The following is a 263,638-nucleotide window of genomic DNA, read 5'->3' as shown; positions in this document are numbered from 1 at the left end:
AACAACCCAGCATTTTTTAGTGTATGGCTCAATCCAGGTCTGGAGTTTCCAGATGTACAGATTTGTGAGGTCAGTCTAGTAACAAGGAAGCTTTTTAACTTTTTAAAGTTCAGGAAACTTGAAACTGTTCCCGTTTCTAATTTTCCATCTTCGTGTTCGAAAAACAAGAAAGTAAGGCAGGTAGTACTGCCAGTTACCATTCAGCCTACTTATTTTTAAAATGAATAGCGTGATGCTACTTTTTTGAACCTATTGGCTCATTGGAAAAATGTAGCTCAACCTGTATTTTTGCAAATCTCCAAAACAATACCAATTCATACACTGAACTGAACACTAGAGGCAGTAAAACATTAACTTTAATTCCTTTCGACACAAATTATGATTATTGATTAATAAAGACTTGTTCTCCTGCGGTTCCTTGAACAATACTAAGTTATGACCTATGACCTCAAAGCAATGTAACCGTAGTGAATCATTCGTAAACTACACTCTAAAAAATGCTGGGTTGTTTCAACCCAATTTTGGGTAAAATATGGAAAAACCCAAATGTTGGGTTAAAAATGTAATTAAAAAAATTAACCCAATGGCTGGGTATGTCCATATTTTACCCAAAATTGGGTTGAAACAACCCAGCATTTTTTATGCATCACATAACCAGATCCGTATGGCTTTTCTTTATGGCTTTTCCTAAACTTGCCCTGTACCCCCTGTGATACACAAGTCATGATAAAAAAGCTTTAAAGCTTTTCTGAGCAGGCTTTTTTTTTTGAGTGAAAGCATCCCACATTGATTCACTAAAACACCCTATACACATTTGCAGCAGAATGCTTCGCTCCTGCAATACACAGTACTGCATCGAGCACCTGCATTATGACACCTCTGCATTCCACAATACACTCACTGACATATGCACGCACACAACGAATACCCACACAAACTTTTATTTAAGTGTGTTTCCTCCTTCTTAATCCCCCCCCCCCACACACACACACACCAACAGATACAATTCCATATCATGTTCACGTCTAATGGCTTAAATTTGCCAACAGTTATTAAAATATCTCCAATGTCACACCCACATCAACAAACACATATTTACTCTGAAACTATGCCACAAGCATGATTTTGATGAGATGCACGCATTAAATTGTAAAGACGCTGCAGTATCTGATGGCACAAACGTGTCTGTCAGCACAGTCTGAGAAAGTCCTGACGAGGTTAAGCTTCAAATATGTGTCGGCTGAGAAAGGGAAAAACTGAGAAAATGATTTTCTTCAGAATCCTGTTGATGACGCATAAATGTCATCGCATGTAGAGACAGAAGCAAGAAGCATCAAATGGAAATGTAAAAACTGTAGAACCAATGAGTATTTTTTTTGTATTTAAATTAGTTATGTTAATCTATTAAAAAATAACGAAATAATTGCAAATTATTTTGTAATTTTATCGTGATTAATCGAATACCAGTTGTATCTGACTGCAGTTGTGCTCTCTGTGTGAAGAGTTGTGAATTATTGAAAACTGGTCAGGTTTGACTGGTTAGGTCAGTCAAACAAAACAAAAAGAGCAAGATAGAAAATGCCTTTTTTAAAAGTTGAACTTTGGCATAGAATTCCATTTCATGCGTGAGACGCTCATGCGCACAACAGCCAAACGCGTCTGTCTAGTTTACATGACAAAAACAATGGAAAAGTAGCTCGTTCTTTGTGAACTGCCCCTTAATAGCATGTGAATGAACACACATCCTTTGCAGTGCACCACATCATTATTTCATGAAGATGTTGGTGGCATCTCATGTTCCACAGCAGGCAAGTGCGACAGGCTTGTAATCTATAGGTCTTTTTTTGTTGTTGTTGAGCAAAATGACAAAACTCTTGAGGTCTGGGGAAATAATGAATGGGAGTGCCTAAAGATATTAAAGAAAGTGAATGAAAAAAACACACTTTTAACAAGCCTGTCTAGTCATATATGAATCATGCTGTCCTCATTAGCATAGCAGTCTCTACATAGCAGCCCATAGGCTATTGTAATGTTTTAAACTGTTTAATCATGACCAACCCTTTGGACATCTTGTGTAGAGAGCGACAGAAGTATGTCTTAAAAATGTAATTAGAGGGAGAAAGACAGATAAAGGTGTCAAGAAAGAGAATGAGATTAAGATAGATGAAAACTGGGGGAGGGAGCTGCTCCCCCCCAAAGTTTGTCAGGTGAAATACAGTTTAGCAAAGACCTCCTCCTCACCTTCCTGTTAGTGGAGCTGGATTTTATCAAGATCACCAGCTGCCTGGAACAACAGAGATAGTGATGGAAAAAAGAAAGCAAGCTGAAAAAGATCAACATTAGAGCCATAGAATGGTGAGTGATGTTGTTGAAGCTTGAATGTCTGCCATCAAAACCAAAGCAGTGCTTTCCTATGGACCTATTGACAGTGGAAATGAAATTTGTGCAATATTTCTTTTGGTTATTTTGTCCTCAATTCACTGAAAAACTAGCTGAGAAAAATCATACTGAGAAAGGATTTTCATCATCAGTTTCATTTGACATCAAAACAATACATTCCTATAGACTTAATGTCAAGCTGGACTCAAATACTTTTTTAGGTTGGAAAAAACTACAACTATTCGATTTACGCTTTTGGTTATGGTGAGGCAGAAGGGTTAAAATCAGTGATCTGAACACAGTGGCTGGCCCTCTTTCTAATCACACAGAATAAATTTAGCTGCAGGTTTTCACTGATCTCCAAAGAACTGCTAATTAAAGGTAAATCAATCTGCACTTTGTAAACCCTGGTGCTTAGAGCATAGATTTAATCTACATCATTTAGCTCATTTGATGTTGTGTTTGGTTTACAGTCTTTAAAATTTGCCAGTATTCATTTTAGCATATACACTCTCAGAAAAAAAGGTACAAAAGCTGTCACTGGGGCTGTACCTTTTCAAAAGGTAATCGTTTGTCTATTTCATGAGCTAATAAGTACATTTTAAGTCTTAATATGTACATTTCAGGTGCTGATATGTACATTTTTGGTGCTAATATGTACATTTCAGGTGCTAATATGTACATTCTAATTGTTAATATGTACATTTTAGGTGCTGAGATGTACAGTACATTTTAGGAGCTAATATGTCAATTTCATGAGCTAATGTCCATTTTAGGTGGTAATATGTCCATTTCATGAGCTAATATGTCTATTTTAGGTGCTAATATGCACATTCTAATTGTTAATATGTACATTTTAGGTGCTGAGATGTACAGTACATTTTAGGTGCTAATATGTCAATTTCATGAGCTAATGTCCATTTTAGGTGGTAATATGTCCATTTCATGAGCTAATATGTCTATTTTAGGTGGTAATATGTACATTTTAGGTACTAATATGTACATTTCAGGTACTAATATGTACATTTTAGGTGCTAATATGTACCACTAAGGTACCAATATGCAGCATTTGGGTACAAAAGTGTACCTTTTAAAAAGGACAGCTTTTTTAAAGTGACAGCTTTTGTACCTTTTTTTTCTGAGACTGTGTGTGTGCTTCTTAGAAGAACAACAATGGAAGAACAATCACTTTTATAATAACTGTTCTTAATCACGATTATTGTGAAAAATCTGTCAGAACTGGCTTTTATTGAGCAGTTTTGAGGCAGCATTAAAATTGGCCACATCAGGTGAAGTGGAAGCTAATATTATTCTTCCATTAGGTTTTCAAGGCAGTGTGTTAACTGTCCTATAACAAGGACAGAGTGATGTAAAAATGAATGTGAGCCATGAGCAAAAAAACACAACTAATGAGTAACAAAGGCTAAACGCTTTGGGCAAGGTGAAGGAGACTTGGGAGAGAATGGCTGACTTTACATCTGAGACACTCTTAAATAGCCAGTTCATCAGTAATGCTATATTTTAGGTTTTGTTTTACAGTTTTACATCGCAGTGGTTAAAAAGAAGTAGATTCCTGTCAGTGCAATGTGTTTAAAATCTAAGTTTAATTACACACGTTTAGTTAGACGTGTACCTGGGTCAACAACATATTTTGTTGATCCCGGAACAACATTCCTGTCTGAAAAAAATGTATCCTAACCGTCTATATCATACCCTCAAACCCAACCCTTCCCAGATGGAAATGATTGGTGAATAACATTGATTGGGAACCCTGGTTGTAAGCCTAAACTTGACATGAACTGTAAACTTGTCCCTCAAATCTGATTGGCTAAATGGAAAATTGTTCCAAGATACAACAAATTTGTTAGGAACAGGTTATACAGGCAGAGCTCAGGGGATTGTTGACGCACAAGTTTAGGACTATTTGACTATGTTTAGAGATGACAAGGACTGTCATCACCACTGCTCTGTTACCATGGCAAGACAAACACAGCTGTTTACAAGCCTTCATTTGAAAGACTAAATGAGTGTTAGTGTTAATCCACAGTTTGTTATACAGAGGCAGAAACAGAATCTTCACGTTGGGCACCGGCAAATGATCTACTATTGCATAATTAAGTATTTATTATTTACATGTTACTTTATTTAGTCAGAATAGACAGCTCGTTGATCTAGCCAACATAAATGTAATTGGCATAGATTTATCCAGATGTTCACTTCCTTATTGATGAGTTTCGTTCAACACCTGACAAACGCACTTGATTGTGATGTGAAGTTAAATCTACAGTAAGTAGGAGGAGAAAAGGAGATAAGTAAATGAATGGACCAGTGTGAGGGGCGTGTGGGTGGAGGACAAGATCTATTTTTGTTCCTTTTTTAACAAGAGTTGGAACACATGCCTCTTAAGCAATACAGCTGGACTCTGAGGAGAACACGTCTGAAGATGCAAAATACAATGCTTTTGCAGGCTCAAACACAGTACAACATCATGTGCCTGTCACTAGTAACTATGGAAACACTTTGAATTTTCAATTTCCTTCTAAATAGCAGAACTAACCATCCTTGTCAGACCAAAAATGCTTAAATCCAGTCTAAAGTGCCGTTTTGTTCTTATTTGGTTTGGTTTAAATACAAAGTTCTGTTATGAAACTCTAGATGGCGTAGGCTCAGTCAGCTTGCAATCACATCTTTCCCTGTAAGGCACAGCTGATTGGTTCCTGCTGTATCAACAGCCAATGAGCTCGCTTCTAAACCTTTAAATATTGGTCAGCATTTTCTAGTTGCAGCACGCTTTCAGAAACCCTTCACCTTCCCTAGGTCCACCTGTTTAGATCTGCTACGGGTAATACATGTATGCTATATTGTACAGCAGCCGCATGTCACATCAGTTTTGTGTATGTTGCAAGTCTCGCAGCAATAACAGAAGCATATCAGTATTGTCATATCCATTACCAAGCCAAACACTCAGAGAGTTGTCATGAAAGAAAGTGGTTTAGCTAGTCAGCCAGCTAGTTTTGAGACTAACCATAGGTTGTTTTACGCTGATTTACAACAGGGATTTCAGTTAATAACCCATGCATTCATGAACCATTTATGCTAAAAAATCAACCTCAAAATAATCTGCAACCACTGCTGCCTTTCCTATAGGTGTTCTTGTCTCATGTTTGCTGTATAGTGCCTTCACAAGGTCATCTAGGCATAGATCCATAGAAAACACATGCTAACATGTCGTCCGAGGACGGTCGGTAAAAATAGGTACGTCACCCCAGGCTCCAGATCCTGATATCCAGATCTGCACGGCAACTGAAGGTGACAGTCACCTCTCTAACACAAGACCAGAGATTGTGACATTGCTGATGGTTTTGCTGTGATTGCATGGCTAATGATTTATTATTTGTTGTACCTGCAGAAAGCTGGCTGATAGAAATGTGCAGGTTGTGAGATATTACCAAACATTGCATGTGGAATGAAATATGATTATGGAAATGGATGCAAAAAGGGGCAAGAGCTTTTTTGGCCAAATGGAATCTAAAAAGAAGTTTCTAATAAATGGAAATCCCAAATTCCTGGAATGATTAAAAGACTATCTTCGTTTTTGATGCGATTAAGCCTGTTAATCCAACCCAAGAGTGCTGGAAGAGGACAGAGTTTCAAGGCACACACAAACACAAAGCAGCTGTTTTGGCCCCATTCTGCCGTTCTTGAAAGCTCTTATGCATTTTATTTATTTATTAAAAAGAATGCACATTTCTTTTATAGATGCAGGCTGAGTCGTTGAGCTGTTTGGGGGGCTTAATGCTACGCTCCTGCTTTTTGTAGAAAAGTTCATGGTGCAATGGAAGTATTTATGAGATTAACTGCAGAAAACAATCAGACTCACATCTACTTTATCTTGAAAGTTTAAATATGGCACCAATTTTTGGGCATGTTTGTGGCATTTCCTGATTTTCAATATTGCTTCAGTGAATCAGATTGCGCAAATGAACAATGCAATCGTTGGATGCAATACATTTTTTTGCGAGCACTGATTGGGTGGATAATACAGTGAATGATGATTTTCACGGTCAGCTTGTCTTCTCAAATGTCTGTTTCCTAACCCGTTGACAGGATGTTGCTGTTACCATGGCAATGCATCTGCTCTTGTAAAGTTGACCGGTTCGAGAGGAATTTCATAAAATTATTTGTTTACTTACTTTTCATTGCAGTTCTATTAGATTATAGAAATACATACTCAAATTGGCTTGGCTAGTGAACTGTTATCAGAACAACTACAAAAACTGCATGACAAGAACATACTATATCTTTATTATATCTTTTCCTTCAGAGGAATTGCACATAGGCAGCTGATGTGAGACTTTCCTGTCTGGGAAAAGCAATTTTTTTTAGGAACACAACACAGCAAAAAAAAAAAAAAAAAAAAACAGTTTAGGTCTTGGTCCTGCATAAATAAAAATGCTCTGTTATAACCACTTTGCTGTTGTCATGACAATGCATGCATCTTCAATTAATGCACATCAAGAATAAAAAAAAAATAATTTAAAAAATGAAAAATATTGTCAAATGAAATTATATATTATGTTAATTAAAATTATATATATAATATAATTATAATTTATTATATAAACACACACACACACACACACACACACACACACACACACACACACACACACACACACATATATATATATATATATATATATATATATATATATATATATATATATATATATATCATAAGTCACTGGAATACTTAGTCAATAAATATATATATATATATATATATATATATATATATGGTATAGTCAATTAATATAATTAATACTTAAGACTACATTATATCAAATATTAAAATAAAATATATGTATTATAATTTTATATTTTATTTTTAATAAAAATAAATGTACTATAAATACATATATTAAATACAAAAATAAAGAAAAAAATACAACTTTAATTAAAAAAAATGTATCATGATTTTTGAGGAATATCAAAACAATGCTTCCATGCAGTCTCTGTAGATGATTCATATCTGATTCTTTCATTTCACGTCCTTAATGTGTTAAACATATATCTCTAAAACTAAATCATTCGTTTATTTTTTCTTTCAGCTACTTCCCTCCCACCCTTCCAATTCTCATCTCTCCTAATCTGGAGACACAGGGCGACAGGTGATGCTTTTAGATACTTCACACGGCCTCATTTGCACTGACGGCAGATTGCAATCAACAGGTCAGGGGAATAATTAAAGTGTAAAGAGGATGGAGGGGATGGGAGGATGAAGAGGGGATGAAATGATTATGAGCATTGTACCACATGCAGGTTGAACTTGGAAGAAAAATTCTCATCAACACCACAATCTTCATCTCCTTCGTCCATCTTAATGATTGGTGTTTGTATGAATGATGCTTCCTCTCAGCTAATCAGGAGTATGTATGAGTACCCTCGCTTTCCAGAGCATTTAATCAGGCCTAATCAGTGTTAAAAATCCACTAGACTAGTATTCACATATGAAAAAAACACACTGTTCTCACCAAGCAGCTCAGAGAAATGCATTTGATATTTGGAGACTGAATAAAGTCAAATATGACATTTCTCAAGCTATTTTTCTCTCAAAAAGAAACTTGACTTCCTCTGAAAACTGGCCAGACATTTCCATCCCTTTTAGCCCGCTGAGTGATTTGCTGCCATTCGAGCGAGAGCGGCAGGGGTGTCATTTATGCCAATGGCTGGTTGTATCATCGACCCGTGAATTGTATTTGTTGATAGGTCACCATCTGTCACCCTGGACCAGATGAGCAGGCTATGGGATGGGAAATGTTATCACTGAAATGGCAAAATGTGGATTGAGGGAAGTTGTGGGAGCTACAGGACAATTGGCTCCCTAGAGACAAAAAAGGGTCCCCATTACATGGATCATTTTTTCCTTTGCAGAAGTCTGACAAAAACTATTCTCGCAGAGCTCTGACTGGCATCGCCGTTAATGAGAAAATGAAATCCACAAAGTCGATAATCTTAATCAGGTGGAGTTATTTTGAGAACGGTGAGGCTGAGAAGCAGGTGAATGTTAACCAATGATTAATAAAGTTTAAGAGCATTCGCAGAGCCACAGAGGCTGGGTATGTGTCAAGCGTAGCCTGTTTATGAAGTTAAATAGATGTCGTTGATGTAGGAAAATGCAATCAGGGGCTTTGTACCTTTGAGCAATCAATCAAAATATGGAAGGAATCCAAGTAAGGCTCATTGGAAAGAAAGTATTGCATTTTCTACAAAATTATATATGCACGTTTCACAAAGAGATATGTCTAGTTAGTGGTGCTAAAAGCTATTAATTCCCCAATCCCCGCCCCCAAGTTGTGGACCATCGAAATAAAGTGTAAGAAAATTAAATATCCAGTGAATGGCGCTAAAAGGTTAATGCTCTATAGCATTTGCAAATAATATACCACCTACATGAAACACTAAGCTGTTGCCAAAAAACAGTTGCTGAAAAACCCTGACATATTACTTGCTTCCTGAAGTCTTTGAGCTTGTGTTTTAAATTATGGGACTAGTACCCAACATCGCAAGTGCAATGCTGTTCCAGGTGAATTACTGATCAATTTCAGCATGTTAGAAAAGCCAAACATATGGAGCTGGTTTCAGATCATGGACTGAGGTGTTTTGCAGTCATAACAGTATTGTTCACGGAGCCGTGTAAAAACAAGTCTTTTTTTTTAGTCGATAATCGTAATTTGTGTGTAAAAGTTGTTGGTGTTTTACTGCCTCTAGTGTTCATCTCATCTAGACACGGAAGTGAATTGTATGTACATGTTGGAGTTTTGTAAAAATGTAGGTAGCGGCATGTTTTTTTCAAGTGAGCTTATGTTTAAGAAAACATGAAACAGATGGTTGTGATTACCTTTTCTTAAAATTTGGTTTTGTTTAATTCACACAGACGAGTCGCTGATTTGGTCATTCATTTTGAGAACAAATTAGAGGTTCTTCTTTGCCAAAGGCTTTACATTCTGCAAGAAATTAAGTGATGATGCCTGTTGACACAATTTAGATGATTTGTGCACAGACACTATTTTACCTCTCGTTCTCTCCATGTGACAACCGGCTAATGTTGCCTCTGTTGAAAAGCTTTAGTTGTTCTTGAATATTCAGTTATTATATTAACCCGTAAATGCATACCTCGGGTCTTTAGTGACCCGGGGCATCATTCGTTGCCCTTCTCCTCATTCACTTTTTAAAGTTAGACATCAACCTTTTTAGTGTTCCTCAATCGATTCATTATAAACAAAATAACATTAATTGAATTATAAAACAATTTATGGGACTGTTTTCCCATACATTTGTTTGTAAAAAATTGTATAGGGTCACTAGCGACCCGAGGTGTGTGACAGTGTATGCAAATTTATTTCTGATCAACAATAATTCAATCATTGATGCAATTCACCTTTACACAATGATGAAGTGATGTTTCACTCATAGTTACCGCAGGTGGAAAACAAAAGAATAGGAAGTATCATCAGCAAAACTTGAAATGGCTCAGTGATTTAATGCAGAGCAAGTACTGAACTCTATCAAATATTAGTGTCACTGTCATGATTGTGGATCTGGTGAAGAAGCGGTCAGCGATCAAAATATTGATTTAAAAGATTGATAAAATTGTTAGTTTTGAGAATTGGCCAAAGTTTGAGATTGCAAATGGGCTCATATTCACAATCTCAAACATAATCTCAAAACTGGACAGTGATGATAGCATAAAAAGCCTGCTCAAACCGAACCCTTCCAAGCTTTTATATTATTGCGACAGGTAGAGATCCATCCGTGTTAGATATAATTCCTAGTCGCTAAAGACCCAAATATGTAAGAATGATTAGCAGAACATTCATGCATTTAAAGGGGTCATGAACTGGCTTTTTAAATTGTATTATATTATTGTCTGAGGTGAACTTATGATGTTCGCTTGGTTTTTGCATTCAAAAACATCAAAATGAATAAGTAATAGGCTATTTTCTACCCTAGTTTTGAGCCCAGCTTTTATGGGCGTCTCGCACTGAAGACGTGGAAGTAAACGCCCACTGCTGTGAGTGGATAACAGTTTTGCATATTATAATGAGTTTCAACTCACCCGTCGATGCACTTGGGGGAAATTGTTTTGAAAACGTCCAATGTTGTAAAATGGCAACCGGAATGATTCGCCCATACATGTTCGACCCAGAGTCCGTGTGTTGCACCATTCCTGTCAGATCCAATATAGACGCACAGCACCGTTCTTCAATCTTAATCGGTCTGCAAATCCAGTCTTGTTTAAAAAACAATCCTCAGTGAAATGAAGTGAATAGATGGACAATGTTTACCCTCATCAGCTGGAACATCATTAAAAATAAAGTTTATCCATGCAGTCCTATTGGAATCCAGAGGAAGCTTATGCAGCGACTGTCTTCTTCCACAACCAGGCGCTGCACAATATTTTGTATTGCTCGGTAGCTCGATCCGGTTTGTTATCACGAGGTAAAGCCTATTGTTTAGCTATGCGCGTAATGCGCGAGTCGGTGGGCAGGGCTAAACCAGCCATGTTGAACTAGGCGTCGATCTTCTTCTGCGGGCGTGGTGTTTTATCCTCTTTGACGTCATAGTTTCCCACTTTGAAAAACGAGTCGTTTGCTGAGGCTGGTGTCAATAAAAGCTTTTATTGGACTAAGGACGTTTTCAGTTCTGAAACTTACAGGATATTCTTATAATATGATGACCTCTTAGATGTCAAAAGCTCAAGGAAAATTTGATTTCTCAGTTCACCACCCATTTAAAGGTTAATAATCAAGACCAGAGGCCTGACCTTCTGTCAGTGAGGAAGTGGCCATCCTTACTGAAATATTCATGCTTTCGACAAGGCTTTTCATAACGCTCTGTTGTTCCAAATCCTTTTCGATGATGTCCTCAGAGATGGCAGATGGCATTTGGATTTCTAACATCTTCTGAGAGACTCGCTTGTGCCAGAGATTTCATGGCGACCGTACCGCGAACACAGAGACTGCGAGAGAGGTCAAGTGCTTCTGAGAGAAGTGAACAGATTCTCAGAACGAGCCCGGCTATTAAAGATCGGAGTAAACATGACAGGGTGGCACATCAGTCAAACTCGGCGGCGTAAATCTCTTTGCTCTGAATGAAAGAGATTTTAGACTCGATGAAGAGAGCAATAGAACATTTCAAAGCAATAAAACTATCTCAGTAATCATTAATACGGTCTTTATCGTCTTAATCTTTTCTGTTTCTGCAACAATATAAACCTCTACGACCATTTCACCTCACGCCAAAGTGGAAAGCGATTAGACGGCTGTTATTTTACGGAGTGAAGGAGAACAGGATGTTTCGAAGCCAATTGCTCAAGCTCTCAAAGGCATTTGTTATTATATAGAAACATTAGTTTTGGTTCGGTTTGCTTTTTTCTGAATCCTCCAAACTTCTAGAAAAGAGTGATAACCTTTGGCTGGAGTTTCAGGTGTCCCACAACAGTAGAATAAACAGAAACTCTAACTTGGGCTCACAGAAGGAATTTATGTATCTGGCTGCAATACAAAGAGACTGCAACGATCAGGAAGATTTGTGGAGTGAGAGAGAAAGAAAGAGAGACGTTCTGATTGTGTTTGCCCGTCTAAAGCATCCCATGATAAAGCACCGGTGTCTGGCATCTGTGTAAAATATTTACTTAGTAGATCTAAAATCAATATCAGTGTTCTTCTTGCCATAAATTCATCCTATGTACATGAATTCACTATTTATTTTTTGGCTGCTTGCTTGGCTCACCAACTAACAGCATGTGATTACAAACAGCTTGCTATAAATACAGTATAGACAGAAACCAGAAACTGAAGCCAATCCACAAAAATAAGAAAGAAATTATTCAGTGCGGGTTGGCAAACTGCGCCCACTGATTTTTATGTTCTATCTGCAATGTTTTGGAAATTATACTCTTCAGGTAATGGTGCAAATGCACCCACAACATAATGTAGCCCTCTGTAGCTCAAACTCGGATTTCTATTTCAATATATTTAAATGCAATTTAATCCTTTGACGTCAAACCTGAATTTTCAGCATCATTACTCCAGTCGTATGTGCTGTCATGCTGCTCAAGAAACATTTATTATTATTATCAATATTAAAAACTTTTTTTTTTCAAGATTCTTTCATGAAGTTTTTAATAGAACAGCATTTATTAAATATCTACTGTCACTTTTGATTAATTTAATGCATCCATGCTGAATAAACATTAATTGCTCATCTGAAATGTGGCTGAGTCATGCCTTGTGGGAAGCTCTCTGACATATACCGCATTAGATTGCATTGGACAACGAGAGTTTAAATCCATTGCAACTTGTCTTTCTTTGAACTGACCTACCAAATTAAGACACAAAATTAATTCACTTTTGTGAATAACGCGCAGCATGCCAGATTTACTTGGAGACGGAGAAGTGTTTGCACTGAGAATGCAAATGACTTCATATAAATACAAAGACTGTATTTATTTGAGAGCACTTTGGCATCTGGTTTATTGAGGTGGTTATTAAATAAGATTTTTTTTTTATGAAAAATCGCTCAATAAAAAGTGGTGCATCTGTTTAGTGAAATCACTGATTTTACAGGCTGCAGGCACAAGTAGTTGCTTGGGCTCTAAATTTCAGACAATCTTTGTTCCAAACATCGGTGATAAATCTTTGAACAGGGATGCTTCATTTAACCTGCACTTTCAGAGATTGTTACGCCGATGGCGCTCGTGCTGTTTGTGAGTAGTTGGCATTTTCTGCCTGGTCCTTCACTATGAATTTGATGCATCACTTTGGGGTCCAGATAATGGAAACTTTAAAAAGGCATCCATTATGTTGACTCAAGTGGCGAGATGAAGGAGAGGTGGATAAAGGATGAAGTGTCAGTCAGAGGAATGAGGGATGCTTTCATTTCATCCACAGCTATTCAAATGAAATGCCAATTCATTACATTCAGATTACTGTCCTGGATAACCGATGATTGGCCGAGGTTTTAAAGCAGTCAGAGCAGAATACGAAGACCAGTCTAGACAATGAATCCGCATGGATGATGGTATTAAAATGACGGAAAGTGTCATGAATGGCTTGATCAAGGTTAAAATTCTCCTGCATTATTATTGAACCCCATTATGAGATGTCGATTACAGTCTGCTGGATGGCTATAAAAAGACCATTCAGGCTTTTGGACAGCTTACTGGCCACAGTGGCTGATATGGGGCCTCAATTTCGGAGGCATAACCTCTCGGTCGAGTCCTATTTACACTGGCATTAATGGAGCTGTCGTGTTCTCTCATCTCTTTGACATACACACAATGCCTGTTGTCATACTGCTCTGAAATTGTGGCCCACCTGGCTTTGAGAATAAGCTTGTCATAGAGTGGTCTGCTCACAGTGATAACACCACGGAAACTGTCACCGGGCAGCCTGTCGCCACGGAGGGCCGTAGTCATCAACGGCTACTGCACCCACACAACAAAAGTCATGGGGAACACAATGACCTGCCAGTCTGTGGTCCGTGAAAGAGAGGTGAAGCATAATTAAAGCAGCCCGCTGGATGTTTTCCTCTGAATGCTGGATTGAAGTTCACTTAAACACAGAATATTAAGCTACTGCAATGTGGTTATCCGGTTGCCCTTATATGCTTTTTGGAGAGCGGCATTTCTCGTCATTTTTATTTGCATTTTTATTTGCAACAGTGTTTTTGAAGTTATTCTCCCCCTTCCCCTATAAAGAAAAGGTTCTATATAGAACCTTAAAAGGTTCTATCAGTGCTATGTATTTGGAACCCCAAATGGTTCTATACAGAACCCCTTTTAAGTGTTCAATAATGAGAACCCTTTAGGGTTCTTTGTAACCAGGAAAAAAGGACCTTTGGGTTCATTCATTATCATTTGTTTTATCCTTTCTGGATTAAATATTTCATATTGTTGACAAACATCAAGACCCTACAATGTATTTATTAATATATGTGAATGATCACAAAATTCAAGATATGGGGGTTAGAAAATGTATATATTTATATTATTTTATGTAGTTCACACGAAGAGTGCCATTTCAGTTTTTCTCCCCAAAAATCAGCATGATTAAAATGTGATATTAAGTTACAGTTACAGTTTAATAAACAATAATTTAATTACAACTATAAAATGTTACAGAATAATGTAATATATGAATGAATAATAAAGAACCTTTGTGCCAAAGGGATTCTTTCATTGTCTTTATAGAACCTTTTTTAGCATAAAAGGTTCTTTGGAGTTGAGTAAAGAACCATATGCTATATATAACCCCAATGAACCCTTTTTACTGAGAGTGTAGTGTTAATCATTATTTAAAGAATGTGAAGATCAGCTTTGTTTAACATTAAGCTACTGTGTACAGGCGTGATTTTCTGAATTTTCTTGAAGTTCACTGACATATATCCGAGGCATGACTCAGTAGTCTGAGGAGCACTTGGCAAATACAGAAAATTTAAATCTCCTACGCACTCCAAAAAACATACAAACAGACCCAGCACTTTAATAACGCAAAACATGACTTGCATCCAGCCATTGGGCCAAAAAAGTATTTATTTATAGAGTTAAATTAAACTCTTTAATTTAAAGAGTTAAAAATGAAAAGGGTTTGATTATAAGCATCTTTAATTGGTATTACAAGTTTTATTCTGTAAAACAGGCTCGCAGCCAGAGCTCAAAGTGATTCTGTTAAAAACAGGAGGCAGGCAATCCTTTGTTTATCAAACATTTAGCTGTGGCTGGAGCCTCCGTGAACGTCTTTGACAACATCCGTTCCACCCCTCCATTAGTTTGTTTACAGAAAGTTAATTTAGTTGGAACCAAATGAAGCACACTTTGCAGGGTGTTTTAATTTAGAGTTTCACAAGGAAGCGCTTAAGAACATTTTTGAATCTGTTTTACAAACAAAACAACTTTTTAATTTCAGTTTCGATGTGCTCCTGTTGTTCTTGAACTAATCTCTGGAGAACAAGCGAGTGCCTGGACAGCAAGCATTACATGTTTTAATTATATCTACAGTAAACCTGCCGTATGGCTTTCAAACTAACCAAAGTATAAGAAAAAAGTTCAAAAATGATTTATTAATCGGCATCAGTAATGGACAATAGAACATTGCAAGAGATAATATTTCGATTTAAACGCTATGCCCTTGGGCACTCTGAACATTGAACATGCATCAGTTTAGTAAATTTGTGCATTTTCACTAGCAGCAATAACTTTCAGACTGCCATCAGCTGTCAGAAACGTTGTTCAAAAAACCGCAGGAGCAAGCAATGCGAAGTTTATTAAATTGTCTGATCGTGAAGAAAAAGTAATGAGGGTGACATACAAAACTCGCCCACAATAATTTAAAGGAACATGCTGAATTCGAGGCACCCTGAACTGGCTGAATAGAGTATATAAAAGAAGAAGAGTAGACAGTAAATCACAGAGAACAAGTGTAAGTGGAGCAAAGGGTCCATGGGGAAAAGATGGGTAAGTAATTGCTGTGTTCATGAAAACATGATCACAGAGCACCCATCCAAAATTGCTGTCAGAGTCAGTCCTTGACATCCTTACAACAAAAGAGTATTGCTCTCAAGTGAGAATAATACACACTTTCACTTTTTTCCAATCACTCTCTCTTGCAGAGCACAATAGCGCAACGGAAATAGGATTTTAGGATGTCATAGGAGCACTCTAGACTGAAAGGCTAAGATAAAATGCCACATTTTGGCCGGAAACTGAGGCCGCGTTGCATCCTTAATGGACATGGCAATCCCAGAATGCATTGTGATAAGCTCAGTGATCATATCTATTTGATGATTTCATTGACCAAAATATGTTCAGTCTAATTAAAAATAGAACCTTTTAACCAACATTTGTGTCCTATATATATAACATATCAAATTGTTAGCCCTGTTGGAATAATTACTGATGTTTGCTTGCTACTAGTCTAAAGGTAGTAAAGTCTTGTGAGGACGACTTTTTAGTATGGTGTGCATGCTGTACAATGTTGCTGCCTATGTAGCAATTGAAGCCTTCAAGCATGTTGACTGACAGTGATTTGCACTGACAAAGCGACCTCAAATCATTAATTTTCAATGGGAGTTGCCCATTTCTGAAGCTGAATAAAATCATTCTGTCTGAATCGCCCCCATACCCTGGCGTCCACAGCTGAATCATACAGATGTAAGTTCCTTTTTGCTCAATAAAAAAAGGAACTTGCAAGCACAATGCAAATGCACTCGTTTTCATTCACTCCTTCAAGTGAACTTCTAGTTGACTTTATTGAGGAATAGTGATAGAGATTTTAGTGTGCAAATTTGCTGCTGCAGAATCCTAATTTCTCCTCAATGCATTGGCTGAGACAAGGGGTGTTTCTCAATTGGAAGGCTGCATCCTACTGAGACTGCGTCCGTCTTAAACCAGTCCTTCTGAGGCTTTTATAGGGAGTCATTCTCAGGATTGAACAATAGAACGAGATGGTCAAGTCCACACAGGCTATTATATATTTCAAACCAAGCTGCTTTCTATTGGTCAATGCGGCAAAGACGCGTGACACGCCTATTTTGAAACCTGCATGGGAAATGTTTAGACCTCATGAGAAGTTTCAATTAAAACATAGCCTAATGCCTTGACCTCCAAAATCTTTTTTCCCCTGCATTACATGAGAAAATTGGACAAGCTCAGTGCTGATTTATTTTCAAATAATTAATTTTCATGAATTGTAGTGTTTGCTAAAGATTGTTGGCGATTGGGAGGACACGAAGGGCACACTTGAGGAATCCTTTAAAACACGTTGAATGAAGAACGCAAAATGAAGGCTGCCTTCCAAGGATCCTTCAAATTTAGATGACATTCAGTGGCACTGGATTACATTGCAGCCCACATGCAGCTTTTCAATTGAGAAGCACCCACATTTTTTATGGGTTGTCTATTCGATGCCTGATTAAGAATAATTGAAACAATCGAACTGTATTTGGATTCAATCTTGAGGTACTTTTGAGTAAGTATTGCAGGAAACTGTAAAACATTGCTTTATTCTGTATATCTTATCCTAATTTGAAAATAATTAAGTAAATAAAAATACTTAAGTTGGACAAATGAATAATTGTGCCTTTTAAATTACATATCACAATGTAATAGAAGCTAAAAATGTTCAAATTAAAAAACTTTTCCTTTATGTTGTTTACAGAAAGCCAGCAGTTAGCAAGCAAACATCTTTGGCTACTATCTAGCATAAAGCTAACAAGAACAGCTCTTGATTAGCTAGAACAAAACATCACAATTACATGCTTTGCTTTTGATCTGACATTGAAAAAGGAGGATAAGATTCTGCAAGAGGATAATCTCAGCTTTAGTTAGCAAGCAAACATCTTGCTAACAAGCAAAGTTAGCAAAGCAAGCAAGTTAAGCAAGTAGCAAGCAAGTAAATCAAGCAAGTTAGCAAGCAAACATCTTTGGCTACTATCTTAGCATAAAGCTAACAAGAACAGCTCTTGATTAGCTAGAACAAAACATCCCAATTACATGCTTTGCTTTTGATCAGACATTGAAAAAGGAGGATAAGATTCTGTGAGAGGATAATCTCAACTTTAGTTAGCAAGCAAACATCTTGCTAACTAAAACAAGCAAAGTTAGCAAAGCAAGCAAGTTGGCAAGTTAAGCAAGTAGCAAGCAAGTTAGCAAGTTAGCAAGCAAACATCTTTGGCTACTATCTTAGCATAAAGCTAACATGAACAGCTCTTGATTAGCTAGAACAAAACATCCCAATTACATGCTGATCAGACATTGAAAAGGGAGGATAAGATTCTGTGAGAGGATAATCTTAACTTTAGTTAGCAAGCAAACATCTTGCTAACTAAAACGAGCAAAGTTAGCAAAGCAAGCAAGTTGGCAAGTTAAGCAAGTAGCAAGCAAGCAAGCAAGTTAGCAAGTTAGCAAGCAAACATCTTTGGCTACTATATTAGCATAAAGCTAACATGAAAAGCTCTTGATTAGCTAGAACAAAACATCCCAATTACATGCTTTGCTTTTGATCTGACATTGAAAAAGGAGGATAAGATTCTGTGAGAGGATAATCTCAACTTTAGTTAGCAAGCAAACATCTTGCTAACTAAAACAAGCAAAGTTAGCAAAGCAAGCAAGTTGGCAAGTTAAGCAAGTAGCAAGCAAGCAAGCAAGCAAGTTAGCAAGTTAGCAAGCAAACATCTTTGGCTACTGTCTTAGCATAAAGCTAACATGAACAGCTCTTGATTAGCTAGAACAAAACATCCCAATTACATGCTTTGCTTTTGATCAGACATTGAAAAACCAGGATAAGATTCTGCAAGAGGATAATCTCAACTTTATGGTAGCTTAATGAACAGTGATCCGCTACCTGATTCGGGCTACTAGCAAAGACTCGCCGACATCCAGTTATTTAATTGGTGTCGGTGTGAACACCAACATTGAGAAGGGTTCCCATGAAGACCATAGACAGCTCATTAGATTTTAGGAGCGAGCTTCAATCTAGAGGTTCCAGAGTTCCTCAAATAGTAAATGGAAAAGAGACAGGATTTCACCCACACACATTGTCTTTTCCCTCTTTTCGAACAAAAGTCCCGTTCTACTGACAGTAAGTCTGCAACCGTACCACCACACATTTCAAGTACATTAGTGCTAAGTGTAAAACAGAGTGAGAAAAAAATAGCCCGTGCCTGGGATCGTTTTCATGGCACATACGGCTATTGCCAGGTTTGTTTTAGTTACGGTGCTAAACAGAGAAATGGGCATGATGTTCCAGTCGGGCCCGTTTATACAAGCCGAGAGATAAGAGCCAAACTCAGGTCTGGACTCTCTCACCTCTTCCTCCTCCGCACGCAGTCTGTGGACGCTTTGGGATCCTTCGCTGAAGCAATTTGCAATTCTGACCACATTTGTCACCGTGTTTACGCAGATCGCATACATCTCCAAGTATTTTGCGAGTGCTAATGGGGAAAAGACTAAACTGAGGCTTCAACAGGCTTATATTTACAGCGTAGGTGATTACAGTAGACAAAAAAAAAGCAAAAAATCGCAAGTTTTTCACTATATTTCAGCCTCGATGACTTCAATAGTTGAAAAAATGTAAACAGAAGCTTTAGTATACAGTGTATATATACATGGACTGTATCTACATATACAGGATTGTGTCTATGCTGGTGTATATTTGAAGAGTTCAGATGCAAAAGCCTCTAAATGCCATTTGAAATTTTCTTCTTTAATGATGATTTTTATCAAACTTGTATATTTAAGTGAAATTACTGAACTTAAATATACAAGTTTGATAAAAATCATCATTAAAGAAGAAAATTTCAAATGGCATTTAGAGGCTTTTGCATCTGAATTTTTTTTTAGTTGTAGTATCTATGACAGCAGTATTTGTCCCAGAAATACACTGTCCTGCTTTTAAGACCGAGAGCCATGCAGGACAGGATAGAACAAGACAGGAGTCTTGCCGGGTTGGTTAGATGTGCGCAAAGGTCTTAAAACTTTAACATCCTCACAATCTCTGGGGAATGTATGACTGTCCTTCGCACTGTCTACAGCTGTGAACACAAATAGCACTCAGAAGTCAACACTGAGGTCACTGGAGGTTCTGGCTGGCTGGAAAGCTATTGGGAGAGGATTGCATACTTCAGAGGTTGTGAAGGTGCTATGTTTCTCCAAGAGAACCGAAAAGAGTTGCAGTATGCCAAACAACGCATGTATTTAAAGTGTAAAGGTGTGATTACATTAACAAAATTTTGCAGGCAAAACTCTCCACTCTCTTATAGTAATGTATGAAGCTAACTTTGAAGTAACTTTCAAACCAAGCAGATTTCTGTTGGTCAGTGCGGTAAATCCACGTGACTTTGCATGGGGAAATCTTTCATGGGAAATTATGTGTGGGTTCATATTGAAATGATTGGATTTCGTCCACTAAAATTCACATCTTAATGTATGTTTGCGGCAGTTGGCTGGCTGTGTGCGGTTGCAAATGGTCTCCTATACCATTTTCTTCATTGGAGGCTTCTTTGTTCGCTAAATATTTTATAATAACTATCATTTATCAACATATTGCATGGCTAAAAGCTGTTCAGGTTTGCTTAATGAGGAACAAAAAGCCTTCAAGTCTTCTGGGAAGAATCCTCTTGCAGTCTGGTTCATGATTTTTTTAAAAAGTGGAATATCTTTCCCTCTTTTTCACTTACAGAAGACATTTTTCAGCACGGAAAATTACTAATTGTAAAGTAAACCTTCAAAAATGAAAGCTAAAAAAATGTTCAGTTTTGATACGCCCAAAATTAAAATCAGAGCTAAAAAAAAGTCCAGAATAGATGACTTAATACACTGTGGTGCATTTACTGTAATGTATTTTCATCTCATAAATACAATAATGATGATTTGACTACAGTTTAAATTGCCGCAAAATTGTGTGCATCAACAAAATTCAGAACTCTTGTTGGCCTGATTTGCAGTTGCAAATGTACTTGTGTGGTGCATAATTATGGTACTTGTAGTTGATTTGGATACTGTAGATTCTGTTTAATATATTATTTTAACATCTAATACAACACAGACCGATGAAGAATGGAACAGAAGGCCTCATGCTAATTATTTATTGCTCTGACAAAGACCATCTATCAGTGTCAAAGACAACTCAAGAGACTGGTTTAAATTTGGATGTGGCTGACTAACTTCCTTATTCTAGAAACATAAACATAATATATGAATTCTTCATGGAGACGATGTCCCCGTTGAAAAATACCCTGTATTCATATTGACTGAGAAACAGTCAATATTTAAGAAAAAAAGTTGCTGTTGTTCCCTGCATTACATTACAGCAATAAAACAGTCTGATTATACCTCCTACGCATAGTTGAAAAGATATTCTCTCTTATTGAAGTTTCCAGTGTGATAATGAGCCTGATCCTTCATGCCAAATCATTTCATTTAATGAGCTAAATAATATATTTTAGTTAAAAAATAAAGCTATTTTTTTGTAATGGGTCAGAGGTCAAAATGTCAAAAGATATTTTTCAAATCTCTTAGCAGACATAAGAGTGGTTTTGTGTGTTTTGAATGATTGTATGTCAGTTATCTTCTGGTGTCCAATGCTAAGAATATGTGTGGATCATGTCCTGTGGCTGTTGAAGGATATGACCAATCAACACACACCCCTCTTAAAACACCAATGAGAGCGTCTGTGAAATAATTTATTTAATGATCATATAAATTAGGTTAGAAGTAGACTCAAGTTTTTAAAAAATATCCTGAGGATTTTCTTTCCCTATCCCTTTTATTTTGTTTTCTTTATGCAATTCGTAAAATTGATGTGGAATCATGATTCATTTTATAATGTGACTCTTAGGAGTGAAATTAGATATTTAACAAGAAAAATAAATAAATAATAGGACTTGATTTTTTTTCCATCATGAATCAATTGTTTAGACTAGGGTTGAGTGATGTCAGTCACACACACAGTTTTACATTTATATTAATTTGTGTTTTCAGAAGTAAAGCAAATTATTAAAAGTATTTTTCAAGATAATGAAATCATGTATAACCATTTTTATTGCATGTTCCCCAAATTCATTAATTTCTCTTATTTTTGCCACTTGTTCATTTTGTGACCAGCTAAAACGGTTCAAGACATGTTTAAAAAGGCTATGTCTAAAATCATAAACATTTTAAAGAATCCGATCAATTACAAAGATGATATATATTTTTGTAAAGCGTTGAAAAGCAATATATGAAATCAAATCAAACTCATATCAAACTCATCACAGACTAGCTCTTTTTATTTATTTATCTCTGTCTCTCTTGATGCCTCTGCAACTTTTATCTTGAAGTTTATCTTTTGAGAATGCAGGAATCAATACATCAACAAGTCAAGTGAATGAATGGATGACCTCTTTCAGATTTCATTGCTCACAAAAGAAAATCATATCAGTAGAAGGTTTTGTGTTATCACAGTTTTGCTGTAAAGATATAATTGAAAAGGATGTAAAGAGTGCTATTAAAAAAATCAATATACTCCTTCCAAACTGGAGTGTGTTTCCCATACAATGTGACTCGCTTAACTACCATGATGTATCATTGATTTGTTGTTCAACCATATTGGTTAATAACATCAATGCAGGTGACGGAGAAATAACTTCTTTAACTAATCCGTTTAAGATCTAATTAATGCCAGATTTTTTTTTCTAAAATTACAGAAATGGCACCTGAGATTTTTATCAGTTATTTTGCTTCATTTCCAGATTCAAACGACTCTTTAAATCTCTTGACAAACTAAAAGATGTAAATCATTTACATCTTTCAATATTTTAAATGAAAGATATCAAGTCTACAGAATGTCAGCTTGCTTATTTTGCTCAAGATAATGATTTATTAAGTCCACATGTCATGCAAACAAGAAATAAGCTTCTACACTGATTTATTGAGGAACATTTAACTATTTTATGAGTTTTTGTAAATTAGTTTCAATTAGTCCAATTATTTTTCAGTTTCAAAAAGCCCATTTTGAACGAATTCATACAATCTGATTTGTATTGAAGATCATTCAAATTCACCACCAATTCACCAGGATGTAAAATTAATTTGCCAAATTATGAATCTGAAGTGTGCGTGGACACTGTACAATCCCATTAGGCCACAAAGGACGTCCATATTATTCATACTAAACACATTCATAGAATGTCATTTTTTAATGGTTTTTCAAAATAAAACCTACTCAAGAGAGTATGCGATTTCAGATGCAGTCAGTGTGTTGAATCTTCCTGTGAAGATTCAAGGATTTGCTTCCCACTGCTCTTGCTCTCCCTGAGGTGATTCATAATTCAGGGATCATAACTTGACGTTCAGTGTTTCTGATGAATGTGACAGCTATGTGTCTTAGCTGCGTAATTCACCTCACCTGATAAGCATTTAAAACACAGGACACAGTATACAATGCATTGTGTCTCCTAAACTTTGCTTGACCATGTATGTTTAAGTCAGGTCACATGCTATAGAAATGCATTCATGATAAGCTGTTGTAAGGTCTCATTCTACATGGATGTTTTTTTGCAGATACGGAGGTTTTGAGATTTGTGCCAGTATGGTGAATGAGACTCAGTTATGCAGACAACAGAAACTGTGTTGTACCATTGTAGGAGGCCAGTATTTGCTTTAGGTCAGGGGTTCGCACATTGCTGGGAGTGACAGAGAACGTGGAGTGAATTTAAATGAGTTTGTGGGCTGGAAGAGTTGAAATGATGTGGGAATCTGTGAAAACTTATTATCGTTATGTCAAAGTTAGCAATTCTCATCCGTGTGAGCAGGATATGGAGAAATTTAATGGTTAATCTGACTGGATTCATGTCAAATATTGTTCAAGTGCTGATTTTAGACTATTTTTGTTAGAAGGAAGAAACACTCAGGCCTGGGTGTTTTTCCATGGCAATGACAACCTTTTTGAATGTGCAAATGCTAGTTAACACCAAAGTTATCTGTTAGGATTCTCATTCATCTTAATGGCAGTTTCTCTGCATGCTAGCACACACTTTTACACAATTTTAAGTTTGTGATATGAATGCTGCACAGCAGGCAAGAAAAAAAATCAATTTTAGAGCCCTCCAGAAATACATGTTTGTAACTTGTTGCTAACTAGCATGCTAACCCTTTTGGACAGCACATGTTTGCTGGCAGTTTCTCTGCATGCTAGCATACACTTTTACACAATTTTAAGTTTGTGATATGAATGCTGCGCAGCAGGCAAGAAAAAAAAAATCAATTTTAGGGCCCTCCAGAAAGACGTGTTTGTAACTTGTTGCTAACTTGCATGCTAACCCTTTTGGACAGCACATGTTTGCTGGAAATTACTGGATGCTGACAGAACATCTGTTCATGGTTTTACTGACTAAAATGAATGTTTGAGTTGTCTTAATTGAGACCAACTTGCTCTGACATATATTAAAATACAATTAATATATTGTTTCTCTGACCCAAGGCCCAAAAACAGACAGTCACGATGTGTCTGTTCTAAACATGCACAATCTGGCTCAGACAACTTTGCCAGCAATTTCCCTCAGGAAAATACACAAGAAAAACTTTGATAGTTGTTCATTTCAAATCAAGCTGTAGTTGTATTAAATTGTGCAAAAAGTGTGCAAATATGATTTTATTGTATGTATTTAGGATGTATATGCTTGCTAGAAATTAGCCTAAGCTAGACAAAAGTGATAGAGCTGTTTTATTGCAAACATTTTTAAAATATCATGCTATTAAACACAATACATTTGAAAAGCAGTGGAAATCATGGTAAAATTCTGTTGGAAAAACGTATTATTCAGCATTAAAACACCTGTGATCTCTGATCATTTCACTCGAAAGCCAGTGTTTGACTGGTTGTTGTGCAGGTCTGTGGCAAGCAGGTGTGTCATTCTCTCCCTCTGATCTTCATATTCACATTAGCAGCTCTTCAGATCTTCAGAAGAGCAGGCGTCCTGCCCAGCAGGGGAAAGGATTTGCTAAAAAGTGGTTTATTGTTTTAATTCTAATTTACTTCTTTGTTCTTTTTGTTTTTAATGCCTAAATATACAAAGACGCATTCAGTTATATAATGAGAGTGGGTGAGATATTCAAAGGTAATTCTAAACAATTTTTCACATGTCAGTTTGTCAATGTGAAGTGAAACTTAAATGAAGTGTTTCGCAAGTGACAAAGATTAAACATACACACACACACACACACACACACACACACACACACACACAGCTTCAGCTATCTGAGTAACAACTTTTATGAGCGCTATCTCTCTTTTCCTTATTTCCACTGTTTTCCGTTGTTTTTATTATTTCATTAGCGGTAATTTGCTATATGAGCTGACCGTTTGCATGCTAATTGTTAAAACCAGTAATCTATTTACTTATTTTCTTTAGTTAGTTAGTTAGATACTTCCTTATTTATTTATTTATTTATTTATTTATATTTTTAAATCAACCAATTAAGATTTTTAGTAAATCAACCTACAAAATGTGTGCTTACAGTTACATTGTAAAAAAAAGTTGCTGACTTAATTTGGTACTCTGAAAAAACGGTAAACTACTGGCAGCTGTGGTTGCAAAGCATCATACTGTAAAAATACGGTGTGTTTTTGAAACTAACAGCTAAATACTGTATTGTCAGCAACAGTATAAAACTTTAATTTAACAGCTATATGCTCTAACACAAAAACAGTAACACACCGTATAGTTACGGTAGGATGCTAGGAACCACAGCTGCCAGTAGTTTATCGTTTTTTTTTTTTTTTACAGGATTATTTTTTACAGTGTATAGTAAAACTTGGATGTTTAAGTCATTTAAAGTTAAATTACATTAAACTGACTTAAAAATGTGTTGAATCATGTAAAACATAAAAAAGTTGAAAATTGCTTGAATTATTTTGATGAGTTAAAGCAATGTAGAAAACATATGTTGTCATAACTTATTGATCATATCATTTTGTACAGTGTACAGTATCTGAGCTGGGACAGAAGAAAGTGTTTTAAGATTGAGAAAAGTGGCATCTTTAAGAAGCATTTAATATTTTATTGTCTTAAAATCCTTTTTATTAAACAAAAGCCAAATTTTTTCCCCCAAATACTTCCGCACATTTGACACACAGTCCAAATGTGGTTTATTGGATTCTTAATCCTGCTGAATGTTCAGGAGAACATTAATGCTTTTTTTATTTTTCTCGAAAAATATATAATTAAAGAAGTTTGTATTCTGCTTATATTGAAGGCCTGAGAGCCATGGTGAATTTCTAAACAGTCCGAGTCCAGTACTGAGCTGTCAGACTCCACAAGCGAATCCACATTTATCTTCCTGCACCAGGTCCGACTCACTCACTTGCTTCGATAAGCAGTTGCTTTCCTTGAACTGCTTCAATTAATGGACTCTCGTTGGTGGGGGAGCTAAAGTGTCTTTTTTTCCTTCTTAAACTTTCTCACTCCTGGCGCTGTTTGTTTCACCTTGCTCCTTGGGTCAGTGTGAGGTAGCAGCGCGACCGTTGTCCCTGACAACAGTCACTAAGGGACCAGAGAGTTGCTTACGCAAATGAGAGCAACCAAACAAGCGATAAACGGTACCCCAGGAGACAGGCAATGAGCTGGCCTTTCCCCCTCAGTGCCCTACTGTTTTAATGAGCTAAATTTTCATCTTTAGCTTCAGCTGTGAACAAACAAAAGCCCAGTCCCAGCAAGCAACAACAAAATAAGCACACTGTAAAGTTTGAATGACAGCTGAAAGGGCAAAATCATTCCAAAAAAAAAAAAAATCACATTTCCATGAAAATACCTGCTTTTATGTGGCCCCTCTGTGTGATTTCCTTTTTATGAGCTGTGGCACATGGAGCTCCACCTTTGAGAATTCAGAATTTAAGCCCATGAATGTTATCAATATGTGTGTTTCCTGGGAAATGGACCCTTGACATTAGCATTGTTAGCATCATGCTACATAATGCTATCTCTATGGAACAACCATAAAAGCACCGTCTGAAGAGATGAGTGGAAACCAAATAGTTTAACAAGACTCCAAGGACAACAGTTTGTCTCATCTGTTTTGTGATGTGGTTGTTTTTGTCATTGCTAATCTGAATAAATCAGCGGTTTGGTCATGACAAGACATGCTTGGTTAGTTTTCACACGACAGTCAATAAGCATCTCACATCTTACAAACAATAACCCGCTTATTTTCTGACCGCTGTCAATTCTCACTCAATGTGAAGTCCTGCAAGTCTGAAACTGCATCCGTGAGTGATTAACACCTTACGATATTATCTGTCTTTGCCTACTGTATATCACGCTCATAACATGAACTACTGGACTTGTTTAACATGGTAAATAGGGTAAAGAAATGCACTCTTTCTGTATGCCGAAAGCATTGTCGAATGATTAGTCCAAATGTTTCATAAATTAGCATGCAAGGGCCATTGGATGCGACAAGCTTCGTGAACGATGACCTTTCCAATTCTGCTGAGTGCTGTGAGCATGACATTCACTTAATCAATCATTAATAGACTGTCTTTCTTTCTTATTAAACTGATCCTGCCAAGAAACTGCCTGGATTTATCCTGAATACTTTTGCTTCTGTTACGGGTTTAAAACTACCTTTCCTGCCCATATATTGCCATTAATATTAAGCATTTTTTTTTTGTATATATTATTCTTTAATTTCAACTGAGATTTGGTGCTCATTTTCTGAGACCAAAGATATCAAGTCTATAATGCTCACTCATGTGTGGTATCAATATAAATTATTCTGTGTTTGTGTGTGAGATAATGATGGAGAATTCAATGGGTTTGAATGTATCTCTTCCATCTATCTCGCCCCCGAAAAAGCTGATTTGCATTGGTTGTCCTACTGTATATCTCTCTGTGCTTTGTGAAAGGTCTTCCCAGGCGAATATTGATCCTTCTCTCCTTCATACTTGTTAATGACTGCCATTGTTTAGTCAGCCAGCAGACTTTCTGACTGCGGTATAGTGCCATTGATCCAAACAGTGTTCACTAGGCTTATTCTCCTCTCTGCTGAAACCTGTCAGCAGCTAAAGTGAAAGACACAAAGACTAATCACTTTTATAGGATATCTGACTGTTAGTTTGTCGTTAAATAGCCTACAAATGATTTCAAGATGCAAAAAAAAACAAACATTTGCATTACATCTAAATCACTGAAGAAACCTCTTAAACCATGACTGATTTCACACAGTAAAAAGCATCTATTCATTCATCCACCCACCCATTCATCCATCCATCCATCCATTCACCCACCAACCCATCCACCCACCCATCCATCAACCCACCCACCCATCCATCCATCCACCCACCCATTCATCCATCCATCTACCCATCCATCCATCCATCCATCCACCCACCCATTCATCCATCCATCTACCCATCCATCCATCCATCCATCCACCCACCCATTCATCCATCCATCTACCCATCCATCCATCCATCCATCCATTCACCCACCAATTTCGTTTTTATCCTATTGTTCACTTTTTTTTTGCTTGGTCAGCGTGTTTGTGGGTTTGGGTTATTTTGCTGTGTTAGACTGTAAGGACCTTTGAAAAGGTGATATGGAACTGTAATGCACAAAATTTAAGCACAAAATAATTACACACCAGGACATTCATAAACCAAACAGATTCAAGCATTCAACAGCCCAGTATGAGCAGTCATTAAGAAAAGGGGGAAAAAAACTCTGGCTAGCAGATGTGTATTGAAAGTTCGGTCCCTGATTGCCAGACCATCTGCCATCAGCAAAAGCTGTTCCACCTAATTGCAAGTGACAAAACACAAAGCATAAGCTTTGAATCGGCGAAGAGCTGGATTGATGCTTTGTTTTTAATTAAGGGGTATTGTAGTAGAGTGTCTAAGGAAATCTCCTGCAGCATAGCTAGTTTGTGTTTGATCTAGATAACATATGCGTATTGTTAATGCTCTTTTGTTTTCGATGAAAAGGTGTCAGAACGGTGAAGTTTCGTATCCACAACATGTGTAATACTCAAGTTACTTGATAGCACAAGAGAGAAGAGGCTTTTTCACATCAAGTGCATACAAGATTACGAGTCGACCATGCATTTATATGGACAGTTTGTCATAGAATTCTTTTTTTCTTTCTTTCTTTCTTTCTTTCTTTCTTTCTTTCTTTCTTTCTTTCTTTCTTTCTTTCTTTCTTTCTTTCTTTCTTTCTTTCTTTCTTTCTTTCTTTCTTTCATTAAGTGTCTTTCGCTCAATAATGACATTTTAAATGCAAATATGACATTCATCACAACCAATACATCATAACCTGTCAGTGTCTTTGTCATGACAACTTGACATAAAAATAAGTTAAACTGTCATGTGGTTGGGTTTGACATTGGCTGTCATGAGGCCATTATAACTGTCATGAATATTTTTTGTGACCTCAAATACAGTGGTACTAATCGAATTTGACATTAAAAAGTTATAATGACAGCTTAATGACAGCCAATGTCCAAACCAACCAGTTTAATGTAATGTTAACCAATAAAGCTAGGTGATTTCTTAAGTGTGATAATTAATCTGCTATGTCATGTTTATGACAGGTTGTGTTGTCTTAGTAATGTCAAGTTGTCATGACAAAGACTGACAGGTTGTGATGTATTGGTTTATGTCAAGGTGCCATGACAAAGACATCTCAAACAATGTCATATTTGCATTAAAAATGTTGTAACTGAGCAAACATGCCTAAAACTTCCTTAATGTTCATAACATATGTCATGTCATGATTATGAAGGTGACATGTTAGTCTTCTGCAGACCCCTTCAAGTAAAGTGTTACTGACAAGGTTCCCAAAAAGCATCAACTGGTATTAAGGCGTTAAAACTTTCAGCATCTGCACCAATGTGACGAATTCCTTTTGTCTGTTAAAACATGCAAAAGAAAATGTCATGAACATTCGTCAGCATGTGTGTGAGTGGCTGGTCTGTGTCTTTGGGTTGGGTCTCTGATTCTCTGAGGTCCCTGAGGGAGAGACTCTTCATTCTCTTCCCAGACTGAGGCTGGTGCTGGTGCACACGGCTGGAGGCAGGTATCCGATTCCAGCCTTTCTCGCTTTGATCTCGCTCTCTGAGAAAGCAGATCGAAACCCAAAAAAACCCCCTCCAATACCCACAACACCAGCTTCTGCATAATTCAGTGCTGGAGGCCTATTTAAATACCATGACCACCCTGCCTGCCCGTTCTCTTATAAAGGCTGTCAGAGCAGATTCAAAGAAGATCTGAGTTTTAAGAGATTATTGCTAAAACAGAGGACAACGAGAAGGGCATTTGGGGGTTTGAGGGTTTGTTGCACCTCCTTTTCTTTTCTTTTTTTCTTGTTTTAGACTATTTCACCCACATGAGCACCATAGCTCAATGTGTACATGCGTGTAAGCTAACTGCCACAACCTAAAGCACCAAAGACACGTCCAAAATACAGCAAATAAGTAAGGTTTTTGAAAGTGACATATATGAATTATTTACTCTGAAATATTCATCAACATAATATGTTAAAATAATTTTCTGTAAATAAAAAATACAAGTCACCCTATTTGTGGTGAAAAAATAGTAAACAAGTAATTTATTTATTTGCATAATTGTTTATTATTGTATTTATTTATATATTTACCTTTAAAATCATTTAATAGTTTATTTATATTTGTATATCATTTATTAATTTATATATATATTTATAATTTAATACAAATATATTTTACGTATATTTCTTTTTTATAATAGTTTATTTATTATTGTATATTATTATATTTGCATATTTATTCATTACAGGAAATTGATTTATTTTAAAGGAAATAGTTGATTATTTGAGTTAGCAGTGCAAACTTTTTCTGGCAGAAATTGGGATTTTTCTTCCTATGTGGAATATCCTGATTTATGCCAATGAAGTTGTGATGGGACTCACTTCAAATGAAGCATGAAGCCTAATAATGCCAGATAACTTGACTTGCCGTGTAAAAATGTGAAGCAGCAGCAGCGAGACATGATGAATTAAATATTTCCCTGGCCAATGAGGCGTCTCAGATGCCTGTCTGCCTGTCAGAAACTCATATGCAGGTGTTAAGTGGTATATGAAGATATGAATGTTAACATATTCCCATCAGATGACATCTTATTGTTTTCTAAGCCGACACAAACTGCATGACATTATATAATATTATGCCTTCAGATTTGTTTTTGACAGAAAACAAATCAAGCTTTGACTTGCCACATAAAATCCCTTCTGAGCCAAGGTTGTGTGGTTTATGTCCCGTTTCAATCAAGTATTACTGGAAGCCCTTCCATCTTACATTGCACTCCAAAGCTCGGTTTCAATGAGAGGCCCTAGCCTTGGATTTCCGAGGGGAAAATCATATTTCAGGGAGCGTGGATTCATGCGTCAGCCTATCCGATCATTCAGCATCCAGTCACCTCCAAGATGCTATTTAGAGAGCTGTTGTCGGGAGTGTCACATATTCATTAGGCCACCCTTATCAGGGCCACAGCCAGACTTTACCTCCACAGACACACATTGCTTACAGAGTGTCGCTCAGCTGGGCAATAAATTGCTTTCTTCTATCTGATGTGGACAATTTGTGTTGTGATAATTTTTTTATTTTCATTTTTTTTAGCAAAGCCACATTTTCCTATTCCTCTCCTTCCTCTCTCACCCTCAAGTCTTATTAGTTGAGGAATAGGGACTTTCAGAAGACCAGTCTGCTTTACAGAAACAAAGGCCATTGAATGCTACTTTATTCCACTATTCATAATAGGGATGCACCGAATATTCGGCCACCGAAAATTTTCGGCTGAAAATGGCCCAAAAGTGCATTTTCGGTTTTCGGCCGAAAGACTTTTATCAACGAAACAATACGGCTGAAATGTTGTGATGAAGAAAACAGAAACCGCGACCTGCATGTGCTTGTCTGAAGCAACATGTCTGCGGTGTGGACGTATTTCAGTATATCTAAACCCGCGAGGAGACGGAAGCCTTACTTTACCATATAGCAGTGAAATCTGTATGAGATGTAATCTGTAACATAACACCTCATGTAATTTCACTTATACATGTTTTGTATATATGTTTAAATGACAATGATGCCATGTATTATGTTTTTCTCGTTTTCCTCATACAGACGACAACATTGTCAAAATGATCCCCATTCACGTCACTTGGCGGCCACTTTTTAAAGAAACAAAATGTGCCTATAGACTGAACATGTAATACATATGCGCATGACGTCTCAGTTTTTAAAAATGTGCGTTTTTGTAGTTTACACGGAGACGATAATGGTATCGTTTTCAAAAACTTGCACTTTGAAAGCCATTTTCAAATGAAAATCATCCATTTTGATGAAACCGATGTAGTAATCAGCACTCAATGTTTGATGTTTTTTACATTACATTTCTTTAAGTAGTTTTTTCTAATTTATATGCTAAATTCTGACATTTGATGGCATGTGACCTTTCATGTGACCTATTTATAATGAGCAATCAAAAGCATTTTTCCACAAACTAATTACAAATAAATATTTAATGATTTTTTTATTGGAAAGAGTCAATGGGATCACATCTAAAAGCTCACAGCACTGCTGATTTTCTGATCAAAATGATTCAGTTTTATTAATGATTACACATTCAGACAATCCGATTTGTCCTACTCTCAGACTCAAGCAGAGAAAATCGTCTCTGACTAGAGTTCATCTAACTTGATGAGACACCGCTAAGCTCCTGACCTTCCGACTAAATTTTAATTTCCATCTAGATTTGGCCTGAGATTAGCTTTAAATGATGAGTCTCAGTTCATTACTGCCACTAAGAGCTGAAAGATGGGCAGCTATTAGGATTCGGCTGAGTCATCGTTTCAGGTTAGACATCAATACCGACTGATGAACACACTAAATCAGCACTGACAACTCAATTGTAAAACAACACATTTTGTATTATAACAGTCTGTATGCTCAGCAAACATTTTTTTCTAGAAAAAGAGAAAGAGGTAAATCAAAAGTAGCTAAGGAGTGTGTGAGGCTGAGGCAGGAAGAAGCTTCCAGAGTCTGGACACATTTCATCAGGTAATTTCATCAAGATAATCTGCTTCCTTGGTTTCATGAGATTCGAAATACAAAACAGGGCATTAGAGACATGTGCACACGCTCAAAACACGGCCATGCACTTTGTTTATTGTCCTGAACCTCACTTGCACACAACCATAAGACACTCGTATTATAAAAACGCTACAGACGCATGCAAATAAAAGAACCACAGCCTTATTGTTATTCCTAATGCCTTCACCATTAGATTTATGGTGCTGAAAGACTGCAATAAAAGCATTGTAGGTCCTTACACAGAGGAAGTGATGCATCTTTTATAAGATCTGCGGGAGAGAGATTAGGACATAATGGAAGACGAGAAGGATGAACGAGAGGATAGAAGCAAAACAGGACAAGATGCTCTATAACCTTTTAAATTCAAGTGCTACTCCGTATAAGACTTCAGTCGCTGAAAGTGTGTTTACCTGCCGGGATCACTGGACTGTTACACCCATGGGAAAAGAGAGCATATATAGAGGGAATGGCCATGCATTGTGAAAAGGCCAAACTGTGACTGTAGATAAGGATTCACTTTATAGGGTATATGGGAGCAACACAATTTTGTAATTTAGTTATCGTTATGGATCATTCTTGGTGTAATCAGCAGAAGTGCAACATGTTCCTGCATCAACACCTTTGTTGATCCTGGAACAACATTCCAATCATCCAATCAGATTTGAGGGACAATTTTATAATTGATGTCAAGTTTAGGCTTACACCCAGTGTTATGCACTTATCATTTCCCTCTGATTTTAGGGATCACTTATGGGTAGGGATGGGTTTAAAGGGATACTGCACTTTTTTTGGAAAAAGGCTCATTTTACAACTCCCCCAGAGTTAAACAGTTGAGTTTTACCGTTTTTGAATCCATTCAGCTGATTTTCTGATATTTAGAAGAATATCAATAATCAGAGTTTCTGGTGTCATTGACTTCCATAGTATATATTTTTTCCTAGTATGGAAGTCAATGAGACCAGAAACTGTCTGGTTACTGATATTTTTGTAAATATCAGAAAATGCATCCAAAAACGGTAAAACTCAACTGTTTAACTCTGGGGGAGTTGTAAAATGAGCCTATTTCCAAAATAAGTGGAGTGTCCCTTTAAGGGTAAGGATATAGTTAGGACAAAATGTTCGGACAGGAAAACTTAGGATCAACGAAATATGTTGACCCAGGAATGCGTCTAACTCGCCAAAATCAGGACTTGCGTCTAATCGGGTACAAATCACTTGTATTGCACAAATCACAAATGATTTCTCTGTAGCTTCTCTTTTTTCTGCCAATTTGAGAAGCTTTTATTCCACTCAGTTGCAGTTGTCAGTCAGGTAGGTTTACTGAGGCCGGTCCCTGCTGATATCTGTACCTGTCGGTGTAAGGATGTGCGTGGGTTTCTTCGGTGAGCCATTAACCAATGGAGCGGAAAAGCAAGATGAGGGCGACAGTGACCGCTTACGCTGAGCGAGCATGATGGACTGCTCTGCCTCCCTACTTACTCTCTCATGGTTCGATGGAAAAAGTAATCGGATCATGAAGTTTGATGGCTGCGCCTGTAGTTCTGATATTGAGCCTCACCCGTTCTGTCTCCTCTCAGCCTCTTGTGGGTCTCAACTTTCCCCTCTGAAAGCTTCACTCGGTGAAGTCATGCATTCTCCATCCCCACCTCTTTACCGCAGGGCCTTAATGCCCCCATGCATAATTCAATGGAGTTTTCTCAGGTCACGGGTAAGTTCACCTTGGTACAGTGAGGTGTTGGCTGGATGAGGCTCTTCGGGGAAAGAACGTCTAATCTGAGATCAAACGTTATTAAGCCTGTCACTCTGCAGACAAAAACAGGAGCGGTTTCACATCAGAACAAGCAAAAAGCACTGCAGATTCCCGAGGGGGTTGCTTAAAAGGTAAAGCAAAAAGCAATGAAAGTGGATGACAACATGGACGTCACATATGAGTCAATAGGGCACTTTGCTAATGGGAAACATTCTATTTTCGCACCGAAACGCTCAGGAAGTAGAAAGACAAAATCTTGTGATGCCTGTGACATCAAGAAATAGACACCCACTGTTTTGGCTCTTTCACTTTCTTTAATTTGCAGCAAATCGTTTCATTTGTTGGGGAATTACCGATGGCATGTGGGAAACTTGAGTGGACAGACTCATTAAATGCTGACTGTGAATGAAGCGATTGATTTGCATTAATCTGTTGGGAGTTAAATTTAATGGAGCTCTGTTCTTTCATTTGGGAAATGAAAAACACGACAGTTTAACTAATGGGAAATATAATCTGTTGTTTGATGATCTCAGCCTTTTTCCGTTGTTCTTCGTCCTGCATCATGCACTTAATAGCCAAACTATACTTTTCAGTTTTTGGATACAAATAATGAAATCTATTTCCATGTTGCTGTAAACACATAAGCTGTTTGGGATGAGATACATGCATTATATCTCCTATTCCACCGTATACTGTATATATATGTATATATAGCCGCAGTGATGGAAGTTCAACTTTAAGATTCACTTGTCACACAAAATTGTTACGGACACTGCAACTGTTGTAATATGACTTCTCTTTCCAAAACATAATTCAACATATATCCAACATGTAAAAATATGCAATCTTTACTGCAGTGCTGCAATATTGCAGATTTAACATCATAATTTTTGTGACTAGGCGTCTAAAAAAGCCTCACTCATGGAAAACGTTCAAATATGTACGTCTAGCATATTTGTAGAAACCCAATTCACAAGCAGAGCAATGGAACGCAATAAAGAATATGTTCTGTGTGGACCGCCCTCTTGATGACTAATTAAATATACGCACCATATATCTAGCATTTATGAATAAAACTACTACCAGTTTGTGTTTTCTATGGTGATTCTGGGACAAAATAAAATTGACATTTGGGCTAAAATGGAAGTCGTCATGCAATCCAAATGTATGACTTGCTTTCATATCAACAAACCGTCAACGCAGGAACAGCACGTCAGAGTTCAGTCACTGAAGCACAAGTGTTTAATTAACAAAGGCTTTATGGGCCATGTGCCTCTTCAGCATGTCCGTAAATTAGTGGAGAAGAGTTTTCAGAGTTCATTTGCAAATGTTCCTTTTTAGTTGCCTCATACAGAAAACTTCATATCCAACCTGATCTACTGAGAAAACACATTTTATGAGGTGGCAATTTTGTGAATTCCTACAATGTGATTTAAAAAAAAAAGAAAAGAAAAATCAATCATTAAGATCCACCCCTAAACTCGCCATGGGGCGTGAGTAGTTCTCACTTACATATAACCAGAAGTTGTATTTGGCGTGCTGTCTGAGGAGAAGGCTCTGACCTAAGAATTTGTCCCGAAACAAATATTACCCCCCACCCCAAGCTAGGATAGAAATAGCTGAGTGAGGGGATGGGGTGGTGGTGGGATGCGGGGACAGATGTAGTTTGCTGTATATATTCCCTCCTATCTGCTAATTGAGTTGATTACCTGAACTTGCTCCTCCGGTGCTATAATTTGCTTGATTATTTGAACACGCTCCCCCCGAACTTTGTTGATAAAACATCATTTTGTATAAAGACGTATGAATGAGATCGCACCAATTCACAAAAATCCCACTAATTGCTATTGTATTAATAGTGTCACATCAGCTATAATTGTAATGTTAAATCACTGCTTTTTTAAAACAATTCCAATGTATAAATCTGTGTAAACTGGTCAAAAGTTTGTCTCAGTGCAAACCGAAAGAATTAAATAATGCAGGTCCATTTTTAGCATGATTTATTACCTTAAAGAGGATGTCTCAACATGTTATTTTATTTGGCAACATTGCCAAAGCTATAGGAAAAGACAATAATCAAGGGAGTAGAAGCTTTTTACAAGGATACAGGTCCACGGGTCACAGAACACCATGTGCTAAAACCAAGATGCTGCTTGGACATCACAGACTTGTCAACAGCAATCCGGCTGCTGTCACCGTCCAATAAAACCTGCATGAGGCTGACGAACGAGCGTGTCAGACTCAGCGCAGCAAATTAAAGTGCTCTGACCTCATAGGAAGAATCCTTACCTAAAAATACCAGTGGACTGTAATTCAGAGGGATGGGTGAGGTATGTGTGTTATTGCTTAAGTAGACTGCGTACGGGGCATTCATCATCGTCACATTTGATGAGCTGCAGTGCTTGGGCTGCATTTGATGGATGGGAGCATGTAATGCCAGCAGGGCGGGAACAGGAAGTACGCTTAGGTGTGTCACTTTGAGCTGAGATTATTGTACTGTCAGCTTTAAAATGACTAATGAATCACAGCCTCTGTTTTTCAAAAAAGAAAAGCTCCAAATCATGCTGTAGCCTAAATAAACAGTGTTGGGGAAAGTAGCTTTTTTAGTATTGCGTTACTCCCTTAAAGGTTACAAATTTTGTTTCTTAGTTACTTTATTTTTCTTTATTTTTGTTTCTTAGTTACTTTATTTTTCTTTATTTTTGTTTCTTAGTTATTTTAAGTTACCTGTCGCAGTTGCCCTGCCCAGTTGTTTGTTGCCTTATGAATGCTGAGGATGTTTTACGAATCAGTGGTAGGTAGCTAGTGCTATCATAAATGCGGTGATACAATTGCTATGCATTTTGTCCAAGCTTAATTTGATTGTGTTCAATCTACTTAAATATGTAAAATTTAAGATTACTTAATCTGTTTGTGTTGGATTACATGAATGATTTGTGTTGCATTAACTACAACTGGGCTGTGCTTGTTAGTTCCCAGCATGCTTTGTATATGGCTGAATTAAGAGAGAATAAATGTCTAAATTAAGTGTTATTTTATGTGTTTTTGAGAAAATGAGAAAAGGGGAAGACTTTATAGTGCGTAATTGTGTTTAATGTTCAATTTGCAATTATTAGTACCATTTTAAATTACAGCGGGTTACCATTGTGGAGAAGAGTGGAGCATTTGGTTAGGCTGAAAACTGATTCTTCAATAATTCTTTTTTTTAAAGAGGTTTTTTTTTGAGTGTACTTGTCTTGTACCCCAACACTACAGTGTATATGAAAAGTAAATTTCAAAAAAGTCTGGATGTCAAATAACCCATTTTCTAAATGGAGATTTAAAAATGCGAAGCACAAAGTCACTGTGCACTAATATACCTGACCATAATATACCATAACCAAGTTTGACATCTGATTGATGCATGACTAGGAGGCTTTGTGAAAGCTCACTGCAAGCCCTTCATCACTGTCCGGTCACGTTCTCTCTCCAGTCCCAGATATTTTTGTGCAAGGAAAATTATAACTCTCGATATATGTACAATTCATAATATGATGAGAAATGTACTGCATGTGGCCATATAGGCAAGTGCAGGGCCTTAATTAAAAACTTCTTTCCAAAATAATAGGGAGTTTAAGTAACAACCGACATGGATACTATAAATAAACAAATAAATTGTAAGTATCATTTAATTTAATTTACAATAATTTTTTTTTTATCCACTTATTTATTCTTCAGAATTTTTTTTTCTTTTTAAATAATTTTAAATATTTACAAAAGTAATAATTTGTTCAGTTTCTTCATTTAGAAATGTATAGATGCATGTGATTGACACCGACCTCCTTTAGGTGTGTAGTTTGTTTCTGTACGTTAACATACTACCTCATACGACGTAAATCCCGCAGTGCATGAATATGGTAATTATTCGTTCCCATGGTAGGCCTATTCCATAACACCTCAATATTGCCATCTGATAAGTCACTGTGCATGACACCAGCACAGTAGCTACCTTTTTTATAAGGCAAGTTTTCCTTAATACATTTTCCCCAAAACTTTTTGATAGAACGCTGAAGGAGTATTTGTATTAAGGTAAGAAGATTAAATTATAATGGTGAGATACACGGATCTTTTCCATGCAGAAATATCATCTCCCATTCTAAATTTAAAACATCCCCAGGGCTTAAAACCACAATCAAAGTCAATCCAATTCCTCACAAACCCACCTGAGGCTCCATTGTGGGACCGGTGACTGCACTCAGAGACGGAGAGGTTGAAAGGTTTGGGTTTTTTTAATGAGATGATAGGTACTAGTAAGAACTGGCAGGACCGACTGCTGCAGACACACACCTGTGCCCCGCACGGATGGTCTCATCAGTTTCTATTGACCCAGTTTAATTGGCTCCAGTGGACAAGCTGGAGTAGGTGAGCGAAAGGGACTTCTGCATGTATTGATCCTGCAACTTCCAAATTCTCACACTAGCTTACAGCCCAATGGGTTTTAAGAAGGTCATGTGTAATGTCAGTGTCATGGGTTAATTTGTTCGGACAACAACAGCAACAGTGGCGAAGGATATAGAGGGTATTAACTCCAGTAACAGCTGGTTTCATTACAAGTTCAAGGAGTCTTTTTCCAGTGCAAGTACACATGTTCATAACAATTCTCACAACTCTGCTACTCCAATATATTGAAGATTTTGATTCATTCCATCTACTCGAATCCTCAAGTCCAAAAAGTATGAACATGGTTAAAAATATGGCTGTGGGAATATTCAGAAGTTTATTTGTTAAAACGGCGTAATCCAAACAAATGGATTTTTTTTTTTATTGTTCCCAAATATTTTTTTAGAGGTCAGTGTCATTTGACTATTACTTATTTATTGTTACATTAGTTATTCATATTTTGAATTAGCTGGCAAAAAGAGAACGGGACAGAGCTTATAAAGGAGAATCAACACTGGCATGGCTTTTCAGAGATACTGAGATGTTGTAAAATCGACGCGGAAATGGCATTTTTATTGCTTAACAGGTGATTAAGGTGTCTTATAACTGAGCATATAAATTGCCATATGGTGCTCTTCATTGTAAAGCATTTATCTAGGGTCAAATTCATCCGCACAGTCACTCAGAGCCAAAGCACAACCAAAACAATGTTCTTCCACAAAATGCATGCAGTTTTTCTTTAACCGCTAAACGGTCAAAAGTTACATGCACCTTCAACAATAACAACAGTAGTGTTTTTTTTTAGCCATGCAGGCTCTTTTGAACATAGATTGAGAATGTTTGGGGACGTCTGGTCGTTCCATCAGTTGAACAACATGTTCATAATGACACATCCCAAGATTGATTAATTCTGTAACTAATTAAGCAAAGCTACACCAGTACATACATTTCCTATAATCGGTTTCCCATTTTAGCATTTGAATCCAGCAGAACTGTCTGTAAGATTAACTTAAACCAGATCTAAGTGATAGTCCTTTACTTTATCATAGAGCCTGTTATGAATGAACATTTAATTTCCAGGAAAATATCTTATCTTCCCACTCTTTTTGGTTATATAAGTTGAGATAAGTTGACTTTGGGTGGCTAAACAGTATTCTGCTGGCATTGCACTGTGGACAGAACGACAAGCGCACAATGATAATGTGCCAGAGAATGACGAGAGAGAGTTAATTGGGTTTGCCCTCTCTTAGGGTGCATACATTAAGAGGAATCATAAATTAACAGACCCATTGAGTCTTAATTGTGGCTGGTGAGTGGAAAACCTCACCCTCATTATGGCCTCTGTGTCTTTACCCTGGTGATCATCATTCAGGCTCCACACAGAGATGGCTAAAGGTCATGTATTTCTGCCAAACAATAAATTCATGAGGGTGAAGAAACTGCCTATGCTTTCGTATGCAAAACTTGATCACAAATTGCTGTATTATTTATATCTGATCATTCTACTTTCCATTAATCAGTTAATGAAGGTGACTTGTGACTTTGGAACAGCATTTTCCTATGCAAAGATAATATTTAACTATCATCTGTTTAGTAGACATAAGAGGTCACATATTAATGAACATATTCTTTTAAATTTATTAGCTCATCATAATGTTTAGTTGAATTTAACTGAGGTGTGTAACTGAGTAATTTGTTTGTACAAGGCTGCCCTCTGGTGTATATTTTCAAGCATGAAGTAGCTCCCAATCATACGATTTCAGTCTATGCTTATTTTACATTAAGCATGCACATAAAGCTAATGACAATCAAAGACAGAATGTTACTGTTTATTTTTTATAATGTAACATAAAATGGAATCACAGCTCTGATTAAAACAATTAAGTTTTAAGATTCAGAATTTGAGTGTGTGTGATTTAGTTTTAGATTTTGGTGTTTTGGGTCGACATGACAAAATGATCTGACGGCACGGGCGCTTCGGTCTGCGCATGCGCTGGAAGTGATCGCTTGCGCACCTACGTCACTCTTTGTTTATACAGAGATTTCAGAAGTTTTACCCTTCACTAAACATATTTAGATATACGGGAAACCACAATGGAAGACGATTTCGGTATATCTAAATATGTTTAGTAAAAGGTAAACTTCCGAAATCTCTGTGTAAATATTGAGTGACGTTACACGCAAGCGATCACTTCCGGCGTAACATTGAACTGATTCAGTTCGGTTCAGTTGGACATTGCACAACTGATTCATTTCGTGTCTTAGGCCATCAATGTGTACTTACATTTACGAGTCATTAAATCATGTTTAATTTTGTCTTCTCTGTGCATGCTTTTTGGTGGACCCCCTTACACTCCAGTGTATGACTGATAGAAAATACAGTGGAAACAAAGACACCTACATCTTGGATGCCCTTGAGGTAAGCTAAAACATATCAAAAATTAATTTCAAAGTGAACTATCCCTTTAAGCTGAGGGTAGGTTTGGGCGATAAAACCTGGCTGTTATTCTCACTAAGTTTGGGCACTGCAGACGGCGTCTGTGCTGTTCACCCTTCACCCTACATGAGTAATTTTGCTGGGGAGTATCCATTACTTTCTGAACAGCAGAATTGAAATGATTCAGCTCTGGCAAGTAATGATCCCAATGATTATGCTCACCAAACACATAAGACGATATCATCTCCTTAACAGTCTGATTCACACGTTCTGTGAAGTTGGTTTGGGGATGGTATGCAGTTACCACTCCCCACCTACTACACAGCTCTTGCAAAATATCAGAGGTAAATTGAGGACCTCTGTCCGATAACAAGACATTCAGAACACCCCACCGTGTCAGTGTCTCCTTCCTTAGTGTCTGTGCGATGACCACAGCAGTAGCTTTCCGAAGAGGAAACGCATATCCAAGTGTGCGTGCGGAGTGTGGAGGTGCACTGCATGGCAGGGAGGCGCGGGCGCAGACATTTCCATTTTCCTATCAACAGTGATTAGCGGGTATTTCCTCCTGGGGCTCAATAGATTAGCAGCATTCACTCCACGACAGCGAAGACGGGGAGAAAGGCAGCGCGGAGACGTGGAGAGAATGCTTGGAACCACGGGTCAAAGCCAACGATGTGATGCATCCAGCGGGCACCAAAGAGCACACCGTTTGCGGGGCGTATAGACGGGAGACAGGCTTTCAGCACACGGCGACCTTGCACCCATACCCAGCGGGCGGCGGTGAATGTGCCGTTCACGGATCCCCCTAGGCCGGTTTGACATAGTAGAAGGCAACCACGCTTTCCGCGTTTTCAATGACACCTCCTTTTCCAGGGCAAGTCAGCAGGATGCCAACATTGGTACACTGGAGAATAAGTGTAGGTAGGCAAAGGAGAGGGACGAGGCAGGCAAATATCACACCTGGTAGTTTCTGCAGCCGCTCGGATGTTCATAAGTGTTTGCCGATCGTATGTCAACACCATTTTACAGCGAGTGTTTAAAAAAGACATACACAAAAGCACTAAGGTTGACTAAGGTGGTTTTTACACCATATATTTTAATAAAACAATTTATATGTTAAAAAATTTACTCGAATCAATGATCAGCATTTAAAAAGATCACCCATTCTTACAGATCACATTAACTAAAAAAAAGTTGTTTTTTAGTGTTTATTTACCCTTTAAAACAACTGTCTGACAGCCGAACATGCTCATCTACTCTGATTAATGCTGATTCATTCTCACCAAGTTTCTGAATAAGTTAATCACTCCCAATCAGTTGATTTCCCCACCTAACATACAATTAATTAATTAGTTTTTCAGAATACTGTTGTCTGAACTACGTGAAATTCTGTCCTGCTCCATCTGAGACTTGGCCTTTTTCTTCAGCAGTAGGATGTGTTCGGCGAACTCTCGCACGGCCCCGCGACCCGCTGCGCAGTGACAGGAATATTTGGCAGCATTGAGCGCCACAACAGGGGCATCCAGGGGTACTGCACTCAGCCCTGCCAGGCTCAGGCACTTTACATCTGGCTCATCGTTCCCTGATACAAAGATGTAGGGACACAGATTTTGAGAAATATATTCATTTTCAGAGATATGTTTAAAGGGGCTATATAAAGGGGCGATATTTCCATATTCATCTAAACGCCACTCTCAGCAGAGTCAGATGTTTGTTAATATATCACTGCAACGGTGTTTCCAACTTTTCACTTTTTTTTGAGGAATGAAGAAGAACTTTGTCGTGAGTATATAGGGGTCTTGAATCATGTTACTTACATGTGCGAGCATGTGCAATAAATTGCTGGCAATAAGTTCTCTTAACGGCCACTGGTGTCATTAATAACAAGACGTTTTTGAATTCTACATATAGCCCCTTTGTGACATTATTAAAAGATAAAAGGCTGAGAAAAGTTTTAAAAAAAAGAGAAATAGCTTTCAGTAATCTTATTAAAATAAAGGTACAATCTTTTGATTCAGTATTATGCACACCAATTTTTTCCGAGACACCGTGTCATTACTGATTGTGGCATTCAGCTGATATAACGGAGAGCTCTTGACTCACCCATGTACGCAACTTCTTTCCACTCCAGCCCGTCCTTCTTCATGAGTTTCTCCACCTTTTTCAGTATGTCATCCACGTCCCGAAGGACTTCGCAGCCCATCCACTTGTAGATTTTGTCAGCTAAGGTTTTTTTAATTGGGTTTTGTTCTATCAAAATAACCTAAAGGAGACGAGGGTCACACACATATACATTATTTATAAAACATAAATAATTGACAAATTATTTGGCTAATAATTTAATAACTGAAATATACATGCATTAATTTCCTTTATTTAATATAACACTTTTATCTTTGTCACTGTTTTTTTGTACATACAGTATCGTGTACTGCTGCTAAAATGGAATCAATGTATTTAATTATGCATATATTTTTTTATTTTTCAATTCACAAATTATCATTTTTAATAAGCATAAGCATTCATTCCTTTCTTGGTTTTCATTTTTGTGTACATGTACTGTTCCCTAAACTGAAACATTAACAGTACAGAAACTTTAGAAAAAAGAAATTTAACTGTACTTTTCATAATATATCAATATTTTTTTTTATCATATTCAGTGCAATCGACACTATAATCCGACAGAATAACATAAATAAAGTGGTTTTAGAAAAAAAACGAGCTTCTAACTCCACCTGGAGCGTATTAATTGTTTTGCAAAAATTATTGTCAATCACAAGTCGTGCACGCGCCAGCCCTCGCGCAAGTTACAATCGGACCGCCATTTTGAAAGGTGGAGATTTACGTGATTTAATTGGGTTCAAGCTAGATGCAGAGCTTGCAACATTTCTTCTCGACAGGTAATTGTGCTTTATCAACCAGTTACTATGTCTTAGTGTTACGTTAGTAATCTAAGGAGCCTATGTTTGCCCAAATGTTTGCTAATGCGTTAGCACTTGATGGGCAGGCAGGTTCGTTAACTTTGTTTGCACTGATATTCGTGTGAACGTAACGTTAGGTGTATAAACGTCCAGATAAAGGAATAAAGTTCGCCATTTTGGAAGAATGTTGATGGTTACTGATGAGACGGGCGCGTTCACAGAATAGCTGGTGCACACGGACTGACGTACAAACTGAGGGAGGGTAGCATTCGTTGATATTGGTTAAGGGCATGAGTGTTGTAAACGTTAAATATTGTGCCAAAGTCCACTCAATCTGCTATAGGCCTATTTACCGACAGAAACTTTCTTTCAATAGATATTTTTAAAACCGTTTTTTGTTTTAAAAGTCATTGTTTGAATATTACTGATCAATACATTTCCGCAGAGAATTTATACGATGTAATTCTGTCTTTCACTGTTTAATCAGTTTCCGGAGAAACTGCCAAAAATTGCCAGAGCCGACTATATTTCAAGTCGTCACGGCGGGGTATTGGGTAAAGTTTTCAATTAGCAATAATCGCGCCTCGGATAAACCTCATAGGCTACGATACTGCCGCTGCGCAAGGATAGCTCAATCATTGAGACGTCTGAGTACTTGTGTATCTGAGCCCCTGTGATCATGAATGGTAAGACAAGCAAAACTCACTAAACATTATCAAACTTCACAACACTACACACAAAATATTAGGAAATAGTGCTAATACAAGTGAAATCAATTTGTGCGTTTTATAACAAAGTTTTGATATATTAAAAGGCAAAAACAAGAGGTGTCCCAGGTGCATGATGGGATACGATGGGGCAAAGACAAAGGAAGGGCTGTATAGAGCAGGTAAGTCCCGCCCCTTCCGCTAACCCCGCTGGACCTCTAGGTTGAAAAACCGTCAATGCAAGTGAATGAGAGAAAATAATTATTTTCTAATCCCGTTTGAATTGTGCAGTGAATGTAACATATGTTGTCTGTGCATTTTGTATATAATGTTTCGTGTAAAGAATGCTGCAATTTAGCGGGTAGAATTTTCATACGGTTAGGAGCACTTTGTGGACTACAACTCTTTCGACGTGTTTGATATACATCACACCCACTAGCACACGGATCCCGCTAAACATGCCTGTGTCGTTGGTGCACTTCACCACCTTCTTTCAGGGAGAGGACAAACTAGTTGAGCGTGGTGTAAACCGTGATTTGTAGAGGGAAAATGTGTCATGCGGCAACGTCACATATGCGACGTGTAGTCTTTCTCGTTATGTCTATTCCACAACTGCTAGCCAAAGAATCATACAATATACTGTCAAACTCGTTACATGAGAAATATATAAAAAATGTCACATTCATGGCACAATTTAAACGGGATCATAAAATAATTATTTTCTCTCATTCACTTGCATTGACGCTTTTTCAACCTAGAGGTCCACTTGAAGTTTTACCGATGGGCGGGACTTACCAGCTCTATTGTTGTGTGGGGGTTGGTTGAGGTCGGGGGTGGGTAACAAATTGTTGCCAAACAAGAAATCACCTTTACTCCTTCTTTCTTCAGCATGTTGATGCCAGCCTGGTCTCTAGTGTTGATGGACACCATGTCATCTCCATTTGCTGATATGTGGATCTGCCCATCTGTCAAACATCCTGACACGTTACACAGCAGCAGCTTCACAACTTCAGGTTTGTCCTTCCCAAAGTAACCGAACCTTTAGCACATACACACACCCACACACAGTTTGCTTAAGTTCAAACTCTCCACTTGTTTGCTAACAAGTTGTTTGGGAACTTGAAACACAAGCCTCTTATTCGCAAGGCTTTACATTAGAAAGACAGCTACACATTACAGGTTTATTTAAATACTTAAAGTAATTATATGTTATTTATAGGAAGCTGCAGGCAATAAAAGTATTGTTTTTGTTTTGTGTCTTCACCTCAGCACTCTCTGTTCAGCTACGGGCCAGTCTATGTCAACATCAATATCCACACTGAACTCTGGGAGCATCTCAAAGTAAGTAATTTTTCCACCCTTTGAAATGTAACAGAACAAAAATCATAATCTAATTGATTAAGGATACGGATAATATGCTTTCTTGCCTATGGATTTTTTGGGTCAAGCTTTTTTGGCCATATATGATGCTATTGATTTTAAAACCCAAATTTTACCTGAAGAAGCCCTTCTGTTACGAGTTTTTTGGTTGTGAAGTAAAAGGAGCCATTTTCGCACAGCTCTCCGTCCCAGTCCTGACGGCGAGGCCTTTTAGATGGGTCCAGGTTCAGCGGTTCAGTAATGGGACACTCTGAAATGAAAGAATTGGCGGTTTGCAATTAAAATAAATGGTTAAAGTCCCCAACACACAATAAATTCAACTTTAACTACACAAACACTACCGTTCAAAAGATTTAGGGTTTTAGATAATGTTTTTAAAAGTCTTTTGTACCGTTTATTAAATTAAAATACATTAATATTATGAAATGTAAACGCAATTTAAAATAACTGTTCTATTTATATATTTTAAAATGTAATTATTCCCGTGATGGCAAAGCTGAATTTTCAGCATCATTACTCCAGTCCTTATTGTCACATGATCCTTCAGAAATCATTCTAATATGTTGATTTGCTGCTCAAGAAACATTTTATTATAATCAATGTTGAACATTTGAAATCTTTTGAAACATTATACATGTCTTCTCTTTTGATCAGGGTCTTGAATCCTGGCTGAATAATAGTAGGCAACATTATATCTGTGAACATTGAGAGATTACACTTTAACAAACCTCCTTTCTTGACCTCTTGCCATCGAAAATGGTGTCGGCGGACCACAGAGAAGACAGATTCAAAGCCCTGATGGGTCATGAGCTCAAGAGCCTCTTTGAGATGGTAAGGGTGCAGACATGGAGATGTGGCCTGGATGTTACAGATGATATCCACCTCTGTGCAAAAACATTCAATTTTACTTAACCACTCTCCCATTTATAGCCATTTAATGGATTTCTGAGATCCACCATTAACTTTTTACACACTTCAGATAATCAGAGGTTAAAGGAGAATATTGGTCAAAGCTTATCTCTATATTTTGGGAATCTAGGAAGGTTTTGAAGCTTGCAACCTTGAGAAATTAGCTATGCGTGTCTCTTGATAAAGGCCTGGCTGGGAATAAATATATTGAATCAGGCTCGTAACATAATAATTATTACAAACAGGTGATTTTATTATAAACATTCTTCTTCATCATTGCACAGAACTGTTCCAGCCACAGAATCTGTTTTTCTGGTTTTATTCACAATGCAAATAAAAGACATAGTGGGTGAACCTGTCCTGGTATGCAACAAGAAGTATGATGATCAACATTTAAGCTGGTATACGTGGCCACTTTCCTGTTTCTATCTTTGCTGCTTGACTGGACACACTTGTTCTACAAGCTCTAGTTACACCCCATATACAGAACTAAGCCATTAGCCATGCAATGGAATTTGACTGCAATAGTGCCGGATTTCTAACCTGGGTATTTACTGCTGAACTCCTGAATGGCCTCCAGTGAACTTGAACAGTCTTTGGACACACTTGGACACCTCTTGTGCACTTTAGCACCCCAGGCCTTGGCCACTTTCGCAATATCTTCATGATCAGTGGACACCCAAACACTACAAAACATGCATAGGAAACATAAGTAGCACTGTCATACAGTACAGCAAATCATGGAGTGACGTCTCGTCCTCTCAGTCTCACCTATGAAAGACACCAGAGTCCAGCGCGGCTCTGATCACCCATCCGATCAGGGGAACGCCTGCCAACATCTTGATGTTCTTCAGAGGGATGCCTTTGCTTCCTCCACGGGCGAGAATAAGAGCAGCGATGTGTTTTGAATCGTCCAAATGGACTTTTCTTCGTTTTGTGCTGGAATTGTTATCATGGCTGTCTCCTTGCAGCGGTCGCTTACCGTCTTCCCCTTGGCTGGCCATTTCAGTTGTGTTGAAAAATCAATTGATATTTCCCAGATGGACAGACACACAAGCAGATAAAGCATCAATTTAGTCCAAACGGGAGCTGCAGGGCGATAATTTCATTCCGACGCACTTCACGTTATCTTATCTACCTACTCGAACGAGCCATAAAGCTAAAAGGCAACTACTGCGAAAGCTAAATGCGCAAGTGATTGGTCAGAAAGTGAGGCTTCGTTTTGCGTCGATCACGTGACTCTGGGAAACCAATACACATCCCGAAACGGGGCTTCAATGACGGCTCTCCGCCCATAGCCGGTGCCGGAAGTAAAAATTCAATACAATTTCTCCGGGCGGGCGGCGACTGTGATGGTCTATTGCGTTGCATTTGCGAACGCAGTCATCGAAGCTTCAGTGTCATACGTAACAACATCACTATTAAAGACACCAGCGTCCAGCGCGGCTCCGACTCTGAGCACCCATCCGCCTGCCAAGATCTCGTTCTTCAGAGGGATGTCTTTGCTTCCTCTACGGGCGAGAATAAGAGAAGTGATGTGTTTTGAATCGTCCAAATGGACTTTTCTCCGCTTTGTGATGGAATTGTTGTCTCCTTGCCGCGGTCGCTTAGCGTTTTTCCTTGGTCTGGCCATTTCAAGTGTTGAAAATCTATTGATATTTTCCAGCTGTACAGACAAACAAGCAGATAAAGCATCAATTAAGTCCAAACGGGAGCTGTAGGGCGATACATTCATTCCGACGCACTAAACGTTATCTTATCTACTCAAATGAGCCATAAAGTTAAAAGGCTACTACTGATGTTTTGGCAGATCTCCACGTCACCATTCACTTACACACCGTAATGCCAGGTGAAAAACGACGCTCATATTTTAACTGTTTATTGAAATATGTAATTGTATGGACTCATTACATTATACAGTTCTGATCCAAATAACATGGGAAAAGGGGATAAACAACACTAACACTAACCCTTCACTGAAAACGTATTGATTCAGATAATAATAAATGAATTGCGCAAAATTCCGATCATTTACGGTACTTTGGTTTACAACGAGATAATCGTGCAAACATAATAAAAGTAATCATTTTTTTCAAGGTATTCCATTCAGAGAGTTGCTCATTTGTTTTTGTTTCCCCCCCCCCCCCCATTATTTTATTAGTAATTTGATGGTTTTCATTAAACATTTAAAATTCAATTTATTTGTCAAAGTACTGGTCAAGTATTTTTTTGGAAGGAAAAAATAGTTTTGTCACGTGACGCTTGGCATAAAGCCTATTCAGACTTACTAACTTGAACTGTATGGTAACCAGCTATTTACTATTATACTTTCTTTTCTGGGAGGGATAGAAATGCATCTCTTCAATGGGCTGTACTGTTATTTAATGTGTTTTCGGATTGTTCTGCTCATGAAACACTGGAAAAATATCTTTCCAAGTAATTTAATTTCAGTTGACAAAAAACTCCCGACAATGTAAATAGTTGAAAATTGTAAGTAATCTAGGAGCTTTATTCAGCTTTTTACAGCGGATGCCATTGGTTACACGGTGAATCTATCCCTCGCAGCCTCACATTCTTAACCTGTAAAGGCGCTGCTCTTATTAAGGTCTATAGGTCAACTTTTAAAAAAATAAAGCGTAGGTAATTAACTCTATTCCAAATACAGTCATTCTCATCATTAACATTGAAGTTTAGCGGTCATATGTAATAATAGCTGTTTCAGCTTTGAATTGACTCTTATATTTACATTCTTAATCAGTCTCCGTAGAGACCGTCAAAAATTGCCAGTGCCGACTATATTTCAAGTCGTCACGGCGGGGTATTGGGTAAAGTTTTCAATTAGCAATAATCGCGCCTCGGATAAACCTCATAGGCTACGATACTGCCACTGCGCAAAGCTGACTTTAAATCAGCCAAAGAGGGGAAGTGATCGAACAACACAGGAGGTTCATCAACGGTAAGTGTGTTTACTGTTCCCTAACGCGCCAACAAGGTCGCAGTGGGCTGGAATATGTAATCGAAATGCTGCAACAAAAGTAAGTCATCGAAAATATGTGGGTTTTTTTACATTTTGAACAAAAATATAGACTCGTGGTTACTCTCGCGCAGTGCATGCTGGGATATCAAGCAGTTTCTAAGAATACGCGGAAAGAAGTGCCTCAAATTCTTTACGAACATATTTTTCGCATACATGCACAAGCGTACATAAAAGTAATTTTTCTCTGCAGTCAGTGGCAGTGCAATGCAGTGATCCCTCGTTTCTTTATCACATTTATAATGTACAACCTGCTTTCATTATCAAAACTGAAAGTGACCACCAGAGGGCGGTATTTACTCTCTTAAAATAATCATTCCCCATTGACTCTATCATCTTAAGTTGGGAAATCTATTTAAAATAGAGTAAATGTTATAAACAATAGTTAAAAGCGACTTTAACATCATATTCGCCGGTGGAGTGGGACAAATTATCCTTCGAGTTGCAGTGATGATCCATTTGCTTGCAGTAAGTTAACGTTAGGCAAGAAATTAGGTCTAAAAATGTTGGGTACCTACCATATAAACCCTGATTGTATGTATTTTCATATCGTGTGATTATTCTAACAATATTATACTGAACGTACGTAATAACTCGTTTAAGCAGTTCAGAGCGTTAACATTTGGTCCATTTATTCATAAACATTCGACCTAGCCAGTTGTTCTTAATTATACACAACACAAACATCAAGCAAATTAACAACAGTCGTATGCTGTTTACCTGCCTTACTCTTAGATAATGGACGTTTGAGATGCTCTTGCTAAACGCAGGAGAAGGGTCTGACTGCAGACAGATATTATTGAAACGCAGTGAAGAAGTTTGAGGAAAGTCTACCGTTTCACAGCACACGCACACCACCAGAGGCCGCCACACATGCAGTTTTATAGTTCACCACCAGAGGCCGCCACACATGCAGTTTTACAAGTTCAACACCAGAGGTCACCAAAAACACTTTAAAGTTTCAGCCTCACAATCATTCTTACATGCAAGTTTCACCTAATAGTCAGTTGGTCACAGTTTCAGCTACTCTACTGTTTTGCTCTTGATTATTTTCTTGTATCATTTCAGCTTTATTGATAAACTAAATTCATGCATTAGGTTACATTCAAACTAACTGAAATAAAAATCCCAGAAGAAACCAGATGATTTATTGAGCACATGTCATTTATTACAGAACAAATGGAAAACTGTCAAGTTTAATTAAGTGCGAACCATATCGTCATCGTCCATAGTACAAGGTGTGATCATTAGCCCATTAATATACTTTGTTGAGCTCTTTGAAATTACACATTACTTCAAGATCAACAATTATAGAAAACTATCCGTGTCATACATGCCTCACGTTATATCATATATGATCAAGGAACATAAGAGAACATAGAAAAGAGCATGACAAGGACTTAAAGAAATACAGATGAAAAGTGCTAGCAAGGCCATTTGTCATGTGACAGCTAGATTTGGTCCACCCTCGGGGGTGAGGAACTGCACTTTGGGCACGGCGAGTGCCGAATTGTTGCGGCGCATGGAGTTGCCCTTGCGCATGGAGTTGTTCCGCCGCATAGAGTTCCTCTTGCGCAAGGAGTTCTGGTGCGACAGCTCGCTCTTCTGGAGCGTCTGGATCAGGATGGAGGGCTTCTCGTCCAGCTCGCGGGCGCTGCACTGCGGCGTGGCCACTTTGACTGTGTTCCCGAACTTCGAGTAGTCCACCGAGTACACGCCCTCTTCCTCGGTCACTATAGGCAAGAAGCGGTGGCCCCACTGGATCTCCTCGGTCACGTACGAGGTGCGAGCCTGAGTGGTGATGCCAGTGGTTTCCACGACACCTTCCAGGATTACGATGACCTCCAGGTCGCTACACTGAAGCTCCATCGCCGAGAGGTCGTACAGGGGACTGTCCTTATCGATGACGTGACAGATGATGAGAGGCGCTAACAGGAAGATGCTGTTGCTGGCCACCACGCTCTCAGTCTGGACGTCGATCTGGTGGATGGGTATGATCTCGCCCTCCGGCGTGGTGGTCTTTCGGACCACTTGGAGGCGCACGGCCGCGTTGATGATCATGCTTTTGCGCAGGTCTCCCACCCGGATCATGAAGCACAGGCGGTTGTTGCGCACGGCGATGACGGCGTACCGGCTGAAGATGAGGGTCTCCGCGCGCCGGTGGGACTGGGCCGTCTTCATGAAGATGCAGCCCAGCATGACGGCGTTTATTATCAGGCCGATGATGTTCTGTAATATGAGCATGGTGATGGCTGCCGTACACTGCTCCGTTATCATACGCCCTCCGAAACCTATCGTCACCTGCACCTCGATGGAGAAGAGGAAGGCAGAGGTGAAAGAGCTGGAAAAGATGAAGATGAGTCACAGTTTTAGGCTCCTAAAATGATTCAAATACGTTTCTTTCTACGATGGTATTTTTTAACAATACCATCCAATATCAGCACTTCTTTAATGAATTTTATACAATATAACACACATCAATTGTCACCTAAATGTCATTCTAAATTTAAATTATTATTTTTGAATGTCTTTCTTTTTTATAACTATATAAATTATATTAAATAATTAACCAACACTGTAAAAACAATTGTTGGTTTAACTTAAAAAAATAAGTAACCTGGTTGCCTTAAAATTTTAAGTTGATTGAACTGGAAAAAGTGAGTTAATACAATGAAGGAGATTGATTTAATCATCATAAACTCAAAATAATAAGTTATCTGAACTAAATAAATTATTTAAGTTGATTTGACAAGAAAAAAAATGTTGTGATAACAAATTTTGAAAATATATTTTTTTTACAGTGAATCAGTAATACCATCAGCTCTACCAAACGTGGATGTTTTTTCCATTGAGAAACAAACATTGTTATTATGTTTTGATTGATATTGTGAAGCTGCTATGATGCAATCTTGTGAAAAGCATATATATACTTGACTATAATTACTTTTACTAATTATAATTTATAATTATAATTACATAGAATGACTAAGTTTGTCTAAACGTTGTACTAGTATAATAGTAACTATATGTGTGGCTATATAGGCTATATATATTATATATATATATATATATATATATATATATATTTGATTTTTCAACTTTCAAAAATGCATAAAATTTATGCTGAACGGGAACGATTTCTTATATATTTTTTTATTCAAAAAGATCTGCTTTAAACTTGGTGCATTTACTAGAATGAACTTACAATGCATCTGATTCCAGTCATTAGTTTTGCCATGATAAATCTGAGTTTTGATACATGTTTGGGGAGTCTGAACATCATTATAGTGATAGTCTCCATCTCACGCGTCAAGTCAGACTCTTCTGATGTCTGTCACTTAACATCATTTTACCATTGACCAAAATGACTTGAGCACACTTACTTGACATTGGTGACGCATTGGTCTACGACAGGTTTACTGTTTGTGTTCAGATCCCCGTGCGCAAACGCCACCAGCCACCAACCCATAGCGAACAGCAGCCAGCTGCACAGGAACGTCATGGTGAAAATAACCAGCGTGAAACGCCATTTGAGATCCACCAGAGTAGTGAAGACGTCCTGCAGGAATCTGCCCTGCTCGCGGATGTTCTTGTGGGCCAGGTTACACGCGCCGCTCTTGGCGATGAAGCGCGCTTTGTTCACCCGGTCCCTAAACACGGGTTTGCGGGGAACCCGCGACACGAGCGCCGGTAGCGCGAACTCCTCAGGAATGATGCTTTTACGCGGCAACATTATTTGGGCATGTCACTGCAGACGCTCAGGAATGAAGCCTTTCCAACGACTGTCAGACGCGCAGTTCCAGATTAACCATTCTGTCCTATAAATCTACTGAAGAAGCACAAACTAAAGCAAAAGTCTATCGGTGTTATTTTGTGAGTTCATTCAATAAACATTAGGCTACATAAAGAGCAGAACACACATCATGTACCGCTAAAAGTCGTCAAAAAAGTATCTTCATGATGATTGTGCAGCGCTCTTGACGCACATGGGCGGTACATGATGACTGTCCTGCTGCCTCCGAGAAACATTCGCCCTGCAGAGGAGAGTTTTTAAAAACTTATTTAAAAGATTGCATTATTTCTATCCGCCCTTATTGGAAAAAAGGTTACAAGTAAAAACGGAGTTCATACAGTAGGCCTATTTACATATTAATAACTTATATGCCAGTCACAAAATAATTCCTTTTCAGGACATTTATAAAATGTGTAAAATTTGTTCAAATTGAATATGTGTATATAGTCTGCAATTTGATGTAATTTTATTGTAAGAATGCAATGGGTTTCAAACTGGGGCCCGGAGCCTCCTAAAGAGGCGCAAGAGAGGAAATATATTTGACTTTGTAAAAAAAAAAAAAAAAAAAAAAAAAAAAAATAATAATAATAATAATATATATATATATATATATATATATATATATATATATATATATATATATATGAAGAGTTCAGATGCAAAAGCCTCTAAATGCCATTTGAAATTTTCTTCTTTAATGATGATTTTTTATCAAACTTGTATATTTAAGTTCAGTAATTTCACTTAAATGGCAATGATAATTACCTATTAATTGTTATTTAAGTGAAATTACTGAACTTAAATATACAATTTTGATAAAAATCATCATTAAAGAAGAAAATTTCAAATGGCATTTAGAGGCTTTTGCATCTGAACTCTTCATATATATATATATATATATATATATATATAGCCTACATACAGTATATACCTTATTAGACTTTACTGAAATTATTTTATTATTACATTATTTTATTCTGCTTTTCTGAGGACTGGTCGAAAACCATCAGATTAATCTTGATTGTGTTATACTGAATGCCAGAAAGTCCCAACAGTAAAATGATAATAATATAATAATTTCTTCTATGAGATCTGTAGTTTTTCCACTGTTTTTTAGGCTCCTCACTGTAATATTCTCTGACAAATATCTGGAGTGATATTTATTGTGAAAAGCGCTACATAAATCTGAATAAAAATATTTATCTTCAGGTTTATACCTCTAACATTATCCTAAGAAAAGGATAAAATATAAAACTTAATACGAATCCAGTTTTCTTTGGCGTCAGTGCGTTTTCACAATTTAAAAGGCAGTTATTTAAATGTTATATTTGCCTTAATATGTTTCTCACACATTATACATGGGTTTCTGTATATAAAAAAATATGCCTATATAATAGGAATGGGGGAAGACACCATATTTAGGAGCCTGTAGCGAAAATGTGAACAGAAGGTGGCACTGTGTAGCAAACGATTTTCCTCTTAACAAGGGACTGAAAGATCTTTGTATGTGTGAGGGATCTCATTAGTTTAATAATAAATCAATTTCATTATTTCAATGTAGGCTTTTCAATATGACCATCTATTGCTTGTTTGTAGATTTGAGCACCATGAACGTTAACTATTTTTGTAGGCCTATATGTTCCTTTTTTACATTTTTGCTATTTGATTGGCACTCAATAGAGATAAGTAAACACACAAAGCAAATTTTATTTTCATTTCATGTGTAAAAAAAAAAAGTTAGGCACACATTATAATGCAGTTAAATGCTTATACAAAAGCCATTTTAATTACATATGTACATTTAAAGCATCCCATCATCATGACTAGCATGCAAGTACCTGAAATTGCAATAAACTTAGAGTATATTTGATACAACAGACTGAAATGTGTTCCTGTTAGCTCGCAGTGAAGTTTGACGTAGTGTTTACACATCACCGGATTGTGTAAAGCGTGTCAGCTGCTGTTTTACGCACATGGTTGGATTCACAAGTTACTGAAATATCACTGCTGAAGTGTGACATCACAGCTCATTGCAAATATTCATCAAATCACTGGCCCTGACAGTTAGTGTCCAATGAACGGAAAGATTTCCCACAGTGGTTACAGCAATGCATCATTTCACTGCTGGGACAAAGAGTCACTTGCAGGCTGTTGTTTAGATCATCTTTGACTGTGATTTCCAGGAAGCAGAGCATTCAAATAAAGAAAGCTGAAGGTTAAAAGGTAAAAGTGATGTGAGGGTATAGAGACTGGCACTCCATTAAAGGGAGATGAGGGAAACACAGACGGTGTGTGTGTACAATATATCGCTTGGCTGTCGAGACTGCAGGCTCATTTTGACATCCTCATTATAAAACGTTAGGAGAGAAAAATCACATGGTTTGAAATTATATTTGAACTTGTAATGTACTTGGAAAAAGTGTTAGCCTATCTTAAAACGACAATGTACCTTTTGTGTGTGTTTTTAAATTGGGTTAGGGTGAGCCTCTTGAGAAAAATGGCCAAATCATAATTTCACCTCAATATATATGAAGAGTTCAGATGCAAAAGCCTCTAAGTGCCATTTGAAATTTTCTTCTAGAATGATCATTTTTATCAAGCTTGTATTTTTAAGTTCAGTAATTTCACTTAAATGATAATTCATAGGTAATCTTCATCCCCATTTAAGTGAAATTAATGAACTTAAATATACTAGCTTGATAAAAATGATCATTCTAGAAGAAAATTTCAAATGGCACTTAGAGGCTTTTGCATCTGAACTCTTCATATATAGCATAAAGTCTTAAAAATTACCTTTTAATTTTAAAATCATAAAAAAATCATATTTCAAATAAAAGTTGAATGGTCCATATTTTTTAATTTAATTTAATTTGAAAAATGACCTGCGCATTTCTTGATAGTTTTCGTGAAATTCACCCTATTTGTCTTTTTGTTTAGGAGCAAATGTTTAAAATGTTAAAACCCCTGAAAATAAGCTTTTGGTTAAGTAATTTGCATAAGAGGAAGACACTAAATATCAAATATGATCAGTTTTGTATATAGAGTGTGAATATCACATTAGGGTTGATCTGGAGGACATTGCAGGACACCCCAGAAAGTGAGGGCTCACGATTCTCTCAAGAGTACTTTGGGGAGCCAGCTATATTTGTCCTCCCTCCCTTAAATTTGTATCAGCAATGCACTTCAGACAGACAGACAAGAGCGTCAGGCCTCAACAGGACAGACATGCTCTGTACAGTGTTTGCACTAGTCAAAAGACAGATAAATACTTATTGCTTAAACATATCAGAGTACACAACATTACTTAGAAAAAGGCCGGTAAGGTAACAAAAATGCTAAAAAAGAGTCCAATATACTGTGATAGGGATTCATATAAAAAGTTCAGAGTCCGTGTGAAGTTAAGTCTCTTCCGATGCCTGTGCGGCTGCACCAATGCATTGGCAAAAAAAATGGCTGCTATATTTGTTTATAAGGCCAAAGTGGTATAAACTGATGTGGTGATGGAGATGAGTGGATCTACATGTCGGCTTTGACAAAGGAGGCAAACAAGCTGTCCTCTTGTTCCATGAGAATCTCTGGTTTTCCGTATTCCATGATGCTTCCCCTTTTCATCACAATGACTAGATCAGCCGTCAGGATAGTGTGGACACGATGCTGTGGAAAACAAGCAAACTCAAGCAGATGTGTGCAAATGCATTTTGTTTAAAACAACACCTTGGCTGTTGAAATTACGTTTAACTTATCCATTTCTGTTGCTCAAATCACTGCAGGTTTCTGAAATCAGAGTAAAACATCAAGCTAAAAAAGCATCCCGACTAATTTAAAAAAGGGGGAGACCTCCTAATAGGAGACCTATAGATATCTCTCAGGACATTTTATGTAATATTCCCAAAAAAACAGGCTTACATCTTATCTTTATTGTGGCAATTTATACTTTTAAGAATGTATTTTTCATACCACAAAACTGTGTTGTACAGTAAGTGAACAGCAAAATAGCTAAAGGTTATATTGGGAAAAATAAATGATGACAAAATTATAATATAAACACTTTCATATACATTTTAAATTAAATTTAACCTACATGTTAAATGCTAGTCAAATACTAGTCTGTCACATCTGCTTTAGGTTTTTTTTTCATGTCTTTTATTTTGAAATTCATCATAGTTATGTTTCTTGTCATGTGATTCCCTGCTCCCTCATGTGCTTCATTTACCTCGTGTGTCTCGTTCTAATTGGTTTATGGTCTTGTCATGTGGTAGTCATTGGTTCATTGTCTTGATTGCTTTACAGTATGTCTTGTTCGTCATTAGTCCATATACATAGACCTTATGCCATCTTTAAAATTGTGTCTTTGAAATTCTGTTTTTGGGTATATAATTCTATGGCATCGCCGTCGAAGAGTAATTGGCTGGTGAAGAGGATTTACTAGTAGAGTTAACTAAACTCATGAGCATTGTAATGAGCGCAGTAGATGTCATAACAAATGTCAGTAGACTGGGAAGATTTTAAAACTAGCGCTTCATTCATAAATCCTTAAGATTTGACCTTCATGCTGTGGAAAATTGCTGTAACATTAAGTACTCAGAACGTCTACTTTAGGCGTTCCTGAAAGCTAGACAACAGTCTATTGAAACACGACATATGAGGTAAAGGGAACCAATCAGAACATGCCACATGAAGCAAAGGAAACACATAAATTTCAAATAAAAGTCATGAAAGTTTGGACATTGTTGTGATGTGCCATAGTCAACCTGCTATAGAATAGGGTTAGTGGCTGTGAGCTAAAATGTTCTCATAGGGCGCACACATAGGAAGTTATTGGTTACCAACCAATGAACCAGTGCGTAGGTGGCAAGGGGGCGGAGCTTTATCGCGGTTACTTGTGCGTCCGGACTAAAATGCTGAAGAGGCTGTCCTCCTGCGCCAAGAGGTTAGGAGCACTGTCGCACTCTACCAGAATCCCAGAGGAAAACACCAGCACCTGCTCCGCCTCCAAGATGGAGGAAACCAGGTGCTGTGTCAGAGGAAGAGAGATGGGTGGACAAAGGAGAAGAAAGAGAGGGAAAAGGGGATGAGGGTGAGGAGAAGAAAATGTAAGGAAAGTGTAGCAAAAACAGCAGCAGAAAAGATCATGCATTTATTCAAAGCTCTATGTCGTTCTGTGGCACTTTAAAAAACAGTAATATGTTAATAGCAAGAGATTGATAGTAAGTAGAAGTCAAGAACTGAGAAAGAAGTTAAGATGTCAAAGCCTGGTAAGCATTTACATTCCTCATCCCTCTGTATTGTTTAGAATATTTCAGTTTTCATAGACCAGAAAAAAAAAAAAAAAGATTTAGGTTGATAAACGGTAACTTACAGCTATGGTGACAACTGTCCGATCAGCAAATGCAGTCATCACCACTTTCTGAAGAATATTTTCCTGTTGAATTTACCACAAAATATTTTTTAGTACCATTAATGTGTTTTTTTTTTCATTCATGGATTCAAAATGTCTTAGAGTCAGTTGAACAGGACTAAATTGAGGCTTAAATTAAACCCATAGATGTAGATGTACCGTGGCCATGTCTATAGAAGCTGTCGCCTCGTCCATAATTAGGATGCTGCTTTTGCGAACAAAGGCCCGGGCAAGACAGAAAAGCTGTCTCTGTCCCACGCTGAAGTTCTCCCCTCCTTCTGTTACTACAGCATCTGGGAGAAGATAATACACACAGCATGATGCTTTACAGCTGTTTAGACTGACAAAATACTACTTTTCACTGAATAAAACTAAATGATAAGGTCAGAATACTCCAGCTTTTCAATTTAATGAATTTCCAGTCAGTGTCAAAATTACGAGGTGACTGACATTATGATGTCAGCCAATCCTGACAAGCATTGAACAGTTGGAAAGTTTCATTCTTACCTAATCCTCCTGGGAGTGCTTTCACCATGTTCTTTAACTGGGCGATTTCAAGCGCTTCCCAAAGCCTGTCATCAGTGCAAGTGCACTCGGGGTCAAGATTTAACCTAAAATGCACATATGCACACATTAGTTCACTCAAAATGAAAATTTTCATCATATATTCATCCTCAGCTGCGGCCTTCGCTATATGGTTCACCCATTTCACTAGAAAAGGCCCTGGAGCTCGCAATACTTGCGCTTGTTTTTCTGAATATCAGCATTTTTTGCAAATGTGACATAGATTTTTTTTCATTCCAATTCAAAAAACAATATTTTAAAAGGCTATTACGAGACTTATTGTACATTTTAGTCTGTTTTTCCTTTATTTTGCCAACCAACTGAAATAGTTCCAAATAGTAGAGCAATTGTGTGTCTCTGAGTATTAGTTTTAGTTTCTTTACTGAATGAACCCACGTTTTTGAATCGTTCTAATGAATGATGACTCACTCACTTCGGCTTTGTCCCTGAATGAATCAACCGTTTTGAACTAATCGTCTGACTGAATGATTCAATGACTAACTCGTTAAGATAACGGTTTGCCACCACCCACTGGTGGGTTTAGTATCATTTCGTTTTAGTTGTGGGACTGAGGGACGAAGATTGAATGTTGTTTTTGTTTGTACTATTGTTTGAAATATGAGATAACATTCGAGGGCTTGGAGCCAGAAGGGACGTGAGTGGCTTTTAACAAACTTTACAGGAGAAACGAAACAAAATTTTGACCATGCTTCAATCACCTGTATTACCTGTAACCTTAAACCACAAACATTGCAACCACAGGCATACTTACATGGATGAGTATTTAAGTAAAAAATGTATGGCATATTAACACAATGAATATGTTCTAAAACATAAAAAAAAAAAAAAAAAAAACCCCGAAAAGTCAAATATGTCAGATACGCCTTTTTGTTGCTTTATTCAATACAGTTTGATCTCAGATCAGTTTTTTTGACACCATTGGATAGAGCTCATCGATACCTTTATTTTGATATAAAGAACTCGTATTCGCCCAAAATGCCACTTAAATTTAAAACAGAGATAAGGTAATTGTAGTCGCATTGCACACAGTCGCAATTGCAATGGTTTAGTTGAACTAAATGCAGCATAGACTGAGCCCAAGTTTTGAACAGTAGTGTACATGAACATGAATGAAATTGGAGAGCTTTTTAGGCACTCAACAACCCAGTCACCATTCACTTTCATTGTATGGGAAAAAAAGCAGCTTGGACATTCTTCAAAATATCTCTTTCCTTGTTCCATGTAAGAAAGATGTGGGATTGGAGCATTATCAGGTTGACTAAAATGTGACAGAATACAACTATTTGGATGAACTATCTCTTAAATCAACAACAAACCCAGGGGACATTGTGTCAATGCTCCCAAATGACCATAAGAGGCAATGCTGATGAACCCCTGTTCACATCCGTTTTATCACACTGGGAAATGGCTTCCAACCACATTTTCTTCCTTTATGGACAGCCTGTGTTTTCCAAAATTAAAATAAAGAAAAGATTTGCTGTACCAATAACTCATACGTTCTGTCTCCTGGGCCCAATGATCCATTAGGCCCGCTTCATATAAACATTGTCATGACAACAGCTTGCCCAGAACCATTCCCAGATGACTTGTGATGGTGGTTCAGTTTTATTTTCTTTCTTATCCCATGGCGGCCTTTTTAAACAAACCCCATATGCTCACTGTCTTCAGAAACAAACATGACACTTAGTATCCGTGAGAAGTTCAAACAAGCTCGGAGCTGAGGACTCACTGGTTGACTCACCAGAGAAAGAAATACTTAACAGTGTTTGAAAAGAAACAAAATACTAAATGTATAGCTTATTCTGAAAAGAGCATAATTATGCAATGCCAATAAAGTGGAATGCCCCCTATGTCACATCCCTGTGTTTTGTAAATGATCTGTGTTTATACAGGACTTTTGATTAAAAATGTCAGGCAGGAAGTGAGTGTTTATTGTCCCTGGTCTTGTCTGTTTGGGTCAGTTTAGCCTCAGCGAGTGTGTGAGGTGCATGCGTTACGCAGATACAAATGTATCTGTGTGTCTGTTTGTATGTTTGACCGAGCATGTTTGCGTGTGTTTACCGGATGGAGCCGCTAAACAGCACTGGATCCTGTAGGATGATTGACATACGGGATCTCAGGGTTTGTAGCGGAAGCTTGCAGATGTCAATGCCATCAATAACAATCTTTCCTAAGGCAAAAAAAGGGGGAAAAAGATGATATACACAGTTTTGAATAAGCTTATTTATTAATTATAATTTTAGTTTAGGTTTTAGTAATTTTTGATACATACTTGTAAAACTATTTTTTAACTAACTTTCATTTATTTTTATTTTATTTTATATTGTTTTATTTTATTGCAGCCTTATTTTAATTAAAATAAATTATTTTTAATAGTTTTAGTTAACCATACCGGTTTATATTTTATATTTAGCTCATGAATTAAGATATAGTGAACATTTGTAAAATAAATTTGTTAAATATTTAAAATGAACTAAAAAATGGGGGTGAAAGTTGTTTAAAATTGTAAAAAGACATGGCGATCAGTTATAGCACATTAAACACTTAAATATCAATATTAAGTGTTAGTCTATCTATATTATGCTTTAACAACTTAGATATTTAACACATCTAGCTTTAAAAGATATAGCTATATTTAGCTTCTCACAAAATCTCAAACTAATCTCTAAATTTTTTTTCCTCTTTGCCTAATAAAGGATTGTTTTTTATTAGTTTTGAGGTGTTCGGTTTAGTTTACAGTAACTTGACTTTAATACAGAGTGGTCTGTGAATATCCGAAGACCAAACAAGCTATTAAGATTTTCATTTTAGCTTTATATGGACACAGTGAAGAGAGGGTCTGTGTTCATGTGCACGAAGCTAGAACTGTTTGATTTGGCTAAAGATTTATTTTGGAAGAATTAGAGAAATATAAAGTTAATGCTGCACACTGGATAACATGATAAAACTCTTGGAAAAAATAACTGTGACTTTTAAATCTTGTGTTTTTGTTTTACTTCACAATAAAAACAATACCCTAAAACTGATTCAATTAAAAATAATGTTTAAATTTTAATTTAATTTAAGTTTTAAGTCCTTTGTCATTTTTAATGTAGATATAAAAAACAATATTTTGCATTAAGAAATGCATCAGTGAACATTACATATATCATGCTATGTATATTTAGTACAAAGTATTTTTAAAACACATTCTGTTTCATATTTTACTAAAGCAATCAACCAGGTTAGAAAATATATATCTGTCAATAATGACCGTAAGACTCAACAGATCTCTATGGTTAATGTCTAAATATGACATCATGGCTGCTTGTCAAAGTGACAGTAACCATATGGTAACAGACCAAACAACACGGGCAAAGAAAGAAATGTTTCTGGGCTTAGCAGCTGAGGACATTAAAATAGCTTGATCATAAAAGTCGGCTTTTCTTTCATATTTTCCTAACTCCTTTGTTATTCTCTCTTTTATTCTCATTTAGTCTCCCCAGGGGCGAGCTTGACATACATCTGAGCGCTGTAATTCTCAGGGAACCATAATAGTGGATTAAATGGAGACTTACCTTCGAAAACATCCACCATGTTGAAGAAGGCCAGAGACAGCGAAGACTTTCCACTGCCCGTTCTACCACAGATGCCCACCTGTGACAGTAAGAACAACATGTGCGAGCTTTACACAGCTTGACATTTTCAGATTGCTTTTGTCTAAACACATTCAGGGTTGCTTCTCTTCTAAATTACACAAACTAGTGAGGACAATTTACAATTCCCAACTAGAAGCCATCTGTGCTGTCGTACTCGTATAATGTGAGCCAGGGCACCTCTAAAAAACAAGCTAATGAAGATAAAACCTGAGGAGGGAATTATTAAAGATTCTGAATTCTGATGAGCTGAAAGATTTTGCTGCACATGTATAGTCGTTATTCAGGCAGAAAATAACTGTGCTTTGACAGTGCAATGAGAAAATTAACGCCACTGTGACACAACCACAACTGAGTGGTACAGTATGTGCTACAGCAGGACGATCAGTATAAAGACCGCCGAATGCTCTTTGACAGCTTTGGAATAATTTGACTGTGACTTATTGGACCAATTAGCTTTTAGTTTTCATTTTAGTTTAAGATGTAGTCAGTTTGTTCTGTGCTTTTGTCTTTTATATTTATTAGTTTGGATATTTCTATTTAGCTTTAATTTATTCATTTTACGTTTTAGTAATTTTAGTAGTATTTTTTAATAGCTTTTTAATAGCTTTAGTTAACAATAACAACACTGAGTTATTGCTTGTTTCACCATCCTTGCCTATTGTTTAAAGATAAATGACAAGATTAATGAAAATGAAAGAAACAATAGAGTGCCGGAGTTATGACGTCACTTTGTAGGACAACTCGGAAGTTAGCGGCGCATGGGTTCCCTCGATCCAAAAGCTATGCATTTTTCCCACCCAGTGTTTAACAAAGAGTTGTGACCCTTACATGTTTTGTCCAAGTTAATCCAAAATTTATACATTTTGAAGCCTATATAAAGATTTTAAAAAACACAAGCAGACACAATAAAGTTTAAAAAAACACAAGCAGGTTATAACTGGTGTGTTTTATGTCATAGATCAAAACGTAAAAATATTTAGAGGCTTTGTTCACAGACCTTATTTCAGGCGATTTAGCAAAAACCCATTCAAAAAACCCATAGACTTTAGGGCGAGGGAACCGGTAGTGCTAAAATGCTAACTCACTTCTGCGTCCTGGCCTACAAAGTGACGTTGTAACTTCGGCACTCTATTGCACAAAGTAATAAGGGGGAGGTTTGGTGAAATCACTTTTTAGAGAGAGTTGTTGTAAGTTGGTGTGTACCTTCTGCCCAGGGTTGATATGGGCATTGACGTGTTTGAGGACTGGTTTTAACAAGCAGTCGTAACGCACACACAGATCGTGGATCTTTATTTCGCCATGTTGTGGCCAGTCTTCCGGTACCTGTGAGACATCTAAAATCACATAAAAACCAGAAGGAAAATGATTGTGAGGTGGTCAACAAATTAAAGTGAATGAAAGGATTGGATCTGGATTTAGGTTACCATTCCATATATTCAATATTGATGCCAGTATCCTCATGCTATAACCATTAGCATTAGAAGATCAAATATAGAAAAACTGACATATCTGACTGGTCATGTGATCTTGTCATGGTGGCCATCATAAAGGATCCCCCTTTATTGACCCCAACTAAAATTGCTTATCTGGGCCACCGAATGTGTCTGGAGGCTTCATGTTCAAAAGTACTGGGCTATTTATGTCTTTTGGAGTAAAATCTTTTTAAGTGAGAAAAATAAAACTTGTTTTTGGATAGAATTTGGTTTACAGAAAGGTTAGCCACAGAATGTTCTTTCCTGCCCAGTCGGTGGATTAAGCGCCGCCACACATGACTTTATCTGAGGAGAGTGAAAGTAGACATAACACTGATACAGCAATGGCAACAAAAACCCAGAACACTGCAAGCGAGCACTTTAACAAGCTGCAATTAACACAGCTATATATGGTGTCCAAATGTCAAAGTTTTGTCACGTGACGAGTCGACTACTGTCCAACTCAGTTTTCCATTCTGTCACTGACAAAGAGATGGAGAATGAGCTATTGTTTGCGGCTAACAGGGGCGCTAACAGACTATTGCTAAAACTCATTTTTCTCAGGTCTCCTGCTTCTCCTGCTAAACATAATGCTCTCAGTGGTTTGTGTCAGGTCGCTCTGTCCTAATGCACTAAAATGTGAGGGAATGCACATGTAGCAGCGATCTGGCTGCCAGGAAGCTGGAAATATGTGCTTTGATCCAGTAGGTCTTCATTTAGAGACTTTAATAAAACTCCCCAGATAGCAAACTGACAGTGAATCAACGTGGAAATAAACAACGTTGATCTGACATTGTTTTGCTCATCGAATTAACGTTAAACCAACGTCAGACGCGTCATTCTTTCAAAACTAACGGAAAATCAACTTGAAATCAACGCGTTGTTTCAACGTTATGAAAGCAAACCAATTTTCGATTTTCATTTAGCTTTGAAGAATGCCGCGTCTGACGTTGGTTCAACGTTAATTCGATGAGCAAAATCAACGTTGTTTCAATGTCATGAGCGACGTCGCTTCCACGTTGATTCAATGTCAGTTTGCTGTCTGGGTCTGGATTATCATAAAAGTATTTCTGGTTCAAAACTACTAAATGAGTCAGAAAATGATTAATTACCCATGGATCCCTCATAGTTCTCTGATTCTGTGCTCAGGAAGCTGTTGACCTTCTTTACTGCAGCCATCTGGACCTCCAGGTCTGCCAGATTCCTCACCACCCAGTTCAGGTAGTTTGTCACCTTAACAAAAAGCACGTTGAGGACATTAACTTGTTTTTTTATCACTGAGATAAACTTGATGACCACTGTTGCATGCTAGAAAAGCTGTGTAAACTCACAGTGAGGGCATAGGTTAGACCCAGTCCAACCAGACCAGATTGAGATGAGGTCCAGATAGCTGCCACTGCTGCAGTCAGGACAATCACAGCACCCAGATAATCCTGAGACGAAAATATAAATGGTATTATTTAGGTTTTTAAGATACCACAGACTTACTTGTTGACAGCAATATACTGTTAGGGCTGTCAAGCGATTTACATTTTTTTAATCTAATTAATTGGCACTTAATTCATCTAATTAATGGAAATTACCTCCAAAAGATAATTCAAAGTCTTTATTGTGTAAAATGAGAAAATCATCAAATAGACATTACAATTAGTAGCTTAAAAAAAACGAATAATGGGATCATATATTCATTCGAATTATCTCGCCAAAATGTAAAATAGTTACGAATTTTCTTGATATTGTTAATATATCACGTAAACACTGCTTAAAGTTTTTTCAAGATAATTAAAGTAGTCTTTTTGTGTTGTTGTTTTTGTGTTCCGTTTTGTAATTTCCTTTCAGTTGTCAATGTGATTTAATTAATATAATTAACATTAATAAATCATGGGGTTTTACTATGAACTTGCTACTTTTGACATTCCTTCATATCTTCATATCCACCACCTCTGAAGTCTAAAAACTCAAGGCGATCATCAGCATGTGGCACTTTACTTACAGTTCTGACCTCCAGCCACCGGTTGGCAGCAGAGAGAAATAGGTAGGCTGTGTTGTTAGTGTCAGTTAGCTCTAACATCCGCTGCTTGAAGCGAGCCTCATGCCTGGAAACAGAGACCTTTTACTATGTGAGTAAAAAACATTTAGTGCATGATAAAGAACCATGACCGAATATAGCTAAACAGCAACACAGCTGTGAAGGATGAGAGTGTTCAATTAATTCATGTAAACATTCTCTAGACTTAACATAGGAGATAAAAGCTTAATTTTAATGTTTCTTTTCGGATTACTTTAAGTCAAGGATGGTTGAATGTTCACCATTAGAAATGTTCTGGAGCCTCTGAGACTGCATCAATTCTGCACAGCTGATATTGTACAAAAATGGTTTTGTATCATAAAGCCTCATTTAATTGTCTCTCATATATATGCAACTGCTTAGTTCTGCATCCAGTCAGGAGAACAGAGAAAAAGAGGAAAATGTGGGTTATTCAAACAGTGTGTGCTTTCAGAAAAGTCTAGATTCACTGACCTGAATGCTCGGATGGTGGTGAGGCCTTCTGCAGTCTCAGAGAAATGACAGAGAAGAGGCAGTTGAGTGGAGTCATCGAGATCTTGCAGATCTCTGAAGGAGGAAAAGAAAAAAAAAACAAGAAATTACTTGACATGCAGTGTTCTCTTCATGCAGTGCAAAAATTTGGAGATTGTTGATTGGATTTTGAAATGTGGGAGTTGCACTCAAAAAATGAATATGAGCTTGCTGTCGATTGTAAGAAAATGGCAGGGTTTAAATTAACTAAAGGATTGGTCCATCATTCATCACCAGAGAGAAGTCTGTCATTTTTGCCAGACCAAGTTATGAAATTTTGATTAATGAACTTTATTCAATCAAGTTATTTTGACAAGTGTAAGTTGAGTTGGGTTTAGTCAATTCAAGTTTATTCGAGAGTAGAGATAACATGTTTCCAACCTTTGGAACCACTGTCCATGACTGAATCAAAAGTATTCTTTTGACTTAATTCATTGTTCAGTGAACTACTTACTTGGAAGCAACCCGAAAGTACTTCTGGATAAAGTAGAAGGCTACAGCGAGGGGCACCAATGCGATGAGGAAAGCAGGGGTGACGAAAGCAATGACCCCAATCGCAGAGAGACAGAGAAGAGTGGAGCGAGTGAGAGACTCTAGTGTCGGGGGAATGTGCTGTGGAGATAGAACGAAAAAGTCACACATTATCACATATTCGCCATATTCCTCATCTCATTAATACAATATTGTTGACTACAGTAGCACGGAGGTCACAAGTTTGTGTGGAAACCCAAGGCTCGTCCCAATAGGCTTGAAAATAAAGAGACGTACTTGACACTTCAAACAGATCAGTCTTTCTCTCACCTGATCGATGATGTTGGTGTCCGCTGAGAAACGGTTCAGGATTTGTCCAAGCGGGGTGACATCAAAGAATCTAACAATGGTGTAAAAGAATGTTATAATGACATTCCTGGTTGAGTCGATATCAGATATTGTGTTCCCCTCAAATTACAGTAGGGTTCATAATATTGAGTACCTGATGGGAGCATGAATGATCTTGTTGAGGAGGTCATGATGGAGGTTTGTAGCTGCAGCTACTCCAAGAAACTCTACAGTTAAGGAAGTGATAAGGCAGAGTGCTATCGCCGCCCCGCACAGGATAATAAACACTGGCACGTAGGAACGATGCTGCAAAAATGCAAAGAACTCCACTTTAGTATAACTACAAAGTAGTATATGATAATGAAAGACAACATTTCAAAGAGGAAACGGCAGTCGTGCGTCACCTCTGCGATCTGTGTGGCATCATAGTTCTTTGTGTAATTGGTTCCGTTGAGAAAAGAATCTGCAGGAATTTGGTTAAGCGGGTTTGAGGACGTCCAAGCTGCTAGCCAGTAGTCAATGGCCACCATAACTGAGTGCTTAGCCAACTTGGATGACACCATCAGGAAGACCATGAGGAAGCCACCTGAGGAAAGGTAACGGCAGCACAACTTCCATGGGATCTTAGAACGGCGGCTGGTGGTGGTGGACATGTTGTCGTCTTCATCCTCTTCCACCTCCTCCTCTATGGAATGGACAAAGAAGGTGTCCAAGACAGGTTTTTCCAAATGGAAAAAGGTTGTGCTGAAATGTAAACATTTACCTTCATCCTCATCGTCAATCTGGTTCTTGGCCTCTCTGGAATAGAACGCTCTCCTCAGGGTCTTCCTCTCCAGAGTTGTCTGACTCTCCAGTTCGGTGTCCTAAAACAATGCAACAGAAATGCAACTTTTTCAAAACTGGTGTCTGTTCAGTGTTCATTTTTTACTGAATCTTTTGCCCAGATGAATGGTAGTCAAAGGTGAAACTCTTTCCAAAGATTTTGGGATTTTGGGCTGCAGATTTAACCCAGCCTCTGTTGCTATTAAACACTGGTAGCAGAGCTGGGATTTAACAGTGAAGGACCTTTTCAAGCTCTTGGTCATGTCTGTTCATCAGGGTCTTCCAGTGCTCGTAGAGTTCCACATCATGAGTCTGGATATCTTTTAATGTCCCCTCTCTCAGCACTGAACCATCCTTCATGGCTATTATCTACCAAACAGAGAAAGTATAGAGTCTAAAGCCATTTGTTTTTGGTTATTGTCTTTACTCTAAAAGTAGGATGAAGTAATTCGTGTTTAATTCATTAAGACATTCCCCTTTTTCAGAGTATCGTGAAGAACCAGCCTGAAAATATTCAAGACCATCAATCAGCAAAGCAGTTACCCAGTCAGCATGGATGAGGTACTGCAGCTTATGAGTGACCAAGACCAATGTCCGTTTGTCGTCCTGAAGGAACTTGAGTATCCCCTCCTGCATCAGATGATCACTGAGGTGGATGTCCAGGGCAGAGAACGGGTCATCCTATAAGTAAGCAAACCCAAAACCCAGTTAACTCAAATTCAATTCAATATGAGTCTGCAGAAACAGATCTAGACATTTAGGAACCTATATTTAATATAAGTTTCAAGTTTCAACTTGAGACAACATTACACTACAAAAGGGAATATTCACAGCAATGCTATAGAAGACCTATTTTGAGTTCCCAAAAGAACGTAAATAGCTTAAAGAATCTTTCCGTGGTTTCAAGGATGTTAAAGGTTATTTATGGAACCAAAGAGGCTAATAAAGAACTTTTTTAAGAAGGTAAATACAACAGTACCATCTCTGAAAATGATCAGTTCAGAAAGCCGTTCAAAAGCAGAGAGCAACCATTTCAATAGTAATTAAATGCGCTTTATATTTGCTTAAATCACTTCCCGATTGACCCAAATTGACCCTAAATCAACCCTACTGACTTTTTAGGACGTGAGACATAACGTCATTCCAAGGAATGGTTATTGGAATTCATGATCCTGTCCAGAAGGGTGTGTACAGTAATCCAATAACAGCCCTTACACTTAACTGTGTTTTCTGCTATTGCTGCCACAACATACCCTTTGCTATCATGTGTCAATTAAGAAATCTCTTCTGGGAGTACCTCTGAAATTGAATTAAAAGCTGCGGTCATTCATAACATCTCGAACGTGTGGCAAATCACTTGTGGAGGGTGGAGGTAAGTTATCTGTATTGGAAAAGTTGGTTCCTACCAGGAAAACTATGTTGGTGTTCTGGTACAGAGCTCTGGCCACACAGATCCGTTGTCTCTGACCACCACTGAGATTAATACCCTGTAGGATTACAACACACAAACACAAATTAAACACTTTTGATTCTGATGACATAGTGTAACATCATGGTAGTCTCAATAACAAGTTTTTATTTGATTAGTATCACAGCAGCTGAGGTCAGAGAGCTGGTCTCAAGCCCAGACACAGTGAGCTGTCCTTTCTTACCCGTTCTCCGATTTCAGTCTGGTCTCCAAAAGGAAGGAGGTCGATATCTGGTTGAAGCGAGCAGGCATCAATCACCGCTTTGTATCTGTTCGAGAGATTTAGAGTTAAAACATATAAGAATGTTTCCTCAAAAACCAAAGGGTAGGAATCTTGAACATTAGATCCCGAGGGAGTGAAAATGAACAATGTCATGACCCGGAGTTTCCACAGAGAGTTTTATTATAGTTGAGGTCTAGCCCTGAAGGCTGTAAAAAGAAAAAAAAAAATCAACCCACTAAACTTGAAACCGTTAGTGTAAGTCCTGACTGATTTAAAATCAAAGTGCTGTTAAGGCTATAAGGCACAATGGCAAGTTCACAACATTTTTCCCGATCATTTTGACTTTGCGAGCTTTGGAGTACTAGGCTTCCCTTGCATGTTTCTGATTAAAAAGGTATATTTGATGAGAAAAATGAAAAATACGACTTGATTTGATCCATTGGAGGTTAATTGGATGGTGAAAAGGAGACATGCTGTATCAGAATGCTAAAACAGTTATGTAAGCAATAAGGTACGAGAGGCTGTGCTGTATTGTGAATTTCAGCACTTGACTCGAGTACCTTATTGCTTTTATAAAACGGTTACCACACAATAAAAATATTAAAGTAAAAAAATATGTATTAGTGCAACTTTCATGAAGTAAAATCACTAAAAGCCAACAAGAAATAGTCCCTGACCGTGACCAGCAACAATGTCCCAATGTGTAATATGCATGAAAGCTCAAGTGATCAATAGAACCGTTGGGGGAAGCAGTCATAGCCGTGTTTTATCATGAATAAAGCACAGCTATTGACCAATCAGAATCAAGTATTGGAACTAACCATTTTATAAGTGATATTAGAGTATGGTTGCAGAAGGGGTTGCATGGAACATAAGAGGAATGTTGCGTCGTGCACAACTTAAAACAAATGTTCTAGTGATTCAAAACAATGAAACTAATATCCCACATGGCCACATTGAAGTGATGTCATTTCAAGGGAAAAGCAAGATATTATTTTGTTTAAAGAATTTATGACAGTTTGGGGAGAGATTTTGAGCCAAAATATGCACCAATGAATCATTCACAATAAGACCATGCATTAAGGAAGTAAACAGTGTCAATTTTGATTTTATGCTGACTTTAATTAATTCTGATTAAATAGGGATTGCAGAAATTATTGTAACAAGTTAAATAGATAACAAAGAAGTTGTTCTAACATATTGGCATTTTCTACAGTGACATTTAGAGATCTTTTGAGCTCACCGCTGTTTATTGAAAGGACTTCCAAACGTGATGTTTTCCTCTACGGTGGCGTTCAGCAGCCATGACTTCTGCGTTGCGTAGGCCACGGAGTACCTGTTTTTACTGAGCCAAGACAGGTTGAGAAAGAGAGGAAGAAGGAAAGAATTGATAAGCTGGAAATGTGGAAAAACACCCATCACAGCAAACACTAATGTTTCTGCTATGAAATGAAGGAAGAACCTGGTTAATGATGAGATTAAAGCTTAAATGCAGGGAGACCTTCACTGTGAAAGCTGATGTGTGTTTTACAACATTTTCTCCTGTCCTTTCTTATTAAGAGACTGCCATCATAATCGCTACAAAACCAAAAAGTAAACACATTATCTCGAGCACAGCCTCTTGTTTGACAAATTCTTTCCATTTGTTCTTTCCATTGGAGGGCTTTAACTTATCCAAATATTGAATACAAAATCAATATAAGTACAAGAAACACCCAGTGTGTCCAAGAGAGGTGAAGACTCCCGGCATTTTTAAACATTTTGCACTGCACATCTCACAAAAACAAACAACACCACCCATTTTATCAAAGCCAGAGAAATGTAAAGGAAGGGATTTTTTTTTAAATGAATGCATGAGGGGGGGATGAGGGCACATCTGCTGAAAGAGTTCGCAAACGGGTGTACCTCCGATCTTCATGAGACAGCTCTGTATCGTTCCCGCTGCAAGTCGGCATTATAGAACATCAACACTGCTAGTTAGCAGTTGGCAAACAAAAATCTTTAGACTAGGCCATTTGAATTTGACTTTGGATTTTAGAGGTCACTGTGTGGCATGTAAGCATGTGAAGACCTCTGCTGAAATACCTTATGTTCTCATCGAAGAGTATCTCACAATCAGGCATCCTGATTTAGCGTGCCATTGGGGAAGAGGACACAGAGAAACAAACACACACACGTGATCAGATCTTTAACATGCCGTTCTGTAAGAACACTGACAGACTCTCCTCATGAGGTGGATAGAGTGATATTTACTGAACTATAACCGGTCTCCACAAACTTTTAGTTTTAGTAATATAAAATTATTATATTTTAAATGGAGAGCAATGTCATTGTCATTAGAGAACCTGAAACTGGAAAACTCATTGCACTGTTAGCAAAGACAGCAGTGCCTGACATATTGAGACTGAATTCACAACTTGTATCGAAACACAGTTGAATTCAATATGGCAAATTGTCTTAAAGTGCTCTTATTATACTTTTTCAGTTATTACCTTTTATGTAGTTTGCTATATAACTGTTTGTGAATGTAAAAGATCTGCAAAGTTAAAAGAAAGAACTGATTCTGAATTTCCTAAAACGAGTTGTCAGTAACCCGCACCTACGCAGGTTTGTAACAAATTTGGATAATGCTCGCAAATAGTATTCATTGGCTGCCCTCGAACAACGTCTACTTTGACCAAGAGTTTGTTTTGTGCTGTCGGCATGTCGAGAAAACGCTGTTTACTGCACTGCGAAATCAAAACTGCTTTCCATGCACTTCCAAATAAAGGGCTCGAATTGATATAGTAAAATCAACTCCATCATTACTGTTCGTATAACCGTGTATACAAATCTCTGGAAGCCTCAGAGCTGAAACTCAGATATGGTAATGGGCGTTCTATTTCTGACATGCATGCTAAGCGACAGACTGGTTAATCTGACCAATCACAGCAGAGTATCTCTCTGAAAGGAGTGGTTTAGGGAGACTGGATCCTTTGAAACATACGAAAAGAGGTGATACTGCAATGTAAATTATGAGAAAATCACAGAGTTTTTGTTTTTTTATTTGTAACCTTGGATACATATAAACCTATTGCAGAAGACCTCCAAAAACTAAATTAGGAACCTTTAGGGACACTTTAACAAATTAGTTTTCCTCCATATTAGTGTGAACTGAATTCAATATAAACTGTACAAGTGGCCCCGAAAAATAATTTTGTAGATGTCCAAACAATAAAAGTCACTGGGGTTCAAAACAACTCTGGACCCCATTAACTTTCATTGTACGGATATTTTTTTTAAATATCTTCTTTTATGTTCCGCAGAAGAAATTTAAAAATGTTTGGATTGGAATGACATGAGGGTGAGTAAATGCTGACCGAATTCTCATTATAGAATTGTCATAATTATTTTACTTTAAGCCACACTTCAAATGTAAAAGACAAGGACTACAAACTTAGGAATTTAAACAACTAAGATTTCCTCTGGTATTCCTGCTGTAATTATGACAACGCCTATTGTTTTCAAACGTTTTATTAACAGAAACCAATAGTGCTGATATATTAAATTAAATTAAATTAAATTTATTAACCACAATTCATATTGTAACTGCCAAGATTCGGATTCTGTATTTTCTTCAATAAAAACAATAGATCGACAGGGGGGAAAATAACCTGATTTCAGTGTGCATCCTGGTTTTTATCATTTAAATTAAGTTGAGAACCACTGCACTAGTACCAACTATTTTATCCACTAAAAATAATATTTGGACCAGCTGGTAAAAGTAATCGCAAAACAAAATGGCTCTGAAAACTTTAGTTAGTTATGAGAAACTGTATCTCACATGAGAACTCAGATGCAAAAGCATTTAGATCTAATGCAATTCACATTTTAAAATGTGACTTGCGTTAATAAAATTTCGGAGCCAGTGTAAATGTATAGAAATATTTAAAATGTGGATTTGCCTGGCTTTGCTAACAAATGCTAATCAGAGACCATCCCCAGCATGGAGATGATGGAGATATTCACAGAAAGAAAAGCATTTCCCTTGTGTGCTGATAACGCAGAGGACAGAATGACATGTGGGAGAAAAAGACAGAAGAAAGATAGAAAAAATACACAGAGCCAGTGTAATGAGTAAGACACACATACACTAACACACAAGAGTAAGACGGTCCTCACACACATCTGTGTATGTACACCATGGTACATACATCATAATGATAGCGGATGCGATTCACAGTGGGATATTTTTGTGCATGTGTGTTTGTATAGATGAAGACTTTGATTAGCATCTGATGAGTCTGGTATGCAGATGTCCTCCCCTGTTTTCTGCTACATAAACACACACTTTCAACTGCTTTAGGGGGTCACAACAGGCAGGAATTTGGCCCTGTGAGTTTTAATGCCCGTCCATGTTCATAAACACTTCTGCAAAATGATACATGATAGTGTTTTTAACAATAATTAAGCAAATATTTTAATTCTCACTTGCTCCAGAAGACTTTTCCACTGATCGTCTGCATCTCCCCCAGCATAGCCAATAGCAGGGAGGATTTCCCACAACCCACCTGGCCCACAATCATGGTCAGCTGACCTGAAGAGGGAAACGAGATGAAGGTTAATCACAATTTTATATGTATAATGTCAGTGCTCAGCTCAATATAACAAGGCTATCAAACCACTTTATGTAGCCAAGACATTATGTATTATTAATATTAATATTAATTATATATATATTATAACAATATTAATATATTCAAAATTTTGATTTATTTTTAGTTGGTGTAGGGCTACCATTTAAACAAAACCTGTATAATAATATACCAATAATAATGAGACATTTTGGATCATTTTGGCTTATATAACATTTCTATCACATTGTGATCTAGTTCCTGGTAGATAAATCAGCAAATTAATCAACTGTTAAACTTTAAGTGAGAAATAAATAAATAAGCATTTTGAAGCTTTTGATATCTACAGTATGTATTTATGACATTTATATATTATTTCTTAAATAAATAACACACCTTAGATATTCGAGAGTATTTGTTTAAATATTTATTATATTTACATGTTATTTATTTCTAAATAAATAAATGACAAGAACCGGATATCTAAGAGTATTTATTTATATATTTATTATATTTACAGGTTATTTATTATAAATAAATAAATGACAAGAACCGTATATCTAAGAGTATTTATTTATTTATTTATTTATGTATTTACTTATTATATTCACATATTATTTGTTATGAATACATAAATAAGCGCTCTTGATATCTATGATATTTATTTTTGACATTTATACATTATTTATTTAATAAATACATGCATAAATAAATGACAAGCTCTTTAGATATTTAAGATTATTTATTTATGTATTTATTATATGTACAGGTGATTTATTATAAATAAATAACAAGCTATAATTTTATAATTTATTTATTAATAATTTATTTATTATATTTTATATGATTCATTATAATAACATAACATAAAAGACAAAGCATTGTTTGCAAATTATTAGTAAATTAGTAGTAAACAGTGTGTACCTGTAGGGATTCGGATGTTGATATCCGACAACGTCGCCAAGTTGCTTCCCCATGTGAAGAAACCATCATTCACCTGAACGAGACATGTGACAATAACAAATATAAATAGAGGATATCATGATGCGAAAGAAACCAGCACAAAGCAGAACTCATGTGATATGATCTTTTCATCTCTGCGTGTACAAGCTGCTTCTGTCTGAAGACATTTACATCTTCTGGATGTTTTCTGAATTCTATTTTCCAAATGTTTATTTATAATAATGATAACACTCCCATCCATCAAAGCAGCACAGAAGACCAGAACAGCATACTGGGAAATGGGAGAACGCTGAACAATCAAAAACATCTGTGAGAACAAGAGAGCGAGAGAGAGAAGGGGTAAAATGGGAGTAATGGTTAGGAATGACTGAAGTGAAGGAGTGTAAATGTCAGAGTAGATTAGGCCATATTCCTAACAAAGTCAGTGGCTGTGACAGTAGGTCACTGTGGGAGAATTCATGAGGATATGTGTTTATGTGTGTTTACTAGATAAGAACCAGCGACATTAAAAAGAAAATACTGAACCAAGTAAGTCCATTACTTATTCATCCCCAAATCAGAACCGTTTAACACTTATATAAAAGCCCTTATCAATACCTCATAAATATATGCATCAGAACTACTTTAGAAGTCGTAATGGCATTCGCCGTCTGCCATGTATAAGAATCATGTTATTTTAATTTTAAGTGTTACTAAGTGGCTATAAGAACTATTTCCAGTTTACCAGTCATTGTCCATTAATTGTTCTTCAAAATGACAAAAAGAATCCTTAATGCAATTGTTAAGTAATCCGAATCATTAAATGCAATCAGATTTACAACCAGAATCATTACATTTACGATTCCCACCGCTAGTCCAGAGGGATAGTGAAGGAAGTGGACCCTCCGGGGACCGAGAGACAGAGGCGAAACCAAAAAAAATAAACACTTAAATTAATGTTCTTCTGATTTTTAGTCCTGGTTTTTCTTCTCGTGAGAATCCCAAACTGCACTCAGAGGGAAGCTGAACCCAAACCACCATGTCTGAGAAACTGTCGCAAACCCCATATGGGGGGTTTTAAACCAGCTGAGAAAGGAAAGAGAAAAACCCTGTGTGTGTGTGTATTAAAAAATGAGATTTGAACACTTCCTCTAGCAGAGTAGGAGTAAAACAACCTATTGGCCGTGACTTAAAGGTTACTGGCATCTGGATGAGAACATGCAGACCCTGAGCTCTCTTAATGAACTTTCGCACGTGCTCTACGAGCGAGAAGTGCCTGAGAATCAGTGCTGATGGGGTCTATGGCGAGGAGGGTGACATCTGACCTGTACAGCGACATCTTCGGTCTCCGTGGGCCGCAGCTGCCTGCGCATGGGCTGCTCGTAGTTATCCATGCGATAACGCCCCTTCCTGTTGATCGCCTTTGTCTATACCATGATAAAGAGAAAAAGAGAGATTAAGGGAAATCTTAAGGAAAAGATTCACATTTTTTTTTCATCTATAAGGGAGTTTGACAGCTCCTGGTCACTAGGAAGAGATTCTTCATTTGTGTGACGTGCATGCTGTATCATTTTGGATCAGAAAAAAAAACTATTTTATTATAAAATTCATAGAGTAAATGTCTTTTCAGAGCTCTTTAATGTGACACATCGCCAGAAATGTATAGTGCTATAATAAAACACATCACTAAAATTATAAATATAACAGTAAGTATATGCACTATATATAATGAATTATATAAATGATTAATAATTGGGTTTATATTGTCTTTTTTTGGTAATATTCAATATATTCTCAACCTATTATTTGTCTTAATTATTTATTTAAATAAATGTCCTAATTCTGTCAAAAAATCAATCTTTTCTATTTTTTCCAAAGATTTTATGACAGCCACGATTCAAATTATTATATCTTGAGAACGGTTTGGTATAGAAGCATACTAATTAAATAATTAGAAAGCATAAAACTCAAATGTATTTACTGGGTCAAAACGACCCATTTCTACTTCTGTGTTCCAGTGAAAAACTAACAGCACTCGGGTGGGTAAATAAAAACAGAATTGTCATTTTGGGTCAGCAAACATCATATGACTATCAAAAGCTGCTGTCATGACCTAAAACTATGACCATGAGTTCACGCTTGCATCTAGCCAAGTCATTTTCCCAGCTTAACACCATTTCCTCGCCTGGACCCCCTTCCTTCTTCTTCCTGTCACAGTATATATTTCCATCCATAGACTTAATCTCTCGTTCCCTCCCTTTCCTTCACCCCTTGCTCCAGCTCTTCTCCTCTCAGGGGACGGGTAGTTATAGTTCTGTCTTTTATTAGTCCTTCTCTCAGAGAACAGCTGAGGGCCACTGCACTGACTAAAAAGAGAAGCTTCTCTTCAACGCTTTTATGAGATCTTAGCCATGCTGGCTGAGGAATGACCAGCTCCCGTTTCAGCCCCCTAAACGTGGGAAGTTGTCTCTTGAGACATGGCCATGTGGAGTCTCATGTTTGATGTTACTGGAGGTCATAAAGAGTGTCATCCTCTCAGTATAAATCACTGTTTTTATCTATATTTTGCAGATACCAATACAAGAAAATATTTGATTCCACAGTTGCTCTATTTAGAAAACCATCCCTGGTTAGTGAGAATCTCAACTGTTGAAATTATGTAATGAAATATCAAAAATGGTGTTAAATTGTGTAGCTTGTTGAGGAGAATTATTTTTCTGAGCAATCAAATTGAGGATTTTCAGCTGGCAAAACGTGTAAAAAAAAAAATCCCCAACAGACTTAAACCATTATTCAACCACACAGAAATGTCCTGGCAACTGCATTTTCAAGTATTCTACATTAAATTACATTGTAACATAATTGTAATTATTTTATTTTATTTGACAAACCCAAATTGAGAACTTTGGCCACTTATCTTGTATGTTCTCAGTGTTTGGTGATAAAAAAATCCAGTGAGATTAGTTATAAACATTAATATTCATTTGTTTCTCTTGTTCAGTTACAGGGCAGGGAAAGTCCCCGTTAATCAACATACTGTATATATTTTCTCCTCTAAAACTGATCCAAGAACATTCTGTCCATTTTTAAAGTTGAGAAAAAGATATTCTGATGCCAAATATGTTCCAAAACGCAACTAAATATATTTAAAAAAATAGTTTCGGTGCTCTTTCTTCTTGAAATGACTGGATTTTGCCCATAAATGTTGCCAAACAATGGTAAATGTGACCACACTTTTAAGGTGCAAATCTGTGTGTGAACACTCACATCCCCTTGGTATTTGTATTTCTTTCCGACCTCAAGAGGCATGGACATATCTCCGTTTCTCCAGCTGTCATCTCCAATCTCGTCACTTTGCAGGAACTCGCTGAGCTTCTGTACACTGCAGATACAAATCAGATGATCATATCCTTACAGATAAGCCAAAATGAAGTAATGTTGGAGTTAGAAACATACCTAACAAGGGCCTTGACGGCAAACCTGACCACCGTGGACAACAGGAAGAGTGGCGTGACCAGAATGTGGAATAGAGCCAAAGAGGCAAACGCCTTAGCTGGACTGAGCCTGACCTCCTCAATATAGGCGTGTGTGACAAAGGTCTACAAAAACGAGATACAAGATAATATGGTCTACTTGTTGGATAAAATACAACGGATTGAAGCCTGAAATGATGAATATCTTACCGCCAAAACTGCAGCAATGGGGATGGCGGCATTCAAAAATACTGTGGAGATAAAGAGGGACAGAACTCTTTTTTTTAAGTCGCGAACAACAAACCAAAGAACCAAATTAGAACCAAGTAGCCCTGATTCAGAATCAGAAAGTTAAACAAATGAGAATATGGGTTGGGCTAATAACAAGGGGAGGGGTTTATGCATGTGGGCGGGGCATATGATGGAAGGAGGAGCTTGTCATACTGGACATTGATGTGTAAAGGGCGAAAGTCTTGAGACTGGTCAGCTCTTTTCCTCGGGTCTCTTCCACACGGTCACAGAAGATGTTCTCCCATGCGTAGAGCTTCAGGAGCTTTATTCCTTTCAAGATCTCCGTCGTCTTTTTAAGACGGTCTGTCGAGTAGTCCTGAGGAAATATTTAGAAGTCACAGACATGAGCTTGTTGGTGTGTTGACAACACGCACGTGCACAAAGGTGTAGGTGAAGCTCACCAGCGTGCTCTTCTGTGTGTCTGCCAACTTGGTAGCGATGAGGTACTGAACCGGGGCAAGCAGCAAAATGACACCGGCCCCTATCAACGCGCTGTCACCCAACAGGTAATATAGCAGGATCACTCCCATAATGATCTAAGAACAGAAATAAGATGTTTTTTTTCAACTGGGGACAGAGATGGTCTTGATTTATTTGCTTCAGAAGGGTTGAAATACCTGAACTGGCATGGCCCACAGGTTAGGGCATAAGAAGAGAAACCACATGAGCTGATTGGTTTCTATGGCAACAAGATTGTTGATCTGGCCGAGCGTCATCTCTCCCATGGACATGTTTGATGTAGAGAGACGCAGTATTTTATTGTAGATCATCGCCTAGAGGATGAGATCCATCACGTGAATCACAAAAAAAACTTTAATGTAATTTTTTTGTTATTTTATTTTTATGTAATCATTTTTGATAGCTTTTGGTTTTTAAAAATATTTCTATTTAGCTTATTTTTTATAGCTTTAGTTTATGTAATTTGAGTACAAATAGTTAATTTTTTTAATCATTTTTACCAATTTCAATTTATTTTATTTCAACTTCATTCCAATTAACAAAAACTTTTATTAGTTTTAGTTAACAATAACAACACTGCCAGTTAATAGAATAAAATAGAATAGGACAAAGTAGAATAGAATAGAATAGAATAGGACAATGCCTTATATAATAGAACAGAATAAAATAGTTTGAAATATATTTAAAATTAAAAACAGAATGATGTAGAATAGAATATAAAAACTGAATACAATTCAATAGAAGTGAGTAGAAAAAATAAAACAGATTTCATTTGACGTAGAGAGACGCAGTATTTTATTGTAGATCATCGCCTAGAGGATGAGATCCATCACGTGAATCACAAAAAAACTTTAATGTATTTTTTTATCTTTATGTGATCATTTTTGATAGCTTTTTAAAATATTAATATTTGCTTTTTTATTTTAGTTTAAGTAATTTCAGCACTTCAACTTCAAATAGTTAATTATTTTTATCAATTTCAGTTTATCATTATACCAATTTTTTAATTTATTTTATTTCAACTTCATTCCAATTAACAAAAACTTTTAGTAGTATCAGTTTTAGTTAACACTAACAACACTGCCAGTAATAGAATAAAATAGAATAGGACAAAGTAGAATAGAATAGAACAGAATAGAATAATTGGAAATATAATTGAAATGAACAGAATGATGTAGAATAGAATTGAATGAACTGAATAAAATTCAATAGAAGTGAGTAGAAAGAATAAAACAGACAAAATATTAGAATATTGAGTAGAAAAGAATAATGGGACAAAGTCGAGTAGAATAGATTTGACCAGGAAAATGCAAAATAAAATAGAATATAATTCACTTTCCTAGTAGGGTAATAATTTGTTTTATACAATATTTTTGTATTACACAGTACAAATTGACATGAGCAGTACAGGCTGATGAAAATTAAATAAATATAAATCTCTCTGACGAATCTCTCCATGTTTGACTTCCAGTAAACTCTACAAAACTTACAAGCAGTGCCCCGCGCAGGTTAATGCCGGTTTCTATTGTGACGTAGTAGGAGGCCTGCAGGAATGTTCTCTGCAGCACGAGTGCCAGGAACAGCAGAACAGCTAGAACTGACGTATTCTGCAGCAGCTCAGTGGAAGACATGAAGTAAACCCCGAAAGTCATGTTCCCTGTCTGACAGGACATAAACAGAATATGAACACAAACACACACACATAATATATAACAACACTTTGGCATGTCAGCCCTCATGATGTCATGCACAAGCACACACTAAAATAAAGAGAAGGAGTCACTTACAGTAAAAAGTGTTTCTGGCAGCAACATGTGTGTGAGACAGGGTGTGAAGTGAGTGGGGAATTTTCCATGTCACACAGATATGCACGTCTGTTTTGGCTTCATTTTGTCACTCACAAACATATACAGTGACTCCAAAAAGTATTTGGACACTTAAGACACACTGCATAAATGTCATTGCATTGAACAGAAAATTTCAAAGCATCAGCATTTTTTTTTCAAGAATGATTGGCACTTTTTTTTTTTCTTTTAGGGTTAGGGTTCAAATTATAAAGTATTTTAATTACAAATTATAATTATACATTACAAAATGACATACACGGCTGTTCAAAAGTTTGCGGCTAGTAAGATTATTAAATGTCTTTGAAGGAAATCTCTTATGCTTACCAAATCTGCATTTATTTGTGTACAGTAAAACAGCAATATTGTGAAATATAACAGTTTTCTGTATTAATATATTAAAAATGTTAAATATTCCAATGATGGCAAAGCTGAATTTTCAGAGGGCTTCAGTTACATGATCCTACAGAAATTATTCATATGCTGATTTGGTGCTCAAGAAACATTTCTTGTTATTATCAATGTTGGAAATGGTTGTACTGCTTAATATTTTTATAAATAGAAAATTCAATAGAGCATAATTTTTTCAAATATACTTCTTTGTAACTTTTGTCTTTTTAACGGTTCAACGCGCCCTTGATTAACTTTTTTTTGAACAGTAGTGTGTGTATTGTTCAAAATTAAAACAAAATGTATCTAGACAGACACCATGACAAGACAAATGCAGTGATATCATCCTTATGTAAACCTCACGAGAGTGTATTTTCAGGCGGACATGACATCATGGTCATCTGAGCAGGGAGAACACACAATGTGAAATCTAATAATTGCAGTCATCTCAAGGCGATAACATACGGTTCTCTCATTAATAGCACTGACGCCTCTGTGACATCACACAGGAAGTGATAAATGGCAAGGCAAAACAGAAGATATCAGACTATAGATCATTCTCTACAATACTGTCACGTTGCACTCAGAAAAAAATACAGTCTAATTAGTAGCATAACCACTAGCCCAACATCTTCCACAAATCATTAATTGACAGTTGAACAACATCCTAAATGATTTAACAAGGCACGTTACGAATGGGCTCCAAAGTAAATGAGATAATATCATTGTGCTGTGAGACATATGATATATTTCCATTACATTAGTTGCGTAATTGTCTTTTTCACTCCATTTCCCAGTTTTATCATCAGTCTGGTATGTATTTGGGATTGACCTTCATTTTTACTCTCAAATTGCCCTGTTCGTATGCAACAGCTTAAATGGCTTGTATACTTTCTGTGTGAAAAAATAACCAAAGAAAAAAATATTTTTGTCTTTTTTTTTTTCCAGTGCAAATGAAGATTGAGAGGCAAAATGACTTAAGATATTAAGCCGTGTTTTCTTAATTTTTTTGGTAACACTTTTCTATGAAACCCCATTAGTTTATAGGTCAACTAACATTAACTGAGAAATACATTTGTTACAGTATATTCGTCTTTGTTAACGACCGTTACTTAAAATACCGCATTGCTAGTTTATGCTTAACTCGTCCATTAAATAAGATATATCTCTCTTTAAATTTTGAAATAACTAAGATATGAATAAAACTAAAACTTCTTTGGCAAATTTATTGTTGTTGTTGTTGTTTCGTTTCAATCTATTTTTGCTTCTCAGGTAAATGTACAGTATTTTGAAAATGTACCTTAGAATGTTAGAAATTTGTACTGGAAAACAAGACAAAAGTTTTTTGACAAGAGTTTTCTATTCTCACTATATGGGACGAAACACACCTTATTGGTCTTGTCGATCTCTGTTGAGTTATTCAAGTGTTCCACAATCCCAGAGATGCAGAGTGGCCCGGCAAAGCCCAGCAGGTCTGCCATGTACCGGAAGGTGCTGCTGAGGAGGATTGAGCCCCCAAAGGCTCGGTACATGGATTTCCAGATGGATGGGGATTTTTCTGGGTCCTCTGTGTTCTGCTGTCAAAATTTGATAAGCAACGAGGTACTGGTTAACCAAGAATTCATTACTTCTATATGTCACCAGATTATAAATGATAATATTTGCTGTTGAACCTGTGATTGTCTGAACATACCCTCTGTTCCTCATAGGAATCTTTCAGACGCAGATAGTTGGTCAAGGCCCTCATTGCGATAGGAAGTTTGCCAATCTTCTTCAGCTCAATGGGTCTCTTATGGGCTCCAATGATGAGCGGGTTCATCCACCAATATGTTGCTTTGGAGAGGAGGTTGACGAATGGCTGGAGGAATCGGACGCCCAAGTCCTGCAAGTCTTCTGGGGGCTTCACCCTCTGGGGGTTTGCAAAGAACACGTACTTCTGCAGGTAAGACAAAAATGAAAATACGGGTGGCTTGTCAGTACAATTACTTGATTTCTGATTTCATGCTCACTTTTACTTAAACAGCTAGACTAACTTGGTCTACCAGAGAGGATGTCAAGCAGGGTTGATGGTGAACAGCATGGCTATATTATATCAGCTAGACCACAACAAACCAACTTGGACCAGTATTAAAATTTGTGCCAGTCCAAGCTGTTTTTCCAGCAGGTAGGCAACTCTTTTTACAATTATAAAACGGTCTACAAAACACTTTTTTGAACTATAATCCGCCTTAAATAAGTGGATCAAATTAGAGGCATATATAAAAAAATTAAATAATCGACCTTAAATTAGTGGATAAAAAAGAAAATAAAATAATCTGCCTTAGATTAGTGGATCAAATAAAAGTAATATAGATGAAATTGTGGAATAAAATAAAGCATATAAAGGCATATAGATATGTAAATGAAATAAAATAAATGAAAATTCTGCCTTAAGTTAGTGGATGAAAAATTAAATTAAATTAAATTAAATTAAATTAAATTAAATTAAATTAAATTAAATTAAATTAAATTAAATTAAATTAAATTAAATTAAATTAAATTAAATTAAATTAAATTAAATTCTGCACACATTAGTGGATCAAATAAAAAAATGAAATGACATAAAATTAAATAATGGACATGGAAATTAATAATAATGGAATAATGAAAATTAATGGATAAAATAAAGTATATAGAGGAATATAGAAAAAAACAACAATAGAAATAAAATTAAGTGGGTCAAATTAGAAGCATTTATATATATATATATATATATATATATATATATATTAAAAAAAAACAATTAAGAAATAAGAAATAAATCAATTTGGCATGTGACCCTAGATGAACTCACTCTGACTCTGATAACGTTGATCTCGACAGCCATGAGCAGGCCGTACAGGACCACGAGCAAAGCTGTGATACAGAAACGGAGATGTTGCACCCCCAAGCTCGCCTCTGCAAACTTCCATAACTTTATCATCTTGGTGATGAAAGCCAGAATCCAGTAAATAAATAAAGCTGTGAACGTATTTCTGAGGTTAGGTCTCATTCTCATACAGAATGCCAAGGACAAAAACTAAATTTGATAATAGCTAAAAATATGGATCGACCATTACATGTTGCCAAGCAACAGACAGAATGAAAGTGTTTTATGTAAATTAGAGAACCTGGACCAACTGGTGTAAGTTATGTAAGTAATGAAACAACCACACTAAAAGAACTGTTTAGTATTAACTGCCAGCATCACATTTGAATAGTGAAAGGGCCATTGACTTACCAAGCAGCAGTTTGGGAAAATTGGCTGTTTCTATATTGTGATAATAAACGACTGATGTCGTGGCCGCTATGAAGCCCATCAGCGCTGGCATGAAGAGGTGCAAGTGATTGGACTCCATCTGCCTGAAATACACATTCATACACAAAGACATAAACATAAACGCATAGCGGTCGGTCATAAACACACAAATAAACTGAAACCCACGTATTGGAGACGATTCCCTCTGCGATCTCGCACACGTGCACAAACAGCAGTGTGAAGGTGAGGATCCAGCGCAGGTTGTGGCCTGGGAAGTGCAGCCAGGTGTTATGGTGGATCTGCACCTTTGAACTCTGGCTACCCCAGCCTGGACACAAAAACATGCCTTCCATCACTTCAACATATCTTTACTTTCAAATGTATTATCTGAACCACATGTTGAGAGGCTGGCAGACATCAGAGACTTGTGAACATGTCTGGCAGCATTAAACTTGTTTTATAATTGTATCATTTTATTATTCCCTTATGTATCTAAAATGACATACAGTTAACTAGTTTCCTAGACGTTTGTTAATCAGCACTTTGTATCCGTCTCCGCCTGTCTCGTTCATTCGTTGTTTGTCTTTCTTTGGCTAATTCTTCTATAGGAAACATTTTTTCATTATGAGCTTACAGACCGAATGAGGAATGGCAGTGAGAACATTACGGCGTCAGCGTTAAGGATTTTGCCAAGGTTTTAAGTAAAGGCTCTTAGGGGAACCGATACAGATAATGAATTGGCCCAAGTAGGTCTGAAACCGTGTCTAGGTCCCACAGCTTCTGATGACATGACGGCTGTCATAAACAACCAGGGCGTCACAATTTAAGAATCGACTTCCTTGCAATTTGTGAGTTGGAATTGGAACTGAATTGGCTACACTCCACAGGAAGTTGAATTGGAATGACAAGAACAGGATTTCTTATTACTGAACAGTTATACAAATAAATTCACACATGACACAACAGGTGTTCAGTTTAAGCTTAATATTGAGTGGCTCTATGTATACACACACACACACACACACACAATATTTCCCTCCTTTTTAACCACAGCTAAATCCTTCTTAACTTCTTTATGGATAATTTATTTGAAAAGACAGTCTGTAATTCTGAAAGGAACCAAAAAATGGGAAAAGACAATGGCATTCATACCAATGAAGAGGATAGGGAAGGTAATGAAGAGAAGAAATACATGTGGGACGAGGTTGAGGGCGTCGACGAAGCAGCCGTTGTCCAGGACTCCATTGTCCACACTGTAGGCATTACTACCCCTGTCATTCCCACAGAAAGACAAGGCCATGTCACCCGTGTCTAAAAAAAAAAAAAAATAGATTTCAAAGATTTTCAGTCATGTAAATAAAAACAAATGAAGTGTGCATTTACCTTACTTAGCTTTGAGCCCAAACTGACAGCAGTATTCCTGTAGTTATTATTGACTTTGAGGTCAAACATAGTATTTGATTAAATTGATCCACTGCTACCAATCAGTTTAAGAGCAAGATTAACAAACCCTGCAGTGCCTGTACCCACCAGCCATCTCATTTACCAAAAAAAGTTTCATTTCTCATTCAGGAGAGTTGGATTATACAACATCACAACCAGTAATGTTTGCTTGTGAGGAATATACTCTGGTAGATTGAAGCTTGTATGCTGTATGTCCTCCGGTGACCCATCACAGTGTTTTTTTAGGCAAAGGGTTATTTTTGTCAAATCTATTTGAATTATTTTAACATTTTTAAATTATATTAAAATATATATACATTTATATCACCACATTGGAAGACATATACATTTTTTATTTATGCATATGTGGGTGAAATGATAGTTGTCTTTCATTTTAAATGGACACTTATCGGCGTGTATGTGATCATTTTTTATGAATATATTCATCAATATTATAATAATGCTATATGCTGTGAAAACATTCAAGAAAGAGACCAAGAAAGAGAGTAGCATTCAGCAGGTCACGTGATCACAACACCAAGAGGCTAACCTCCATGTAAAATAAAAATGATTTTAAGCTATATGTCAGGGCTCTTCACACCATAGTTTTATAACAATTACTTAGAGCATATTTAATATACTCTAGGATTTAAAACTCATGTATGGTCTTCTATTATTATTATCTATTAATATTGACAAACAGTGTGTGCTACAGTGAGCAAATATGCATTGCTAGGTCTTGTTTGAGATGAAATGACATGAATTACAAAGTAAATATCCATGGCAAGTGCATTAAATAGAGTAGTCTCCTATAACAAACTCATTCATACTCATCGCTTTACGTTGCTTTCAAATCCTTCCACATGCTCATTGACAGCCTAATGTTGTCTTTTCTCAACTTTTAATTGGCATGAATATACATAAAATAGTAAAACCCACAGTGGCAGTCATATATGATTATTAAACAATCACTTACCGGAGTTATTGCTCTGCTTTAGCAGCTTTTCATGCCCGTTGCCTGGTGTTAGAGAGAGTAATTCACAGGGAATATTATTTTTAGCTGCGGAGTATCAGCTGCTCATGGTCTCGCTCTCCCTCTTGCTCTTGGATCGTATTTCCAAACTTGAACAGGAATGTTGGCAGGAATATGGACCGTCCTGAGAAAATAGAGATCAACTGTGACACTGTGGCTGCGTCTCAAAACCTTGCGAGATGCGTGCCTACACAGGGGTGATGCCCAAATGTTAGCAGAGGGAGAAGGGAAAACACAACATAGTAATGTTTCAATTAGGTTCAATCACAAAGTTTTTTTTTTTTGTATATTATATAAATGATAACAAATAAATTGATTTAATAAATAGGCCTACTTATTTTACATGTTCATATTTACTTACAATTTAAATTATTCTGTGAATCTATATATTTTTTACATATAGGCTAATTTAAAAATGTAACAAAAAAAACATTAACATAAAAAAACGTTTAATTTCTGATTAATTCCTAATGAATATTTTATTAAGTGAGTCCAACATAAATATTTTACAACCACATCCTGGCCAAGTACACCTTTTGCTCACTCTGTTTCCGGATGCTTCAGTCTCAGTTGTTTTCCCAGCATGCACAGGGGCATTAATTGTTATGGTAGCTTCTTTGAATGTTTGCCATCATGTTTAGTATTTTATTTTCTTGTGGGTGCCATTGCTCTATTAATATATTTTTTGACCCCATGAGTGTTTATGTGCACATGCATTTTCCTATCCGTGTACATTATACAAAAGAGATAATTATTAATAAACTGTCAAAACATAAACAAAAGCACAAATCTTTAAGATGATGAGTTACTTTATTACAATTACAAATTGTTATAGTATCATTTTTGCTCATTTTACATGATTCAATTTTAATGAACTCATTTGATGTTACTTACTCAATTAGACATGGTGTGTGCAATATCGTTCATAATTACCACGTTTTTGAGTATAAATACAGTGTCGTCTAGTGTAATAACTATACCGAAGTCACATGGCTGTTGCCTTGGTAAAACCTGACAAAGTCCTGACAGTTTACCTGACAAAGAAACGAAAGGAAATTTAATTTCGATTTAACCTTGTTCGGATGTTTTACAAAACGGCATCTCACATGAGCCCAGATCCAAATCCATGTTATTCAGTTAATGAAAATACGACCGAGTCACCGAGCGTCAAAATACAATTAAAATGCAATGTAACAATAACATATCCATAGAAGGCCATTGCAAACAGGACCACGCACTGAGCGTCATTCATCAACCTTAGCCATTTGAATGAATGAATTTATAATGCACCAAGGCTGCGGACACACTCACCTAGATGCCTCCGATTGTAGTTTTTGTCATCGATACTTGCCGTAAACCCGTTCCGACATCAGATAGACACTGAACACAATGGTTGTATCTCCGTGTCCTTTCGGTATGAAGAAAGCGCGCATCAGGGCTTCGGCATAGCGTTGCTATGGCGTCAGATATAAAGGAGGGATGCCCGTGCACGAGCGTGTCTCCTCCTGATGTGGGTCACTGTCACATTAAGAATAACGGACCATGCCGAAGATTCAGTGGCAGGTGCATGATACGCAATAAACTAAAGAGGGTTTACTGGTGGTTTGGTAGCTAAAAGAAAGAGAAAAAGTGGTACATTACGCCACATAATAATACGATGCATAATAATGATTTTATTCACTAGGGCCTGGGGTGTGTGTAGATTTCGTGCATGACCAAGGACCCAGTGGCAATCAAATCTAAAAACAGTCGTTCTGCTCTGTATTCTCAAGGCAGCTTCCTCTTAGTTTGCTGCTTGCTTTTCTTTTAATGACCCTCCAAAATAGTAACCATATCAGCTCTGCCGTTTCTATTCCTCAGGGAAGAACAGTCTCATGGGAGTTGTAGTTTTTAATTCATGTTTGTAGTTTTGCAACAAAATCTATCTATCTATCTATCTATCTATCTATCTATCTATCTATCTATCTATCTATCTATCTATCTATCTATCTATCTATCTATCTATCTATCTATCTATCTATCTATCTATCTATCTATCTATCTATCTATCTATCTATCTATCTATCTATCTATCAAACAATAAATGGTTTGTGTCAATTTCAGACAAACACATTTGTTAGTATACTTTCCTTATAAATGAACTGAAAATATCATTACTTTTTTAGCAAAGCAAAATGAAAATGTTGACCACTGGGGTATGTTGCCTGTGCAAAATGTTTAGGATCTTCAAAGCCAATAATTGACTGATGTTGGGACTTCATGGGAAGCAGGACCTCTATTCCAGAGGGGCCGAACTCAAAGGTCACAGATGGTTTGGAGACTGAAGTGTGATGAGAACTGCTACAGGGTGAATGAGCATGTATATGATTGAGGGAAGTGAGGGTGTGTGAGAGGTTGAAGAAGCGCTGGGTTTGTATGGGGATTATGGAAAGTGTTTGTGTGTGTGTGCAAACATCACTTCCCCTGTGTTTCCCTCGAGACCAGAAGGGATCAGTCCTAACCCAGCCTCTCCCCCACAGGAAGTAGTACAGGATGCAGCCCATGTGTGAGCCATCAAAGACCCTGTGGTGACACCCAGAGCCTGGGACGAGGTGCTGTGACTGGGGACAGAGTAGTGCATTTGAGGCTGAAGGATTCTGGAGGCCAGGAGGTCAAACACAACTTCTTTGAGAAAGTTTCAGTTTCCCATAACTAAGCTGAGAATCGGCGGTTTCCACACGTATGTGGTGTGCGTCATCAAATGACACATTAAGCATTGAGACAATGAAGTTATTCCTTTCCCCTTTAATCTGTGATAATTTCACTATAAATTTCACTATCTAAAAAAGTATGTAACCTATCACAATGTTCAATTTGTGATATTTGTGTTGTAAGAGTAGGCCTATGTCATCTATTACAAATGTATTTTAGTTGACCATCTTGGACCATGCATCAATAGACCAGCTTGGACCCACTAGCTAATTACCAGTTTGAAAAAAAAACTGAGAAGCAGCATGGATCAGCTAATGACCAGATTAAACCAGCTTTAACCAGCTAATGACCAGATTTAACCAACTAATGACCAGCTTGGACAAGCTGAGGACCAGCTTGGAGCAGCTAATAACCAGCGTGGACCAGCTAATAAAGCTTTAACCAAGTAATAATAACTAACTTGAACTTGATAATGACGAGTTTCAATGGCTTCAGTGTTCCAAAACAGCCAGCATAAGATGGATTTTCCAATTGACATTTAAAAAAATTGTTTCTGGGGAGAACCCAACAGCACATGGAGAATCATAACCTTGCTGCTGACGTTAATTCTGGACTGGGACATTGGGAGACCTTTATGAGAGGGACATCCACAGGAAATTAAGCTAATCTTTTATGTCTTAACTAAATAAATGGAAAATGATGATGTCTTTCCTTGAGTTGCTTGTGAAAGTGAGGGATTACTTCAGCTCTGTAACGCTTGAGCTGACTCAGTGTTGTCACTTGGCTCAGTGTGCTGGGTTCCTTGAAGTGTCTAGAAAAGGACAGGAAGTCTTTTGCACGTCCCAAGCATCATGCAAATTTATTAACTCAATAATCAACATAAATGCAGAGAGACAGATGAACAGGGAAGCTGAGAAAATGACAAGTGAAAGAGTAGGAACATGAAACTGCACCTCCATTAAATAAACTCTCTCCCTCGCTCTGTCACGGTACATAGCTCTATACAATAAACAGACCCAGACTGCAATGTTAGTTTAAACCATCATTAAACACTTGCACTTGCTAACATAGACCCTACTTTCCTTTACTGAGTGTGTTAGCATGGGTGCTAAATGCTAGTATTTTCCTCAAACTGCACCTTTTGGTCTTCTGAGATAGAATTGTGGAAAAGAGAATGGATAGTCAATAGAAATATAGAAGGGAAGACCAATTTGTTTGTATCTGTTTGTATCTATATGCTAGCCTAAGTTATCCTTATTGTTGGCAGCTCAAGTGCTTCATGTAATTCATTCGATTTTGGAAGTTTTGTTTTGTTTTCAAGATTTTTTGTTCAAAGACTTACAGAATGACATTAATAGACTAGATCTCTGTTTCTTTGGCATCCATGACAAATTTAAAACTATAATATACTGTCATCTAGTGGTTTGACACTCAAAGTACACTTTGTTGCAAACAACATATTTAAGGCAATAATCAAGTAAAAATATATAAATATAATATAATACATACGTATACATAAGTATAAGTAGTTATACGTAATTATTAAAATCTATGTAATCTGTTAGCATAAAAAGAATTTTCCAAAAAAATTTTAAAAACTAATAATTATATTTTATTTCATTTACAGTAAGCTTAATTTAAAATTTAGTGATTTAAAGTTATTGAATGACTTTAATTCTAATGCAAAACCCTTCTCTGCTTACTCGGCTGTGTTCATGGACTCAAGTGCTTCTAGAGTGATGGATACACCAAGGATACTTTTTAATTAGCAGCAAGACAAAAAAAAATTGCAGAGTTTCAAAAAGTGAACAACAATTAAAACAATTTTCTTGTTAGCTGGTTATTCAGTGTTCCACAGCCAAAGCAATGTGTTATCCTGACCTGGGGACAGAAGCACAACCGCATTATGATTTAATATATATATATATATATATATATATATATATATATATATATATATATTTATTTTCAACTTCTGAAGGTTATCTCGAAGGGCATTGCCCCAATTACAATTTCAGAACTCCCCATTGAATTGTTCTGCTCTATGAAGCCTATTATTTGATACCAACCAGCCATAAACCATAGAAATGGATGAATGATGCAATCACAAACTGATGCAATAGATTATAGAATCGAGTTTTAATCAGAACAAACAAAGAGATTCCTGTTATGTGTTGTGTGTGTGAGAAACACTGCAGGCAATTAATCAATCAAAGCATAATTTTGGAAAGCCAAGAATGGATCTGGCTCCAAAAGAGCTTATTTTAATAATTGTCTTTTGAAGATTTGCATTGTTGCAGTGTCTCTCTTCAAAGAGCTGCTCTCAGTCTTCATTAGTGGCTTCATTAGCGTTTTCACATCTCTGAGCACTTGTAATCAGGTTGATGATGTGAACTGGGTATTTCACGGATCAAGTTGCCAACAGAAAGAATGATCAATTAAGCTGTCTTTATTTTTGTAAGAAAAAAAAAGGAGAAGAAAAAAAAATTGATTATGTTGTCTTTATTTTTTTAAGATATAAAATAATTGTCTGTAAAAGCAAAATTTGTCAAAAATTTAACAATTTGTTTTACTTATTTTAATTAACCAATTGCCATTTTTTTCAATTTCCTTTTCGTCTTTTAGGCATTTCACAGGCCAATGATATTTATTTGATTATACACACATACACACACACACACACACACACACACACACACACACACACACGCACGCACGCACGCACGCACGCACGCACGCACGCACGCACGCACGCACACACACACACACACACACACACACACACACACACACACACACACACACACACACACACACACACACACACACAAATACATGCATATATAATATTTATGTACGCATAAGTGTGTGTGTTAAGCCATGTGTGCTCATATTTTAAATGAACACTTGTATTATTTTATATCAAATCTATAAATATATGTAAACTAAAATATGATACGCTACAATAATTTTAAAAAGGGCTTATTTTTTTGTACTTCTGAAGTGAACAAACTTTAAACACTTGAGAAGTGTATATTAGCTATTGTATATCGGCAATACTGTATGTTCTTTTTATTCATAAATAGGCTAAATATATTAAATATATAAATATAACAAACAATATATTTTTTCTTAATAAATCTGTAGTATTTTATATTATATATAAAATCTATTAATATGATTGAATCATATAGATTTGAAATGTGTAATTTTATGCACATCTTTTATATGCAAATTTGTACAAAACTTTTTCCATTGATCTGGTTCCCTACAGAGGCCTCGTCATTTGGCTGAACACAAGGGGTGATGGATGGACTTGTGGGACTGATGGTGAGAGCACCAGATGGCTCATTAGTGGCACTACACCAAACTGGCACTGTAGGGAATACCGGATTCACCAAGCTAAACCAACATCTCCAGACGCTATAAAAGGAGTTTAAACAATTTAGGCCTAAACACAGACACACAAACATGCATATCATAGCCTACATGCATGGACCACTCAGTCACTCATTTACACACACTCATTTAAAGGCGCACACATATTTGATTAGAGCGAGGTACAGTTATACAATAACTCATATTGACAGCCGCCTAAGCAACTTGGCTCGGTGCAACCGGAAAGCAAATCTAATCATTGCACGGTCTAAAAATAACTCCTTTCTCGCTCTCTTTTGTTCATGTTTATCTCAACCCTCCCTCTACACGGCTCCTTCTGTTTGCTGTCTCACAGCATATTGTCTTTCTCTGCCAACTGACAGCGTAACTGTTTCTGCTCATCTGTCTTTGCCGCTGTTCTGGATGTGCCAAATTGCGCACGGACGAATGCAAGTAACGTCTGTTTCTTGTTTCATGAACACGGCGAGAGAGTTACATTTGTTAAATGGCACTTTAAGGGTGTGGCAGTCTCGTGGAGGGGTTATAGCAGCCTACAGGCTCCAAAGCCCCCTTGAGATTATTATTGACTAGTTGAGCCAATGGACTACAATACATTTAAACACTAGAGGGCGCCACGAGAATATAATCAGGTTTAAAAAATATTAAAAACGGTACACGAAACCATTTAATTCTTTCCCATGATATTTATTTCTCTCTCTCAATGTCTAGATGTCAAACTCAACTTATTAAGAGTCAATACAAGAGTCAAAATATCTTAAAATGACGTATTCACTGGAATCTGATAAAACTACATGTGAGCCAATCAATATCTGTCATGGAGCCACTCAAAACATGACCAGTGAAGTATAAAATGACCTGCTACTGTCTTGTTTTTGATTTGTCAGATGGTTTAGTCATATATTTCTTATCATTTACTGAAAGCGGTGTGACATTCTGAGCAACAGGGCTATTTGAGAGAAAATAGAACAATGGTTGTAGATGACAGCCAGCATTGTGTGTGCCACGCTCGGGCACAATGCCATCTCAGTCTACCTGACAGCTATCATTATTCTCATTTTTTCTCTGATTTTCTGTCTCTTTCCATCGCTGCTCCTGTTATAGTTCTTGTGTTTTGATCATCTTCAAATTTTCGCTGCATTTTACACACTAACATTTTTGAGAAAAAGGAATTTATTAGGGTAGAGAGAGAGAGAGAATATATGGGAGAAAAGCAAAGCATCTCTGTCCCTACAGGCCTTGGGGCAAAGACCGCACTCTTTTCCTTCAGACAGACTAATTTCCATAGTCATGAATTATTCAAATCATTCAGCCTTGACACTCGGGTCCAACTACAACATACACACACTTTTGCTGAAATTACACACGGGGGTCCAAAACAATATTTTTTAAAGAGACACTGCATTAATGATGTTTCTCATGTTACCTGAAGGCAAAGCTCTTCTTACTTCAAAGACCTCGGCTACCTGTGGATGACAGAAGAATTTGGTGGGTTTATGAAGGTCAATTGGTTAAATAAACTAATAAATTTAACTGCCAAATTAAAGCATCAGGAAGGTTCAATAGTCAAGTATAGTTTTTATTAATATTACTATTTTTATAACTAATATGTACAACACTGGCAACATTTTGTTTAGTATTATTATTTTTTTTCTTTTTTGTCACTGTAAAAAAATATTGTTGATTTGGTTGCCTTAAAATTTTAAGTTTATTGAAATGGAAATGTTGAGTTGATACAATGAAGGAGATTGATTTAATCATCAGAAACTCAAAATATTATGTTATCTGAACCACATCAATTATTTAAGTTGATTTGATAAAGTGTAGCTACTTTGACATCACATGCAAAATAAAATACCTTGAATTTGAACATTTCTTAATTATACTTTTATTTAAAATGTTACATTTATTCATTTTAAATTTGATTGTAGCCTACTTCATTTTATCTATTAAAACTATTTCATTACAATTATCAACCCCTATTTGTTTTGTTTATTTATTTATTGTTATGTTTTTATGTATTTTTTTTAAACATTGCTTGTCAAATTGCTAAACTATTCTCAATTCTCCTTCTCCTATCAGCTGAATATTAATCTTTAGAACAGCACCAAATACATTGGACTAATGAAAGAGTGAAGAGGTGAGCTTCAATGTTATCGCAACACCATTTTCTGCGTCTATCCTTAATATCTGTCCTTTGATTATGATTTACAATTGGTTTGGCCTTAATCTCAGTCTCAGCATGAGCCAGATTACTGCAAATCTCAGATTTAGTGTAGGTGGGAGAGGAAATGATCATTCTTTGATTCCAGCTCAGGCTTCACAGGGGGCCCGTGGGGGACCTCAAGGATGTTTGAAGCAAGGTTGGAGCAAAGAACTTTTTCCTTTTTACTTTTTGGATTCCAACTTCCACTTTGGAAAATAGCCTACCTTTTTAAAGCACTTTTGTAGACTGATACAGGTAGAATGGATGGGATCTGATAAGGAAAGAGAGATTTTAAACAGCCCGGGACCTAAACATCTTGAAAGGATGTCTCATCACCAGAATTAAAAAGTAAATAAATCCTTACCAAATGAGTCAGTGATCACACTATGCCAGTTATTAAAGTAGCCTATTAAAAGAGACAATCACTTGTAAAGGAACAACCATTGAAGTTGGCTGCTGTATATTGTATTGTATTAACTTTACTGAAACTAATATTTCTGGTACCATGCATATTTTGTTTTATTTTGTGATAGTTTTTTTTTGTGTGTAAATTAATCCTTCAGCAACATTGCATGCCATAGGGTAACATTGAAATTAATCTAGGCAATCTGAATATTTTATTATTGTATAGGCCTAACATTTATTTGAATTCATCTTATATTATTGTATAGGCCTAACATTTATTTGAATTCATCTTATTTTATAAGGTCATTGTACTGAAACGTTGGCAATATTACATTCAAAATGATGCCATTGACAACTTGAAATTGAAAAAGAGGCAGATAGAGACCAATAGAGAGAGAGAGAGAGAGAGAGAGAGAGAGAGAGAGAGAGAGAGAGAGAGAGAGAGAGAGAGAGAGAGAGAGAGAGAGAGAGAGAGAGAGAGAGAGAGAGAGAGGGGTGGGGGGTGGGGTGCGCGTGCGTGCTGGTGGGTGACAGAGCCCGCGAGTGCTCCCTGCCTCCCTCTGGTCAGTCGGGCAGGTCCAGATGAGTCCTGTGTGTGTCCTCAACCATCAGCTGTGGTGGGACTTTTGCTTCACAGATTTTTTCTTCAAAACTCACACAGGTATCAGTGAACATTCAGACTTTACTCGCACCTGGCGGTTGATCTGAAGCACAGCCTACAGGGCGTGGAAAAGCCGGGAATTGTTTTCGACGCTGGTTTTCCAACATCGCCCATAGTTCTTCGGATTTCCCTAACAAAGTGTACTGCCTCCCCGGCTTTTTTCCCAAGGAATACTGTTTTTTCCTACTAGCTTCAGTGACCTATTTGGGAGACGAATAATGTAAATCTTTCCTCGCGATCGGTCTCTGGCAGTTTACGGACAGAAATCTTGATCTGCCGTCGCGAGTTGTTTCTCCAGAAAGGTGAGTGTTGAACTTTCTGTTTGTTTCAACTGTATGGTTTACATTTTTCAGTCGCGCGTGTTTGTAAACGTTTCAAACAAACAACATCTGTTGGCTTGAGTCTCGCGCGTTGTTATTCACGGCTTTATCTGTTATCGTTAAGTTTGGGCAATCCTTGTTAATTAAATCAGAATATTTATGGGATTTTAAGTGAATTCACAGTCACCGCTTTTGAAGCTTTGTAACACTTACAATCACGTCGAGTCTCATTGATACGCAACTTTGTAGCGTATTGTTTTAGTTTCACGTTGATTGTTTAAATATGTAAATAAGCGAAAAAGCACGCTCTGGCGTCGCGAGAATGTGGAAAGATATGCGACGTCGATAAACCCGTGTTCCTAACAAAAAGTACCATAGTAGGCTACTACTGATAGATAGCTATTATTTACCATTGTGTTTACGTGTATTCTAGGGTACTTCCAAGAATACCATGGTACTATGGGTCTAAAACATATAGCCATGGTATCCAGAAAAAAACAGGAAAGGCTAAGTTATGTTTATGCTTACATGCCAAGAATTACAGTAGTACCATGCTACTTTTGTTAAGTGTGCCACAATTTGGCTTCTAGTTTGCCTTCAAATCTTTGAGGTCTTAAAAAACATGATTTTCGGGATTTACACATATTTACATGTTGTTAATCGTCTAACACAATCTGCTCTCCTTTACTCATCCTGTTGGCATTTTGTAACCGGATGTTTGTTTTTGTAACACTCTGATGATGCTTGACATGTTTTCTTAAGTAGTGCATCTGGCACATTCCCATCTAATATGCTCTTTAGTAATGTGAAACAAGGTTTAATGATGGGATATTTAGTTCTACATGTTGTGTTTGATTGGCCGTGAACCATTTGTCACAGCCCGAAGAAAGCACAGCTATCTCTGTTCCTGTCGTCATCATCTGAAGAGTTTCACTTACCTTCATTTCATTTTCTCCTGACTTGTTTATTCTCCCAATTACACCCAGCTCTCATATTATACAAGCTGTTGTGATAAAATCAACTCTAATGAGGTAATCAAATTTCCCTTTGCTCTGTAATTGGATGGCTGCGTTGCTGTTTATTGCTGTGAAGTTCATTGCTGACAATGTTACACAACTGATCACATGTTTATTTATGAGTTAAAGGGATATTATGGTAAAGCGTTGCGTATCTGCTGAACCTTTTACCTGAAAGTCCAAGTGTAGTGGTGGTGTACAGGTGTACAACTTGAAAAGCTCTGCACCTGGATGGTTATTCCAGATTGACATTCAATTTCAATCTTTGACATTGACAGTAGACGGCATCTAATACTAATACGCAATGTTTCTGGGAAATATTTGCATTTTGTGTGCTTAATCCTTATTTATTAAAACCCATCCCAACCATAATCCCAATACCTCTTATAATATAAAGAGCATTTTTGATTTCATTAATTCTAGTGGGCTTGAATGAATATGATGACTGTTATTAGTTGAATATTAGCTCTATTATGGTGTTAACAATTAACATTGCATACGACTTTTGTTCTTCAAATCATAAAATATATTTTTTTTATCAAATCTGAGAGAATTCTGTCCGTCCATTGAAAGTCTATTCAACCAAAACTCTGACGGTTCAAAACGTTCATTAGACGACTTGGATTAAACCGCTTGATTTCTTTTGCGATCGTTTTGAAGTGTCCGAATTTTGGGTGAATAAACTTTCAATCGGCTTGTTATGTCTGACATCACGCGTCACTGTTCCAGAAGCCAAAAGCAAACTACTGAAAAATCATAATCCTAACCTTTATGTCCATACTGAAATCCCAGATGGCCAGACAGTGATTTGTCTTTTATAATTCGTTGAAATATTGGTGTTCGTGAGACCAGAGACTCTAGCGTACGCTGAATTTATATAAGCTTAGCTTAAATGTGCACTATGAATATTGCTCATGGCTGTTGAGATGGTATTCTCACTTGAGTGGCCTTGGACCAAACGGTTTCTGTTTCCTGGAATACAGTATTCACAACTTATGGATGGAGGGACAGAAATCTTGTTTGTCTTCTTGGGGGAATTGAACAAAATGAAGGTGAATAAATGATTAGAGATTTAAATGTGGAAATATTAAGAAACTTGAAACCCAATTTGCCCAAATTATTATATAAATAAGTCATTTGAATGTACATAAACGGGTGCAAAACTTTATTTGGATTGTTCCATACGAGAAGGATCCTGTAGCTTGAGTGATTCAGAGCAGGAAGTCATTCGGCCCCCTCAAGGTCAAAGATCAATGGTCAAAAACAGAGAGCGTGGAGACAGAGAGCGCTCTTTTTACCCCTCTTTCTTCCTCCATTCTTTTTCTCTTATGAGCAATGACTTGTTTATTTGTGTTTCTTGTCGAGGAACAAGTACGCAGTACACAGTGGCCTCATTCATGCACTTCCTGAGGACTTTGTGTGTTTGTATTTGTTCATGTTGGCCATAAAACATGGAGCTGGCTTCTGTGAGTCTTGATTAAAGAATCATGATAATCACGTGAACCCTCATCTTCCTGTTTTGAGTCACTAACTTGTCTCTAAAGGTCCTTTGGACTGTGATATCAGTGTTGATTGTTATGAGAGTGATAGTGCTGAATAATTGTCATTAAAGATAGGCGAAGCTGCTGTGCTGACAGTGCGTACAGTATGTTGCTGTGTTTGTGGTTTCATTGTCCTTGTTCGTACATCTTCGCGGGGCCTCCTGGATAAGCCCATCTGTGGTCTGGATGTTCTCACTTCATGAGTAACCCACTCATTTATGAGCTAATCATAAAGACTTTTTTTCTCTGGTGTTCTGTATTATGATTGTCAAGAACACATTTGGTGCTGGAATAGTAAGAGTAGAACTGTTTTTGCATGGTATAGGCACGTTTAATGTTGCTTCTTATTATGTACTCCAATTTATTTTCTCTTTGTGCTGTGGACATGAGTTTTGCATAATATAAAATAGTTTTAGATAGATATTATGCTGAAATGGATCTCAGAACGGGGATTGTTCACCTAAAAATAAATATTTGTCATTTTATTCACTCTCATGTTGTTTTCAAACCTGTATGACTTACTTCCATGGAACTTTAGAAACATTTGAAACATTTGAAGGATGTAGTTGTTGCTCAAAAGCACCATTAATGTATCATAAAAGAGGTCCATATGACTTGTTGTTTTATTTTAAATCTTCTAAAGCCATAGATACTTAGATAGGATTCTAAAGCCATAGATACTTTGGATTTTGAGTCGGTGTTGGTCTTGCGAATCAGTTCAGTCTGATTCAACAAGTCATTCAGGCTGGTTTATGAACTGGATCAACCAATACATTAAAAAGATTTGGCTCAAAAGAATGATTCATTTATAAACTCTGATGTCAATGGATTGTATATGGAATATATTATGGAATATTTTGCTCATCATACGAACTGGTTTAATGTTCTTTTTTGGTGTTTAACAACCCTAGCCCTCATTTGCTGTTTTATATTAAACATACTGTATTGGTCAGGTTGTTGACAAAAAATAAAAAATAAAAATTCATTTTGAGGCGAAACCATGCCTTTAAGACCCCCCCCCCCCCCTTTTTTTTTCTTTTTATCACAGATAATCTTAATCCCCAGTGGGCTGTGATGGGATCATTAGCTCAGTTTAACTTGTGAAATGATCAGTTTGATTCATGAACACATCATTTAGGCTGGTTTTGAGAAATTTCTGGATCAACCAATTCGTTAAAAAGATTTGACTCAGGAGAGCGATTCATTCATGAACTCTCATAAAGGCTGATGTCAAGGCTTAACATCATATGCTGTATTCTAACAATATTTTAAATACTTTTATTGTGACTCCAGGGTGTTTCGGTCAGAATATTCTATACAATTTAGCTTTTGTGTTGGACAGAATGTGGAATTGATTCTTATCGATTTTTATGAACATTTGTCTTTGGCCCATGTACATATATTATTTTATGTACATAATATGCATGTAACACTAATACTACTAATAAAAGTTTGGTGTTGAACTATGCCTTTAAGGTTAGCTAACCTTTGTAGGCCTGTATGCCCCTGAAAATCCTTCCTCAGTGTGCCCTTCTCTGTCAGCTTTTGCAATTGAAAGAAAGAAAGCATCTTGTCAATCTGAGGAAATCACAGAGTCTTCATTTTCTGTGACGCTAATGGATTTCTATAGCCACTAATTTAGGCCTATGTCACACTAATGGATCTGCACTTGGTAGATTGTGCTGAGAATAATGAAAAAGCTGCACAAAGGCCGATGCCTATGGAGAAGCCGCCACTTTGCCATAATGCCCGATACAACCTCCCCCACCCCCCGATCAACTTTATTTAATACAGAATGTGGCTTTCAGCATCATATTTAATTATTGGGAATGATGTGGAGAGGAAGTGTTAGATAAAGACATGCCAGGGCATGTCCTAGAGAGCACAGGTCTTTTGGAGCTGGAGCAAGCAGTTTCGTATGCTCACACCACCCTTCTTGTGTATTATAAGGGGATAAAGGTTATGTTTATTTCAGACTCCCGCCTGGAATGCCTGATGCATTAATGTTTGTGATGAGAGATATCTTATTGTTGGATCATTGTTTTTTTTTTTGTGTGTATGCTTCTTTTAAACTTTGTTTATATTCAGTCGCATGCTTCAACAGTCATTGATTTGTGTATGGATAACATCACAGGTGCTGTTCCGTACTGAGAATCATAGACCTGCTTTTTTGAGAGTTGTATGATATGAGCTTCTTCGCTCCGAGTTAGTGCTCAATCAATGTTTTTTTCAACAGCTGATACCTTGAGAGAAGGTAGCTGGTAATGCTAATGCTAATATACAGTAGCAATTGTAACTAGAAATGTAAGTGCAAAATCGATTATTTGCAGACATTTTTGATTGTATTTAATTCTTGGTCTATTGGATATATATCAGCTGATATTGGGATCATAGTTAATGCTTAAAAAACGATTTAATAATAATTTGTGTTAAATGTAATTGATTTATGATGCCTAAATTAACATATACCATTTAAAACGATTGAGTTTGGTTTTTAGTGTTTTATTTATATTTATTTAGATCACCGTATAGTAAAATTTGTATTTTTGTCATTTATTGATTAACAAAAAATGTCTGTAAATGTTAAATTATTGTGCATTCCTAGCTGAAATTTTTTACACTAGTATTTACTTAGATTATTTATTTGTAATTTTAATTGACAAGGGTTTTTGGTAGGTTGACTGACTAATTTTTAGTGTTTTATTTATTTTTTGTTTTATTTTTGAGTATAGCATTGTAATAATTTAATTGCAAGGCATTGTAGGGTAAAAATGTTCCGAAATATATTATTGTCTTGTTGAAATTTTACACTATTTACTCAATTTTTTTTTATTATCAATTGACAGCTTTGGGTAAAGATTGACTGACTAGCTAGTTCTTAGTGTTTTTGAATTTTATCGTTAATTTATTGGTTATCGAAAAATGTTTGAAAATATTATCAGCTGTTTGATATCGATTACATTTTTAATTGTGGTCCTATCCTTGCTTAAAAACAATTTACTCTGGTTGTATTAAAAAAATAGCAGATTTTTTTTTTTTTTTTTAATCTGATAAACTGGCCTAAATCAGCTTACCGTGCTGGTGAAAGAATTAAATAAAAGGTTATTCAAGGTCACTATAGCTGATGTCTTAAAGGACGTTGTCTCATTCACCTTCATCCTAAAGTGAATTTTTAGTCTAGAAATAGTCCTGAATAGAAAAACTCATGATGTTTGGACTTTGTGTAAAGGTCAGTGTCATCAACACTTCTTAGTTTTTGTTTGTGCAAGTTTCTGACAAACTGGATCTGTAAAGGCCTCCGTCCTCTGTACCATGACTCAATGAATAGGCATGTCAGCTCTGCGTTTTTTGACCGTACTTGTCATGTCCGTGGGTGTGACTTTAGTGCGTGTGTGAGGGTGAGCATTTTCTCTATAGTTGTAGTCGGTGTTAATTGTTATGGGAAGGAGGGGGTGGGAACCGGCGAACATTCAAGACTTTAATAATAAAATAAACAAATAAACGAAAGTAAAGCCAGTAGCCCCTCATGGGTGACTGCTGCCACAACATAAAATAAGGCCTGTTCCTCTTGATCGGCACTGTCGTCGCTCCTTCTTTGTGCTTTCACAGGTGTCATTCATTACCTCTCACGCCACCGGCCTGCTCGTCCTGCTCGCCACAATCGTATTAATTAGTAACTCTGTATCATTCAGCATCATGCCGAGAGCGATCGAGTAATTTGTCACAGTAATATCTCTAGTGTATTCCGGGGGTTCACGTGAGACAGACCTCTCAGCTTTTAAACGGTTTGTTTAGAAATCTGTCACCAACCACAGATCCATTAGCTGCCCTTGTGGGGTGTTTTGGCAGGTGTGTACATTATCTGTCAGGCTGGGAAAAGTGTGTTTGTGTGTGGTCAAACACGTGGGTGGTGTCAAAGAGTGTGTGAGGTGAGATCACACTTCTTCTCCTGCATGTAAGTGACAGCTATAAGTCTCCTGGGGACACACACATGATGCCACATCCCCCAATCTCCTACTGTGTCTCATAACACATATGGAGCCTCCCACAAACCCGCAACCTGTCACCCTGTCTGCCTGTCTCCTTTTCCATAGCTAGCGTCTGACAAAAGCTCATAATGAACTCAAGTGGTCATTAGGATGATTGATTGCATCATTCATTCATCTATTCACCACCTTTATTATGTTAGAAATGGCATTTAGCATCATGACATGATGATCTGTACCTCAAAAGGCCGTTTTTAATGTAATCACGATCGCCATTTGGGTTTATTGTTTGTTTGGGAATAAAATGGCCTGTATCTTTTACTCTGAATTCAGTTTGCAAGCTCTCCAGGGTCAGGTTACGCTTCCATGAACGCTAAATCTCTTTCAACCAGAAACATGAGGACTTTGACCCGGGTTTTACAACATTGCACAATCCTAACAAAAGTCCATTGACTGAGCAGTTATTGAACAAGGTGCTGGTCCTTACAGACTCGCTCTGTGTTCTCACTGTTTGAGGAGGCTTCCAAGATTGAAACTATTGCTTTTTTGAAGACCCTCCAACTGAGTTCTCTCTTACAGCTTGCTTTTTATTCAGGGTCCTGAAAAAACAAAAACAAGAACATGGTCTACTCACTGCTTGCCAGGAGACAGAGAGAGGGAGAGAGGTGGCAACATCTATTCATCTCTGCCCTAATGTCAGTCAAGTGCTTCTCATTTGCAGAACTTCAAAGCAGACGCTGCTTTTCTGCATTTAGCTCCATCTAATTTGGATGATGAATGCACTTGCGTAACGGTGCGACTTGATGAACTGCGCAGTAACTCAACAGGAGCCGCAGACATGCAAAAACGGCATGCACCACGGTTTATATTAACCCATCCCACTGAGGTCTAAATCTTGAATACACAAAAACAATTGGAACCGTCCCATGGTCTTCAGCCCTTGCCAAAAATGAGGCCCATGTCAAATGACATATGGCTGATTCATGCGGTCTTTGTAGAAAAGGCTGGCTTTTCCAGTTTTATCAAATAATTTTTAACATTGTCAGATGAATTTGTGCCCTTTCATTTGTTATGGCTTCAGAAACCGAGTTGATATTGTACAGATTAATTTGAAAATTGCAAGCCTTGTAGGTAGTGAACCTACAAGTGGTATATCATAAATACAAGATAAATATCCCCTTTATCAGATGCTAATTATACAAATCTGCCTATCCATCTATAGTGGTGTGAATAAGTTTGGACACCCATGCTAAAGTTGCCTAAAAAGAGGAATAAAAAATCATCTTTTGGATATTGATCTTAATGCCTTAATTAGAAAAATTAGGAAAACTCCAACCTTTAAGGACACAAATTTTCTTTGTGAATGAATAATGTATCATAAATAAATAAATGTTTTTCTTTAAAATACAGGGTGCATAAGTCAGGGCACCCCTATGTTAAATTCCCATAGAGTCAGGCAGATTTTTATTTTTAAAAGCCAGTTATTTCATGGATCCAGGATAACATACATCCTGATAAAGTTCCCTTGGCCTTTGGAATTAAAATAGACCCACATCATCACACACCTTCCACCACACCTAGAGATTGGCATGGGGTACTTTCCATAAGATCATCTTTCAATGCAAATCAAACAAGCTATTAGGCTAACTGAAGTAAAACCATGCCAATCTCTAGGCATGGTGAATGGTGTGTGATGATGTGGGGATATTTTAATTCCAAAGGCCAAGGGAACTTTATCGGGATGCATATTATCCTGGATCCATGAAATAACTGGCTTTTAAAAATAAAAATCTGCCTGACTCTATGTGAATTCAACATGGGTGTCCTGACTTATGCACCCTGTATTTTAAGGAAAACCATTTATTTATTTATGATACATTATTCATTCACAAAGAAAATTTGTGTCCTTAAAGGTTGGAGTTTTCCTCATTTTTCTAATTAAGGCATTAAGATCAATATCCAAAAGATGATTTTTTATTCCTCTTTTTAGGCAACTTTAGCATGGGTGTCCAAACTTATTCACACCACTGTATTTTCATAATTTTTCTTCTGTTACTGTTTCTCACACGAGCGACCCCATGACCTCTTTTGAATACATTTATTTGTCCACCTACTGCTGTATTTGAACTTTTTAAGTGTCTTTTTGCTTTTTTCAGGTTAATTGTTTATGGAAAAGCTGATTAAAAGGCCTGTTAGTTGGTCCTTTGTGTCTGATCTGTCTGATCTGAATTACTCCTCGATAACAGTGACACAGCGGGAATTAATTCCTCCACGGGCATCAGCGATGGTGCCGTTAATCCTCAAACAGTCCAATTTCCTCACACTGAGCTTTAATTTTAATTATCATCTTAAAAATACTCCTAATATTTTCTCCTGCTGTGCCAGTGGCCCTGAGCTGTAGGATATTTCCTCTTCCCTTTTTCCCCCGGATCAGTTGTATTAATTACGGAGACAGCTTGCTTCTTGGGGCTTAAGGCATGATGATTTGTGTGTGTATTGAAAAGATTTTCTAAGTTTGCGTTCTTTGTCCTGTTGACTATGAGAGACGCTAAGCATGTTGTGGGCATGGAATATTGGGATTAGTGTTTGTTTAAATGTGTGTTCTTACATGTTTATTTTTGGGAATGTGGAGGAAGGAGGAGGGATCTTGAATAACAGCTTGAGTCGAAGGGCATTTAAACATCAACTGTCAGATCGTGATGTATTGAGGAGGTGGAGTCACAGCAGGCTTGATTGTCATGGTCACAGATTATTCACTGTATGCTGACAGAAGGGAAACTCCCATCTAGATTCCTGACTGGAATGCCTCACTTAGGAAATTCTGGAAATTTTGGAAAGGAACGGATGCAGTAATACCTGTCCCAGCAGTCACTGTTTAGCAGTGAGTCATAGGACTGTCATCTGCCTGATTGGGATCTCCTAAACCTTAAATATGCAGTCTTTAAGACTGACAGCTAGCGTTTGAAATGGAAATGACTCTCACGCAACAGGAACGAGCGCAATTCACTATGTAACCCGAGGAGACTTAAATAATTATGTAAGTTGATAAGTTGATTTATCCGCTTTTTAATATGCTCTTGTTCATAGAGATTTTTAGTTGGATATCGAGGCTTTTTAGGTTGGAATCTGCAATCTCTGACCCAGTATGCTGTGTCCTGCCAACTGGCATCCCGGTATGTCAAAATACTATTGGAGGTACTGGCTGTGGGCGAGATCACATAGACCAAAACAAAAACAGACATTCCAACACAGATCACACATTTCAAAGTAAAATAACTGGCTGTAGAAGTGTTTTTCAGTGAAAAGAGTGTGTGAACTCAGCATGTTTCATAAATATCTGCAAACATGTTTTATGCTGTGAAAAAGTTACATACAGCATCTTTAATGATAAGTATGGCTTCTTTAAGACCAACTAGTCTTTGAAGAAGTCATCAACTTGCCAATTTGGAAAATCGAAAACATGACCCTTACTTTGAAGCTTCATTGATTGTCTAGAATAAACTGTCAATTTCGAGAGAGAGAGAGAGAGAGAGAGAGGAGTGCTGCTAACTTAGGAAGTGAACGACCTGTTAACTGATTGACCTTCACTTGCCACCAGTTGCGTTTAATGGGCAGTAAATCACCTCGTTCTTTCTGCTGAGTGACCTAGCACCGGTTATGGACTTCCCAGAGTGTGTGTTAAGTATGTGGTACAGTGTTCATTTTGACAAATCAATGAAGTACGCGCACATAGAGTGGTTATGCACAGGTCAGATTTGATAATGCATGAGACAAAGTTATATATATTTATATATAAAATATAGCTATGGTAGTGTTGAGTGGTTTCTCACTGGCCAAGTCTTGATGGCTTTGTTCTCTGTGCACACAAATCCGGTTTGCTTTTTATACCCGATCTTTCGATTGACTTAATGCCCAGTAATTTTGGCAAGTGATGAAATCATTTCATTGTTCGTGTAATTAATACTGTATCTGATGGCATTTTCATTAGTTGCTATACAGCAACTCAGGGCTTTTTGTTCGATGTTACATACTACTGGGAAAAAACGTTTTTGATTTTTCCGGAGTCCTGGAATTACTAATTCAAAAAAACAAACAAACAAACAAAAAAAACTATTAAAAAGATATTAATTGGATGAGTTACATTCCTAAATTTAATATTTGGGTTTGAGGTTCGTCAAATCCCTAACCCTAATTTTTGAGTAATATTAGTAGTGATGCATTTATGTTTGAGCTTTGAATCTACTCTGGCATTTCCAAGTTGAGCTGGGTGGGGAAATTCATTTTTAACACACACACATACACACACTGTGTTTTTTTCTCCAATGGCTTCAGAGATATGTGAGAATGTTGAGTGTACAAATGCCTGTGTGAGAAAGAGAAACATGAGTATACGTGTAAAATGGAGATTTAACCGATTTCACGTATAGTTTCTCATACATAAACAGCCTAATTTTGTTCTGTGAATGTGTTCTGTGTATGTTTTGTGTGTGGGAGTCTCTGTTTCAGCTCATGAGTTAATTTCCTGTGTGCTGGCTTGCTGCCTGCCTGATGTTGGCTGCATGCCTTTCTATTTCTTTCTCTTCCTCTCCCTCTCTTCTGCTCTCTGTTATTCCCTTTCTCTTTCCCTTTCTCTTTCTCTTTGCTTGGTTCCAGCTCTGACCACAGCAGCTTTCCCAGAATTCCCTCACAGTGTCCCAGCGTTCATCAAAGTGGCCCACTGCATCAATCTCTAGCTGTTAAACAGAAACAAATGTCACTGTGCTGCTCTCGGAGCCTGACCTCATCTCTTCTTTCATGCACACACACCAAAAGATGAGATTTTGTTTGACTGACGTATTCAGCAAAAGCACAGCAACGTTGTGCCCTGTAAAGTTCTGTTTTTACATACAAAGCTTGATGCTACTGACCCTCCTACTTGCTTCATTACATTAAAAAGCTTAAGATAACAATTCTCTATAGTTTCCTTCCTTATCAGTGTTTTCTCCATAGTACAGTATGTACCTCATGTCACTTGTGGGGTAAAACACTTTGCTAGTTTTGGCTGCCCCCCCCCCCCCCCTCTCTCTCTCTCTCTCTCTCTCTCTCTCTCTCTCTCTCTCTCTCTCTCTCTCTCTCGCTTTCAGGGCAGCATTTTACCAAAGCCAACTGTGGTTGCAAGTACCGTCATTATGAACACAATTTAACTAAACTTGCTACCATATTTGGCTAATGGTGCTTTTGAGGAACGCACCTAAGTGTTGCTCTCATAACGCTTCACGTATGGCATTAGCGTAAAATGTCATCTTCTGTGGTTAGTTTTCTCTTTTAAATTATAAAATGAGATGGAAGTTTGTTAAAGTTAGTCTGTAGGTTGTTTATAACTAGTTTCCATATAAAGTCAAGCTATCTTTGTTTTCTGTAAAGACAGTATGCGTACACGCACAGCGCACGCACAATCTCCATTTGAATGGGGAATGTCTAAAATCTCAATCTTTTTGTCAGGATTGATTTAGTAATATTTTTCAAATCAGCAATAAGTTAATTAAATCATATTGTGTTTTGTTAGGTAATGTTAAAATGCTAGTTTTTCACACTGTTTTAGCTAATACGCTTGTGCATTTAAATGTAAACAAACCGGCAATGCCTTTATCTTAATAGAGATTGGCTCTTTTAACTGAAAGGTGCAGGGATTTTTACATTAATTGTTATGGTTTCTACCGAATATTTTTGTGCAAGTTGTTCGCCTTGTTTATAGCCTGCTATTTCCAATACTAGGCTAGCATATCTGGTTTAATGGAACATTTTATGAATGCTCTATGAGATGGTCACCATCGCAGTTAGACAAGTAAACAGGACCTGTTTCTCTATTAGCGTTTCATTCACATCTTCACGCAAAGTGGTTTATGTCTTTAAAGTGTTTACTAGTTGAAATGTCCCATGTTTCCCAACCCCCCTCTCTTGTTCTCGCTCTGCTGTCTTTCTTCTCCCCATGCTGTCTCACTAGTGAGCCATACAGAGCAGAGCTGACTGTAAATTCCTCAGTTTAATATGTGTAATTAGTACTCAGTTGCATAGTCTAAGTAATGGAAAGTAGCTTACAGAGAAAAATGCCCAAGTGTTCTTGTGTCAGTTTTTGCTTTCAATTTTTTGACATCATAACAGTTTGGTGATGCATTAACTGTGACCTGAGATCAGGGCCAGAAGATCTAACGCATCTCTCATGTCCTGAGCCGCCTTTAGGAGAGACATCCCTCAGATGTCAAACAAACCCCAACAGCTACCTCTGGCGATACAACAAGCTACGCTATCACCTGCGCACGTGCTTGAACAGAAAAAACAAACCATGAGATAGTGAGCTGGTTTGCTTTGCAGCGCCATTCCTCCTTTCCGGCTGGCCATTGCCTAAGCGTTTGAACGACCTCTGGAACATCGGCTCTTATCAGGCAACGGCCGTTGTGCATTCCACTGAGATAAGAGCTCCAGCCGGCTTCTGTCAACATGAAGTGCAAGCGAGTGTGTCTGCGATCACTTTTCGTTTCGTGGCCTAGTTAACCTTCCCGTGAAACAAATGCGCTGGCCACTGTGTTTCTCTCTTCGTCTCCAAGGAAAGGACTGATGGGAGATTATCATAAGGAGTGTTTCAGTGCAACTCGGGCACAGAACGGGAATTATGCATGAGGGTCGGCACCCCCAGTTGCCCTCTCAGCCAGTTATAATCAATTATAGAGCCACACTATGTGTGTGTGTGTTATGAATTGTCCGACAGAGGACCCCATGCTCTCTTGGGACTCACTGATACTCTTGCTTCTCAGATTGGATACTGGCACAGCCCCCATTGCTCTTTCATAACCTTTCTGTCTTGTGATCAATAATGCAATTCAGTGTGTTTGGTATGAGTCTGAATCCAATCTGACCTGCTCTGCCCAGCTTAACATGATTCTTCTGTGGTGTCCTTGAGCCATGGTGTGTATGTGTATTTATTGTGTGTGTGAGTGGGATTGGGAGAAGAGAGCAGGGTAGACTCTCATTAATACTTGGGTTGTAGGTGGTAATAATCGCAGGCTTGTGAAATGGCAAACCATGTAAGGGAGTAACGTTCACCCATAACATAAAGGCTTGGATATTCTTAATGCATTTTCCATTAGCTTGTGTAGTGTGCAGACACAGAACTGGTCTCTACATTACAGGTGGCTGGAGGTGTGTTGAATAAGTGCAAAAATGTATTACACAATAGCTTTTTCTTATGATTTTAAGAAGTTTTGTTTTAAAACACATGGCAAGTTCTTCTTGTATTCATATATGTTTTATAAATGTATTTCTTATTTAACGCTCATACCATTTTTAGGAAAAGTTCTAGCCTGGGAAAACCCAGACAACTGCCGGCGAATTTAGATTCGCTCTGAAAGTTAGTGTGGCAAAGAGCTCATTCAAGCCCATTTCCAATCCGTCGAAATCGCGGCACCAATCAGAAACATTGTGGCGGGCTGTACACGATGACGACAGCGCTAGGATTTTGAAGCAGATTTTGTAGCCTACATGCTGCCGTCGAACATCACTCGTTCGAATCAGCTATCGCGTCTGTTTTAAGCGGTTTGAACGTTTCCTTTTTGTTAAAAACCGAGGAAAAGAAAAACACCCGGAGATGTTTCTCCACCGGCCGCCGCTCTGCATATGTCATCTCCTTCATCGCTCTGATTGGTTTTTGGTCTACCCATGACGTCCGTTGGTGACACCCCTCTGGAAATGATTTGTCTATGACGCTTTGCCAGAGAATAACTCCTGGTTTTAACCAGGCTAAAAGTTCAAATGTAATGATTGAATGTAATGTTGTGAAACTATCAACTAAAAAGCAAAAACATAATTATTACATAGTTATTTCATCCAGAATGCATGTTAGTGGACGCATCTTAATCCTTATTTTTGGTTGAATTATTTAAGTGTTTATTTAATTATTAATTATTAAAGTGTTTTTCAGGGGAAAAAGTAGTTTCTTACATATGAATTATAAATAAATACAGGTTATAAATACAATATTAAGCATTGAAAGCAGTTTTGCTAATATAAATGAATATTTTTCTGAGACATTTCTAAGAAGGTTTTTTGCCAAAATACATAATATATTTATTTTATAGTATTTTAGTACATAAACAAGGCTTCAACAGAAATAAAAACACATGGTCATCATAGAAGAGGTTTTTCAAGTCATTGTATGAATAAAGAATTTACTAGATCTACAAAAAAAAAGGTTTTGAGGGAAGATTAGAGAAGACAGATTCTTTTTATTTTGTTTTAATAAATACATACCATTGAATTGTTTGCAATATGATCTAGAACATGCATTTAAGAAGAAACGCTCAGAGGGAACTTACTGTTTAATGGAGTGTTCAGGAACGCATACTTACCTCTGCTGTTTGGTTTTATTTTATGCTGGTGTGCAGTGCATTGTGGGACACAGACTTTGCAGCCTTACCATCTCTGCTTCTCATGTTCTCACACTGTGACATAAGTAATATGCAGTTAGTCTCAACTTTATTAGCTCAGAGTGTCTGAGCCAGAGTCTCCATCTCTAGAATTGCTGAGATAAGAGCATCTGCAGGTATGATGTGTGTGTGTGTGCGTGTGTGTGTTTGGAGGACTAGAGTGCTGAAGTGATTAGAGGCTGATGTACCCTGTCTGTTCCATTATACACACTGACCACACACACACACACACATGCACACACACGCACAAATCAATTCTCCTCACACAAACTGGAGCCTTAACCGGATTTGTGATGATGGTGTCTGTCTCATCACACCACGGAGTAGCATTTTCTTCGCTCGAGTTCTTTCCCCATGCCTTTCAAAAGCTTCATCATCGTCATCATCCTCCTTCTCCTCCTCCTCTGACCCATACCAGTATTTTTGTTAGACCTCTCAGAGAATAGTCTGCAGTAGCCGATGCTGTTTATTAAAAAAACAATGTTCTTGTTACCATTGATTTTTTTCATTTTTTTTTTTTAAAGAAACTCTTTAGACTGTTTTTTCTTCTTCTCCAGACGTATTTAAATGTCTCCTGCACTCAAGAAATCTGAATAAATTGTATACCTGGAACAAGTGGGCAGTGAGAATAGACTCCACGTCTGTCAGAGCTGTCAGCTTTCAAACTTCTCCATTAGACCAGCAGTTATAGAACGATTGCGCTTCCATCTCCATGACCACTGCCTGTTCCGAAACTCTCAGCATGCCTCTGGCTCCGCCTCCCCAGTCGACAGGCTTGACCCCTCACCTCTCGGTCTCTCTTTTTGTTGTTTTGATAGTCACAATTGTGGTGTGTTCTCCTCCTGTAATTGCAGGGGCTGTCTTTTTCTATCCAAACGGAGCAGAAGGTTTTCTTATAGACATCTGAGGTATGCGATCAGCTCGGATCACTCCCTCTTGCTATTGTGTATTCTGTGCGTACCAGTCCAATTATAAAGAGGTACACAGACAGAGGTGTGTTTAGGGGCAGTGAACCTCTTCTAAAAGGCGTGTGTTCACTGGATGCATTCCACAGTTCCACTTGTCATTTCCTGTAATTATGCTTCTTTACAGAGTGGCTGCGTTTCACAGCTTTTAACTCTCCTCTGCGGTGTCATTGATGCTTCATGTACTCAAATATGCATCTTCCATCGCTCTCATTATAGCCAGCCCATTCCGTTTTATACATTCACACTCATGCACTTCAATCTTTTATGTTCAGTTATGAACTTGTTTTACAATGGAAATGGAAAGTGTCAGACAATCGAAGTTAACCTATTGCCATTCAAAAGTAATCGCCAAGGCTGCATTTGATCAAAAATATAGTAAAGACCATAATATTGTGAGATATTATTACAAGGTAAATGACACAAATACATATATATTCTGATTTGTGTGAAAGATCTGAATGTGCCGCGTTGAAAAGTAGATACTTTATTTTACTTTGTTACAAATATTATTTATTGTGTGAGCTGCAATATCAAAACACGTTCAAATAAACATATAAAAAAATTATATATATATATATTAGTGCTGTCAAACGATTAAAATATGAAATCGCATTAATGTCATAGTTAACTCGCGATTAATCGCAATTAATCACACATTATTATCTATTCTAAATGTCTCTTGATTTGTCTTTGTTCCATTGGGGTTTTTTTTTCTCATTTTAATCCTCTTATCAACATGGAAAAGTAAATCGGCTTGCTTTGTGCAAATGTTTTTTTTAGTTTTTTTTTTTAATTGAAAACAATATTGGCATATACTGTGTTCAAATTCACACTAGAATTCTCACTTGGAGCAAATAATCTCGCACACAATGTAACACTGTCCATCTATAAAAGGGTGAAAGAAATACTGATGAGTGACAAGGTCCTGATATTGACGAGGGGGCGGAGAATTCGCATCAGCTGTGTGTGTGTGCTTGGCCATCATCAAGCGGTATTTCAGACTGGACGTGTTGCGACGATGATAGCTCACAACGACAAAACACACAGATCACTTTGGTCTTGTCAATGGGACCATTTGGAAACTTTTTAAAAATAACTTTTCATTCAGAATCTTATTGGCATCCAATTCGGCGTCTCGCGCTCGTCAACCACTCAAAACGTAACGTTAACCAACTATTTGGCCGGCTTGCAAGCCCAAACGTGTGTGTGCGCGGCGTGTCTGTTGTTTTATTTACGGTCTAGCTAGATCTGCTTGCGCTTTGGTCGACGAAGCAACAAAACGTCCTTGCGCGGCGCAAGCCATTGAAATGAATGGGTTTCATAGCGCAGTGCGCGCATGCCGCGTCGTGTTGCAAAAGCATGTGAAAGAAAACTCCCACTATTGGGCCCACTAATGGGCCCACTATTATTTTCTGTCTGTCTGTGTTGAATTCAAACAGCAGTCACAGTTTTGCACACTGTGGAAAGAGTTTAAACTGTGGAGTTTCACTGTGTCTAAAAATGTCTAACAGAAAAGACTGAATGGCACGCCACATAAGTTGCTTTTGTCTACTCTACACGCTGCCAAATCCATCCGACATGCCTGACACTGGATTCTGTGTTATATTTCTATTAAAACACAGATTCTGTATAATACTTGTGCTTACATAGCAGATTATTGAAAGAAAAATAACTGTTGAGGGACTTGATATCAAGTACATGGTGTTCAGTTCTGGCCTGGACAGGCTGAAACCACAGAGCGTCTCGCTTAATGTCTTTCTTCTCATACCACAAAAAGAAATTCAATTTATTTCTTATTTATCTTTCAAAGTTAACAACATAAAACACAATGGCTAGGAAAAGAGTAAGGGCCTGCAACTGTTTAGTTCATACATAAATTATCAAATAAATATTTCACTCCATCTGAGCCCAATTCCATTTTATGAATTCAAGTGTAACTTGGCACTGATGATCATGTTGAGAACGGACGAGCGCACGTAGACGAATCAACACGTGTGTTGGTGGGTGCAGACAGTGTGTGAGGTCTTAACCGTTCACCTGCAGAGCTAATCATGTATCACAATAACAAGATTCACAACACACACACTCTCAAGAGGGGACGTGCTGAGTCCCGGCCCTCTGTTAGATATCCCAACTTATAAATATGTTTAGGCGTGCTGCTCTACTGTACATCTGATTGAGGTTGATGCATGTCAGTGTCATTAATGACCCCGTGAATCATGTTTCCCCCGGGCTATAATAGCTTGCTTGATTGCACTCTAGTGTGTGCATATCTTCGTGTGTGTGTGTGTGTGTATGTGAGTGTGTGGGTGGAAGCCATTAGCAGGTGTGACTATGCCTTACTGCTTTAATGGACCATTGAGAAATAAATGACAGCCTGTTTTCTTTGTGTGCATACGTTTATGGATGTTTTAACCCTACCAAGTATCACTCGGAGCATCATCTAAAAGGCCAATGTATTTTCCAAATGAAGGTTTTGTGATACCTTCTCTTTTTCTTCCTTAAGTTTTCCTTTTATTTATTGTTATATTTATACTTTAAAAATAGTGTTAAAATTAAAATGAAGCCTATTTTAAGAGTAGGACATTTAAACGCACTTCAGCCAAAAATTGTTAACTGTAATGAATCAGTGTTACATTTGAATGAATTATTATTTTTTTGTTTATGCAATCCCCATATTTATATTATTTATATTATTATTGATACTGCATTTTTACTGTATTACAAAAATACAGTATAATATATACAGTAATGCATATTATTTATTTTATAGTATTTTGCAGAAGCCAAGATTTTGTTTTTGCACTTTGCAAATTTCTAATTATTTTAATGTTATTTAAGCACATTTTGCCCAAAATTCTATTAACACGGAATGAGTCTGACTGTTGCACATTTGAATTAATTTACTTATTTAATCACTATCATTAATGTCTTTAGAATCTCATTATTGTGATTCTGTATTACATAAAAAATACTGCAAGCACTATGATTTTGTATTTAGATATTATATAAGTCTGGACCAAAAAAAAAATAATAATAATAATTTGCTTATCTCAGCAAAATAATTTACATAGTAATAAAAACGCTCTCATCATGAGCAGAAATTCTATAAATAATTTCCCCAATTATAACATTATATATTATGAAATGCTCTCAATGCGCTTGAAGTGTGTACTTCTCACTTTAAAATGTAGAACCGGTTAATGGTGCCACTGTCATGTCATGTCTCGAGGTCTGTTTGAAACCAAACTACGGATCGCTATTTGAGGACCCATCACAATTTAATATAATGGAGTGAAATATGACCTAGACATTTTCTTGACCAATTTTGTGGGAGTCGCCCTCCTATTCTCTGCGCAGTGCAATTGTTAAAATGATATACACTCGAGTGCATGTGGTCACATGTTGTTTTGACCTGAATTCACACTAACCTCCTCACACAAACACACACCCTACTCACAAAGACACAAGGCAGGCACGTTTCCCCGCTTTGTGCAACGATTTTTCGACATTCATGTCCCAGCATGCTGATGCTCCCCATGGCAATTAGTGTTACAGCAACCAAAACTGAGCTTCACAGAATCATATCTGCTTAACCGCCTCATTTTAATGCTTTACTCGGTTGCTACCACCATATGTGTCTTACAGCCAGAGGCCAAAACAATCTGTATTATTTCAGAGAGGCTAAATGTTGTCTGCCAGCCATACTTAACCCTAAATTGAGTGCACATGCTATGAAATGTTTGTGTAGATGATAACTAAATGTTAGGTAAGGATTGAGATATATGCCATTGTATATCAAAGAAATGCACATGTATAACAAGCACTGAGGATAAGATATGTTCTTGTGTGTGTCAATGTGTGTGTGTTCTTTCCTCCAATGTCTCGGGCTTGATTAGTTAGTGGCCGCCCTCAGCCCAGGACGGAATGTGAGATATTTAATAAGAACCCAACAATGGAATGTCGCTTGTGGCAGGCAGCCGGCCAGGAGGCCAAATTATTAAACTGGCTTCGTGAACTTGATTATGGAAATTAACTCTGAGTGTCCGTGTCGTGAGTGAGAGACTTGAAAGAGTGAGACTGGATGAGAGAGTCCAGTGAGTAGTGTAATGCATGACATTGCATTTCTGAATCTAATAAATTGAGTTTCCCTAGTGTGATACACCACTGTAAGTCTCTATAATTTGGTATTTATGCCATAAATGATCAGCTGACCACCTTTTGTCTGTACAGCACTTCATCTGTCATCATATAGTATTATTCATATAGTATACATACTTAAAGTATGCAAGATTTAAGAATGAGTGCATCCCAAATCGCAGAAAACACAGTAATATTGTGAAATATTCTTACGATATTAAGAATATTCTTAAAATAATATAACATTTCTATCTATTGAATGGCAAAGCTGAATTTGAAAGCATCATTAGTCCATTCTTCAGTGTCGCATGTTTTTGTGGAGAAACTGTGATTTATTTCAGGATTATTTGAAGAATAATATATTCAAAAGATGTGTCATTTTTGATCTTTTGAATGCATCATTGCTGAATAAAATGTATACAGTGCACTAAAATCATGTACGATTGTTTTAGCATGTGAAGTGGACGCACATATCTCTTTTCAGAATCAGAGCTGCTGCTTCTTTTGTGAACTACTCGATCTCAGACCGATCATAGGCTGACGAGTAATATGCAGCTAAACTAATGGGCTTTTTTGATGAGGTCGCATATTGAGGTATGTAACTGAACACGTGCACATATTTGCTCTGCGCACCTGATTGCTGTTGAAGGTCAGGTAAATGATAAATGGTGTGTTGACACGTTGGCAAAGCAACCAAAGCCGTGGGAGATCACATGGCCACTGCTAGCTAGAGCAAATCAGACACCTTCATCCGTGTCTAATGCTGAGCACCTGTTTAATCAACAGAAGCGTCAGCTCTCATGAGACCTTACTTCAGGAAAAAAAAAAAGCATATTCCCTATATTATTATATGGGATTATATGATGATTATTAATATATATAATTGTTTTCTGCACCACTGGCATTGTGACAATGCGGAGGAAACTGTTGAGTTAAATTCATGCTTGATTTATTCCTGCATGAGCGTGCATGTCTGAGTATATTATGTTGGTGAATTAAGCTCATTGTGTCAGTGATGTGGTTTTGTTTATTAACAATAGCCTCTGAGTATATGAATCTCTCGAGGTACCGGATTCACTAGCCAAACAATGACTGTGATCTAAAAAGAGGTCTGAATAGAGCGGAAAGAGAAGTAAACACTGAAACTATGGACTGTCCTGACTTACAGCCAAATTCACAAGTTTTGATTTATATTCTGGACAAAATGTCCTGAATTCCTCTGTCTGGCCATGTAAATGACTGGGAAATGCCCTCTTCCTAATACCTAAATATTCTCAATGCAAAAGAATGTAGGCTTATATGCATCTTAGTGAGCGTTACTTATTGTTAATTTACCCTGTCAGTTATGATCATGTCTTGTTGCTAGTATGAACCCAATTACATCTGGTATTATTAACATGGGGCCGCCTGGGGTCAATTCCCAAATGGGCAGCTAAATACAGGTGTAAACTAGGGATTGTGCAACAATCCCTAGTTTATGACAACTATAAATGATCTAAGTGTATTCACTTTGTTAGGATGTTTATATAGCAATGGTTCAATTGTCAAATAAGTTTCATTCATAATGTTTCTCCTTTAATCCAATTTAAAATATACCGGTTGTATAATAAGCCTATGAAAAGCAAGCTTAATTGTTATTTACTTACGCTATATGTGATGTAAAATAAAATGGTTTTATTTTCCGCTCCAGGCATGCACTTTTCAAAATAATATTTTAATTGAAATTGAAAATGTAACATTAACATGACAATAATTCAAATTTTACCTAAATTTAAAATGCTTTATTATTAAAGCATTGTTACTGTTGCTTTGCCTGTATATAAATCAACTGTACTTTATGAATGCTGCATTATTTGGTTGATTTGTAGTTCCTGCCAATGTGGAGCATTTCAAGGCGCTCCATTTCAGTCATGATGCTCTCATAGAAGAAAGGGAGGTAATATGTTTAGGAACAAAGCTTGAGTCTCCATGTTGAACCAATCCACTACTTTCCATGACCCTGCCTTAAGAATGACCTGCTGGATCAACAGCAGGTTTTAATTGGCTAGAGGACAGGAGTCCTGGAGTTTGAGTGATGGGGCTTTGAAGAGAGTTTAAGCGCAATGCTTAATGTGCAGAAAAGACAACACTTGGACCGTTCCTTGGTGAAATCTAAGGTCCAGATAGCAGACATAATGGAAGAAAGAGAGGGCAAAATTAAGTCAGAGAAAGGTCAAAGAATGGGGAAGTGAGAATTGGGAGACAGAGAAATTAAAGGGATATTGTGGGCAGAAATATAGAAAGTGAAAGGAAATTAAATGAGGAGAGGTAGACCGGAGTGAGCAACCAAAAAAAACAAAAGAAAAAGCAAAGAAGTGGTTCTTTTGGAAGTCCCCAGAGAATCCCAGTCAATCCTTGTTTCTATGAGAGAAGGCTTCTGGGGAATTTGATTGACAGTTCCAGAATTGTGTCCCCATATCTTTATCTTGCCTGCAGACCGAATACCAGAATATACTTCCTTTTGTGACATCACAGTGCACCACATAACTGTTTGGATGTTAATACATTCTGTTACTTTTCCTGTTTGAAGAGTTCTCAAGGCTTCTGACAGCTGAGCTCTAACTTTTAGGGTCTGAATGTTCAAAAAAGTTTGTGAAGGTGTGGTTTTTTTGGACATTTGCATTTTAAGTTGTTTTTATAATTTGTCAACAAACCAATAGTTCATAGAATAATAATAATAATAAAAGAAAATCTTCCTCCTTTTCCCCTTTTTTTATTTTCTATATACTATGCCACCAGGTAAAAACATATAAATAAGGCAAATATTTAATAAAAACCCTAACTTTTCAGATTATACGCAAGTTTAAATGATTAGCCTCAGCTAACCTTCATCCAGTTTGACTCTTAAGATCAAGGCATTGAAGCTGATCTTTATTAGCTGGCTTTATTGTCCTGTAACCCAAGACGCACTGATTCAGTGTCCTGACAAAAAGCCCTGAATAAATGCAAACTGCTCGCAAGTTCAACCACACACCCAATGAAAAGTGGTTAAGGGCAAATCTCGTTTATACACAGCAAGTGTATTACGTGTCCAATGATCTTGCATTTGAGCTCATTAAGTTTCTTTGGGCCAATTGGAAATCAATTTAGTCAGCCATGGCAGACAAACATTTCTTTTAAGTCCAATATATGTCCTCTATCAGTTTCACAGACGTGCCTCTCACTAGCCGGCTCCCTTTTATGATGGAGTGAAATGAGTGCGCTCAGGTGCAGAAACAGAATGAACAGAATTTCCTCCCAGAAGTGAAATGCACACATACGTTCGCTCACTCTCTTGCTCTGATTAGCTCTCTGTGGCGCTTTTGTCTTTTAATCAATGCAGAGAACATAACTACAATTAGCAGCTTTCCCATATCGATCCCAGCTGAATTAACAAGAGAGAGGGAGGAGACGCACGATGAAGTGTTCCTCACAGGTGTTCTCCATCATGTGTGTGGTGTTTGTGTGCATTTTGTTTGTTAATTGTACGTCATACTGTAGTGCCAGCTTATGAGTGTGTGTTGTCATCGGTATGGCACACACTTCATCAGGGAGTCGTGGCGAAACAGTGATGAATGTGTGTATGCCTCTGCTTTGGTTTGATTAAATGCCTTCCTCTAAAACAGGGACTCATGCACTTTATGACAGCCATGATGGAAACAGCAGTTGGAGATGTATTGAGAAAATTCAGGCACAAACGCGTAACCGTACACCACAGAGCATAGCAGCACTATTAACTTAACCACATTTTCAATAGTGTGAAAGTAGCTCTGATGGTTTCAAAGTGGTGTAACTTTTCCAATAACAGGCTACTTTTTCTAATAAGTTGCGAAACAATATTCTTGATAAATTGCACAGCCTCGCAACCAAGCAAGATGAGGCAATAATCAAACGAGCTCTACTTGAGTGTCTTTATTAGCATTTCAATGCAGCAGGCTAGCAGTTACCATTGACTCGCGCTAGCCTAGCACCGGCGAACTATGCAACTGGAAAGACTGAATGAAATTTTTTGAAAACTGTTTCCACTGATAAATAACACTTAGGCTTGGAAATGAGGCCCAGCTTCAAATTCTGAACCAATCATTTAAGCTAACTTTTAGCACAATTAGCCACTGAGTACTTGACTACTTTAAAAATCATTAGCTCTACTGTTTTCAAAGAGCTGTAGCTTTTATCGCTGACAAGCTACTTTTCCCGTGACATAATGTTCATGTTACATTGCATTAGCAGTTTCACAACCGAGTGAGATGATGCTTAATCAAACATTTTAGCGTCTCATTCAATCCATTTGAATCATCACTCATTTTTGTTGTCGTTGTTGCAAAATAAAAATAGTTCAACACCGCTATTTAGCTAACTACTTGAATTCTATGACTGTTAACAGTGAAAATGTGGCTTTAGTTTGCTAGTTCATGCTAATTTATGAGCTCTGAGGCACAAAGATGCAATTCAAAAAATAACTTCATGTTTGTTAGATACTATTTGTTGTTTGCTTGTAGCTAACTACTTGTTCTAAAAGTAAAAGTTAGCCTGATTTTGAATTTATATTCAGTAGATTTTCCAGGAACCAGTTAATTTTTTTTTTCCACACAAGTAAGCACGATATATAACATTCTTTTATATTGCGCAAGGCAAGCAATATAAAAGAACGTCTGTTTCAGTGTTTTTAAAAACAAAATTAATATTTAGTTAAATACTACTATAACTAACAATTTAACTGCCATCACTGTTAGCAGTGGAAATGTGGCTTTAGTTTGATGCTAGTTTATGCTAAAAAATCCTTGATATCCTGGTATCTCTTTTAATTGAAGGATATAATCTAGAAATGACACAACTAGCCCAATATTCTCAGATGCAGATAGTGTAACACACAAGATACATAAATACGTGGGTTAATAACACAGACGCATCACACAAAACACACTCAATTTGCTTTCTGTACACGTATAACCGGCTCATGCATTACCCACTTGTGTCATTGTTTTTCTGTTCTTTCCGAAACTCAAGTTCATAAAACAAAATTTTTTTTCTAAACAGAAAAAACAGAAGTTGTTTGCACTTAATGTTAGACACGTCTGCGCTGCTGTTTTTAATTAATAACCCCAGCCTTCCCTACAAAGTGGAACACAAATGACACCAACACATGCAGAGAGAAAGACGTACTCAGGAAAAGAGGCAAACCACTTCCTGTGTGTATTGGGTTGTGTTTGAGGTTTTATCTGTCTAAGAAGTCCCCATTTTTATCAGTCAATTCAGTCAGAGCGATAGATAACAGGGAGAGACAGGAATAGAGATAACCAGTGCTTGCGGTGCTGTGTGTGAACAGGCTGTGCTCTAAAAATTGAGGTATGATGATACAGACAAAACGATAAATGTGGTTTTGCCATTTTGTATTTGGTGAAGATGTTTTCAGTGAGGTACCGCATTTATGAACTTGATGATTGATTTCTTCTCAACTTGTGGAATAGAGATTCATTGGTTATTGCAATTCTGGATGATACTAATTATTAGGTTATCCAATAATTCATTTTATTTGATAAAAAAAAAATCACAAATATGAAATGCAATAATAGATTATAGTATCCAGTTGAAAGTTTTAAATACAATGCCTTACTGCAGTGCTCAGATTGATTTGCTAGTTTGTATCCAGCCTGCAATTTCAGAAACTTACATTTTTTGAAAAATCTATTTTTTCCAATAACTATGCATAAACTATACTCTCTCAAAAATACGAACATGTACAAACATGTTGCTCACATATTATGGTAGCCCTATTTGTGCTAAATACTGTAATTTCACCTGTGCCATTAATATGTTTATAAGCAACTGAAAAACGCAGAAATGTCAGGGCATGTCAAAACATCTCAAGGACCCAAAAAACACCTTGGAGGGTTAAACTGTGAAGCCTGTATGGACCACAGAGAGCTGTTCTAGTGCATATGTATGCATGTGTGTGCTTGAATACTTGAAAGCGAAAAGGATGTGTGTGTCGGAATCTCTCCCAGGCCTTTTTGTTGCAACCTTTTGCCCCCGGTCCTCAGGCAGTGGGGCGAATCTCTCTCTCTCACATTCTCTCTGTACTCTCAAACGAAACTGGGCTCTCTGGGTGGTTAATTGGGCAAGTTTTGCTTAAGGCTGCCTCATAGGTGGCTTTCCGAGATCTGCCTAGCACACATATTTGTTTTCTGTCATGGTGGGGACTTTCCATTGATTTCTGTTGATTTTCTCCTGAGCTAATTATAATTATAATTTATATGCTAACCCTCATAAAAAGCCTTTTGCATTGTCATGAAGTCTTTATTTAGTATTTTTATGAAGCGGTTTTCCTCCTGGGGACCGTTGGTGATGTTGATATTAATTTCATATTTTACAGTCCTTTTGGGAACATTTAGTCTTCTTACTGTGGGCTAATTTGACCTACACACATGTTGGATTTCCATGTTTTTGGGGACATCACATAGATGTAACGATTTATAGTGTACAAACTATCTCACTACCACTACCTTTAAACCTATACCCATCACTGAAAACGTTGTACTATTTTAGATTTTCAAAAAAGATCCCCACAAGGTCAAAATTTATTTGTGGAAACACACCGAAATTGAGTGTTTAAGGGGCTCTATTGTGTCTGCAGTTTACCAGTGTTTTGCTTCCATCATCTCAGTGACGACAGTAATAACCACCTCCTTCATTACAGGGTGCAATCAATGTTTAATTAAAAAAGAGCACTATTAAAGTGTGCGCTTGCTTTCTGTGGCATGTATGAATGTGGTCTTATAAGTCTCATGGTATGAGATGTTTTCTCAATGTTTTGTTGTTTTCTTTCTCGCTTTTTGTAGTAATTTGTTTTCCTTAGTCCTTGAGAATGTACTGACATGAGATCTGACAGAGGATGTTATTCCAGAGACTGAGCCATGGAGTCTATCCTGTTCTCTGTAATCAGACCCTCCTACTCAAACCTTGGCACAACACAGTCACATTAAACAATCAGTCTTGAGTTATGCTTTGTCCAAACCTGTAGTCATTTCTGAAGGAGTACATTTGCTTGTCATTTGATATGGATTGCATTCAAACTCAAAAAGCTCAAACCCATGTGTTCAAGTCCACTTTCTTCTGTGAGAAACACTTGAATGCTAGTGTTCGTGCATGTGTCCAATACCATATTGTTTTTTGCTTTTTTATGAAAATTAGTGTTGAGAATTGTGAAATTTATGAAGCTTTGATATGACAATCCAACATCACAGCCTTTCCTTTCTCTTCGAATTAAATGTGGCATCTACTCTGGAATCTGAAATGCACCCTTTTTCAAGGTGGCTTGCCCTCCGAGGTCGTCTTTCTTACCATAATAGCAGAAACGTCAAAGCTGGTCTGAGATCAGAGTTAAAGGGCAACATCTTGCTATAGCAGGCTGTCAGGCTTGTTGTTTTAGCCTGAGGGAAACATGATCAGTGGTTTGCTCAGTCCGCATTGACTGCCCCCAAAATTTGAAGCTGACAGTTTGTTTTCACAAGCGTTTACACGTGGCTAGTTAAGCGTGGGACTGGAGCATTTTTATAAGAAAAAGCTGTGTGTTGCCATAGCACCTCTTCCTGATGCAAGCTCTGGGTAGCTGCTCTTTTCACGCTCATCCAGGTCTTTTGAGTCCAATTCTTGATGTTAATTCTCAGAGCAATAATGCCGTCATTGCTCTCACTATAGTTTTAATACATGTGCCTGGTCTTATTTTGCATGATTCATCGGCGCACATCAATCAATCCAAAATAATCCTTTTTTTCTTTTAATTTATGATTTCACTGCAAAAATGTTACATTATGATAGCAAAATTGGTTATGCATGCAGTTTCATGTTGACTTTAAAGGGATTGGTCACCCAAAAAAGAAAATTGATTTACCCTCATGATCCAAACCCGTATGACTGCTATGGAACACAAAAGGAGAAATTCTGATCACTGATTTTTTATTTTTTTTTTGCATGCAAATATGGGAAATGCATTGACCCCCCCCATCCCCGCTTCAAACACTCAGTGAATAATAATGTCAGTAAACAATATTCAACCTAATATACTATTTATATATCTTTCATTCAGCAAAGATGCATTATGTTGATCAAAATTGACATTAAAGACCTTTACATGTACACAAGATTTTGATTTCAAATAAATGCTGTTCTTTTATTCACGAAAGAATCCTTAAAGCTGCAGTCCGTAGCTTTTTTGGGTTAAAAATTCTCCAAAATACATATTTGAGAAAATAACTAACCAGCCAGTGTTTCTGACTGAAACTCTTAGCTTGATTCAAAACGGTAAGCTTGTAATAATGTTTTTTAAAATAAATGTTTTTTTAATTCCAGTGTTGGTAGACATCCGCGGGAGATTCGAGCATGTCTTTGCGTCATTACATCACATCTGTACACATGATGGAGGAGTCTCGGCTAGTCGGCTATATTGCGTGTGAGGATGCTGGAGGTGGAGATTTATAGCCTTTTCTCACAGCACTTGATATAATTAAACTTATCAATTTGATGGTGGATCCAGAAAGGTTCAAACGACATTCACCTGTGACAATAGATTCACCCGCTGTAAAATGCAAAACGCTTCGTTCAGACTTGCACCAGACCCATGTGAAAACAAGGATAATTTCGGAAGGACATTACATGTAGTCACGCAATACTGATGTTGTTAACATTAACAATTGGAAAAAAAGTATAATTTGGATTGTTTTGTGTGATATGATAACTTATAAGCGATTGTTAGATTTAATCAGCACGATTTACTGCAATGTCAGAACCAGAACAAAAGTGGATGTTATTTGTTCAGAGGACATTTTCCGGTGAAAATTGTTATGTTGATCATACTTCCTGAATGCCAGTATCCATACCGGCGCGGTGACTGACAGCCTCACGCTCTCCTCAAACATTGTGTTCATCCATGCTGTGCCGTATCGAAGTACAACTGACGTAAAGTTGATAATGCCGCGAATGACTGCAATTGCAGATTTCGAACAGAGATGGCGACAGAGGAAAAACTGCGGATTGCAGCTCTAAATAATGTATCATGGTTTCCACAATAACATTAATCGGCAACTGTTTTCAACTTTTTTGCAGCAGCAGCAATTCAGTATATTACAATGACTTCTGAACGATCATGTCACAGTGAAGACTAGTGTAATGGGTGTTTCTCCACCTTTTTTCACATTCTAGTGTTTCAGGCTCTTTAGGCAGGTCGTGGAGAGTTAATGCTATATTCCATTACAACTTTTACATCATCTTTTACATTTCTGAAGCAGCAGATAATCAGACTAGACATGTTACATCTGCTAGACTGCTACCTGCCTCCTGTTTACTAGAGATTTAATAAAGTGTAATTAAGTGTAAAATGAAAGAAATGCGCTTTTCAAAACGTTTAAATTTTTGTCTCTGCCGAGCAAACAAGCTGTTAATGGTGTATGGAAGCTTCAATTTCCACACCTAAATCCTGCAGTTCTACTGTTTTAAAGTGTGTGTGTGTGTGTGGTGTATTGTTACAGTTTAATACGAGGCATGGGAGTTTGATTAGACTCCTGAGTGCAGATGGGCTCTTCAGTGTGATTACAATGCTTTTCATTAGATTTCATCACATCTCTTCTTTTTCTCCTTTATTTCATGTACACCCCCTCCCTACCTCCATATCTTTCTTGCATCCCCTCTTGATTAATCATGGGAGATTGAAGGAAGGTAGATGTGACTGAAGTGACGGGGTAAATTCATCACAGGTGTATTAATATGGGGATTGTTATAGATTTGTTGATGTTGTCTCAACCGGTAGATTGTTTTGCTTAACATCATTTTTCTCTATAAAGATATATTAAACATCTCTTAAAGGTGTATACTTCACTCAAAAATGAAAATGTCATAATTTACTTGCTTACTTTCCTCACACAAAAGATGACATTTAGATGAATGTTGTTTGATGGATTGATGATTTTTATATATAACGATAGTCCGTGGGGTCCAAAACAACATAGACTATTTGTAAGGACAAAAGCAGCCTTTGGACAAGGCCATGGTGAATTCCTGCTCACATGCAATTGGATTATGGTCTGTCATGTAAAGTTCATTGAAGTGCATTTGGAGTGATCTTAGATCAAGAGAAACATATTTTTTCTTCGCTCAAGGCTAAATATTGCAACTTTGCTCTGCTTCAACTCTTTATCACTCATTTACTCTGATTTAATCAACACACGGATGGGTGCACAGACAAAAACATCTTTGAAAACAGTTGTTCATACATGTGCTTATTGCTTGAAGGGCAAAGGTGGGTTGTTCACTGAAACATTGAAAATAAATAAATAAACAAATAAAAGCGAGTTTAAAAATGGCTTTCTTTTTTCATCACAAACAGCCTATTTTATTTGATGTCATTGCAAATGTTGCAACTGAGAACGGCAGAACTATTTATGCTTTAATGCCATCGCCAAATAGAATTCAGATGGCTGTTTGTAAAGAAGCATTAGAGCATGTGTGAAAGCCTCGACTGACAGGAAATCCATAACGGCACCATTCACATTTCTCAATGCACGAAACAATGAGAAAAAAGACCTTAATCTAATAGGAATGCGGCTTCAGATATTTTGATCGTTTTTGTTACCGCAAGAAAATTGTTCATCACAAATATCATATCCAGTGAGGCTCGTGAGGGGTTCTTCATGGTGGTTGCATGTCAATATCGAGTATTGTGTTTCTTGGCGGGTGTTGTGGCACTTTTTCTCCCTCTCTAAGCTGTATCTTAGACCTCGGTTGTAACGTTCCTGCTCTGCGAGCCAATTTTTCTGGTCCATAAATGTCACTGATTAAAACTGCTGTTGAAATTGTTTCATGGATCACTGGGTGCATGATGACTCTAATCAGCTTGTTCAGTTCATTAGAAGGTGGAAACATAATAGTTACAAATCTGGGCCATCGGTAGGAGTTTCAGTGGTTTAGAGACTCTGGCTGAGTGTTCTGTTGAGACCCCAATTCTGCTCCATCACATTTCTAATTTGATTAAAATGCGTGTTAATTGGGAACTGAGACCCAGCTCTTATTCAGAAACCAGTTCAGTGTTATAAAAAAATATTGGAAGCTGATTTTTTTTTTTGACTTGTTTTCATTAACATGCAATCTTATGCAGAAAGAACACATTACAAAAATACTTTTTTCTGCACCACTCTGCTATTATATTTAGACAGGGTCTATTATATGCCACAAAACATTCAGAATTAATTATTTTGATGCATTTCACTTAAATATGAAAATATTAGAAAGACAAATCTTTCTACTGAATGCAAAAACATGCATACAGTGCAACCAATGTAGTCTGATTCAAAAACAAATGACTCCTATGATCAGTTGTTTTTAGTGAATCACTCATGAATCATTCAGAGTTGCTCAAATAATCTGAATCAATCATCAAATGTTAATAAATCCTTATGATTCCCATCCTTGGTGTTAAATGACACATTAGTTTCTCTGGCTGATCTTACCTAAAAATAGCTGTGAGTTTGTATTGTGTTCAGGTCCTCTGAGGAAGCCCAAGGTGTCTCAGTCCATGCCCCTTCCTAGGCCTTACTGTCAAGTGTTCTTGAGTTAAAATGTCTTTCTGTAAACAAGGTCAAAAAGGCCGCATTGTTTGCAGAGGATGAATGAGTTTCATGCATGTCAGTGTTACGAGGCATTGCATATGTCTTGATGTTCGGCACAGAAAGATATTGAGCTGTAAGGGTAAGTGAGGTCAGACGCTTGTAGATGGCCTTTACTTACTGTGGTGGAGCCAATCAGTAAAATCGGGATGCAAATTATGAAAATCATCTAATTATTGACTAGCTCTGTCCTCTTTCATTTTTCATTCTAATAAAAATGCTAACTCTTCAGCAGATCCCGTCCCGAAAGTGTCCTTATAGCATAGTGGATGATGCTGATCTCAGCTGTCCTGCAAATTCACTTTTTTCTAGCCTATATACACAGGACTGAATGTATGAATAAAGTACATAACTGGTCTTCTTATTGAAGTCCTCTTTTACAGTGTCATTATTTTGGTATCAATGAAAAAATAAATCCAAACAAACTAGAAATTAGGTTTTATAAACACGGTTTTCCACTTCTAAATATAAATGTATTAGTTTACCATGAACTTCTATGGTATGTATTTTTATGCCGGAGGGCAAGTTATGTAATCTGTGTGCGGCAGCACACATGTAACACTGATTATCGCAGCAAGCCTATAGTGGCAACCCTAGTTCGGATGCTACCTTAAAAGGTGGCTGCCTATAGGCTAAGGCAACAATGCAGCTTGGATATGTCAATGTCTTTTGAACATGATTGAATATAGCCTTGCATTTCTTCCACAGACTCCACTAGTCTCTTTCAGGTGCTAAACTGAGATCAGTTTTACAGTTTTTCTGACATGGAGATCGGGGTAGTCAGGATGTTGACTTGGCAAACCAGTTCTAGATCAGCACATCATGGGGCATCTTGTAGCCCGTACAAGCCACTTTTCACACTCTGAGATGGCGGAAAATTGCTTCCAGTGATTTCATGCCCTCCTTCCGCTCATCTGTTGTTTTCCGCGACATTATCAGGGTGATCAAGTTTGCAGCTGTCATATTCGTTAAGTACATTTACATTTCTCCTTTTTGACACGTAACATGTCTATTTTATTTTTTTTATTTGATCTAATAGGGTAGCCACAGGCATGACACAAGACTTTTAGATTTATGGGAAAAAATTTCAGTTACAGGGTGTTCAGGTCTCCAGGGTTTAGGAGGAGCTCTTTTTACAAGCCAGTTTAGTTAGTCTTACAGCTGCGGTACTCCATTGAGATGTGATCGACACACATAGACATTAGAGGAAGAACTGGAGACAATATTAAAACCAGACGCTCAATAGTTCCACATCCACATGCAGCTGTCTTTTGAGAACATATCATTTGGGACTGTTTAATCAAAAGCACACCTACGTACAATCTTACACACCTACAGACCAACACACCTACCTCATACAAGTGCACACACACACATACAATACCTAATGCTCACTTACAGAAACAAATTGCTCTCCACCCATGTACACCTGGCTGTCAGGTGGAATGTCAGAAGCATTCACAGGAAGACATTTGTATTCATTTAGGCAATGAGAAAAGCTCTATTATGAGTGAGGTGAATGAGGGAGGCAGCATTTGACAGCTTGGGGTAATGACTACCCACAGCCCTCTTTTCTAGTGACAGCACCATAGACAGGTTCATTACATTACCCCATGTCTCAAATCATCGTCTGATCTGCCACATTGTAATAAAGATGAATATCTCCCCATTTCAATTCGGTCTCATAATAAATTGTACATGGATAAAGCTGTAGGCTGTGATGGCAGCTGTTTTGGCTTTTCTTTAGCATCTTTTTTTGACATTCTGGCCTCTTTAAGATCCAACAATGGCATTGAGCTCAGCTATTAAGAGCGCCAGTGCTGAGGTATGACTGTTAAAGTTGTTATGCATGTGCATTGACGGCAATGAATGAATAGTAATATGAATAGATCGTCTTGTTTAAACAAGTACGGATTGAAATGGTGCATGTAGGAACCGGATGCTTTGATTTCATAACTAAAGACCGGTTGTTATTTTAGGTGATTAAATTTTTGGCCTTTGAGGTAGAAGTGTGTGTGAGAGAGAGCCAGACGTTTGTATGAGTTTACTCCCTGTTGAAGCCTTCAAAAAAACACTTTCATAGCCAAGAAAGGCCTCCATTTGATGTTTGTAAATGTAGTACTCGGTCACATCTCTACGCGCTAAGGAAAGTGGTCTTTTTTTTTGTGGAAAGACAGTGTTAAATCTGACCTTTGTACTCCCCGGGGTCCTTGTCTTTCTGCTGTAGATGAGCCAGACATAGCCTGTCAAATCTCTACCCTTTTTAAAGTTTCTAAGAATGTTCTGGGCTCAGCAGATGGAGCAGAAGCTAAGCTTTTTGTTGTCCCAGAAAATAATTTCAGCTTCTAGGCTATTAGTTCTTAAAAAAATGTAGTAAAAATTGTTCTGGCAGACAAGCATCGGGGTAAGGCAATACATCAGAACATTAAAACATGAACTCTTGTTAACATGAGACTAGTGTGATAGAATCACTATCCTTGTTTTACACTGTCTGTAATGTTTAGCCCCGTAGCCTTCCCTTTCAGGTGTATATTATTATAAACGTGATTTACGCAATGTCTTAAGACATGCTTGGAATGTACATTAAATCACATATGTCCAGATATGTGCTTGTTGTCATGATACTAGTACGGGTCGCAACCTGCTTTTAAACCTTTCGTTATGTCTTACCCCGCAGACTTCCATTGCACATATATTACTGTAAATGTTTAAACCGGAAAGACGTGTTTTGAATGAATGCTAAAATGCACATATCTACAAGACTTAAATATTATACTTTTAACATGAGCCTAGTGTGATATGCTAACCTGCTTTTAAACCCTCCTAAATATTTTGCCAATAGACCTCTTATTGCATGTGTTTTACTGTAAACATTTTAACATGGATTTCAAGACATCTTTGGATTGACCCTTAAAGGGGTGATGAACTGAGAAATCAAATTTTCCTTGAGCTTTTGACATCTAAGAGGTCATCATATTATAAGAATATCCTGTAAGTTTCAGAACTGAAAACGTCCTTGTTAGTCCGATAAAAGCTTTTATTGACACCAGCCTCGGCAAAGGACTCGCTTTTCAAAGTGGGGAACTATGACGTCGAACATGTACGGGCGAACCATTCCGGTTGCCATTTGACGTTTTTGAATCAATTTCCCCCATGTGCATCAACGGGTGAGTTGAAACTCATTATACTATGCAAAACTGTTATCCACTCACAGCAGTGGGCGTTTAATCCACTTACGTCTTCAACGAGAGACACCCATATAAACCGAGCGTTTTTCAGCTAGGCTCAAAACTAAGGTACAAAATAGCCTATTACTTATTCATTTTGGTGTTTTTGAATGCAAAAACCAAGTGAACGTCATAAGTTGACCTCAGACCCCTTTAAAATGCACATACCCATGTGTCTTAAACTTTATTCTTGTTAACATGAGACTTGGGTGGGTGAAATGTGTGAGCCAGTAGAGATTTGGACTATCGATTCGTCTCTATCGCGGTTTCTCTCAGGTGACGTTGCTGTGCTGCACGGCCACAAAAGCTTATCATTTGCTTATGTTTTTGAGCACTGGGGTTTAAAAACAAGTGGTTTTAAACTTATGTGTGAACTGTCAAGTGACCATGTCTTGGCAAGTAAACAGACACTTATCTCTTAAAGTCGTCATGAAATCAAATTTTACTATTCGTATTTTTATATGCAATGTTGTTTATTATAAATGATTTATCTGTGCACTTCATTATTATTATTTTTTTTAATTCATGTACCCTTATAATCTTTAATCAAATACGTTATCCTTCCCTCCCCCCTCGAAACGACTTCTCTTCCGGTCAAAAACTATTACTATAGAGGGCGTGGCTATTGGGGTCTGTTTTGTTTCTGGCCCACCTCTCAGAAATCTGTCAGTGTCATCCCTAAACAACCTCGTCTGTGTGCCCGCTGGCTGGAATTCCTGCATTTCGAAGGAGGAGGAAATCCTGCATTTCGTCAGTGAACGTAAACAGTTGAAAAAGAAAATGCTCTGGTATATTGGATCAGTGCAGTTGGTCTTAAAGTGACAGCAGCATAAAGCCATTTGCCTGCAATACATTTGTGTATAGCAGTTAAACTATGCTGTCAGCATGCTAATTGAACTGCAGCAACTTCAAAATCTAAACTAAAAAAAAAAAATTTGAATGGCTAGTCAACTACTCATCCAATCCTTAATGGTTAATTTTCGATGTGTTTGCTGCTTTAATTTGAAGTTTTCAGGCTGAAAAGTCCCATCTCTTCACCCCTCCTCCCCTTGGCACAGAGACCCCAAACAGACCACAGAGGAATCTAAAACATCCTGAACACAACCAGATGTGTAACCTCAACCCTCGTCTTCTCTCTCTCACTGGCTCTCTCTCTCTCTCTCTCTCTCTCTCTCTCTCTCTCTCTCTCTCCTTCTTTCATCTGACTTAGTCTGCTACCCTTATTTGTGGCCTGACCTTACAATACTGGGCCTCTTATAAAACCAATCCATAGTAGTGATGCTTGCAGGTCACTGGTGCTTTAAAGGCTTTGCAATGCATTGAGATCTGATGTGACCTCTGATCATACTCTTGCTCTGTTCAGTATGACCCCTACACTCTTTTTTTTTTCTCTTTTGTGTTGTGAGCTTATTTACTGATCTTTGACAGATAAGCAGGCCCAGAAATTTAGCACATAGGTGGAAATCTGTTGAATGATGGGGAATATATGTAGTTAAATGGAACTGAAAGAACTACCTTCTTATTGGAATGAAAACTATTTCGTTCCTTGTTTCAGTAAAAAAAAAAAAAAAAACATTTTTTTTTTTTTTTATGGTTTAAATACGTATTGTTTGCAGAATTATTTTTGGTGGTACCTTGCAGAATAACAGGCAACGATTTGCACCAGCACTGTAAAATGTTGAACTTGTTATTTTTGGTTGATTTATTGGTCCAATACTCTTTAATGCAAACATGCGGGGTTCAGGGAATATGAATGACCATTCCAGTTGTGTGGATCTGCTCAGATTCTGTGCGGGCTAATGATAAAGTCTTCGGCCTGAGCCTGGAGGTTTAAAACTGGCATACCCTGTCTATAATCACTCCTTTTGTTCTCTCCTTTTCTCTTTAATGTGTTTATTTAGACTTTTTTTTTCAACGGTCCTTCTTTCTTTATCCTTTACTCATTCTTTATCTCTCTTTAAAAAGTCAGTATGTGTCTTATCTCGGTTCATTTGTGGGCTGTAGGAGCCATGTGGTCATTGCTCTCTCTGGCAGAGTTTTCTCTCTCTCTCACTCCTCACTGGGCCACGAGGCATTATCCTGCAGATCATTTCTACACATCCTGTCCTCTCAGGCATGACAGGCTTTTTCCTCTGAACATCCAGCTCACCAAAACCTTGCCCTATTGATTTTAAGACCTCTCCAAAAGGCCTCACAGAAACTAAGTGCAGGAGAGAATTGTGGGTAGGTGAAGGGTGGATTTAGGTTGCTGCTGTTGATTTGATGTCGACATGGAGTCAGAAGCTCACCTACCTGCCCAGCTGCCCTACACAGTCCTGTTAATTTAACACTTCAATTTAAATCTAATGGCAATCTTATTTAAAATCTCATTTAAACTGGGAAATGGGAATTCTTGAAAAAGTCGAAATTTGAACATTTATTGTACTTATTGAGCTAATAAAATAAATAATATAACAGATATTATTTATATGTTGAATACTTATTGAATACTTCAATAAGTATTTTGTTAATTCCCGCAGGTCTACCACTTTTTCCCTGCAAACATTGATTCACTTTAGCATGTAGATTGTATGAGTAGCCTAAATGAATCCACACAGATTATAAAATCAAATCAATCATTTTAAAACTTTCTTCAAGATGCAATTTCACACACCGCTTGAGTGTTCAGTGGTGCTGCGTCTTCTCTCTCTGTGTCTCTCAAAACGGGTTGGACAAGGCAAGTGTCGAAATTACATTCTCATTTTCATTTTTTTCAAGTCTTATCAGTTTAAACATTCAAACTGAGAGAGTTTATGGCATTGGCGGATGTGCGCGTGTCATTCAGAACACAAGACAAAATAAGAGTGTTCTTGCAAAATAACAAGGCAAAATAATAATTTTTACTCGATTGTACTATTTTGGTGATCGTTGGGAGCCGAAATCGAAATTAAATTAATTGCACAGCCCTATAAAATAATGTATATTATACATTATATTATTTTGCAAGAATTTATATTATATATATTCTTATATATATATTATATATATATATATAAAATAATGTATATTATTTTTTATATGTATATATATAATAATGTATATTATTTTATATATATATATATATATAAAATAATGTATATTATTATATATATATATATATATATAAAATAATGTATATTATTTTATATATATATATATATATAAAATAATGTATATTATTTTATATATATATATATATATATATAAAATAATGTATATTATTTTATATATATATATATATATATATATATAAAATAATGTATATTATTATATATATATATATATTATTAAATATATTAATACATAAATAATAAATAATATAAAATTAAAAACATTGATTTAAAATGAATAGAATTTGTATCATTATTTTATATAATGTATTTATATAATAGAATACAATACATTTTGTTTTGTTAATTAGATTGTAATGCTAAGAAGACGATATGTGAATGAAACTATAAATTATTTTAAATTATAAAATTGTAAAATGGAAGCATTTTCACTGACGTCGAGAGACCTTACTATATATTGGCTCATAGTTCTCAGAAGTGAGTCTGTGTCATTGTCATACTCCTCAAAAATGTCAAAATATTGGTAATGGAGCTCTGTTGCTCTCTTTCCCTCTCTCTCTCTTTCATTCAAGGTTCTTTCATGTTTGGAACATGAAAGTGAAGTCAAAATTAATTGGGTTAGGGTCTGACCGCCATGGCTGGTGTTGCGTGACAGGCCTGACTGACTGTTGCTGAACTGAGGCAATCTTCAACACCCTTTAAAATATGCAAATGACTCTCATTTCATTGGTTTTTCCAATGTAATGTTATTGTTTAATGCCTTAACTCTGCATTTACATTATTAAAAAACTTGGTGTGTCAAATTAAATTTGTAAATCTGATGGTATACACAGCTTTTGTTCTCTCTCAATGATGTTACGACGATCTTTAATATAAACCCCCAAGACCTCTTTGAACTCTTGTTTTAGATCGAAGCTTTTATTCTTGGAGTTGGGACCCATGTGATGATGAAGTTTAATTTCTCTCGCCTCTCTCTTTCTCTGTGAGAAGGCATGTGTGAACATTTCCGTGTCATGCCCTGCAGAGTGTAATGGCGTCTAGGCTTGTTAGTTAAGAGTATTTGTAAGTGTGGGTGTAACACATGTGTTTGTGTATGTAAAGTACTGTTTACACCTCTTCATTCACCCCCACCCATGCAGATAGACATTAGTTGCGAGTTAAAAAGGTCATTAGCAAGCTTAATGTTCATAATAAGGTGCTTTTTAATGTCCTTTTTTGTGGGATTACTCTTGATTAGTGAAAGCATAGTGAATATTTTGAGGATCAAACACTCTCTTGCTCTCTGTTCCAAAACCAAGTTAGCTGTCTACTTAGACAGCATTTTTTGGACACTTATGACACAAAAGCTGTACCGAATTATGATGCCTTATAATATATATCATTTTTAGCTATTAAAAGGCAGCATTTTATGTAGGCCTATCCTTGGCAGATTAGACAATCTCAGTATGCATTTCAACACACCCATTGCTACACCCATTCATCAAATGTGATTGGAATCAGTTGTGTATCATTTCTCTCTCTTGTGCTCTATCATGAAAGACTTTGTGTGGATTTGTGTAGCATACAGAGTTGCCACATATGTCAAGTGTTTGATATCAGGTAAGTATGTGTAACTTTTAATTTAGCATGCTGTCGTACCTGCTTGTGGCCTATGTAGGCAATAGACAGCGTGGTGGCTCATTAAACACCAAGAAAAGTGTGGTCTAATTAAAATGTCAAAATCGTACATTCTATTTGATAAAGTTTCAGTAATTCTAATTATGCCTGCAATCAAAATTTACACAACTTTCCCCTTAAGGAGACAAGCAGTCACACCCTTCACTAGAAAACGGTGTAATATTTAAAAAAAAACTTCTGACTAAACAATGTCATGGAAATCTTAAGGGCATTTTATGCAATATGCATTTTCTCTTGTGTAAAGACCTTATTCACAGCAGCGACATCTTTGATTTTAATGGGAATGAAAACGAGACTGTGAGGGAGACATGCATCTCTTCAGTGGGTTTTACCATTATTTAATATGTTTTTGGATTGTTCTGCTGATGAAACACTGCAAACATATCTTTCCAAGTAATTTCAGTAGACATAACTCCTGACAACATGAGCTGTGGAAAAAGTATAAATCATGCAGCTTTTCACAGCGGATGCCATTGAAAACACGGTAAGTCTATCCCTCACAGTCTCGCTTTCATACCTGTCATAGCGCTGCTCTGAAAAAGGTATAAAGTCTTTTTCCAGACATGAAAGGGACGGTGTATAACATGCTAGCATAATGTTGCTGCCACTGCCACAGTCCAGTTCTTGCGAGTGTAAACATGCTGCATCTCTAATGAACCGGTTGCCAGATTGAATTGCGGGTTGCATATAAATTATAGCCCAAATTAAACGCATATAAACAAATACGGCATTCATTTCTCCATAAAATGTTATTTAAAAAAGAAAATTGCTCACTCTCGTTTACTGTTCCCTAGGGAATTCCATATGCTATATGGTCAGCAGCTATCCGGAAGGGACTCTAAATACATAAAAGCTAAATGTTAATGATAAAACTTAATTTGGTTGTGAATAAAATCTCTTCTGATTAGTCCGTAACGTGGCAACTGCGAAAAATTTTAAGCCATGCCATGTTTTGCATTGATAGAAACAACTTTTTAGAATGATTTTAGATCAACTTCCCAGTCCAGGCAGAGAATGAAGACAAGGATCATTTCCTTTCTGTGACATAGCATACTGCACAGGGAACAAACGAGGAGCCGCTTTTTATTTCCGAGTGTGTCTGCTGAACTCATTTAAGGCCCCAGGCTGTTGGATTGTTTTTTGTCAGGTACCACATCTCCTCGCTGTGCCTCACTCAATTCAAATGTATTGCATGCGTTTCGCCCTTGGGACAGGGAATATGAGCAGCTAAGGATCCTTTTAAAGGCCGTGGCTTCCAATCTCCGACTCTCTTCAGTCTCTTATGTCTGGGGTTAGGCCAAGCGTTATTATGTTCCAGTCTGGAGCAATGAACCCCCAAAAAGTCTCCAAGGAACATCAGACTTAGTTTTGCCATCCATGCTGTCAGAATCCAGGTCAGTTAATGTGGAGAGCAGAGGCCTGTCCTTCCTGGAAGCCTCTGTTTAGTTGCCTAAGGCTTTTCCTCCAGCTAGAGTTATTCAAGCATCTAGTACAGAGACCATGGGATACTCTTCAGGGTGCTTTCACACTGGCAGTTTAGTTTGGAACGGGGCATGGTTCGCAAGAAAAATCGCTAATGTGAACGCTGTCATGTGGACCCAGGTGTGCCCTGAGACTCGAAACTACCTGGAGGAGGTGGTCTAGGTTTGGTTGCTCCAGAACAGTGTCACGGTTTGCATAAATTTGACTCAAATGTGCACTTGTTCTGGTAATAAAGTGACCTGCGCATGGGTTTTAGCTGATTATGATGTATTTAGTTAAATAAAACAAATGTAAGTGATGATAGTTTTGATGATTTACCTTGGATATGAGCAAGAGTGAGCCTGTGGTGTATTTGCGCGTAGCGTGTGGGATCAGGGTTACAAATTTGGAAATCCACTGTCTCCTCAAAAGAGTCCGTTTGCAAGCAGCAGACAGCCACCTTATGCGACACATACAGTAAACCTGTGTGGTTCACTCAGTTGCGCAAAATAGCACCGAATTAATAAAAAAACACAACACAACCCGCATTCTGGTTTCTATCATTTCTATATGCAGGCGTATAATGTAGATCTGAAATGAGTATTGTTGTCATAAAACATTTTATGTTGGGATGCACCGATATGCGAATGATTTTTTTATATATGAAAGCTGATAACCGATATATTGGGCGATAAATCTAAATCAAAATTATTTACTTTTTGAGAGCCTGATTACAAAAAACAGAAGTCTCACCCTGTCCCAAGCACACAATTATGTTCTCATTATAATTTTATCTAGCCTATATGGTAGACTTGCGCTTGCACATGTTAGACTTAATTGTATCTACCTCTTCAAGGAGATTCCAATCATATTTCAAGCTAAAGTGTCTCAGCTGAAGGAAATAATCCATTATTTATTGACTTTAATATATCGGCCACATTTTCTTATCGGGCTGATAATGAAAACATTAAAAATTAACATATACAATATGGGCCAATACCGATTTGGTTGCCAATACATTGTGCATACCTAATTATCGGGGTTCAATATGTTTATATGGCAAAAAGAATGAACTATTGTGATAAATTACTCGTATTGTGATTTTATAAAAATATTAGGGCTGTGCAAAAATTAATTGCGATTAATCGCATCCAAAATAAAAGTCTGTGTTTACATAATATATTTGTGTGTGCTGTATATAATTATCTTGTATATATAAATACACACACATGCATGTATATATTTAAGAAAATGTATTATTCATATATTAAATATTTATATTTATATAATATAGATTATGTATTTATATATATATATACAGAATTTAAGCGCAAATAATTCTTAAATATATACATGCATGCATAGGTATTTATATATACAAAATAATTATATACAGCACACACAAATATATTATGTAAACACAGACTTTTATTTTGGATGCGATTAATCGCAATTAATTTTTGCACAGCCCTACAAAATATATATATATATTTTTCATAATAAGCTTACCTGCTAGGAATGGGTACCTGAGATCTTCCTTTTTCTGGTTTTGTCGAATTGTCCCGGTGCTAATAATGATCAGTTTATATATGGTGGATTCTTCTGCATTTGCTTTGTTCTGTTTGCCAAGTAAACAAATACGTCTCGAAAGTTGTTCTCTGCACATATCAAATATTTAAGGAGCTTCAGAGTAAACAGAGAGAGTTTCTGCCTGTTCTTTTCAAATGATCATTATGCCCAAGGTTTGTTTCTGCACCATAGGAAAGCTCAGAGGGTATTACATGATCGTTCACCAAACACGATCTAAAATAGAGCTGGCAAGAAAATGGTGCCACCTGTAAACCTTATTTTTCTGTGGCAGATGGAAGAGAACATAGTTTGTGGGAACAGGGTGTTGAGCCCTTCTGCTTCATATTGGCCATCTGTGTGTGTGTGTGTGTGTGTCATAAGCATATGGTTTTATGCAGTAGACATTTCTGGAGTCATGCAGAGATTGGTGAAACGATTTTGTAAGACGTTAAGAGTTCAATGTGAAATCCATTACGGGCCTGTTATTTGAGTTCATGTGGCAGTTCGGAATGTTTACTTTGAAAACGAAAAGGTCATGAGTTTGTATAACTTAATGTCACATTTTTCACAACAGATTGATTTCTTTTCTTTCTTGACTTTGTACAGGCTGCCCATTTCATTTTTAAAACTGAACAGCTTAAAAAATGACTGAAATGTTCTCCTGGCCACCACTTTAACTTACCTACTCTACTCAAACATATATCAGATTTTCCAAGCGAAATTTTTACTGGGTCAAGGGTCTCAAGGGCTGGAATGTATTACTATTTTTCATCCGTTGGCCTTTTTTGATGTTTAAGATCAGTTTAGAGAGTCAAGTTAAATGTATAATCATTGTTTTGATCTCAAACTGATCTGCAATTGCCAGAGGGAGGTTCATATAGCAATGTTGTCATTATGTTATGAAATATTTTTCGATGCCTCTGGAAATAACATTGTTTGTAAATTAATGTGATCCGCAGTTTCATTCACTAACATTTTAATGCCTACAGTAATAGGTCACTGTTAGGAACTATTTTAATTACAAAGTAAAAATGTTTGAAACAAATGCTAACAGGCTAATGCTAACAAACTGTTTTTTTTTTAATTTTGGTAGAAATCACTGATTGATAAGCCCTAAAAACATGGCTGTTCTGTCAATGTACAAATAAACAATCTTAAAGACGGCTTCCGAATGCCGGTTTATTTTAACCAGTAGTCTAAACATACCTGCTCTCAAATTTCACTCAATCAGTCCGACTAATGACTCTCATCCAGCTCATTTCAAAGATAAATTGAGTACCTTCAGGTGGAATAGTCTTTTTTACGAGTTGTTGGGTTTCCTCCTATTCTGCATACCTGTCAAGCAAAACTAAACGTGTATGTTGGATCCCGATCAGGATCTTAAAATAATTCTGTCCAATGAAAATAAAATCGAGGAAATGAAAACACATCTGCTTCATATTCCCACATCTACAAGCCTTCACTCCCCCCCCCCCCCCCCCAAAAAAAAAAAAACTATTCATTTATTTATTCATGGCATTCCAAACCCGTATGCCAATGAAACACAAAAGGAGAAGAGTGAAGAATGTTTTAAGAGCTCTTTTACCATACACCAAAGGGTTTTTTGGGGAGTTCTGATATATTTTAGTCTTCACAAGCAATATGAATGCAAATCGTTTCGGACGAATTAGTGTTCCACAGAAGAAAGATAGTCACACAGATTTTTAATGAAAAAATGGTCAGTAATTTTTTTTTGTTCAACAACAGTTTTTTTTTCTTTCTCTAATACAGCCCCATTATGCCAGGGAAAGATGCCAGTTGACATTTTCCTGTCTTGTAAAAAAGTGTCTTGTGTTTTTTTTTTTTGTGTAAAAGGAGAACATGTGTTTAACAGATAATATGCGGTGTGCCGTTGCATGACAGCAGTGCAGGGATGGTGGTTAGTGTGTGCTTTGAGCCATGGTTGGGTGTCACCGCTTAAACAAAAGCAAAGGCACCTCACCTAGTCAACCTGTGTGAAATGCTGTCAGCTGCCATTTCATGAGAAATGGATAGTGAAATGCTTTTGTGGCCCTATAATTCATTTTGCTCTCTCTCTCTCTCTCTCTCTCTCTCTCTCTCTCTCTCTCTCTCTCTCTCTCTCTCTCTCTCTCTCTCTCTCTCTCGCTCTCAGCATGAATGTGTATTAAAATGTTGCCAAAGCATTAACATATATAAATAATTATAAAAGAAACATATGTATAATATAAATCATGTACCATAGTAAGTAAATAAATAAAATCCATCTAAATAAATAAAGTCTCTCTAAAGAGTTAACCGTCTAAAAACATTGTGAATGGATAAATCATATTTTGCAGCTAGTGCAGCACTGCTATCATCTTCTCCAAGTATGAAGGGCATTTTCTCAGTATCAATAAGTTCAATGAGCAATGGTTTTCTCTTTCTTACTAACTCTCTCAATTTTCAGTTTGTCGTTCTCCTATGCAATTCAATAGCTTTCTCTGCTGTGAAGCATTTCCATGGGTACCATCAATTTATTTTCAGAATTGGTCTCTCAATGCGCCCCCCCCCACCCCACTATTCCTTATCCCCATCTTAACATAAGCAATATTGAAAAGTGGAATTTGCAGTTAGACGGTTGCTCTCTCCACACCGGTCTCAGGTCTCGCGCTCGTTGTCCACTCTTGTTAAACGTGTCGTCTCGCTCAGGCGCTAGAGTCGCTGGGTTCTGGGTTGTTGTTGCCATGGGAGCAGGTTCCCGAGCGATGCTGCCAGCTCTTTCCTGCCTCAAGCTTTGCAGTGGGTGTGTGAGAAACCGGGCATCATTGGAGTCTGGCCCAGTATCTCTCTCTCTCTCTCTACATTTTCCATCTCCTTCTCTTTCAGTCTCTGATGGCATGTCTTGATATGAGTCTTTAATGCCCCAGTTCCCATACAGTATGTCACCAGTTTACATTCCCATTTTACCATGGGAATTGTGCCCTCCCTCAGATATTCACATAAACAAACTGCACTCCATGGATCAACAGTGCTTATTATGATATGTCTGGGTTGATTAGTCAGTATAATGTTATTTTTTTTTGGTGTGTTTATGCTGAGAGTAAACCAAAAAACCTTCCTTCCAGTAAAAGGCTCTTACTGGTATATACTGCAAAATCAGCATCATAAATCCTGCAATTTTTTTTTTAAATATGTATATGTATAACACTATACTTTGTATTATATTTTCTTTTGCATCTAATTACAAAAAACTAGTCAATGCTGTTGTGAGGGTGTTTCTAATACAGTGGGTATTAGAGTGATGGTAAAGTTTACGTCATTCTTATGTGATCTCTCTCTCTCTCTATTTTTTTTTCCTTTTCTGAAAATTGTGGAGTTTTTCCTTTGCTATTTGAGCAAATGGGAATTAAAAATATATGTTTAATGTAGTCTCTCGTTCGCCGCTTTAGATTTTTAAGGGTCTGTATTCGAAAATAATTTGAAATTTGTACACATCCTCACTACAAACTAGTGTGTTGACTACAAAACTGTTCAAAGCTTTAGGGTCGATAACGGTCTCTTAAGCTTCCCAAGGCTGCATTTATTATAATCAAAAATACAGTTATTGCAATTTAAAATAGCTGTTTTTTATTTTAATGTATTTTAAAATGTAAGTTCATCTTCTTCCAGACTTAAGTGTCCCATGATCCTTCAGAAATCATTCTGATACGCTGATTTGCAACTCGAAAAACCATTTCTTATTAGGGGTTTTAAAAACTAGAGCTGCTTAATATTTTTTTTTCACAATTCTTCGAAAGGAACAGCATTTGTTTTTCAAGGTTAAATATTTATTAGTGCTTACTGTCACTTTTGATCAACTTAACGTGTCCTTCCTGAATAAATAAGTAATATCTTTAATACCCCTATCTCGTTTTACTGGTGTTTGGAATACTGGAACAAAAAAAAAAAAAAAATAACAGAGAAAGTTTAGTGTAAAATGCTACATTGCTAGCCGTCATCTGTTAGATGCTCAGTTGTGTCCTCACAGGTCAGCAGGGTCTGTGAATGTGTGTGTGACTGATTTTGTATGTGTGTATGCTCACTGTTATCACATTCTCACTCACACCCACCTGTAAAAACAGTCTCGGAACCATGCGGTAGCTTCATGAAGTCTTGCTGCATTTAAGATATCATTCGTCACTTGTGTGTGTGTGTGTGCGCAAGTTGACTGAGAGTTTCAATGCCTGGGAGCCATAAGCCCCATAGATGGAGAATCGAGGCAGAAAACATGATGGTATATGAGGGTTTTTTTGGCTCATGGACCTCTTCATGGTCTCTTCAGTCAGATGTACTGTTGTGAGAAAGACAGAGGTTGCATCCTGAAGAAGGAATTGGTGTTAATCGGATCTTACATTTTCACGGACAGTGCAGGTGCTGATGCCAGAGCCAATGCCCAATCCAATTCTGTGAATTTCCACTGAAGAAAATGTGTTTTTAAGCTGGAAAAATGGTAGACCAGCTGATCTTGACCCTGGAACTACTATTGAAAATGTAGTTTTCAAAACAGCGACTTGCAAATGCAAATGGGAAACCAAACTACATTATTATTTTATTATAACCATGTGGTACTAGAATAGCTCAATGCAATTTAAAAATTAAATGAAAGCCATCTCTGAAAGATACAAAATGAAATCACTTTGTGTGTAAAAAAAACAAACATGGAAATGTGGAAACGGTATACTCTAAAAAAAGGTCAGAGTTCACTCAGTAGAGGTCAAAGTCCCGTTTGGAAGAATCTCTGGAATGGCCAGAATGTGAGAGTCTGAAGCTCAAGCACCGATAGTTTCGGCTTTGGTGGTATTTATGTGGTGCCAATTGTGTTAGTGTCAGTTGTAACATTACCTTCTGCTGTCCTGCCTGTTTTGTCCTCACACTGCTCTGTCAAAGCGTTCAGATCACAGATGGTGGTGGCTCCATTAGTGCTTCCAGAGTAAACCTAAGCTGTGTTGTGTGTTTAAGGAGCGTTTGGTGGGCAACAAATGTTTGCAGTCCAAGTCTGTGTGTGTTCTTGATCATAAAGGTCTGATTGTGGTTCGGAGGTTGTTTCCAGACAGTGTTTGAGTGCATTTTCCCTCTTTGTGTGTGTTTGTGTGCGTGTGTATGGGTTCTTCATTTCTTCCAGCCGTAAACTTTCCCAGCCAAATCTCATAGCCCTGAAGATCTTTCCCAACATCACATCATACTCACCCGCATACAGCACAATTCATCCTCCTCCCCTCTCTGGTTTTGGATGGATTGATGCTCGGATGAGTTAACGCCAGCAAAGGATCTGCATTTTTAACTTCCGACCTTGACGTTTCTTTCATCCGTCGATCAGTTCTGTGTGGTTGTGGTTTGTGTGTTTAATGAGTGGTAACTGCAGTTTTTGAAGTTTTTGGCAGTTCTTTCGGTGGGTTTTTCACTGTGTTGGAACAGCATTGTGCGCCAGGAGCGGGCCGACTCTAGCTGCGGGACAGATTACTGAATCAGCCCACTGCTTTCTTTTGGAAAATATTTTTAGGAACATTTGGGTTCTGGCACGTCACGCTTCCCAAGTTTTGGACAAAATTCTGAATGTTTCGGACAACTTACACCTCAAAGCTCTGATTACGGACGGCCTTTGTTGTTCACAGAGGCTTTTTTCTGGATCGCTTGCTCCTAAATACCTCAACGCTGAGTTTATGGAAAACCCCATTTAGACTTTGTGGTGTTTATTTATAAAAGCATGAGTTTTTGTGTGTATTTTAGTCTGCATGCATGGATCAGATCATGCAGATTGACTGGAGAAAAAAAAAAAAAGTATGACTTGCCTTTTGGCCATGAACCTGTAAGTGCATGTCGGATGTGATTGAGAAGGAAAGGGAAAGAGAGAGATCAGAATTCAGAAATACAACAGACATCTGCTTCTCATTGGTGAGTCTACAAAAGGCTGGCAACATACAATCATTAAAGTACTGAATGAGAACATACATTGGAACGGCAGTGAAAGCCCACCCCTTAAATACCCACACCCAAATCCCTTTTGACACTGAGCCTACAAAATAATCCAACCATAAGTGAAAGACATCAGAAAAAACATAAGGCATCCCATTCTGATGGGATGATGGTGGAAAACACAGATTTTATTCTGAATACCATACTATTACTATACAGATAAATAATAAGTGGATGTAGTAGTACAATTATTTTTATTAATTAAATAATGTAGTGTATTAATGTAATGAATGGATGAATGCATGCATGCATGCAAGAATTGTTGTTTGCCATTGTGGAAATGCATTTTAAATTGTGAAGTTTGGAAAAAAAAAGTCATTTTTGACGAGCAAATATGGGTACTGGATGGGATTCACATGCATCACGGTGGTCACATGATTACATTGTAGCCTACATATATAATTTAGAACATTTATCTGTTTCATTTGCTTATTAGGCAACATACAGTGTACCGTGTACGCATATTATTGAGATCGCTGTCACAGATTTAGGGGAACTGCGGTATGTGAGCTCATCTTATTAACACAATGATGATCGCTCTGAGAGAAGAGAGACAGGTGTGCAAGTCCGCTGATACGGATAAATGCTCTTTCAGTGATGCATGGCGTGAGTGAGCATGAGGGTTTAAGTGTGTTTAAGGCACTTCAGGGACTCTTCGTCTGTGACGTTAGCACTAATGAAACATGTCCGACGTTTACCCTCATCATGTTGTTCTTCTGTAATAAACCACTGTCTTTCTAGGTTAAATCAGGCCATTTTGTTCTTGCTGGAGATTACTGTAATTTTCGTAGCAGCAGCACACCAATTTTTTCTCCCAGATGGCTTGACCCCAAAAGAGTCTGGTACCAAATTGAGTCTGATCCTTTTTTTTTTTTGTTTTTGTTGAGTTTTTGCACTTTTGACATCTCTAATTCTACCTCGTATCAGTTACTCTACACTTTATTAGGCTCTCTTTGGTGTTGCCTAGATCCAGCCTGTGGGTTAGGGTTAGGCTTCTCTGTTCTTTGCTGTTTACAACACCCAGTGTTAGAAAAAAAAATAGGCCATGTCCAATCAAAGTTCCTTGTGCATGTGATTCAACCCACATATACACGCATTCACACTCACAGATTTCGAAAGTAACATCGATAAGCCGTCATCATTCCTTCAGCATTGCTCACTCATTGAAAAAAAAAACACCCAGCACTTGTCTACGTTTGGTTCATTGTCAATATTCAGCGGTTTAAAACAATAAAGCAGTCAATTGCGGTCCAAATTATGCTTTTTTAATTCTCTCATAGGTTTCATTGCAAATCTTTCATTTAAATAATTGAATCGGGTTGCAGAATGGGCTAAGCCGGGGCATAATTGACTTTAGCCTCGTCTGAGCGCCTGGCACAGAATTGGGAATATGCTCATTGGCGTTTTTTTTTTTTTTGTGCACGCTTATCCATCCATTTCATTGTAGTAATGCTCTTTGTTCATTCTTTCTTTCTCTCCCTTCCTTATAGTGTCTCTGCAGCAGCACTCAAGAGGATCAGAGGAAACAAAAGAGGAGGAGGAGGGCAGACAGAGGGGGAAAGTCAAAAAGTAAGTGGCGAATAAGTAGATAGTAGGGCTGTGTTTGGCAGTGACGAGTAGGGATGGTATAGATTATCTACATTTTGTTTCTAATTTCTGTTTTGTATGATTTCATGATAGATGTAAGAGCTGAAACGAGTTGGTTAAACAAATAAAAAGTTGGTTTGCTTACACATCCAGATGGAAATATTTGGCTGTTGCATCTCATCTCGTGCCTTTAGAATTGTGATATTGGATTGTCATGTAATATTTTGGGTATTTAATTATCTAATGATTAGCTTAACTAATCATTTTATATCTGTATCAAATCTCAAAATGAACATCACTTTTTTCATGATGGGCATTATAATGTTGCTTATGCTTACATAAGTTTGTACGTATCATTTTTATTTTAGACAACTGTTTAAATGTTTGGGCTTTGTAAGATTAAAAAAAGTAAAATAACACTTTATTCAGCATTAAATGCTTAAACGTGACAGTAAAGACATGTAATGTTATAATGTTACAAATAAATATTACAAATAAAGGCTTTATACCCATCAAATAATACTGACAACTATGTATAACAGTTCCAAAAAAAAAAATTCAGCTTTAATAATAGTAATAAGTCATTGAATAGTTTGAGCACCAAATCAGCATATTAGAATGATTTCTAAAGGATCATGTGACAATGAAGGATAATGATATAATGATGAGTAATGATTGCAATATTACTGTTTTTTAATGTATTTTTAATCAAATAAATTGTTCAAAATTATCAAACAAATCGTACAAACTTTTAAACAGTAATGTAACTAGATAAATATGTGCTTTGTTTTTGAACATAATGCATACTATGCGAACATCCAAAAAAAAAATCGCTTCCTTAAGACTTGCTTTTAGTTTCATTGTTGCAAAAACCGAAAATATAGATTTCAAGAATTCTCTCAAGGTGTGGTGGAAGTAGTTTAATAGGTTAATAGTTTTTCAGGTTGTTAGGGAGAGAAAGGAGAAGTAGAGAAGGTGCCTGAGATCGTAAATTACTCACGGGAACGTTCTCTGGCCACTCCCTGATCTCCTACTGTTGACTCACGTCTGCTATTGGCAGCCTCCACCTATTGTTCTTCAATAAAGAATTCGGTCCATGCTTTTTATACAAAAAAAGGTCAATGAAACATGAAACCAGATCCTCAAACCATAAGAAAAACAAAAAATGCTGGCGCTTTCAGTACTCTAAACACACTCTGTCTTTCCACCCTTACCTTATTGCATTTATATTGGAGCCTGAGGCAGTCTGCTCTTTTTCATGAGACTGCGAGGAAATTCTGATTGCGAGGCAGATTACTAGCTCTTGATTTTGCTTTGAGATCCCTACCTAGTTTTTCTTGAGCAGCAACGGTGGACACTGAGCTCCTATTACAGAAAGATAACATTATAGCTTTACATACATAAAGAGGGCATGAGAACCTGGTAAATGTTGTTCTGGTATCATAAACCATTTTTCATAAAACCTCAATGCGGATTTTGCTTCAGTCACTGACAATGATTAATAGCTCTAATCAGTCACTTCACTATGTTAATAAGCGTTATAAGCATTTCTTTCTCTCTAGGTGATGATTATACCCTGGGCTGGAAGTGTCTGATATTGTGCCATTGGATCGTTATAGTAAAACTTGTTCACCAGCGAGACTTTTACTATTGCCGACAGACAAACTCATTGCTTCAGGCTATTTCCAGAGGCATAAAATCGTTAACGGCAGTGGTAATTGATGTGACGGGAAACAAATCAGAAGTATCTAAATCAGAAGTGCACTATCATTAGAAAGGTTGAGGTTGATAAGATTTTTTTATGTTTTTTGAAAGAAGTTGCTTATGTGCACGAAAGCTGCAGTTATTTGACCCAAAATACAGTACAGTAAAAGCAGTACAATTGTAAAATTGTATTACAATTTAAAATAGCTATTTTCTATTTTAAATTTTTGTTTCAAATGTAACGTATTCCTGTGATCTCAAATCTGAGATTTCAGCATCATGTTGCGTTAATGTGGTGGGATTTATTGTTATTATTATTATTTTGTCAATGGTAGACAGGAGGAGTGCTCTGGAAACCTTATTAGGATATTTATGTAAATGGAAATTATTTGTGCCCACACACACACACACACACACACACACACTTTGTTTTAATGAGCCAGATCACATGACCCATGGAGCCCATACTGCAATACTGGAGGCTAAGGAGCTACAATCTGCCCCGCTTGATAAATGATTAACAGCAATGTTCGAATATCAATACACACACTGATATATGAGAGAGAACAAGTTATTTTTTTCTAACATGTCTCAAGATTTGGGCAGGGCCTATTTGTGAAGTGCCTCTTGAGTTTCAAAGGTTTGTGTGGATTTTAGTTTGCACTCATGTTCGTGTGCGTGTGTAAGCACAGAGAAAATTTTAGTCTTCTCGTGATTGCTACTTGTCACCCACCGGGCCTCACAACATTTTACTGAGAGGTCAAACCACTGTCACCTCTTGTCGAACATGCTTATTTGCTGTAGGTCTTGTAGTTATTAGTTTTAATGGTTTATTCAAGCGTCCTTTAGCGTCCCTTTTGGAGTTTAAATGTCAGGGAACCCTGTTTGAGCAGAATTTGGGGGCAAGTAATAACACATTTGCATGAAGTTAACTTAAGTGGCTTGGCACACTGTGATGAAACTGTGACTGATGTGTTGTGCTTGGAGCGGTGCCATACACTCCTGTGCTTTTGCTTGTGTGTGAGCAGGATTCAAATTAACACTCAAGATGCGAGTCAAGATTGCTTTCTGGGGGGTAAATACAACTTGTTGGCATGTGTTTAATTGTATATTTATGCTTGTTTAATTACATATTTATTCACTTTGTACTTATATATATTCATTTATGTAGTAAATTATATCAATAATAATACATCTTATAATCATTTATATTAATTTATATGTAAATATTTTGCATATTTTCTCATTTTCCATTGGTAGATGTGGCAGAAGGTTCATTTTGAACCTTACAGTATGTGCAAGGGTGCATTTCTGCCAGTGTGCTCTATTTGTTAGATGCTCTGTTGCATTGTTGGAAGCCGTAGTTTAGCCAGGTGACTCTGATGTGATCTCTGCAGTCGTATACATCAAGAGCTGGGGAATTATGGCCCTTGTGTAATAATAAGCAGTGGAGTCAGATATATAGCTCCTTCCTGAAATTATCGACCCTCTGCTGTGGAAGAATTATAGGCGGTCTCACCTGTCCTCCTTCCTAGTTCATAATCTGTGAGGGAGTAAAGCCAGATCAGAGGGGGACGGAGAGAAAATGAGCAGTTTTCAGGAAATAGATCCAAAGCCTGGTCATAGATCCAAAGTAAGATCGTATCAGGAAAGACTTGGGGTTGCCTCATTTAATTTGTGAAAAACCATTTTCAACTCTTGTGTATTTCTCATCACTTTTTGCTGCCTGAATGAATGCTTTAAACTCCAAGCATTATAATTGAAAATTTAATCAAACTTTTCACTTCGTTAGTTACTTTTCTCTTTTCTCGATCGACAGAAGCAGTTGCTAGGCGACATAGGCGCTTTGTATTTCTGCTTCCAATCAAATAAAAGTATGGCTTCCAATCAAAATCCACTGTTTTTTAAACAGTTTTTACCGTTTTACGGACATCATTGGATGTACACAACCATGAAGAAAACACAGTAACAGTAGAAGGAAATTATTTAATTTGAAACCAGGAAATTCTACTTTAGAAGAACATTTTTCACACACAAAAAAAAAAACAAAAAAAACTGGACAATTCATGTCCTGGTAAAGAATATACAAATTTTCCGGGATTGTCGAAAGAATATACATTTTCTGGCACTGTTGCTCAAAAAAGAGAACAATCCCGGGGCAACTCTAGGAAAGACGCATGTTCCTTTCTTGCGCTCTGTCACAAAACTTAGTCAGCGGAGTTATTACCTTCCAAAACAGCTTTCTAACTCAAATAGAACCTTATACGTGACTGATTAGTAACACTTGACATAGGCAGCAACATGTCTTGCTTGAGTTTGTGGTTAGCATGTCGCTAGGCTAACAACAAGAAATTTGAAACATAAAAATGCTCATTGCATACAAATATTAGGAACAATATTACACTTCTAAATTCTATTTTGACTTTAAACAGTATTTAGTGAGTCAGTGTTAAGGAAGTACAAGATTATAATCAATATTTCTCTTGCCTCATCCAACATCTTACATTAGTTTTCTCTGACATTTTCACTAAGGTGGCCTTTTCCATAACACCAAAAAGGAGGACTCTTTGTGGCATTTAGTGAGGCAAGAATAATTGCATATGACTCTGGTGTACTCGCAACTTCATTACAATTTTGTCCATCATATCTGTGGTGTCATGATGCAGTGATTCTGAAATTGCTTAGGCCTACTTTATATTCATTGCCAGACAATTTGATATACGATATATCTTGATGTAGACCTATATGTGTTATAGAAAAAAGTGTTTGACATTTAAAGGGTTTTGAACAAAGTAGTTCACCCTCTGCAGCCGCTCAGGCGAAAACAGCACTTATATATAAATTATAAGATATAAATTTGTGCTCTTTGGTCCATTCCGGATTCACTGAGGTCTGACATATCGGCATGTAACGTTATGATATGAAGTAGCCAGCACGTGGAGGCTTGTTTACGTTTTTAAGCAATTATATATATGAAATTTATTTGACACCACTTTCTGCCAATCATTTGTTTGACCAGAGACGCTATGCTGCTGCGTCCCAATAAAGATTCTTGAGTGTTTTTTTTTTTTTAGGCAACTCCAAAAAGGAGGACAAAAGAGGATGGGGGCAAAAATCCGGACGTTTGGCCACCCTAATTTTCATAGTGAATTTTGGTATTGCCTTTTCCGCAAAGGATGCTTACGATGTTACTTTGGAATTTGGCTTAAAGCTACACTGTGTGATTTTTACCCCATCTAGCGGGGAAAAGTTATATGGCATCCAGTGAATTAGTTTCTGTTCCTGTCAATTCCGATTTCGTTTTAACTCCTATGGTGGCCAATGTAGTCCAAGATTAACATGGCTTCCGGTTCGACCTCGTCCATGAGTGTTAACTCAAATGTAAACGCGAAATGCGAAGCTTGAATTAACGGGTATGTCCCTCTTTGGCTAATGTACTTTCAAGATGGAGGGGCAACATGGCGACCGACATTAGAACCCCTTACCTGTATGTATTTTCAATGGCATATTATACACTTACGAGAATACTTTATTACTTGAACGAAGTAAATATACATTAATGAGCACATATATGTTTGAAAGAACTAAGTGTTTTTAGCTAAGAATAAACTAAAAGAGTTACACAGTGTAGCTTTAAACAAGGTATCTTAGGAGGCATCTTAATGAACATTTCTATGTTTTTAAATACCCTTAAAATGGTGCTTTGGTAGGCAGCTCTTTAGTCTTTGGAACTGAGCAAGAGTTTCACTCTCAAGATTTAGTTTGATGGATATATATGCTCTCTCAGCATAGTTGTGATATATCCCAGAAGTCTGCACTGCTGTAATCTATTCCACGATCCATGATCTAGCAGAGAGGCCATGACACAGCATGGCAGCGGAGTAGATGGAGCGCTTTATCGGTTCGGAGACTGCTAGATGGTGCGCGAGGAGGAGGGGAACTTGTTTTTCTTGAGACCCTGACAGACAGTAATACTCCTTAGTTTTTGATCTTCGTTCACCCTCCATGACGATTCTTAGACTTGTATTTGGCTCTTGAGTTGATCCTGCATCATAGTTCGATTTAAAGCTTTCAGGGCACCCAACAGAGGGAAAGCATCAAAATCTCGTCATGCCTGGCAGGGGTAATTTGACCCAGAGGAGCTGACAGAAAGATTGGAAGGAGAGCGAGTGAGAGTGAGGTGAATATGTGAAGGGGGATGAATGGGTAAATGAATTAGAGCTGGTTTCCGTCTGAGCATTTTCTCTGTAAAACACTCACCGTGGCTAACCAAAGACAGACCATCTGCCTCAGTCAACTTTAATCCTAGTAAATTTATCAACACGCGTTTGTATCCTCTTATTTAAAACCATTTACACATAGGCTTGTATTTAGCAAGCATCTCCATTGTTATTGTTATAGCTTAGGGTAGTGGACTTCAACACACCCAAAATCAAACTTCTGAATTTATCCTGCACTTTTTGTGCTAAAGATATAATTTATACTCCAAAATATGTGTTGTTGGCCATATTTAGGGAAAGGAATATCACTGCACATTTTGTGCTACAGATATATGTTATGCTCCAAAAATATGGGTTGTTGGCCATATTTAGGGAAAGGAATATCAAAGCTACTTTTGACTAGAGGGCACAAGAAGTTTCACATTCACACCAAGGACAACAGCCCTTGTGAAACACTTCTTTGCCTCTGTAAAGCATTACTGATAAATCATTGTCTGTAAATGGAGATTACCATATACGGATGCGAGAATCATTGTCCCTGATAATATTTAAGCATTCATGTCGTGTTTTCCATCAGCTGTTTTAAATCAATACGAATTCTGTGAGAATAGGGAAGTACACTCCACAACTATAACATTAATGACAGATAAATTATATGGTTTGAATCACTTTAAGAAGAATTTTTTTCAGCTGATGAACAAATAACAGCCAATCAGAATCCATTCGACTTTAAAGAGCTCAATAATACAAAGCGGCAAATGGTAGAACTGCAGTGGCAACTTCTTATAAATAAAATGTTATTGTGTTTGTCAATGCGAATTATCGTTCTTTGTGTGAACAAAGTGTGAGCCTTTAGGCCGACGAGAACCAGCCAGAACATACTATCAATTGCATAACAATGTGCAAAAAAAAAATATGTTTAATTTATGGCTGAACACCCTAACGTAATGATAGTGAGTTTTGCACCAGTGAGCACCATTTGTTTTCCTCCCAAAATTTCTTATTTTGCTGTTTTAGCTCATGTACGATGTTCTGACAGGCCATATCCCTTCTCTAAGTAAACAGCCTCATGTCCGTCCATAACTTGGTCAATAAATGAGAGCACTGAGGTCAGAAGTCGTGAGAGCGAGCTTCTGAAAGGAACTCGGCAGTCTCTTGTTGGCTGTCTCGACACAGACTTTGGTCTCCAAATGAGGTTTTAATTGACTTTAAAAATCTTCTGTGTTAGTTGAGGGTTTTTATTTCTTCTGACTTGAGGTCACATCAGGGGTTGGCGTTATGACAAGCCTCTTCACATCTCCTCTTTTTCTGTTTGATATGACATGGTATGACATGAAATGATTCTGTTGACCTTTCACTGTGTCACTTGGTATTTTGATTGTGTCGTGTTGTTCTCTGACCATGTATTTCTGCTCCCGAGAAACAATTAGCTGTCAGATGCGTTGAGACTGGCCCTGTCCCAAGCCGCCCGTTGAGGAGCTTCAGCTCTGACAGAGTATCGATTGTCCTTCCTCTCCCATCCTCTTCCTCCTGCTATCTCAGACGTGCATCTTCCCTCTTCAGTTCTTTGCTCTGGGTGCGAAATTAAAACCGCAGAAGGGAGGACAAATCTCTCTGGTACACTCTTCTTGTGCCTCACTTTCTCTGAAGTGATATATTGTTTCTTTAGAAATGATTTTCTTAGCCTGGGAAAGAGAGTGCGATTCAGGCACTTTGTCAGATATATTAAAAGAAAAAGTTATGAGAGCTGAACCAGAGGAAGACGGATCCTTTCGCTTACTCGACAGAAGTACAGTTATTCCGCTAGTCATCATTTCCGGGGCTTTGAGAGATGTCTAGTGCTCGACTCCAAGCTGTCATTAAAGCAGAAGCTGTCATTAAAGGGGAAACTGCAAATAATGTACAAAGGAATTCTGGAATTCATATTTTTTTCAGTTCAACTTTTCACTTAGGTGGTTATATAATATAATATAGTGCAAAATAAAGTTGTTAAGGTCTACATCACGTTGTAAATTAGCAAGTCATGAAATAAAAGTAAAATACCTATAAATCATGTTACTGGTACGTCATGTATAAGGATTTGCATGCATCTATGATGTTCATTCTATTAATCAGGAGCAGTTAGCGTGTTTCATTAACAGTTCTTGTTAGTATTGTGTATTCATCATTCACTGTTGTTTCCATAACCCCAAAATGCCACTTTATTTTCACTTTGGGTTATTTTGTATGTTTTTAAATGACTGGTGGCTCATACCAACATTGCAGTAACAAAAACTAGTTTGAAACTGCTTTTTAGTAGCTGTTTATTTATCAGTATGTGTCATATTCTTACAATTTTTGTGCATGTAAAGGACTGTACACTGTGTGTGCCAACAGTTTGTGTAAAAAATGTATAATAATAGGCCTAAATATTTGCTAAATATGGATCCTATAGCCCAAAAAGTTGAGAACCACTAGTATTCAAGCTATACAAAACATCATTCAATGTAAATTGTGATATTAGTAATTAATAATCGTAATTACTATTTCAAGGTAATGATCGACCTTAAAATTATGATTTTGTCATAATCGTGCAACCATAATACTATATAATATTAACATTATAAAATAATATAAATATATCTGCTCATAGCAAAGAAATATTGAGTACCAGTGCATCAAAATAGCTTTATCCTTTTTGTGTGGTTTATTACTCATTCTTTCCTCTCTGTTTTGCCCTTATCAGACTCGCACAGTAGTATAAAAAAAAAAAAGATTTCTCAGAAATGGCAGGAGAAAGAGAAAGAGTAAGCCAATATAAACTCTCACTTCCTCTTACTGCTTATTAAAAAATTATGCCGCTGTCTGAGCGCTGCAGCCTGTATGTGTTAAACCGTCCACCTACTTCCCAAGGTTCACTTAAAAGGTCTAGTGTGTTCGTGTTATGCTTTTTATTAAATTGAATCCATACTCAGTTTTCATTTCTATAATACTCAATATATGGAGAATGGATCATACCGTTAGCCCACAGGTCAAAGCCAGATGGAGACTCATTGCTGATGAGTTCACAATTCAGATTTCTCCACACTCGAAACCTGTGGACTTGTGGACCTGTGGCGGGTGTGTGTGTGTGTGCGAGTGTGTGTTTTGGAGTCGGACCAATCTGCACACATGCTGATTATAGTAATTGTGCTCTAATGGATATCGTTGCCACCACCAGTCTGAACTTGACTGGAGTCATCACCCTTTAATCTCTGGTGTAATGAGTCACGGGTCTCTCTGTACCTGTCTCTGAAATGTTTCTCTTGCTTTTCCCTCTATTTCTGCTATGTTGTTTCTGCATTATTCCCTATAAGCTGAATTGGTTTCTCAACAGCCTATTAAGAAATTATCAGAGCATTGCAGCCAGAACAGAATCCCACACAGCGGGTACAGAGCTCCAGGCAGCTTGAAAATGCCCTGCTTTCTTACTGTATATCTGCTGTATGGATCAGCAGCAGGGGCTTTGGACTGCGTCGGATGTAAAGTACGCAATTGTGACTCTCAAACTAGCCCTTTCTCGTTATCTCTAGGTTATCTGGGTCAAAATTGCTCAAATATTTGAAATTTGAACCTTCAGTTTCTTCTCTATTTTTCTTTTTTTTTTTTACACAGTAGTTGTTCGTACTGGGTTCTATTAATATCACTATCAGCAAATCACAATTTCCAGCTTACAAATTGAAAATCTGTGATAAATGAAAAAAAAAAAATCATTATGGAAACTTGGTTGGAATATTCAAACTTGATTTAGATGTGGATACTGTATATGCCATCAAATGAATGTAACAGCATTCAGAGAGCTATATTAAGAAAGGAAAAAACTTTATAAAAAATTAATACATTTACTGTATATTCTGTTTAGTAAATGTTTTCAAGACCATTGTGTCAAAAGACTTTTAAATGAATCTTCTCTTTTTCATAATTGTACACCCGCAGAACATTGCCATTTTGTTTCTTTACACATCTGTCATGCCTTATATTAAAGAATGTTATAGGAAGCCAGAGATATCAAATAGAAATATTGCATGTCCGACTTTAAATGGAATTCAGCATTATTCCTCCCATTCGTTTGGGGAATTTGAATAGAATACGTATTGTAATACAGATTAGAGATTTTCCTCTTGCCTCATCACATGAGCTAGCATTAGCGATTAGCCTACTCACACCAGCTTAAGCAACACAATGGAAAACTAAAATAACCACTTGCCTCTTCTATTTACAGTTATAGCAGTTATTATTCCTGATTTCATATGGCGTGTGGGTTCTGGACAGTTCTTTGGATATATACAGTACAGTATGTGGTTATACTATTGAAGAGAAAGAGTAGCATGGGGAATTTTACTTGGTTTTGCTGGCTAAATCATGTTGACTCATAAACATAGAGAAGCCAAAGCAATTTTCTTCCTTTCTGCATAGAAAAGTGTGTGTAAGGGAATTGGTGGAAAAAACAGGTCACACCAGCCTATGGTGGTCAAGCTAGTCAAACAGTGAAATATGTGTTTTGGGGTATGGTTACATTTGGGTTGCGTTTCATGAAACCTTTGTACTACAGGCATAATCTTGGTTTCTTTTTAGATTAGATAGGTGATTTAGATTTTTCATATTATAATTAAAGGTTATATACATAAAAAAACAACATGTTTTTGTGCAAATAAGAGCTATTTTGAGATTAGATATTTTGATCATACATAATGTAGCAGCTGTGAATTTCAATAAATGTTTAATCAAAAATACACCATAAATGTAAATAAACACAAAACAGGTTAGTAATTAACCCACTGTTGTTAACCATCTTTACCGGGACAAATACTGCCCATGAGCTGGTAGTTAATGTGTTTCCTTATGAACTAACACACACACGCATACAAATACCTACGAAACAAACTGTATCTCTGCATTCCTGTACCAAACATGTCAGTTTTTCTGATTGTGTAATCCATCCTGCTGGCTGTACTGATTCTTCCATAAACCATAAAGCATTCATGCTCCATAAATTAAGAAATTGCATTTCATACAACTGTTTGCTTGCTCATCTTGCTCGAGTATAAAATGAAACCGCTTTAGGAGCGTATTTTTTAATTCCTAAACTCCTTGGCCACTGAACCCCACAACGTTATTAAAAAAAGAAAAGAAAAAAAGTTCTGCCACTTCTAAGCAGCACTCAATCATTTTTTTTCCAGCTGATAACTTCAATAACTCTCCATCTAAATCAGCCATGCTATTTCAAATATATAAATAAAAAACAGCCACATAACCGACACTGTGCACAGAACCGTTTTTCCAAAAATCACTTTCTCTTGAGTAATCTCAAAAAAGCCTTTAAAAGCCTTTAAAAGCCACATGCATTGACTCCTGCTTGTGATTTTGTGACTCCTGTTACCACAAAAAAACAATCTTCTGCTTGTGATTTTATGAGTATGATTGAATGAAATGCCCTTTATTACAGTAGTTTTAATTTCAGTTTTTTTGGTCTTACACTCCAGAGGCACATTGGAAGGCATAAAACCGAGACACACAGAACAGAAAAGATACAGGCAAATAGCCTGGAAGAGTTAATGCAAGATAGACAGATAGACCGAGAACAAGGACACATTGGAAGATTGAAAAAGAGCAATGTGCTCTCTAGATGATGAAACTTGTGTGTCATCCTGAAAGAGTGTGTGTGTCTTGAAACAGTGGCATGTGTCTTTGGGAGTCAGGAGAATGAATCCTGCGCGTCTTCCTTTGTCTTCACCAAATATCCCCACCAGGACCTGACATTTTCTTTTAAAATTAATGTTCGGATCGGCCCAAGATCGCCTGAACGTGGAAATCTCGGCTCACAGCATTGTGGTGAAAAAAAATATCCGGACCAACGAACCAGAATGTACAGCCCATAACCGAACAAAGCTCTGTGCATGTTATATTGATGCTAAAGGGTGCCATGTGCATTGGATTTAGATTAAATTTCAAAAGTGTCACTATATGACGCCCTAGGATGAGAATGCGTTGGAATGTATCACATTGTATGATGGGTAATTACATACATTGCATGAAAAGCTGCAGACTTTATTTTTCTCATGCTTCTTCGAATGAATCATGGATTAACCTTCAGCAAAAATGAAGTGAAATGCCTAATTAAAATTTGGTTCAGCTAACACATTTCAGAACAACACGTAAAAAATACAAATGAATCCTTGTTTCTTGTAAAGTAATATAATGACAGCTAGAAAGAAAGCCACAATAAGCCTGCAGAGCTTTATATGAGCGGAATTCTATAACATAAACAGGTGCCGGGCCCTTACGCACACTTGACGTGTATTAAAACATTTTGGTCCTTTTAGAAATGTTGCTTTGTGAAAGCGAACCAATCCAAAAAGAAATGGCAAAATTTTAACATTTCTAATAACTGTTTCTGAACAATCACAGATGTGATTTACAGTACAGGTGTGAAAATGTCCTTAAAGTCTTAATGAAAATGTTACAAAGCTGAAAAGTGCTTGAAGTTTAGGTTTAGGGTGCAGAAAATAGGTCAGTATAAAAGCAAAATGTTTCTGCAGTAAATGTGTGGATTGCGTAAGACACAAAAGTTCTGGTCTGTCTAGTGTTAGATAAAATATTGCCTTCATTGCAGCACACACACAAATTCTATCTCTCAAAACACAGATGCCGTAACTGATGTAATTGGGATCGCATTCGTAATGTAGCATGTTCACCTTTTAGAGGAGCGTAAATCAGCAAACATCTTCCTAATACAGTGCGGCATCAATCATCCACTGTTTGTTTTATACATCGGCACAAACACACTCTCAGTGAATGCTCATCGCTTGTTTTTAAAGGGCTTTGGAAAGGCTCTTCCATAATGCTTTTGTGGATGTGCTCGTGGGTGGTTTTTGCTGGTCCAATTATGAACCACTTCAAAATCAGAATCGGCGCTCTGAGTATGTAGAGCTGACTGATTAAGGTGTTTGAGGGTCAGCCTTTGCCTTGCCTTCAGTAAACCTGAAATCACCTACATTGTGTGCTTACGGTGAGGAAAACGGCTTTATATATATATATATATATATATATATATATATATATATATGACAATTAAATGTTTATATACAATTAAAACTGGTATAATATGCATATATAAATTGTGTATAAATGTATTATATTTTTCTTACTCTGTAATAAAAACGATAGCATATGCTGCAGGTCATTACTGGTTTGTTTATAATTTTTCAACCCTTTCTAACTGATGTTCCCTAGACCATCACATGTCATTCTTGCAATTTCAACAACTTCTCATTTATAATAGCTAGCTACATACATTAAATTGTTGACATTTAAATCGGCATAATTCCCGACGACACATTCAGTACATCATAAAAATCCAGATGTTTAAGCTCTCGAGTCATAAAAACGCATGCCCATGATCATTGTGCATAATATGTCCATCCCGCTGTCCCAAACTCTTTTCACAATTACCCAAGGCTATCAGGTCATCCTTATTATTATTGAGCCCTGTTGTTTAGGAAGTTTGTGTGTTTTGGCATATTTACAATGGATTCTCTGTTGTTGCCGATGTATAAATGATCACTCCTCATTTAATAGGAAATGCTTGCCTTGTCAGTCAATAGAAAGTTAATGCATTTTCCTGAAATAAAAATGTTCAGGGTGTGCATTTAGACCAGATCAGCTAAGTAGGAATAAGTTTAGTTGGGAATGGTGATGTGTGCCAGAAAGTGAGAACTGACCACAATACTTCTTATTAGTAGGATTTCCTGTATAAAGCCCCTTTGGCATTAAGTGGGTCATGCAGTGGGTTAGCCATAGAGGATTTGTGAAGTATTAATGCCTGCAGCTGTGGTTATTGCAATTTATTCATTATGGAAATTACAGAGGCTTTTTAAACCCTTTGTAATGAGTGTAGTGGCATGAGGGTTTTGATGGCATGCTATACGGTCCGAGTACAAGAACTACAAATATGATGGCTAAAGTCTGTTCATGAGGGCTATGCTGAATAATTTGCCCCCTGAAAATGTTATCTAATCCTGTATAATCCACAGAGTCCACCCAACCATCTGAAGTTAAGGGGGAAAAAAGGCCACAACATAGTGGGGGTCAGATTTCCAAATGTCCCGAAAAGGACATTAAAACCTAAAATCACTTGCATTATGAGGAGTAGCCAACAATAGTCTTCACTTTTCAAGTTTATGTATTTTTATTATTTTTTTTTTTAAATTATTTGCACTATATAGGCCTACGTATTAATATCTCAGTATTCAATAAATAATTTATAAATAAAAACGTATTTACTGCCTGATAATGCAATGCGATATATTGGCACTGGCCATCATAAACCCTACATCGGTCAACCCCTAATGCTGATATAAATGCAAGTAATAAAAAGCGCTCAGAATTGCTGATTTAAAACATTTTCCTTTTATCTTCAAATTGGCAATAAATACTTTCAAATTGAATTTAGTATCCATCGATAAGGCAGTTTTGTGAGTGACATTGGCAATTCTTTTTAATCAAGACAATTAGCCAGTGTCGATCATTTCAAAATATCCACTGGTTATTTGACCTGCCCGATATGTTGTCTATTACTAGTCAGCAGTTTTATGAATACATTCAGTTCTGGGCAAATTGAATTGACCCCCATGTGATTTTTCTGACAGATTTGTATTGTATTTTTTTATTTTTTTTGCTCCCAAAAACCCTCTTTAGCAGTAATAATCACTTTCTCTTTCTTTCCATCTCCATCCCCATCTCTCTGAAGACTGCTGAATCTGTCAGCCTTGGTAACGTTATTGACTTTTACCCACAATCCTGTGCTATAGGGAGATTTTTCTGTGGATAGACTCTGGGAGTCACACCTAATAAGGTGTGTGTGTGTGTGTGTGTGTTTTGGCCTGCGGCATTGGAGCCTTGGCTAATTAAGCCTCAGTGTAATTTATTAATACAATGTGTTCTGGATGGAGTTGCCGGTTGTGTGTTTAAGTGAGTGCAATTAGGAAACCTATCAAGTGGAAAAGATACGTTATCTCTGCAGTAAACTCCATAGCTGCAGGGAAAACAGGGAGAGAGAGGGATGGAGAAGGAAGGATAGATAATGCTTTAGGAAGCTTTTGCTTGTTTCATCTGCAACTTTTTGCCCCCTAAACTATTCAACAAACTACATTTTAACACACAATTACACCTGATATCCTTCTACTAATAATGCTACACTCTAAGAAAAATATCATGTGTTAATATGAAGGAATTATCCGTATTACATTTTTTTTTTACATGTGTTTTACCTGTATTTTCAATTATGCATTGCATTGGGGTTTTCTACAGATTTTTTTCTCCATAGACTGTGATTTACAAAGATTAAATGGCTTTTTATCCAGTGAAAGTCTATGGGGACCAAAACAACATTTAGAACCTTTTGACATTCATTGTATTTAAATATATCTATATATTATTATTTATGTAAATTATATCTTTTCCTGTGTTCCCTGGTCAGTTATACAGGTTTGGAATGACATGAGGTTGAGTAAATCATTTTTGGCTGAATTATCCCTTTAATTACTGTAGAAAGGGGCGTCCATCCACATACTTCTGACCATGTAGTAATTCCTTTGTTTATTCATCCATCCATTCATTCATTTTGCTTGTTTTTGCTCTTCTAGCTGGCAAGAGAAGCAAAAGTTGCCGGCCGATAGTCTGGAATGTGGATCGCTGTGTTATTTTACACTCCCATCAGGGGCACGATCCCACCAGTGGACACACACACAATGACGGCCTTGTTGCGGTGGTGCCGAGTCGTACTTGGCTTCCTCTGTCTCTAATTGTCTCCCTCTCTTCCTTTCCAATGGTCTCTCTCTCTCTCTCTCTGACTTTTTGTTAACATGCTAATAGCACACACACGCACTATCGCTCACAGCTAGCGTTAAGTGGTTACCGTCTACCCTAGCATTACTTCAAGGGCACTCGGAAGCGAGCAGTTCTTTAGTATTTATTCTTGTTATATTATCATAGATATTATCTGCCAGATAACAGTACTTTAAAATACTTCCCAATGCACACACACACACATAAAAGCGTACGTTGTAAACTATTTGTATTCACGTCGAGGTTTCGCTTGCGCGAACTCGAGGCACACGGTGGTGTGAAGACAATCCCTTAAGTTTGTGCGTGAGTGTGCATGTTTGAGGTAATGGCTCGGGGGATCCTCTCTGTATTCTTAGCTTGTTGAAGGCACTGGAGTGGAGAGAATTATAGATTCGGCACAATGAGCAGTCAAATTTAATCAACATGCCTGCTGTTTTCTATGAGCCACTGGGAGAGATGACACAGCTCCACACCATCGCCTGCATGTGTCTGTGTGCATACGTGCGTGCCATGAGTTTGTTTCTGAGGAGCAGAATGCAAAGGTGCCAAACTTGTCGACATTTGTTAGTGTTTTAAGTATTCACGTGTGAATGAGGGAATCTGGAATCGGAATCGCCATGAAAGGACGTGTCGCCCCAGACCGTAGTAATTGGTGCTGTTTACTCTTTTCTGCATACACTTTTTTTGACCAATTTTTTTGACCTGTTTAGGCACTTTTTTTTGTTGTTGTTGATGCCAAGGACACCCAAATAATATTAATTCCACTGCAAGGGATCGCCTTCCTAAATATAATGGCAAATAACAATGACAGCAGGCACAGAGCCGCTTCCACTTATTTTAGCTGTACAAAAATGGTACATTATGCTGCTTGGTATTGCAAACTGGTGTTTATTCTCATATATTAATTTATTATCATAATTATAAACTTGCTGCGGTGTAGTGAAAATTGCTTTACTGTATACTGCAATTTATTTTTCAAGTTATTTACCTGTAGTGGCTAATGAATCTAAAGTCTTGCACATTTGCAGGAAGAGTTTGCTTCCACATTGCAGAGTAAAGTGGATATATTTTCACATTCTAATACCCATCCATACAGTGTGAGAAAGATATTAAGTGTGATTGTTTATGTAGCATTTTTTAAAAAACAACTTGAGTTGATAAAGTGTTTTAAATAATAAAATCAAGAGCCATAAAATGCATTAATAATAATAATAAAAAATGACACTAGAATTAGGGTGAATTTAATTTCACCTATAAAACTATATTGGGACACTTTTTGCCATTGAGATGACTGGAAAAAATGTGCCCCAATCAACCTGTATTCACCCCTATATAAAAGTGTGTGTGTTTTTTTTTTTTTTTTTTTTTTAATTATTATTCAGTGAAAGATTATAAATAAATTATAATAAAAATATTTTCAATGTGCTAAAAGCAAAACAAATTAAAATATATGAAAACCGTTTTGTTTGTATTTAGTAATTTTTACCCACTATGAGACTACAGTTAGATGTGTAATCCAAATATGAACCTGTTCAGTTTAATTCAAATGTATTTGTAATTTGCTTCTCACAATTCATATTAAGTTACATAGTTGTTAAACATATAAAGCTAGCCTGTTATTTTTGCCCTAAAAATAAATCTATTTTCTATTTGTGTTTGCAAATTGTTTTCCACTTAAATGGTTTGTGAACCCCGTAGAATAGTTATAAAAAAGTACCGACTTTGGTACAAATGTGACACTTTGAGCACTGTTGAGCGTAATCGTAATCACATCTGCTTGCCTATTGTACTCACGCACTCATAAGATATGTGTGTGACTTTCTGACAACTGTACCCCGTCGCACCCTTGCCGTTCCTGGTCGCCAAAGTTGCTGCCATCTTGGAAACCACGTCAAATGGCATCTGAAGTCAGATAAGTGACATCGAACACCATTCCAGTGGTTATTTCACGTAGTAAGAGATTTCCAAATTGTCTGTGTGCAGCATGAATGCCTAAATATCACTCTCGTTTTTGGAGATTAATGGGGATGGGCTGATAGATCAGGGCATTAATGAACTCTGTCCTTAACAAGAGTCGTTTAGATTACATTAGCATAACAGAGACTATCCTCACGACTCCAATGATCCAGCGATCTTACCGCATGCACGTCACGCTCCCGCACACCATGCCTCGCTTTGATCCCTGCCCGTGTAACAGCAGTTGATGTGTTGCTGACAAATTGCATCAAAATTGTTTTTGAAGAGATTTATGAAACTAAACTGCATTTGGGCATTCTGCGCTCGAACCTGGCTTATGAAAGCCCAGGCTACGTGTTTCACTGACTTTCATCTCCCATTCACTCCCTCTCTCTGTGGCTGACAGCTGTAGAATGGAGTGATTATCTGCAGCACCAGTGATTGAGTGCAAAAAAGCAGGAGCGCACGAGGGAAAGACAGCAAGAGGCAGAGATTGTGATAGAGATGTTTCAAGAACGCTAATAAGGAAGAGGGTAAATTCGGAAGCTTCATAAAGGACGACTACACGCTGTCTGTCTACATTCTGTTTTCTGAGAGATGCTCTTTCTCTGTTTGTTTGTCCCCTTCGTCCTCCTGGCGGCCAGCAGAGCCCTGAACTAGTTCATTTCCAGCCAGATAATTACCTTAACCTTTGCACTCGTCTCTCACTTGATTGGGACCAGCTGGGTAGTGAACACATTCTCCTTTACTCTCTCTTCTTCACTCACACACACGCACACACACACACTAGACAAGGCCATTCTTGCTATTAACCTCAATCTGTAAGTGCCTCGCTACAGATTGGCTCAATCGTAAACACTTTAATTGTGTGTCCATGTCCCTTCATTTTCCAGTCAAACACTATAGCACGTTAAAGAAATATGAGATGCACATTTAAAATATAAATCTTATATTTATAGAGACATGTCGTTATAATTGAATGGCTTGATGTCTTTCGTGGAGCAAAAAAGGAAAAAAATTGCAGAATGAATTTGTCGGGTCCTTCTTAAAATATGAAGACACATTCTTTGACCTTTCAGACACAAAAAAGCCTTAAAATAGTGAAGAAACTGTTCTATAACTATATTAAAGGCATCATTGAATAAATAGTATAAGATGGCTCTGTATATTATTATTTATTTATTGATTTAGTCTAATCACTGGTGATTTTATATTAACAATATATATATATATATATATATATATATATATATATATATATATATATATATATACTGTATATCATAAAATAAAATTTGAAATATTTTTTTTTTTTAAATAAATATAATGGAATGATGAACAATAGCCAAGTTTTCTTTTTTTATAATTTTGTTATTATGTTGATAAATACAAAGATTTTTTTTTTTTTTTTTAATAATATGGTTATAAACAAAATTAAAGTGAATAGGGATCTCGGATGTTCAATGCCTTCTGAATTCATATGATAGATTTCTGTGAAGAACAAATTAAATTATTAAAGTTAATTATTTAGTTTTAATTGATGCATTGGCAAAATTTCGGTCATTGACAAAGTAAAGGAATGTATTTTAAACTCGTATTTGAATATATTATTTCTCCGTCGTCTGATATGTTTGATTAAGATATGTTGGACCCTTTTGAACTTTAATCGTGACACCGTTCAGTCATTTACTTCACAGACACGTGCCAATGAAGGCCGCGTAAGTCCACTTTGAATGTGCCGTTTGGGACAGAGCCAAAGTGAGAAGCAGGTCTTCCAGGAGACTAGGATGGTTTTAATCTCTCCCTTTACATATTCAAAGAGCGCTTTCAATACTGGCCTGCTTTTACCTACAGTATGTGTGTCCAGCCACTCGTTTTCTCTCTGATCCCAGCCTTAATTAGTCTGCCGGTCTCACCCGTCAATCATTCCGAGCTGTCCGTGGAGACCGTCATTGAAAAGCAAAGGCAGAGGCAGCCATGATAGGAGGGCAGAACCTGGCATCCTTCTCTGAATTAATAAACAGTAAGTTTTAAAGGTGAAGTGTGTGATTTATATGCCACTAGCATAGGCAAACTGAGTCCCTAAAATCAAACCAAGTAGGTCTACAACAACTGGATAAATCTATACGTTGGCATTGGTTAGTATGTTCACTTTTAAGATCCAGTGCACGTATGTTCATTTACATGCAAGCAGCTCATGATTCAGTGTTTCAGTGTCAGTGAAAGACAGCTCTGACCAAACTAACACCATTGGTTTGGCTGATGTTGCTTTGCTGTTTGTTTGAGGACTAAAACCAATCCAACATTGTTTTGATAGTGCTGCAGAGTGAGCTGAGTTTACACATTTCAGGGAAATTAGCCTATGAATTGGTTACTTATAGGTTTCTCTACATATTAAAGCAACACCAAGTAAGTTTTCCTCCGCAGTCGCCCTACAGGTTGGAAGCAGAATTGTCCATTACTGCTGTCGTAAATAATTTAGCCTACCGCTCGTTTTGTATCTAGTACCGGCTTTGGAACGAACGATGTCCACAGACAAGGTAGAGTATGTTGCATGATTTCATGAAAGTATGATTTATTGCGACATCAGAAACAAAGAAAAACAAAATAATGACTATTGTAAAGCTTGACGTAATGCTAGTCAAATTTGTAGTAGAACTACAGAAACGCGACCCGATCTGGCAATCTTACATAGCGTGGTTCTAGCAGATATAGGATCGAAAAGTGAATCCAAAATTGCCTTTCACACTGAAACGATTTTGCAAACATTATTTTGTAAAATATCTTAGTGTTGCTTTAAGCTTGGATAGGAGAAAATATGCAACACATCACTTTTAAGAGTTAAAAGTTTAATGAGGGAATATTGTAAATGTTGCATGAGTTAGCTGATCTTGACTTGGGAGTCAGGAAAAAAGGTGCTACAGCATGAAGGTCAAAGAACATTTATATGCGAGAGCGGAAAGTCTGTGAAGAAGTTTTAAAAAAGATATGGGGTTTACTATTAACTTGTACTACCCAACGGCCTGGTAAGGGTAGTGCTGGTTCAGCACTTGTCTGCTTGTGTACTGAGCTGCCTGGCATTTTGTTTCTTAATGCAGAGAGAAGGAATAACACACTGGTGCTGCTTATGTTAACCGCAATACACACTCCTACTCACAACATGAGCATCAAATGCCTCCTTCCCCCCCTGTTCATACTCATGTTAATACAAGGTCAGCTCAGGTTGAGAAACCTAGAGTAATTTAGAGGAAATGTGTTTGGTTTGGCTCCAGATCAGAGCAGAATCAAGAAATAAAGGAAATGCCATCTGAGCCATGCCCTCTGTTGTAAATTCGAGGGATGAAGTGATACAGACACACACAAACACACTTACTCATTCTTGTTTTGAAGGGTGAGTGCTGGTCACATGACCAGGTCTCAGCAGGCAGAATGTTTTGGAAATATGTGCTTATTTTTGTGATGATGGATAAAACTAGATTTTCTGAAGAATGTGAGTGTGTTTAGAGAACTTGTGGACAAGTTTAAACTTCAAGGGATAGGTCACCCATAAATAAAACTTCTGTAACTTTGTTGGTTCACAGCAAAGTCATAGACGAACAATTTTGAGTTCACAAAAAGAACCTTTCAGGCATATATGTAAAAAAAAATGTGTGCACTTTTTCCACTATAAAGAACCGGTTCTTCAGGAAAACATTGATTCCAATAAAAAACCGTAATTTCGGTGGAACTCGAAGATATTTTTTAAAAATGTGTCATTGGTTTCTCTTTTTTTCCATACAGTGAATTACTTTGGGATACAATGTTGGTTCAGTGTCATTTTTTGTTAATATAATTCTTTTGTTAATAAAAAAGTTAATATAATCATTTTATCCTAAAAAGGTTTTAAACTTAAATACTTGAGCCTGAGAATGAGCTAACAAAATGTAAGCTTGCCTTACTAGCGACTGATGTTTGTGTGTGTTAACTTGCAAATGAAGGACTGTGTCATGAGGCACACTGCATTCTTTTGTGATCACATGGCTTGCTTAGTCAGAGCCGTGTGGCACACTCAGCACAAATATCAGGTCTGTACTGATTACTGGCATTTTCCAAAACTTCTTCCTCCCGTCACATTCCCGTCTAAAGTTGTACAGTCCAGACAATTTGCCCATGCGCTCTAAATCAGCAGCAAAGACACAGTTAACACCAGATGTAGTCACACACACACACTCACAAGCATGCACAATTTAACACACTCACACTACAGTAACGTCTAATCTCATTCTCATTGCAAGCCCTGTGCACGCCTGAGCTCTGACAGACACTGCCCTGCCTCATATTGTGTCTCTGGAGCCCTGTCATTAAAGCCAATAAGAGCTGTAATATCCGCTAAACTCTTAGCATGATTTCTTTATGAGCTCTGGGCATAGGATCGAGGTGTCTGAGAGACTCCTATTTGCAATTTTTGCTGTGAAAGTATGTGCTTTGGCAATCTAAACACCATAGTCAGTTTTATGTGGAAGTTCACTCAAGAGGATTGTCACCATGTTTAGGCAAATAAGAACGAGTTCCTGTGGAATTCTTGGCAGGATTTGTATTGGAATATGGGGAATATTTTATTTCCCCTACTACTTTTACAACCTCAAACTCATAAACAGCTAAAATTAGCTGAAGAATGTTCAGACACGGAACAACTGTGATTACATCTTCCTGTCTAACACAATAACTTTGCATGCCATGCTGGTTATCATAAGGGTTGTTTAAACAGGAAGGATGACTGGATTGTTTGGCCCACCTGCCATAATTCATTGAGCCTCCTTCTGTTATGCTGGAATCAGGCCGCTTTGTGATTCCTTTGACCATTTGACTTCCGCCCAGTTCTTTTTAGGACCTTATGAAGTGGTAAGGGGACGGATGAAAAGGAGAATGAAAGGAGATCAGGGGTGGAAGACAAGCCTCTTTAGAAATGCTTTGCTTATATCGTCGTGTCAAATCGCGCTGCCATCGGCAACCCTTCTGAGGGAAGAGTTGAGAGGCCAGATCGATTTTTCTTTGAACTTAGTCTTTGTTGGTAAGACGTCTGACTAGTGCTTACTTCACTATATTATAATGATGCATACCAACGCAATTCTTCCAAAAAGATGCCAGTTTTCAAGTACATTTTTATTTTTATTTTTTATTAGTGCGCCCTGCTGAGGCCCCTGCTGTTTGGTCAGAGACAAATAAGAGTGTCCGAGAGTGTTCTTAGAAATGTAATCTTTGTATTCATGTAGTGTTGAGAAATGTTTTTCAACTAATGGAAAATAATTTTCTCACACATAATTTTCTCTGCCACTGCCTCTACCAGTGCTACCACACTAGTGGCGAGACGGATCACAAAACTTATCACGGGTCCGTGGTTTGATTTAAGTTAATTTTATTTTGAAATGCGCTACTTTGGCTGGCTCTCATGTGATATATATCTTTTTGTGTGTGTGTGTCTTTCTTCAAGAGATGGAGTGGAGGGCCCTGGCAGTGCTGTCCCTGCTGCTGTGTTTTGGCTCATCTTCCTGTGATGATATTCAAGACCAGTACGTGTCTCCAGCGGTCATCAACAATGTCGTTCAGGACCCTCAAACTGGACGAATCTACCTTGGTGCCGTAAATGGGATCTATCAGCTGAACTCTAAACTACAGCTGGAGATCAGTGCTGGAACAGGCCCTAAGAATGACAACCCACAGTGCACTCCACCGATCACTGCACAGTGCACTGATGCGAAGGAAACGGACAACATCAACAAACTCCTGCTGGTCAACTCCGCCAATGGCACCCTAGTTGTTTGCGGAAGCCTTTTCAGGGGCATCTGCTCTTTGGTAGACCTTCAGAGCGTGGACAAACCGGTGTACTACAGTGACACCAAAGGCGAGAAGACATACGTGGCCAGCACCGATGAGTCTGTTGCAGTGGTGGGGGTCATTTCTTATTTTATAGGTGATAATTCTAACAAAAACCTCAGCGTATTTCTAGTAGGGAAGGGCTACGGTGCCTCGGATAGCTCAAAACTCATCAGCACTCGGTTGCTGCAGGAGCATTTGGAAATGGACGTTTTTGAGAACATGGTTGAAGCTTCCACTGTGCAAGCTAGCTCTTTTGTCCAGCGCTACCTCCACGACTTTCGCCATGCATTCAAGGATAACGGTTACATCTACTTCCTGTTCTCACGCACTTCGGGCACCAGTGACAGCAGGAAGATCACGTTTATAGCACGCTTGTGCGAAAATGACCATCATTATTATTCTTACACCGAACTTCAGCTCAACTGCACCGCCAGTGTTGAACAACACGAGAACACTTACAACAAGGTCCAAGCGGCATATCTGGCCAAACCTGGCGAAGTTTTGGCTAGGAATATCAACTCTTCGAATCTCAACGATAAGGTTCTATTTGTTGTGTCTAGTGCAGATGAGGATGGTGGTCGATCAGCCTTGTGCATGTACCCCCTCAGCAGTATTAACAATAGGCTTGAGGAGGTGATTGAATCCTGCTACATAGGAGAAGTTCTGGAGGACAAGAAACCAAAGACCGTTTATTCACCCTACTCATCCAAGACAGATTTCAACTGCGGGAACCAAAGAAATGGTTTTGTGAGTTTTTGTGTTTCTTCGGCTCTGCTTCGGTGTTGTGTGGTCCTTTACAACCTTTTTGAATGCGCTGTGTATTGTTGCCCAACAGATGAATATGGTGAAGGAATATAAATGTGGTGCAGAGTTCCTGCCATCTCCACTAGCCAGTAGACCTGAGTATGCTCTGTCTGTCAAACCCATCTACACCCGAAATGACATGCTGACGGCTGTAGCTGTAGCGGTGGAGAATGAGCACACGGTGGCATTCTTGGGAACCGGTGGAGCAGATGTCTTAAAGGTGAGTCCCATTCCAGCGTCTGGTTTCTATTCTCTTTGAATTTCAGTCCTTGAGGTTTGACTGCTGTGATGGTCTGGCTTCGTGGTTCACGATATGGGCTGGTAACCAAAAGATTGTTGGTTTAAACCCAAGGATGGAGGATTTATGAGCTACAACCAATTGAGCAATGCACTTAACCCCAGGACTTGCTCTAGCTGTACTACCCCTGTAATATAGTTTACATGAAAGTCAATTTGGATAAAAGCATTTTCAATATGAATTAATTAATTGATTAACTTTTCATTTGCAGGTGCATCTTGATCCCAACCGCACTGACTTTTATCACAGGATTCAAGGGGAACGCGCAGATGGTGGGGTGAACAAAAACCTCTTTTTTGATTCAACTTCCGATCACGTGTACATCACCACTGGCAGAAAGGTTTGTTTATGAACAGATTCACAATGCTTGTGTTACAGTGAGTCAGCAGAGATCATCCACTGGTTAAAATAATAGAATAGTTTGAATAAGGTTGGTTTGCCAACCTTAATGAAAGGTTTTTTGAATGAAATGATAGAAAATACCGTATTAACTGTGTTTTTTTTTTGTGGGCAAACACCAATAGTTTCAGTTGGAATCTGCCCTATTGAGAGCTTATCTTAAGGGTGAAAAAGTTACCCATGAAGAATTCACTTTTGTTCAATTTGGTCATGCAAATTTGCCATGTTGAGCTGCTTGGTTTGAAAAATGGCTCCTGTGTGAGCAGTGCTTCATGATTTGGTACAATACTGACTTTTTTGTCCATTGTGACCACAGCTTAACATTCTTAATGGAGAAGCAGAACCTTCAATCACAGATGTATCAGCTATTAGGCATACTAAATAAACAGATTTGCCTTTTAAATGTTGTCTCGCTTCTCTTTTGCGTAGATCACCAAAGTGTCAGTGCAGGCCTGTGAGCAGAAGAATGACTGTCACTCATGTGTATCCCAACGGGACCCATATTGTGGCTGGTGTGTGTTGGAGGGCCGGTAAGTCTGTTAGATTCATTTCATTACCAAAAGCACAACATCATTTGGGCATTCTTGTCCAGTAAAAGATTGGACAAGTAATAACACTGCCACACTACAACAGAGTTTGATATTTCTACTGCCAAATAAAAGATCAATTTCTCATGTGACTTCCATCTATATTAAAGTATGGTTTCGAGCAGGAAACTGTTTAGAGATCTCTTTTTATATGAAAAAAAACCTCTCTCTATATATATATACCTATATAGTGCTATTACATACCTGTGTTTAGCCCAGTTAAAGCAAATTCCGTAGCTTATTACCCATGTCTGCTTTTCTCCTGCAGTTGTACAAGGAAGAAGGATTGTCGCATGGGAGATGCAGAAAATGCCTGGTTGTGGAGTCCAAAACAAACATGTGTAGCCATTCAGTCCTTTGAGCCCCCCAACATCAGCTGCAAGAAAACGCATAGGACCCCGGTACGAAAGCATAACACGTATACTCTGTGATACAGTCTGACGTTATTTTAAACCCTAACTTCTTAAGGATTGGCTCAGAATTGAAATTTACTGGCTGTGACGGATCCAGTCTGTGAATCTAATCCTTTTTTCATGAGCTGATGTGATAAAGTTAGTAAACAATGGACCTAAAACTATTCATACCACATGAACGCACAGAGCACTCTTCGTGCTTTTCTAATATGTCTTAGAAGAAACTCAAATGGTCATGGTTGATCGAAGAGGCTTCCTGTATTCCGTAATTAACTTCCTGGATCAGTTGTAACGAATAATGAATGACAGTATACTCCTGATTTGCTGAAATCAATATTATTATTTTTTTTCATTTTTCTTCAGTTGGATTCCTATACAGTCATGGAAAAACCTTGAAATGACAGAGAATTTTAAAATTGTGATTGTCATAACAGGAAAAGTTATGAAAATCATTAAATTTGTATTACGTGATTGAAAAAAAAAGTATAATGTTTATAATAATGTCACTTTTATATTATTTCTTATTATTATTAACAATATATTATGATTTTATAAATTATACTTCAATTATTATTATTACCTTTTTTAATTTTATTTATTTATATTTAGCCCTAAATATTGAATATTTAAAAAGTGTCATCCGATAACCATAAACAACTAGAAAACACACAAATTCAGATATTTAACATATTTATATATTATTTATTATATGTTTACTCTTAAATCCATGTTTTCTGGTTGAAACTTGCAGGTGGAGATTAACATCCTCTCCCTCCCCAGTATCAACAGTCCTGACAGACTTATGTGTGAGTTTGGTGACTACAGAAGTGACGCTACTATGAAAGGCACACGGGTCATTTGTGATCTCCCGACCTCGGAGTTAATCCCGCCCACACCTGAGACACTAGGTGGGAACTACCTGTTTGCCTTTAACTCAAATAATCTCTTACTGCCTCCTTTACTTGCTGAACAAACAGATGGTGTTTGTCAAGCAGAATGCCTAAACATGCCGCCAGGCACGAATCATTTTCATTTCTTCATGTTTGTAATTTGCTAGTTTTGTGATTTTTAATTTGAAGACAGATCAGATGAAAAAATCAAACTGAAGCTTAATCTGTTACTTGTTGATGCTACAGTTAAATAACCTTTTATCAAGGCGTGCTTTTCTTGGGAATCAAACTCATGACCTTGGCATTGCAAGCATTGAGCTCTAAAAGTTCAGAATTGTTCTTATGAATTACTTATACCTAATAGCCCATTTGATTCATGTATACATTTGTGTAGATTTTGTGGCAGTGCCAGTGAAAATCACAGTGAATGACGGAATTGAAGTGGCATCCGGTGCGTTTGAGTTCTACAACTGTGCAGCCGTGGTGAAAAGAACAGAGAATACTCCGTGAGTATCAGGCAGCTTTTTAAAAATGTATATTCCATTCAGGATTTCTTTCTAATCGGTCGGTTGTGTGTTGTGTTCTGCAGGTGCATCGCATGTGTGACCAGTAAGTGGGGCTGCCAGTGGAACATTCAAGATCACACATGCAGTGATAGTGTTGAGTCTGTCGAGGAAGATCTTATCATCAAACACTCTGAGGTGAGTCACGTTAGGATGATAGTTAATGAATGCATGCGTGTAAATTGATATGCCTGTTTGTGCATTAATATATGGTGAGTGATCATCTTCTGGTGACAAAACATGACTAATAATAGTTTTATATAATTTTCTTCCTTTTGTTTATTTTTGCAGGGTGACAGGTGTCCTCAGTTTGAGATCCCTAAACCTCTGCTTATTCCTGTTGGCATCAAAACTCCCATCCAATTTCAGGGCAAAAATCTAGAAAAATATTCGGTAAAGTGATAACGACCTGATGCCTGTGCATTATCCCACTGTTTAAATGGGTGCTTTCTAAATACCGTTAATAAATGAAAATGATAGATTGATCTAATTTTTGTTAATTTATGAAATTCAAATATTTTGATAATTTCACATAATTCTAATTATTTTGATGTATTGTTCAAAAGTTCGGGTCGCTAAGATTTTTAAAGAAGTTTATTTGCTCTCAAAAGCTGCATATTTTTTTAAAAAATTAAAAAAAAATCAGTACAATTTTGTAATTTTATTGTAAAATATTATTACTGGGTTAAATAACTGTTTATTTTACTTTTTTATTTAATTATTGTTTTTCCTGTGTTGGCAAAGCTGATGTTATTAATGTTGAAAACAATTGTGCTACTTGGAAAACATGGTACATTTTTGTCAGCATTCTTTGCTGTATAGAAAGTTATTTGAAATAGATCTCTCACTTTTTTTTTTAATTCTTGCTGAATAAAAGTATTAATTTCTTTTAACAAATCATACTGAGCCCAAACTTTTAAACAAAATTGCATATACATAAATATGAAGTGAGATAAGAGCTATGAATATGTGCCCAAATATGTAGCACCCTCGACCCACCCACAATTAATCACAATGTTATTTTTTTATTACTTTGCCTGCCCAACCCTCATATTACCCACAGTGTCTGCGAATATAATTGCGTTCCTCGCATCACTACCATGGACTTTAGTCAACAATAAATAGACTTTTTTTTTATCACAGAACATTATGATTTTATATATATATATATATATATATATATATATATATATATATATATATATATATACAGTATATATATATATAGTAAAATTTCTTCTTAAAGAGTCATAATAAACAGCATTATATTTTCTCCATTTCTCACAGGGCAGAACCTTTCAGATTGGCTCTGAGCTCATGAAACAGGTGGCCGAGGTGACTGTGGTGTCTGAGGGGTCAACGTACAAATTTGAGGGATATGAGGTCAGTACTCTCCACTCGTATTCCTCCTCCTATTATGTCTCCCTCACTTTTCCTCCCTTCTCCTCTGTTCACACATTGATTTGTTTCTGAAGTTTGAGCACCAGCCAATATGGCATTTATAGACTCAGTCCTATGTGGGCGTAGCAACCACATGGTGATCAGGTTCTCAAACACATAAGGGGAGATTTTGTTGCGGCACACAGTTGTTCCAGATACAGTGATGTGTTTGTCTGTATCTGTTTGCATGTTTAATGACACCATTCTGCTGTTTTATGCCAGTTTGCATATGACAAAGAGCCAGAGGTCAATGTGACGTTCTACATAAAGGATAAAGACACAGAGCGGATGATTGACAGCACCCTCAGAGGTATATTAAAATGAGTTTGTTTCATATAATAGTTGTTCGAGGCACGAAAACTCCTGAAACGGCATTCATCCATTAAACATGGATCTTCAATATCTGGAAAGGTTGGATAAACATATCTGATGAAGGACTTAAAATAAGCAGATTTACATTTATATCTTGGAAACTGATCGCATAAGTCTTGTTTTTATATCTAGGGATGGTTTAGACAATTTTAGCAGATGAGCACTTTGAAAATGCCATCTTTCAGATTAAAAACAAATGTACTTCGAAAAGTTTTTAATTTATGGGTGAACTAATTTAAAGTGCCCCTATTATGCTATTTTAAAGTTTCCTCATTTTGTTTACATGCATCCACGATCAAAAAACTGTTATTTTCTTGTAATATACGTTGCATCATCGCCTCTTTGATTAATATATCTATAATAATAATCTGAATTTTAGCTCCATAGGTTTCTGGAGACTTGTATACACAGTGATACAAACAGTAACGGTGACATCAGTTTTACCCTTTCAATTAGATCCCAATAACATTTATTGTGCACTACATTGCATGAATAAGCATAATAGGTGCTCTTTAAAGTAGTTTGTAGCTAGCACATCTGCTTTTTTTATCTGAAATATGTCATTTTCAGTCCTCATCTGCTAAACATGTCTACACATGAACTAGCCTATCCCTTTAAGCTACAGTCAAATTGCACTTTATGAAAATGAAGTGAGCTATGCTACTATGTATTAATCAAATGTAGCCAACTAATATTTTTTTTTTTAATAAATATGTCTGTCAGCCGCTCAGCCTACATATTCTGAGCATTGTTTGTCAGCCACAAAAACAGTGAGAACCTCAGTTTGACAATTTGGTGATAGCATCAAACTTGAATACATATATGTAATATATATATTTGTGCTAAATGTGACTAATAAATCACCACATACGACAATAAACCGTCTCATTTGCATAACTCATAATTTCTGAAAGCATACTGATAAACAGCAGTGTTTAGTGGAATGTTTATTCCTCTACTAAACAAAAAGACTAAGCAACAATTTTGAGCCTTATTCTGTTGAAGATGATGAATTCGGTGTCAGTGTTGTTTTGTTTCCTCTATTTTTCTTTCCAGTGGTGCTCTACAATTGTTCAGTAAGACGGGAGGACTGCAGTCTGTGTAAGAACGCTGACCCGAAGTATAACTGCGTGTGGTGCGACACCCCAAAATCCTGCATCTACAGAAGCCTGTGTGACACGGAGATGCAGCAGTGTCCACCTCCAAAGATCACTGATGTGAGGACCGGTGGTTTTGTTTTCTCTTTATTTTAAACTTTGCTAACGCTAGGAATGCATACAATTCATTGTCGCACTTCAAACTGAACTCAAAATGCATCAAAGAATATCTCATTGGCGTGACGTCAGCGATTACAAATCGCCATTCCCGGTTCAAATGCAGTTCATAAATTTCCACTCTTCATCTTCTCTAGTCTAGAAAACACCATTCCTTTTCATCATCTTCTTGATTTTTCATGCCTAAATGATGTATAGATGGCTGCTCTGGTAGTCGCAATCTCAGACTCTCACTTAAGTGTTTGTTGAATTCATCTGAGACTCTAATGATCGCGCCGCCTGTGCCTGATGGTGTTTTATTATTTGTCATCTGGCAAACGATTTTCTCCGAAGCAGCTGTATCACTCAAGGGCTCAGTGGTTATGGGTAATCTTTGTGACTCTAGTTTACGGTTTTGAGTGTTATAGGTCTCTTAATTTTGTTGTTCTACTTTCATTCCAGATTGTTCCCCGGTATGGGCCGATGAATGGACAGATCTCTGTTACAATAAAAGGCTCTAACTTGGGCATCAAGCAGGAGGACATTAAGAGAATCACTGTGGCTGGAGTGCCATGTACACATCAGCCGGAGAGATACTCGGTCTCTACCAGGTACTGCATGAACACCATCTTAGATGAATAAGCATTTATTATAATAGAGCATTTAAAATGCATCCATCTTGTAAATGTAAGTTACAAATAGCTGTTTAGCTTATACTTCTGTTGTACCCTTGTGTTTCAGTGTTGTATGTGAGATCGGGACTTTCCCCGCACTACCCCCTCTAGACCTGCCGAATGCACCCAGCCTGTTCGGGCCAGTGGAAGTGGAAGTGGAAGGGGAGAGAGCAGGACAGTCGAATGTGTTATTCACTTACAGGGTAACTGCTTTCTCTGTAATGAAGCCTTTGTGGCCTCATAAGATTGTTTCTAATTTCTAAGATTGTAATCTTAATTCTAATTTATTGCACCCCTGAAATAACCAGTTTAGACTAGCAGGAATCCCCTCGATGATCCCATGAAGCAGCATTGTTGTGCTATTAACCAGCAAAATGGAGTTTGTGAAGATGGTTGACCAAAGAAATCTTGCAGCTTAAAGTTGCATTTGTTAATAAATGATCCAGTCCAAGGTCAAAATAGAGCAGAATATTCAGTTTCGCTCAGAAAATAAGTCAGAAAGTAAAATGGGTTTAGATTTTTTTTTGTTTTGTTTTCCAAAGTTGCATTTGTTTAATCAAAAATACAGTAAATAATATTGCAATTTAAAGTAACCGTTTCCTATTTTTATGTGTGTGTGTGTGTGTGTGTGTGTATGTATGTATATATAATCTATCTCAAAATAAATATATATTTTGATATTTAAATATGAATATATGCAAATAAATTACATTTGTATATATATATATATATATATATATATAAAATCTAATTTATTTGCATATATTTATATTTAAATACACATATATAAATTATAAATAATATTATATAATAATTATAAATTATATATATATATATATATAAATCTAATTTATTTGCTAATTTATATTATTCATGGTAATGCTGAATTTTCATTAGTCTTCAGTGTCACGCGATCCTTCAGAAATCTTCCTTATATGCTGATTTGGAATTTTTTTTAAATCATTATTATCGATGTTGAAAACATCAAATCAGAGAGCTGTAAGTGAGCAAATGTTAACAGAAGGAGTTTTCTTCCCATCTTCAAGGATCCTGTCCCCTTGGCTGTGTCCCCCTCTAAAGGCCCAGCTGCTGGAGGAACCATCATCACTATCATAGGACAGGACTTGGAGACGGCTAGTAAAGATGACATCAGCATAACAGTGGACAGAGAGCCTTGTGAAGTGTGAGTATCAAGCAAGTAGTAGATTTCTGGAAGATTTGGATCTTTTTCCAATGCTGATTGTGCCTCTATTTTCAAACAGGTTGACATTTGGCCCAGAAATCACCTGCAAAACAGGCCCATATAGAGGACAGAAAATTCCTTCAGATAAGTTGCCTGTTATTGTAAAGTACGGCAAGGACACTTCCAAAGAAGTCATTGGTTTCGAATACTCAACAAATCCCAAAGTTACAGACTACTTCCCACAGGCCAGCTTTGTTTGGTAAGTCCGTTCTTAATCATTTCGCTACTAGGCCTTTCTAACATTGAATGTCATAGCTTTGAAAATCTGATCACAAATAAGACGTCAACAGGGGTGGGTCCAGAGGTGAGAATAAATGGCTGTGTATGTTTTTGTGTGTGTGTTTTCAGCGGAGGCCGTAAGATCTTGGTTATGGGATCTGGATTTGATCAGGTGCAAAGAGCCACCATGCGAGTGCTGCCCTCTTCTGACGAGCTCAATCTCAACTCTGGCGACATAGAGGTGTGTCTCATGTTTGTCATGATGCTTTTGTACCAATCTGTGGTCAAGTTAGTGGGCTTTTACAATAAACAAGGTTGTAATTCGAACTGAAGCAAATTCCATAACGGAAAAGTTCACCTAAAAATTCAAAGTTCAGATGTCACCGTTTACTTTTATGTCATTTCAAACCTGTTGGATGCAGCGTTGTTATTGTTAACTAAAACTAAAACGATAAATAGGGGAGATCGGGGCACAACGCAACACTTTTTGACTTTGTCAAATTGTGTAAATATATTTTTTTCCTCACATTAATTTACAACATGTCTAGTACAATTATGTGGTTTTGTTTTATTAATACAATGTATACTTTTTCTTGATTTACCCTGAAAGTGAAATGATTCACCCGGAAGTGAAATGTGACAACATGCCCCATAGGTGGGGTACATTGTAACATGTGAGGGGCACATTGTTTGACAACAAACACACCGGAAAACACAGCTATACAGCTTAGTTCAAAACAAAATAATAATTAATAAATTCTGAACATTGACTCTCAGTCTTTATTTACATGTATCTCTTGTTTTCTTAATTGAATTCATAAAAGTATTGAATATAATAGCATATTTCTAATAGGGGCACATTGTAACGCAGTGTATGCAGAACATGCATACTAATCAAATAAATCAAAATAAAAGCTAAATCAAAATATTAAGAAATAATACAATAGTAAAAGGCAAAGAGGTATTTTTATGTTGTTGGTAGTGACCACATGTTCTAAAAAGAATAAAAATCACAATAAACGTCTTAAATTTGAGGAACTTAAATTTCAGTTATCGTTTATTGAAAGTTTAATATTACGAGACCTGAATAAGTTACTTGTGCTTTCCTATTTTTGTTCTGTCAGATGTTATTGATTGGCTCTTAAGAAATGCCAGCATTTCATTTTCGTGCAATTTCCTTTTGATCAAATGTCTGGCTGTCATAACCCATTGCTTGGTTCCAAGCTGAAGAGTTCCCTTTCCTCTCTCACTCTCCTCTGTCTGTATCTTCTCTGTCTCCCTCCTCTTATTGTTAATAAGCAACATTCATCACGCAGCTGACACCATGCGGTCTCATTTCTTTTTTAGTGCGCAGACATTTGTGAAATGTGTTTTATGCAGAGATAAACTGACTTGTTTTCTTTCCTGCAGTTCGTTCAAGAAGTTAGCCGCAAGAACGAATCCGTACTGGAGTTCCTCTCTCCGGATGTGAACAAGACATATGTGAACCTTTCCTTAAGGACAGTCATCCAGCTGGACAACGTGGTGGAGAACTTGACTAATTTTGTTTACCATCCAGACCCCACGTTTGAATTTTTGGCCGAAAAAGCGATCACGGAAAGCAGCATCATCAATGTTAATGTAAGTATTTTTGCTAACAGCAAGATTTTACAGTAAAGATATTATAAGGGGGGTTTGTTTCAGTTACTGCTGATTGTGCTTTCAAAAAAAAATCACTGCTTCATTGCTTTTCTGTTACAGGGTCGTGGTTTTTCAAAAGCCATGACTGCCAGAGAGGCCCAGGCATTTGTGGGCGATGAGCCGTGCGTGGTGACAATCCTAGATGATGAAAAGTTGTTCCTCGTGGCCCCCTCCAGTCCTCCTAAATCCACCTCCAAACGCCATCGCAGAGACACCAGCTCAGAGGCCATGGAGCTGCTGGTTAGAGACTATTCTCCTCAGGATTTAATCACAGTTGTTCTGACCAATTTTACCCTGTGTTCAAAATCTCTCGTCTTTTTCAGATCAAATTCGGAAAAGGCGAGTGGAAAGTCGGATCTGTACGCTTTGAGAGGAAATACGAGGTTCCTCTTTACATCATCATTCCTGCTGTCCTCATTCCCATGGTCCTCTTCATTGCAGCGTCGGTCTATTGCTACAGGTAACAAACCTCAGAGTGCACCAGACTGTAATAATGTGAACTTAATAACTTCGATTTCAAAGATATGATCTAGTGAGTGGTCTAGTTTTCTCTATATATGGTCTCATTCCCTCCATTTCTCTCTATCATTTCTGTCTAATATAACAAATAAAGAAGTCAACAAAAAAGAACTAATTCAATTAAAAAAAAAAAGCATCATTACAAATTAAAATTCACTAAGATTTTTAACAGCAAATAAACATTACCTGGATTTCCTATGCTCATGCTCAAGTGCCATTCAAATTAAAAGGTAGTGTATTTAAATGTATTAATAAGTAAATTAAATTAAGATTAGATTAAAAAAAAGCAAACAATAAATTCATAAACAGTTTTAGAATTACATGTTTTCTCTCTTCTTTTAATAAAAAATGAAGTCATATGCATAAGTCATAATTAGTAGCAAATGAGATTAAAAGTAATGTTTGCATGTGTGCAGGAGGAAAAGCCAGCAGGCAGAACGAGAGTACGAGAAGATCAAAAATCAGCTGGCGAATTTAGAAGAGAGTGTCCGAGATCGCTGTAAAAAAGAGTTCACAGGTAAGATCTCAGGAGTTTATCATCTTATAATCAAATGAAATGAGTCTTTTTGTCTTGGGATGAACAAACTTTAAATTGCATGTGCTTTTCTGACTTCGTTTGTTTGTTTTATTGCTTGTCACTTCAGCAAATATTTGCTTTTTTACAGAACAAAGATGAGTTTTTGTTATTCTGAAAGCATCAACTCTCTGTTTCTCTCAGATCTTATGATAGAGATGGAGGACCACACTAGTGATCTGAGCGAAGCTCGAATCCCATTCCTGGACTACAAGAACTACACCAACCGCGTTTTCTTCCTGCCCTCCAAAGATGGAGCCAACGATGTCATGATCACTGGCAAGCTGGATATCCCAGAATCCCGCAGACCCATTGTAGACCAGGCTCTCAACCAGTTCTCCAATCTCCTGAACAGCAAAACCTTCCTCATCAACGTGAGACCTCAACTTCATTTACAGACTACGCCCTGATGATATTTTGAAATGTGTTTTCTGCTCTGCTGACATGTCTGTGTGCTCCTGGATTCGATGTATTAGCTGACTTGTGTACTGTATCTGTGTGCTGTAGTTCATTCGTACCCTGGAGGGCCGGCAGGAGTTCAATGCCAGGAACAAGGTTTACTTTGCCTCCCTGTTGACGGTGGCGCTGCATGGCAAGCTGGAGTACTACACGGACATCATGAGAACCCTCTTGCTGGAGCTCATGGAGGAATACGTCCACAGCAAGAACCCCAAACTCATGCTCCGCAGGTCAGACTCAGAACCAACCTCAAATCATATTCATGTGTCCATAATTATCACTTTAAATATTGTTGTGCTATTTTTCTGCAGTGATGAATGACTTTAGACTAGTATATGATAGACTTGGCCCTTTTCATTTGTACGAGTAAACAATCTTAGTAAGGAGTCCCTGATTCAATTTGATTCCAATTCACAAGCTTGTCCGTCATTCAGTTTGATTCCTATTTGATTCAATTTGATTCCGATTTGTTTAGGTATATTTCAGTTCTGTTGTATATATATATATATATATATTCATCCATATAATACAGGGCAGCGTTTTACACTGGCAGCGTGTCTTTTTGAACCATTCATTAAATGAAACGGGTCATTTGTTTGTGAATCGTTCTACACTGGTTTCGTTGTATTTTTTTTTTTTTTTTTTTGTGTACACTGAAAAGCAACACTTAGAAATGTACGTTCTTGGGACTTTTAACCATCAATATCAGGATTGCTCAAATGAAGATCATAATTTATCTGAATGCAAGATAACAAAGCCCCCGAAATTGACTGTACTGGCATGATATCGTCGGTCTGTGTTTCCTGTTTAGATCTGAGACCGTTGTGGAGAGGATGTTGTGTAACTGGATGTCCATATGTCTGTACCAGTTCCTGAAGGTGAACAATTTTGCTACAAATAGAAATCGCAGCAATTGTTTTCTGATTATGGAGGCTGACTAATGTGTTCTTGCAGGACTCAGCCGGTGAGCCACTCTATAAGCTCTTTAAGGCCATTAAACACCAGGTGGAAAAAGGTCCAGTTGATGCCAAGATGAAGAAAGCAAAATACACTCTAAACGACACAGGACTTCTGGGGGATGATGTGGAGTACAGTATTTTGGTGAGTACTTGTAGTATTTTCTCATTTCCAGTAGGACAGTGTAATTTCTGATGATGGAATTACCTGGAAAACATATTTTAGCAACCACACTTGTTTCTGAAGTGTGTGGCATGCCTGTTTACTCCGAATATGTCTACAAAGGTGGTTTCTTAGCAGAAACGGTCAGTAAGGGACCCGTTTAATGGAAAGCTTGTTAATACAGAATCAGTCTCAGGAAAGCGGAGACCATGTTAGTGTGTCCATCATTGTTCTCCTAACACCATTTCATTGGCCAGCAGTGATTGTGTAATCTCATTCTCGACCATAAAACTGCTCATCTGGGACTGAACAGCCATTATCCGCTGGAGGAAACGGTTTTGGTGGAGAACGATTTATGCGATGTTGGAAAACAAACAAAAACGATACTTATTTTGTTAGCGGATTACAACCAAGATTTTAGCCCAAGTAATTGGCTAGTGATTTTATCTGTTTGTTTATATGATGACCTTTGTACACTTGATGGTACCAGTATACTGAAGCCTATTTGAACTTTTTAGACCCTGCAGGTACTGGTTCACGGTGAGGGTCCCGACGTGACCCCTGTCAAAGTCCTGAACTGTGACAGCATCTCCCAGGTGAAGGAGAAAATCATCGAGCAGGTGTACAGGAATCTGCCCTACTCCCAGAGACCCACGGTGGACAGCGTCGCACTCGGTTAGACCTCGCATACATTTGAATTTCATTACTACCCAGCACTTATGATTCATTACGGCAGGGACATTTCCAAAACCTCGAAACTTTATGAAAGTAACACGCATAAATAGCTCTCTTTATTAACAACGTGCTGCTTTTAAAGGAATTGGAGGAAGACACGCTTAATCCCGGCTCTGAACAGGTAGCGGTTTGATAAATGGTGGGATTTTGTGCATGTCTGTCTGCACTCCTGCAGTTCTTAATGAGTTGTTCTTCCAAATGTGCTGAATTGTTAAAGCCGATGTCTCGCATCATCCATCAGACAGACAAATCTGGTTAAAAAGAAGTAGTGTAGGGAAAAACCAGCTCAAGTTGTCAAGTGTAATTCGTGCCAAGTTTGTTGTTTTTTTTCCCCCCATCATACCGTGTTGTAAGACGTTACTTCCTCTTCTTGCCACAGAGTGGCGCCCTGGCTCTACAGGGCAGATCCTGTCTGATCTGGACTTGACATCACAGAAAGAGGGAAAGTGGAAACGAATCAACACACTGGCCCATTACAATGTGAGTGTTTGCATAAGTGCTTTGTCAGAAACTGAAAAATTATGGCTCTCTTATGTTTCTCGTTGATTAATGTTGTCTTGAAGAGCACGCCACTGTGCTATAATTGTCAGTCTATTAAAATGATTTGATTTTCGATTAACTCTTTTTTTTTGGTAGTTATTTATTTTATTACAGGCCTTATATTTAATTGTTTTATTTTGTATTGTATAGTGATATTCTGTATTATTTAACATCATACAATACCACTATATATTTACAATACTATTATAAAATATTGTATTTTATTATACAAATATTTTATTATTTTCCACATATAAATATTCATAGTAATTATTATTATACTATTACTATTTTTTTTTTAAAAGAAGTTCTCTCTGCTTGCCAATCTTTATGTCTTATTTATTAAAGGTAAAACAATTAACTACATTTTTAATTAATGAGATGTAAAAAGAAGTTAATTTTGAAAATATGCTTCCAATTGTATTTCTTGTTAATTAAAACTACTGTATATTGTGTGTGTGTTTGTGTTAGGTGAGGGATTGTGCCACCCTTGTCTTGTCTAGAGTTCTGCACACCCAGCAGTCTTTCGACCAGAATCAAGACAACCACGAAGAAAGTTAGTGACTTTGAAGTGTATTAAAGTCTTTAACTTCTACCAATTGTGTTGTAATGACACCAGTGCATTGCTTCTTATTGATCCCCTTAATAGTCTAAAACATATTGACAGTCCTTATTGATGGAGAAAGACTGAATGAATGAAATCTGCTGGTGCACTAAATGAACAGTAAAGTAGAACTGAATCCAAGCTAATGGAGTGTTTAAAATAACTGTTCTCCACAATCAGTCCTTCAATTGCTCTTGTTTTATGTTGTACAGGAAATGCTTTGCTGGAGGACGATAAGGTATTTCACCTGGTGAGACCAGCGGATGAGCTTGACGAAGTGAAATCAAAGAGAGGGAGTATGAAAGACAAGGCCACGACGAAAGCCATCACTGAGATTTACCTGACCAGACTGCTCTCAATGAAGGTGGATTAGACTGAATATTTGCTCGTTCATTTGAACATTTCATTCACATTTAGACTTGAATTTAATTGGAAACGACTGAGGTGAGTTGGCAAGCAATGTGCTGTGTTTTTGTTACAGGGCACACTGCAGCAGTTTGTGGATGATTTCTTCCGCAGTGTGTTGTGTCCCGGGACCGTGGTTCCACCTGCGGTCAAGTATTTCTTTGACTTCTTGGATGAGCAAGCTCTAAAACATGACAACGTTGATGAGGAGACCATCCACATTTGGAAGACCAACAGGTATGAAACACTGTTAACACTAAAACACTTACTTTCTTCAGGAGTTTCAGTGAGACCTTTTTTCAAAATGTAGGCCCTATGTATTTTTAAATAATTCATGGTAAATTAACATATTATTATTTTATGTTAAACATTGTATTTAAAATATATATGTTTTAATATATAGTACAAATAATGTATTTTATAATCACAAATGTAAATTCCCTGCATTATATTATATAACATTATATTATGCTATGTTATATATTTAAATGTATTATTTTTATATAATAACAATTGATTGTCAATTCATTGAACATTATGCTGGCTGTGAGGTCTTGCGATTTAAAAAATAAATTTCACATTTCATTAAAAGTGCTCTGCCGAACATTTGGGATAAATTACAGTACGTTTCCATTTGTAGCTTGACACTTGTTCACATACAACTAACCACGAAATTTCAGTTCTTACAAGAACAAACACTCTTAAGAGATTTGAAAACTCTGGAGGGAAATGATCCAAACCCTTTTTAACTTGGCAGATTAAATTATCTGGGCTTTGTTAAGCCTTGATAAAAGAATTCACAGTGTGTCTTGTTGGATGAGCAGAGAGATTGACAGGTTAGGTCTGCATCAGTGTCCCCAAAGTACTTTTTTTTTTTCTGTTGCTCCCCCTTTCTCATCCACTGCAGCTCATTAAATTAGCTTTCTCATTATTATTTTGCAGAAGAACAGTGACTGCTGGGTAAGTCACGAACAAGGTTTTGATTTATTTTCAAGGGTTTGTTCAAGTCAAGGCCAACGTGACCCTGGTATTGACTCAGTATGGATTGCCCAGTTCCTCTGGGACGCTGTTATAATAAAATCTCATTCCAAAAACTCTGAGATACAGTAACTTTTTTTCTAACAAATGATGGTCTTTAATTAAATGAGGAGGTGCTGATACAGGCACTAGTTCAAGGGATTAAAAACAGCTCTGGAGGAATGAAGATAAAGCTATTACAATCCTTTAAACAAAAAAACAATGCCTTAGATCAAATAAAATGGCATTTCTATTCAGTAGAGGGTTTGTTGTGGTTGTCTTCATTAAGCTAGATTGATTGCTACTCCGAGCTTAATTTGACAGGTAGACTTTAGATGAAAACCTTGGTATGTCTATCAAGGTTTTTTTAGTTTTACTGGCAAATCTGGGTACTTTTTTATACTAATATTTTACCATAATTGTGCCATAAGTTTCAAAAACAATGTACTTATATATATATTGTACTTACATGTATGTATATATTAAATTACTTGCAAGGACAATATATATATATATATATATATATATATTGTCCTTGCAAGTAATTTAATAAGAATTTATGTTCAAAGAAATTGATGTATCGGCTGTGTGTGTGTATTTCTGCAGTTTGCCTCTACGGTTCTGGGTGAACATTTTGAAAAACCCTCACTTCATGTTTGACGTTCATGTGACGGAAGTGGTAGACGCTTCTCTGTCTGTCATCGCCCAGACCTTTATGGATGCCTGCACCAAGACTGAACACAAACTTACCCGGGTGAGCAGCAATGTTTGAAGATGTACTTTATCAATCCTATAATGTCGTCTTGGCTTTTTGTCTCATGTTCCCTTTCTTGATCTCGCTTGCACAGGAGTCCCCCAGCAACAAACTACTTTATGCAAAGGAAATCTCCACTTATAAGAAGATGGTTGATGAGTAAGTTTATATTCTGTTCAAAAGTTTGTTCTTATTTAATCACAGAAACGTAACCATGTTCTCTTTGCGCTTCAGTTATTACAAAGGCGTCCGGCAGATGGTTCCAGTCAGTGACCAAGACATGAACACGCACCTTGCGGAGATTTCACGTGTACGTTTTTTTAACTCTTTTTTTTTTTTTATTGTCTATTGTTTTTTATTGTTTTTTTTTTATTATTTTTTGTCATTTATATTTAATGTAATTTCTATTGTATTTTGTTATATTCTGTAATTTTATGTTTTGTTGTTTTATTATTTTTATTATTTTCTGCTTTCATTTTTTTATGTAATTGTATTTTATCCATTTTATATTTAATTGAATTTTGTTTTTTCTTTCATTATTTTATATTTTTTTAAATATTTGTTTTGTCTTATATATATATATATATATATATATATATATATCCCATTCATTTTTTTTTTATTTTGACATTTTTTCATTTATTTAATTTAATTTAATATATTTATTTTGTGTAATTTTATATTTAATTTTAAAATAACAGATTTGACTCTTTATCCTTCTCCAGTCTCACACAGATAAGTTAAACACCCAGGTTGCATTGCACCAACTATACCAGTATGCCAGCAAGTACTATGACGGGGTAGGTGTTATTACACATCAGAGTATGTGAGTGAGGCGACGGTCATACTCTGCTACACATATTTCTTGCTTAAGATCAATGATCAAAACCACACAAATATCTGATTCTTTCTCGCCATGCCTTCCGTAGATTATCTCGTCGCTGGAGGAGGACCCTGCCGCCCAGAGCAAACAGCTGACCCTCAGACTGCAGCAGATCGCCGCTGCGTTGGAGAATAAAGTGACCGACCTTTAGTGTCAGGAGCCCAGACTTGCGATAGGAGACGGAAGTGCCACTAAATCCAAGACGCAGCTCAATTTAATGGGCTCAAATATAAGAACATCCCTTCTGGAGGACTCTGGTTGATGGGAGCCTCTGCTCCGGCGAGTGAAAGATAAAGTGAGGTGGAACACAGACTATTTGCGGACCCTTCCTTTCCTCAAGGCTTTCAGCTTTGCTCTTGATTCAGCGCGACGAATATAAACTCTGAGCTGAGGGGAACGTCAACTCACTATGGTACTTCTCAGATCAGCACCTGCACAATGAAAGTCCAGCATTTTTTTTTTGTTTGTTTTTTTGTTCTTCTATGCCAATAATCAGATGTTCGGTATATTCTTCCTGTGTAGATGAAATAAAATAGTATTATATGTAAATATATTTTTACACTTAAGGCAGCGAGAGAGAGGCTTTAGACGAAACAAATCGAGGATTGTTTCTGTGGAAGAGCACCATTTGGTTTCCCTGTGTATTTTAAGTGCCACTTTCATTTCTGTGCAGTGATCGTCATATCCTGTGGGTTCTTTGACGCCATTGGCTCACGGTTCTGTTTGTGGTAGCACTATCGATTTGTATTGGTGTCCGTGATGCTGATGTGCTTATTTTGTCCCTCCCAATAACTTTTTATTGTATTTTACCGGTTATTGCGTACAATAATGTCATTGAGTCAGTTTCCAATTTAGACAATGTTCAAAAGAACAGGGCCATTTTTGCAGAGCGACTGTCCAAGTCTCAAAAACACAGCAAGCGCATTTGATCCATGACACTCAGAACAAAGGCCAAGGAAGCTTTAATCTCCCGTCCCTTTGGTGTCTAATCCAGCAGTTACATTTTTATGTTTTTTTACCCTCTTTGCTTTTATATATGTGCACTTCGACTTCGGCTTGCCTTATTTTATGACACAATTATGATTTTGTATTTTAAATCAACAAGACCGATTCGATTAAGGAGGTTTACATTGCTGGTTGCCTTTCTTTGAAAGAAGTGCAACACTCGAATAGTAGAGAAATGTCTTTGAATGTGATTACGAAAAGCGTGATTTTTTTTTCAGCATTTGTTTGGACCGAGCGACTCATATGGCAATTAGATCATGATATCATAGAATGAATTGAATTCAGTTTTGTTGGTACGGATTTATTTTGGAAAAAACTTTTTCTTTTAAAAAAATGATACATTTTTATTTTATTTGGAGCTTACCAAAGTTTTTTTTTTTTTTTTTCCGCAGCTGTCCGCAACCATCTAATGCATCTGTTGTTTTATATATATCAAATTATTTAGTTTAAAGTGTGATTTAATTGATAAAAATTTATATAATTGATAAAAAATATATAAAATGGTAAAGCAGCTGATGGTAATCTTAATCTGTCATCCGACTGAATTTTTTTTTTTTTTTAGTTAATTTGTGAATGGTACGATTTTCCCTGTATATTCTGACTCAATTGTGCCAAGCACTGCACCCTCTTAATGACTAAAGAATAATGTGGACTGTATTGTTTAGTCACAAACTTTACTTGTGGGAGTGACTCGTGTTGCCTTTTGGTAGGCGGTGACAAAGTCACTCGGCAGCCAATCAGAGGCTGGCACTGCCCATTCTGAGCGTGATGGACACAACATGAAATGCCTTTGAACTGTAAATATAGCCAGACTGCCAAGATTTCATATACTTTTCTCCTTTTTCTCGCTCCTCCTGCCAGTTCTCCTGTGTTGTCTAGCTACCGTGTCAATGGCTTACTGTAAAGCTTCTTGTTTGCCTTTCTTTACCAGGTAGTGCCTTACAAATACGAGTAATAATGATCAGTTGTGTGGTGATTGTGTCTGCATTAAAAATTGCAATAGGGACCTTAGTTATGTTTCTCTGTTTTTTGTACAATAACTGTTCACTACCTCTTTAAATGTGCATGTTGGCCTATTACATTGTGTTATACACTAATATTTTCTAATATATCCCTGGTCTGAAATCTGAACGCACTTGCAAGCATCCCGATGAGGATCCTGCAACTCGAAACACCTTGATAGATGGCGTCAGAGATGAGGTAAGAATCAGGTGATAATTTTTCTTAATTTGTTTTAATGATCAGTCAATTTAAACAGTCATTTTATTGTTATGGTTGGTAAAACCCATTAATACTAACTAGTAATGAATAGTCCTTATTAAATCAGAAGTTTGTTTAGTGGTCCACACACTAATAAATGTTTGCTTTCAAGCAATATAGACAGCTGATGGGTCCTTTAAAACAATCAAGACCAAATTTAGAGGCATTAAGATCAATGAGTCAAGTCCAATAGTGCATTTTAAATCATCTTCTGTCTAGAGACCGATACTAAAGGGAAAAATAATGTACAGGTACTGTAGATCTGATGTATGTAGATTAGAAAGCCATCACATTAAACTTACTGCAGAGTGACTGTAAATGGTTTGTACTGTATTATGTCAAGCCATTACTGTCAGTGTTAATGTGTTGGATGTGCTTTCCAGGAAATGAATGCACCCCAGTCTGAAATAAATTACAGCATGAATTTATTATTTAATTTCACACCGGCGTTGTTTTTGTGAACTGAAATTGGTTAAAATGTTTTTTTTTTTCAAATAAAGCTGAAATAAAATGAAAAGCTAATAAAAAAAAGTTCCCTTGGCAATAAGTATGCATTACAGTTACTGAAATAAAGCTATTTATACACTATTTAGAAATTTTAATATTATGTCAAAAGTGCATAAACTACAAAAAATTCCAAAAAGAGACTAACATTAAAATCTAATTCAAAATATCAATAGGAACTATAATAATATAGAAATTACACTCAAATAACACTGTTTTGCAAGAACACAAGTGACTGCACTGTTGATATTCACTACAACAGCACTCTTGCTTGCACTTTTTTTTTCTTTTACCAACAAAAATAGGGTTATTTTTTTACTTGTCCTAAAGCCAGGCTGGAAAAGACGTCCGTGGAACGGAAGAGGGAAACGGTTTTAAATGTTTATCTGTGCACTGGATCTACACAGGAAAACAGCAATTATAGTAAAAAAAGATGATGATGAGGTAAATACTGCATAACCCTCTCCCTCTTTCTAGCTCCATCCACACTGTTAACTTCATTGGTTTGTTTTTAAGTAGACATTAATTGTTGTTTTCTCTGAATGGTCCTGCCCGAAGGCCTAACACGGATCACTTTTGGTCCCAGGCGTGAGTGAAACGTGTCTGTAACTCCAACATAAAGACGAGGCTGTGACGCCATTTACAGCAGGACAACAAGCTAAAGGACATTGAATTAGATGTGTTGTGTTCTGAAGTTGGTTGTTCTTTTACATCTCTGGCTATTTTCAGACTATTTCCACTTGAACCGTATTTCTTCATTTTGTTGGATTTATTTAGAATTGTGGTGTTCTGTTAGAGGAATAGAGGGCCAATATCACATTTGTTTACTTAAATTAGCTAGAAACACTTAATGTTAATATACTGCCCTCTGCTGCCTAAATGATTCCCTACTACACCCATGGGGAGAGAAAAATCTTAATTATGTTCATGTGATCTCAATGTCCTGTGATGAGAGAGTGCTTTCTGTGGCTAAGAATAATGGTGACTAGTCTATGGTCTAAATGGAGTTGTAAACTGGCCTGAGGACTATAAACCATTAAGCATTCTCCGGAAGTTTTAATCTATACATAATTAGAAGGAAGGCACATGGTGAAAGGAAATGTTATGAAAAAGGTTGAGTGTATGACTCATTTCCGGCTGAATACAGAGAGAGAAAATAACTAATGTTATAAGCCAGAATTTATTAGGATGAAGACAACTTGACAGATCAAATATTTTGCATATTTAATGAATAATTCATGTGCTTCCCAAGTTTAAAAGCTTCCCGTTTCGGCTTTTTAACACTCCAGTGCATTCACCCCCATTGATATGTACCCGCTTTCTCTTGAAGTGGATGGATTGAATCAGTAGTGTCTGTCCACACTCTCTTCCCAAGTTAGGGAATGGATAATGTGCAGTGCACTGACTGTGATGGAGTCTTTAATCTTTTCTGATGCTCTAGATTGTATCATTGGTCAGAACTTATTACCCGAGGGTCTTGTTTCTTCTCTTTGTTCTGTGTACATGACTCGGAGACCCATTTCAACCCAAGGCAGCATGTATAATTAGTCTATGTCCTCACCTGGCTGCTAAAAGGACAGGGAACATGGATATGGAGACATTTAGGGTGTGTAGTTGTGGAGTATGCTGCTCCTATAAGATACATTTCATATGTCATTCTGTCATTTTCTCAGGCAGGATATACTTCTGTAGTGACGTCACCTTTGATTGCTTTTAGTGTATGTGTTTGTTTTAGGGCTGTCAAAAAATTAAATTATGTATAAAAAATTATGTGTTTACATAATATATGTGGGTGCACCGTGTATAATTATTTTATATATATATATATATATATATATATATATATATATATATATAAATACACACACATGCTTGTATATATTTAAGAAATATTTTAATGTATATACTGTATATAGATTTATATATAATTTATATTAAATATAAATATTTTATATATAAATAATATTTTTTTTCTGAAATATACATGCATGTGTGTGTATTTATATATATATATATATATATATATATATATATATATATAATTAGGGCTGTCAAATGATTAATCGCGATTAATTGCATCCAAAATAAAAGTTTGTGTTTACATAATATATGTGGGTGCACTGTGCATAATTATTTTGTATATATATATAAATACACACACATGCATGTATATTTAAGAAAAAAATATTATTTATTTATAAATTATTTATATTTATGTATATAATATAAATTATATAAAAATCTATATACAGTATATACATGAAAATATTTCTTAATGCAAGCATATATATATATATATATATATATATATATATATATAATTATACAGAGTGCACCCACATACATTATGTATTGTTATTAGCGTATTCCCCAATTATGTCCATTTGTTGAATCTCAACCTTCACCTCCTTTAATCACTTTTCTGAAGGAGATCTTCTGAGAAAGCCAGGTTGCTGCTGGAAGAGGTATTAGTGAGGCCAGCAGGAGGTGCTCACCCTGTGGTCTGTGTGGGTCCTAATGCCCCAGTAGCCTATAGTAATGGGGATACTTTACTGTCAAAGAGCACCGTCCTTCGGATGAGACGTTAAACCGAGGTCCTGACTCTCTGTGGTCATTAAAAATCCCAGGATGTCTTTCGAAAGAGTAGGGGTTTAACCCCGGCATCCTGGCCAAATTTGCCCAGTGGCCTCTGTCCATCATGGCCTCCTAATCATCCCCATATATACCAATTGGCTTCATCCCTGTCTCCTCTCCACCAGTAAGCTGGTGTGTGGTGAGCGTTCTGGCGACTGTTCTAAAGAGAATTTGCACACATCGCATTTTAATTCTTTTAATTAGCTTTGCCTTTCCAACAGTGTTATCAACCCGCTTACCAAACACATGCACACAATCTCTGTTACCTGGGCAACCCTGCCAGGGTGGAGGTATATCTCTCACCACCCTCCTCCCATCTTTCTTTCTCTCTCTCTCCCATTCCCTCTCTTCCCCCTATACAAGCGTCCTACCTCTCTCAGTCTCAGAGAGACTCAAGGGAAGTATATCAGCTCAGACACATTCAGACTGCACTTCCCTCATCTTCACTCTCTCCTTATCCATCCATTCATCCCTCTCCTGTTTAATTCACATAATCTCTTTCTCTTTTCCCTTCTCATTGCCCTCTGGACTGTCAATCTCTTTTCTTTCCATCTCTTAGATTCACTTTGGTCAATTTTAAAGCATGGGCTGTGGGAATTCCACCGCTGGCACTGGCAGCACAGCTGCAGGTAAGTGTGCTGCTTTTCTGACCTTATTTCTGTGTGTGCGAGTGTATACGAGTGTGTGTGTGAGAGAGAGACAGCTCTGTAAACAAACCCATGTCTGCTCATGTGAGTTTAGCCATCTAGTTGTATCTTGCTCTCTCTCTCTCTCTCTCTTCACAAACCATTGGTTGCTGGCCAGACTGTTGTGAATGGGAGATTTGAGAGTCTGTCAGGACTGAAACATTCATCAACAGTCACTCAACCCAGTCCTTGCGGATTTAAGTAGATCTAATCGTTAAACGACTAAGATATATTAGAAGTAAAGCTTTTCTTGATTGTGGTCGAGACTTTGTGCCTGTAGGTCCATTGAGACTAAATGTAATACATGAATGGTGTTTGTTTACACTGCTGGAAAGGGATGTGAACCTGGAGAGGATCTTATGAGACTGACGTATCTCTCTCAGTTGGACGTGAACAAGTGTGTGTGTGTCGGTGAACGCTCTGTCCTCCGTCAATTTTCAAAAATCAAGAGAGTTAGACCGCAATCTGAACATGCTTTAGTGTGAGTCATCTCACTTGAGCAAGCACATAAACAGGAGCCTTGGCAGGAATAGGCATGAATCGATTTCGACTGCTCTGTGAGGGTTGTAGTGGAGTCGTCAAAAAATGAGTATAATTTTAAGAATTACAGTGGGATGAAAAGGTGTAATTTGCATTAAAAATGCATCGCATTGTTAAATCAGATTTGTGTCCGCAGGAATTCGTTGGGATGTAGGTAATTTTAATATTGTGTAATAATTAAGACTATTATACGTATCTGTGGTGATTCAGATAATATTTTTTTCCCCTGCTTACCATTACGCTTATCAATAGGTGCATAACTATGTCAGTTCATTTTAAAAACTGCACACACACACACACTAGTTAGCTTGATGACTCGTATAGTTTGATTGACCAGTCATTGGACAGAGCTCTCATTAGACCAGCGAACGTAAATCTGCCCAACAACATCTTCCTTGACCTTATATATTTGTGTCATAAATATAAAGAAGGTGTTTCCTGGCAGATTTTCGGAATAATAACTTCATAATAATATGAATTCCTTCGGACTTTGCAAATAATGCTCATTTTTAATGTAGCACTTTTCTGGTTTGCACCTGTGGGAATGTGTATTTTATGGCGAATGAAGCGGATTTAAGAGTTAAAATTATTATTAAAATTGTTCAGTGTGTATATAATGATCAAAAGGTACATGTGGCATAATTAATATGTGTGTTTGTTTATTTCCACAGGTCCATCTGAGTCAGCCAAAGATGTGTGAGTATTCCCAGACACACACACAGCAATAATTAAATAATTATATATATATATATATATATATATATATATATATATATATAATTTATAAAAAATGATGCGAAACAGCAGAAGAAATAAAAAAAATGAACAAAACATACCATAATATTATATATGTATATATATATATATATATATATATATGAAGAGTTCAGATGCAAAAGCCTCTAAATGCCATTTGAAATGTTCTTCTTTAATGATGATTTTTGTCAAGCTTGTATATTTAAGTTCAGTGATTTCACTTAAATGGCAATGATAATTACCTATTAATTGCTATTTAAGTGAAATTACTGAACTTAAATATACAAGCTTGACAAAAATCATCATTAAAGAAGAAAATTTCAAATGGCATTTAGAGGCTTTTGCATATATATATATATATATATATATATATATGTGTATACATATAATTTCTTCTGCTGTTTCGCATCACTTTTTTAAAAAGACTAACTTGAGAGAGAGTGAATAATATAAACAGGAGGGGAAGTAAGCCTCACAGTGTCCTTCGGTTTCTGGAACTGCTTGTCAATCAATTTCCCTTCAGAGAAAAAATAAATAAATGGGGCTTAAACACTGCCTGTCATTTTCCAAACAGTTTCTGGACTTATTATCCCACATGCAAACAGCAAGCACCAGCAACCCGCTGGAGAGAGTCTCACTGCCACACACACCACAATAACACACCAGACCTGAAGAGATCTAATGCATCATACATATTCACAAGCCTCGTGTAAGATTTGCATTACTGTTACGTGTTCAGGGTTTCTAATCAGCTAAAGGATAGTCTCACCAAACTCATAATTTGATGCATGACTCCTCAAGACTTTGATCATCTCTTATTTCTGTTCTGGACCCACAGGCAGCAAGACGATTCGTCTGTCGACGAAGAGAAGAGGATGAACTATGGTGGAGTGTATGTGGGCTTACCTGCAGACCTCAGCAACGTGGCCATCGGCCAGACACCCTCCACACACAAAGGTGAGATAATGACAGAGCTTTACATGCACTTACCCTCTGTATTCGCTTATCATTAGTTGTAGTATTAGTGTTAGTAATAGTAGATAAAGTAAACAGTAGATGTAAAAAAACAGAGATCAGACAATAAATCAGAGTCATGTTTTCTGACGATAAATGCAATAGATAGAGGCAATGATGTATATACAGTACATAAACGATTAACCAATCACAATGCATGTTTTATGATGTCATTGCATGTAGTAATAAAGTAGTCAGAGCAGTATCAACAAAGAGTATTCAAACCTTGAGACAAAGTCTTTTATCAGTTCAGTGTTCATTTGATTCCATCTTAAACAGTGTTTGTAAGAAGTGCATGTGAACTTAGAAAGTGGCATAAGAAAAAACATGTGTACCTTTTTTCTCTTCTTACCTTGTCAATCCACTGAGGTATACATTTAAAAGAGAAGGAAGGACGTGCAAGTGTGAATGCATTGGGAATGAAATTTCATTCTCTGCCTTCTCTTCCAGAAACTCATTACTTACTCTATGGAAACCAATTTCCTCAATTCTCTCTGGTCTCACGTTGAGAATTAATAAAGACGTTGAGAATTCTTAAAAAAAGGGGGGGGGGGGGGGATTTTTAATTTAACCACTTAACTGTCACCGTCCCACAGGTGGGACGTTTGCCACTATATTTTTAAAACAATAATATCTTAGTAAATACCTTAATTAATATTGACAAACTATATATCATTTGAAAGCTTACAATCTCTAGTTTCCATATTTGGTGACTGATTTTCAAAAGATATTACAGAGGAGCCATAATTTATCAATATAAAACAAGAATATTTTCATACTCATAAGGCGTGTTCAGACCTTTATTTTAAAATAGCAGTAAACATGAAAAATCATGAAAAAATGGTAGATACCTCAGTTTGTTTTCATGCCAAAAGTTCAAAAGATAGAATCCATTCAATTATTTTGGAAAAAAAAGGTCTGAAAAGTTTGAAATATCAAGAAAAAAATAATAAATTCACCATTTGTGACGTGTCAGCTAGCTATGACTTGCATGCATGTTCTTTGTATGTGTTTCTTAGAGGTTCAATTCATATCAAAATCTGCCAAACTTCCCATGCTACTTCTGAATAGGATCTCTACTTCAGAAATTGTATGAAAATTGTGAAAATAATGGTTCATATCACTCAAAACACAAATGGAAATGCAGGCGCCCTTATATGGGCAGTAATGGAGTCTGATTGTGCCCTAGTGAAAAAGTTTGGTACTGCGCTCAAACAAAATCTTACTGAAAGCTAATTTTTTGAGATATCAACCTAAAATTTGAAACACAACTTGTTCAGATTTTCGGCTTTGATCTTTCTGCCATTTTAGAGTAGCCCAGGTTTTGAAAATATATATTTTATGTAAAATATGAATAATTAATATTTTTACATTGTACATTTTCATAAACTCAAACTTCTATAACTTTTTTTCTGTTTCACTTTCTTAATTTATTTCACTTCTACAAAAATCTGCCAAATGTCTTCTTTAAAACAAGACCAATCATATGTCTATATTCCAAAGCATTCTTGAATTACAACCATTTAAGTTCGAAATGTGCATTTTCATGTCTATTCAAAAAAGGGGGGGTGACAGTTAACAGGTTAAAAAATCTTAAATTAAAGTAATGAATTATATTTAGTTGTGTGTGTGTGTGTGTTCTGGGAGAGTTGTTCTTGAAGGCTGGGATGTGTTAATTGGTGAAACATCTTTCCTCAGGGGAAGCGTAAACTGCTGAGTGCCAAAGAGAGTGTTAGTAAAGCTAAAGAAACATATGAAATGTTTGTGTGTGAGAGGATGCACATCAGTGGTTTTTGAAAAATAAATAAAACTATATAAAATATATATTTTATGTAATTGAAATAAAGTTGGAATAAAATAGAATACAAAAATAAGTTGAAAAACTTAAACGAAAATAATAAATTCTAAAACTGAAATTAATAACAATATAGAAATATGAAAAAATGATAAGAATTACTAAAATTAAAATTAAAAACGAAGATATAAAAGCCAATTCAAAATAATATTAAATATTATATAATAGTATATAAATAATACTAAAATGCTTGTGTGAGATTGTGCTTAACTATGTACAGTATATCAACTAATGCATATTTCCATCAACAGAATAATGCTATTGAGAGCTGAACGCACAGAAATAAAGGTAAGCCCATTTTTGCTTTCTTATGCAAACTTTAAATCACGCCAATTCTAATAGCGAAATAGCGAACAACATAATTTGAAACGAGTTTGGAATTGGAACTCAATGAATAACAATCCTCAATTTATTTCAAATTTTTTTTTCAATGGAGTTTGATGCTAGTATGTTGCTAAGATACTGAATACTACAACAGCTCAGTTTGAATTATACTGCACTATTTTAACAGTTTTTTTTAGTATTGAATGAAATAAGAATTTTTAGACTTTGGCTGCATCCGAAATTTCATACTTTCTTGAGAAGGTACTTATTTTGAATTAGAATACGTTCAGTATTAATGTTTGTTCTGTGAATGAAATCTGTGCGTACTACATTCACCATGCTGTCATTATCATGTGACCTACATATATATATATATATATAGTGTGAAGTGTGATTATGTTAATAATCAAAAAATAATGTGGTTTTTTTCCCACTGGTAAAGCTTTCATAGATGTTAAAAAAAGTTCTTCATGGAGCCATCAATGCGAATAAAGAATCTTTATTTTTAAGAGTGTGCTTTTTATGTTGTCCTCTCACTATATTTTAAAGCAAATGTTTCTTGGAAAGATGAGCTATGTATTTGCACGTACATTGACTGCTATTTTTTTTTTTTTTAACTCTTAGGGCTGTGTCCGGAGGGATTCTTGGCTGAAAAGTGCTGTGTAATAATCCCAACAGGACGCAATCTTCATAATTGTTGATTGCTTCGTTGGGACACAACAGAATCCCCTGAGGGCCAATCATCTAATTGAACGCTCTGGAAACTGAACTAGAATTAGTTCTGCTGACAAGGTCAGAGGTCAGAGACAAATCAGAGTTTGTTTGCATCACTCAGCAAATTTAAGGGCAACTTCTTGTTTCTCAGGACAACCACACACAAATGACAATCACAAAGCAATGAAGATTCTGTAAATGTGTCTCTGAGCTTAAACCTTTTCCCTCACAATGTTGCTCACGTTTACTAAAGGGGTTTCACAAGGGTCAAGGAGTTTCCAAGTGGGAATTGAGACACTTTTTATGCCCTTTCAACAAGATCCACATCCTCTCAGACACACTTCTCAAGTCATAACAGCAAATCATGTAGAAGAAAGAACTGATTTAGTGGGTGTCATGTTTGCAAGACGAGGTACAGTACACGAAGTGCCTTTTGAAGGAGCTTGTTTCTGTGTTAACGGTCTGTGAGGTAAAGGCTCTAATTGCTTCTTCAAGCCCTTTACTGTCATCCTGAGGTGAAATCAAGAGTTACGTATTTGTGATTGGTTTTAAGGTCCCTCCATTCAGGTAACCCAATTAGAGTAACCCAGTAAAAGCCTCTGAAGAACAAGTTTATCTGTGCTAGCAGCGCCTGACCTGAGAGAACTCTGAGGACCGTGAAAGTAGGCTAGCGATCGCACTCAGGTCAGCTGGAACACACACTTCTGTGACATGGGGGAAATGAGTTGAGAGAGCGGAAGAAAGTGAGAGAGCGCGTGAGCCAGACCGTTTGACAGCGGGTTCTGAATGAAAGGCCGGTTCTTGAGTGATGGAAGGATGTCAGACGACACTGTGACGCGGGTTCTAGTTGAACTCTCATTTTCTTACACCTAACGCCGGGAACTCGCTGCACGAGTCGTTGGATCGCTGTTAATCGCACACTACACGACTGTCTGGGGTACCATTTAGCTGTAAGTGCAATATACTGTCCTTGTCCAGAAAGGAAATAAAGACATCATCAAAGTCGTCCACGTGACACCAGTGGGTTAGTTATCGAAAATACATTTTGGTAAAAAAAAAACTGCGACTTTATTCAGCATTGTAGGACACATCTGTGCAACCGCGTCAATTCGAACTGGAGTCTCTTAATTGTAATTTCGACAGTTAATGCTCGAACAGGAAGTTTCTGAATGGTTGGTTAACATTTGATCTATCTTTGTGTACTGGCAGGGTAGAGTAACTTAGTCAGATGTACGAACGCTATGTGCTTACTGATGTATACGTCGTCCTCAGTTTGTAATAACACAATAACCATAGTGCGTTGTTCATTATAGACATGGAATTATTAATTATGTTGAGAACGTCGTATAGAAAACACGCTGTAATGTACCCTGAGTTTAAACCTTAGCCGCATTCAACGTAAAACGTGCAAGCGATTTGCAAAGATTTATATAAAATATACAATTTCAGGGCCTGTTCACATTTCACGTCTTTTGCGTGCTCAAGTTCTTTCCAAGTGCGCATCGAGATAAAAACATCTCAACTTTTCAGAATGCCGCAAGTGCACCATAAGCGCACAGTGGGTCACGTGACAAGAACCAACCGGAGCGCCACCGCCCTTAAAAAAATGAGAATGCTGCGCGCCCAGCGTTTTCTACGCGTTTTTAGGTGCTACATGTGAATCCGGCCTTACACTCACTTCTTCTGGAGGTGCAGCTGGGCCCTGAATAGTTGGTACCGATTCTTTTTTTCAGGAGCAGCTTCTTAGCAAAACCAGCTTTATACTGATCCTCGTTCATAAAGCAGTCTGGTGAGAAAAGATTTGCGAATCGCACAAACATGAAAGCATTGACGTTGTTCATTGGGAATATTCCCTTCGAAAACAAAACTCAGCCACTGTGTCGGATTTAGGAGTATCAAAATGACTGTTCGTTATTACAAACAAGAACAGAACGCCATTCTCCTCCAGCGTATCAATATTGACGGACTATGATGACTATGTGATGACTGTGTTGAAACACTGCTGTCAATCAACAATTGTGGGAGGGGCGTCCGAGGGGCAAACGCCACAATTTGAGGCAGGGGAAAACATATAAGGAGGTTAAAACAAAAACACTGGATAGATTTTTATCATTATATGATGCATCATTCAATACAGTACAGGCACTGCCAACACTCATTTCAGTACAATTAACTTGAAAAAGTGCTTGTCGATATCGAAGTATTACTGAAAAGACAATATCAGAGCTGTTTTCTTGGTTGTTTTTGTTGTTTACCATTTACATGCAATTGTTGTATACCATCTTAAAGGGATACTATGCATTTTTTTTTTTAGCTTAACTGCACCGCTTTGGAGTTATTGAAATGGTTATATGACTTCTGTCGGGTTGAATGGTGGCCGTCCCCCACCCCCCTGTTTTTCAGTGTAGAAATTTCAAATGTCATGATTTGCCAATGCAAGAGGGTACCTGGACCTTTTTTCCCCCACTTCAAGCACTGGGCTGTAGGTCGTTGCTGATGTAACTTCCAGTCAAAACACATTTCACACTACATACTAAATATGTTGGCGACTTATTTATATGCGCTTCTCTCGCTTCTTTGATATGATGTACACTACACGGTTGTCACTCACGTGAAGAAGCAATAATTTGCCTCAGATTCCGGAAATTTGCCAGTGACCTTTACAAAACTGGCTGCGAGTGAAAATCAGGGCTAAATATGCTGTGTACCAGGCATTAAAAGGTAGTTCTCCCGAAAAGAAAATGTTTTTGTCATTTTGAAGATTGTTACTCTCCGTCATGTTGTTCCAAACCTGTGTGACTTCTGTGGAATCCAAAAAAAGGAATTTTGGAGAATGTACTGATCATTAAGGCACACTGTACAATGTACATCATTCAAATCATTAAGAATCATAAATATGAGAATATCAGGTATATATGTGTTTTTTTTTTTTTTTAAGAAGTCACAAATGCTCACCAAGGCTGCATATATTTAATCAAAAATACAGCAAAAACTGTAATATTGTGAAAATGTAAATTTGTTTCTATTTTAAAATGTAATTTATTCCTGTCATGGTAAAGCAGAATTTTCAGCATCATTACTCTCGTCTTCAGTGACACATGATACGTCAGAAATCATCCAAAACAAACCTTTATCCTTGCTCGACATTTTTCATGGTTCAAAAGATCAGCATTTATTTAAAATATAAATGTTTTGGTAACATTATGAACATCTTTACTAAGTTTTTGTTACTAATTTTGGTTCATTTAATCAATTCCTTGCTGAATAATTTCTTAAAAAAACAACTCTGACCCCAAACTTACTTTTGAATGACTATACATACAGTATAGAGAATATATAGAATATATTGTAAATAGAGAATGTATTTGTGTCCTATTTTTAGGGCTTGACAGCATTGTTTTAAAGAAGAAAATCCTGTTTGCACCCTTTCTCTCACACTTCTAAACCGTGTGAAAGCTCTTTCACAGATGCATCATAGATGAGAGATTCTAAAAATGAGTGTTTTTCTCAGGTGCATCTCTCAAGCAGCAGTTTTCTGAAAATCCTGAATAAAATGTACTCTCTGAATCCTTTTTTCTGCTGATTGGTTGCCACCTAGAGTGAACATCCAAAATCAAAATGTCAAGCGATTACTCCGGTGATCTATTTATTCATTCAGTTATTTCGATTTGAATTGATTTTATTTGAACAGACAGATTTCAGATACTGATGAGGGTAAACCATGATGTTTAAAACTTATTTTGAAGGTAATTGCCTTACAAAATAATACTTTAGGAGATAAGGATGAATGTGAAGAAACGGATTACAAATGTCATTTAAAATCTCAAATCTCAATGAGCTCTCTTTCTCTCTTTTTACATTAGAAAAGGGGTCGTGAACAAGCAGTTTCCGGTAGGTGAATTCCATTACTGATGCCAATGTATTTTTGCCCATTTTATATCAGTCCCTTTATGTTGGATTAAAGAGACTTGTTAATAATGCTACTTAGAAAATGTCAATCTACTGTCTCTGAATACTTAATTCAATGCAAATGGATGGATGGATGAATGGATGGATAGACGGATAGATAGATAGATAGATAGATAGATAGATAGATAGATAGATAGATAGATAGATAGATAGATAGATAGATAGATAGATAGATAGATAGATAGATAGATAGATAGATAGATAGATAGATAGATTCTCTTTGTCATTGTCACTGCATCAGCACAGTTTGATGTGAGACGGGGGGGTCTGTGTGTGCTCTGCGGGGTCTCACTGGTGCTCCTGATGATTCACTGAAGCCCAGACCCCAACCAGCCTGACGGGGAATAAACCGCAGCCACCGTGACCTTTCCCCACGGCTGCGTTTGACACTTTAAAGGCAAATTTTCATACATTATCTCTGACATTGATTTTACAAAGTCTCACATCCCTCTAGGTTTAGACAAAGCTCCAACAGTGTGACTGACAGAAATATAAATATCTCACACAGTCTTACAAGATCAAGGAATTAAATGCATTTTCAGCTATAGGCTAAACTTCAGTTATCAAAACGATTCACACCTGGTCACTTTATCCTAAATACATTTGATATAATTGCACCATTCTACCATTAGATGGTGCCATATTGCCATTTAAAATATCACATTTCTCCATTGACCTTGATTAAACATCATGGGCTGCTGTACTGTATAGGCATCTGTAAACCTGTCACGAATAATCCTTTAATGATGGACAGTTGCCTTTTAACGTTTAATCAGTTCCTTGGTTTTTGAAGGACATATTGTCGGCTTAAGAATCCAATGAGCCAAGCTAACTGCTTGGTGAGGAAAAGGAAACGTGGACTATTACAGTATATGTCAGATTTGGGCAATAATTGGCTATTCTCTGTGTCCTAGGCCCGGAGCGGTAATTTCCCCCCCTCTAACCCACTTAGAAGTGCACCAGCGGCCCATGGGACGGTGAGAGCAATGCAAGCCTCAAAATAGACACGGAGAGTTACATTTGGTTTTCAGGTTATGTTCTCCGTGATTGCTGCAGACATGGATGGAGATGGTTGAGTAGGGCCGTTCTGTTTACCCAGTTAGTGACACCTTGTTTTTCTCATTTAAAGTGCATTATGTTTTGAACATTTAATTTCAATGCACAGGCTCAACAATACTAAGTAAATTTGATACGATTATTTGAATTGTTTTGCCATCTTAACTATCCACAGTTATATAGCCTGCTGCATTTTATTATTTATTTTTAGCATCATGTTTTCCCCTGCTGACAGCAACCTTGTCAGAACAGACCTGTGACCTATTTTTTTGTGTAGTAATTCTCAACCCATCAGTTCAGCACACTATGTCTGTCTGAGAATAAAATGAGCCGTTCAGCATTGTCGGAAACACGGGTTGCCGAGTTCATTTCGCATTATTGCTATTCTCAGGAAACCATTCATTATGGACCATTAAGATGTTCGTTGCTCAAAACGGCCACTCTCACTAAACACACAAACACACACATGTCCCGTTAGCTGCCTATCTTGATTGACTAGCCTCAAACTCTCAAAGTGCACATTTATTTTCGGAAAGCCTTTTTTTCTCCTGAGGAAGCAGAGAGTCAAGTTCAAATAGCAGTTCTCAAACAGAATTATTATAGTGTGATCCTTGACCTGCTGAATGGAGAGAGGAAGAAAGGATCGTCTTAAATAAAGTGCAGGGGTTAATGGAGTCTGTGTGTGATGGATGCTGTCAAAAGCATCATGTTTGAGCAACATCTTTCAGGTCTAGGCTGGTTGGCTAGTGTTGGTTTGGTGCTGTTTTTCCATGTTGGACCATCCTCTGTTGTTTTTTTGTAAAATCCTTAAAATCAGAGGGAAATGATAGGTGAATAACACTGAACATGTTAGAATCACGTAAGCCAAACTGTAAACTTGTCCCTCAAAACACAGGCTATATGTATCCATAGTTAAACATAGACAGACAGGGAGCAGGCTGTGGAAAATAAGAGCAGGTCAGATCTATCTGATTCTGTGCTGTTGTGTTGTCTCGGTCTCCACAAACTCATAACTCTGGAATCTGGTCTGTTTCCTGTGCCTAATGAGGCCGCTGTAAATCTCCCATGGGCCTCTATGATTGTGTACACAATGATGATCGGGCAGAAGATATAAACCGAATGTAGAATTAATGGGATCAGGTGCTATAAATACCATGAAATGCTTTGCTAATAATGTCCTTATTCTAAACCTGATGTTCAAGCCAGTGGCCATTTAATTAAAAAAGTCCATGTGCAATGAGAAGTGATCCCATTGACAGCAGGCTATTGGATAATGTTAACCAGTAGCCCAAGGGTCGGCAAACTTACGACATGTGGAGGGATAATCACATGGTTTTTAAAGTAGGTCTCACACTTTAACTGCTAACTTAATAAAACAGGCTGTGTGACTATGAGGAATGATTACCCCAAAATGTAAGTCCGTATGCAAGCTTGAGGGACTTGAAATTAAGTACATGCACTTTTTTAAGCGATAGTCACGTTAGTCAGTGATTATTCCTCTGTGTGCCGTTGTTTTACACTGTAAAAAAATATTGTTGGTTTAACTTAAAAAAGTAAGTAACCTGGTTGCCTTAAAATTTGAAGTTCATTGAACTGGAAAAAGTGAGTTAATACAATGAATGAAATTAATTTAATCATCAGAAACTCAAAATTATATGTTATCTGAACTAAATAAATTATTTAAGTTGATTTGCCAAAAGAAAAAATGTTGTGATTACTATAGTAAAAACTGTAAAAAAAAAAATATTGTTGGTTTAACTTAAAAAAGTAAGTAACCTGGGTTGCCCTAAAATTTTAAGTTGATTGAACTAGAAAAAAAATGAGTTAAAACAATAAAGGAGATTAATTTAATCATCAGAAACTCAAAATAATAAGTTAGCTCAACTAAATAAATTATTATGAAGTTGATTTGACAAAAGAAAATATGTTGTGATTACAAATCTTGAAAATATTTTTAAGCTCTTGCTCCATTCTGATATTGAACAGACACTTTTTTACGATCCGCTGCATTTCCTAAACTTTTTCTCTTTTTTAATCGGAAAGCAAAATTGTTAAAATGGGTATTATTATGGGTATCATTTCTCATGAATCTGCATTAGGTTAATGTTATTTGCAATGACAGTGTAAAGTGGAGGCGATGGATTTCTTTTTAGCTTAAGTTTTTATTGCTGATTTAGATATTTCTCAATAGATCTTCACCCAGAAAATAGCAGCCTGAGGGTGCAGAGTGAATTGGCCTGTCTAAGTGACTTTGGTATGCGTTATAATCTGGTTTCCAGTCAAAGAAATTAGGAAAAATGCAAACATTAACTGTAAGTGATAGAGTTTGGATCCAGACTTTGGCTGAAGGGCAAATGAGTATACTCTCTGCGTGTGTGTGTGTGTTAAAAACCTTCCAGTGGGGTCTTAAAATTAAACTTAATTAAAAGTGAATACAAGATTATTTTTCTGGCCCCATTGGCAGGTATTTTTTCTCTCTCGCTGTAATAAACTAATTTTATTTTTCATAAAATTTTCAGAAAGCATATCTTAAAATCAAGTCATTTAGCTTCTTAAGTAAATGTACCTAAAAATGTTTAGATATCTGTATTGTAAAGCAAGTATGAAAATCTTCCTGGTCTACTTTTTGCATCGTGGTATGTCCCCATTAAAGTAACTAAGTAAGCTTTTGTGCATGTATATGAAAAAGTCAGACTGTGTGTGAGCAGTTTTCAACACCAGGCTAGTGTGAGGTGTCGAGGGCTTTCCCACACATGTCACAGGTCAATAGAGATTACAGCAGAAGATCTGGCCTCCCACATTCACCGAGATTGTGAGTGTGTATGTGTGTGTGTGGGGTTGGGTATGCAGTGATGAGTGAATTTCCTATCAGTGATGCTTGTAAAAGTGTATGTGCTGTGTGAGTATGTTGGAGGTTATCCATACAAATAGGGGTCATGACTTGTTGGAACCTGCTATAATTTTTCCTTTTCTCCTGTTTTTCTTCTTGGTCTCCCCTTTACTGGAAAAAGAAACTCAGTAATTCAGTCAGAAATGATTTCATGTGAATATCAGGGCAAGGGTTGCTGGGTCGCAGAGGTCAGGTTTTCCTGTCATGGACTTCACTGAATCCGTCCCAGATGAGCAACTAAAATATGGCTCCTACATGTTTCATTTCATGAGCCAATGGCTCTCAGCCAATTCCCAGCCAATAACAAGTCCAGAGGATTAAATCAGATGCACAATGAACAATTAGCTTATTAGTCTTTGATTCATTGAACCGAAAAGTTTGAGGCTTTGTGTGAGATTATAGTTGTTAAAGAAACTAACTGTTTCTGCACCTTGTAATATTGTGTAATCAACATAAACTGTAAGCCTCTAAGGATTAGTTTAGGTATTTTTTTCGGTATCTTACACAGGCTATCAAGCTCTTACATCACAGAGTTGCATTCTGGGTTGCAGAGAGGGTGAGATGCACACAAGTGGAGTGTATCTGAAGTCATGAAATGGAATGAAGCTAAATCTAAAATCAGAATGATACTTATGTTACATCATTTATCTGTCTCCTCCTGGGTTAAGATATTATCATAACACACATTCCTTTTAGATCCCAGTTAATGCAAACCAGAAGCCAGGTCTATCTGGAGGCCACCATCTTAAGTGATTCTCAGGCTTTTGAAGCAAATCTGAAGGCAGTCTCTTATGTAACTTTGTGTTCACTGATTGACATCTCAATTAAGTCCCCCATCAGTAATTCAAGAGTTTAAGGCTGTTTAGTAATAATTGAATTTGACCCTAACTTGCTCCGTTTGGCACCCAAAATCCTCTGCCAGCTGGCACAACTGAATCTTTACAGAAAGAAGCCAGAATGAGGGCACTTATGTAACCAGAGAGACTGGAACAGGGAAGCTATTAAGGATGATAACAGCTCTGATGGGCCAGGTAATAATCTCTTTGACAGTATTATTACAAGCCATCAGTTCCACCCTCAGGTATGCGAGTTAAAAAGAGAGATACAGTCAGTATGCATGACTGATTTAAAAAAAAATAATAATAATTTACAGTCAATGGAATAGAAAATGCTATTTGAATATAAAATGCTACTGAATATAAAATGATATATTTATTTTATATTATATATTTAGTTACATTTTGACTCTGTATCAGCTGACCAGTTGCTCTTTATCGTGAGTGAAAAGTCCCAGCAGAATCCTTTGCAAGTGGTGCTTCATCAGTCCCTGCATGCGTCTGAATATGCCTCATTCCCTAGTTATATGCCTAATTATATTGTAGGTAAAAAATAAAAAATAAATTAAAATAGTATAGTATAGTATTCATAAAACCGTAAATGGTCTATTTCTGGCGGTATTTTTAAGTGAGCATCTGATGTCTAAATGTACACATTAGTATCCTATGAATAGCAGTGAAGTCACATGACAATGATAGTTTTTCTGGATTTCACTTTGCACACATTCATAACATACTTTTTAATTGTCGCAAAGGTCATTCTCATATACTCGGTTATGCAAATTGGTTGAGGGAATGTTTCAATGAATCACTGACAGACACTTTTTCCGTTCTCAAATGGGGTGTGTTTTTTGTCAAATCTTTTATGTGTGTGATTTAATGAATCACTCATAAAATAGTTACTTGGTTAATTCCTGAATGAATCAGTGTTTTTGAAAAAATACTCCCTATAATTTGCCGCAATCTACTGGTGTAACATTGTAAAGATTGTAATACACTACAAGACTTTCAAAATAAACACTAGGCATCAAACTTTTTTAAAAGATTACCGAAAAAATATGCATTTTAAAATTAGCTCAAAATATCATGTTTGATATCCTCCAACTGGATGGAATTGTAGTCGGAAGATAAAAAATAGGAATCTGTGCTCATTCATACACTACACAATTTCCCCTGAAATCGTAAACTGTGAAAAAAAATCTCCAGACCGGTTCTGACTTTGGGAACAAATGTCAAAACAGTGTACTAGTACAATACTAGAGTACTAGTGTAAATCGGGCAAGTCATGTAGTGTATTCAGCTTTAACCTGCAGAAAGAGGAATATAGCCGCCACAAACACAAGCGAGTGGACTCATACAAAAGTGGAAAAGTCATCGATTTATCAGAGCTTTTGGAATGCCATCCGGACAATCAGATTTGAGAAACAAAACAAACTGTTCCATAGATAGTTTTGCATAACTCATCAAGGTCTGTTTGGTTATGAAGATATCCTTAATTACTATAAAGCTGCAGTCCGGCGCTTTTCCTCTGTCGCCATCTGTTCGAAATCTGCAATTAGTGTTGTAGTCGAGACCACCTCACTCGAGTCCGAGTCGACACCGAGACCAGAGACGGTCGAGTCCGAGTCGAGACCGAGACCAGTGAGGGTTGATTACCTAATTTACTTTTATTTACTTAGAGAAATCCTTTTTTTTTTTTTTTTTTTTTTTTACTGAATTTACTTAGAGTTTAAAAAATATGATCAGTTTAGGGTAAAAAGGCCACATAGTAGGTGGTGATAAAAGTAATTTTATTACAATTTGTCATGCGCAGTTGCGCACTAGAAAATCACCAATCACTGGGCGTGTCAATCAATTTAAAGAAATATTTTATTAACATACATTAATAATCATGAAAAATATTTTTAATTGAGCTCGAGTGGACTCGGGAATAATTCCAAGTCCTAAAAACAAAAATGTTCGAGTACGAGTCAATTCCGAGTCCAAATGGACACGAGTCCATGACAAGACCAAGACCATTAAAATATGGTCTCGAGACCGAGTCCGAGTCTTGAGTACTACAACACTGTCTGCAATTGCAGTCATTTGCAGAATTATCAACTTTACACGAGTTGTACTTCGACACCAAGATCTAAAAATGATGTATTGCTACCTTCATTTCCCTTTGGTTGCTGTAAACGTCAAATCTGTACCTTTTCACTCTGTGATTACAGTTGTTACAGGGCCCTATGGCTTCACACCTGATCTATACACTGCCCACTCTCCAGTGATTGACCCACATGTGTGCAGCTGGCCTTGTTGAACACCTTGTTTTAGCAGATATTATGTAATACTATTTGGTTTGAACATATGCACCTGTACATATAGCTCTGTGAACATGTCATAGCTTGCCAGCTCACTTCTGAAATGACATACTTACAACACAAAGCCTTTTAATGAGAGCTGATTAGGAAAGCAGTTTAGCTAATCTGTAAGATTAATGCCGTTTGATAAAGATCAGCTTAAAATGATCCTTCATGCCATAAACAGATGATCCCAAGATATTTGAGTTGAGATTGAAACCAGAGCCTAATTTGCACAGTTTGACTGGTTATAGGGGGCAACAAAGTTTTAAGTGGAACCTCTTATTGTGCTCACATTTATTTGGCTCATTCGCTAATCAAATACACTAGTAGCAATTCGGTTTATCAGCAGGCTAAAAGGCCTTAAACTGCAACTGCAAGATCAGCCAGCTCTGGGTCTAAAAAGAGAGCCCACAAGAGTAACTTCTCGCAGTGGTTGCCCTTTAACCATGCAGTTTACCACAATTTGACCCTTAACTTGATTTTGCGTCACATGGTGATGTCGTCTGGGTGGGACACTGGCCTCTTGTTCGCTTGGCACATTCAATTTGACCTTGGAGTGGCAGTATGCACATACAGTACTTCACTCACACTGCACTGAGATGTGTGTGTGCGCAATCGTTCTGACGTAATACTGTTCATGTGCAAGCTTAGGGTGTGGTTATAGCAGAGGATGAGCTGGCTGGAGATTGTCTGTGAAAGGCCAAACTTCATTTCCTTCCCTCTTACGACAGCACTACAGGATTTCCTTCTCACTTCTGTGGGAAACTGAAAGCGTAGGTGGCTGCCCTTTCCCATTGCTCTTACACCTGGTTTCCTGTATCTCTCATCTGTTAAATTAGGTGGGGATCCAGTCCTAGACCTGTGTGAAAGTACATCTACCTAAAGTGGTGTGGATGAACAGGATCTCCATTTTTTTTCCCCCTCCATCCTCTCATTTTTCAGTTAATGGCCTTAAAAAGGTACTTAGGTTCCACTTGTCTAACTAGTTCCATTGTGTTCTTGCAAGGTAAATCTGTATTTAACAAAAATTCCATATCACTATATCAGTGCCGGGTATTTTTCTTCTCATACAAATAATATAAACTTAAATCAATCTTATTATTTATTTATTTCGGTATGTACACTTAAAAAAAATAACTTTCACTGTTGTTAGTTTCACTCAAACTATCCTTGTTCACATTACTTAACTCATGCAACTATGTTAACTTAATTTGAATGAGTTGTTTCTACTAAAAATGAGTATTGTCATTTAAGTGTTTGTTCAGTCAACTTAACATTTCTGAGTGAAATGCAAAAATTAATAAAACAATATTGTGTATCGTACCGTTGCTGTGTATGCCAAACTCTCAAATTTTTTTAACGTTTTATCGCAGCCTAATTTAATTTGACACTTTTTTTTAAAGTAAATCCAAACCACATTTTTGTTTGTGTAATAAGAGGCATATAACCCCCTTTCAGTTGCAGTGTAAAACAAAAAACCCTTTATCTCACAATGTGACTTTATATATTACAGTGTGACTTCATTTGTTTTATTTGAAGTTCAATTTCCCAATGACCAGTCATTATAGCAAAATAAACTCCTCCTAAATAATGCTCATTTTGTCATGAGTACTTATCCCTTACCTAATTGTTTATACAGTTCATAATAACATACTGTTTTCACTTTCACACGTTCTTTATAAAAAAAAATGAGAATGCAATTTAATAAAAGTGTCCAATTTGAATCCACAGGGACAAAACTTTCATGGGTGGGCTTTTCCCTGTTTACTTGGCAGTGTAAATACGTGTTTAGTTGGATCCCTTGTTATAGGGCGTGAAACTATTAGCCAGTATCGTAATGTAAGATGTGATTAAAGTATCATGACAACCCTATTGCTCACTTTATCTTAAGATGAAGAAATCCTGTGAAAAAAGCATTTGTGTCAGCAGTGTGTGAGTGAGCTTGTGCGTCTGTGTGTGTGGCCCCTGAGTTGTAAAATGTTTTGCATTCCATGGATTAAATGGATTAAACTATGGCGTTAGTCAATGGAGACCTCCATCACACTTTCTCACTTACTTGCACACTCAGATCGAGTCTCATTCATAACCACTGGGCTCGTCTCCAAAAAAGGGAGACATTTAGACATCTAGAGAGCATTTGATTGGACAAAAATATGAGTAGAGCAGGATGAGTCATTTATTTTCTTTTGCTACATTTTGCAAAAGAAAAGACATTTGAAAATTATTTTCACAAAGTGAATTTAGGAATTTAGATTGACGATGCTAGCATAAAAATAGCACCTCAAAAGATGCAATCTCATTTGTGAAATTGAAAAAAAAAGTTGTTTATTGTCAACAGTGTAGTGATGTATGAAGTAAAGTTAAAACAGGCGTCACTTTCAAACCAAGCAGCTTTCTGTTGGTCAACCAGAATCTGTGTGACCAAAAACTGTTATTGAAAATTTCTTTTGAAAAATAGTTGAGTTTTACCATTTTCGAGTCCATTCAGCCGATTTTCTGATATTTAAGAATATCAGAAACCAGCAGTTTCTGGTCCCATGACTTCCATGCTAGTCAATGGGACCAGAAACTGTCTGGTTACTGATACTCTAAATATCAGAAAATCGGCTGAATGGATTCAAAAATGGTAAAACTCAACTGTTTAACTCTGGGGGAGTTGTAAAATGTGAAGTGGAGTATCCCTTTAACACATCGACTAAAAGTCACAAAACTTTCTGAACAGCTTTTAACATCTTTAAAATGGTGCCTGTGTTGTTGTTGTTTTTTAAAGGATAAATTATATAAATGGTCAATGGTCTTCTTTGTTAATATAACCAAGATTAGATGCAGCCATGATTAGTTGCAACCAAGTATTTGGCTCAGTCTTCCTGGACAAATTATATTAACCAGTCACGTGCTTACATTCCTAGCATCGCCGTATTACATTCATACAAACCTGGTTATACCCTCTATCAATGTCAAATACAAACGGGACAAAATAATAAGTAAAGGATTAAAGTGGAAAAGCCATGTTCTGGGTTTGCTCCGGTGGACAGGATTCTGAGTCCGGTAGTTTTGCTTCTCTGTGGGAGTATGTGGCCCGCAGGCTCGCTGTTGCTTATTTGGCTTCCTGGGAGGTCTGGGGTCCGCCTTCTCTGCCTTGTGTTCTATGGTCACGGGTGGATGGAAGTTTTACTCACTGCAGATTTAGGTTCATGAGGCTAATGTGAGCTAATGGAAGGAAGCAAGAAAGTTTTATTTTTAGTGTGAGTCTGTTTGATACACAAATCGAGGAACGTTGTTGAAGTCAAAGAGGTTTATAATGCCTTAAAGAAGCTATCCACTATATCTCAGTGGCATATATTGTACATTTTATTACATACTTTTATTCACAGTGACTTTGCATTTAGGGTGTGCACCAGGCATATGTTATCGGCGCTCTGCTCCGCTGTTTTACGCAGTGCATTTTTAGCCTTGTCAGTTCGGTACACCATTGAATTAAGTCCACCTGGACCCTAAAGTGATTCCATTGGCTTAAAGAACTTTTAATAGGTAATTATTTCAGTGCCTGATTACATATACTTTTATCACATTTTAAGAAAATTGCTTTAGGTTTCACTTTATTTTAATGGTCCCTTTAACACATTCTGTTTACTATAATTAACTTTCACCTACATGTAACTCTCATTAGAGTGTTAGTTGAGTATTAGTAGTCTGGTAGAGTTAGGGCTAGAATAAGTTGACATGTAGTTTCATAGTTACTCATAGTCAGAGAAGCATCATCACATTGGAGAATTAGCAGATATTAAGCAGACAGTGAGTATTACTATAAAGAGAGTTAGTTGACTTGAAATGTACAGTTGCAAAGTTACTTAGTGAATAAAATGTTCAAAAGGGCCATCAAAATAAAGTGTAATCATTTTGTTTTTAGTTACTTTAGGTTTTTGAAACTGCTCATCATGTTAGTGTAGCATACCAGTAGCTAGTTAGCTAACAAAGCTTATATCTTACACACTGTGTTTTATGTTTTATATAATTAGGCATTACAAACGGATAATAACATGATTCTTAGATGGACTGGATTGGGTTGTTTGATACATAAATGTGATTAATCACCCTGAAGCCATTAGAAAATACGCCATAAGAGTCCCAAGCCGTTCACTATTGCTACTATCCTGATTCCATGCTACTTTGGATAGGATCTGAAAAATGTAAGGTTTCAGTACAGAACTCTAAACCTGCCCAGCATCAATGCAGGGCACATTGGCGAGTCCTTTGTCCATGTGAAAGGCCTAAATTTGGTTCCATGGGCCTGATCTTTCCGGTCCAAATAAAGGCGCTAAACCCTGAACAAACAGAGGTATATCTGCTATACCCTTCATGGTAGTGGAGTTCCGTTTTCTCTGGGTGGCCATTGTCCGAGATCGGTTTACACACACAGTCTCTCACGCCTGCAGGGAAGAAAATGTCAGTTGCACCTTGTTCTTTGTCTAAGCTTATTCCATTGTTTTCAGTGATTTTTGACAAGTCTTTTTCATAAATGTCAAGAGTATTTTCTTCTCTTAGATTCTGATTAGTTCAAGGGAAGCTGATTAAAACCTTCTACCACCGTTAAAACCATCAGCCGAAATTAAATTGTAGTTAGATTTTTATTTGGCTTCAAGCTAAATCTGAAACTCTATCAGAATTACTGAGACAAGCTTTAGTATATATACTATATACATAACTGACTCGAGGGACACATCATTGCTTTATTTAAAATCTACCTGAATGAGGCCGGAGATTCCAGAAAATGAAATTAGATCCATGTTCTGTAAAATCTAATTAGCCTTTAGCCTTTATTACTTCCATGCATTTCGAGGTTCCCACATGAACAACTCTTTGCTTCATTCAAGACTTTCCCGGCCTGACCCACTTTATGAAAAGCTGAGCATCTCCCAGCAAACTTTGCTGTCCCCAAACACTCTCTCTGAACTCAGATGTTAGTTTGACCTCGAGGATGAGCAAAGTTGCTCTGATCTTCTTTGATGCGCCTCTTTGGAGTGACTTCTAAACTCACACTGACATCGAAACCTCATTGTCAGAGCTTCTGCACTTTTGAACTGAATGTGCCTTGTGTAATAAGTGGGTCAGGGCTTTAAAGGTATTGTTTTAATGGGTTTGGGAGCTGACAGGCTGATGTGTCCTCTGATGCCAGAGTGTGTGCACAGGGATTTTTTTTTTTTTATGTTTTTAATCACTTTGGAAAATGTTCTTAAAGTATGCCTAAGTTGAGTCTTATTTTCTTCTTTCTAAACTGGCCCATGCACATTTATTTTAGTTTTATGAGAGGCTTTTTATTCGCAAAGTTATTGATTGTTTGCACTCCTTTTCAGTAATACGTATCAATATCTGTGGGGGACAGCAGAGTTTCCAGATATCATATTCCCCGACCTCATTTCTTCAAAATTGTGTCATTTATTCAACCTTATGTTGTTCCAAACCTGTATGAATTTCTTTCTTCTGTTGAACGCAAAGGAAGATATTTTGAAGAATGTTGGTAAGAATATATATATATATATATATATATATATATATATATATATATATATATATATAATCAATTAGTTCAGTTTAATTAATTTTATTATGCAAACTCGTTCCCTTAATTTCATTACGTTAGCATAACTTTTTTTATGTATTACAGGGACAGTGCATATTAACATGACAAGTCAAAATATGCCAGAGTTAGCCAAAAGGCTAGTTTTTATCTGCAGTCCTAGGCCAGATGTACAATAGGCAACCTAAAAATACAATGTAAATACAACAAATATAATTAAAACATAACAGAATACAACAAACACAAATATATATATATATATATATATATATATATATAATTATTAATCACTTAATTGCATCAAGTTATTCTTACTTAATCCATTTAAGTTTTGTCAACTTAATTGTGTCTGTGATATGAGGAAGTGTGCTCCCAGAGTGCATTGCGGCATGAATAAATTAATTGCTTTGTTTTTCTATTTTTGGCTTTTTTTACCATTACAATTTTATTTGCTATATTGTTATTGGGGGTACTCAAACCAGTCAAGTAATGTTTACAACCTTTTTCTGAGTAACGAAGGCGTAGCATGCAAACAGTACAGATTACTAAGAAATTTTAAGTAAGTTTTTCGTTTGGCGAATTATTGGACATTAAGTAAAGTTAACAAAAAAAAAATCTTAGTAAGAAGAATGTTAGATTTTACAGTATATATATATATATATATATATATATATATATATATATATATATATATATATATATATATATATATATGTTGGTCATTTAATCAATGTAAAGATTAAACTGGTGTGGCTGTTTTCAGAACAGTCTATCTAGTTTATTTATTTTAGTTGTGTTGATATAACCTATTAAAAGCTTTTAGTGCTTTTACCATTGTTAAGAGCTGATGTTAGGCACAACATAATTTTGACAGGAACTTTTTACAGGCATACCTTATACTAGTCATTTCCAGTTTAGTTTCTCTGTCTGACCAGCCCTGAATTGTGTAACTGATGACTGTTAACGCTCCCAGAGCAGGGCTGAGTTATTGTTCTGTATCTGACCTCCCGGGCTTTTTTAACGTTTTAGCCTGGTAGCAGGCAATTTTTCACTTAGAGCAGTCTGCGATTTAAGCCACCTGAACAAACTGGACCCATTCAATTAGTGTGTGAGTGCATGTGTGTGCATTTGTGACCCGTGAGATGTTTATCTTTGTATGGCTAGTGTACATGGTTGTTGTATTAGTCTCTGTCTGCAAATGTTCTCTGAGTTGGGTGGATTCTTCCCGACAATGCTTATCATTAAGTGCACTTCTCTCTTTTCTGATCGCCACCCATGAAGAAAAACTCACCTCACTGTCCTCTTCAAACAAACACACACACACACTCACACAATCACAGAGAGTTCAGACAGTCTGTCTCTCTGACACGCACACCAGTCATAGTCCTACATGTGCTTGTATGTGTCACAGTTCTCAGCTGCTGGCCTGAAATTTTTATATATTTTTCAATCATTCATCAAAACACAAAGAATGACTTTCTTTATTTAAATCACACAAACAATGTTGTGGTAACCTCCTGTGGCTTCACTTACAATAACTACGAATGACGACTCTTCTGGGAAGTCTTTTGTTCTCCGACAGTTTAACGTAACTTCAATAGCATGTTGTTTGACCTCGCAAGCTATTGAATATGTTCTTCCTTAATTACTCTTGGTGTCTAACCAGACAAGATTTGAAGATTTGTTTATCTATTCACAATAAAAGTGTTAATGTGGTTCAGAATGTATTTGATGCAAATGTTTTAGAAAATGTTAAGATGTAGTGGTACTTATTTGTGCTTTATATCAGGCAGATGTTACCTTGGAGCAAGTGGAACTTGTATGTGTTGCTTGAGATTCTAGGCACAAAGAAAGAGGATGTCAGCGATGTACTATTCGCTCATTGCTGCTCCTTAGTGACTATGGAATTAAACCATCAGCATTTTAATAAGTAGCACAAATATATTTAATTGCATGGTTACCACCTCTCCTTATTTTTGAGTTATTATTGATGCTTGTTAAGGCAAGCTCAATGCTTGCTTATACTTAGGGGAAGTGCATTTTTTTTTTTCTCTCATCTGTATAGTGGTAATAATAAAAACACTGCACTCTACCAATTTTTGGTGCAAAGATCCTTGAATAAAACCACTTTTTATCATTGAAATTTTGGGTCAGTAAGATTTTTAAAATCATATTTTTACTAGTATTCAGAAAGGATGCATTCAAGTAATCAAAAGTGACGGTAAAGACCATTAAGGATGCTTTCGAAGGCCTAATGCAAAGAAGGCTGTCCCAATTTCAAGTCTCCTTTGACAGTGGCCTACAAAAAAATCCTCCTTTTTCTTAGCATATCCCAAAATTCATTGTCTGCCGGTAACGATTGGATGACATATCTCACCAATTTGTGGTTTTATAGATTGTTTATACTCTATTATGTGCATAAATGGATAGGTGAACATATTTCGACAGGTTGTGAACCCAGTTTTGTTTTCAGACAGTTGAATATAACTTTCAAAGAAAAGTTCAGTACAAACGTTACCGTCACGGTCACAGTTGTGAGGCTACGAGAACAACCCTCCATTGGCTAGAGAGTCCCATTTAACAACGCTCGGTCTGGCATTCGAAGGATGCAGCCTCTGAATTCGGACCAAGTTAATAAACACAACTGCAGAGCAACGACCAGGATACTACCTAAAACAAATATAGTTTGTGTTTCTGCTTACGTCTATAATTTCAAATTAAAGTTATTCATCGTTTGGCCTTATCTTTTTTTGCTGGCAGTAACGCGAGCTCTTTCACACTGTATGGATGAGCGTTTTGAAACCTAGCAGCAGGTGTAGGACAAGTGACACACTTTTTAATATGGCTCCAAATGCAGTTTCAGGTTTACCCGTTCAGCCCTGAAGACTTCTGCTCTCTTGACAGATGCTCTTTCACATGGCCATTTACACGCATTATTCTCGCTGTCTCTGTCTCAGTAACATGCGGTCTCACACACAGATGCACGCTATTCATTTCGTTCAGCTGATACCTGAGCAGTTGCGACCTCCAACAGTCACTGAGACCTGCAGTTTGGCTGTCCTGAAATCAACCTCCTACTTCCTCCGTCCTCGTTGCACTCATGGGAATTTTCCCAGTCCGACTCAGCCAGATGTAAGAGGGGGGTGGGAGAGAATTAAAGCGAGAAACAGACACTGCCTCTCACGCACTGGAGATAAAGCTTCACCTGCTTGCCCTGGCTTGTGCCTTTCTCTGGTCTGTGGGTGTGGTGGGTGTGCCACACAGAGGCATACCTGACATTCCAATGGGCCTGTAAAAAAACAATTGAGGCAAAGATGAGATGGGGGGTGTTTTGGATTAGAGCTGGATGGGGGTGACTAGCACAAGACTCTTAATGGCTTTTAGCACTAAGCTTAACCCTTGGTAAACGGGTTAACCCCCTGGGTTAAGTAACGTTTCACACCCCAGAGCAGGGTTAGGCTCACTTTTGTCACACTAAACCATTGCAAAGGTTTACAATGTGAAACAATGCAATCATAAAGTAAGTCTGAATTTTAAAATAACCGTTTTCAGGTACTTTTCAATTGCAGCAGCCATTAAATAAACAGCGTTTATAACATTTGCAATATTATAAAATTAGACTGAAGTAACAGATATAAGAGGATATTTATATATAATTAAATTTGTTAATGGAAATTTCACATGAAATATTTTAAAGTTATATAAAATGGATAGAATTGTAAATTATATTTATAATTATAGATGCATAACTAATAATGCATTCCATTTTTACATTTTAGATGTATTAAATTAGCAGCGAAATGAATACAAGAAGCAAATCCTCTTAAAGGGATATTCACCCCCAAAAAATAAAATTGTTACTCATCCTCAAGTTATGAATTTCTTTCTTCTGATGGAAAAAAAGATATCTTAAAGCATGCCACTAACCAAATTGATGGGCCCTATAGTATTTTTTCAGCATACCATGGAAGTCAATGGGGCCCATCAACTGTTTGTTTAGTGACATTCCCTTTAATTTATATGTTGTGGATCCCTTTCATCAATGTAAGTATTACAAGTGATATTCTTCAGTTGTTTTATTGTTTGCCAGCTGAAAATTGTTTTTCTGATCACTCAGAGAAGGTGCATACTGCATATATCAGCTGTTTTGAACAATATGACTTAAGCTAAGGCATGACCTTTCCCCATCACGACTGAATCAGGCTGGCCTTTGACGCAATCCTGACCTTGAATTGGGTGCGTGGGAGGGCTAGAAGGTCATACATAGTTCATTAAACCCTAACACAGATCCGATTAAAGTCCAGACGGGCACAGGCTCAGCAGGACACGGAAGCTTTGAACGAAGCCCTTCGCTGGCTGAAAATGAGGGGGAAACCCTGAATGTGACCTTGAGTTCTGCCCTCAGACACGAGATAGAGATCGTATCAGTCCCTCACGTGAGGCTTTGGGACGATCTTGCTGAAGTTCACTCGAAAATGAAAAGGAAGAGCTGTTTGTACAATCCTGGTTGTTTTTGTGTTGTTTTGGCAAAGCTTTTCGTGATTTCAAGTATGCATGCGTGTGTTTGGACCTGGAAGTGATTATATTTAAATATCATGTGGTAGGTAGTAGTTGCATTGGTTTTGAGTGTGATGCAACGTTATTGGGGATGGAAAGGGAAGATTGGCCCAAATTCTCACACACGTGAATGCACGGTTGATACTAAAATAGAACAAGTCTAGCAGTTACTTGCATTCTGGGCGAATGGCCTGCGCTTCGTGCCAACTATTAAAGGGATAGTTCACCTAAAAAAAAAAAAAAAAAAAAAATCACAATATCAATAAATGCCATAGTAGCCTGTATGAATAATACTAAATACCACTGCCATGAAACAAAGAAAGTTTAGTAAATGATGATTTAAGGTGAACTATCTTTAACCTATACTGTACCAACAAAAAGACAGTCCAAACTCACGTTTCTCAGAAACCGGCCAAAACGTGTCTAACAACCACAGGGGGTTTGTATATATTTAAATGAAGGAAAAGCATGTGGAACATTACTTTTTCTTGGCTGTTTGCATGCAAATGTTCATATTCAGACATTATGTACACACACATGCTCGTCCCTTTCACCTTCTCTCTCTCTCTCTCTCTCTCTCTCTCTCTCTCCTCCCCACACAATCATTCTTTATTACTCAAGACCAGGTGGCAAACTGCTCTAGGTCGAAAAACATTTCAGCTCATTACTAACAAAAACAAACACAACCCTCACTGTACCCTTCTCTTAAAACTTCTGTTTTTATAATCATTTATTTTGTTTGAAATGGGACCTTGTGTGCTCTGTGTTTCATCAAAATTTGTCCCTTGACTATCCTGCATAAACATCAAGCTGCCAATAGAGGGCACCTGTGTATATTTCAATACCTAATTGTGCAAACTTTCCTGAAAAAAAAAAAAGAACTCTGATGTGCTTCTTAGACTCCTGTGTTTTACTATAATGTGGAAACCAGTGTTTTTATGTTTATGTCTGTGCTCTAATAGCCTACTAGACATAGTTTCTTAATGCCGACACATACCTCTGTAGCTTTTCTTGTTTACTGTGAGCTTAAGTAATTTACAGGCCTCTCTCAACGTTGACGGCATTTCTTTTCAGAGAAAACAGTTTTAGATTTGCTGGTTTCCATTTTCCTCTCAATTAAATGTTATTTCATAAACCTCTCAGCATGACCCAACTACGTCTGTCTTCACATGACAAATCACATGACATCATTGGGTAAACTGCTTGCTGTCTTAAATGGCATGTTGTTGCCTTTCAGTGCAATAACCCGTTATTAGCAGCTGAAACAATGTAAATGGCTCTTAACACGTGGAAATACAGCATATTTGTCCAAATGTTAACCCAGACGGATGCACATAACTGTAATCCCAAATCTGACTGAATTTTTCAACAGTTTGTCACTGACAGTAGATTTTCCATGCCCCATTAGCCATATGGAGACACTATAACTTTATTCATACAGTCTCCCTTAAAGGGACAGTAGCCTACATACACAAATGCAAATTCTGTCATCATTTACTCAACCCCCATGTTCTTCCAAACCTGTTTACACATGACATTCTGAAATATGTGTATGTGTGGTGGATGTTATTGTTTTTTTAATGTCCATACAATGAAAGTCAGTGGGGTCCTGTGATGTTTTGGACCCCATTGACTTTCATTGTAGGCCTATAAAGTTAAAAACAGCTCAAAATATCTTCTTTTGTGTTCTTACTGGTTTGAATGGAAATTTTTGGGTGAACTCAATTTAAAATCAGAAGGTCTTATCTAATATCTAACTAATCTATCTAATACTATTAATGGCCCTGAGTAAACAAAGATAAATAACAAACCAATGGTAACAAAAGTTAATAAATAGTATAATTTCTGATACTTTGTTAATGCTTTAAATTGTTAACTAATGGGACCTTATTGTAAAGTGTGCCGGATCAGTAAATTGAGGTATCAGTTTAACGAAGTATAAGACATTTTTCAAATCCATCATAATAATTAATAATCAAATGTATAGTCATATTTGCCTTAGCAAACACTATCACAAAATTAAATAAATATAATTCAAAGTTAATAAATTCTCTCAATCACGTTTCAACGTACATTCTTTGCTGCTTATACTTTACCAAAATATTCAGTTTTTTTCATGCACTGAAATCTCTTTAAAATCCATGCAATAACAAATTATGCAAATGTATATACCGTTTCCAATATTCTGCCATTCGGAACCTATTATCAATGCATTGCTGCGTTTGTTAAATAATTAGCCAATACGCCAAACGAAAAGTATGCTTTGGCAGTGAAAAAACTCATGATTTCCCTTTAAACTCTTACAGTATTTTTGCTAACATGAAATGATATGCACTGTGAAGTTTTGGCAGAATTGGCAGGCATTGATGGACTTTGACCTGTCTGTGACTTGCAAAACGGCTATTTGGCTTTTCCTTTAATGGCCAAGTCTGTGGGCACAGACTGTTAGAAGTGTTAGCATAACAGCCGAATAAAAATAGCATGTGTAGAACAACCACATTCCAATGTTTTGACTTTCGCCCTGTTAGTGGAATTGTGGTTATGCAGGCATGATGGTCATGAGATAAAGTGATAAAGAAATACCGATAAAGAAACCGGATATGAATGTGCAGACATGAAAACATCAGGGATTATTTGTTTTCCATTCCATGCCAGCATAACATAATCAGTCAGGTTCTCAGGCTTGCGCTCATTTCCTTCCTGATTGGTGGAAAGTAGAGAAGTTGGTTTCTGATTGATGAAGTTTGAACCAGTAATCAGTTACTTAATTCAAATCACCTGATGGCCTTTTTACCTTTGATTAACATTGTGGCTCACTAATTGTACTCTTGTTTTACTGTTTGCGTACTTTAGATTCATAAAAAACTGCACAGGTGTCACCAGACCTTCATGTACTGTAAGTGTTTCTGACTAGCTACACAATCAAAAACAGAAACATGACTATTTTGTTTCAAAGATGTGAACTGGTAACATAGCTAAATTGCTAAAAACATAATGAGATATATGTGACAACAATGTAGCAGTTTGAAAACCGTTTAAGTTAGTTGTAATGTTAGCAGAATGTGTATACAATTACACAAAGAGGTTAATTTCATAGGGTAATGTTCCAAAACCTGGATTCAATCTGCATTGAAGGCCAGAAAACAAGCACATAATTTCCATATCTTGTATAATTTTGCAAACAGCAATTCTGGGCTCAGATCTCTTTTCCTGTTTAGCTTCTTTGGATGCACTGACTTATGAGTTTGTATTCTCTTTTTACTTGAGTTTTCTCATTTATTTAGTTTTTTCTTTAATACTGTTTACATAAAAAATCTCCTATTGCAAATTACACTGGCATTAAAGATCAGTTCTCTTATACTGTAAGTGTTCTTGATATTTTAACTGGGAAATTAGGCAATATTAGTTATTATATAGGAGTTTGAGATTTGTTTTCAAAAATGTTTTTGAAAGAAGTCAATTATTGATTGATTTTGATCAATTTAATAATTCATCCTTTCACAGTAAAAGAACGAATTTTTCTTTAGAAACCGTAGACAGCGATTTTATTGGCTAACATTGCCCGTGTCCTGCCGTTGCCAGTCATGCAGATGCAAAGTGTCTTTGATTAGAATCTGTAAAGGCAATTAAGAAGTGAAAAGGCTGTTCAGACTAGCATAGATTCTTTAAGAGTCATGCTCTTCATCCCCTGATGCATCTCGCTGGGTTCAGGCGCTAGGCCGGTAGACTGACCCACTGATCGGTCACAGAGGAATGTCTGGAATGCGTGTTCTTCTCTGATCGCCGCGGGGCAATATATTGGCTTGGGAATCTTAAGTCAACTCCCATACATCCTGAGCTATCTTTAAACGTCTTGGAATTTGCCCCCTATTTCCCCCCTCCCCCCATGTGTCCTCGGACCTGTTTGCAATTGTGAGGCTTTTGCTCCTGGTAGGGTTCAGTATCCATATGTGGACTTTGTGCAGTATATGATTGTTTGCATCTTTGATGTCAAGCACCAAGAATGTCGGCCTGCTGTTGTCTTTGGCCGATACGGATCTGAAATATCCATTAGGCATGGCATGGATCGGAACACACCAATGAAATGTTTGCGAATCCAAGACCTCTGAAGAAAACAAAAAAGGGTGTATATGAAAGAGTTTGGGCAGGGGGCATTGCGTGAGTTTTTCCTTTCATGGTTAGTTGTTTTGGCAGTATTAGTCTGTCTTCCTCCGTGCTGAGAGATTGAGAGCTGTGCTGGTGACCAGATCAAACTATTTTTGACTTTCTATTACATTCTTTTTTACATTGCTCAGCGTCGGTATGCACCTTCATTAGGAGTGTAGACATGAATGAATGTCCATTCTTGCATACCACTGTTCTATTCTATTATGAATCTCTTGTTAAACAGGGGGAGATTGTTATCATCTAATGCCGTTGAGTGAAAATAATCGGTCTTAAATTCAATCCAGGTTCCTCATGTAGATGTAGGGAGAAAAGAGGTCTAGTTCAGTGAGTCTAACATGAGTACAGACAATCACTTTTAGTGGGTTTTTTTTTTTTTTGTTCAAAATCTAATAACCCTCTTGGATTCGATCTAATGCATGTGCTCAAGTTTGCAGTAGGGTCCGCAATCTATAATTTGTGGTTGTTCTAATTTGATGCTCAATATGTTCCTCACAGCTCAGAGATCAATTAGACTTATGGCTTGTTAGCAAAATAACTTGTGCTAATCATCATTCCCATACACAGTGCCAGCTCATTTCGCTGCAGGCTGTATGTGTTTGTGCAGATTTGGCCTGCTTACTTCAGGTCTACTTGGTCTTCTTCAGCCAGTGTGGTGTTTTACTCATCAATCTGTCATCTGTTTAATATGAGACGTCTTCGTCAAATGGAATGTACTGTATGTGGAGCATTTCACCAATTAGATCCAAACAAAGGTTTTGATTCAGTCTTGAGCAAGTTCTAAAAGAACATATGAAGAGTTCAGATGCAAAACCCTCTAAATGCCATTTGAAATTTTCTTCTAAAATGACCATTTTTATCAAGCTTGCATATTTAAGTCCAGTAATTTCACTTAAAAAATGATTAATAGGTAATCTTCATTGCAATTTAGGTGAAATTACTAAACTTAAATATACAAGCTTGATGAAAATGATCATTTTAGAAGAAAATTTCAAATGGCACTTAGAGGCTTTTGCATCTGAACTCTTCATATTTGCTTAAATACGAATCCCATCCCATCATGTTGACATTAAAACTCTCAAGAAATTGATTGGGCTAAAAATGTTCTGTGATTGATTTATTTAATGAAATAGCCACTTTATTAGGTATGTATCACACACAATTTGTAATTTAATTATTTAAACAGAGAACTTATTCAATTAGACTTGATGCACCAATATTAAAGTCAAGCTGAATTGATTATTATTTTCATGTTATGACTGGTAACCATTAATATATATATATATATATATATATATATATATATTCTCAGAAAAACTCTCAGAAAAAAAGGTACAAAAGCTGTCACTGGGGCGGTACCTTTTCAAAAGGTACAGTTTTGTACCTAAAGGGTGCATATTGGTACCTCCATGGTACATATTTATACAATTATGGTACCAATATGCACCCTTTAGGTACAAAAGTGTACCTTTTTGAAAAGGTACCGCCCCAGTGACAGCTTTTGTACCTTTTTTTCTGACAGTATATATATATATATATATATATATATATATATATATATATATATATATATTATGAAATGTGTTCTATTCAAAATAAAATACTAAACTTAAAAATTTTGATATCTCAGGATTATAATGTGTGGTTTAAAAAAATATTATAAATATAATATAAATATAAATTAAATATAAAAAATATAAATATAAATTAATATAAGTTTACCTTAGGTTGAAGGTTACATTAAACAGTTTATTAAATTATTAGTATCAAATTAAATTAAAGATATTGAACAATACAAATCTATACATTTAAATTATCATATATATATATACATCATCCATCTATTTTACATATTTAAGATCGGGTGAACTTTCACGATCTTTTCTTTTCTTTAAAAAACATCTACAGAATGCTAACCGTCTTCCAGGAGGAATAAAGAATGAGAAGAACTTGAGGAAAAATATTTGGAGGGCTTTGATATTGGTGTGAAAGCATAGAGGGAAAGTGGATTATGGGATAGGAGAGAGGATGGAAGCCCTTGATCGTTCATCTCACCTAAGAGGACGTGGCTCATGAGGTTTCAGATAAACGGCTGGGTGTTGGTAAATGTCAGGTGTCTGGGCTGATCTGAGAACAGTTTCACCACATTTGTCTTTCTCAGGTTCAGGTTTGTGTTAGAATAGTAAGCTGATCCTAATTCAGCAATAATGGACATCTATCTTTGATCTTGTTGCAGTGATTCAAGGCAGCTCCTTGAGAACAAAAGGGGGTTGTTTTCAATCAAGACCAGATGGGTTGAGCACTCTCTGGAATGAGAGAAAAAAGCTTTTTTTTTTTTTCTTCAGGAAAGAGAGAGCTATCCCGTTACGTCCTATTTGGATTTAGACGTTCTGTTTGGTTGGACCACACACAAACCTAAACATCAACACATTTCCACAAAAAGGCAAGAAAAGCGTGAGGAGTGAATCTCTGCTGTTCTTGGCCTTTGTTTTGTACGAGCCTGAGTCTGTGCTGTCAGAAGCCGTGGTTTGCATGCGGTCAGGATTCAAAACGAGGCTTTGACATTAGCTGTCTCACCTTTTTTGTCTGTTCATTCTCCCTTTCTCCCCACCATCGCTTTCCTTTTTTTCCCTCTGTGTCTTTGTAGTGGTCGCTGCTCAAAAGGCCAGACATTCCTAAGAGACAAGTAGCCTAGACTTCCAGAGCAGCTCATGCATTAATGCAAACTGTGGGCAAATGCTGAGCTAAAATTAGTTGAGATTTATGGGATGTGTGCTTGTATAGAGGAGGTGCCGACACAGAAGATTTTTCACAGATTCTTGCACAAACCCGCAAACATAAACACACACACCTACTTAGTCACAGACGGAAAGCATTAGGTCGTAAATGGAGATTTCACACCATGCAACAGGGCTAGTGTCCACTAAAACAATCACACATACACACCAACTGTTCCTGACTGTTGTTGATTATTTTTCCAGCCATATGAAGATTTTTTTTTTTTTTTTTTTGTAAAGCCTGGCCCATGCAAACACAGTCTTGTGCTTGCTTTTCCACACTAAATCTATCTCAACCTTTTTTGGGTTGTTTAGGAAGTGAGTGACTTTTTAAGTTTAAACTTTTCCAGCAGTTCCATCAAACAATGCGTATTTTCTTATGTCTTATACTGTGTATTGTAATATTTATACTCTAGTGTTTTTCCATGTTCTTGGTCCTTCGTGGCTGTATGTTTTGGTGTGTGATCTTCATGTTGGATTTATTGGTGTTTATTCTGTTAATAAGACTCACTGCATATGGATCCTCTCTCTCTCGTTTTTGAGTTCACCCGGATCAAAAGTGACAAGAAATACTTTCATATACTAAAAATGCCTTCTTTTGAACTGTTGGTTAATCGAAGATTTCTGAAAAGAAAAACAAGGTTTCCTTAAAATATTAAGCAACCCAACTGTTTTCAATGATAATAATACTAATAAAATGTTTTTAAGCACCAAATCAGCATATTTGAATGTTTTCTGAAGGATCATGTGAGTTGAGAATCTTGAAAATTCAGCTTTGCCATCACTGGAATAAATTCTATTTTAAAATATATTAAAATAGTTAACCTTAAATTTTAAAAATATTTCACAAATTCTGTTTTAAAAAAACATACCCCAAACATTATGAGCGGCAATTAATAGATTTATATAATAAAAAATGTCTATTGTAGTGCATAGTAAATGTTGGAGCAAAAATTATTTTTGATTGCATGTACAGTATGTGAGGGATTTGGCTGTTTTGGAAAAGGTCACGTGAGAAGTAAATGCATTACTTTGAGAAATGTGTGCTTGTGTTGCACTGTGATCATGCGGGCTTATGAACAAACAACAAGAAATGTATTTGTCCGGACACAACAAGGTCAGTGTGTGTAGGCTATATATATATATATATATATATATGTATATATATGTATATTTATATACACACATTTATTTTTTTATGACACTGATCCTGGAACAGCTGGTTGGTTGGGTGAGGCTCTAAACTTTTATGGGTACTTTGTGTTCTTCATTTAATGAAGTGATTGGAGATACACACACACACACGTGGTATTTAGATCGAGACATTTATTAAAAGAAGTGACTGTTTTGCACTGAGCACAAACAGCACAGTACGGCTTAATACACCACCTAACTGTGCGCATAACAAACCATACAGACAATCTTTAAAAAACAATGTCACAAATTATTTAAACTGAGAATAACTTTAACATTTTAGGACAATCTTATGTCAATGAAGGCACAAATCAAGACAATCGTAAGTCAAAGTTGAAAAAAAAAATGGTACAGAATAACAAATAGCCATGACAATGTACAATAATACAATACACATTAAATAACACAATTTAAATATGTAGTATATCCAGTCAAGTTTTCTAAATGGCCTATAACAGATATCCTGTAGGATACAATTATTTTTCCAGTTAATGTTATATATGTAAATGGTTATACTGTACTTCATATAAAACTGCAACATTGATACTTAGGTTGAAAGAAATGCCTTGAATATCTTAACACTTAAGATTTTAATATTAAGCACATAGTTTAAAGCTGTTGTTCATACTTAACCTGCAGTAAGAATGCCTCAAGAAACCAATATTTTGAAATTAAGCTTGTGTGAGCAAGTGTAGAAATTAAACAACCAATTACAACCAAAAACAAACAAGAAAATAGAGGGAAAATGGCATGTTATATGTTCAGTTTATCTTGGCATGCCATTGAATGTTGAACAACAACAAAAAAAAAAAACACATGCACAATATAATACTTCCTGAAGATTTTACAGTTCAAAAAGCGACCTTTTGATTCCCATTTTTTAAAAGAAACCTTTTTATTCTTAATCTTTGTTTTCATAATCTACTCCCTTCAATATGTCTTTTAACACTCCACCTTATGAAAAGAACAGTCTGACATCTCTTTTCCTGTCTTAAATGCCATGTGTTGTTGAAATGCAGGTCATTTCTGGACCACAACTACACCATAGGTCAAAACTTGTCCTTCCACACTTTCATGCTTCAGGGGGCTCATATAATTGTGTGTGTGTGTGTGTGTGTCACACACACGCTTGTAATAGAGAATGAGAATGTATGGTATCATAACACTGATACAACCTTTGCCCTTTCATATGCTTTGTGTTCCACTAGTTGCTCACTAACTGTTCTCAGAGATATGTCAACATTTGCAATGCAATGCAACATTTGCAAAAAAAAAAAAAAAAAGTAAGTACCATGGTAAAGTGATGGCATCAAATTATAATATGGTACTTTGATATGACCTAGTATAAAATGATCATTATACTCTTGTTTATAGTATTTTAGGGCTGCCTAAATTAACTGGTAGTTTTATACTAACAGAGGGTTTCAAGAATACCATTGTAGTACCGTAGTACCTTTTGTTACTTTTTGTAAATGTTGTCAAAACACTATGTTCTTTTTCAGTTGCACTTCATTTTACAGTACGCGTACTAAGAAAGTACTAAAAGGTAACTAAATGGGTTAAGGTTAGGTTTAAGGGTTAGTACCTAATTAATACCCAGTTATTGTAATTACTATGATAAGTACATAGTATGTACTGTATATAGGAAACAGGACTGTAAAATATAGTGCTACTATTATTTATGTATAAATAACAGTAACCCTTCCAAATTCGTAGTCTTGGCTTCTCAAGTCTTAGCATCACTGATGGACTGTTGTGCATTTACATCACTGAAATTGCTGGTATTATACAATGATAATATATTATACATATTTTCAGATGGCCTTTATCTAACACCTGTATCAATGAAAACACTCTCCCAAGGACTATGAAATGGCCTTGGCATTTTCAAATGGCCAAAACACCAATGACAGATAAATAACTTAAATAACACGGTCCCAGCTCTCATGAACATTACATGCTGCTGCAGAACAGCCGCTTTAAAGTGCTTCCGTTGTTCCCCCTCAACTGTCGAGTTTAAAACGAGAATATCATGAGAAATGCTCATCAACACGAGTTGGTGAATGGAGATTTGAAATGTCCCGCTTCTCGACCTGTAAACGTTTACGTAGTAGCACTGTGAAGAGAAGGACAAGCTGGGAATCCTTTACTCTTCTGCTTTTTTGTCCAAGTCTAGCTCAACTGGCTGCTGATGTCCAGGGCTTTCTGGTACACCTGGGTAACATCATCCAGATCGGCCAGCAAGGAGAAGCTGCCGTTGTCTCCAGGGGATCCGGGAGGGCTTCGCGCACCCTTTCCGCTGGGAAGGGGCGCAACCGTCTGAAGGCCCCTGTATCCAGCCATCTGCAGCAAGTCTTCGGCAGACAGTGAGCCACGGATGTTGGGCTTGGGAGAGGTGGGGGGCCAGTCCAAGCCCATGCTGGAGAGACCCGTCTCCTCGTACACAATGCTAGAGGGTCTGCTTTGGCTCCGTGAGAGGGTTGAGTCAGCCGGGACCTCCCCATGGATCCCCACCGCATTGTGTGTGGAATATTTCCCATTACGCTTCAGTATTCCTTTCCTCCCGACAGACCGTTTGGTGGGTGAGCTGTTAGGAGGCTGCACGGTAGCGCCGCCTAACAGTTCTGAGGACTCGCTGCGTTCTGGTGAGGAGTAATAGCCGGACTCGCGCTGCTGATTGTTCTTCAGAATGCCTTTCTTAGGTAACATGGACACCATTTTGGCTGGCGAGCCACCCAGAGTGTCCTCTCGCTCCGGACTCGAACCGGACTCAACGTCTAGGTAGCAAATGGACCGTCTGAGCTCTAGTTCACACAGACTCTGAGATCGTTGGTCTCCACTGGTCGCCCGAGTTTTCAGAATGCTCTTTGGTCTCTTGAGGCCCGGCTTCTCCTCTGCTACACCCCACATTCCAATATCGTTCTCCTTCGTGGACTTTCTCAAACGCCGGGCCGGTGTCAAGGCTGTGTTAGTGACATTAGTGTTACCAGGCTCTGGGCGCTGGGGTTTTCCAGGACGGACCTCGGTGCGGTTCTGCCAGTCAATGAAGCGGGCAAGCATGGGGGAGCTGTTTTCCCTTTGTGTTTGGCAGTCGCACACAGTGGACTTCCAGCCCCAGTTCACCCACCAGTGATTTGCAATGTCCTCGATTGTAGCCCTGCGCTCTGGATTAACCATCAACATCCAGCGGATCAAACCACGAGCATCTGAATAAGACAGAGATTTGAACTCGGTCAGGAAACTTTGGGTTCAGTAGGGAGATTTCATTTGGGTTCAGACAACTTTGAAATGTCTGTAGAGAAGACGCATACCTGATGACTGTGGCGGTTCCCTGTACTCTCCATTGCTGATCTGGCGAATGAGTCTATGGTGGTCTCCTCCGTCGAAGGGCATTGTTCCGTAAACAAGAGTGTAGAGTAACACGCCCAGCGCCCAACTGTCAACCTGTCAAAACAACACCACATTGGTAAATTGGTCCACTGGGAGATAGAGTTTTGGAAAATGGTTTATGGAACATTTTCAATTAAATTTGCATTGCATTTGTTATTTCTTACAGTTTTGTTTGGTTTGTTTTTGTCTATAGACTAAATATTTTTTTCATCATGTCATACTGATTTCATTTTACTATGGAAATAAAAATACTACTTTAGTTTATGAGTTACATAACAAACTATTACATAATAAACATGTCATATTTGTATCAACATTGCCAAATGATCATCATGACACTTAAAAAAAATGTATATATTTAATGGCTTCACAGACTGCTTGACCTTTTGTACAAGTTGAACACATGTCAGTGAGAACTCGTCGTCATTTAGCAACAGATTCTGGAATTTTATTTTCCTGTCTGGGCCATAAAGTTAACTCCACCTATATTTATGAACATTTAATCAAGCTGTCATTGTACACCTAAAATGTATGAGAACAATAGGTAATCTCACATATATCTTTGCAGTAACTGCCATCATAATTCCTGCTCGTTATTTAATAATTTCTCGTGCCTGACCTCGTCTGATCCCTTCTCCACCTCTGCTGATTAGCCATGAGGAATGAGGAGGTATCGAGGGAAACAATGGCTGATTGCAGTGCAGGAAGCGTCCACTCCCCTAACTCCAGACCTATCTGACCCTGAGTAGATGTGAGGAGCTCTGTGATTGTTGGCCCTGATCCACTGATCTCTGACCAGCGGGAAGAATGCTGCCTTTCCCATGGTCTGGAGTTATGTAAGGATGATTGAGGGACCAGGGGGATCACTGAATGATTGAATGTCCAGAGGCTTTTAGAGTTGTGCATGTGTCATCATCATTCAATAAAACCAAAAATATTATGGGAATTGTGATATATTCCTGTGTTCTAGACAGGCTTAGGGTTTGGCAATTGTGAAGGGGGTGTAAAATGCTTGATATCCTGAAAATAGCTTTGAGATTAGTTGTCATTCTTTTTGGCAGTCTTTGTTTCTCATTGGATTGGATGTTTGGTGCGCTGACTGACTTGTGTGGAATGATTCCTGTGTGGGAAGTGACTAAGTTTGGAGTGTGTTGGGATTTGGAATGACGGGCGGGGGTGGTTTCAAACACTTTCTCTTTCTCTTTGTTATCTGTGTTTTGTTCTCTCTTATCTTTTCAGACAGGAAGTATGTGATTGTGTTTCCTAGCCTACATTTTTTAAAGGTGAAAAATGAAGGCCTCTTAAATGGCACTACATAGTTGCATAACTGGAGAATTTTAGTTCACAATGTACCTCTGGACCTTTATATGGTCGTCCGTTCACGATCTCAGGGGAGGCATAGAGCGGGCTGCCGCAGAACGTTTGAAGAAGCTTGTCCTTGTGGTAGAGGTTGGACAAACCGAAATCTGCAATCTGGAAGGCAAGAGAGAATCAGAACAGGCCAATCTTGTGAGTAATAAATCACTGGAAGAAAATTATAACATACCTTAATGTTACCGTTGTCATCTAGGAGAATGTTTTCCAGCTTGAGATCTCGGTGCACTACTCCGCTCTGTAAGACATCAAAAAAATTGATATTCGATCAACGTTTTGTAATATTTGATGACCTAATGTTTTAATTTACAGTGATTTTAGGGAAGGAAAAAGTTCCCATTATCCGGTATCATAACCCGAATGTCAAAATAGCCTGGTCTTTGAATCACCTCCCCCATTTTTGTGACGACCTCCTGGCTCTCCCTGATCAAAAGGGCTGAGCTGGAATCCCCCAGCTGAGTTGATGACATCATCAGCCCAGCTGTAAAGGAACAAAGGCCAAACCCACTCTAAATTCCCCCAGGACGCTTCACTTTCCAGCTGACACAGCCCTGGGTACCGGCCCAACCCTTTGTGCTGATCTAGGAACAGCATCTTCAGCTTTAATACTACCTTTAAACTCTGTAAAACTAGAAAAATATGCACTAAAGTGTGAAATAAAGAAACGACAATTAAGAAATATTGGCTGGATCACTATTGGCTTGGCACCAGGACCGAAGAGCACAGCTGCTCTCTGGCTCCACAATCTTTCGTATGGAGGCATTCTTGGAAGTTGAGTTTATCCCTCGCATATCACGACAAGTCCTCCTTCATAGAGTAAATCATTTTATTTACTCTATAGAGAGCTCATGTGTGAATCATGTCGATTGTGAACATTGCACAGATGTCAGTTGTTTAGTTTGAGAGGCTTCATTTAAGGTATGAGACACGCTGTGCTATAGGAAGTGTAGTTGTAGCACTGCGTGCTGTACTTAACGGTTAAAGGCGTGACTTGCAGTAGAGCCTATTTACAATATCCTTGCTGGAAAAAAAAAACACTTAAAATCAGCTTAAGCTAGTAAGCTGCTCTTAGCTAGTTAAATCTGATCTCCCAACCAGTTAAATATGGTCTCCCATCCTGGTCTTCAGTTGTGGCCAAGCTGTTGTTTAGCTGGGTGACCAGCCTAACCAGCTGAATAGTACAAAATTCCCTTTAAAACCAGCCAAAAGACTTGCTTAAACAGGTTGGAAGACAAACTAAGACCAACAAACCAGCTTAGGCTGTTTGTTTTTTGTTAGTTTCTGTCTTTTTTTTTATTCGTTTTATTTGTTTTATTAAGCAGGTAATGAAAGCAACTTAATTGCTTTTGTAAAAAATATTTTACATGAATTAAAGTGCTAAAGACACATTTTTGATCATTTCTTTTTGTTATCGAGTTCATTCAAGATAATCCAACAACTAGAATTTTTCATCTAATTAGCATCCAGGGCCGAAACTTGACGTTTTATACTTTAGGCAATAATGTCATACATAATACTGAAACACTTCAGTGAATAATTATTATGCACTTCAGTTTGCTCTCTGCTAACATATCTTGCACTGAGATTACAAGAAAGGGTGTAAAAATGTACATTTATCTACATTTAAAGGGTTGAAATACATGAGAAGATTAAATGTCTATCATTCACTCACCCTCATGTCATTCCAAAACAGTATCACTGTTTTCATTTTTAATCATTTTATTTTATGGAAGAAAGAACGCCATGCAGAACAACACGCGGATCATGAGTAAACGGGTCATTTTTCTCACCCCACAGATATGATGTTTGTGGGCTCTTTCCTCACCTTGTGGCAGTAATGGACAGCAGAGACGATCTGTCTGAAGAAGTGTCTCGTCTCCCTTTCACCGAGCCTTCGGCGCTCACTGATGTATTCGTACAGCTCGCCCTTACTGGCATATTCCATCACGATCACAATCTTATCCTTATTCTCGAAAACTGCGAATAGACAAAGAAGCAAAGTAAACACAACAGCACTTTATTACATTACACAACATCAATGCATTATGCATGTTAAAGGGACGGCGCATGGAAATGAAAATAGCATATTTCCATTAAGTCCCACTTACTAACTAAAGCTCTCTATCATTGACATTAACTGTTTGGCTCAAGTTTTTGTTGGGCCGCTGCCAGATGCTGTATGTAGGAGTCAAAATCGCCAGCGAGTCTGGCTTTAGTCAGGGTCATGGCGATTAGGAGCTGTCTTTGCGAGCGGGACCACAACTGTTAACAGGTGTTAAGTGCAGACAGGAAGTGAGATTTGGTGTGCGTGAGCATTCCCGTTCCAAGAAAAGGTACGTGTTTTGCAAAACAATGTATTCTTAGTAGCAGCTCGTAGATTAATAGCTATCATTTAAGCCAATCAGAGAAGTGTTTCTCTTGAGAACCTGATGGAAAAATTGGAGCTCAGCAAATCTTTGTTTTTATTTTCACAGGGGAGTGAAGCCGTTCCTCCATTGAGATCCTCTTCCACCTTCTGCTGATACAGCGAGAGAATCTCCATAGTGACCCTTCATTGTTTAGCGCCCGGAGGCTGGTCGTCACAGCGATGGTCAGTGGACCGAATAGAGGATGAAGAATCCTGCTGATCAAGTGAGTTTCCTTCCACTTTCAACAACAAACAAAATGTGTATGTGGATACCTTTTGACTGTCTAGGTCAGGACTAACCGAGGTTGTGAGAATAACAAGTTAAGTTCACGTTCAAGACACTGAACTCAATCCCAGGCCAGCGCTGAGTAATTACCTCTCTCAGCTAATCCGTATTAGACACAGAAGACTGAGCGTGCTCCGTTTTGGCACCGGCTCTCAGACCTATCCAGGGTCAGTAATAATGACCCCTGGCTGAGAGCGAGGCATGAGTCCACAGCCGTGGCGTCTCCCTCTGTCAGTGTGGAGATAAAGCAGCTTTGTCAAGTCTTTGTTTTGAGTATCCCGCTCAAGGCGTGCTGCGCTTGGGGCCTGATTTGATGGGTTTTTTGATTTATGTTCTGTTCTGAGAGGCACAGCTACATGCGTGGGACATTTTTAAACATGCTGATTGCAGCAGGACTGTAATAGCCTCGATGCATCCGCTTCATCTCCATTAGAGAGTCTACACCCCCAACAATATTGTTGCCTGGTCAACACCCTTGGGCTTAGCAGGGTGCGGTCAGATCGCATAAATAAAACTTGAGGGTAACGGATCTTTGGCAAAAGATGATTGGCAGTTGAGAAAAACCGCACGTTTTGCAGCAACGGGTGTGGAGTTTACACTCGCTGAGAGTTAAAGGGATTTTAAGATTTTGATCCATTCAGACAACTGTGCTCTGTTTTCTGAATACGTATGAGGTATGTTGTCTCAGTTAGATTTGAGTATGAAAGACTAGGCCTACCTTCGTATATAGAGATGATGTGTGGATGGCGGAGAGAAGACATGATTTCGATCTCTCTGCGGATGTGCACCATGTCTTGTTCGTCTTTAATCTTCTCCTTACGGATGGATTTTATCGCCACCTGAGAACCAACACACAATATTAAAATCAACTATGAATACTATTTGTAGCAAGCTTACATTTAGTTCAAAGTGATTCTTTTGATTGGAGTAAACAGAAAATATTGATTATTTCTGGTTTAGGAGCTCAGTTTGATTGAGCAATATTGATGAAGACATGGGTGAATGATTTTTGTGTTGCAGTGACATCCTGGCCTGGGGGTTCATAGAAACAGAAGAGCTTACTCCCTTTCATGGTTCATAGGAAAAGTATTTCCTGTCATAGTCAGTCAGTTGACCCACATATTAACTGAACAAACCAGTCTAGTTAGTAGTAGTCTTTTTATTTACCCTGCAAAGGAATTGTTCATGATGGGTTTGAACATGGACATTTTTTCACAAATGGACAAACAAATGGACTAGGCTGCCTTTATTTGGTCAAAAATACAGTGAAACTGTTATAAAACCGTTTACTGTTTTTATATATAGCCTATATATATATTATTCCTGGAGTGGCAAAGATAAATGTCTTCAGTGTCGCACGATCCTTCAGAAATCAATCAATTCTTTCTGAAAAAAAAGACAACTTTTGAACAGCGGTTCAAGAAAAGATATACTGTAAATCACATAAATCGTTTTTGATTCCTAAGAAAGCATTGCACACTGTTACAAGTACTATTTTTCTTTGCAGGTACTAAAGAGATGTTGAGATTATGGGTCTAGATCTGCTGTGAGCAGCCCTAACCTTGAGCAAAAATGGGTTTCTCTGAAGGTGAATGGCTTTTTCGGGAGAAGGCGCACCATGGGAGTTATTTTTAAATGTCCCATTTAGAAAGCTCCCAAACCGGCTCTATCACAGAGATGTGTCTGCGCTCAAAAGTCTGCTTTCAAAGAACCTATTTTTGTTAACATTTTTTTTGTTAGCTATATATATATATATATATATATATATATACATACACCGCATATATGTATAATATGTGTGTGTGCTTGAGGATGCTGAGAAGATTTCTGCCGTACTAAAGTCTGAGTGGTCATGAGGTGGGATTAAAAGTTGCAGGAAGTTTGCAGCCTGTTCCTCCACTGACTCATAAAACACTCAGAAGGGGAAGTGGTGCTGACAGAGCTGACTTCCTGTCCACCCAGTGTTCACGGCACCGATAAACTGCCACCCCAAGCCTTTTAGGGACAAAATGAAAAACGTCTGAGCAGGGTGTGCATGCAATGTATTGTTTTCTTGTCTAAAGATATCTGCAATGCATGCATAGCATGTTACCTTATCAGTGACTTATGTAACACTCATACTTGGATATGTCTGGTTTCAGTCTGGTGTTTGTCACTAAAATGGTGAATGGTTTAAAGAGACTAAGATAGAGCCAGAAACAGTGTGCGTGTGTGTACCCAATGTGTGTTAAAAGCCACTTCAGGACATTATAATGTGATGTAATGTCTTCTCCTCTCAAATTTATAAACAATTACAGTGAAAGCAAAAACTCATTAAAATTGCATGGCAGCAGATGGGTGTGCAGGTGATTCTTTGTCCGTGCTGAAGCAAGCGCACATGGTTGAGTGGTATTGTTTCCCTGCCTGTGGCTACAGATCATTAAGCCAACTTGTGTTTGATGCCTATGCCAGCTGGCTGTAGTCTTTGCTCTTCTCTAACCCCTGGCTATAACTGAAGCCTTCTCATTGTCTCTCAGAGATAGACCAGGCCATTGTCGAAGTCTCACACAACAGCTGTGTTGTTTTACCTGTCCGCCGTTTAAGGGGAAAAGGGAGCACCTTTACTCACCGGAGCACTCGTGCGGAGCAATGCGTCATAGAGAATTGAACACAATGAATGAGCAAAAAAAGAAAGCATGTCATCACATTTGTTGTTTCTTTCCACCTTCCGCTTCCATCTTTCTACCTTTACAAACATACACTGTCAGTTTCCTTTCAATTAAAACAAATATTTTTAGAATGTTAAGTACCTCATACCATAGCATAACCTTTTAAGGTTTCTTTGTGACTGTCGATTCAAAAAGGTTGTGCTGCTTAATATTGTTGTGGACACTATGATAATTTTTTTCAGAATAGTAAGGTCAAAAAGAACAGCATTATATATATATATATATGAAGAGTTCAGATGCAAAAGCCTCTAAATGCCATTTGAAATTTTCTTCTTTAATGATGATTTTTATCAAACTTGTATATTTAAGTTGAGTAATTTCACTTAAATAACAATTAATAGGTAATTATCATTGCCATTTAAGTGAAATCACTGAACTTAAATATACAAGTTTGATAAAAATTATCATTTTAGAAGAAAATTTCAAATGGCACTTAGAGGCTTTTGCTTCTGAACTCTTCATATATATATATATATATTATTATATTATTTTTTTTTTATTATTATTTATATATATTCTTTTTTTTTTTTTTGTAACTCATATTTGGTACAAAGTATTAATTTATTTTGGGGAAAAAAATCCAAACTTTTGAACAGTATTTAAAAAAAGATACATACTGTAAATCATATGAATCTTTTTTTTAATTTAAAGCATTGGCATACACCTATTTCAGTACTATTTTTCTTTGTGAGTTCTAAAGAGAGATGTTTATATACGGTGGCCGAGAGAGCTCACTATACAAGGTCTATCCTAGGCCTATTAAATTATATTAAATATTATATTAAACTTGTATTGAACATGTGCTAAGAATGCAATAAAGAAGCACATGCAAAGAGTAAGAATACTTATTCAGGTTTAATTCAGCCTACGATGATATAAAAACTTGCTTTCGCTTCTAGCGTGAGTCATGCATTCTTAAGATTCAACAATCAATCCATTCAGACAATAAGTGTGGACTGCGATTTTGTTTTGTCAGCTCTGCTAAATGTGTTTGAGTTTATGCATCTTTATCATCTACCTTGTCTACTTGTCTTTTTTTTTCGCCCTGAACACCCATTTAAACAACAAAGTTAACAAAGCAAATCACTGAAGCTCACTCTTTTTTGGTGGAGAAAGCTTTTTTAAATGCATATGTTGGAACATTATTTGCTGCTGCCAGAACCATCAGCACACAAACACTTATCTGCACCCTTCAGATTTAGCATTGGCCATCGACACAGAAAACACAACCCACTGTGTTGGTCTCCACAGAACCACACAATCTAATGTGTCCGTCTAGTCAGGCGGCGTTAATTCTGCGGAAAGGCTCATAAGTGGTTGCCTTATTGGGTTTCCCATGTCCCGGAGATGACTCTGAGAACATCCTCTGCACAAGCAGCTGTTGACATCAGGCCACATTTCTCTCGCCCACAGATCTGACCAATAGGTCCATATCTGCCCTACTCAAGATGCAGATCTGTCTCAGGATTAATGTGCTGACCTAGTTCCAAATCAGAAGTGTTTTTTTTTTTTTTTTTATCCTAGTTTTTCCAACTTATCTCGCTCTACAGATGTTATGCATTTCTTAGTGAAGTCCAGAGTGATGTAAAGGAGCTTAGGTTACTTGCGACATAAACATACCTCTCATGCTTCGGAACCTTTGACCTGCTCAACTCCTATGACCTAAATGATCTGACCCCGGTTATTGAGGGACGGAAGACAGCACTTGCCCGGTGAAATTGTGCATGTAATGACGGCTATTAGAGGCGAATTTACTTTCACCAACAATTTAAGGGAATGTTTGATTAAGTCAACTGATATACAAGAAGAAGAATATAGTGAAACCCACACAGTTTCTCCAATAAGACAAAAATAGATCTTTTTAATATCTCTGTTCTACAATAGTTTAAACAATGACCTTTTCTTGTCTCTGGCTTTCTCTATGAGGGGGGAAAACACCATCATATGTAGGCTATCAACATTTAGACTTCAACATTCAGATTTGCCAAGTCACCAAGACCAAATGACCTGGTTCTTCAGCTTTTATTGCTCCAGCTTATTTATCTCAAAGAATTTTAATAGAAACATCTGAAACATATTTGAAACCCTTTTGAGAACTGCACTGGGTTTCCAGAGCTAGGTCATTTTTCAGCCTTTTATGCATGTTTGTCAACTCACCACTCGTCCAGTGTGCCTCTCTATGGCTTTTTTCACTTTTCCATATGTCCCTCTCCCGAGGGTCTCGAGCAGCTCGTAACGGTGCTTCAGGTTGTGTTTGTGGTGATGTTTCTTCACGCTGGACCCTCTCCTTGAACCGAAAGAAGCTGGCATCTCTCCTCCTGGATAGTCCACCGGTAGAAGCTCACTTTCATTCGCTCCATTACTCCCTAACTGGGACGATTCCGTCTCCATGGTTTCCTTAGCGACGTGTCCAGATGCTCGATAAATCTTAAGATCGCAGCTGAGACGCTGTAGAAAGTCCCAAATATCCCGAACTCAGTGTCCAGTCGTTATTTAAGCTGATGAATGAGGTCGGGGTTTTTTGTGGGGGGGTGTCGTCTAAGGAGATCGACCCGTCATTCATTCATAGGTGAAGAAGTGTTCAGGGCTCTCGTGTTGGGATGCGCTCGTCTCGTCTCTGTCAGCTCAAATAAGCGCAAGCGGACTCCATGCTTTCCCGTCCATCCCACTACCGGCGCGTGTTTCTCCTCCCCTACTTTTCCCCTTTCTCCAGAGTAAAGACTATGGGAATAAAGAATCCAGTCTGGATGAAGCCGGAGGCGGAGTTATGATAGCAGGTCTCTCTCTCTCTCTCTCTCTCTCTCTCTCTCTCTCTCTCTCTCTCTCTCTCTCTCTCTCTCTCTCTCTCTCTCTCTCTCTCTCTCTCTCTGTCCTAAAAGAATAATGGCGTAATGGAGAACACTTAACTTTATTTTGTTAGGTTTGGTCAGTCCTTTCCTTTCATCACTCTCTCTCTCACTTATTATTTAATTTAATGTACTTTAGGCTATTGGCAACACGAAAGCATCTCCAGTCGCATATAGCTAATGTCGGCTATTCCTGTGCTCTGCAGTAATAATTACAATTTTAATAAAAATAATCACTGTATAACAGTAAATAAAAATATGGCAGGCGATGAAGATGACTAAACTTTTATAGCTAATGAGCATAATTTCGGTATCAGAAAGCTTTATTTGCACTAGTATGGCTTTTCAAATGAAGAATCTCTTGTTTGTATTTCCTTGACTATACATGGTATCATATCATGAATGTCTGGTTATACCTGTATGTTATACACATAAGTCCAGTGTTTGTTTTTGTTTGTGTTGTGTTCCTAAACTTTAGTCATGCTCTCAGGACAGTAAGCTGTAGAAAAATATGGCTCAACAGTGCCCTCTAGCAATAGCACTAAATTTGTGCAACTGTCATAAAACCTACTGGGATCATTGGCAAGTGCTGCCATCATATGGAGGACATAAAGTAGCACTAAAATATTGTGTGTTCAGAAATTGTTTCGGGTAACTGATTACATGTAATCTGGATTACTTAATCAGATTCCAAAAAAATAAGTTGGCCTATACTTGCAACTAGATTATATTGAGTTTTAAATACTTGACTGCAGTTACAATGTTATTACATTGATTATATGATAACATGTTATTCTCACAATGGCTTTCAGGTTTGTGGAATGTCTTCTGGGTGTGTGGAATTAAACACACTTGACCTGCCACTATGTTCCTCTGAAAACTGAGACCCAACACACAATTTTCGCAACATTTCAACATTATAAATGTAATCAACACATTCATTATTGAATTATCACTTAGTGTGTCATTTAATCATATATTATCTTTGGAAGACTTTTGTCTTTCAAACACATTAAAATGTGCAAATTCATGTAATTTCATATTTACATGCAATGCTGGGATTCCCTGACTTTTTTGTCCGCGCTGAACCTCTTTGATCTAATATATTTTCTTGAATTACCCCTTGAGATATTACGTTAAGAGGTTATGTCAATATAATAATTAAGTCAATAGTAATAATACTGTAAATAATACAATTAAGTTCATTGTTCTCTGATGTCAGTTAATTGTCACATGCAGCTAAACAAATAAAATATTTAATCTTTTTTTAGTGTTTTATTTTCAAATAATATACAGTAATTACATTTTTATGATTTAATTAATAGCTTTTCATTAAACTCGCAACCCCCTGCATGCAGTTCCATCATGAACCTCATTTCTGGGAAACCCTGCAGTAATGTAATATGTAATTCACTTCATGTTGATTTGATAACAAAGAATGTAATTTATTTACTTTCTCTTTGTATTTTTATATCAATATGGTACAATATTATCCAATTTAAAGTGAAAACAAATTTAGATCAAAAGTAATAAAAAAAAGTGTAACGGATTACATTACTTACTACATTTTTGTCAATTTGGTATCAGTAACTGACTAAAATTCATAAGTAATTATCTTCCCAGTTCTGATTGTCCATTCTGGATGCTAAACTAATGCGTAGAATATTCAAGTTTGTTTATTTTATATATTGATGAGACAGTATATCTGTACTCTGCCCTATTATTAAAAATAGTAAGTGTAACAGAAGACGTTTTCAAATAAACTAACCTTCAAACAGTAGTATGATATATTTGTTATCATATGACCTTACTGTATTTGTGTCATGACCTCATCCATCTGCAACCAAATAATAGCAAGTAGCACATTATGTCTGTGATGTAACTGTAGCCTATTGCCATCTAGAAAAAAAAAAAGCATTTGATATGTCCTGAGGTATGAATGATGTAAGAATGATGCATAACTATATCATTTTAAATCTAAGAATAGAAAAAATACAGATCAGCAAATCTGTCTGTCTGATGTCCAGAAACAGCTGGAGCGTGTGTGTGTGTGTGTGTGTTGCTGATGCCTGTGCATGTGCATTGTGCAAAGCTCACCCGTTTCCGGATGACGAGGTGCTCAGGTCTCGTCTGTGTCTGTTACACGTGACTCAGTGACTCAGGGGTCTGTGGGACAAAGGCCAAAGCACAGTTTCCTTTTAAGGGTTAGGCCACTTCCTACAATAATGACGCTGGTATTGGATATATAAAATATTTAACATCCAGATTTAATTTGAAAACATAATTAAAACAATTGGCTAATAAAAATAAATTTAAAAAAAAGTTATCCTTTGTTACCCTCCTAAAACTGTATTATGAAATCGTGAGACCCAATGTGAAGCTGCTATCTTTTTGTGAACATATTGACATTTTTGGGTTTATTATACACTCTTAGACAAAATGGTTCATTGGGGTTCTATATATGATGAAGCATAGGGTCCTTTACTCTTTTATGCTAAAAAAGGTTCTATAATGACAAAAAAGGTTCTTTATAGGCTATTATTCATTCATATATTACATTATTCTGCAACATTTTGTAGTTGTAATTAAATTATTGTTTATTAAACTGTTGTAACAATATCACATTTTAATCATGCAGATTCTTGGAGGAGAAAAACTGAAATGGCACTCTTCGTGTGATATTGATTATTACTTTTTTCCAGCAAAGATGCATTAAATTGATCAAAAGTTACAGTATGGACATTTATAATGTTACAAAAGATTTCTATTTAAAAAAAAAATGCTGTTTAATTCATCAAAAATTCTGAAAAAAAAATATCATGGCATCCAAAAAATAAATAAATAAATAAATCTCTAGAGTCACAATCTATAGAGTCACAGTACATTCAGCAACCATGATTATTTGTAATCATGCAGATATGAATAATGTCACATGAGCGAATGACCCCCAAAGTCTTCTAACGATCAAATGAGGACCTTTCTGTATGCCCTATATGTGGGGACCATACCCAAATACATTAAATCTCTATTACATTTCTATCCATACTCACCACAGCAAATCTTGCTTACCATATTGCTGTTGGCTATATGACTGTAAATCCCAGATTGCTCAGCTCTTAGGTTGATTCTGGTGGGTAACATATGATGAGCATCAGTCATCTCATCTGATTTTAGGAGCTGTCCATCAAAAAATAGCCCTGAATGCCAGAGGACAGTGATCCAATAAAGCATTTAGCCAACCAAGAAGATGAAAAGGGATCTAAACTATCAAGCAGGCTACACTTCAGAGCTGGAGGGTCTTTTTCATGCCTGATATTTATCTTTAATGCACTTTTTGTTTATTATACTGAGCAGAATTGTTGAAATGTGGATTCATATCTTCTGCCCCCTAGTGACAAACCAAACGTTAATAATTCTCTAAAAAATCTGTGGCATATGTGTACAAGTGTATGCACAGAATACCAATGTGGAACTTAATTCCATTTTCCAAAATATATATTTAGATATCTGTATAAAGTATCGATCAAAGCACATCGACTCCCTTAAAATGTACAACATGGACTTTCTTGTGTTCTTTTACAGATAATGCAGTTGCCAGATGAGACTATTGCACGGTTTCAAAGCTTGTTCCTCCTTGAACATGACAGCACACCTGATTCTGGTAAAATGCTAAAGTTCAGGCGGAAGCACTGGCCCCAGGCTGAGACTGAACTCTTAATCCGAGGTCTTTCTGTCCTACTGTATGAAGAGTAACTTGTCATTACATGCAGAGGGCAAACTAGAGACACACACTACTTCCATCCAGATTAGTCAAGACCAGATTTAATTTAATTTATGTATTTATTTACCCCAAAGCACTTGTAGTTTTGCCCTACCCAAATGAGTCATGAGTGAAATGTTTGCTCAGCACACTCTCTGCTTACAATGTTGTGTGTGTGTGTGTGAGTTGTATTGTGGGGCATGTGCTTGGAACATCATTTAAAGATGTTTAATTCTTATTCTTCAATAAATACAGTAAACATCGCGTCTGCTGAAGAATCTACTGTTTTATTTAAATTTTGTGTTGTCAGTTCATTCAGCGAAAAATGATGGATAAATTTTGAAAGCAAAAAAAAAAAAAAAAAAAAAAGAACGATTAAAATGAGCGTAACTGATGTGGAAATATAAATAGAAGGCATAGAAAAATATTTGAAAGAATGAATTGACTTCAGAGATCATTTCCAGTTAGAGGCGAAACAGAATTCCCCCCTCTCTTGCTGCGTACTATTTATGTTTTGATAATTATAGAAGTGAATTGGTTAGGAGAACTAGCAATTAATTGATGGTACAGAGTCAAACATGCTTGATAAGTGGGGACCAGCATGTGTAGTCCATTAGTGCAGGTGAAAGGGCCATGTTTTTTTTTTCCTAACAGTCATGCTCAGGTACGATTCTGCACTTAAGGATCTTTAGATAGTTCTGGACTTTGTTAGAATCACGGCGAAAGCAGTACAGGAGCTCGTAGTCACTCATGGCCTCTCCGCTGTCAGATATAGGAAGCATTGCTTCTGGTGCCGACAGACCCGTCACAGAGTTTCCAAGCATTCCCAGTACCCTCATCTGACAGAGGACGAGAGAGAAGCAATGAATGAATCACAGTGCTGCAGGCATCAGCAAAAGTTCATAAACTCTTTGTCAACTACTAACTGATTTTTTAAATATTTTATTTATTTTATGATATATGATTTTATTATATATATATATATATATATATATATGCAAATGTTGGTTAAGGTATTAAAATTATGCATGTTTAAATGTATATGTTACTATTTTTTCTTGCAATAACTTGAGTAAGGTTAAATGGTTAAGCCTGACAAATAGATACTTTGTTTAAAATAAATACTATGTGAAAATGAAATTATTCCAAATAATTTTTAGGAATGTATTTTTAATATTTTTTTTTTAGTAATTAGAAAAAAAAAATATTAGATACATTTCAATTAATAATTTAAAACAGTTCTATCATGGATGAAATGCTTATTATAATACTACGAATACATTGTTTTAACAGATTGTGTCAAAATGATTACATTGATTTAGCATTTTAGTTAGTGTACATTTAAAAAAAAGTTATCTCAGGTGTGACAAGCCTAAATTAAATAAAAAAAGTAAAAACAGTTAATTTTCATTAGTATTCATCAATGATAGTTGATCTGCTGTAGCATATCCAATGCTGTTTTGACAACAGAAATCATCTCTAATGCTTATAGTAAGAAATCCCAAAGTGCAAAACCCACTCACAATCACATGACACACACACACACACACTCTGGCCTTTATCATATACTCCTCTCCTGAACCTTCTTAATGCACTTCCGTTTCTTATTTCCTTCTTTGATGTGACTTACCTTTTCAGTGACTTTCTCCACCCCTTTCCTCAGCTCGTGGGCCATGTCACCCATCTCCAGGGCTTTGTTACTGCTGAAGCTGTTGAAGTCCTGCTGGTGAGCCATGCTCTGGTGCAGCTGGAACAGGGGGTCCTTCCATGCCAACAGCAATTTCAGAATCACTTCGGTTAACTCTTCACGCTGAGACACAAAATTTAAAACGTTTAAAGATTTACAGGTATGCATTGTTATTTCTCATTTCTACAGCTGAAACTGCATTGTAACAAATAATGAGGTTTAAGAGTTTGAGGAGATGGTTGCTGGGCAACTTAATTTAGCAGATGTGGCTTTAAGTACATTAATTGATGGGACAGTCCTCTTGGGACGGGCTGCGGTTAAGTGCTTTGCTCAAGGGCACAGAGGTGATACGACAGCAGTTGGATGAGAGAACAAGCATTGGCAGCATTCGATGTGATAAATACACTTTAGAGCTGAACTTGCAATTTGAATGTTTTTTAGGAAGGGTTTGTTTGGATGTTATACTCACAGCTAGTTTCTGTGCATTTTCTTTGCCATTAGGGGTCAGTATGTTGGATGTGTGACATTTGCGATATATCTTTCCGATGTGATTTTTGCTGGGCAGGAAATACTGTTCCTTTAAAGAAAAAAAAAATCATAGATTAGATTAGAGATTAAACATTAGAATAACTTTATTCATCATATTAGGCATTTTAAAATACAAATAATATAGATTTTTATTTACAATTCATTTAAAAGCTATTATGCATTTTCTTATGTATAATAAAATAGCTGAATCTTAAAATGTCTATTATTATTTCAATTAATACTTTATATTATTAGCAAAGAAAAGTTCATTTTGCTGTTGAGCTATATTATCATTCACTTTAAAATATTTTAAAAAGTCTGTTTTTATTTCAATTCATACTTAAGAGAATTTTATCTTTGTCAGATTGTAATTTGTATTTTTTTGTGTGTGCTATTTTTTTCCCCTTGTTTGAGATAACATTATTTACTTTAGTTTCAGGTAATAATCCTCCATATTTGCAAACCATACCATAAATTTGAAAATATGATCATGCTTATTCAATATATTGGATCAGAAATGTTAATTAAGCTATGCCACTGCGTTACAAAATGTAGAAATAAAACTTTACTTTACAACCTCCTTGCTACAATGAGAGTTGCATTAGAACAATTAGAAGTAGAAGAAAAGACAGATGCGACTCACAAACTCTGAGTGTAGATCGTTGGAGAGGCTGTGCATTTTGGCCGAGTGCTGAATGACCCTGTCGAAGAGATCGCCCAGGGACGGGACGTGGCATCCTGATGGCCCATTTGCGCAGATGGGTGCAGAGCCGACGCGGCCGTGAGGATCCAGGCACAGAAGTGCCACAAGTAGCACAGCCACTGCCGGCAGAGAAAGAGAAGGAGAGACAGAGTGCAGAGAAGCAGAGGGTTAGAGAAAATATAAGTTCCAGCGAGAAATGCATCCACAGATTTTATTTCTAACTGTGGGCTTCAGTCTCCTTGAATCAGAGCCTCTGTCACTTCATGGAAATACCTTGCTTCAGGCTCCTAGACATTCTGAGAGGAGAGGAGAGGTTGTGGAACAGCAAGGGGTCGGACTGCTATTTAAAGTGTCCAGAGTTTAGGTGCTGAGGGACGAATCTGCCCATTAAAGAGAAGGAAGGAACGAAGGGGGCGGGCATGAAAAGTATGCGTGCATGATGATGGCATGATTGTCATAGTCCATTGTGTCCGTTCCTTCAATCAGATGGTGACTAATGCCTCTTCCCCCCCCAGTCCCTGCAGGCTGCCTGCTTTGATTTTGCGTTCTTACCTCTTTAACCCTCTCTCTTTCCTGTCATCTGCCCCATCAGAGTAACCTGGGTGATTGGTGCTCTTGCCTTCTGACATCCTACATGACCCAAAACGCCAGTGAGTCGTGCACTTTAAATAGTCACGTTGAGAATAGATAGTTTGCAGAGCTCGACTGAGTTGACTTCCGAGTTTTTAATTAATTCAGTCTTTCTTGTCAGTGTTCAGTGATGCATTTGAATAATTCCAGATAATTGAAAATGGCACGGATTACAATAAATAGATTTTATTAATAGAAATAAGTTGCGTACGTTGTATGTCTTGCATTTCACAATTAAATGAAGTGGTTTCAAAAACCATGTAATATAATATAATATAATATAATATAATATAATATAATATAATATAATATAATATAATATAATATAATATAATATAATATAATATAATATAATATAATATGACATAATATGATTTAATATAATACAATACAATATTTGTATTCATACACATTCACTCTAAACAATGCTGAGTTGTTTTAACCCTAATTTGGGTAAAATATGAACAAACCCAAATGTAATTGAATTTTTTTGTAATTTAAAATTTTCAACTTTCACTTTCAACAGTAATTTTTTTAATTACATTTTTAACCCAACATTTGGGTTTGTCCATATTTGACCCAAATTTGGTTGAAACAACACAGCATTTTTTAGTGTTAAATGTTATATTGTTATAAATGTTATAAATGTTATAAAATAATTATATTTATTATATTATATTATATTATATTATATTATATTATATTATATTATATTATATTATATTATATTATATTATATTATATTATATTATATTATATTATATTATATTATATTATATTATATTATATAAAGTGGGTATAACATTGACAAATTATTATTATTATTTGTCTTTTCAGTGTTTTGAGGTGCTGGAAAAATATGTATATGCTGATGGAAGGAAATACTTTGTGTGGTTTTGAGTCAGAGCGAACAGAGTTTCTGCTTATTAAGGCCCAGTGCACTCTGTGAACACAGTGATCCGATCAAACCCAACAACCTTTGTAATGTGGCGATTGATGTGGCAAGTATGATCATGCTTTTTCCCTTTATCCTTGTGTCCTGCATGTGCTAGTATGAGACACTTGACCTCAGACATTTGTGTTAATATGGTTGGATGTTCACTGTGACGACGATCATACGCCACCCAACCCTTAAGGCACGGAATGTGCGGCTATGACGGGTCGATTTTTAAACTGAATGTAACTATGACTTTAGCCAGCTGGAAATGGGTCAAACAAGACAGGAAGACTATTGTTAGATGAAATAATCTTACAAACTGTCATAAAACAGTGAGTGTTCCTCTCAAATGTCCAGGGATGAAAATAGCACGTGGACAAAATGCCACCTTATATGATGATTTGAATGAAACAAGCTGACAGGAGTGATAAACATGAGGTGACTGGATAAAACTAAAAATAGTTTTCTTTTGTTGCTGAAGAATTACCATTCAAAAGTTTAGGGTTGGTAAGATTTTTAAAGAAATCTGAAAAAAAGGAAAAATAGTATCATTGTGAAATGTTATTACAACTTAAAATTATTATCTATCATGTCACATGATCCTTCAAAAAACATTCCAATATGCTGATTTGGTGCTCCAGAAATCTTTATTATTATTATTATTATCAAAGTTAACATATCTGTTCTTCTATTTAAAAAAAAAAACCTTGATGCATATTTTTGTCAGGCTATTTAAATGATAGAAAGTTCAAAAGAACAGCTTTTGTTTTAAATGCAAATGTTTTATTACAGTATAAATCTAAACCTTAACATTATAAATGTCTTTAGTCACTTTTGACCAATTCTAACTAATTCATATTTTCTTAGAAAGTTCAGAATTTCTGTAAAAAAAAAAAACTCTGATTAAATTATCAAACAAAGTGTCTTCACCTTCATTAATAATTATAGTAATTAAATTATATTGTTAAAGTCTTCTAATTGAGCCTGATGTCAAAGATCTTTGCCTCAAAGATCTTAATTTTATCCTGAAAAATGTTTTTGCATCGACAAAAACAATTTTTGTAATGAAATGCTTTCTTTTTACTAATAAGAGAAAAACGCTAATGTGATTCAGCACCATGGACAGCGACAGTATACATGTTGCTGTCCATGGTGCTGAATCCTATTCATTATTCTTTGAGGCAGGGCATGTGGAGACTTCTGTTGAGAACGCGGGGAAGGCAAGATTGCAAAATGAATCATTGCTTGATGTCCATTTGATGTGAATGTAAATGAGTTGTGCAAAGTCAACATCAACAAATGCTTCACTAATGACGTGATGAAAGTGATTATGAAGCGTCGTTGCAAGTCAAACTTTCATGCTCTGCAAAAGTCCAACTGAATTCAATCGCAAAGAAAGAACTAAGTAACTTTTTTTTTTTTTTTTTTTTTTTTTTTTAAGATAATGAATCATGCATTGAGTGGGTACATGCCAGATTGACATTTCCACTCATAAATGCACATAAAGATGGACAAATGCACTCTCAAGTATAGGGCTGACTCTCTGTACAATAAATATATAAATAGCATTGATGTCTTCTAGATCCTTTTATACATGAGAGCTATGCACAATGTACTTTGAGAAAAATGTTGGCGAAATAAAAAAAGATTTCTTAGAAACCTTCATCTAATGGCACAATGTTGACCTCTTGAAAAGGCTTTGCTCATGTCCGGCGTGCATGACTGTGCTTAAAGACATCGCCTGAATTCAAATTTATAACAGATGAACATACTTGCCGATACTTTGTGTACAGATTTATTTGGCAACAATGCCTTTTAAGAGGGTTCAAGATGAAGAGACTGCTGGTGGGCCACATGCACTCAGAGCAGGCAGACAGCTGCGTTTATGATTGGTTCAGATGGTTTGACTGTGTTATTATGTCAGGCTGCATATGCATACAGCTGATCTGGTTGATTTCATTTTACGTACTGTACATCAAGCCCGCAGGGGACGCCTCCTAAGTGTTTGGAAAAAGTATATATTGGCAAAGCAGTTAGTTAATATGTCATGACAAGGGGTTGGCTGAGGTCTTTGCGCTTGGCTGCGTGTTTGTGTAGTGTGTGCAGCCCTTAAACCAGCGTGCTGCTGAATCACGGCAGCAACAATACTCACCTTTGACCGCTCGCACTGGCTCACATGGCTTATGATGTCGCACAGTGATGTAAACAAACTGACAAGAAACGGTAATGAGAGTAAGCGGAACAGTTGGGTATTCATTACAGTCAAGTTGTTGATATTATGAGATGTTTATGTCTGCACGCGAGTTTTGAGCTTAGGCTGCCCATTTATTCCGGTTTACTTTTTTAGCTATATGGAGAACTATGTGCTTTGCTACTGCATATTTTGCACATTTTTATTTTTATTTATTTGTGTGTGCGTGAATTCAATTCAGAAATATTAGACTTTCTACTGCCACTTTTGTCTGTTTTTGGTCAGTTGCATGACAAAGCTTGTCCAATTGACCAGTGCACCTTAAGAATAACATATGTATCTAAATATTTGATAAATTCACTTTTTTAATCTTTTGCTAAATCGCAAAATGAATACACTTTACATTGTAACGTTGTGATGATTAAATATCCAAACACGTCAATAGTATTCCTCCATTTAGATATAAGAAAATGTGTATCTGTGATTTTCCACTAGATGTCAGCATTGTACCTTTATATATTTTTTGTTCGTCCATCCATCTATCTATCTATCTATCTATCTATCTATCTATCTATCTATCTATCTATCTATCTATCTATCTATCTATCTATCTATCTATCTATCTATCTATCTATCTATCTATCTATCTATCTATCTATCTATCTATCTATCTATCTATCTATCTATCTATCTATCTATCTATCTATCTATCTATCTATCTATCAATTCAATTCAATTCAATTCAAATTGCTTTATTGGCATGACTGTACATATTACAATATTGCCAAAGCTTGTAACACATAGCATAGTGAAGACATCAATAAAAACAAAGTATTATAACAACTTAAATTGAAATGTACAAATTAAATTAATTGCAAAAAATAACAGTGTAACAGATTATAAATTCTATGAACGTTTGATACCACAGTGTTTTGACATATATATACACACATTACTAAGGGTCACTGTGGTGGACATTAGGGAAACACACTGAGGTCACACACACACATTCACCTACTGTCTCTCAGGCTGTGGCACGCACACACGTATCTGGCAGTCAGTGCTGCGGTCTGTCCCTCTCCTAGTATTATCTTTATCTGCTCTACTTCAGTCATGGCTGTAAAGTTGTGTATTAAGTTATTAAGTTTTTTGAAGTAGAGGTCTCTGATGGAGCTGTATTTGTGGCAGTGGAGGAGGAAGTGTGTCTCTGTCTCGATCTCTCCTGTCCTACACTGAACACACACCCTTTGCTCTCGGGGTAGCCAGCTCTTTCTGTGTCTGCCGGTCTCGATGGCTAGACTGTGTTCACTCAGCCTGTACTTGCTCAGGATCTGTCTCTGCTTTGTGTCTCTCACACTCTGGAGATATTCCTCCATTTCATAATTTGATTTCAGATTTCGATAGAATTGTAGTTTACTTTGTGTTTTGGTTTCCTGATCCCAATGTTCCAGATATGTATTTTTAGACTGTTTAGTAATTTGGTTTATTCTGATGTGTGTGTGAGGAGCAGTGCTGGTCTGAGACTGGTGAGTGTTAGTAGGGTTAGTCGGGTTAGTGAGTCTCAGGACCAGCTGACTGAGAAGACTCTTTTCGGGGTTCAGTTCTTGGGTCTGTAATGCTTTAAAATGTAGCGATTCTGTGGGACTTGATTTTAGATGCATCCAGAATTTGAGGGATCTTTTTTGCATATTAATAATCAATGGGAATCGGCCTAATTCTGCCCTACACGCATTATTGGGTGTTTTCCTTTGTAGTTTTAGTATCATTTTGCAGAATTCTGTGTGTAGGGCTTCTGTTGGATGTCTGTCCCATCTAGTGTAGCTCTGATCACTGAGTGGACCCCACACCTCACTTCCATACAGCGCAATGGGCTGAATCACACTATCAAAGATTTTACACCAGATTGGAATTGGTAATTCAGAGTTTTGGAATTTCTTCTTAATGGCGTATAGAGCTCTGCGAGCTTTATCTTTAAGAGCATTCACTGCCAGACTGAAACTCCCCGATGCAGTGATGACCAGGCCGAGGTAAGTGTACTGCATCGTGTGCTCTAGGCCGGTGCTGCCTAGGCTGAACTGGTATCTGTGTTCCTGACATCTGGGCTTCTTCTGAAAGACCATAATGTTGGTCTTTTTGAGGTTGACTGCCAGGGCCCAGTTCTGGCAGTAGTTGTGCAGCAGGTCCAGGTGCTGCTGTAGTCCCTGTGCAGTGGGTGACAGCAGCACCAGGTCGTCTGCGTACAGCAAGAGCTTGATGCTCCTGTCCTGTAGGGTGAGTCCAGGGCCTGTAGACTGCTCCAACTGCACCGCTAGTTCATTAATGTAGATGTTGAACAGCGTTGGACTCAGGCTACAGCCCTGCCGCACTCCTCTCTTTTGGGTAAAGAATTTTGTATGTTTGTTGCCAATTCGAATTGCACATTTGTTGTTCGAATACATTGATTTTATAATGTCATAGACTTTACCCCCTACACCGCTTTGTAAAAGTTTGTAATATAATCCGTTGTGCCAAATAGAATCAAATGCTTTTTTGAAATCGACAAAGCATGCAAATATTTTTCCGTTTTTGGTCTGTTTTACGTGTTTATTGATTAGGGTGTGTAGGGTGTAAATGTGGTCAGTAGTTCTGTGTTTTGGAATGAAGCCAATCTGACTCGGGCTCAGGACATTGTGTTCGTTAAGGAAGCTTACAATTCTATTGTTTAAAATACTGCTAAATAACTTCCCCAGATTACTGCTCACACAAATGCCTCTGAAATTATTAGGGTCTAATTTATTTCCACTCTTGTGAATTGGGGTAATAAGTCCTTGGCTCCAGATGTCAGGAAAACAGCCTGAACGGAGTACGATGTTGAACAGTTTGAGCAGCGCCGCCTGCAGCTCCGGTGTGCTGTGTTTCAGCATCTCACCTAGAATGCTGTCAGGACCACAAGATTTATTTCCTTTTAGGCTTTTGAGTTTGTTTGCCAATTCTTCCTGTGTAATTGGGAAGTCAAGTGGATTTTGATTATTTTTAATTGTCTCTTCATAAGTTTGTAGATTTAGTTTGATCCGATTATAATTGTCATTGAGTTGTTTTGATGGGATTTCTCTGTATAAGTTTTCAAAATGATTTGTCCAAATTTCTCCATCTTGTATTGGTAGGTCTTGTGGTTTAGCGGTGCTCAGATTATTCCACATATCCCAGAACTGATTCTGATTTATTGAGTGTTCTAATTCTTCTATACTTTTGGTCAGATGGTGTTGCTTCTTCACTCTAATTGTGTCTTTATATATTTTTAGTTTTGAAAAGTATTCAGTTCTTAAGTCAGTGTTGTTTGGTTCTTTATGTTTCAGATTTGATAATTTTCTAAGTTGTTTTCTCAATGTTTTGCAGTCTGAGTCAAACCATTTTTCATCTTTTGGAGTATTTTTTGTGTATTTTTTGCCTTTCTTTTTCAATTCACTTTTCTGTGCTGCTTTATTAAATATGTTATTGATTTCATTTGTAGCCGAATTAACACCATCTTTAGTTGTTTCGAATTTCTTAGTAATAAATGTATTTATTTGATTTTTTAGTTCTTCAGAACTGAGGGCTTGGACAAACTTGTCTGTGCTGTCCGGAGCCCATTTGTATCTCTGCTGGACCTGATACATTCGGCAGGTTTCCAGTCTGTTTTGTTCTGGTGTGTGACGCGTTTTGATATAAATGTTAGTTTGGTTATGGTCAGAAAGCGGAGTTTGCTGTTTGACAGTGAATGCATTGAAGGAGGATGGGTCCATGTCAGTGATGGCGTAGTCAACTACACTAGCTCCAAGACCTGAACAACACGTGAACCTCCCTAAAGAGTCCCCTCGGATCCTGCCGTTGAGTATGTACAGGCCTGAGTCTCGGCAGAGCTGCACCAGCTCTCTACCAGTTTTATTTACTGTCTGGTCTAGGTTGTTTCTCGGTGGAAGTTTTCCTGTGATACTCGGGGGGTCCTGGCCAAAGACATACTCATCACCCTTTGGGTCTATGTCATCAGGTTCAGATCCAGTTCTTGCATTGAAGTCTCCACACAGCAGCACATTTCCCTGGGCCTGGAAATGGCTGATTTCTGTGTGGATGTTGTTGAGGTATTCCTCGTCATGGTAAGGGGAATCCGCTGGGGGAATGTAGATGGCGCAGAGATATATTTCGTTAGTAGAAATGCCAATTTGGTTTATTTTTAACCAGCAATGAAATTTTCCAACTGAGACTATTGAAATGTGTTTGGCCAGATCCTCCCTGTACCACACCAGAACTCCCCCCGAGTCTCGTCCACGGTGGACTGTACTTATTTTGACTGAGGGGACAATCACTTCATAGTAGCCTGAGGGACAGTAGGTAAGCGCATCATTTCGACACCAGGTTTCAGTGAGGATTATGATGTCAACATCTTTTATATGTTTTAGAAATTCTGGGTCTGTACTTTTAGAACCAAACGTTGAAGAGTGAAGACCCTGAATATTCCAGCAACTTATTTGAAATGAACGCATTCGTATTCTAAAAGATAAACCTATTTGGTGAGACAGAGAGAAGATAATTTAAAGTAGGTTACCTGTGAAAATATACATGGTAAACAATTTACATTAGTGCAAAACTATACATATATATATACATATATATACATATATATATATATATATATATATATATATATATATATATACATACATACACATACTTTTTTTTTTTTTTTTTCTCTCTAGTAGAGCACTGTGTGTTCTTATCTGTTCAGGAGCTGGTTGCACAGTGTTTGCAGCATCTCTCTGATCTGGCTCAGTTCGCTGGCAGGTGTGGAGGTGGTGGGTGGAGCAGGAGGCCGGGCTAAAGCTTCAGCGTAGCTCTGTGCTCTTGGGTGGGGGGATTTCTCTGTGTGTGTGGAGGGGGTTGGTTTCTTCTTCCTAATGGGGACTTGATGGCCAGCAGGTGAACGTGGAGTTGGTGACTGCAGGTTTACAGGTGTGTAGTGATCCATAGGTGGGTGTGAACGTGGTGGAGGATGTGGGATGTTTGTCCAGCTGACGTCTCTCCTCATCGGGGTCGGGGGGGTGTGTCTGGGTATGTAGGGTTGAATTGGCCGGTAGTGTTCTGGAGTCGGTAGCAGATGTCTCGGTGGTGTTGGGGTGCGGCCCAGGGCTGCATCTTTAAGGGCCCTTGCAAAAGTGCGCACTGCGTCTCTGTGCAGGTGGAGTCCGTCGTACAGGTGGTGGAGGCCGATGTGGTGGTGGTGGACCAGGTGCACGTTTGGAAGTGAAGAACATCTGCGGGAAATTTCAGTGTTGATGTTGTGGATAATGTGTGGTGGTGTCATGTCGTGGGAGAAGTGTGGAGATAACAATCCGGGATTCTGGGAATTTTTTGCTGGTGGTTTCTGCCATTTTCCTGACAGCATCCGCAGTGTTGTTGCGCAGCGAGTGGAGGTCATTGGTCCCAGTGTGGATTATGACACATGAGGGCTGTCCTGGGAAGTCTCTGATGATCTGGTGGGCGTGGCCAGTTGTGCTGCATCGTTTGGCAGAGACTTTCTGATGTGGAAAAAGTTTCTGTGGGTCTAAGAACTTCCCATTAGAGTCCATGAGGAGGAGAATATCTGGATCAGGTTCTGGAGGGGGGGCAGGGGGGGGTTGAGTTTCTGCAGGTGTCTGTGTGTTTGTGGCAGGCTCACTGTCTGTGTTTGTGTAGTCTGTAGTAGGAGCTGTACTGTAGTGACGTGTGTTGTCTTCTGTGTTTTTCTGTAACTGCTCTCTCATTACTTGCAGCTGTCTGGAGAAGCTCTCTTCTTTTCTCTCGTTGTCCTCCTCTAGCTTGCGCATCTGTACGCGGAGAGTTTGGTTTTCTCCTTGCAGTTCCCTGAGAGCTCTGTTGAGTTCAGTGATGGTAGAGTTGGTGTCTTTCTTTAGCTGTCTGAGCTCATCTTTGAGCGCTTGGATGGAACTGTTTGTGTTGCATGTGTCTGAAAGTTTGACTTGAGTGTGTTCCCTGAATTCAGCGAAGTCCAGTTCCAGTAGAGCTAAACTGTCTCTCAGTCGCCGGTCTGATGGTGCAGGTGAAAGAATCACTGGGCCTTCCTCCTCAGAGTCTGTGCTGTTTGCATGAGGTTCGTCTCTCTCTTCCTCTACTCTGGCCTTCAGCCGGGGGAAGATCTCCTCGAATGAGTTCAGGCTTGCCTCATTGCCTTGCAGAAGGAAGGTGCCTTTAGTATAGTAGGTTATGGTGAGTATTGGGTTGTCTGTGTCAAGCATTTCATCTTTGCATATAGTTAATCTTCCACCTCGACCAATTCCTTCTTTAAAAATGTTCTTGAATTCCTCACAGATGGCTGATTTCCATGCAGTTATCAAAGTGGTGTAGAAAATGAGGTTGTTCTTGATTCTTCTCCCATTAAGTTGAATGTAGTCCGCATACAGAAGATCAGGGTTGTCTCTGAGAGTTTTCTCTTTGTGTTTTTTTCTGGCCTGTACACTTCTGCACTTCTCCGGGTAAAGCACCTCCCCCGTGCACTCTGTCTGCGCCAGGGTTGCCATGGTGATCGGGCTGGGCACTGAGCCAAGACTGCAGCTAACTTAGCTTTTAGCTTGTAATAATGAGAGATTTTACTCTAATAGATCAAAATATACAGTTTTTGTTTAAGATTTTTGCCAGATGAAGCTAATCTCTCTGTTTAGTAACTGAATATCAGAAGTTTTTCAGCTGTAGTTCCTTTAAGAAAGCCTTTCAGGTTTTGGAGGGAAAACTCCAGTTAGCTGTTAGAGTGGAGACTCAGAGGCTGGATGCTAACCCACAGGTTCAAGTCTTCTTTCTTGTATTAAAATGTATTTTATAGGAAAAAAAAATAGTCTTTACCCGAGTCCAAGTTGTTCTTCTGTTGTTTTTTCTTGTTTGTTGTCGTTATCTCACTCTCTGTCTCATTCTTTGGTTCATTCTTTTATAATTTTTCAGGAGCTCATCTTTAGAGTGGCTGATCAGTGGCTGCTCCTCTCTCTCTATCTATCTATCTATCTATCTATCTATCTATCTATCTATCTATCTATCTATCTATCTATCTATCTATCTATCTATCTATCTATCTATCTATCTATCTATCTATCTATCTATCTATCTATCTATCTATCTATCTATCTATCTATCTATCTATCTATCTATCTATCTATCTATCTATCTATCTATCTATCTATCTATCTATCTATCTATCTATCTATCTATCTATCTATCTATCTATCTATCTATCTATCTATCTATCTATCTATCTATCTATCTATCTATCTATCTATCTATCTATCCATCCATCCATCCATCCATCCATCCATCCATCCATCTATCCATCCATCCATATATCCATCCATCTATCCATCCATCCATGTCTGTCTGTCTGTCTGTCTTATGCTATATTATTTGTGAATTATTTTAAATAAACCTGCATTATAACATCATTTGACATCCACAGTGCAATATTTGTTTGTTTCTTAGCGACACAGACTCAGGTTGAGGAACAAGCCTTTGAAGAAGAGAAATCCTCCACCCTCTGTGATGTCAGGATAACACTCCATCCTCCGCAATTGTACTTGTACATTGAATAAGTGTTTTCATGGTGCACATGCAGAGCTGTGTGTGTGTGTGCCTCTCACGGGTTTAGAGGGACTCATTCGTTAGTGAAGTGGAGACAGCAGTGAGTGCTTGTTTGAGTGAAAGGGTAGTCATGTTGGATAAAGGGATCTGCAGTCATCTCTGAGTGGTGGCTTTGGTTAAGATGGCTTTATGCTAATTAATTAAAAACAGATGCCACAGTGAACCTCTCAAGTTCTAAGCAGTTTTTATGGCATATAGATATATGTGCACTGGTCTCCTGTGTTTTTTTTTTTTACATTGCTGTATAAAATGACAACCCATATCATGCTGAAAACCCCCTAAACCAGCCAAGATTGTATTGGGTTTAAGCTGGGCTTGACCAAGATGAAAAGTGAACAAAAACCCTATAAAACCCACCGAAAGACCAGGCTGACCAGGTTGTGAGACCAAGAAAACACTGGTTTAAACATTTTATTTAGCAGTATAAGTCTGTCTATTTATCGTTAAGAGAAGCCTATACAGTCCCCAACTGCTGCTTTTGTGCAGACAGGCTGTTGTCTGAAACACTTGTTGTTGTGTACTGATATCGAGGACAGCTACCTCCCTGTGCTTTGCTTTTTATGTTGCCTTCTGTCTAACTGATGCCTTGAGCTGTCATTATGGAAACTAAAAGGTGCGCACAAAGACATCCAACATT

The 263,638-nt window shown here is 37.2% G+C and overlaps 7 protein-coding genes, 1 long non-coding RNA gene and 2 other non-coding genes across 18 annotated transcripts; 3 read left to right on the top strand and 7 right to left on the bottom strand.

Annotated features, from left to right (window-relative positions):
* Positions 1-42,707: 42,707 nt before the first annotated feature.
* On the bottom strand, positions 42,708-48,750 carry cmasa (cytidine monophosphate N-acetylneuraminic acid synthetase a). 2 transcript variants are annotated; one of them, XM_039668100.2, is made up of 8 exons: positions 48,335-48,750; positions 48,107-48,249; positions 47,383-47,538; positions 46,771-46,904; positions 46,539-46,633; positions 46,142-46,313; positions 43,750-43,909; positions 42,708-43,228 (listed from the first exon to the last, which is right to left on the bottom strand). In XM_039668100.2, the coding sequence occupies exons 1-8, from the start codon at positions 48,565-48,567 to the stop codon at positions 42,996-42,998; spliced, it is 1,326 nt and encodes a 441-aa protein (XP_039524034.2). In that variant the 5' UTR covers positions 48,568-48,750; the 3' UTR covers positions 42,708-42,995. The 2 variants fall into 2 exon arrangements, with proteins under 2 accessions (XP_039524034.2, XP_088982849.1); XM_089126723.1 differs by lacking the exon at positions 47,383-47,538 and having other exon boundaries at positions 48,335-48,716.
* LOC120477190 (U4 spliceosomal RNA) lies at positions 45,055-45,195 on the bottom strand. Its single transcript, XR_005622344.1, has one exon. It is a non-coding gene; the product is annotated as a U4 spliceosomal RNA (small nuclear RNA).
* A 1,571-nt stretch (positions 48,751-50,321) lies between the features above and the next one.
* On the bottom strand, positions 50,322-50,462 carry LOC120477189 (U4 spliceosomal RNA). Its single transcript, XR_005622343.1, has one exon. It is a non-coding gene; the product is annotated as a U4 spliceosomal RNA (small nuclear RNA).
* Positions 50,358-92,556, top strand: LOC120476872 (uncharacterized). Its single transcript, XR_005622280.2, has 7 exons — positions 50,358-50,519; positions 63,850-64,017; positions 70,188-70,389; positions 84,822-85,007; positions 85,115-85,347; positions 85,429-85,569; positions 91,678-92,556. It is a non-coding gene; the product is annotated as an uncharacterized LOC120476872 (long non-coding RNA).
* Positions 51,724-54,646, bottom strand: kcnj8 (potassium inwardly rectifying channel subfamily J member 8). Its single transcript, XM_039668103.2, has 2 exons — positions 53,981-54,646; positions 51,724-52,938 (listed from the first exon to the last, which is right to left on the bottom strand). Exons 1-2 carry the CDS (start codon positions 54,328-54,330, stop codon positions 52,038-52,040), a joined length of 1,251 nt encoding a protein of 416 aa, XP_039524037.1. The 5' UTR covers positions 54,331-54,646; the 3' UTR covers positions 51,724-52,037.
* On the bottom strand, positions 56,078-90,804 carry abcc9 (ATP binding cassette subfamily C member 9). 7 transcript variants are annotated; one of them, XM_039668087.2, is made up of 42 exons: positions 90,470-90,804; positions 89,102-89,282; positions 87,835-87,993; positions 86,869-87,010; positions 86,665-86,786; positions 86,239-86,405; positions 85,099-85,341; positions 84,794-84,982; positions 82,662-82,832; positions 81,330-81,485; positions 81,114-81,248; positions 80,866-81,028; positions 80,632-80,672; positions 80,405-80,547; positions 80,216-80,330; positions 78,274-78,375; positions 76,931-77,003; positions 75,864-75,969; positions 73,479-73,517; positions 73,299-73,334; positions 72,637-72,738; positions 71,355-71,439; positions 71,109-71,189; positions 70,246-70,383; positions 69,946-70,071; positions 69,644-69,743; positions 69,285-69,565; positions 69,035-69,186; positions 68,863-68,932; positions 68,516-68,673; positions 68,005-68,097; positions 67,477-67,579; positions 66,815-66,916; positions 66,596-66,716; positions 65,215-65,345; positions 63,931-64,009; positions 62,435-62,543; positions 60,296-60,399; positions 59,948-60,081; positions 59,750-59,812; positions 59,221-59,404; positions 57,955-58,044 (listed from the first exon to the last, which is right to left on the bottom strand). In XM_039668087.2, the coding sequence occupies exons 3-41, from the start codon at positions 87,980-87,982 to the stop codon at positions 59,267-59,269; spliced, it is 4,761 nt and encodes a 1,586-aa protein (XP_039524021.1). In that variant the 5' UTR covers positions 87,983-87,993; positions 89,102-89,282; positions 90,470-90,804; the 3' UTR covers positions 57,955-58,044; positions 59,221-59,266. The 7 variants fall into 7 exon arrangements, with proteins under 7 accessions (XP_039524027.1, XP_039524028.1, XP_039524021.1 ...); XM_039668089.2 differs by having other exon boundaries at positions 84,794-84,979; XM_039668091.2 differs by lacking the exon at positions 73,299-73,334.
* Positions 92,557-98,397: 5,841 nt separating the features above from the next.
* Positions 98,398-193,280, top strand: plxnb2a.1 (plexin b2a, tandem duplicate 1). Its single transcript, XM_039668105.2, has 37 exons — positions 98,398-98,819; positions 149,124-149,202; positions 172,435-173,567; positions 173,656-173,844; positions 174,134-174,262; positions 174,751-174,851; positions 175,177-175,309; positions 176,073-176,229; positions 176,606-176,717; positions 176,801-176,912; positions 177,066-177,167; positions 178,062-178,157; positions 178,437-178,524; positions 179,643-179,803; positions 180,302-180,450; positions 180,581-180,716; positions 181,560-181,696; positions 181,776-181,955; positions 182,105-182,216; positions 183,386-183,595; positions 183,716-183,895; positions 183,979-184,115; positions 184,591-184,691; positions 184,893-185,122; positions 185,256-185,437; positions 186,019-186,085; positions 186,162-186,308; positions 186,845-187,001; positions 187,441-187,541; positions 188,073-188,157; positions 188,418-188,569; positions 188,687-188,847; positions 190,234-190,381; positions 190,476-190,540; positions 190,616-190,691; positions 191,107-191,181; positions 191,311-193,280. Exons 3-37 carry the CDS (start codon positions 172,437-172,439, stop codon positions 191,413-191,415), a joined length of 5,604 nt encoding a protein of 1,867 aa, XP_039524039.2. The 5' UTR covers positions 98,398-98,819; positions 149,124-149,202; positions 172,435-172,436; the 3' UTR covers positions 191,416-193,280.
* Positions 193,281-193,375: 95 nt separating this feature from the next.
* LOC120476506 (overexpressed in colon carcinoma 1 protein homolog) lies at positions 193,376-205,760 on the top strand. 2 transcript variants are annotated; one of them, XM_089127150.1, is made up of 6 exons: positions 193,376-193,469; positions 197,227-197,296; positions 198,565-198,589; positions 199,488-199,606; positions 201,770-201,806; positions 202,467-205,760. In XM_089127150.1, exons 2-5 carry the CDS (start codon positions 197,251-197,253, stop codon positions 201,772-201,774), a joined length of 195 nt encoding a protein of 64 aa, XP_088983276.1. In that variant the 5' UTR covers positions 193,376-193,469; positions 197,227-197,250; the 3' UTR covers positions 201,775-201,806; positions 202,467-205,760. The 2 variants fall into 2 exon arrangements, with proteins under 2 accessions (XP_088983276.1, XP_039523494.1); XM_039667560.2 differs by lacking the exon at positions 193,376-193,469 and having other exon boundaries at positions 197,007-197,296.
* A 26,279-nt stretch (positions 205,761-232,039) lies between these two features.
* On the bottom strand, positions 232,040-244,813 carry nuak1a (NUAK family, SNF1-like kinase, 1a). The gene is made up of 7 exons (XM_039668106.2): positions 244,245-244,813; positions 240,098-240,218; positions 238,512-238,663; positions 236,859-236,924; positions 236,666-236,785; positions 235,234-235,366; positions 232,040-235,128 (listed from the first exon to the last, which is right to left on the bottom strand). Exons 1-7 carry the CDS (start codon positions 244,476-244,478, stop codon positions 234,095-234,097), a joined length of 1,860 nt encoding a protein of 619 aa, XP_039524040.2. The 5' UTR covers positions 244,479-244,813; the 3' UTR covers positions 232,040-234,094.
* Positions 244,814-248,980: 4,167 nt separating this feature from the next.
* prl2 (prolactin 2) lies at positions 248,981-252,006 on the bottom strand. Its single transcript, XM_039668107.2, has 5 exons — positions 251,885-252,006; positions 251,552-251,730; positions 250,850-250,957; positions 250,324-250,503; positions 248,981-249,532 (listed from the first exon to the last, which is right to left on the bottom strand). Exons 1-5 carry the CDS (start codon positions 251,904-251,906, stop codon positions 249,341-249,343), a joined length of 681 nt encoding a protein of 226 aa, XP_039524041.2. The 5' UTR covers positions 251,907-252,006; the 3' UTR covers positions 248,981-249,340.
* Positions 252,007-263,638: the final 11,632 nt, after the last annotated feature.

The sequence above is a fragment of the Pimephales promelas genome, chromosome 24 (genome assembly GCF_988280905.1).
Source record: "Pimephales promelas chromosome 24, fPimPro1.hap1.1, whole genome shotgun sequence".
Taxonomy (NCBI): domain Eukaryota; kingdom Metazoa; phylum Chordata; class Actinopteri; order Cypriniformes; family Leuciscidae; genus Pimephales; species Pimephales promelas.
This window is presented reverse-complemented; position numbering and strand designations above follow the sequence as displayed.

What these genes read in the sequence shown, in the direction of transcription:
- cmasa (XM_039668100.2), bottom strand. Translation starts at nt 48,567, where the DNA reads ATGGCCAGCCAAGGGGAAGACGGTAAGCGACCGCTGCAAGGAGACAGC. An exon ending in GTTCAGCAGTAAATACCCAG is followed by an intron (nt 47,539 to 48,106) that starts GTTAGAAATCCG and finishes GTTTTTGCACAG; the next exon opens with AGGTGGATATCATCTGTAAC. An exon ending in GAAAGAAGTTGCGTACATGG is followed by an intron (nt 43,229 to 43,749) that starts GTGAGTCAAGAG and finishes TCTTTGTATCAG; the next exon opens with GGAACGATGAGCCAGATGTA.
- kcnj8 (XM_039668103.2), bottom strand. Translation starts at nt 54,330, where the DNA reads ATGTTGCCGCGTAAAAGCATCATTCCTGAGGAGTTCGCGCTACCGGCG. An exon ending in CAATGCGTCACCAATGTCAA is followed by an intron (nt 52,939 to 53,980) that starts GTAAGTGTGCTC and finishes CATCTTTTCCAG; the next exon opens with CTCTTTCACCTCTGCCTTCC.
- abcc9 (XM_039668087.2), bottom strand. Translation starts at nt 87,982, where the DNA reads ATGGCCTTGTCTTTCTGTGGGAATGACAGGGGTAGTAATGCCTACAGT. An exon ending in ACACACAGAAGAGCACGCTG is followed by an intron (nt 81,029 to 81,113) that starts GTGAGCTTCACC and finishes ATATTTCCTCAG; the next exon opens with GACTACTCGACAGACCGTCT. An exon ending in CCGAAGATGTCGCTGTACAG is followed by an intron (nt 77,004 to 78,273) that starts GTCAGATGTCAC and finishes TGTCTCGTTCAG; the next exon opens with GTGAATGATGGTTTCTTCAC.
- plxnb2a.1 (XM_039668105.2), top strand. Translation starts at nt 172,437, where the DNA reads ATGGAGTGGAGGGCCCTGGCAGTGCTGTCCCTGCTGCTGTGTTTTGGC. An exon ending in GGAACCAAAGAAATGGTTTT is followed by an intron (nt 173,568 to 173,655) that starts GTGAGTTTTTGT and finishes GTTGCCCAACAG; the next exon opens with ATGAATATGGTGAAGGAATA. An exon ending in CCAGACTGCTCTCAATGAAG is followed by an intron (nt 188,570 to 188,686) that starts GTGGATTAGACT and finishes TTTTTGTTACAG; the next exon opens with GGCACACTGCAGCAGTTTGT.
- LOC120476506 (XM_089127150.1), top strand. Translation starts at nt 197,251, where the DNA reads ATGGGCTGTGGGAATTCCACCGCTGGCACTGGCAGCACAGCTGCAG. An exon ending in CACTGGCAGCACAGCTGCAG is followed by an intron (nt 197,297 to 198,564) that starts GTAAGTGTGCTG and finishes TTATTTCCACAG; the next exon opens with GTCCATCTGAGTCAGCCAAA. An exon ending in TCTGAGTCAGCCAAAGATGT is followed by an intron (nt 198,590 to 199,487) that starts GTGAGTATTCCC and finishes CTGGACCCACAG; the next exon opens with GCAGCAAGACGATTCGTCTG.
- nuak1a (XM_039668106.2), bottom strand. Translation starts at nt 244,478, where the DNA reads ATGGAGACGGAATCGTCCCAGTTAGGGAGTAATGGAGCGAATGAAAGT. An exon ending in ATGACAACGGTAACATTAAG is followed by an intron (nt 236,786 to 236,858) that starts GTATGTTATAAT and finishes CTTGCCTTCCAG; the next exon opens with ATTGCAGATTTCGGTTTGTC. An exon ending in GACCATATAAAGGTCCAGAG is followed by an intron (nt 235,367 to 236,665) that starts GTACATTGTGAA and finishes TTGTTTTGACAG; the next exon opens with GTTGACAGTTGGGCGCTGGG.
- prl2 (XM_039668107.2), bottom strand. Translation starts at nt 251,906, where the DNA reads ATGTCTAGGAGCCTGAAGCAAG. An exon ending in AAAATGCACAGAAACTAGCT is followed by an intron (nt 250,504 to 250,849) that starts GTGAGTATAACA and finishes TTTGTGTCTCAG; the next exon opens with CGTGAAGAGTTAACCGAAGT. An exon ending in TGGAGAAAGTCACTGAAAAG is followed by an intron (nt 249,533 to 250,323) that starts GTAAGTCACATC and finishes GTCCTCTGTCAG; the next exon opens with ATGAGGGTACTGGGAATGCT.